This window comes from Microplitis mediator, chromosome 7 (genome assembly GCF_029852145.1).
Source record: "Microplitis mediator isolate UGA2020A chromosome 7, iyMicMedi2.1, whole genome shotgun sequence".
Classification (NCBI taxonomy): Eukaryota; Metazoa; Arthropoda; class Insecta; order Hymenoptera; family Braconidae; genus Microplitis; species Microplitis mediator.
Genome location: NC_079975.1, coordinates 16,848,009 through 17,092,427, shown reverse-complemented (window position 1 = coordinate 17,092,427; position 244,419 = coordinate 16,848,009). Strand labels below are relative to the sequence as shown.

The following is a 244,419-nucleotide window of genomic DNA, read 5'->3' as shown; positions in this document are numbered from 1 at the left end:
AATTTTTTTGAATAATCCGACTGTCTGACTTTTCTCGGAAATTTTATGCCCTTTAATTTGGTGGCCTTAAAAAGTCTCTACGACGATTTGGCGCCGAGTTATCATTGATCAAAGCAAAAAAGTCCATTTTAGCTTTGATAATCAATAACTCCGGATGTATTGGTCGTACAAAGAATGGAAGTAGAGTTTTGAAAACTGGAAAACATTCTCTATAAGGCAAAATTAGTGGCATTTGATAGAAAAATTTTTTTTAAAGCGATATTGTTTGGTAAAAAACAGGTCAAAATTCACAAATTTAAGGATATTCGGAAATCTTGCTATAACTTTGGATATAACCGATAAACAAAGGATATCTTCGACTTTTTTTCAACCTCAAAGTGTCCTGAAAAAACCCTGAAAATTTCAAATCGCTGCGATTTTTCTTTCTTAGTACCCCGAAGCTTTAAATTTATCGATTTTGTCAAAAATCACCATAATTGGTAGTTTCTCGGTTTTTGTTCATTTTTTCGATTTGAAAATGTTTTTTTTACCGATAATCTTCATTTCTTTGATCAAAAAGATCGATTATCGAAAAAAATTGAAAAACAAAAAATTTTGAAAAAAATTTTTTTTTTTTCAAAATTTTTTTTTTCAAAAATTTTTTTTTTTTCAAAATTTTTTTTTTTGTTGTATCTGCAATGATTTATCATTGTCAAAAAAAAATCCTAAAATTTTTTTTACCGCTGTAACTGCATCTGCTTCAAATGTCAACTTAAGAAACATACCCTTTGGGTAACTCTAATGCCGGCGGTAAAAAAAATTTTAGGAATTTTTTTTGACAATGATAAATCATTGCAGATACAACAAAAAAAAAAATTTTGAAAAAAAAAAATTTTTGAAAAAAAAAATTTTGAAAAAAAAAAAATTTTTTTCAAAATTTTTTGTTTTTCAATTTTTTTCGATAATCGATCTTTTTGATCAAAGAAATGAAGATTATCGGTAAAAAAAACATTTTCAAATCGAAAAAATGAACAAAAACCGAGAAACTACCAATTATGGTGATTTTTGACAAAATCGATAAATTTAAAGCTTCGGGGTACTAAGAAAGAAAAATCGCAGCGATTTGAAATTTTCAGGGTTTTTTCAGGACACTTTGAGGTTGGAAAAAAGTCGAAGATATCCTTTGTTTATCGGTTATATCCAAAGTTATAGCAAGATTTCCGAATATCCTTAAATTTGTGAATTTTGACCTGTTTTTTACCAAACAATATCGCTTTAAAAAAAATTTTTCTATCAAATGCCACTAATTTTGCCTTATAGAGAATGTTTTCCAGTTTTCAAAACTCTACTTCCATTCTTTGTACGACCAATACATCCGGAGTTATTGATTATCAAAGCTAAAATGGACTTTTTTGCTTTGATCAATGATAACTCGGCGCCAAATCGTCGTAGAGACTTTTTAAGGCCACCAAATTAAAGGGCATAAAATTTCCGAGAAAAGTCAGACAGTCGGATTATTCAAAAAAATTTATTGTCGCCCATAGAGGTATTGAAAGACCAGCAAAAATTTTGAAATTTTTTTTTTCGTTGGTTTTCTTATGATTTCTCCGGAACCGTACATGATAAAAAATTTTGAGGTCCAGATTTGAAAACTAGAAACTTGAGGCTACAATTTGCTTTTTTTAGTTTTTTTATACGACCATTTTTCACCGAGTTACAGCATGTTGAAAATCACCTAAAAATTTCGGATTTTTTTTCTATCCCTTAATTTCTGTGACCAGTGTATTTTTCTCCATCAACCCTTTTAATAATAGTATATGTTACGGACCCGGCATCCTTCATCTTTTACGCATGTATATTGAGACAAATCGCTTTTCGCTTTGCGATTCTTACCAGCAGCCACCAGAATTCGCGGGTTGAACCCTGGCTTAGGCTGGCCTCTACGAAATTTTTATTTTGCTGGGACAGAGCAATGGGCTAGGATTCTTGCAAAGTAAGAACCCGCACTTACTCAAACCCGGCAACGTATGATGAAACCCATTAACCCACCTCACGGCTTATAAAATTATAGATTATTTGTATCAATAGTCGAATTACTATTCATAACTTAATTAATATTTATTTTATCAAACTATTCAATAATCTTACCAGTATTTTAGGATATAAATAGGATGAAAAACGAGGTACAATGTAAATTTAGTTAGAAAATTATGCAAGTTTATTGCCAATTCTAACAAAGTTCAATTACTTACAATAACGTTTCCGCAGAATACAATTAAATCGGTCCTGGTTTGACCGTTAAATATTCACGTGAAACAACGCCGTTTATACACTAATATTAAAATTAAGTTTTTACTTAAAATTACTATTATTATCGAGAGTACACGGAAAGAACGAGATTGGACTGGGTACAATGTCGGATAGTACTGAGTCCCATCTGGTGTGAAAAAAATTTACACATTGAACCGGCTACAATCTACATTGTAGTGGCTACAATGTACATTTAACTCTGTCCAATCTGAGATTGTACTCAGTTCCATCCAAGATGGGGCTGCCTAACATGGGACTGAGTCGAATCCCGCGTGGTGGTGGCTACGATCTTACATTGTAGTCAGTCCAATCTATAGGATGGTAACCAGTCCTATGTTACCGATGGGACCTATTTAAATCTAACATTTATTCAGTTACCATGCTACATTTAACTGACTACAATGTAGGATGGGACTCAGTACCATCTCACATTTATAAAATTTAATGTCGTTAAAGGTTACTTTATTTGAATTTACATAGTTTTATTTTTCAGTGCAGTACAAGTGTTCATGTTCATTTGCATATTTTCATCTTTTTTAATTTATATGTTTTTATATTATTTTCAATTTTTATTCTTTTAATTTTTAAAAGGTAAGTTGCTAAAAGTATCGAATTTTAAACAATTTAATAACGTTATACATTATCTCAAACACTTTGTCTTCAAACTAATCATTCTTTTTTTTTATTTATTTAATTTATTTTGTATGACCCTTAAAATAATGAATGATACTGAAGTTAGCCGACGTCTAATAATTTTTGGATTTTTTTTTAAGCGAGAAATTATGAAAGAAAAAATATTTCCAAAAATTGCACTTATAGTCTTTTAAATTTTCTACATGTGCATATTTTTAGTTTTTTTTTTTTTATTCAAATTTAATTGTTCAAAAAAAAATCGAAAAATTTTTAATTGTCTGCTAAATTCAGGATCGTAAATAATTAAGCATATTTTAAATATTAAAAAAGGTTATGCACAATAAAAGTTTAAAACTTTCTCAATTTTTATTTACTAAGTATAGTTTGAATTTTTATGAATTTAATATATTAAATTATTATATTATATATATTTTATGAATTTAATATATCAAATTAATATATTAAATTCATAAAAATTCAAACTATACTTAGTAAATAAAAATTGAGAAAGTTTCAAACTTTTATTGTGCATAACCTTTTTTAATATTTAAAATATGCTTAATTATTTACGATCCTGAATTTAGCAGACAATTAAAAATTTTTCGATTTTTTTTTGAACAATTAAATTTGAATAAAAAAAAAAAAAAACTAAAAATATGCACATGTAGAAAATTTAAAAGACTATAAGTGCAATTTTTGGAAATATTTTTTCTTTCATAATTTCTCGCTTAAAAAAAAATCCAAAAATTATTAGACGTCGGCTAACTTCAGTATCATTCATTATTTTAAGGGTCATACAAAATAAATTAAATAAATAAAAAAAAAGAATGATTAGTTTGAAGACAAAGTGTTTGAGATAATGTATAACGTTATTAAATTGTTTAAAATTCGATACTTTTAGCAACTTACCTTTTAAAAATTAAAAGAATAAAAATTGAAAATAATATAAAAACATATAAATTAAAAAAGATGAAAATATGCAAATGAACATGAACACTTGTACTGCACTGAAAAATAAAACTATGTAAATTCAAATAAAGTAACCTTTAACGACATTAAATTTTATAAATGTGAGATGGTACTGAGTCCCATCCTACATTGTAGTCAGTTAAATGTAGCATGGTAACTGAATAAATGTTAGATTTAAATAGGTCCCATCGGTAACATAGGACTGGTTACCATCCTATAGATTGGACTGACTACAATGTAAGATCGTAGCCACCACCACGCGGGATTCGACTCAGTCCCATGTTAGGCAGCCCCATCTTGGATGGAACTGAGTACAATCTCAGATTGGACAGAGTTAAATGTACATTGTAGCCACTACAATGTAGATTGTAGCCGGTTCAATGTGTAAATTTTTTTCACACCAGATGGGACTCAGTACTATCCGACATTGTACCCAGTCCAATCTCGTTCTTTCCGTGTATATCGCCGGTAACGTACAGTATTTCAAATAGATTTAACTTTATTTATAATTATCAACTACTGAACAATAAAAATGTGACTTTGCAAGTTAATTGCTAGAAATGTTAACTAGAATAATTATAGAAAATTTAAAGATACTACAAGTAAATTGCCTGAGTGATACTGAATAATTAATACAGAAACGTCTGTGCACTAATTGATCCAGCATCGAAGTGATTGACCGATAATTTAGGGTCTAGGACCTGCCGATGAGCTCTGTCCCCACTTCGACCTTATGGACATGCGTCGACGTAAGGACTCGTCATGTGAGCATGGCCCTATGACGTACAATTTCAGACGGCAACGAGACGCAGAAAAGCGGGAACCGCAAGGCTGAGGACGACGAAGGCCACCTCAACCATCTCAATCGGTTAATTTGTTCGAGAGATATCGTTGGCGAAAGAAATGATAAAAAACGGTTTTTTTCGATTATCTTTGAAATGACTCATCCAATCAATTTCAAAATCTAGTCAGCTCTAGAACTCAATAAAACGCGCCGATTGCCACCTCGAACGTCAAAATCGGTTGATTAGTTCAAAAGATATCGGCGCTGAAAAGTTAAAAAAATAACATTTCATGTACTTTTTTCCAGATAAATCAAAATATACTGCGCTAAAATGTATCTGAAATCATACCAACTCTTTCTCTTTATAGTCTCTTCCGATCATCAGATAATGTCATATAACTTGTTCCGTAGTTTTAAAAATATTGTCAGCAAAAAATTAAAAAACCCAGTCTTTAATGGTTTTCTCGGATATTCCATATATTATTGCTCTGACCGAAGTCAAAACTCATTCAAATCTTGATTTTGATCACTGACATTCTTTTCTGCCTCAACACATTTATTTCAGAGAACATAATCGATAATAAAAATTTAAAAGCCGTTTCTTCATCAATGATTTTCGATTCTTAACTTTTCAAACTCTAGCATAAAACGTACCTTGTTTGAGCTTGAAAAGCTCATTAAAAAAATGATTGCATGTAATAGCATTTCCGAGCTCGAAGAGGTCGAAAATATATTCACAGTGATGTTTTCAAGCTCCTTGAGCTCGAAAACAGCGGGAAGTTTTGGAGCTGGCCGGCAGGGTCAACCGACGCCCAGATTTTTTTTTTTTTTCAAGTCTTATGGTCTTAAAAGTTAGTCTTAGGTATTAAAAAAATCCTCCCTAAAGAGCAGCTCGAAAGCTCAATCTTGCTAAGAGCTCAACGAATATTAATATTCTCTTTGAATTGCATGTAAAAAAAATTTTTTTTCTGTATATCATATATAAAAGTATTTGAAAAATTTTTATTCGGAAATCGAAGTACATGGTCTTGTAGGAAATTCGATTATCTACAAAAAAGCTCCTGAGTGTTTTCTTCGTATAACTAATAGCAAAAAAGTTATGAAGCTTGAAACAATAATGAATTGAAAAACTTAACGGAATAGTTATTTTCTCACCTCCGGGCGGAAAGCGTCAACTTTCGTCCCGCTGTGCAAAACGAAGTTGCCACTTTCCGCCTCCGTCGAGGAGAAAAATAGTATACACTCCTCGGGAAGTAAATAAGAAAGCCTCAGATCACATGTTTGTTGACCTCGGCTTCGCCTCGGCCAACAATTACATGTGATCTGAGACATTTCTTACTTTACTTCCCTCGGTGTGTAATATACTATTTCGATACGTATGCGGAACGGTAGGGATTCTGACAGCTTGAAGTGACATCACGAGTTTGACGCTATGGGCGCTTTCTTATCAAGACCGGATATAGTACGAGGTCTCGATGAGAATGTATCCATAGCCTCAAACGCGTGCCTGCACTTCAAGTCTGTCAAGGTTCCTACCTTTGAGCATAAAGTATCGAACAAAAGTTTTTGTCATATCAACGGTGGAAGTTGAATTTGAGAGAGAAACAATCAAAACTGTTTTAAGTCGTGTAGGAATGTAGAGACAGATAGAGAGAGAGAGAGAGAAGTTCCTTTTCGATACAAGTTCGAAGAAAGTTAACCGAACTATTGATTGCGAGAAATCGTATAGTTTGCGCCCTCTGCATGTTGCTCGAAAATCCAACTTTCGCGGTTTATATGACAAAAAGATAATTAACTTTTTAAAAAATATTGTTTTGTCATATAAACCGCGAAAGTTGGATTTTCGAGCAACATGCAGAGGGCGCAAACTATACGATTTCTCGCAATCTATAGTTCGGTTAACTTTCTTCGAACTTGTATCGAAAAGGAACTTCTCTCTCTCTCTCTCTATCTGTCTCTACATTCCTACACGACTTAAAACAGTTTTGATTGTTTCTCTCTCAAATTCAACTTCCACCGTTGATATGACAAAAACTTTTGTTCGATACTTTATGCTCAAAGGTAGGAACCTTGACAGACTTGAAGTGCAGGCACGCGTTTGAGGCTATGGATACATTCTCATCGAGACCTCGTACTATATCCGGTCTTGATAAGAAAGCGCCCATAGCGTCAAACTCGTGATGTCACTTCAAGCTGTCAGAATCCCTACCGTTCCGCATACGTATCGAAAATAACTATTCCGGATTTTATTACGTGTACATATTCAGACGGTGAATTTATATGTATCAGTATATGTACTATATGTACTTTATGTATCAGTAAGGTGTTTTAAAAAGATTTCTCGGATCTTACTTATTTTCCGTATAAATTTCGAAAGAAAAATATTTTTTTTTAAGAATTGAAATTTTTTTTTTCTGTATTTTTAAATTAAAAAGAAAGTTCTCTTTTAAAAGTAAGGAAAACTTTTCCCATGTGTTCAAAAAAAAAAATTCACAGATAGCATTAGCTCAGATGAAAAAAACTAAATTTCTATCAAATAACTGTTTAATATAATAAAAACAACAATTTATATAATTTAATATAGTTTTTGTGACAGACACTTGAAATCTACGACATTTAGCGCCTATAGCCGGCAGCAAAAAATATTAGATAAGATACAGCTGGTAAAAAATATACCTAATCGTTCTAATAGTGACGTCATCATCGGATCAAAAAATATTTTTTGGTTACATGTGCGATAGCAAACGACTAAAAAATATCGAAGTAACTTAACGAGCCATCTTGTGACAAAATTTATCATCATTTCAATTCGTCCACTTACCGACTTCTCTCTAATTTTCAACAAATACTCAAAACAATGTTACCAAATAAATAAATGCGGATTTATAACCTGCCATTTATAGGCACTAAATGTAGTAAATTTCAAATATCCGTCACAAAAAAGACAAAAACTAATGTATTTATCTAGTACAATCGAGTCTAAGACGCTTGTGTGTTGGTACCCTCGCCTTCGGCTCGGGCACCAATCTTCACACTCGCGTCTTAAACACGATCGCACTCGATAGATAAACTACTATTAAAGCTTCATAACTTTTTTTTCTGTTAGTTCTCCGGAGAAAACAGGCAGCTTGTTCGTAGAGAATTTCATTTCCTACAAGACTATGTACCTCGATTTTCGAAAAAAAATTTTTTAATACTTTTATTTTTAAAAAACGAAAAAAAATTTTTTTACATGCAATTTTAATGGGAAAATTAATATTCGTTGAGCTCGTAGTAGAATTAAGATTTCGAGCTGCTCTTTTGGGAGAATATTTTTTATACCTAAGACTAACTATTGGAACTATAAGAAAAAAAATTTTTTTTTTTTTGAACAACCTAATATATATGTATACATTAGGGTGGTTCATTTCAAAGCAATGTTTTTTTTTTCAAGGTGTTGACCCAAAATCTTGTAGAATATGCAGAAAAAAAAATTTGGTCAAAATTTGAGCCCGTGGCTACTATTTCAAGAGGTCGTCAAGTCATTTGCTAGTTTTCCCACTTAAATAACTTCCAAAAATATTTTCTTACACTTTTTTTCACCGCAACCTGTGAAGAAAGTTTTTTTTTATTTTGATCATAATTAATTCTCAGCAAGACCAAACAAAATTTGGAAATATAAATCAACATCATAGCTCGGATATAGATTCACATCACATTTTAAGTATAAACAATAGGGTGCTTCGTTTCCGGCGAAAGAATTTTTTTCGTTGCTCATCAAGCAAAATATTGTTTTGTATGCTGAAACAAAAATTCCTGCCAAGTTTGAGCTCTTAATTCCAATCCTAAGTACATTCCATTTGATTTCAAAGATTTCCCATTTAAAATACATGTAAATTAAATTACTTTTATTTTAACTTTCTAATACTCAGCTACATTTTATGATATCGACGCGGTTTTGGTCGCAAATTGTAGGGCATTTGGTGTTCTTCAAAAGTGCCCAGAGATACTTAGCTATAATTCCAGCTGTTTTACTAGTGTCCGTTGCGGAAGTTATTTTTCCTATGAAATTGACCTTTATTGGCTTGCAGAACGTAAACCAATGAAACTACACTAAAAATGCTAATGGAATTTTATAGGAAATTTTATTCCCTTCAAAAAAAATCCTATGAGTCAAGTCGCTAAAGTCCATAGTTTCCGAGTTATAGTAATTTTAATAATTTGAAAAATAAATTTAAAAAAAAAACAATTACAATTGATATTTTATTTTTCAAACTATTAAAATTACTATAGCTCGGAAACTATGGACTTTAGCGACTTGACTCATAGGACCTTTTTTAAAGGGAATAAAATTTCCTATAAAATTTTCATTAGCATTTTTAGTGTAGTTTCATTGGTTTACGTTCTGCAAGCCAATAAAGGTCAATTTCATAGGAAAAATAACTTCCGCAACGGACACAAGTAAAACAGCTGGAATTACAGCTAAGTAACTATGGGCACTTTTGAAGAACACCAAATGCCCTACAATTTGCGACCAAATCCGCGTCGATATCATAAAATGTAGCTGAGTATTAGAAAGTTAAAATAAAAGTAATTTAATTTACATGTATTTTAAATGGGAAATCTTTGAAATCAAATGGAATGTACTTAGGATTGGAATTAAGAGCTCAAACTTGGCAGGAATTTTTGTTTTAGCATAAAAAACAATAGTTTGCTTGATGAGCAACGAAAAAAATTCTTTCGCCGGAAACGAAGCACCCTAATAAACAACTATGGACAAGTTTCTAATTCTTCAACATATAATTCACATATAGTATTTGGACAACTGGCAAATAATTTAAACATTACTGCTGAACTTCAGGCAGATGAAAAAGTAGAAGAAAAGAATCAAAGAATGGTCGAATACTTATGTGGACCAACAGAATTTGATGACAGTTATTGAAAAAACGAAAAAGAAACGAACCAAGTCAACAAATATATCAACAATATCAATCAAATTAAAAATTCATCAGCATCAATTGTATTCAAAAATGTTGAAATTAGACAATTTGCATATTAACGGTGGAAGCGAGTACTAGATGCCCCAGTACCACCAGAAAGAGGTTCTAGTTACATCGTCATGTCTCAACAAGCTGCCTTAAGGTAGTCAAATTCAACAACAATTTCTATTCCAATTGGATCTTACTAAACTTCCATTAAAAGAGTCGCTTTCCCCGATTCCAATGCCAACATTGAAAATTTTCGAAAAAATTCACTTTCAATTACCTCACGCATATCACCATCTTTCACTAAGAGTACTATGAAAGAAGATCCTAATGTAAGTCTTATTCAAAAACTCATTTAAATTAGTATATCAAAAAATCACAAAAATATAACGATAGATGCAAAAATTGTCATAAATTTTAAATCTAAAGCTCAGAACTAAAATTAAAGTGTCTATTTACATACATGGAAAAAAATAGATACCCTCGCAGATTTGAATCACGGTGAGAACACCGTGAAAGTGTAAACATCGTGGATCCACTGTGGTTACACGGTGGGTTTGTTCCATTTCACCACCGGGTATACACAGTGTATCCACTGTGATTACGCGGTGTATCCACCGTGATTACGCGGTGGCTTGACCACTGTCTATACACGGTGTTCCCACTGTGATTACGCGGTGTATCCACCGTGATTCCACGGTGGCTTTGTGCTATTTCACCACCGTGTTTCCACGGTGTATCCACCGCGTAATCACAGTGGAAACACCGTGTATACACGGTGGTCAAGCCACCGTGTAATCACGGTGGATACACCGCGTAATCACAGTGGTAAAATGGAACAAACCCACCGTGTTTCCACCGTGATTCAAATCTGCGAGGGTAGGAATGATTACTGTGCTACATAAGAATGATCGTAAAGGATGTAAAAATTAATCTCAGCACATTACTAGTTCTCGCTATAATAGGAATGGGTCGTTTTTATATACGACTGAGTACGATCTAACATAGCAACCATTAAAATGTTACACATTATGTCGAAAACATGACTGGTTATCGTGTTCACAGTCACCATTCGCTTTCCAGATAATACAGGTTCCTTTCAGCAGTCGATGTGTTACTATATAAAATAGGTATAAGGTACCAGCGGGTAATAAAGCCTGTCGGGTAATAAGGCCTAATTAACCGAAATGATATTAAAAATAATCACCTCGGCTAAAGGCTACTCTACTAGAAGGGTCTTGCATAGAGATGTTACGACAAGTTTATAGAGTCCCGATACCACGTTCCTTGTCTCCTATATTTCATCATCCGTCATATGCTGTCGTAGCGCAGAGGAAACTATAAAAAACAATCTAGTCTTCTGACTCTCAAAAAGGATACTGATAGTTTTAAGTGCTGTTGAGCAAAGCAATCTAGTCTTCTGACTTTTAAAAAGTATTGTTGCTAAATTTAAGTGATGATTTATCTCTAATACCAATTTTATTAAGTATAGTCTAACTATTACGGTTTTTGTAAAATTTTAATTTGTTGTTTGTTTATGGTAAAAATTACCATTACTTCATTATATTTTATGGCTAATGTATTGAAATAAAGACTAATGATACATTTCGATAATTAAATGCAATATTTTCGATTCTATTCAAAAGCTCCCTTAGCTAGGCCTTATTACCCACCGGTAACTTAGGTCCTGTGTGGAGATGCGGAAGACTCCCCAGACAAATGCGTTCCATAGTCGTTCAGCATAGTAACCATGCCTGTACTAGACAGGAACTGATGCTTTCAGTCACATGTCTGACTACTGTTTGGCGGGAACTAATATTGTAAATAGCACTCGGACATGTGACTGAAAGGAACAGTTCCTGTCCAATACAGGAACGGTTACTATGCTGAACGACAATGGAACGCATTAGTCCGGGGAGTCTTTCGCATCCCCACAGGACCTATAACTATTTTATATAGTAACACCCGTGATTAGAAAATACGATTCGTGAGGATTAAAAACGATTAAAAATTTAATCCTCATTAATCGTTTTTAATCGTCATAATCCTCATGGTTTTTCACGTTTAATCGTATCTAATCCTCAAACAATGATCAATCATTTTACGATTAAAAATGATTATTGAGAATTAAAAATTTTTAATCCTCATGAATCGTCTTTAATCTTCATTCGGAACCAGAAATTACTCTTTAATCATCAATTGAGGATTCATGAGGATTCAAAACGATTAAAACAGTTTTAATCCTCACGAATCGTATTTTCTAATCAGGAACATCGACTGCTGGAAGGATCCTGTATTATCTGGAGAGCGAATGGTGACTGTGATTACGATAACCAGTCATGTTTTCGACATAATGTATAACATATTAATGGTTGCTATGTTAAATCGTACTCAGTCGTATATAAAAACGACCCAATCCTATTATAACGAGAACTAGTAATGAGCTGAGATTGATTTTTACATCCTTTACGATCATTCTTGTGTAGCACAGTAACCTATCTATTTTTTTTCGTGTTGATCTTGGAATAATTAATATAATAAAATGATGCGAAATTTAATATGAAAAAATCAAATAACTCTTTTAACTAACGTTATCTTTATGAATTTTTCGAAATTGAATTAAAGCAAATATTTCTTTATTTATTTATTCATTTATTTATACTTAATGTTAGTTTCTCTTTTAAAAGTTTTCATAGTTTTCTTCATAATTTATGGTTTCGTAATTCAACTAATATTTAAAATTTATCGAAATGTATATAACTGTGTTCGGAATAGCCTACCGTGTGGCACGTTATTCCGCCGCACGCTTATCCCTTATTCTATCCCACCTATTTCTGTACACTTATCCACGTTGTTTAAAGAAAAAATGAAAACATTTGCAACGGAAACCAGAGAAGATGGTACGCCAAGAGATAAAGTAAAAATTTCAAGAACTCAAAGAGAAATTGGTGATATTACAAGTCCTTCAGACCCAAGTGATATTGGTAAAAATTAGGGCTATACATCTAAACCGGCTTAACCGGTTAAAAGTTAATTAGGTTAATTAGCTGGACAGCTCGTCAGCTTAGCTAATTTAACCGGTTTACTTCATTAGCTTGGCTAAGCAGCCAAAGGCTTAACCGGTTAACTCAAATTAGCTAGGCTAATTAGCTGAGGGTTTAACCGGTTAAGTGGTTGATTTTTTTTTTCATCTATTCGCTATTTTATACTAGAAAATGTATAGGAAACATCATATTTCTTTAATTTTAGACCGAAAAAGCCAGAACAAAAAATTTATACTATTAGTTCAAAAAAAATTCACTACAATTTTTAAAATTATTTAATTAAAAATATATCGCGTTACTAATGCCAAAAGGGCTTATCTCGAAATGTACGCCCTTTTGGCTCTGCAGAACCAAAAAAGCGGATAAAAAAATCTTTTTTTTTTGATCAACTTGGAAACGATTTTTTCATTTAATTTAATATTTTTTCCAATTGATTGAGTTGTAACCCTAGCGAATTCGGTCATACTTAAAAAATACTGAAAATATCCACTGAGTTTTAGCCCAGTTCCGGTCATTTTTCGGTAATATACCAAAAAAAAATACCCAAATTATACCTAAATAATGCTTCTATTTTGGGTATGTTTGTGAACATTATATACCTAAAAAGTACTCTAATTTTTTTTTTAATTGTTAAATTTAGCAGTCAAATTTTAATTTATTAACCAATAAAATTAATTTATTAATATAAATAAGAAATTGATAGGAGAGAAATAAAATACATGTTTATTCAAATTTTGAAATTTTTATTAAATTATAAATTAGTTATTTTATTAAATTTTTTTAAGAGCAATAAAAATGAAAAAGTTTTTGATATTATTAATAAAGAAAATAAAAATAATTTCTAATTATTTTTAAATAGATTTCGCTCTTCGCTGCCTGTTAGGAAATATTTCAGAGTTCTTGTTCTGCTTCTTTCGAGCAAATCTATCGTTTTTAAGAAAGTCTGTGACCCATCGATAAATATTATGTTCAGGGTTATGTTTCTTCGTATGCTTTAATTTTTTTTTTTTTTAATGCTTCTTTTTTTTAGCTACTTCCATTATTTTTTATTAGTTGACACAATTATTTATAACTTTCACTACCAGCGCCAGTAAAACAATTTAGAATATAAAGTTTTTATTAAACAATCAAATCAATAGTATAATGGAGCAAAACTGTAAAACAGTATGGAGACGATACACTATTTGCTCCGAGAGTAACAGACTGGAGCTAAAGGGGCTCTCTTAAATTAGCAGGGACAAATTAATTTTTTCAACTTTTTTTTGTTAATTCGTTTGTTCGTCATTTGTTCTTGATTGTTTGATCAAAATTAATTTTTGTTCGATTATTGTTTTTTATAAATAATATTTAAAAATTTGACTTGAACCTGGCTCTTGATAATGTAGTACTGACATACATTTTTTTTATCAATCTCAACTAGATATTGTTTGTTCGATAAAAAAAAACATTTGTTTGATTTTATTTTCTTTGTAATTAATTTTTTTAATATAATTACACCCACCCAACTGTATATCTTCAAATAAATCCTACTGCACATGCGCGAATTTCGAATCAATTGCGCGGTCTATTTAAATAATAATAATAGTTATTATAATAATAACTATTATGATAATTATTATTATAATAATTATTACTATAATAATTATTATTATTTTAATAAACGAATTAGCAAAAAAAAAAGTTAAAAAAATTAATTTGTCCCCGCTAATTTAAGAGAGCCAAAATGCATTTCATTTCTAAACGCCATCTATACTATATTTTAAAAATTATTTTTCTACAGTATAATTTGGGTATGAAAAGTTCACAAACATACCCAACATTTACGGTAATTTCGGTATTATTTCGGTATGATTAGGGCATTATTCGTAAAACGTACCCAAATGTTATCAAATGTATACTATGTCCAAAACACACTCAAAAAATACCCAAAATTTCGGTATGATCGAATTCGCTAGGGAAAGTCATCTATTTTACTGTTCTCTTGATTTTTTTTCGCTAAGAATCAATAATAATTGAAAAGAGCAAGAATGATACGCCCTTTTGCCTTTCAAATTTTTTTTGTTTTGAATCTAAAAGGGCGTATGTCAAAAAAAAAAATCTGTCTATCGGTTGACCCTGCGGGCCAGCCCCAAAACTTCCCGCTGTTTTCGAGCTCCTCGAGCTCGAAAACATTGTTGTGGATACATTTTCGAGCTCTTCGAGCTCGAAAATACTTTTGTGTGCCATTATTTTCGAAAAAAACCGATATTAGCATTTCTTTCTCCCACGATATCTCAGGAACGAATTGACCGATTTTGATGGTTGAGGTGGCAATCGACGCGTTTTAATAAATTCTGAAGCTGATCAGATTTTGGTATTGCTTACCTCAGCTGTTTCAAAGATATTCGCAAAAAACTATTTTTTATCGTTTCTTTCTTCCACGATATCTCTTAGACAAATGACCCGATTTTGATGGTTGAGGTGGCAATCGACGCGTTTCAATGAATTCTAAAACTGATCAAATTTCGGAATTGTTAAGTTTAGCTGTTTCAAAGATATTCGCAAAAAACCGTTTTTTACCATTTCTTTTGCCCGTGATAGCTCTCGACCGAATTATCCGATTGAGATGGCTAAGCCGGCAATCGACACGTTTTAGTGAGTTCTAGAGCTGGTTAGATTTTAAAGTCAATCGTTCAAGTCGTTTTTAAGAAATCAATAAAAAACTAAAAAAATAAAATTTTTTTTTTTCGTAATTCGCCAATATTGTCGAGTCTACTCGATCAAATGATCTGAAATTTTTAGAAAAGTTGATGGTCAACATGCTCTTTCGATTGCCGCCTTAACCATCCAAATCGGTTCATTAGTTAAAAAGTTATAGACCGGTCACACACATACATACACACATACACACACACACACACACACACACACACACACACACACACACACACACACACACACACACACACATACATACATACATACATACATACAGACGATCGGACATCATTCTGAAAATAGTAGTGAATTTTTTTTGAACTAATAGTATAGATTTTTTGTTATGGCTTTTTCGGTCTAAAATTAAAGAAATATGATATTTTCTATACATTTTCTAAGATACAGTAGTGAATAAAATAGTAGTTAAATTAGCTAAGCTGACGAGCTAGCCAGCTAATTAACCTGGTTAACTTTTTTAACCGGTTAAGCCGGTTTAGATGCACAGCCCCAATAAAAATTGATTTTTTTGTAAGTCAATCGTAAAATTATTGACGATTTTAACAAGCAGTAATTAATAATATTAACTATCCGATACTTCTATATAATATACTTCGTATATTACCCACCTAGGGCTGTAAAGTAAGAAACGTCTCAGATCGCATGTAATTGTTTGTAATTGCAACAAACATGTGATCTGAGGCTTTCTTATTTACTTCTCAAGGTGTGTATACTATTTGAACCCTTATAAAAAAAAGCGATTTAAAACGATTAGAAAAAAAAATTTTAAATACTATTTAATATTTTTGAATCGTCTTTCTTACGGGCATTTAACATTGCAAATCGTTTTAAATAGTTTCTTTTAATAAGGGAATGGTTAAACGAGTGGTTTAATACCCTAGTAACACGTGTTTGAGCAAGATTTTGGAGTAAGTATCTTGAGCAAAACTTCTAGCTGCTAGTGGCTTTTTCTACGTATGTGTTGTTATGCCTTGGGAATTTTTTGGTATCTTCTTGAATAATAATGACACTCGAATTTTAATTTTAATTAAGTTTCACTTATTTATTAAGAAATAACGCAGAAAACTTCACTTTAAATGTATTACAAATATAATGATAGATGAGAATATTAAAGACATCTTGAACACGGTGCAGTGAAGTGTCTGACGCATTTCTTGCACCAGTAACTTACAGTAGGTACACGGAGAAAAATGTTGGTTCAAAACCTACTAATTTTTATTATGCTGTCGACGAAACTTGAAACAGGAAGGGAAGCATCCAAAAAATTATTATGCTCTTATAAAAAATTATTATGCTGTATCATAATACTTACTACGCACGAGACACTTATCGATAAGATTTAATAAAAATTACTTCCATACATTATAATAATTGTGATGCGGCATAATAATTTTTTATAAGAGCATAATAATTTTTTGGATGCTTCCCTTCCTGTTTCAAGTTTCGTCGACAGCATAATAAAAATTAGTAGGTTTTGAACCAACATTTTTCTCCGTGTACTTACGCATGGCTTACTCAAGATCTGCTCAAGGCTCAAGGTCAATTTTTAGCCTAGAGCAGATCTTGAGCAAGCCATGCGCAGCTATTTTCAACTAGTCTTCTTCCAGAATTGAGTTATAATCTGGCACGAATTTCTTGTGTAAGGCTTGTACTAGGCTTGCAATTTAAATCTGGTCACAAGTTTCTGTGGCAAGACACATACGTAGAAAAAGGCACTAGCACCTATCGATCTTGAAAGCAGACTCGCTCAAGAATTGAAAAAGATTGTTATATAGGTGTGTATAGGGCCGGATAGCTCAACTAGAAGAGCACTCGGCGCGATACCGACATGGTCTGAATTCGAATCCCAGTTCGGGATATCTATATTTTTCTCAATTTATCTATAAATTGTCTTAGTGAGAAGGTTAATAGTAAGTTTAGGTTTCACTATATTTAGAAATTGCTTTGTGTCACAATTCATATATTCATGAATTTTGACACAACGTTCATCATAAGCGTTGAAAAAATATCTTTCCTTTATTAAAGTCATGTTGGAATTTATAACGAGACAACTAGAAACAAAACTGAATGTGCAGAGAAGCGGACAAATTTGTAATTCGGGTTCAAAACATGAATAGAGGAAAATAGCATAACAAGACTACTTATACTGCGACTCCTTATATATATATATATATATATATATATATATATATATATATATATATATATATATATATATATATATATATATATATATATTAGGGTGCGTCATTTCAAAGCAATATTTTTTTTTTAAGTACATTTGGAAAAAATCATAGTTCAACACAAAAAAAAATCGGTCTATAACCCTATCCAAAACATCCCATAGAATCCATTAGAATGGGTCAAAAGCCGCATAGAATCCTATAGACTTGTATTGGTTTTTAAGCGGCTTTTGACCCATTCTAATGGATTCTATGGGATGTTTTGGATAGGGAAGTTGACCCTGCGAGCCAGCCCCAAAACTTCCCGCTGTTTTCGAGCTCGTTGAGCTCGGAAACATTATTGTGAATACATTTTCGAGCTCTTCGAGCTCGCTTGTTTGGTAAAAAACCATTTTTTAGCATTTCTTTCTCCCACGATATCTCGCGAACAAATTAATCGATTTTGATGGTTGATGCGGCAATCGACGCGTTTTATCTAGTTCTAAAGCTGATCGAATATTCAATTCGATTTATCGAATCGTTCTGAGATATTTCAAAAAAAATAAAAAATAATTTTTTTTTTAATTCCTTCGACAACGGTTTCTCTTGAACGAATGAACCAATTTTGATGGTTGAGGTGGCATTCGACGCGGCTTGTAAAGCTCTAGAGCCCAGTCCATTTTGGAATCAATCCATCAAGCACATTAAAAGCTATCCAAAAAAAACATTTTTTAAAAAATTTTATTTTTGGAATATCTCTGAACGAGCCTTACCGATCAAGCTCAATTTTCTTACAGCTTCAAGATATTGACAAGCTACGTCGAATAACACCTTAAAGTTCAAAATCGGTTCATCCGTTCAAAAGATACAGGTATTTACATACGTACGTACGTCCATACATACATACATACACTCGGACATCATCGTCAAATTAGTCAGAAGAGCTTCCTAGGACCTCAAAACGTCGACATCTGATGAAAATTCGATTTTCGTAAATCGGACCGAAACCAATAACTTCCCGAATTATTGAAAATTTACAATTTTCTTAGCGGGAAGTTGAAATTGTCGTGCAAGAAAAAAAATTCTATGTCGATTACAGACCTAGCTCATTGAAAAATTCGATTTTCCCATTTAAATAACACGGGAATATTTTTTTCTCAGCTTTAAGTATTGTTGGGAATTTAGGTATGGTAATCGTAAATGAAACAAATCAATTTATTCAACAAATGAAAATTATTTCTCTTTATTAAAATACGCGCTCTAGGGTATGTCTTCACTCGTAAGAGATTTAGCTTAGACTAACTTATTCTTTTAATGTTATTTAACACTGAGGTCCAACAACCTCTTCTCTTTTTGTATAACAACGATCTCTAAGTTCAAAATATATATATATATATATATATATATATATATATATATATATATGTCGGAGATGAAAGAATAAAACGGGGTTTTCCAATAGGACGGGAAATTTCCAACAGTCGAGACTAGTTTTTATAGTAACAATTAAATAATAAAATTTAAGTTCTAGTTGTTTACAACTTAAGCAGATTATGTTTATTACGGGAGGCTTAGGCTCGCTGTGACATCTGTTCACCAAACGTAGCCACGGTCACAGGATGGGTATAGTAAGACACAGAGGACAAGATAGTAAGATAATATGAGACGGTTGTCCTTCTTTGAATATTTTGACAAAAAGGTTTTTAACGAAAAGTACAGAGTTTGGTACTAGTTGAGTTAGTTAGTTCTGATTGAGCATTCGTTGTGCGAGTACAAGTTTTCCTGTTGACCGTGGATTCGTTCTCGAGCCTAGTTTACCGTAGTACTCGTATATTATTTAATCATAGTTTAATTATTAATATTATCGGGCGATTGTATACTACGATTAATATCATTTATTATTATTAATTTATTGTTATCATTTTATGTGTATCAAATATTGTGTTAGTTGTAATTCTGTACGTATTAACAATTGTGAGATATTATATTCGTTATACCGTTTGTTTAGTTACTACTATTTGTGAATAATACTTTAATAATAAATTACTGTTCTGTGTAATTATTATTCGTTTATATTTGTAATAAAATGCCAGACAAAAATAATAAACCCGATGGTCAGGGTGATGCCCATCATGTTACTGGTCTTCCGACATATATATACATATGAGTAGTGCAAATGAAGAAAAACATATTGCCTTGCATTTACTTGAAACATGGGCCTCAATCTCTTGTCGACCGAAGTACCTAAGGTCATAAAATTTGATCCATGCTAGCTGTCTTTTCCTTAAGTAAACATATACATATTTTGAACTTAAATATAAATATTATGACTTAAATGCAACACTGATCGAAATAATATTTCGAACAGAATATTTAGTAAAGAGAAATAATTAAATAAAATATATAGAAGAATAAAGATTGATTTTTGTACAGAGAATCCAACAAGTATTTTAAAATCTTTAACAAATCAATGGATCGAATAGACTAATATATATTTTTGTAGGGAATTGAACGCTCTACAAAGAAAGGCTCTTATCATTTTTTCCCAAAAAACGAGATAAAACAAGAATTTTTTTACTTTTTTATTTTATGTTTTATTCAGTTTTTTTAGTAGATTTCATAAAAATCTAACTATTGTATTTGTCCTCATGATGGAATTTTCGAAAAATTTTGCTACCTCTAAACTCAGCTCGATGAGCTGAGTCAGGAAATACATTCAGTTCAAAAGTTTATATATGTATTTATATATATATATATATATATATATAATATAACGCGCCGTTCTCCAACGATAGCGTCCGCAATTCTACACCGATCTTAATGAAACTTAGTATACTTATTCTATGGACGATTACCTTGGATGAGTTCGAAGAGGAGCCAATTCGGCCAATAAGTTTAGAAGTTATGGTTAATTGAAATTTTGTAAAATTTTCAAAAAAAATTTGTTTGCCGCTTTAACTGGATGTAACTTCTAAACAGAAAGAGATAGCTTATTTTCGTTTGTTCTATGTGAAAGCTCGTCCGATTGCCTACAATTTTGACTATACAGCTCATTGATTGGACCATTTTTTCTAGTAGATAAATGGTTTTGAACATTTACAAAATATTATAAAAACTAATTTTATGCAGGTTTTCACTTTGATTATAGCCACAATTTTAAACCGATCACCTTGAAACTTAGTATACGTATTTTGTGGGTGACTACCTTGTTCGAGTTTGAAAATGAGCTCAATCAGTCGATTAGTTTAGAAGTTATAGCATTTCAAAATTTTCAAAATGTCCAAAATTCATATTTTTACTTATTCTTCCTTTAATATCTTTTGAATGTGATAACTTATCGACTTTATATCAAATTCATCTGAAAGCTCTTCGAATAAGCTTCAATTTTCATGCCTATATATATGCCTAGACCACTGAAATTACTTATTTTACCATTCATTTAATGAAATTTTGCTATTGCATTAGTTCTCCTACTTCTTAGTACATTCATGGAGCTACTTAAATTCATATTATCGCAGTGTGACACTTATAAAATCCAAACATCTGAATTCAGTGGGTATATACAATTCCGTTTTATCGACAGTGTATAAATGATATGATATATCAATAACAAGATTAACATTAGTTATGATGATAATATTCTCTATATCTACTCGTCGTTTGATATTCTAATAGGCTTTTTATTTCAAATATTAGTACTAATTTCAAGTATAACACTTTGATGTATCACAATCAATTTTTAATCTTAGAATATTTTATTAGTAGATTTTATTGAAAGCAAATTATCGCCTTTGTCTTTATGGTAGAATTCTCGAGCATTAAAACCATAATCTATCATAATTTTTCGAATAGGGTTCGGAATACCATTTGTCCGATAGTTTGAATATATGCATACGTATCTTTAAATAACGTCAAATCAAAACATATAGTGCATTGTCATCAAAAATTCTTCTGAAGCTCATTTAGTTAGCTTCAATTTTTGGCATTATACTTATAATTATTTGATTTTTTTTGTTTTATCATCTCGAGAATTTTTAAAAAAATGTAAAAAAAAATTTTATTTCATTATTAACTTTTATTTGAACAGTGAAAAAAATTCAACAATGAGAAATCTACTTCCATTTCGGCTGCCAAATGGCCTTTTTTTTTTTCGTTTTTCGGAAAATTTTTTTTTTTTTCTCTTTACCTTACATTTACTGAATAACTAACGCAAAAATGAAAGAAAATCCGGAAAAAATAGATTTTTTCATTTTGATAACGATTAGGCAATTTAAGGAACAAAACTTGTTCCTTTAATTGTTTTGCAAAACTTTGAGCAATCGGTCCAGACAAACGGTTCAATGGATCAATCTGAAAATTTCCAGGGTTTTTGAGGGTACATTGAGCTGTAAAATTACCTGGCAACATTATTTTTTTTATCAATATTTGCAGAGTATCGATGAGTTGACTAAAAAACCAGAAAATGGCCATTTTTTAAGGGTTTTTCAAATGGATATCACGGATGAAAAAAAATTGTTTTTTGAAAAAATCGAAAATGGAGCTTGTAGGAAATTTATTCAAGTTTCTTAAACTGCCCTTTAAATTACTGTGCGGCCATTATTTGCTGAGATATCAATAATCAAAGACAAAAGGATCCTTTTTCATTTAAAGGCTGATATCTCAGCAGCAAATTGATGTACAGAGCTGAATAAATTTTCTAAGCGAGCCATGAATTCGTTTTTTTGAAAAAATTTTTCCCGGCCCCGTAGACCTTAAAAACAAAACCAAAAAATTTCGAAAAATTTTGTCTTGACCTTTTTCTTATGATTCCGCAAAAACCGTGGCTCGAAAAAATACTTTGCTGGAAGATCTTCAAACTAGAGATTTCAAGCTTCAATTTGCTTTTTTTGTTTTTTCAAAACGATTATTTTTCACGAAAATACAGCCGTTCAAAAATCACTAAAAAATTTATAAAATTTTTTTGTTCATTTAATTTTTTGGATAAGTGAAGTATAGGAGCGGATAGCTCAACTGGTAGTCTCAACATGTCTGCCGTGGGATGCGCATCGCGTAACTTGTCCGTAGCATGTTGATATAATATTTTTATAGTGCCTAGCGCAATATAAAATTCATAGTGATTGTTAATATAGACTATTATTTTCAACAAAAAAGGTGTGAGTGTTAGTTTATTGTAAGTGTACAAAAACCAACGCATAAACTTGGCAAAAACCAACCATCTGCTTCTGTGGAAAGCTGTCTCATCTGCAAAGATGGCGGCCAACCACAGCCTAAAACGTAAAGCAACTGCTGAGATCACATCATCTAATGACAATAAAAGCCTGCGAACGACAACGAGTTATTTAAAAAAAAACTCGATTACATTAGACTTAGCCTTTAAAAAATGGGAAAAAGAACAAGGGTTAGAAAAAAAAAATAATAACAATGTCAGGCCTAATCTGACAAATACACGACGAAACTCTTTACCCAGTGTCGATACAGAAGGTTTCATACAACCACGGAAAACTGCCAAAAGTAAATCAACTGATAATACATTGGGGACGCCACTTGACACCTCCAACCAGTACGAACACTTAAATAACAATGAACCTGCTACTCCAAACAACAACAATGACACCATGGAGTCAGAGCAAGAAGAAATCACGAGTTACACTCAAAGTCAACAGAGTACTCAGGATCCTTCGCAAACTGGAACTTCCGCGCAGTCAAATAATCTTGAAAATCTGAAAACTTTCAGACCACCACCAATCTTTGTAATAGGAGAAAAGGTAAGCGACTCAATCAACTCATTAAAAATGGCAGGACTACCACAAGACTCCTTCACAGTCTCTATATCTAAGGGACTACATTCCATCCAAGCCCTGAAACAAGTTGACTATGACAAAGTTAAGATTGCGCTGAAAAACAATCAGATCCAATTTTATTCATTTACTCCAAAAGGAGAAAAGTTGAAGTCCATACTCTTAAAAGGGGTCAGTGAGGAATTTACTGCAGCGCAAGCAATGGAAGACTTACTCAGCAAAAATATTCCCTCAGTTGAAATTAAGAAAGTCACTGAGCTTAAATTCGATCGTGAAAACCAGAAAAGAAGACATTTAATAGTACAAATCACACAGAGGAGCAGCATGAAGGAACTCTTCAAAGTTAAAAATGTATTGCACATGAAAACGAGGTGGGAACGACTGCGGAGAAATAAGCTTCTCCAATGTAGAAAATGCCAAAGAATCGGACATACGGCAGCAAACTGTGAGATGCTCTTCAGATGTGTCAAGTGTGGGGAATCACATACACCAGGTCAATGTCCACTCAACACAGCGACATCAAGAGATAATTTCAAATGCGCAAATTGTGGTAAGTCCGGGCATCCAGCAAACTATGCCGGATGTAATTATATTAAATTTGCACATCTTAATAAAAAAGCTGAGCTTCAAAGTAGAAATAAATCAATAGCTAAGAAGATTGACCAAGTAAGCGACAATTATCTGCTACCAAGAAAATTCTCAAACGCTGCCGCCCAGCAAAGAGATGTTTTTCCTCCTCTTCCTTCCAGGAATCATATAAACGGAAATATGCAAAGGTCACAACCTCCTTGGCAAGCTCCACCACTTACAGAAGGAAACGCTCAGCCAAACTGGCTAACGCAAATCAAAAATGAAATCTGCTCCTTAACAAACGTTATCAAAGAAATGAGTGTTAGCCTCAACCAATCCATACAGAATAACACCAGAAAAATTGATTTCATATTTGGCTACCTTAACCTCCAACATGAATACTAAGCCAAATAAAGACAACCAATATCCAGAAATTAGCAGACATAACGATCAACCAACGGCAATCAAACTCATGGCCATAAACACTAACTCACTACAACACAACGTCAGAAGATTCGAACTACACTCTAGAGTAGAAAAATACAAGCCAGACATAGTCCTACTATCAGAAACAAAACTGACTAGCAAGCACTATCTTCTATCAAATAACTACAGCGTAATACGGACAGACCGCCCCAACTCCAAACAAGGTGGCGGAACAGCAATAATGATTAAAAATAATATTAAACACAGAATATGCAGATACCCAAGCTCCAATAAAAACGAAATTCTGGAGTTTACTATAGTACAACTTTTTACCGAATCTACTCCAAATAACAATATTTACATCATTAGTGGTTATGCAACCAACTCAGGTAAAAAAATTTTTATTTATGAGCTGAACGACCTACTACAACGTCTTGATCTGAACAATCCAAACAACTCATTCATACTAGCTGGCGACCTAAATGCCCGCAGAAAAGAATGGGGTGATTCAGATGATAACCAGAGAGGAAAATACCTACGTAACTGGGAAAAAGACACTCTGGCAAAATACCGCGCTAAAATTTATACTACAGATGAAGCTTCGTTCACTCCAGCTAAAACCTACCTTGATATCTGTATAACTGATCTGACCATTAGCGATCTCACGTCTAATGGAAAAATTACCACAGCAGACTACGACAGCGATCATAGAGCTCTGCTCTTCACAATAGTTCTTCCAAGTCATACGCAACAAGAAAATAAACAGATTCCACGCCGTAACATCCGAGCAATTAAATGGAAAAAGTTTGAGAAACTAGTCAACACCATCTACACTCAAGACATTCCAACAGATCGAAACCTGACAATACCTGAGATTGATAGCAACATTACTATCCTAACATCATCTCTTGTTTCAGCAATGAATCAATCAGCCCCGATCTTAAAAAAAAATAACGGAATCCTCAAATATCTAAACAGTAGAATCAAAACACTACAAAAAAACAAGAGCAAAGCTATAAACCTACTTCACATTGCTCAAAACTCACCAAACAACAATCAGCAGAATCAAATCCTACGCCTCAAGACAACAATCAGCCTCGTCAAATCAGAGCTGAGAAAAGAGTTTAATAAATCCGTTGCAGACTACTGGAAAGGACAACTGAAACAAATAAACTACAAAGACCCTACAGCTTTCTTCCCAAAAATAAACAGGCTACTAAGAAATAAAAAACTAATAGCAATAGAAAACCAGCGTATAAAAACAACAGACCCTGCAGTCCAAAATGGATCTATAAATACAACAAAAGCCGCACAGATCAATGATGAATATCTAATCAGTGACCCAATAGATAAGCTTAATATCATCGGTGAGTTCTACCAAACAATTAACGCCCCTCGGTACTTAAACAACAACACTAAGCTTAAAGAATTGGTCGATATCAAAGCGGAGAGTACGAAAAAGATCCTTGTGGACAGACATGCTGGTGGTACCACTTATACCTCCTTCAATAGTAATAACAGTGCACTTAATCCATCCAACGAAGATATTACAGATCAACCATTCATTAACACTGATCAACTAACCAAACTACTGAAAAAGTTGCCAAACAAAACTTCTAGCGGCCCTGATGAAATACCCTCAATAATATTGAAACATTTACCTCCGAAAATAATTAGAGTTCTGGTCATCTTATTCAACAACGCCACCAACCATGCGTACTTCCCTGTTGCATGGAAATCTGCCAAAGTCTTGCCAATATTAAAAAAAGACAAGGATCCAAGCAAGGCAACTAGCTACAGACCAATCAGTTTGACCTCCAATCTGGGAAAAGTCTTCGAAATTACTATCAACAACCAAATAATCAAAGTTTGTACCGATAAAAAAGTAATACATAACCTACAGTTTGGTTTCAGGGCACAACACAGCACCACACACGCTATTCACAAGCTTATTGACAACATCATGAAGCACTTAGATGATAATTTCCGTGTAGCGGTCGCACTGATAGATCTTGAAAAAGCATTCGACTCAGTGTGGATCAATGGACTCATCTTCAAACTATTAAAACTAGACTTCCCGCTCTGGCTTTTACTACTAATAATTGATATGATCCTCAACAGATCTTTCCAAATCTGGGATGGTACCAATCTCTCTGCAAAAAGCTATAAAATCCTAGAAGGTCTACAACAAGGCACAGTCAACTCGCCAATCCTTTTTAATATCTTCATAATGTCACTTCTTTCACTCTTTGGACTTAATAAGAACGACAGTTTATTTGCAGTGGCCTATGCTGACGATCTAATTGTGGGTATGGCTGGTAAACAACCTCTGATCCTACAGAAAAATCTTGGAGATATTATTAATAAAATAAACAAGTTCTACCGAATGTGGAATTTGAGGATGAACCCGGAGAAATGCGAAACAGCTGTCTTCAGAAGAGAATCAAACCATCTCAGCAAACTGGCTCTAAAACAGATTAAGGAATTCCAAATAGCAACTCTTTCACCCAACACCAACGAGCTGATCAACATTCCGCACAAAAATGTAGTTAAGTACTTAGGAGTACAAATTGATCAACTCCTTAGGCTAAGATACCACCCAGACTCACAGCTAGAGAAAGCTAAATCTGCTTTCAAAGCGAATAGCCGAATCTTCTACAATAAAAATCTATGTAGAAAAACAAAAATCATCTGTTACTTGCTACTCGTAAGACCAATTTTAACCTACGCAGCCCCAATTTGGTGGAATACTAGTGCAGCGGTGATGGAAAATTTCAGAGTGTTCGAGCGTAAATGCCTCCGAGCATGTACTGGAATTTATAGATCTGGCGAGTCCAACTTCCAGAAACGTATCAGCAACGAAGTGTTATATGATATCGCCGAAATCCCGAGAATTGATAATTTTATCATCAAACTAATCCGGGATTATTTCAGCAAAATAATCACAATTGACAACGCAGCTATTAAAAAACTTGCTGAGTTTACTGAGGATGATCTCAAAAAAAGGAACGAGTCTGGCCAACTTCCACCCCAAGCATTTCTACCACTCGACCATAATGGGCTTATCCAAGATGAATATAATGTCCCAATTATTTACCATTGGAGGCGCCACAAAGCCAACAAAAAAATTTTTCTCACCCCTGAGAAAGCTAAGACCAATTGGTTTGATTTCACTTACTCCAGAGCTCTTCCTGAAAGAGACTATCTTGATGCTCATCGGCTGGATGAGAAGTACTGGTGGTTAACCGAAGAGTCCAGACATCGCAAAGAATTACGAAGACGATTACAGAAAAGTCGGAGATAGTGTAATTTCTTCTGTAAATAATGTACATATTTCCTTCCTTTTATTTATTTATTTATTATTATCCTAGTCTTAAGTTAGTATAAGTCTTATTAAACTTAAAACAAGTGGTTTTTATAAAGAAATATTTTCCACAACTGTTGACGTTGCATAAGTTGCAATAAAAATCTAGTCTGTTACTATAACTAAGTTAACCAGTTCCAAGATTTTAAAATAAACAGAATCAGCTATCCCATAAGATGATTAACATCAGCTGCTCCAATCGAGGAGACTAATTGTTAAAACAAGTTTTTCACTTTGTTTCTATAAACGAGTAAAAACAGAAACAAGATATGGCTAGTTTTTAAGTTAATATTTGCAGCCAATTAATGTAATAAAACAAAAAATGTAATTTTTCAAAGCAAATAAAACTTCTTTTAAAAAAATAGCTCAACTGGTAGAGCACTCAGCGCGAAACTGACATGGTCTGGGTTCGATTCCCAGTTCGGGCTATCTATATTTTTTTTAATTTATCTATAAATTATCTTATTGAGAAGGTTGATTGTAAGTTTAGGTTTCACTATATTTAAAAATTGGTAAATATATTTTTGCACGACTCATGATGCAAAGCATCAGAGTGTACTTAACGATCGAAAAATTTTTTTTTCCCCACGCCGGCAACTATTTAGATTATTATACCCTTGTTAGTTTACGGAATTAAGATATTTTGCATACTATTTTGAAGATAATTTGATGGAGATTAATTCCATAGTTTTCAAAAATTTATTTAGTTCAATAAAAACGGAAAAAATATCAAAATAGTTTAAAAAAATTTCCTGTCCGTCAAATATGAAACCCGTATATATTGTAACTTGCGAAAAAATCCAGTAATTGAATCAAATTTTTTTTTTTTAAATTCTTCGAAAGATTTGTAGGTCTCCTATTGCGAATGGCTAGGTAACTCAGTGTCGTTTAATTACAATTAATAAAGTAAAAAAAAGGCTGTATAAATATACATATATATATATATATATATATATATATATGTAAAATTAACATATGTGGTGATATCGATACATTATACGTACATTTATTCCACCAGGGGAGCTTGCGCATTACCATCCTAGTACAGCTGTTTTTTTTTGTATTATTGCTAAGTGGTAAGCCTGAACTTTTTCGATTCAATTTTTTTTTATTTTTTTTTTTTCATTTACATATATTTTTTTCATTATTAATCGAGATATTTTGAGTAAATTCTTTCATAATTATAAAAAAATACTAATATAATAAAAAAAAACAACATTTTTTAATGAAAGAAAATTGTATATATTTTAAATTTATTCTTGCTTCCCGTCATTATTATTATTTTAGTATTTCAGAATAAATAAGCATTATGAGTCGTGCACTTTTGGATTTTCCAAATTTTTTTTCATTTTAGATATAGTTTTCAATATTTAAAAATTTTAAATATAGTGAAACCTAAACTTACAATTTACCTTCTCAATAAGACAATTTATAGATGAATTAAGAAAAATATAGATAGCCCGAACTGGGAATCGAACCCAGACCAGTAAACTCAAAAAGTTTTAATTAAATGTTAGGCTCAACTGGCGGGGATAACTTACCAAGTGATAATTGATCAGTTATCGAGCGGGATAAAAAATGATTAAATTACTAAAATGACTATCAAAACATAGGGGTTGGTGATAAAAGGGTGAAAATTTAGGGTTGTATGTATTTTTTAATGCCACATTATAAAAAAATAAAAATTTTTCCAAAAAATGAAAAAAAAATATTTAGGGGTGGGTCTCCCTTATCATTTAGGGGTACGAAAAATAGATATTGACCGATTCTCAGACCTACTGAAGATGCATAGAAAATTTCATGAAAATCGGTCAAGCCGTTTCGGAGGAGTATGGTAACAAACATCGCGACACGAGAATTTGATATATTAGATATATATATATATATATATATATATATATATATATATATATATATATATATTTTGTAAATTAGAAAACTAAACTGTTTACTTTCTAGTGAAATAAGTAATTTTATATTTTTACCTGAAAACTGTATTTCGAAAAAAATTTATACAAACTTAAACAAATCTTTGCCATATTCTAATATTTTTAAATCAAACTCATTTTTAAAAGTTTAACAAGTTGATAATATAATTTACACTTCTGACTCTTCTTCGAAGTTATGTTTAAAAAGCCATAACTTGCGCAGGATTTGAGCAGTCACCTACTGTCATTCTATGCATTGCCATTTCTGTTATTCCGTGATAGTGCACGAACGCAGCTGCTATTACTAACACGTGAAAGATTTGATGACTTTGAAACTGTAAATATAAATTATATATGATTAATAATACATACATAGATTATAGGATATTTGGCTTTTCTTCCGAATACGGCACACCCTACTTTTGCTTATAAAGTACACACCACCTTTATTTTTATGTGTATATAAAAGTTACTAGAGCGAATTTGTTGGCGACGGAGCCGAATAAGCTTCCATTTAGATGTTTACACTCCATACACATACAACACGTGCTCAAAATTCACTAAACCTATTAATTAATTGGTAAATTAATTAACAAATTATTCACGAAATTTTGAATAAACTGTACCGCTAATTCACCAATAATAATCTTTGACGAATAAATTCGTTAGACTCCAAACCAATGTTAGGTTTCATCCCAAATGTGATGGTGGAATCGTCAGTGAGACACCTCCATTACATCCTGCCTCATACCTAACACTGAAGTTACCAAAAAATTATAAATGGGTTGAACCTACACACCACCGTCCATCTTATGATATTAAATAAAATTAATTATTAAGTATTTAATTTTAATTTAGTTATTGATAATCGATCAATTAGCAGCGTCATCTGTGTGTACGTATTCCAACTTAATCGTATCTATTCGTCCGTATCGCCAACTCAGACAAATTGCGCTGGGTTTTTTATGTCATTAGGGGTAGTACGCCGTATTTTGTGGAGTAAACGGCGATATGCCGTATTCGGAAGCTAGAGTTCAACCCGCAAATTCTGGTAGTTGCTGGTTAAAATTGCGAAAGATAACAGTGATTCGTCTCGATATAGCGACTATACATCGATCTTAAGACATAATTTTTTTCCTGCTAACAGATTGTTTGAGAGATGTCGCTCATTTATTGAATAAAAATTTATTAACTCTTTCCCGGCTCGGAGTATTGGTGAGTCTAGGTGTGAGTAGTGTGGGGATAGAGCTATTTCAAGTCCGTTGTAAGGCTGTATGAGTGAAAGTTTAGTTGTGGTAGTGTAGACAAGCGCCCCCTTCTACCATTTTTCCGGCTCCCTCTCTAGAAAACAGACTATAGCTCTCTCATTTTAAGAATAAGCCGTACGATACAAATTCAGAGTAGGGATTCAAGGTCGACCGGAAAAAGGGTAAAATCAATTATTAGAATCCTTACGTTTTTAGGTTAAAAATATTAATGCATAATTGTTTAATATAACAAAAGCGTTAGAGGGGCGCACTTTTGGATTATTCAAATTTTTTTATGTTTTTCAGTTAGGTTTTTTTTTTTTTTTATACCAAGTAAGATAGAAATCTGATACTGTTAAGATGTTACTATATTGATTTTAGTATTTCAAGGTTACAAGAAAAAGTATCTTATTACTCATAAAATATCACTACTGTATTAGCAGAAGCAATTTTCACTTTGCTTATTCTTCTATACCTTTTAAACTTATACTTGTAAAATAATCTATATATTGTAACCGGGAAATTTCAATTACGTTCTCTCTGTTTCATTATTTGAACTTGCTTCATTAACTTTATTACGACTGCGTGCTCGGCTGTGGAAGTGGCAGTAATTTTTATCAGGTTGTCGTCAAACACTGGAGTCAAGTTTCTGACAAAGGTCTAAAGAGCGCAGGTGCTAATTATAGAAGGCACTTTAAAAGGCTATCAAAAGGTATGAGCGCTTGGTCGCGCTCTCTTTCGTTGGCCAGGCACCATTCCGAGAAGTTCTCTTTCATCATCTAAACGTTATCCCCGAGCTGCTTTAAACTTTGATTTGGCTTGAATAATCAGAGCGTCTATAGGCTTGGAAAGTAGAAAATTAATCAGGGACTGAACAAGTAGATAACAGCTTGTTCGAAAGTGAATGGTAACAAGTGGAGGAAACTCTTTTTAGGGTATTGAGGAGAAGTATCTCACCACTTATCTCGACGCAACCTGATCACCAGTCCAAGGAAACTGGTACCACGGGGGGTCTTTCCAAGTCCACTCCAATGTCCACCTTAGTCGTCACTCGATTATATTTTTCGGCTAAGAGTGTCGTATGTGGCGGGGGTAGGGATGGCCCCGCAACGCGTGTATGTCCAAAATGGCGCAGAAACGGCCTCACGTTAAACGGAGGTGGACTTCAGTCCCGTTACATTAATTAATTAATTAATTATAATATTCTAACAAATGTGAAACTGATCTTTTGAAATATTTGAATAGCTAGAAAACAAATGCCTTCTTCTCTTGTTTTATAGATGCGCGACTAGAGTCAGTCAGTCTTATATTGACAACTAAACAACATACATCTTGTATCTCAATAAACTATATCTCTCTTGCTTTCTTTTACTGCTGTTAATTGTGGTGTTGTTATTTCTAATATAAGTGTGTTATTATTGTAGTGTATAAGTGATATTAATTTATAAGTTAAAATACTACAATATTATTGCAAACTTGCTTACCCAAATGTCGAATTTTCCTGGAAAAAATCGCTCTGGAACTCTTAACGCGTAGAATAAAGCGCCTAATATATACAAACATCCCATCAAAATGAGCCAACCAAGTGAAGCTTGACTAATTGCTTTAAACCATCCTTCTGCAATTGCATAATGTACAGCAGGTATGACCTATCAAAAATATAATGTATGCAACAAACAATTATGAATATATTTTGACATAGATATTTCATAAGTCAGTATAGTGCACGAAGTTTACGGACTGTTACTACTAGCGCCTAGTACTAGTACCAACTTATGAGTATATTATTCTCAATCTTATGCAATATACACTCGTTGTCATTAATGCCTGGTCCCCTGCATGGCTAAGATTCTATAGTCTGGGGGACCAAGCATTAATGACAACGAGTGTACACGAGTGACAGTAATTAATGCTCGAAAAATACGTTATAAAATCCTTGCAGAGAACAGATTTGCGTATGCGATAATTGCGAGAAATTGTCATTTGCTCAAATTAGAAACATTACTATGTTGAAGTTATATTGAAATATAATTTCGTTTGTTTGAATTATGATTTTGTAAAATCGTCTCTGTAGAAGTTATGGGGGATTCTACGAGCATGTGTTATAAAAAAATATTTAATTAAAGGAAAACTTACTCCACTAAGACCAAAACCCATAAAAACACCAGCTCTTAAAGGTCTGTAATTAGGTTCACCAAATCTCTCCCACAAAGAGACAACTATACTAGTGATGCCTAATACAACAACCACTGATAAGTATATAAGCTTTGGTTGATAATCACAATAGAAACCGTAATATAACCAAGGCACAAAGCTACCCATGATTAACATAGCAATACCACAATAATCAAGTTTAGAAAATAATTTGCCGACGCATTCACTGTGGCAGTGGACCGTGTGGAAAGCAAATGACATGCCGAGACAAATTATTGCCCCAGCAAAAAATGTACCAAACACTATCTTTTCTTCTAGATGGATCTCCATAGGTGGCCGAGTTAAGAAAAATATTGCTATTCCAATAAACGCAACGCAACCTATAAGAAAAAATTATATAGTGACAGCTGATAATACAATCGTAACTAAAGCTATTTATTATCATATTTCAAAAAATTCAATTCTAAAAAGTTAACGTAATCAAACTGTATAATTACCAAGTAAATGAGTCCAAATGTTTCCAGTCTCTGTGTGAATACGGAAGATACTTTTGAAACAAGCGTAAAAAGAAGGTAGCGGTGGACGATGACCAGCATGTAAAAAATCGTTGTCTTGAAGCCACCGAGGTAAATTGCGGAAGTGACATTGATTCCAAGATGCTTCCCAGACCTGTAGCCAATACTTACATTTCATTAGATATCGATAATACTTTGCAAATAAAACTTGAAAAATATTCTTATAGGTTAATAAAACTTTTGTAGTAATCACATTATATTTTATATAGTTTTCAATTGTTCACACATCTATAGTTGAGTCTGCAAAAGAATGGGCTTTTCTCCCACCACTTAGCTATGCTGAAGTCCATGACTTTGTACTAACGCGTATGCGCAGTAATGACTTAATTGTAGCAAAATGGTGGAAGAAAAGCCCATTCTTTTGCAAACTCGACTATAAACGTTCGCATTTCCAATAAAAAATTATGCATATAGAAGTATTTTTTAGAGGTTTGAAATGGTTTGAAAGTTACTTTTTGTTTAAAAAAATCTGGCATTAGACTAATCTTGACGGACATTTCCAAAACTTTTTTCTACGAACTGAAACAGCTCGAAGAAATTATTATTTAAAATAATAATAACTTTTCAATTAAAAACCGCTTAAAAAAATTTTGAAAATGATTGACCGTACGTACTAGCCCCAAAACTTCCCAATCAAGGAGTTCGAAAACGTTATTGTAAATACATTATTGGCCTCTCCTTCTTCATTATTGGCTCAAAAATACTCTTGAGTACACGTGCTTTTAACTTCCCACTAAGAAAATTTAAAATTTAAAAAAACAGGAAGTTATTGGTTTTGATCCGATTTTGGGAAACCAAGATTTCAACAGATTTCGACGTTTTTAAGTCCTAGGAAGCTATTTTGTCTAATTTCGAGATGATGTCCATGTATGCATGTGTGTACGTAATGTATACATGTGTGTATAAATATTATAACTTTGAACGGATTAACTGATTTAGATCGTTGAGGTGACATTCTAAGCGGCGTATTAATTCCTACAATCTGTAAAGATTTAAGCTTAATCAAGACAGTATGTTCGAAGTTATTTGAGAAATTAAATTTAAAAAAAAAATAAAGTTTTTTTTAAACTCTTCAGAACTACCGTGTAGAGAGATTCTCTCACACCTTCTTTAAAACTTTTTTTTCTTTCTAACTTCAAATGGAATGACCCCCTGAATTTTTTTTTACCTTTCTAAAATTTAATGCTCTAAATGATACTAAAAAAACAAAATTTTTTAAACTTGAAAAATAAAGAAAAAAAATTATTTATTTATTAACTGTGAGTTTCTCTCATCACGTGAGTTAAGTCAGGCACAAAAAAATTGCTGTTCGTATGACTTCGTTTCATTTCGGCTGTCTCCGTCGTTTCTAGCCACCATTTTGAATATAGATACATAGATATACAAATAAACAGTATTCTAAAAGTTGTTTACAAGTCTACCAGTATACCAGTATTTTAATTAAAGTAAAAAATGTAATAATTTATAAAGAATATTTATAAAGAATAAGTCGAGCGGCTGAGGCAGCCGTTCGGCACGCGCGTGGCTCGGGCGATCACCGAAGTTGAGTAGCATCAAGCATGGCCACTACTTGGCTGGGTGACCGTTTAGCCACACGTCGGGTTCGAACGAAGGTCTCTGACCGTTAGGCGCGGGATGAAGATCCAGTGATCGGTAAAATGGTTAGGTTTTCTCTGTGGTTTTCCTACGCCACTACACCTCCATTGCACAGAGGGGGTTGTAGGGCATCACCGTAATGATGCAGTACAGTATAAGCACAAGTCGGGCCACAGCCGCACAATGAAAGGCAGAAAGAAAAGTAAAGCAGTTGCGATAGAAAGGCAAAAAGTGTAAGAGGCCGTTACTACGGCTATATACTAGAAAACAATTAAAATTTAAAAAAATATAAAGAATTAATATTTAACTCTTGGTATTCAAATAAATAATATTTGATATTGTATTTCACTTGATGTATGACCTGAAATTATTCAAATGTTTTTAAATTTCGCTCTTGGCGCTTGCGCAATAGGCGTGAGATTTTCTCTTATCACGATAGCAATGACTGTGGCAGGGGAGACGTATATTCTTAAGGGTTAATGTTATGTTCTGCCTTGAACTACAAAAATTTTTAAAATTAAAAATCAACCAAAAACATGTACCTTTAAATTTTTGAGTAGGATTGTTCTCAAGTAAACGCGCATATTTAAACAGAACTAAATGTAAGTAATCAAGATAGAGCAAAAGGAGTTTTGAAGTAAATCATAACCCCGAAGTATGAAATAACCGAAAAGGATTCAGAGAACAGTAAAAATGACGTCATTTTTTGAGTATTTCGCTGGCAGTATTTTCCAAACTAACGAACCGGTTACAATAAATTATGCAATGATAAAAAGAGATCGTAAAGATGAAGATTTAGCATAATTTTTTAACCATTTAGTACATTATATTATGAGGTATCTAGGATATATTATTATTTCTTTAAATTTTTGGCATCGACATCTCTCGAACAAATCAACCGATTTTGTCGTTTAATACAACAATCAACGTATTTTATCGAGTTCTAGAGCTGATATGATTTTAAAATAAATCCGCTCAATTTTCTTGAAGAAATTCGAAAAAAAGCTCATTTTTAATACTTCTTTTACCAACGATACCTCTCGAAGAAATTGAGCGATTAAGATGATTCTCACGCCAATCAACGCATTTTATTGAGGTTTAGGGCAGATTAGATTCTAAAAGCAATTTATTAAGTCGTTTTTTGGAAATTAAATGAAAATTGAAACAAATTTTTTTTTTCCGTACTTCTTAATTGTTTCAGAGTCTATTCGATCGAATGATCGGAAATTCACAAGAACACGACCGGGTGCACAAACCCTAGTGGATCCGAATTACGGTAAATTACGGCAATTACCATAATTTTTACCATAAACACCATATGTTTTTTTTTTATTTTTACAGTTTTTACAGGGCAACACTTCACTTGACAATAAATTAACGCAAGCTTGGCGCAATTTTACGGTAAATTACCGTTCTCTTACTACACATTTACGGTAAAAATGACGTGCATTTGCCATAAAATATCGTATTTTACCGTAGAATACCATGTTTTACCGTAAATCAAGGTTTTTTAACCGTAAAATACCGTATTTTTTCCGAAGCCCGTAAATTACGGTAATTACCGTGATGCGGGCTCACCAGGGTTGTTGATTTTCATAGCGGGAAGTTAAAAAAAGAAATGCTACACTGCCATACCCGGAATGAAACGATAAATTTTTAATTTAAATCAATAATGAATTTAAGTTTTAGGTAGATTGTATATAGAAATCTACTAAAAATTTACCAAAAATTGTTAAGAGACTTTTTTATAGAGCATTCAATTTTCTTTGAGAATATTGATTGGCTTTTTTTTGGAAACTGATTTTTAATTTGATGTTGAACAATTGAACTGTAAAATCATACCAATGTTCAAGACATGATTATAAGGAAACGGTTCATCTGACAAAAAAATTTCAATCAGACCTTTTTTGTAGAGCATTTAATTTCCTACAAGAAATATATTTGCGTCTATTTTGTTTATCTCGATTGTTTGAGAGTTATGAGACAAAAATCCGCTCATTAAAAAAAAATCAAAAGTTGCGATGATACACCTCTTAATATCAATATTAAGAGCTCAAATTTTCACAATATTTTTTTTTTGTCATCTCAAATAATATTTTCTCAGTATCGTTAAAAATGAAAATAGTCGATTTTTTTGGCCCAGTCTATTACACGCGTATTCATACACTTGAACATCATCTTGAAAATAGTCAGAATAGCTTCCTCGAACCTCAAAACGTCGAGATCTGTTCAAAACTCGGTTTTAAAAAATCGGGATGTAAATTTTTCACCCTGTGATTTTACAACAATTTATTTACATGGTGATTTATGATATCGGTCGTTTTACAAAAAAATATTTCACATAGTGTAAGTAACAATAAATGTCACTGAGTTGGCAGTGTGTTAGAGCGAATTGTTTAGTATTATATTTAGATCTATTATTGATCAAAATTTGGATCAAGATAACAGCCCTATCTCTATAAACAAAATTATACGTTAACGTAAGTATACATACTTTGCGCACGAACTCTTCAGCTTGTTCGGCAGCATTATGCGCCAAGGCACCTAAATCAATTTCATCACTAAGAACTCCAGCTTTTAAAACTTCAGTCATCTGAAATAAAAATTAAACTTCTACTCTCCATCCTTGTATTTATTTTATATTTTTTTGTTTATTGTTATTTTCTCCATTATAGGGTCATACTTCACAGTCAAGAAGATGATCATCTTCAGGCGTTGAAGGTAGAGGGCATCCAACACCATCCTCTTCTTCAGCCAAGCAACTAGCATCATCGTCCTCAAGCAATTCTTTTACCTCATGGAAACCCGGTATATCACTGCTTAATGATACTCGATCACTCCATGGAATTCGATGACGGAAAACTGAAGGTGATTCTTCGGCAGTTTCAACACTTGATGTATCACTGCCATGTTTATCTTCTAATATCTCATTGTTGTTAGTGATCATGATTGATATTTCCAATATGAAAATTCTTAAAAAAAATAATAAAATCAACCAAAACTACACAATCGTGATACCCTGCTTAAAACATCCGATAGATTCTTATAGCCGTATGTAGAAAGCCCTATACTTAACAACAGCACTTCTCATAGAACTCATTCATTCTTATAAAATCTCTATCGAAATTTATGAGAAACTATTGGATTCTATGAGATTTTCTAAACAGGGTATCTACACGGAAAAAAATAGGTAGGAATGGTTATTGTGCTGGACAAGAATGATCGTAAAGGATGTAAAAATTAATCTTAGTACATTACTAATTCTCCTTATAATAGGAATGGGTCGTTTTTACATACGACTGAGTACGATCCAACATAGCAACCATTACTATGGTACAAATTATGTCGAAAACATGACTGGTTATCGTGTTCACAGTCAGCATTCGCTCTCCAGATACTACAGGTTCCTTTCAGCAGTCGATGTGTTACTATATAAAATAGATATAGGTCCTGTGGGGATGCGAAAGACTCCCCGGACAAATGCATTCCATAGTCGTTCAGCATAGTAACCATTCCTGTGCTAGACAGGAACTGATGCTTTCAGTCACATGTCTGACTACTGTTTAGCGGGAACTAATGTTGTAAACAGCACTCAGACATGTGAATGAAAGCAACAGTTCCTGTCCGGCACAGGAATAGTTACTATGCTGAACGACAATAGAACGCATTTGTCCGGGGAGTCTTTCGCATCTCCACACAGGACCTATACCTATTTTATATAGTAAAACATCGACTGCTGAAAGGAACCTGTATTATCTGGAAAGCGAATGGTGCCTGTGAACACGATAACCAGTCATGTTTTCAACATAATTTGTACCATAGTAATGGTTGCTATGTTGGATCGTACTCAGTCGTATGTAAAAACGACCCATTCCTATTATAAGGAGAATTAGTAATGTACTAAGATTAATTTTTACATCCCTGATTAAAAATATTGATTGAAAAGAATTGAGAAGCGGTCGATCCATGCAAACTGTATATCTATATATACAAACAAAAAAATTGAAATCAATTGAAATTATTGAAAAGAATTCGAATTTCATCACTTTTAATTCTTTTCAATCAATATTTTTAAACAGGGATCCTTTACGATCATTCTCGTCCAGCACAGTAACCATTCTTATCTATTTTTATCCGTGTATGAGACGTTAACATAAGTTCAGATTTAGTTTATGATGACTCATAATAAAATTATAAGTAAATAACAAAATTGTTGGAAAATCCAAAAGTGCATACCTCAATCACTCATTTTATTTTCAATTGTTAATTTTTTTATGTTACTATTCCATAATATAGAATAATTTTTGTAACTTTCCGCTAAGAAAATCGATGATTCGGGAAGTTATTGTTTTCACCCTGATTTTCGAAAATCGAGTTTTCATCAGTTGTCGACGTTTTGAGGTCCTAGGAAGCTATTCTGACTATTTTTAGATTGATGTCCAAGTGTCTGTGTTTGTGTGTGTGTATGTGTATATGTGTGTGTGTGTGTGTGTGTATGTGTATGTATGTGTGTGTATGTGTGTGTGTGTGTGTATGTATGTGTGTGTGTGTGTATGTGTATGTGTGTGTGTGTGTGTGTGTGTGTGTGTGTGTGTGTGTGTGTGTGTGTGTGTGTGTGTGTGTGTGTGTGTGTGTGTGTGTGTGTGTGTGTGTGTGTGTGTGTGTGTCTGTAGACTCTTTTTAACTTATTAACTAATGAACCGATTTGGATGCTTAAGGCAGCAACCGAAAGAGCTTGTTGGCCATCAACTTTTCTGAAAATTTCAGATTATTTGATCAAGTAGACTCGAAATTATTGGCGAATTACGAAAAAAAACATTTTTTTTTTAGTTTTTTATTGATTTCTCAGAAACGACTTCAACGATCGAGTCCAAAATCTAATCAGCTCTAGGACTCAATAAAACACGTCGATTGACACCTTAGCCATATCAATCAGTTAATTTTTTCGAGAAATATCGCGGGAGAAAGAAATGGTAAAAAGCAGTTATTTGCGAATATATTTGAAACAACTCAACCAAACAATTTCAAAATCTGATCAGCTCTAGAACTCAATAAAACACGTCAATTTTCGCCTCAACCATCAAGATCGGTTAATTCGTTCGCAAGATATCGTGGGAGAAAGAAATGCTAAAAAACGGGTTTTTTTTTCGAAAACAATGGCACGCGAAAGTATTCTCGAGCTTGAAAAGCTCGAAAATGTATTCACGATAATGTTTGCGAGCTTCTTGAGCTCGAAAATAGCGGGATGTTTTAGGTCTGGCCCGCAGGGTCAACCGATAGACAGATTTTTTCCATATGAATTTCGATTGAACTTTTATATAGTAAATTTACTATTTTATTCCTTATTTTCAGTTTAATCTTTTTTTATTAACTATTATTTTAAACATCCCGCCTTTTTGTCTTGAATATCGCTCTTTTTTTTCAATCCTACTGCTAAGCTAGTGTCGCTGCCAGTAACTGATAGAGAGAAAAAATTCAAAAAATAATAATAAAAGTAAAAATAAAAATGACAGCTAAATTTTTCGTGAATATTGTTTTGACGTTTTATATTGATTATAATTAAACACAAAAGATTCAAAGATTCAAAAGACTAAACAAAAAGATTCCTGCGATCAAAAATACAAAGATAATAAAAAAAATCTGAAAAACGGCCTGACCCTATAGGCCAGCCCCAAAACTTCTCGCTGTTTTCGAGCTCGCGGAGCTCTAAAATATTATTATCAATATATTCTTGAGCTCCTCAAGCTCGAAAATAGTAATGTCGCATTTTCCAATGCGAAAATTTAAGTAATAAACAATAACAAAAAAAAATATTGGAAAATCCAAAAGTGCGCACCTCAATCGCTCATTTTATTTTTAATAATTACTTTTATTTTTTTTATTTTATTATTAATTTTTTATTCAAATTTTAAATTATTGATTTGATTTTTTTATTTCTTATTTTCAGTTTAATTTTTTTTTTTTTTGTTCAATTGTTTTTTTGAATATACCGCTTTTTTATCTTCGATGTCACTCTTTTTTACCACGTTTTTATTAACTCTCTTTGAGTGCACTGAGAAAACAATTTATTTGAGCCAAATAAATAGATTTATTTGACTGAACAAAATCATTTAATTCATTCAAATATATATTTGTTTATAGTTAACAAATCTTGGTTGAAAAAAAATTCCAAGTAAAGATTTGTTAAATATAAACAAATCGCTATTTCATTCAAATGAACCATATCTTTGTCTCAAATTGGGTCCATTCAAGTATGGGATTTATTTGCCTGAAACTAATCTTATTTGGCTCAAATAAATTGTTCTCTCAGTGTATATTTAATCGATCGATCGAAAATTTTCAGGAAAATTGATGGCTAACAAGCTCCTTCGATTGCCGCAAGAACTATCTCAATCGATTGGTTAGTTAGAAATACGCACACACTCGGACATTATTCTGAAAATAGTCAGAATAGTTTTGTAGGACCTTAAAACGTCGACATCTGATGAAGTTTCAATTTTCGAAAATCGGGGTGAAAACAATAACTTCCCGGAATTTTTGAAAATCATAGATTTTCTTAGCGGGAAGTTAAAAATTTATCGGATATTATCAGTCAAAAAGAAAGAAAGTGAAAATTTTGCCAGCTTTGTGACGAAATTTTCTGACATTTTCCTGACTTTACTAGTATTTTTATAATTCCCTGAAATTTCCAGGTTTTCCAGAAATGTGGCCACCATGTTTTATTACTCATCAGCAAATTACGGTATCGGAAAAATCAACAGACATTTTTGTTCAAAATTAAACGCTCTATAAAAAAGGTCTCATCATTTTCTGATAATATTAATTTTTCGAAAGTTATTCAAGGTCAAAGTTGGATTCATAGTAAATTTCAGTATAATTTGACGTTTCTAGCGAAACTATCAGACTTATCGTCAAATATTTTACGACCTTTTTTTGTAGATCATTTTATTTCTTAAAAATGACTTAGAACAAAGTTTCCGCAATTTTTGAAAGTTCTTTAGTTATTTGCATTTAAAAATAAACAATTAAAGTTGGCCAGAATACGATTTCTTGGAACAAACTGACATTTAAATGCAAATACCTAACGAGCTTTCAAGAATTTTGAAAACTTTATAGAAAATGAAATGATCTACAAAAATGGTCAGATAATATTTGACGATAAGTATGTTAGTTTCGCCGGAAAATTCAGATTATACTAAAATTTACTATGAATCCAACTTTGACCTTGAATAACTCAAAAAATTAAATTTGTTAGAAAATGATAATAGACCTATTTTGTAGAGCGTTTAATTTCCAACAAAAATGTATGTTGATTTTTCCGACACTCGAATTCACTAATAAGTAATAAAATTCCAAACTTTAACAAAAATATTTCCCATGTTATTTAAATGGGAAATTGAAAAGTGCGATGAGGCGGTTGTTAACATTAATGTTAAAGGCTCAAATTCTGACAGAATGTTTTTTTATGTCACCTCGAACAATATTTTTCGTATAATTTTTGAAAAAAAAACAACAGTCGATTTTTTCGAATCAGTCTACACGGAGAGAAATTTATGGTAGCGATTACAATATGTTATGGGAATGGTTCCTATAATGCATGGCAACCAGTTTTTTTTTAAATGTTGATTATAAGAACGACACCCATATAGATTATAGTAATCGTTACCATAATTCTTTCACATACGATATGGGAACTATTACCATAATGATGGGAATTGTTCCTATACTTATGGGAGCTTTTCCCATAAAGTATGGGCCTATATCCCATAATTCCAAGTAATCATTACCATAACGGTATGGGATGAGATTTTATAAACGTACTAGGAACGGTTACCATAAATTTCTCTTCGTGTAGTAAACATAAATATGAAGATATAACATACATATGTCTACGTGTATATATAAGGTATAATTAATTGGCAAACATATTGATAAAATAGTAATTAACATAAATAAATTAGAATGGCTTAGTACTTACTAATCATGAAATGGTCATAACAATATAAAATTTATTGACGATGTAAAATATTTAAAACTTGATCTAATTTTTTTTTACAATACTTCCAAACATGTTGGTTTATAAAATGCCACAGTTACAACAATTATGAAATTTTTTATATGAGTTTAATTTAAAAAACCAAAACCTTGAAATCAACTAGTTTTTTCGTATTGAAAGATCCAAATGATTAAAAAGAACTAGAACAGCTGACTGTAATTGTTATTATCATCCCCCATCAGCCACTTCGTCAGCAAGTTGACGTTAACTATGACCCTGAAGTTAGTCGACATCAGATATTTTTTAAATCAAATATTGTGTAACTTTAAAAAAAAAAAATTTTTTAGAATTAAAAAAAAGACTCGTGTTTATTTTTTAAAAACTTAGACGAGTAATTTTTAGTTATAAAAAAATATGAATAATCAACTTATAATTTGAGAATTGATATTTCGAGTATTTATTTGAAAGTTATCAACCAATATAACAATTTTTAAATAATGATCTGTTTCAAAAGTTATATAACTTTTTATTTAAAAAATGTCAGATATCGGGTAATTCCAGAAATTGAAATTGAAAATCTAAAAAAATAAAAAAATTCTCGTGTGGATTTCGAAAAATGTTACATAAATCGAGTAAGTTTTTTATTTTCGAATTAATTTATAACCTACAGATAAATGATTCAAAATTTAATTTTGAATTATAATGTAGATAATTATTTTTTAAAATTAAAATAGTAATCGTACAAATTACAGAAAAATAAACACGAGCATTTTTTTCTATTGCAAAAAAATTTTTTTTGTTAAAGTTATAGAATTTTTAATTTAAAAAATATCAGATGTCGGCTAACTTCAGGGTCATCGGTAACTTGAAAACTTGGCTTGCCCAAAACCTATGCCCGGTATCAGACAGCACTGTACATAATTATTTTCACTGTGTGTGGCACTCATACTCCAACCTCCAACCCTAATAGCCACTTTAGCTTGAAATTGACAGTAATTTGATGTTGAAATTACCTGAAATCTGCTGCCCGAATTTGCAGACAATTTAACAGCAAAAGTTGTAAATAAAAATTCGCGGTTAATTTTTGCTCGATTTAGAGGTAACTTTTTTACTAGAATAAAAAGTCGATAATGTTTATTCTTACCCTGATAGCCACCTTAATCACAAATAAACTTCAAGCTACTGCCGTATTCTGAAGCCAATATAAAGGAAAGTGTTGGAGAGCAAGCAGTTACCTTTCAGATGACAGTAAATTGTCTGTAACTTGAATTCAATTTGACTACAAGTGTTGCTGTCAGACAATGCGACGTTAAATTGACTGGAAGTTTCACATCAAATTGATGGCAAGTTGATGTAAATCAACTGCCGTCATCTGAATGTAATTTGACAGAAGAACTTGCCGTCAATTCGAAGTGAAACTTTCAATCAACTTAAGACAATTTACTGCCAACTTAAGGCTGGGCCGTACTAAGCGAATTTTTGAATTTTACTGTTCTTTTAATTTATAAATCAATTGTTACTACAGAAATTTTTATAGCTTCCGAAAAAATGTGTAAGACAAACTTTTTCGGAAGGTTTTAATCATTCAAGTGAAGTAACTATTCAAAACGTAATTAGAAAAGTAAAATTCGAAAATTCGTTTAGTACTGCCGACCCTTAAAGGTAACTGCTTGCTCTCCAACACTTTCCTTCTAATTGGCTTCAGAATACGGCAGTAGCTTGTAGTTAACTTACGGTTAGGGTGGCTATCAGATCAAATTTATACATAAAATTGTCTACAATTGACGGTAAAAAAATACTTAACAATTTTCCAAGTCAAATTAACAATAAATTGACATAAAATTTGCCTAAAAATTGACGGAAACTTTGTTCTAGTCAACTTTTGAAGTGAATTTGCATTCTAATTCGGGCAGTAAATTAACGTCAAATTGAGTAGCAAGGTGTGCATACAAATTGTCGTCGAAAACGGAAAAGTTCGAAGTTGACGGACATTTGACGAAAAAATTAAAGTAAACTTTTGCCATAACAAACTATGCTATTAGGGTATACTCCAATGTTTAACCTGCAACAGAATAATATTATTGTAATTATATTGAGAAATATAGCTTAAAAATAATTTTATAACAATAATAATAGTAAACATATATCTATAAATGAATGATTTTGAAATCATTTTAAGAAATAGTAGATTGAAAAGTAAGTAACTTGGTGATTGTCAGTCAACAAAATATTAACCCTTCATTTCATTCTAAATAATATCTAATAGAATATGACCTCGTGAAATTTTCTCTATCATCATAAAATTTCATGCTTTTTATGACTATGAAGTTGAAAAATGAAATTATTTCGAGTTGATTGTTTGATTATTGATTCTAAAAATATGTTAGTTAGAGATGTTCTTATGATGTATGTATAATATACTTGCACATTATTATAAATTATCTACTTAAGATACTCTAAATGTTGATAATTAGGATACCTTATCTTGGGAATAAGCTATAGGTCAATAATTAGATCTAGTGAGATGAGAACGAGCTCTGCTTGAGAGCCAAGATGGACACTGTGACGTTCCCATAATATTTATTAATTAATTCAATACAATTTATTCAATTATTATTGAAATAAATTAAATTTCAATTCGTTTGCAGCGGAAATATTGATGATAAGCATTTTAAAAACGTCGACGCATTTCATTCGTAGACATAGTGATTGTCTACGTGTATGAGAGTTGGATTGCTTCGACGGTATCATATAAAACCTAAGATGCACCGTTGTAAGATTTAATTTTATAATTTTCCTTTGAATGTTTAATTTGAACTGGATGAAAAAATCAAGAGAGTTAGGAGACGGCAGTCAGCTGACGAACATCTAAGTCACCGGACAGAGGTCCGGTAACTGGCTGACTCAACCCTTAATTTTATTAATTAAAATATACCCAAATTTATTAAATTTGGTATATCATTTATTATATAAACCCTAATCAAATATTAAGAAATTCTTAATCATTAATAATCGACGACGGACACGCCTTGGGCCTACCCACACCCTAATGATGTCAAACCTGTACATGGGATTTAATAATTAAAATTTATTAGGTAGATTTTTTTAAAAATCTAACTATTGTATTTGTCCTCATGGTCGATTTTTCAAGGGATTTCATCATAAACTATCATAATTAGTTGAGTAGAGTTCAAAAATACCATTCGTTAAAAAATTTATATATGCAGATTATTTATATATATCGACCATTTTTCACCCGACCCCTTTCGATTTGGCTGAAAATTTTTAATTTCTAGCTAAGAAAATTAAAAATTTTCAAAAATTCGGGAAGTTATTGGTTTCGGTCCGATTTACGAAAATCGAATTTTCATCAGATGTCGACGTTTTGAGGTCCTAGGAAGCTATTCTGACTAATTTCACGATGATTTCCGAGTGTATGTATGTATGTATGTACGTATGTAAATACCTGTATCTTTTGAACGGATGAACCGATTTTGAACTTTAAGGTGTCATTCGACGAGGCTTGTCAATATCTTGAAGCTGTAAGAAAATTGAGCTTGATCGGTAGGGCTCGTTCAGAGATATTCCAAAAATAAAATTTTTTCAAAAATGTTTTTTTTGGATAACTTTTAATGTGCTCAATGGATTGATTCCAAAATGGACTGGGCTTTAGAGCATTATAAGCCGCGTCGAATGCCACCTCAACCATCAAAATCGATTGGTTCGTTCAAGAGAAACCGTTGTCGAAAGAATTAAAAAAAAAAAGTTTTTTTTATTTTCTCTGAAATATCTCAAAAACGACTCCATAAATCGAATTAAAAATTTGATCAGCTTTAAAACTTGATAAAACGCATCGATTGCCGCCTCAACCGTCTCAATCGGTTTCTTCATTTGAGAGATATCGTTGGAGAAAAAATGGTAAAAAACGTTTTTTTTTTTCGAAAACAACAGCATACAAACGTATTTGAAAATCTATTCACAATAATGTTTTCGAGGTTTTTGAGCTCGAAAACAGCGGGAAGTTTCGGGGCTGGCCCGCAGGGTCAACTGACAGACCGATTTTTTTTTCTTTTTCTACCCCATTAAAATCATTTTTCACGAAATTTTCAAATTTTTTCACCCAACCCAAAAAAAGTTATGATTTTTTCGAATAGCTATAACTTCTTCAAAAATTGACTAATTGAAACGCTTTGATTTTCAAAACATTTCCCTGATTAAACAAAAGTATTTGAAAGGATTAAAAAAATTTATATCCTTATGAATGCTATCGAATCCTGAAAATATGATTCAGAAGGATTTAACATGATTCAAATTTTTTAATTCTGTTAAATACTATTTAATCCTGAAAACATGATTTAACAGGATTTGAAATGATTTAAACTGTCAAATACTTTTAAATACTTTTTAATCCTAAAAAGATAACGAAATAAAAACATTATTTCAGGATTAAAAAGTATTCGGTAGCATTAGAAATTTCAAATGCTAGTTGAATCCTTTTATATCCTAAAAAGATAACGAAATAAAAATATGATTTCAGGATTAAAAAGTATTCAATAGTATTAGAAATTTTAAATGCTAGTTGAATCCTTTTATATCCTAAAAAGATAACGAAATATAAAAATTATTTCAGGATTAAAAAGTATTCGGTAGCATAAGAAATTTTAAATACTGGTGAAATCCTTCTATATCCTAAAAAGGTTATGAAATAAAAAAATTATTTCAGGATTAAAAAGTATTCAATAGCATTAAAAATTTCAAATACTGATTAAATTCGTTTATATCCTAAAAAGATAACGGAATGAAAACATTATTTCAGGATTAAAAAGTAATCGGTAGCATTAGAAATTTTAAATTCTAGTTGAATCCTTTCATATCCTAAAAAGATAACGAAATAAAAACATTATTTCAGGATTAAAAAGTATTCGATAGCATTAGAAATTTCAAATACTGGTGAAATCCTTCTATATCCTAAAAAGGTTATGAAATAAAAAAATTATTTCAGGATTAAAATGTATTCGATAGCATTAAAAATTTTAAATGCTAGTTGAATCCTTTCATATCCTAAAAAGATAACGAAATAAAAACATTATTTCAGGATTAAAAAGTATTCGATAGCATTAGAAATTTCAAATACTGGTTAAATTCATTTAAATCCTAAAAAGATAACGAAATATAAAAATTATTTCAGGATTAAAAAGTATTCGGTAGCATTAGAAATTTCAAATGCTAGTTGAATCCTTTTATATCCTAAAAAGATATTAAAATAAAAACTTTATTTCAGGATTAAAAAGTATTCGATAGCATTAAAAATTTTAAATGCTAGTTGAATCCTTTCATATCCTAAAAAGATAATGAAATAAAAACATTATTTCAGGATTAAAAAGTATTCGGTAGCATTAGAAATTTTAAATGCTAGTTAAATCCTTTTATATCCTAAAAAGATAACGAAATAAAAATATTATTTCAGGATTAAAAAGTATTCGGTAGCATTAGAAATTTTAAATGCTAGTTAAATCCTTTCAAATCCTTTTACTCCTTTCGATTATTTTAGTATTAAAAAGTATTCAATATGATTAATCGTGAATTTTAAAAAAGGATTTACAGTATTTAGAAGGATTTGAAAGTATTAAAATTTTAATCCTTTTTAATCCTGTCAAATACATTTTTTTAATCAGGGTTGTTTTTAAATGTACTTTTCGAAACAAAAACACAAAAAAATTCTAAGATATTAATATTTATGAAATTTTTCACTTTTTTGAGAAAAATCGCATTTTTCTTGAAGCCCGACGTTTTTGAGTTTTTTTTTTTTTTTTTTTTGTTTTGGAAAAAGCTCTGTTCAATTTTCAAAAGAATGCCGCCCAGCGCGGAGTGAGCTCCCCCATGGAAAAAATTTATATGTTGAATATATTAAAAATATATTTCTACATATAAATCATATATAAACGTAATATAACAAAAATATGTCAAATATACTGAAAATATAAGCGAATATATGCTACATATAAAAAAACTATAAATAGAATATATATGGAATATATCACTTTTGGCCGATTTTCGTATATATAAAATATATGTTCAATATAATGAAGTTATATCTATAATATATTTTGTATGGATAATCATAAAGGCAGTAAAAGTTCAAAGAAATATATACAAAATATATTGGCTTTATATTTAAAATATAATTGATAGAATATATTGTGAATATATGTAAAATATATTTAGTTTATAAGGAAAATATAATAATTTAATATAACCAAAATATATGTGACGTATATTTGAATTATATTAAACATATAAGTAGGTACCCTGTTTAGAAAATCTCATAGGATCCAATAGGTTCTCATAAATTCCCATAGAGATTTTATAAGAATGTATGAGTTCTATGAGAAGTGCTATAGTTAAGTATAGGGTCTTATACACACAGCTATAAGAATCTATCGGATTTTATAAGCAGGGTACTTCTAAAAAAAATTATATATGCAGATTATAGTAGGTGTATATATAAAATATAAAGAATAATATATAAACTAAATATATTGAAAATATATACAAAATATAAGCCAAACATATGATTAAAATGTATAAAGAATGTATTTCGAGAAAAGTGATTCCAAAATGACTAGGGGGACGTATGATGGAGTCTTCTTTGGAAAATTTGGGCCTGAAAAGTTAGGAGAGGTAACCTGCAGGGGCGCCTAGAAAAACCGATCCAAATTTGTCACGGGTTTTTGTAGGAGTTTTTCTAGAAGAAATTTGTGCCTGAAAAAAATAAAGATAGTAACCAACAATAGTGCCTGGACAAAAAAGTCGAAAATTTTCATAGGAGCCAGGTAATCAGTCATATTTTTTCCAGGCCTAAATTTTGTCTAGAAAGACTCCCACAAAGTCTCCTATGACACTTTTGGAACTTTTTTTGAAGGCACCCTGGCAAGTTACTACTCCTATATTTTTCAGGCCCAAATTTTTGTTACGAAGACTTTAATGACGGTCTTCACGGTCATTTTGGAGTTTTCCTCTCAGAAACCTCCGCTGCTGACCTCAATTATTTCTTTTAGGTTAAATTTCTATTAAAAATAAACTCCTACAAAAACCCGTGTGACAAATTAATTTGGACCGGTTTTTCTAGGCACCTCTGCAGGTTACCTCCCCTAACTTTTCAGGCCCAAATTTTCCAAGGAAAACTCCATCATAGGTCCGCCTAGTCCTTTTGGAATCATTTTTCTCGGAATATATTCTTTATACATTTCAATCATATGTTCGGCTTATATTTTGTATATATTTTTAATATATTTAGTTTATATATCATTCTTCACATTTTATATATGCACCTACTATAATCTGCATATATTTCTTTTAGAAGTACCTACTTATATTTTTAATATAATTCAAATGTACGTCACATATATTTTGGTTATATTCAATTATTATATTTTCCTTATAAACTAAATATATTTTACATATATTCACAATATATTCTATCAATTATATTTTAAATATAAAGCCAATATATTTTGTATATATTTCTTTGAACTTTTACTGCCTTTATGATTATCCATACAAAATATATTATAGATATAACTTCATTATATTGAACATATATTTTATATATACGAAAATCGGCCAAAAGTGATATATTCCATATATATTCTATTTATATTTTTTTTATATGTAGCATATATTCGCTTATATTTTCAGTATATTTGACATATATTTTTGTTATATTACGTTTATATATGATTTATATGTAGAAATATATTTTTAATATATTCAACATATAAATTTTTTCCATGGGGGCTGACTACCATCTTTTTTTTTATTAATCCAAAAAAAAAATTTTTCCTAGCTGGTCTTATTTCACAAAACATCACTTCAGAAATTTTTGAAGATTTATAGAAAACCTCAAAGTTTGAAAAATTGAAAAGAACAAAAAATTGAAAGTGGTAGTCCTTGAAAAAATTCGGATTTTTTTTAATAAAGTGAAAAAAAAAAAAATAGAATACACCTATGAATAATTTTTTTTTAAAAACTACATCTAAAAACGAAGAGAAAGCGAAAATAAACTTGCCAATTGGTCAATTTCCAGAAGACCTCAGTCTTCTATACATCCTCAAAAATTTCCAGAGTAATGTTTTGTGAAACAATAAGCCCAGCTAGGAAAAAATTTTTTTTTTCGATCGATAAAAAGAAATAAATGGAACAGTCGGCCCACTCCGCGCTGGGCGGCATTCTATTCAAAGCTTTGTTCTTGAACAAAGCTTTTTTAAAGACAAAAAAAAAAAAATTGAAAACGTCGGACTTCGAGAAACATGCGATTTTTCTCAAAAAAGTGAAAAACTTCATAGGTTTTAATATCTTAGAATATTTTTCCGAAAAGTAAATTCAAAAATAAATATTTTGAAAAAGAAAATCGTCCTAATTAGTCAATTTTTGAAGAAGTTATAGCTACTCAAAAAAATAAAAGCCTTTTACTTTCCGCTAAGAAAATCGACGATTTTTGAAAAATTCGGGAAATTATTGTTTTCACCCTGATTTTTAGAAATTGACTTTTCATCAGATGTCGACGTTTTGAGGTCCTAGGAAGCTATTCTGACTATTTTCAGAATGATGCCCGAGTTCCTGTGTGTGTGTGTGTGTGTGTGTGTGTGTGTGTGTGTGTGTGTGTGTGTGTGTGTGTGTGTGTGTGTGTGTGTGTGTTGTACGATCGACTTCAAAATCTAATCAGCTCTAGAACTCAATACAACGCGTCGATTGCCACGTCAACCATCTCAATTGGTTAACGCGTTCGAGAGATATAGTTAGAGAAAGAAATGGTGAGAAACGGGTTTTTTCAAATATCTTCGAAACGACTGAACCGATCGATTTCAAATTTTAATCAGCACTAGAACTCAACAAACCACGACATTAAACGTCAAAAGCTGTTGAGTAGCTCGAAAGATATCGGCGTTGAAAAGTTAAATAAAAAAGATAAATCGTAATGTGATATACTAAAATGTGACCGAAATTATGTCAACTCTCCGTCTTTATGGTCTTTCTCGATCACCACATAATGTTATCTAACTCGTTCTTTAGTTTAAATCATATTATCAACAAAAAAAAAAACTGAAAATACACAGTTGTTAATATTTTTCTCGAATATTTTATATTATTGCTCTGATCTCAGTCAAAACTCATTTAAATCTTTATTTCGATCACTGACATGATTTCTGTCTCAATACATTTATTTAATTGAACATAATTGGGAATAAAAATTGAAAAAACGCTTGTTTTGAGTGATAAGTGATTTTCGATTTATAAATTTTCAATTTTTAACATACAATGCAACTTGTTGCAGCTTGAAAAGCTCATAAAAAAACAATCACATGCAAAAGTATCTTCGAGCTCGAAGAGCTTGAAAGTGTATTCATACTACCCTCGCGGTCCTGCAACCACCGTGGAACCACCGTGGATCCACCGTGGTTTCGTGACATTTCACCACAGTTGATCCACAGTGGATCCACAGTGTATCCACAGTGAATCCACGACAAAACCACGGTGGATCCACGGTGAATCCACGACAAAACCACGGTGGATCCACAGTGGATCCACAGTAGACCCATTGTGGATTCACCGTGGTTTTTCCGTGGATCCACCGTGGTTTTACCGTGGTTTGACGCGAGATCTTGACATGAATTTTTCAGTTGAAATAGTGATAAATGAAGACGTTTCTAAAAATCTAACTCAAGTAAAAAAATTTTTTCCGTAGTTTTACCGGATGAAAACGTAAAATGAATTTTTGTACGCGTGTAATTCAAATGGAAAAATAGAAATTCATTGAATCTCATTAAGAACTGAGATATAAAGCTGTGCTTTGAAGGGAATTTTTTTTTGTCTAAAAGCAGTTTTTTCTTTGGACCACTCTAGTATGTATAAATAATAGTGATACTTTACATAATTTTTTTATCGACTTAATTAACCTAAAATATGATGCAGCAATCATAAGACTTTTTTTTTGTCCAACTTTCTGTGAATAATAATTAACGTTACCTCGTTGATTTTCAACAACCTCACGAATAAAATTATCTATAACATTGTTTTGGAGTGATAACTTTTACGTAATTTTATTGATCAATTCCTGAAAACTAACTAGTAATTTTATTCAAACACGATATCAAATGTTGCAAAGCATGTAATAATTAGCTGATTTGCTCAAAAAAAATTTTTTATATTTTTTGTATAATTTATAAAATTCTCATGCTTCGAACTTGCAGTTTTCTTCCGTGTTTCTCATTCTAATAATTATTATAACTTATAAACTTTCGAAGATACGACCATGACCGTTCGAGTCTTTATTGTTTATCATAAAACAAAAAGTAAATTAAGCTGTAATTTTAAACTCTTGATCAATTATTTATTTCGTTTTAAGTAAATGTTTATAAAAAAATTTTGAGAAAATTTTTTTTTTGCTTTTAAATTGGAACTTCGTTGAAACTATGAAAGATAAGATTAAAGTACTCAAAGTCAATTTTGTTCTCCATTAAGCAATAAACAATTTCAGTTTTGTTTCAATGCTTCAGCTCAATTTTTTTCTGAACAATGAGAGAAATTATTCGGAAAAAAGAGATATTCTTGTGTTTGAAGAGTTAGTATCTTAATAACTAAAAGTTATATTGACATTAAATTTATTTGTATGTTGTTATATAAATAATCATATAAAAGTCAATAAATAATTGAGCTGAAACATTAAAAAAAATTTTCTCAAAATCTTTTTATAAACATTCACTTAAAACTAAATAAATAAATGATCAAGAGTTTAAAATTATAGCTTAATTTATTTATTGTTTCATGATAAACAATAAAGACTTGAAGGGTCATGGTCGTATCTTCGATAGTTTATAAGTTATAATAATTATTAGAATGAGAAACACGGAAGAAAACTGCAAGTTCGAAACATGAGAACTTTATAAATTATAGAAAAAATATGAAAAAATTTTTTTTCTTAAAAAATCACACATGACCGTTTTTGTATATTTTTATAGTATTTAAAAAAAATATAATTTTTTTAAATTTAAAAATCATAAATAATCAACAGTTAAAAAAAAATAACATGAATATTTTTTTTACATTTTAATAAATATAAAAAACTCCAAATAACACTTTTCACAGTTGCACGAATTTTCTACAGGAAGTTTTAATACACGAAAAAAATTCCTCTGCGGCAATTAAATTGGTTTTGTTAAATTCTATTAAACTAAAATTGATTTGGGACAACTAAATTTTATTACGTTAACATGATCTATTTTCTCAATTTTTAATAAATGATTTAATAGACTCTATTTGGTTGACATTAATAATTCTCTCTCTAAGATAATAAAATCATTTGGTTAAGTTAAGAAAATATTTATTTAATAGACAAATAAATTATTGTACAGTGCCAACAACCCCAAATATTAAAGCAATATATTATTATATCAACTCTAATAAATATTACTTAGACACAAAAAAATATATCCATTTAGAATAAATATATATATATATATATATATATTTGTTCGAGATTAATGAATATATATTTAATCCTAATGATTATTGATTTAAAAAGTTATGATGCTAGGCAGCAGCAGCGGAAGTAGTTCAGTGCTCACCACTAGATCGCGCCCACCTTTTGTAGTGTCCCTGGTAAGATACTTATTTCAGAAGTTATAAATTCTGATCTTGAAGCAATCATGGAATACGTTACTCGCTGAATGTTAGCAGAGAGATAATAATCCATTTTTGATAGTAATACAGGTGTATCTTGTATTACACTATGACATTAATGTTTTCTTGAACTATTTTTGTCAAAGTACAAAAAATAAATTTTGAGGTGAGACCAAAATATACATACGCGCTTTCGCGCTAAGGCATGTGAAAATCGGTCTTCGGTCACTTACTATCAACCCAGCAAAGATGAATCTAGTTTATAGTAAATTTAATTTTTTAAGACTTATAGCTTTACATCGTAATTCAATGGTAGTTTCACTCTCGAATTTTTCATTTTTTTTATTTGATAGTTGGTAAAATCTATTTTTAGTTAGTGCTTATGTATAAAACGGTATAACTATACCATAAAAGTACGTTGAAAACGTACTGCAAACACGACAAAAAAAACCATAAAACCACTGTGGGAACCACCGTGGATCCACTGTGGTTTCACCGTGGATCCACCGTGGTTTTACCGTGGATCCACCGTGGATTTATAGTGGTTTCACCGTGGAACCACGGTGGATAAATGTCACAAAACCACGGTGGATCCACGATGGATCCACGGTGGATTTATTGGGGTTTCAAGACAGCGAGGGTAATGTTTCTGAGCTCCTTAAGCGCAAAAACATCAGGAAGTTTTGGGGCTGGCCCGCAGGGCCAACCGACGCCCAGATTTTTTTTTTTTTTTCAAATATCCCGTCTTTTTGTTTTGCGAGATGTCGCTCTTTTTTCAATCCTACTGCTACTAGTCTAGTCAACAAGTGCCTTTTTGACGAAAACCTGTTTAACCTCATCGAAAATTATGGTTTTGGTCTCATTCGATTCGAAATGGCATCTAGAAAAAATGTTCAAGTGGAAAATTGGGGCTCTCAAAAATTGTAAAAGTTATAAACAATTTAGTGAAAAAAAAAAAAAGGGTTTGTTTTTTTGCAAATATTTCGAAAAATATTTGAGATATCCAAAATTTGAAAAAAGATCCTTAAAGAGGAGGAAATTTTCTAAAAAAAAGTCCTACCGCGTGCACGCGCGTCAACCGAATCAATAGCATGATGAATAAAAATTATTTTAACCGATAAAATATAAATATTAAGGAATAAAAAAAATTTGGTACTTTCAAAACACATGAATAAATAATAACCCGCCGAAGAAAAATTTTTACCCCGATTTTTCAATTAACTATGCTTTTGTTAATTAGTTAATTTTGACCTGTTGAAAGTTCACATAAAAACCCTGATTATTTCTAAACTAAAAACCCAGAATTTTTTTCACTTCTTGGAGCTATTCTTGAAAGAGTTTGAAAAAGATCGCCGTTGGAAAAATTAAAAAATTTCGATTTTTCACTTTTTTATTAACAATCTAAGGTAGTGAAAAACGAAAAACTTAAATAAAGCAATCAAGAAAATTTATTTTTTTAATTTTTTTTATTATTTCGTTTTTTTATCGCTAAAAGCTACATAACAATAATTTTTAAAAAATTTTTACTTGCATTGTTTAAAAAATTGTTATAAACAAATGCATTGTTAATAAGATTAAAAAAAATTTTTTTTGGGAATAAGATGCTTAATGAAAATAATGATTTAAAAAAAAAAAATCGTTTCTTAAAAAAATTTATTTATTGCTAAAAAACGCATTTGCTGATTAACAATTTTTTTTTGTTGCTTAATACTAATATTAAGGAACCATTTTTCTTTCAAAAATCATCATTTATCATGTTCTCTTATATTGTAAAAAAAAAAATTTCTTTTATTCATTTTTTAATTGTTTATTTAACAAGAAATTTGTTATAAACAAATGAATTTTTATGCAATATTTTTTTTGAAATACTACAAAAAATACTAAAAACAACCATGTGTATTTTTTTTTGCGAAAACATTGTTTTATTGGACTTGTCGCTACCTTTCTGTTTTTCTTCATTGGTATTTAAATAACTTATAAATTATTGAAGATACGACTAGAACACTTCAAGCCTTATTTATTCTTTATTAATTAATAAACAAACTGAGCTTTTAACCGAAGCTCTAACTCAATTATATAATGAATTATGAATGAAAGTATTTATATAAAAAAAATTCTTTAATTTTTTTTTTTTAGTCTAAGCATTTTATGAACTACAAAAAGCTCAGTTTGTTTATAAATATTGTCGGTACAATTCGGGGAGGTAGGACTTTTTTTTAGAAAATTTCCTCCTCTTTAAGGATCTTTTTTCAAATTTTGGATATCTCAAATATTTTTCGAAATATTTGCAAAAAAACAAACCCTTTTTTTTTTTTCACTAAATTGTTTATAACTTTTACAATTTTTGAGAGCCCCAATTTTCCACTTGAACATTTTTTCTAGATGCCATTTCGAATCGAATGAGACCAAAACCATAATTTTCGATGAGGTTAAACAGGTTTTCGTCAAAAAGGCACTTGTTGACTAGACTATACGCTAGTGCTGATGCCAGTAATCGATTTGACTTTTTGAAGCGGCCCATTAATTCCGATAAAATTTTTTCAAAAATTTTTTTTTAAAAACTTGTACTGTACTCGATGGATTGATTCTAAAATCGAGTAAGCTCTAAAAATTCATAAGCCGCGTCGAATGCCCCCTGCTTAAAAAATCCGATAGATTCTTATAGCTGTATGTATAAGGCCCTATACTTAACTATAGCACTTCTCATGGAACTCATTCATTCTTATTGTATAGGAATTTATGTTATTTGTATAGGAATTTATGAGAATCTAATGAATTTTATAAGATTTTCTAAACAGGGCCACTTCAACCTTCAAAATCGGTTCCTAAGTTCAAAAGAAATCGTTGTCGAAACAATTGTGAAAAAGTATTTTTTTCTAATAAAATTCAAATCGTTGAGCTAATTGATATAAGTTTCCGTTGAACGTTACCCTAGCAGACTTGATTTACCGTAAATTCACCGTAGAATACGGTAAAAATTCGAGTGGATTCATCGTAATTTACGGTAATTTATGGAAATTTGCGGTAAAATGGGTAAATTACGGTGGGTTTACCGTAAAATACGAAAATTTAACAAAAATACGATTGCAAAATCCATAGTTCATTAACATGAATCATTAACAATGAATCACAGAAAAACGCTGAATCTTTTGTAAAATACGGTAAATCTGCCGTAAATTGCCATTAGCCGGTATTTTTACGGTGGATTACCGTAATTTACGGTGGGTTTACCGCAATTTACGGTAATTTGGGTCCGTTAGGGTAGTGATTAAAAAACTGCGTTGAATGCCACCTTGAACGTCACAATCGGTTCATTACTTCAAAAGACATTGGGGATTAAAAATTGAAAAAAAATCTGAAAAACGGTTGACATGTACGAGCTCAAGGAGCTCGAAAAGAACGGGGTTTTGGGGCTGGCATGCAGGGCCAACCGTTACCATAGTTGTTTTTAAGTTTTCATCTTTTAAATCGAAAACCTAAAGAAGTATTTGTCTCAATATTACAGTTTGCAAAAATTTTTGTCATTTTTTGCAAATTTATCTCATAAAGTGATTACATCATAATAGAAAAATTATATAAAGTGTATCAATTGGAAAAAACAAGTTGATAAGATAATTATATTAAATACCGTGAAAGGGTAAACTTAAAGATTAGATAACAATTATATTAAAACTCACAACATCAGCTTGATAATTAGTATCAACAGTTAAAAGAATTATTCACTATATTGATTATTATTCATATTTAACCACGACACTATTTTTCCGATTAAAATTAATTATATTTTTCAGTGTTTTAAGTTGACTAATTGCAATGGATACTAGAACTGGTAAAAATTTAAATATCTGTCAAAGATCTCTTTTTACTCCAACCTTGAACGACATAAAAAATGGTATGTTTGAGCAAATATTCTTATGGAGCATAGCATAGATGATTGTATTTAATGAGTATATAATATTTTATATTTTTCTCCAATTATTTACACTTGTACTTTTTTAGTTATTTCTCCAGCTCTTTCCAAAAACTTTTCGGAGACTTCAGTTGAAGTGGTAGATTGCCCAGATTTAAGAGAATCGCCATTTAAATTAGCATCTGCAGGTTTATAGCTTCTATCGTTCTAAACGTAAGATTATGACGCAATCAAACTATATTAATTGCCTGTTATTTTTCAGGACTCGGAGGACATCCAAAACTTTTTGAAATCGGTGGACCACCTTTTTTACTTCCATGTGTTCAAAGAGATAAGATTTATGATGTCCAAACGATTTTAAAACAAATCCACTATGGTGATAAAGCTTTTATTATTGGCGCAGGAGCTGGCCCTTGGCCTCAACTCTCCCGAAACTGTGAAGTAAGCAAAAATGATAATTTATATATGATATTTAATATCATGGTACAAAATCACATTTTATCATAATTTTTCTAAAATCGGTTATACACAGAAAAAAATTGATACACGGACAGAAATTTATGGTAACAATTACAATTTATTATGGGAATGGTTCCCATAATGCATGGTAATGGTTACTGTAATATTATGGTAATAGTTGCCATATATTATGGTAATCGTTAACATTTAGTATGGTAACCATTACCATAATATTATATTAACGTTTACCATAGTATAATGAGAACGATTACCATAATATTATTGTAATCATTATCATAATTCTTTCACATGCTTATGGGAACTTTTCCCAAAAAGTATGGACCTATATCCCATAATTCCAAGTAATCATTACCATAACGGTATGGGATGATATTTCATAAACGTACTAGAAACGGTTACCATAAATTTCTCTCCGTGTACTAGATTTGTCCCAACTAATAAAAATTTTCTATCAATGCTGGTTCCGAATAAAGACACCGAATTGGCATCACTTTCTGATACGAATTCTGTATCTAATGTATTTTAAATGAAGTATGACATACTATATATAATAAAGTGTCGTACACATTAACAAAATATATTAGGGGTGTGCGAATAATTCGAATTTTCGAATGATTCGAAAGTTCTCGAATAATTCGAAAATTCACGAATAATTCGAAAATTTTCGAATAATTCGCGAATTATCGAAATATCACTCGATTTTTTATTGTTTCTAATTTGAATCCCATTACATCGTGTATCAAAATATTCTACTTACGATCGTAATTATTCGAATAATAGCATTCTTTTCGATTAAAAATCGATTATCCGGAGAAAACAGTTGCTCAATTTCAATGTATGTTCATCTCTGTTAGTAACATAAAAAATCTAGATACTATTATTGGCAAGAGATCTTTTTAATTCATTTTGGTTTTTATAATTATTAATTTCCGTTTAAAAAAAATAAATAAGAAAAAGGTTACACATGAAATATTTTAAAATTCTCGAAATTAATTTCTACAAGTTTTTTTACAGAGAATTTTCAAATATTGCATGTGTAACCTTTTTCTTATTTATTTTTTTTCGAACGGAAATTAATAATTATAAAAACCAAAATAAATTGAAAAGATCTTTTGCCAATAAAAGTATCTAGATTTTTTATGTTACTGACAGAGATGAACATTAGGGTGCTTCAAAAAAAAACTTTAATTTTTTTTTTTTGCTCTTACCCCCTGAAACGTTAGTGGTTGCCAAGAAAAAAATCCCAAAAGATGGGCTCTCTAGCTCAACTCTAAGAGGTCGCTATTTAAATCTTAATTTCCCATCTGATTAACACGTAAAAATTTATTTTTTCATTCAAACCCTTGCGACCTTCAACCCACTCTGGAAACACTCTGGGATCATAGTCAGAATGTAAACATTATAAATCCAATATGTTTCCAGAGTGGTTTTGTGCCCTTTCTCCAGAGTGAAACCAAACTGGTTTCAGAATTGATCCAGAGTAGATCAAAGTGTCTTCAGAATGGATCCAACGTGAATCCAGAATGAAATCAAAGTGTTTTCAGAATGGACCCAAAGTGAGTCCAGAATGGAATCAAAGTGTTTTCAAAATGGGCTCAAAATGAGTGCAGGATGAAATTAGAGTGTTTTCAAAATGGGCCCAGAGTCCATGGAATTTAAATACTAAGGAATAAAAAAAATTTGGTACTTTCTAAACACATAAATCAATAATAATCTTCAGAAAAACAATTTTTACCCCAATTTTTTAATTAACTATGCTTTTGTTAATTAGTTAATTGTTACTTGTTGAAAGTTTACATAAAAATCCTGATTATTTCTAAACTAAAAACCCCGGATTTTTTTTACTTCTTGAAGCTATTCTTGAAAGGGTTTAGAAGAGATCGCCGGTAAAAAAATAAAAAAATTTCGATTTTATTAACAATCTAAACCATTGAAAAATAAAAAACGTAAATAAAGCAATCAAGAAAATTTATTTTTTTTTATTTTTTTGATTATTTTGTTTTTTTATTGCTGAAAGCTACATAACAATAATTTGAAAAAAATTTTTACTTGCATTGTTTAAATATAAATGCATTGTTAAAAAATAATTGTTATAAACAAATATATTGCTAATTAAATTTAATAAAATTTTTTTTTGGGAAACAACGCTTAATAAAAATAAGGATTTTTAAGAAAAAAATCGTTTCTTAAAAAAATTTTTTTTTGCTAAACAGCGCATTTGCTAATTAACAATTTTTTTTTTACTCAATATTGATATTAAGGAACCATAATTTTTTTTAAATCATCATTTATCATGTTCTGTTATATTAGAAAAAAAAATTTTTCATTCATTTATTATTTGTTTATTAAACAAACTATTTGTTATAAACAAATAAATTTTTACGCAATATTTTTTTTCAAATACTAAAAATAACCATGCGTTTTTTTTTTTGTAGAAAAAATTTTTTTTTAATTTTTTATATAATTTTTTAAATTATTGTACACTTGGACTTGTCGCTACCTTTCTGTTCTTCTTCATTGTTATTAAAATAACTTATTGAAGACACAACTACAACACTTCAAGTCTTTTTTATTATCCATTAATCATTAGACAAATTGAGCTTGTCACCGAAGCTCTAATTCAATTGCTTAATGAATTGGGAATAAAAGTAATTTTTATGAATACTTTTTAATAAATAACAAAAAATTGTTAATTAGCAAATTTGCTTTTTAGCAATAAAAATCATTTTTTAAGAAACAATTGTTTTCTAAAAAATTGTTATTTTCATTATGTATTTTTATCCCAAAAAAAAAATTTTATTAAATCTTATTAACAATGAATTTATTTATAACAATTATTTAAATAATGCAAGTAAAAATTTTTTTAAAATTATTGTTGTATAGCTTTTAGCAATAAAAAAACAAAATAATCAAAAAAATAAATTTTCTTGATCGCTTTATTCACGTTTTTTATTTTTCAATGCTTTAGATTGTTAATAAAGAAGTAAAAAATCGAAATTTTGTAATTTTTCTAACGGCGATCTTTTCTAAACCCTTTCAAGAATAGCTCCAAGAAGTAAAAAAAAATCCGGGGGTTTCAGTTTAGATATAATCAGGGTTTTTCTGTGAACTTTCAATAAGTAAAAATTAATTATTAATTAATTAATTATTTGATCTGTTTTTGATGTTTTATAAAAATTTTAAGCTGTTTTTGATCTGTTGTTTTAAAAAACAATTGCGTTACGGGCAGACAAAACTAGATTAATTCTTGAACTTTAAAAAATTTTAGTTCTGAAAATTTGCAAGGACTAAACTAGATTATATTATCGACTTGTAATATTTTCATTTATGGGCAAAATTTATAAAAAATATATTAAGTTACAGAATTGATTATGTTTTGTTTACTATTTATTTATCGTCTTGTGTTTAAAAATGTCGACAGTTAATGGAAGTTTTGACAGCTTTGACCCGGGTTTTAATGTGAAAGATTTAAGAGAACAATTTGCTGGGAGAAGATATATTGTGAAGGAGGAGAAAGTCACCGGTGCTAAGCAGCAGTGGAAGTAGTTCAGTGCTCGCCACTAGATCGCGCCTAACCTATTATTGTCCTGTTCCTGGTTAGATAGGTGTTTCAGAGTTCTTATATTCTATACTCAAAGATAATTCTAGCACGGGTACTTCTCTGTTATTTGACAGAGTGACAAATGCCTGTTTCGATGGTCATATAGTAGATGCTATATTACATTGTGACAATAATGTCAAATATTTTTGTTTTCTTGAAAAAATTGTTTTTACAATCCAAAAACATAAAATACGTTTCAGGTAATGAAAAAAATTGATTTTTGTATTCAATAAATGCTCTTGAATATTCTTAAAATAATATATTTCGGTAAATTTTTTTTTTTTCAGTACTCATTTACTCTGAATACCTTCTGGTTTGAGTATGTATTCACTCTGATCCCACTCTGGAAACATTCTGGAAACACTTTGGTATCAGTTTGTATTCAATGTGGATGCATAACGGTGTCAGTATGTATCCACTCTGGATACTTTCTGGAAACACTTTGAATTTACTCCATATCCGCTCTGGAAATACTCTGGGTTCACTCTCAGAAAAGGGCACAAAACCATTCTGGAAATACTCTGGAGTCCGTATGGTTGCATCGTGTTACCAGAATATTTCCAGAGTGTATCCAGAATGTTTTTAATACCGCTAGGGAAGCGTAATTACTCATAAGCTGCTCAATATTTTTCAAATTTATACATAAACCTTCAAAGCTGAGTCCTCAAGCTTTCCAAAACCCGATGGCAAGTCATAATTACCATTATTCAAATGTCAATTGAAGCTATCTGAAAAGTATCGATTTTGTATTTCAAAATGAAATTGTTAATTTTCGATTTTTTTTTTGCTAGCTTCAATTAGGGATAATTATGACTTGTCATAGGGTTTTGGAAAGCTTGAGAAATCAACTTTGAAGATATATGTATAGATTTGAAAAATATTAAGCAGCTTATGAGTGATTACACTTTGAATGAAAAAATAAATTTTTAATTGTTAATCAAAAGGGAAATTAAAATTAAAATAGCGACCTCTTAGAGTTGAGCTAGAGAGCCCATCTTTTGGGATTTTTTTCTCGGCAACCACTAACGTTTTATGGGGTAAGAGCAAAGAAAAAAAATTAAAGTTTTTTTTTGAAGCACCCTAATGAACATACATTGAAATTGAGCAATTGTTTACTCCGGATAATTGATTTTTAATCAAAAAGTATACTATTCGTAACTAGAATATTTGATACACGATGTAATGGAATTCAAATTGGAAACAATAGAAAATCCAGTGATATTTCGATAATTCGCGAATTGTTCGAAATATTTGCGAATTATTCGAAAATTTTCGAATTATTCGTGAACTTTCGAATTATTCGAATTTTTTCGAATTATTCGGGAACTTTCGAATAATTCGAAAATTCGAATTATTCGATTCGGATTTCGAATCGAATATTAATATTCGATTCGATTCGATTCGAACGATATTCGCTCACCTCTAAAATATATATTAGTCTTGTGAGGCAAGTGTGCGCAGTGATTAAGTATGCGCAAACCCATACATTTCAGTCCAAATAAATGGGTTTACGCACACTTACCCACAACGCTTACTTGCCTCACATGACTCTGATACATCTAACTTGCCCAATCTGTGACCACCGATCAGTGACTGACCGGTATGCAGAATAATGATCATAATAATTTCAAAATTTAATTAAGAGTTATTATTCACTTTTAAACGAGGCATTCCATATCAAATCGACAACTTTTGAACCCGACCCCTTTCGATTTGACTGAAATTTTCAACTTCCCGCTAAGAAAATTAAAAATTTTCGAAAAAAAGGGAAATTATTGGTTTCGGTCCGATTTTCGAAAATCGAATTTCTAACAGATACATACGGATTTATGATAAAGTTATGGACATTCAAATATTTTTTATTCGAAATTTTCAAAAATTCATAACTTTTTAAAACAAAAGCGATATAAAAATTTAAAAACAATCATGGATGTGTTTTTCAACAAGGACTATAACATGTTAAAAAATTCGTCACGACCTCAGTGATTTAGCAACTCTAATTTAAATTTTGCTGCATATTAATTTTCACTCATGAATCGATCAAAATCGACTTGAAACGATGCCAAGAATCTAAATGAACAGACTTGAAGTTGGAATCGAAAATCGATTCTTTGATAGATCTTTCCATCCCTACATGGAAAGAAAATTATGGAAACTGTTCCCATAATTTGTGAAATTTTTTCCTATACAATCATAGGAATTACGACCATAAATTATGGGAGCAGTTCCTATAATTATAGAAATGTTTCCCATAATTATAGGAATAGTTCCTATAATTATGGGAATGATACTTATAATGTTATAGGAATGGTTCCTATAATTTATAGGAATACTTTCTATAATATTATGGGAATCATTTTCATAATATATAGGAACTATTCCTATAAATTATAGGAACCATACCCATAAATTATAAGAACCATTCCCATAACAGTATAAGAATGGTTCCTAAAATAGTATCCGAACTATTCCCATACTATTAGAGGAACCATTCCTATAATATTATGGGAATGGTTCCCATACTATCATGAAAAAATTTATTCAAAGAAAAGTGAGATAACCACTTCTACAATACACAGAAATATTATTAAATATAAAAACAAAAGTTCAAGCATTGAAAAAAAATTTTGTAATTGGCAAAAACATTAAGATTTTTGACTAATTTTTTTTTTTTAACAAATTTAGCTTCGAAGAAGTTTCATTTGAATCTCTCCATATCATGAAAGAAATTTCTACACTATTTTGCAAAAAAAATTTTATGATATTATGGGAATGGTTCCCATAACATTATAAGAATAGTTCCCACAATATTATAGGAATAGTTAATAGAATACTATTCCCATATTATTATGGAAACTATAGCCATATATGATGGAACCATCCCTATAATAGTATGGGTACAATTCCTATACCATTATGGGAACTATTCCCATAATGCATAGTAAAATTTCCCATCCCTGGCGATTTTGAATCACCCTGGAAACACGGTGGATCCACGGTGGTTACACGGTGGGTTTTTTTCATTTTATCACCGTGATTCCACGGTGGTTACACGGTGTACCCACCGTGATTTCACGTACACCGCGTAATCACCGTGGATACACCGTGGAATCACGGTGATAAAATGAAAAAAACCCACTGTGTAACCACCGTGGAATCAGGGTGATAAAATGGCACAAACCCACCGTGTAACCACCCTGGATCCACCGTGATTCCACCGTGTTTCCACTCCCAGGGTGTTTCCAGGGTGATTCAAAACCGCCAGGGATAATTTTCTTTCCGTGTAGGGGGCTATTTTTGAGATATTGAGCTGAAATTTTAGGAGGACTTTTTTTTGTTTATCAATGTATCTGCTGAGGTATATTTAATCTAAAAAAAAAAAAAAAATGGTTTTTCCTGACACGGCCTAATATACATGGTTATTTTCATTATGGTTGTCTTATAATTATTTTATAGAGATTTCACTATATTGTCAACTTGTTTTTTAAACCAAATAATAAAAGTAAATATTTATTTGCAGATGATGATGAATTTAGTTCTTGATTCAACTAACGTTATAAATGAGACCAAACTAGCATGGGTTGGAGAAGAAAATCAGTGTGTACTTCAAAAGTGTGTTGATTCTGACACTAGGTTAGCATTGCTAGCGAATTTGTTTATCTCAGAGGGAAAACCCGGAAAAGTTCTAAAAGTCCATGCTAAAACTCGTATAGGAGACCTTGATTTTATTGCATCAATACAAAAAGCTCTATCTGCGCATTACAAAGATCAGTTAGTCGGTAAATATTGATTATAAACCAATTAATCCATTTCGTTTATTCTTGCAAATACTCAAGTTGTATCTCGTTCAAGGTTTGGGAGGTACGTTTCTCCTTAAAAAAGGAAAAGCTAAGCAACACGTGATGCCAGATTTCTCATCAGTACCATTAACTACAGAAGAATCTATGAATAATTGGTTACGTTTTTACGATATGTCAGCACCATTAGTTGCAGTTGGAACGTTGGTTTCGTCCGAAAGTGATTTGGATCTTCGTGTTCAACATTTCCATAGTTTCAGTGATCATGGTGAGGGTGGCCATTATCATATTGACGTTACTCCAAGTATAGTTGAATATTTAGGCTACTTTAATATAGCTGATTGCTTATACCGGATCGATCAACCTACTTCTGGCCTTACTTTCGGCAAAGATTGATTTTACAAAATAGCATGCAAAAATTTTACGTAGAAGTTGGAGGAATGAGAAAAGTATTTTTTATTACAAGATCGTGCTAATATATGAATTTGTTATACTTCCGAAAGATTACCAAAATATCAATAAAATATTTTTATATTACATAAAATTAAATCTGATATATCCAATCATTTTTTTTGTCCTAATCCTATTGCACAACTCAAATACATCTAAATTATTTATTATAATTTTATAACAGTGGCTTTGGTAGCTAGCTCTTCAGCCCCAAATACCGGAGTCCAAAGTTACTAGGTTATTCTCAATCCAAGTGAAGTATAAGGGTAATTACGTTTATACTGCATTAACATATTAATATCATACCTACATGCTCGCTCTTCTCTCTGAGAATTGGATTTTCGCCACTACCCTATGGAAGATTTGAACCTAACACCGAACACACTAGACGCGCGAGAGACAACGATAATAACGCTACGCTATGGGACCAGTTGAAAAAATACAGTTCGACTGTGCCTCTAATGCTTTATCCACATATTGAATTTTTACATCCTATTAGTTTTAAAATATTTCACAAATATTTCCGAACGGCAATATTTTTAAAATTTGTCAATATTCGTGAAAAACAATTTTTTAAATATTTTTTCTCACCTCCGGGCGGAAAGCGTCAACTTTCGTCCCGCTGTGCAAAACGAAGTTGCCGCTTTCCGCCTCCGTCGAGGAGAAAAATAGTATACACTCCTCGGGAAGTAAATAAGAAAGCCTCAGATCACATGTTTGTTGACCTCGGCTTCGCCTCGGCCAACAATTACATGTGATCTGAGACATTTCTTACTTTACTTCCCTGGGTGTGTAATATACTATTAAAAAAAATATTAAAAATAATAAAAAAAAAAAAAATTATAGTATGTTTGTAACATATTTTTTTTTAATTATTTAAAATTTATTTTTTAGCAATACTTTCGAGGAAATATTTGTAAATTCTTTTTGCCACCTTTTTGACATTGGCACATTATAAATGATATAGTACAAGAAACTATAAATATTAGTCAAGATTACTATATTTCATACTCATCCCTTTCTAATTACCACAACCATGCACTTTTCTCTCAGTGTAGGAAAAACTTTCAAGACTAGATCAGAAAACTAGACACCTGAAGCTACAATTTGACTTTTCTGTTTTTGTTGTACGACCACTTTCTTTCTAGTTACATCCTATTAAACATCACTTAAAAATTTTCAATTTTGTTAATGTTCTTTAAATTTTGTGACTATTGTATTGTCGAAAATTTTTTAAATTTTTAAGTCGCAATTAAATTCCTGGATATTTTTAGAAATTCCCTGACATTTCCCTGTTGCATTAAATTTCCTGATAATTCCCAATATTCCTGGTTTTCCCGGTTTGTGCTCACCCTGTATAACTCAATTCTGAAGGAAGACTACGGCTGAAAATAGTTGCACATTGCTTGCTCAAGATCTGATCAAAGTTCGAAATTGACCTTAAGCCTTGAGCAGATCTTCAGCAAGCCACGCGTAAGTGCCTGCCGTAAATTACTGGTGCAAGAAATGCGTCAGAAATTTTTTTTTCAACTGCACCGTATCTAAGATATTTTCAATATTCTTTTGTAGAAGACCCATACGTAGAAAAATATACTAGTGAGTAAGGGTTTTGCTCGATGCACTTGCACCAGAATCTTCCTCAAGCATGTGTTACTTGGGCTGTATTGATTCTATTTTTTACAAGAGAAATTTTCGGAGCTGATTCGATTCAATTTTGTCGAAACTGTTCCTTTTATTAGGCTAATATTTTAACGCTTAAATTAGTGAGAATCTTATTTATTTAATTAAAATGATGAATTTTGAATGATAAAATTGTTTATTTGACTTTTTAGAATATTTATAGAAATTCGATTGGAATTACAAAATAAGTAGTCTAAAGAAGAATATAAATAATTGAAATAATATAAATTTTTTTGACTTTTTTTTCTAAATATCTAGTTGTTTCAGTTGATCTTGGAGGTTAGCGAAATTAGTTTGCAAAGCTTTTTCTCGTACAATCTGTTTATCAACATCATTCACCAGGGAATCGATACGACGTGGAATGGCAGCTTCTTCTTGAGTTTTCAAAAATTTAAATGTTGAAAGCTCAAGCTGTGCCTGTTCAATCTGATCTAACAAATCATGAAGTTGTTTCGTTAGAACTTGAGCCCGAGTTTGATACCCACCAGTCAAAATTTTAAGTTTTTTTTCCATTTTCGCTGCCCGTTTAGCTTCTCCTGTCATGTGTATGCGATTTTCCTCGAGTTTCCTCTCAAATGACTCAACTCGATCTTTTTTTGATGCCAAATTTGCGCGTGTATATCGCTTTTGGGTTTCCAAATAGAGAATTTGTGATAAACACTCTTCCCAAACAGTTGTATAAGCATCTAAACTAAGATCTCCATGTGCCATGCCATCACGTACCACTGCCATTTCATCTCCTAATAATTTTCGGGCATTATCTAACTCTTCTTTTTTAAAATCATGATATGGATGTTGTTCTAAATATAATTGTGCTTGTGATAAAGCTGTACTGCGTTTAGTATTAGGCTGTATGGGATTTTGCAGTGCATCATACTGCATCATAGTGATCATTTCTCTCTTTATTAATTCTTCAGCTCGTTGGAAATCAGTTAATGAAGCATCTGTAGATGTCCGTAAGATATTCATATTTATTTCGACTGGCCGAGGTAAATCTTTTTGTATAACCTGAGATCTTTTTTCGAGCTCTCGTTTTCGTAGCTCCAATAGTTCTTGTTGCTTCCGAGAATCAACATCTGCCTGATCTTCAATGAAACTACGATCTGAATGGTCTATCTCTTCATTGTTCGTTTCGTCTTCAGGAATGACTATTTGATAGTCATTTTTAGGTACAGGTACAGTACTAAAGTCAGCTTGCATTTGTCGTTTATTTTGTTTACGCAATACTAAAGCTTCAGAATTATCAAGATCATCATTTTGAATAATATTTAATTTATCGCGAATTGGTGCAGCTGATGAATCATTTGGGGTGTTACTCTGTGTTCTTACTGATCCTGGTGTACTAAATGTGTTGTTAAGAGGTGTACCATCGCTACGCTGTGATCTAAATGGTGTTGCTAAAATAGTATTTGGAGTGGCAATTGCCATAGGGGTAGGTACAACACTATTAAAATCAACATTATTTAAAGGAGTATTCAGTCCACCTTTAAGAGGTGTATCAACATGAGTTAAAGCCATAACATTTTGGGCTTCTTGAAGAACACGATCTGTAATTGCTGGGGTCCGTGGTGTTACAGGAACATTTGGAGTTAAAGAATAATTTGCTAACAAACTTTCTGATGCTGCTATTCCACTCTCACTAGCGATTTCCCGGCCTATTTCAGAAGCACGTCCGAGTTTTACTACCTGTTGAAGTTCCTGATCAGATATTTGAGGCTCAGGTAGCACTAATTTGCTCCTTTTCCGTAGTGGTTCTTCATTATTCAGCATTCCCATGGGTATATCATTTTCTTTACGTTGCTTAAGCTTTTGCTTATCTTTGCGGCGTTCTATTTCCTCTTTCTCTGTTCGCAATTCACCATCCAAGTGCTGCTGTCTCATGTGACTAAAATCAGCCGCAAGAGGATCAACGTGTTCGTTTGCGGTATCATAAAATCCTAAAGCAGGACGTTTTTCAAAGGGTATTTCAGAGTTGTAATTGACACCACGTTTTCGTTTATTTTTCTGCGATACTGTAATCCCAGCAGCCCGTAACTCTCGTCTTTTCTGAAGCGCAGCTAATCGCCTTGCTTCTTCTAGCTGTTTTTCTCGTGCTTTACGTTTAGCCTTTTTTCCTTGAGTGTTGGCCAGCCGAGCACGAGCTTCTGATAACATTTCCAACTCATCTTCATCCATATCTTTTGGATCAGGCCGTGCTGGCTTTGTTTCAGGATTAGGGTCTATTTCACCAGGCTTAAGTTTTCTTGGATCATCTATTCCGTCCTCACCTTCTTCCTTCTTTTGGGCTTGATCTAATAGATATTCATATCTTTCTAGACACTGAGCTGCTGTACGGCCAATTATAGGAGCGATAGTTCGCCACTGAGTGGGCATAAGTTTTGCTAGATGTAAAAGTTTTTCATCTTCTTCGCGGCTCCACTCGGTTTTTTTAATACTAGGATCAAGCCATTCGAACCATCGAGCTTTACATTGCTTCGCAGATTTACGATGCAGTAGTGATGCAATCCGACTCCATTGATTTTTCCCATACTTCATGACAGCGGCTTTGAGGATTTCATCCTAATTAACAAAAAAAAAAAAAAAAAAAATATTAACGAAAAAATTAATACATTTAAAATTTCTTTTTTAATTTTGTACACTTTTTCCTTACCTCAGTGTTTCGCCAAACCCCTCCTTTAATCATTATTCTCGGCATTTTGGACTTGAGTTGCTTACTGGTACCGGGTACAAGTTTATATACGTAACCTAAACAAGCATAAATGGTTTAATAAAAAAAAAATAAATACGAAATTCTTAAACATCAAATATTACATAATTTAATAAATGTGAGTTGGAAAAGTTAAAAATATACAATTCGTAAAAAAAAGGAACAATTAATTTTTTGATGGATTTGGATTATTTATAAAAACAATAAAATGTCGGACGTCGTCAAAAAGGATTTCATTTGATAAATAATAACTAGCATGAAATATTTAATCACTAAATAAACGAGTAAACACATGAAATAAAATATCAATTATTACCTGTGTAAAATATTGTTTTTTATTACAAGTTTTTAACTGTTAATGAACTTGATCCAAATAAAGTTATTTGAGTCCGAATAAGATTTTTATACTCATCTATATATCAAGTTTTATACGTTTTACAAACATTTGTTTTTTTTTTTTTTTTTTTTTAAACTCTTGCTGGAGAGACAAGGAACCTCGGAAATTGTTCCCACTACTGATTACTTTTAAACTGCGCATGCGTGACCTAATAGCCACTTTAGCTTGAAATTGACAGTAATTTGATGTTGAAATTACCTGAAATCTGCTGCCCGAATTTGCCGACAATTTTACAGCAAAAGTTGTAAAGAAAAATTTGCGGTTAATTTTTGCTCGATTAAGAGGTAACTTTTTTACTAGAAAAAAAAGTCGGTAATGTTCATTCTTACAATAACAAATTAAGGGTAACATCATTGTCTGACAGTAACACTTGTAGTCAAATTGAATTCAAGTTACAGACAATTTACTGTCAACTTGAAGGTAATTGCTTGCTCTTCAACACTTTCCTTTAAGTTGGCTTCAGAATACGGCCGTAGCTTGAATTTAATTTACGGTTAAGATGGCTATCAGGGTAATAGCACAGTTTGCTATAGCAACAGTTTACTTTACAAAAGTTTCCGTGAATATTTCGTCAAATTTCCGTCAACTTCGGACCTTTCCATTTTTGACGGCAATTTGAATACAACTTGCTACTCAATTTGACGTAAATTTACTACCCGAATTATAATGCAAATTCACTTCAAAAGTTGACTAGAAAAAAGTTATCGTAAATTTTCAGGCAAATTTTGATATCGATTTATTATTAATTTGACTTGAAAAATTGTAAAGTATTTTTTTACCCTCACCCTGATAGCCAGAGTTTCTGATCAGAAAGTTGGTGTACACGAGTTGCGACCAACTTGACGACAAGTTGTCGGCAACAGTTACACGAGCTGAAAGTTGTCGACAAGTTTCTCGGAAAGTTGCCGTCAACTCATGGAAATGCCAACTGTTGCGGCCAACTTGGCTATCAGGGCAAATTGTAGACATTTTTATGTATAAATTTGCTTACCTTCTGAAATGGTAAGAAAGAACATTACCGACTTTTTTTTTTTAGTAAAAATTTACCTTTAAATTGAGGAAGAATTAACCGCAAATATGTCTTTCTAACTTTTGCTGTCAAATTTTCGACGCAAAAATTCGGGCAGCAAATCTCAGGCAATTTCAACGTCAAATTACTGTCAATTTCAAGCTAAAGTGGCTATTAGGTCTCATTCGGGTAGTAAATTTATGTCGAAATGTAGAGCAAGTCGTATATAAATTTTCGTAAAGAACGGAAAAGTCCGAAGTTGACGAAAAATTCAAGGAAACTTTTGTAAGTAAACTTTGGCTAATGCAAACTGTGTTATGTCCTGGGAGGTTACTAGGATCGGAGCTGACGCCACCTCCTAGACAGTGGGCAGTTCGTTGTCACGTGGGACCAATTTTGAATTTGAAAACAGTGGTAAATTTATTGTTGACTATGATGATGATGATTATGATTATTATTTAACGAAATAATGAAATTATGGATAAGGATAGATGTAATTAATAAAATAACTTTTATCTGAAGACTGAGTTTTATTATAAAGTGTAAATAAGATTTGATCAGTAATAACAGTTGTGCTCGTCAATAGTTCTCGGAGAGAAGTGAAGTTACATCAGACGGCAGAAAGATCTCTGACTCTCCACTCTTCGACTTCTCCCACCATTCTCATGTTCACACACATACCCCTGATTAAAAAAGTGAATTGAAAAGTATTGAAAATTATCTCAATTCTTTTCAATCCCTCGGCGGTTTTGGAAAGTATTGAATGGAATTGAAATTTCGATCGTTTGAATACTTTCCAATTCCAAAGTGGAATTCGAAAGTATTGAAAAGAATTCAATCTTTTATCATTCCAATTTAGGTATTGAGAAGGATTCGGAAAGATTCAAAAATTTCAATTCATTTCAATCTTTTTCAATCCCACTCATGACCCGAAATGTGAAATTATTTAGGTATTGAGAAGGATTCAGAAAGATTCAAAAATTTCAATTCATTTCAATCTTTTTCAATCCCACTCATGACCCGAAATGTGAAATTATTTAGGTATTGAGAAGGATTCAGAAAGATTCAAAAATTTCAATTCATTTCAATCTTTTTCAATCCCACACTTGATCCGAAATGTCGGATTATTTAGGTATTGAGAAGGATTCAGAAAGATTAAAAATATCAATTCATTTGAATCTTTTTCAATTCCTCGGAAGTTCAGAAATTCTTTTATTATTTTGGGATTGAAAAGTATTCATTTTATGTCAAAATGAATACCTTGGGGTATAGAAAGTATTCGAAAGGATTCATTTCTCATCTTTTTCAATACTTTTCAATTCACTTTTTTAATCAGGGACTTATGCAATATATGTACTTATACATATCAACGTTCTTTACTAATTATATACTTATACATTTATGCTTCCTACTAATACAAGTACACGATATGAGCTTACACGCGTCTACATTCTTTATTTATCCGTTCTATGACATTACTGATATTATTTATATTCCACTTTCCTGTACTTGAATACAATCTTTTAGTTAATTATTCTATATTTAATTATTTAGTACGATTGACATTATCATTTATCATGAAACACCATTATAATTATTCTAATGCTACCCTGATTAAAAAAAATGATTAAAAATGATTTCACACGTTAAATGTCCATAATAGACAGGATTAGAAATGATTTGAAGGATTAAAAAGTATTTAAAATGATTAAAAAACAAATCATTTTAAATACTTTTTAATCATTTTTTTTAATCAGGGTATATTTCTATTAATTTGGTTATTATACGAGTCATTCTTTATTTAATATGTATATATATTAACAATAATAGTTGAGTTCTTGTCATATGGTTTTCATTTATAAGTAACATTTATTTATTAAATAAATCCTTTTCTCATTTGTTTATAGATTATGCATTCATTTACAACCATATTTACAGTTAACTATAGAACAAGAGCCTATTCATGATTTTTATGCGTGTGTTTTGGTTAGGTTTCAAGTATCGGGTGACAGGAAACGTTCCAAGACCACTCAAACTGTATTTATATTTCTCTGAATACAAAATGAAGATTTATTTATCTATTTATTTAAAGTTTCTTATAATAAAAATATATAATTTAATAAGTATGTGCCACGACGATTTATTATTTAAATTATTGACTAAATATTGATAAGACGCAATAAGTGTTGTAAGATATTAATATATAATTTCAAATGAAATTTAAATGCGCGCCTATTTATAGATCTCAAGTTCACTAATTAATTAACAGGTAGAGGCACCTGAGGCCACTGAGGACATAACAGCTGTGCTACTAGGAACAAAATTTTTGGGTCTAAACATACACGGATAGATATGTGTACTTATTGGAATAGTACAGTTTTTTTAGTCAACGGTTGTTAATAAAGTTACTAGATAATTTGTGGGCTCGTCTTGTTTCCTTTGAGACGGAAATATAACGAATCTTATAAATTGTTTGTTTTAAAAAATTGAAATTTTTTTTTTTATTCCTATAGTTTATCTGTCTTGTGAAATAAATCTAAACAAGTTTTTTTTCTAAATTTTCATCTTACAAATGTGAATTTGAAAAAGTTTACAATGGTACGTATAGATAAGTCAACGTTTGTCAAGTGTGTAGACTGGCGCCGTTTTGTTATCCTTCATACGTCAACCATTTTGTAACCTTTATTTCTAATTTTTACGACCCCTCCAATGAAAAATAATGTAAAGTTGACGCTGCTCGCTTACTCTTACAATTATTCGAAGTATTTTTGGTTAGGTTGATATTATGTGTGTATAGTATGTAATTTTATCGAGTAAAGTTTACATCGGATAAGTGGACTAGTATAAAACCGAGTTTTTGGGGATTTTAAAAAGCCGACAAAATTGTTGCTGGTGATTCGTTAAAATGAAGGAGTGATACAACAGAAAAAACATTTGAGGTAACGACTCAGGTAAATAGTCAATAAATTTTAATTAATCTTAATCTAAATCATAGAAAACATGGCTACTCATGATCATTATGTCGAAAAAGTTGTTGCACAATAGGAGTGAATTGTTTTTTTTTTTTTTTCTTAGAAAATTTGTAGATCATTGGTCGCCATCCCGTGTTGCACCGGTCGTGGACATTATGCAACTTGTCACAATTAAAAATGTATCTCTATAACCTCTGTAGTCATAACCTATAGAATATAACCTAGTTTATGTCAACATTTAATTAAATTTAAAGTTAATTTTGTATGTTTCTCATTCCCCTGATGGAAATTTATCGGAATTTTCTCTGAAAATGATTCTGAAGTTAGCCGCCGTAAAAAAATTTTTGAATGTTTTTTAAAACGATAAATTATAAAAAAAAAAATATTTTTAAAAAATTTCACTTATAGACTTTTAAATTTTCTACATGTGGATTTTTTAGTATTTTTTTTTTGTAATTGATTTGCTGAAAAAAAAAAATTCGAAAATTTTAAATTGTCTGCTAACTTCAAGATCATTCTCTGAAAAACTCAGTTCTAAAGTTCTAAAAACTTTCTCAAAGTTCTAAAGTATTTTTCTGAGTTTTTCAGAGAAAAGTCCGAAAAATTTCCACCAGGGTCACTAACTAAAGTTTTAATGCTACTGAAATATTTTCGGAACAATACTTTCAAAGTGACGATCGCTGGGATGAAATTTCATCATTGGTCAAATTTTTCATTTTTTTTCGTTATTTTCAGTGATACCTGGGAAAAAAACGTATTTGTGACATCATGGAAGTCTCTAGTGATTTAACCCATCTTTGGGTAGAAGGTGTTGGAAATGTAATCCATGAAGAAGTGATATGTGGCCTAGAAGCTGACCTTGCTGACCAAGACAGTGAGGTAATTGGAGCTTGTGAAGAAGTGTGTGTTGAAGAGACTGTTCAAACAATTGCTGATTCTCATTCAACGACGCATAATTTACCATCAGACACTGAAATATTAATGGTACCCCAATCAAGTGATATAGAATCTATCTATATCGTACCGCAAGATCAAAGTCATGACTATTTAAATATACAAGTTACAGAAGAAGTCATCACTGATAATTGGGATCGTTCGGGACCAGATGACGGGTGAGTAATTTATTATTACATGGTGGCCACATTTCTGGATAACTTATAAATATCAGGGAATTATAAATATACTGGAAGAATGAAGGAAAAGTCTAAGAATTTCGTCACAAAACTGGAAAAATTTTTACTTTCTTTTCTTTTGACTGGAAAAATCCGATAAATTTTTTTTCTGTTAAAACTTTTAAAAAAGTGGCGCGGCGCGAATGCGACTGTAAATTCATCTTGAAATAAAATTAGTAGAAATTTATTCCAAAAGCAAAAAAATGAAGCTATTAGAAAAAAAAGTCTTAGTAGAACCCAATCGTCAAGATCTTCAAGCTATTGACATACATATTGACAAGTTAGAAAAACATTAAAATTATACATAAGTATTGAACTAATGAGTTTCACTATATTTATTATTTGCGTACTTGATTAATTTATATTAGTAAGAGAATAAGGAAAATTTGTTCCCGCCATATCTATGTGATAGAATTAGTTAATGTTATTGAATTTGGTATCATTAAAAAGGTCTTGACTTAAATTTGTGCCTTTTCATAGTTTAAACTCTTTTTAATTGTCAAGTATTGAGATAATTAGATTTATCTATATCATTCGAATTACATTTAAATTACGCGAGAAAAAATAAGATCGTAGTTATTTTCTTTAAATAAATTAATCCTTTAATTACTCTGTCACTAAATCTGACTGAATGTCATTGAATATATAGCTATATTATTTATATCGCGTTACTTATTCCAAAATGACAGATTTTTATACTCCCTTTTGGTTTTAGGAAGCTTTTCAAAGCCAACAAAGTGTGCATAGAAAAAAAAAAAATTCATTGACACAAAAAATCTTTACTCGCCTAAAGAAAATTTTTACTTACCCTAAGAAATTTTTTGCATTGTGAATTGAAAACAAAAATTTATTTAGAACTAGAAAAAATTACTTGGTGCAAGGAATTATTTCTTGACAAAAAAAATATTTTTATGCTCAAAGACAATTTTCGTATTTAATTGATGATGCATAAAATTCCTTGGTGCAAATTAAAATTTTTTGCGCCAAGAAATCCTTTTTTTCTGCGTATTTTATAAATTTAGTAGTGATATTTGGGCAGGCATGCAGTGACTGCAGGTTGCTCGTATTTTATTAATATTCTATGAAACGTTATTATTTATGAAATTTATGCTAGTGAAGATGAAAAATTTATTTATATTTTATTATTAAGTTATATAAAAATATAGATTTAAAATTAAAAATAAAATATTATTCATTTAATAAATAAAAAAAACCCATGATCATTGACAAATAATAAAATAAAGTTTCATTTAACGACAACGACTGATTATTTATTGAACTGACTTATACCATTTTATTTAAATTTAAATAAATATTTCCAATGATATAATATTACTACATATAGTCAGGGAATTTTTGAATTATTTGACCGAAATACCTGGAAAAGTCAGGGAATTTAAGTTTAAAAAATCTGTGGTCACCATGTATTATCTTCCATGACAAACAGCTTTACTTATTTAAATTTAATATTATATTTTTAGAGTTGATATCCCTGAGACAAAAGTATCGCATGATAATTTATTAGAGTACGATGACATGGAGATTCCAATTGAACAAGATCCTTACACTAACACACGACCTTATCCGTGTGATTTCTGCAGTCGGAGGTTCCGCAAAAAAGCAAATCTCATGAATCACATGACTTCACATCAAAATGATCGACCACATGGATGTAATCTTTGTGGTGCACGATATGTTCGTAAATGTGATTTGATGAATCACATGAAGACTCATGCATATGCACCACCTCGTGATGATTCTGACGATGATTTGAATGATGATGATACTCTTGCTTTAGAAGAAGAAGATATTGTAAAGGGCCGTCGTAAAAAGATTCAGTCTTTTGTACCAAGAAAGCGAAAAAGTAATACTACTGTTATAGCAAAACGTAACTTAGATACTGACGCTCTGAATAAATTAGATAAATTTGGTGGTAAATCTTATGAATACATCGACGAAGATATGCACCTCGTGGATGAAATGACAACACGTGGAGCAAATGCAAAAGCTTCGAGCTCACGATGGACGGAATCACTGATAGTTGGAGATTCTCAAGCACCGCGATGGCCCATTGCCGATCCTACAAAACCTTATGTTTGTCAGTACTGTGGAATGGGATTTGCTCGGGAGAAAGCTTTAGCATCACACTCTAGATTCCACGCTGGGGATAGTCCGTATGAGTGTTCTAATTGCAGTGATATGTTCTGGGATCCCAATGCTCTTCGTGACCACATGAGGGTAAAACATGGAATGCCATCAACTGACATAGAATACGATATAAATGAAACTTATGCTAATGATGAAAGATTTGGACAATTCTATTGTGATGTATGTGCTGTTGCATTTGATCGAATCGATCTACTTAAACGGCATCGTAAAATTCATGTAAAACAAGAGACAGAGGATGTAGAGGAAGAAGGATCAAATCAACACCATGTTTGCAATGTTTGTGGCGAGTGGTTTGAAGAGGCGCTCGCGCTTCTCGCACACGCTGAACTTCATGCTTCGAGATCACCGAGTCGTCGATGTCTTCTTTGTGGCGCGAGGTGTCGTGATGATGCTGAAGTTGCTGAACATGTCCGTCAGAATCATGCAGATGATGCTCCACCAAATACATGTACACTTTGTGGGAAAACATGTAAAGATAAACGAAGTTTATTGAAACATTCTTGGGTTCACAACGCTGATAAAACCTTCGGTTGCACCAAATGTGGAAAAAGTTTCCATAGTAAAGCTCGACTTCGGCGGCATATGGTGTCGCATCGCAATAAAATGGTTGCTTGTGATGAATGTGGTGAAGAATTTCCCGATGGACGTGCTCTTGTTAGTCATCGTCATTCACACAATAAGGAATTGGGTGGAAGAACATTCCCATGTCGAGAATGTGGTAAAACTTTTGGTAGTCGTAGTTCCCAGCAAATCCATATACGAATTCATACTGGCGAGAAACCGTATGGTTGTCGTTTTTGTTGGAAGGCTTTTGCTGATGGTGGAACATTGAGGAAACATGAAAGAATTCATACCGGTGAAAAACCGTATGGTTGTGCAATTTGTCCTCGAGCTTTTAATCAACGTGTCGTTCTTAGGGAACACGTGCGTGCCCATCATTCGGGTCCCGATCCAAAATATCACGGAACTTTAACGCCATTTTATTGCAAAGTTTGTGGCGGTTCATTTGCTACTTCTGAAGAAATTGTCCTTCATATAGTTCAGCATTGTGATGATAATACAGCACTCCGACGACAACCACAGGTTGGACCAAGAAAATATAAGCGAAGACGTAAACTTAAGCCTCATGAGTCTCCTCTTCCAGTTCTTACTTCAAAGTCCAATGAAAATTTTAATACATTAGAGCTGGGGTCAGAATCTGATGATAATACAAAAAGAAAGCTTGGAAGAAAAAACAAACAAAATCGTTCAAATGTTGAGGAAGGATATCAGAATGTTTTAAAAAGTTTTGAAAGTTCTTTACAAAATATTAATTCGATAGTTAATAATTCGAAGACTTTAAATTCAGGAAAATCAAAACTTGGGAAAAAGAAACTGAAGAAAGATGATAAGAAAGTTACTGAAACTCAATCACAGGCTCATCCTGGTCGACCGCGAATGATACATACCCAAAAAACAAGAGTACCTGTTGAATTAGGAACTGATGGAGCAAAAAAAGGACAAAAAACCAAAACTATGGTCACTCGAACACCCAAAGTTATGCCTGCCGAACATAAACTTGGGATATTTCCCGGTGGTGAAAGAAATCGTCCAAGAACTAAAAATGTCAGCTATCATAGTGACGGTAAATTTCAAATTACACCTGCGACATTTCCAAAGCCGAAAGAATCATCTGATGATCTTTCGACAGCTATACAATCAATTACTCCAGAAAACATTAAAATGGAATTAATCGCCTCGTCAAATAAATCATCAAATAATTATGAAAGTAACAATGGTAATATTGAAAGTATAGGCAGTAAACAAGAACCAGTATCGAAAAAAAAAGTAACTGCTAAAGGTAAGCCTGGAAGACGAGCAGTAAAACAAGTAACGATAAAACAAGAACCTCAAGAAGAACCTGAAGAGATAATTGAAGACATACATAATAAAAATAATGAAGAATTCGCATCATCAGCGATTTTCAATCAACCCGAAATCGATGGCAACAATATGGAAGTTGCATTTGAAGCCAATGTAGTTGCAGATGAAGAAGAACATGAAGCAATACTTCCAGATTTGGATAATGTTAATCACACTGAAACCTTAACCAATAAAGTTAAATTAAGTGTTAAAGTTGAATCAACAACGCCGCATCAACATCTTATATCGAATGTTACTGATGATGTTCCTGAAACTATTATACCCGATGCTATTGAGTACACATGTGAAATGTGCTCTGCCGTATTTTCAAGCCGCAATGAGCTTTTAAATCACGTACCTATACACATTTGATTTGATTTATACGTTTAAATGTTCTCAAGTTTCATCTATACTAGTTTTATCAGTCCAGGTTTGTTTTGTTTTTTTCTTTTATCACAAGAATATATATATATATATATATATATATAATATATAAATTAGGGTGTGTCAATAAACAACTTTTATTTTTTTTTTTTTGGTACCACCGGAAATTGGTAAGAAATGTCAAAATAAAAATTTTGTCAGAAGATCGGCGCTTAAATTCCAGTTTCAGATGTAGCTCATCGCGATTTTTGATTTCCCATTTAAATAACATGGGAAAAATTTTTTTTAAAGTTAGGAATTTTATCACTCACCAGGGAATCAGTGTATTGTAAAAATCAATAAATATTTTTGTTAAAAATGGAACGCTCTACAAAAAATGTATTGTTATTTTTCGGTAACTTTAATTTTTAAAAAGTTATTCGAGGTCAATGTTGGATTCATAGTAAATTTTAGTATTATTAGGCTTTTTCGGCGAAACTATCAGACTTATCTTAAAATGTTATATGACCTTTTTTGTAGATCATTTCATTTTTTACAAAGTTTTCAAAATTCTTGAAAGCAAAATTATGGTCGATGTTATTTACTTATTTGCGTTAAAAGTAAGTAAATAACATCGACCATAATTTTGCTTTCAAGAATTTTGAAAACTTTGTAAAAAATGAAATGATCTACAAAAAAGGTCATATAATATTTGACGATAAGTCTGATAGTTTCGCCGGAAAAGTCAAATTATACTAAAATTTACTATGAATTCAATTTTGATCTCGAATAATTTTTTAAAAATTTAATTTATCGAAAAATGATAAGACATTTTTTGTAGAGTGTTCGATTTTCAACAAAAATATTTATTGATTTTTCCAATACACCGATTCCCTGGTGAGTGATAAAATTTCAAACTTTAAAAAAAATTTTTTCCCATGATATTTAAATGAAAAATTTTAAAATGTGATGACCTTTGAAACTTGAATTTAAGAGCCGATCGTCTGACAGAATCTTTATTTTGACATTTCCTATAAATGTCTGGTGGTGCCAAAAAAAATAAAATAAAAAAATGATGTTTTTCAACACACCCTAATATATATACTATATGAGTCATTAGAAAAGTACGTAGACTAGCTTATAAAAAAGGTGCAGGACAAAAACATTTTCTGCTCGTTATTTTATTAATGAAATTTTTTTATGGGATTCCAGTGAGTTTTTCTGATAAAAGTTCAACTTTATTTTCGTTTACTATAATGTTAATAACACTAATAATAAAAGTAAAACTTTAAACCTTTGTATTTGTCATAGTATATTAATTTATCAATGACTTTAAAAATATGCTTGCTATTTTTTTTATCAAAGCTGTATACAACATTTGTGTATAGTTAAATATAACTAAAAATTTGATGTTCCGATGAGTCCAATATCTTATGTTATGAAAGCGAATAAACTTGTACATTTGTTCATAAATACAAGCATTAAATAATAGACAAACATGAATATGTAATTTCATAAGTGGATTTAGATTAAAAAATAAATCTTTTTTTTATGTCTCAAGTACAGTTTGTAAAGTGAGGTGAAAAAAATTTATTGCGCTTTATACTTTTTGTCAAGTTGATAAAATATCTATAATTTCCTTGACTTTAATTCGTTTTACAAAATGCTAATGAACGAGAAATCAATTGGTAAAATCTCGCAAAAAATTGAAAATCTAGATTTCTTAATATGTAATTTTTTTTAGCTCTGAAAAATTTAGTTAAACTAATGTACAATTAATACAATTAACGTTGTATCGGGTAAATTATAAGAATATAAAACATAATCTAAAAGAAGTCTTTTCTTTTTTTTGTTACGTTATTGAATTCAATTAATTTTTAGTTGATATCTATTATTTTTTACATCATTTCATCTCCCGCTTCCTTTCATTGCTGCGAAATAAATTTAAAGAAAACTATGGCTACCAACTACGAACATTCCGTTTCATAATATATATTTAATTAATTTATAATGTAAATGTGAAATTAATGTAGACAATGTAATCTTGTTTGCGCAACTTTATACTATTTATTATTATAAATTTGTGTCAATAATTTGTTTCAATGATGAGCGTGATAATAATAAATCTATTTCTATCATATGTAAAATGATGAATTTTAAAATTCGTTTATGATAAATCAAACAATAATTATAATTATAAAATAAAATTTTGCCTTAATTGTATAACGAATATAAAGATTTGAGATATAATATAAATCATTACTGATGTCAAAGTTACTGGCATAGAAAACAAATATGTACATAAAAATTCATATAAGTTATGTATTTGGATACTTAAAACAATTTAATGCTTCTTTGATATATAAAATGGATAATTTTGGTTTTATAATAGTGACAAAAAAAATAATGAAATTTTACAAACATTCAAGTATTGAAAATATATCTTTCATACTTAATCGCTTTAATAAATATATATTTTAAAAAACTAGATATTAGAAAAATAAAACAGTTCATGATATATTAATTGGATTGTAATGAAACCATGAGTTTGTAAGTAATTAATTATTTTAATTACACAAATGATGTTAAAAAAAGTAATCGATAGTGAATAGTAATCTATGTTATATGGTAGAATTTTAATCAATATTAATATATATACAAATTTTAAGTTAGATATAATTTTATTATCGTTGAAGTAAAAAGTTCTATAAATACAGTAGTAATGTAATCTATAGAATTATCTTTAAATTAGAAAATATAATGAAAAATGATTTTAAATAAAATATGTATGAAGATTTTGTCACTTTAACATTTAATAAATAATAATAATAACAATGACAAAAATTTTTAAATTATATTAAATTAAATAGTGGATTGCACGTATTACAAGATGGCCAAATTTCTGGAAAACCTGGAAAAGTCGGGGAATTTCGTTTCAAAGCTGGAAAAACTTTTACTTTATTTTTTTTTGACTGGAAAAATCCGATAAATTTATTTTTCTGTAAAAACTGTTCAAAAAGTGACGCAACGCAAATGCGATTGTAATATCATCTTGAAAAAAAATTAGTAGAAATTGATTCCAATAGCGAAATTATGAAGCAGTTAGAATTTAAAAAGCTGTTAGAAAAAAAAGTCTTAGTAGAAACCAATCTTTAGGAACTTGAAGCTATTTACATGCATATTGACAAGTTAAAAAAAACATTAAAGGTATACATAAGTATCAAGGTGTTTCGAAAAATAACAAATTGCACGACTCTTAATGCGAAGCATTACAGTGTGCTTTATAATCGAAAAATTCTGTTTGCCCTTTTTTCTCTACTGTTTTTTTTTCTTCTCGGAAATAGGTTATATAATAACATGGAAAAAATTTTTTTTGCGTCTTCTGATTTTTAAAAGTAGCTAACGATGCATCATAGGAATAATTGGCAGGCGTACTTTTGTAGGTAATTGAATGCTCTACAAAAAAAGTTTCTTATGATTTTTTTATAAATCTATTTGTTCAAAAGTTATTTAAGGTTGAAGTTGGATGTATATTAAATTTTGAGATCTTTTTTCTCTTCCGGCGAAACTATCAGACTTATCACAAAATATGATAGGACCTTTTTTGTAGACAATTTTATTCCCTAAAAGTTATTTCCAATCAAGTTTTTTCGAATTCCGAATCGTTTTCTAGTTATTTTCATTTTAATGTTAAGCTCATAAAAAAAATAGTCTTCTGATCGATTTTAAGAGCTTGACATTAAAATAAAAATAACTAGAAAAAAATTCGGAATTCGAAAAAACTTTATAGATAATAATTTGTAGGAAATAAAATTGTCTATAAAAAAAGGTCCTATCATATTTTGTGATGAGTCTGATAGTTTCACCGGAAGAGTAAAAAGATCTCAAAATTTAATATGAATTCGACTTCAACCTCAAATAACTTTTGAACAAATAGATTTATCAAAAAATCATAAGAAACTTTTTTTGTAGAGCATTCAATTACCTACAAAAATACGCCTGCCAATTATTCCTATGATGCATCGTTAGCTACTTATAAAAATCAGAAGACGCAAAAAAAATTTTTTCCATGTTATTCTTATCACTGTAAAAAATCACCGGGGTAAGTCCAAGCGGTGTAGGTGTTAAAATTATCGATGTTAAATTTACCCCCGAAAGTGGTGTGAAAATAACGCCGCCATCGGTGTAAATATTCTGTACCGGTGTTAAAATAACGCCACCACCGGTATAAATATTCTAGACCGGTGTTAAAATAACGTCGCCGCCGGTGTAGATATTCTTTACCGATGTTAAAATATTTTATTGTGTGAATATTTTTACTTACTCGATCACTATACTAGTTGATAAATGATATTTTTTATTAATTTTCATAAAGAACTGACATTTTTTGTGTTTTATAATCTTTAAAGTTAATACTCCAATCGGACGCAATTTACCCCGCTTTTACACCGGTATTTTTAACACCGGTGTATTACTCCTCCTACACCGGTGTAATTTCATTTTTACACCGGGCGGAGTTAAAACGAGTCCATTTTTAACACCGCTCTTTTTACAGTGTATGGAAAATAGAAAAGTGCAATGCGGAACCTCTTAATGTTAATATTAAGAGTTCTAATTTTCATAGGCGTCTTTTTTTTATCTAAATGAAACTTTTGAACCTATTTCCGAGAAGAAAAAAAAAATTTATTATTTTTTGAAACACCCTAATAAGTATTGAACTAATAAGTTTCACTATATTTATTATTAGCGTAATTGATCAGTTTCTCATTAATATTATATAAAATGTTCTTATTTATAAAATTTATTGTCGTGAAATTGAAAAGTTTATTTCCATTTTACTATAGAGTAAGTTATTTAAAAACATGAATTTAAAATAAAAAATGAAAAATTATTTATTTAATAAATGAAAAAAAAACTTATAATCATTGACAAATAATGATGTAAAGTTTAATTTAACGACAATGATTGATTATTTATTGAACTGACTTATTCCATTTTATTCTAATTCAAATAAATATTTCCAATGATCTAATATTAGTGCATATGGTTAGAGAATTTTTAAATTCTTTGTCCGGAATACCTGGAAAAGTCAGAAAATTTCAGTTTCAGAAATCTGTGGTCCCCATGTATTATCGAACGTGATTAAGTGACGCTATTCATTGTTATACGTAGATGTCTTATTTTTTTCTATTTCGAATAGTATTATATTAAATAAGTGTGTCGTACTAATATCCAGTTGTGAGTCTTCTTTAGAATTAGTTAATCCTCTAAAGATTAAAAGGCATTAATGTCACATGATATTCTGAATGGATGAGTAATGGATGAGATCTTATGTAAATTTATTATATTTAAAAAATAATTATCACTTATAACTTATTTTATTTGTCTACATTAAGGAATATAATCACAAATTCCATAAATTTCTCTTTCAAATCCCATTGTGATAACAGAACCAAGTATTAAAATTGCTCCAACAATACTGGTTGAGTTGGGTATATCACCAAAAAAGTATATTTGAATAATATATGCTAATATAATATCCAGAGAACGTGTGACGGATACTTTACCAGCTCCTTCAATTTTCAAAGCCTTCGTGACCAATACTTGCCCACAAAGTCCGGTTGCAGCAACCAAAAGTATGAGACTCCAAGTTATCCAATCATTGGGAAACGCCTGGATATGTTGATGAGCTTCCGAGATTAAGAAAAAGAAAAGAATAGATGAAATGAGAATCCACATTGAAATATTAAGAACAACAACAGCGTAATGAATTTCTGAGCATTTCCTCATTATAACTATATTCAATGCTGTGAATAAAGCTGCGAGAATAGCACATATATAACCCATAACATCATACGATTCCGCTTCGTGTACCTGTTGAAATTAAAAAAATAATTATGCGTGTATCAACTAGAGAAGATAATAAATTACTATGTAGTTAGAGAGATCTTTGTTTTATTACCTGAAAAATAAACGGAGGCTTAAATACTAAAATAACGCCGGCAAAAAGTATACAAACAACAAAAACTCGAAGAACTCCGCATGGTTCTTTAAGAAAAATAAACGATAATATTAAAACAATGACTGGAGAACTGAAGATAATAGTAGTTGCATCACCAAGAGGTAGTTTTCTAAAACTGTAATACAGTAGTGCCAAAGTCATCCCTCCTACCATTCCCTTTAAAAAGATATTTGGTTAATGACTAATAACATTTAAAATTAAAATCCCATATAACAATCTTGTTCAAGGCTTGAGCAAGCCTGGTCTCAAGTTCGATAGACTTCAGTGTCTTTTCCCACTTATGTGTCTTGCTGCAGATATTTGTGAGCAGATTTCAATAGGAAGACTAGTGCAAGCCTTTCACAAGAAATTCGTGCCAGATTATAATTCTGGAGGAAGACTATAGTTAAAAGTAGTTGCGCATGGCTTGCTCAAGATCTGCTCAAGGCTCAAAATTGATTTGAGAGAAGTACCTGTCGTAAGTTACTGGTACAAGAAATGCGCCAGAAACTTTTCAAATGCACCGTATCTAAGATATCTTCAATATTTTTGTGTAGGATGCCTTGAGCAAGTCATGTACAAGTCTTGATGACGATTTCTTACTACATGATTTAGTGCAAGACCCATACGTAGAAAAAGACGTTAGTGACCAGGGGTGTTGCACAAGGCACTGGCACCAGAATTTTGCTCAAGCATGTGTTACTTGGGATACATATTAATAATTGATGGAAAAAATATTTTACTTCATATAATTAATTTAGGTGAACGAATCATATTAAATAAAACTTACTTGAAAATTAAGCAGTAATCGGGATCCTTTCGGACCGAGTAAATTTTTACCGCATCGAATAGCAATGAAAAGCGTAATAATTATCTGTAGTACTGCACGAATGCTAAGTAGTACCATGGGATCAACATTTTTAACAGCTTTCACAAGTCCTGAACTTATAGTAAAAAATGCACCAGATATGAATGCGAGTAAAATACCGAACCACTGGGTACCATTACGATAAGACTCAATGTTATTTTCAAACTGTTCAGTGTGTTGATAAGCTGGATGAATACTATTATATGAAGTCGTTGATTCGATATTGAATTTCATATTTTGTTTGATCGTTAGTTTCAAGACGCTGAGAAGATACTAAATTAATAAAGCTGTTTATTATACAAGTATAATCATTGTATTTTATATTTTCATGATTAACATATTAATATACACTGCAGAAGCTTAAAGAGGATTATAATGACGTTGGCGGGTAACTAAATGTTTGAAGTGTGTGAATCGAAATTAGTTAAAGCAGTATTATGTAATGAATGCTTTTATATGTAAATAAAGCAAGATTTAAAAAATTTTTAATAAAAATGGTATGCATTGATCTTTAACTTTTCATACCACCTGTATTGAAACTGCGAGTTCCAATATCTATATAGCCCATCGAAATAAGCCAATTTCGGACCAATGCGTTTGACTGCCCTGGTGGAAATTTTTCGGACTTTTGTCTGAAAAAGTCTTTAGAACTCTAGAACTGAGTTTTTCAGACAGAAGTCCGAAAAATTTCCACCAGGGTGGGTAAAAAATAGTTGGTTCTTTTGCTACAGATGAAAAAAAAATCTAGGCAACGGTTGGCCTTGCGGGCTAGCCCGAAAACTTCCCGTTGTTTTCGAGCTCCTTGAACTCTTCGAAAAAGTCTTTAGAACTTTAGAACTGAATTTTTCAGAGAAAATTCTGAAAAATTCCACCAGGGATTGCATTACGTTAGGAAAGTAAAAAGATCTCGAAATTTACTATAAATTTGACTTCAAGCTCAAATAACATTTGAACAGATTGATTTATCAAAAAATCATAAGAGTACTTTTTTGTAGAACATTAAATTTTTTACAAAGGTATATCCTAGGCTTATTTGTACAGTACGTCATTACGGAGATATAAAATTCCAAACTTAAAAATTTTTTTCTCATGTTATTTAAATGGGAAATAGAAAATCGCAATCACGGATTACTTAATATGAATGTTAATCGCTCAAATTTTAACTGGCCTTTTCTTCTATCCTACTGAAACTTTTGAGTGTGTGTGCTTGATAAAGAAAAAAAAATAGTCGATTTTTTTCGAATCAGTCTAATGATTATATATAAAGTAACCCTGGTTAGAAAATCTCATAGAATCCATTAGATCCTCATAAATTCCTATAGAAATTTTATAAGAATGAATGATTTCTATGAGAAGTGCTATAGTTAAGTATAGGACCATATACATACAGCTAGACAGAAAAAACAGTTAACTTGGTTCAAGAAATTTTTTCTCTTGGCTTAAGCAACTTTTGTTATCTTGGTCGGAGAATACAAAAATACTTACGTGAGAAGAATAGTACTTGTTCCGAGAAATTTTATTTTCTTTAACCAAAAAAATGCAATATTGCTCCAAAAAAAATATCTCTTACTTTAAGAAATATAAACTCTGGAGACAAGTGAAATTTTTTTTATTTAAGCGTAAAAATTTGTTGACGTGAGAAAAAAAATTTTGATTCAAGATAAAAATTTGAAGATAATTATTTACTTGCCCGGGTCGAAAAATTTGATCTGATTTTAGTCTAACTGGACTGTATCTGACTATTTGGTCTGTTATTGAACTTCTATAAAAATTTTAATCTGTTTATGATCTACAGGGATCGAAAAAATTGAACTGATTTTAGTCTAATTGGACTATTTGATCTGTTTTTGATCTTTTACAAAAATTTCAAGCTGTTTTCGACCTGTTGTTTTAAAAAACAATTGCGTCACGGGCAGACCAAACTAGATCAATTCTTGAACTTTAAAAAAATTTTAGTTCTGAAAATTTACAAGGACAAAATTAGATTAAATCATGGACTTTCTAGAATTGATTATGTTTTATTTACTATTTATTTAGTATTTTTTGTTTAAAAATGTCGGCAGTTAATAAAATAGAGAAAATTGAATGTGAGTGAATGAGTCAAAAATTTTAGAGCGATCATAGAGCACACCGACGCTTTCGCGCTTGAGGTGTGCAATTTGAGAGCTTAACTTTTAGTTGTCTTTACTGAATATTTATAGCATTGAATAAAAGTGGTAAAATAACTCTTTAAAATGTCAAGAACTTTTTCTTATTTACTGGATTAAATCGAAAATATTTTGGCATTAGAGGACATCAAAATTCCATTCATATACAGTGGAAACCTACGTATACAAACATGCAAATAACCTTCTCAATGAGACAATTTATAGATAAATTGAGAAAAATATAGATAGCCCGAACTGGGAATCGAACTCAGACCATATCGGTATCGCGCCGAGTGCTCTACCAGTTGAGCTATCCGGCACTATACTATATTCCGTTCAATTTGATCTTAGTCCAGTCGGCAAGTGATTTAAATGGCGGTCCTAGTAGATTAAGCGAGGCGGAGACCGATTTTGACGATTTTTTTTTTGATTCCGCACTAAAAAAGGATTTCCAAAAAAGTTGAACAGGTTTCCCGTGTTGCTTTTGATTATTTAAATATTTAAAAATTAGTACTTAGTTAACTTTTAAATATCTCGGAAACTATAGGGAAATCGGGAAAAAAAATCAAGAATAAAATGTAGAGAAATAATCAAAGAAAAAAATGAAACCAATCCGAAGTCTATACGACTAATAGTTTACGAGATATGATTTTTTTAATGCAAATTAATTTTTCGCCGCGCGCGCGGGAGTAAACAATTACCTGGAACTTTTTGAAAAATGCATAAATTAATAAAAATTTTTTTCTAATTCGTAGTTCTTACAATTCAAGCCGATAAACGAAAAGTTTCAAATCGAAAAAATAATTTTTTCGATTTTTTACATTAAAAAAACCATTTTTTGGTTTTTTGGATTTAAAAAATCAAAATTACCAAAAAAATTTTTTTGATGCAAATACAATTATTCTATTAGTTAAAATATACTCCCTAAATAAAAAAATAATCTAAAAAAAAATTTTTTTCTACAAAAAACAATCGATTGAAAATTTTAAATTTTATGTCGCTGGCCCTATCCATTTAATGAGTAAGACAGAGATAGCAATATATGTCTGTCACTCTAATCGCTGGTCGAGCGCCGCTAGTGGGGGATTCACAATAATAATAAAGATATATACGGTGGTCATAATTCGAAATATCCAAATCGTTTTATTTTTTTTTTATACTCCAAACTTTTGTAATAGAAATTTTTTTTTTTATTCAAATTTTTTTTTTTTTCTTTAATTTCTTCTGTGTGTAAACAAATTTTTAACGTGATATAAAAGTAATTTAACTTGTACTTAATGTTCTTAAATAAATCTCAATATTTTTAAAAATGATTGTAATTTATATCCAAACCATTCCTTATTTACAATAGTATTAATAAAATAAATATTTATTGATTCCTAAAAGGTTGAACTTAGATTACTGTAAAATTTTTAAATCTTTCATCGTGGAGTACAGTTAATATTTAAATTTTTTAAATGTCAAATTTTATAATTACAGCAGATATACTGTTTGAAATATATATTTTCAAAGAATAATTTTCAATCGATAAAAAAAAATAATTTTTTTCACGCAAAAAAAGTTGAGATAAAAAAAAAATTTTTGTAAAATTAATTTTTCAGATAAATAATTTTTTTTTGCAAAAAAAGTTTTGTAAAAAAAAAAATTTGTTTACACACAGAAGAAATTAAAGAAAAAAAAAAAAATTTGAATAAAAAAAAAAATTTCTATTACAAAAGTTTGGAGTATAAAAAAAAAATAAAACGATTTGGATATTTCGAATTATGACCACCGTATATATCTTTATTATTATTGTGAATCCCCCACTAGCGGCGCTCGACCAGCGATTAGAGTGACAGACATATATTGCTATCTCTGTCTTACTCATTAAATGGATAGGGCCAGCGACATAAAATTTAAAATTTTCAATCGATTGTTTTTTGTAGAAAAAAATTTTTTTTTAGATTATTTTTTTATTTAGGGAGTATATTTTAACTAATAGAATAATTGTATTTGCATCAAAAAAATTTTTTTGGTAATTTTGATTTTTTAAATCCAAAAAACCAAAAAATGGTTTTTTTAATGTAAAAAATCGAAAAAATTATTTTTTCGATTTGAAACTTTTCGTTTATCGGCTTGAATTGTAAGAACTACGAATTAGAAAAAAATTTTTATTAATTTATGCATTTTTCAAAAAGTTCCAGGTAATTGTTTACTCCCGCGCGCGCGGCGAAAAATTAATTTGCATTAAAAAAATCATATCTCGTAAACTATTAGTCGTATAGACTTCGGATTGGTTTCATTTTTTTCTTTGATTATTTCTCTACATTTTATTCTTGATTTTTTTTCCCGATTTCCCTATAGTTTCCGAGATATTTAAAAGTTAACTAAGTACTAATTTTTAAATATTTAAATAATCAAAAGCAACACGGGAAACCTGTTCAACTTTTTTGGAAATCCTTTTTTAGTGCGGAATCAAAAAAAAAATCGTCAAAATCGGTCTCCGCCTCGCTTAATCTACTAGGACCGCCATTTAAATCACTTGCCGACTGGACTAATCTATAACTTATTGAGCCACACCGTCCATCGTACAGTAATACACCATTTATATATAGTGGAAACCTAAATATTTTGCCACGAAGAAAAATGTTAGCTCGAAACCTACCAATTTTTACAACGCTGTCGACCTACTGTCGAATAATAAAAAAATTTGGAAAATCCAAAAGTGCACGACTCGTAATGCTCATATATTATGAAATAATAAATAACAATAAAAAAAATGGCGGGAAGTGCGAATAAATTTAAAATATATACAATTCTCTTTCATTAAAACTTGTCTTGTTTTTTATTATGTTATTATTTTTTTATAATTATAAAAGAACTTATTCAAAATATCTCGATTAATAACAAAAAAAAAATAAACGTAAATAAAAACAAAAACAAAAAAAAAATTGAATTGAAAAAAAATTCAGGCCTACCAATTAGCAAAAAAAACAGCTGTTCTAGGACGGTAATGCACAAGCGCCCCTAGCGGAATAAATGTCCGTATAATGTATAGATACAATATCGGTCATTAATTCTTGCGCGGTAGCATAACATCGGGAAAAAAAAAACTTCTCTAAAGGAAAATATGTATCACTTTTTTATACAAATATTATCTATAAAAAAAAAAAATTGTAAAAAAAAAATACAATATTTAAAAATATATCTATATTAATTAATTGTAAAATTATAAATATGTATTGTAAAATAAGTGAATAAAAAAAAGTCCCTATAAAAAAAATCTCTAGATTTATAAATCACTAAAAAAAAATTACAATAAAAAAAAAAATTCCTACAAAGAAACATTTGCATATCTAAACATCTACTTAAAAAAAATATATAAAAATGAAAATCTCTACAAATAAAATATCTATAAAAAATCGGCTGTTTTGGAAAATCTCTATAAATCATCACATGTACAAATAAATATCTGAATAAAGTATAACCTCGAAAACTGGAAGCATTGCCACCACGTGCTCATAATCATGAATAAGTTCATGTTGTAATATATAAGTATAAATAATAATAATAATAAAAATTATGGTTATTATTATGTTATTAAGAAAAATATAATAAATAATTTTAAACTTATAATAAGTGACTTCGAAAAACGTGAAAGATTCAAATCTGATAACTCCAAAGCACTGAGCCTGTAATAATTCATATAATTTTAATTTTTTTAATTTTATTAGTTAAACTTTATTTGAGAATATCATAAAATTATTATTATTTATTTTATAATTTTTAATTTTGTTTGACTATCAAGCCGTATGCCAGGATTCGATGAACGTCCAAAAATCACTTTTCTTTTATAACTTCCCGCTAAGAGAATCGACGATTTTCGAAAGTCGAGTTTTCATCAGATGTCGACGTTTTGAGGTCCTAGGAAGCTATTCTAACTATTTTCAGAATGATGTCCGAGTGTATATATATATATATATATACTAATGCAAAAAATTAAAGGAGCAGAAAAATTTTATAAATTTTTAAGTGATTTTTGGAAGGCTGTAACTTGGTGAAAAAAAATCGTATCGAAAATTTAAAAAAAGCATTTTATAGCTTGAAACCTCTAGTTTAGGTGTATTTTTTCAAAATTTTTTAAAAGCTCCGATTATTGCGCACACATGAGAAATACCGCGAGCCAAAAAATTTCTAAATTTTTTTTTTTTTCGAAGAGCCCACGGACCGCGGAAAAATTCTTTCAACTAAACGAATGCATACATCGTTTAGCAAATTTATTCAGCTTCAATTTGGTTTTTTTTTTAACCTCGTAGGACGATTTGTCGCAGAGATATCAGCCTTCAAATAGAAAGTGATCCTTTTGGCTTTGATCTTCGATATTTCAGGTACCAATGATCGCACAGAAAGTTGAAGGGCGGCGTTAAAAACTTGAATAAATTCCCTACAAGATCCTGTCATCATTTTTTGAAAAAAAAATTTTTTTTTATTTTTAACATCCATTAGAAGAAAGTACAAAAAAATGACTTTTTTTGGTTTTTTAGTAAATCAACCGCTACTCTGCATATATCGATAAAAAAAATAATGTTGCCAGGGACTTTTTTAGCTTAATGTACCCCCAAGACCCCTGTAAATTTTTGAATTGATCTATCGTACCGTTTTTTGGGAATCATCGATCAACGTTTAGCTAAACAATTAAAGGAGCAAGTTTTGTTCCTTTAATTGTGTAATCATAATCAATTGAAGGCTGATATCTCTGCGACAAATCGACCTACGAGGTTAAAAAAAAAAAACAAATTGAAGCTGAATAAATTTACTAAACGATGTATGCATTCGTTTAGTTGAAAGAATTTTTTCTCACCTCCGGGCGGAAAGCGTCAACTTTCGTCCCGCTGTGCAAAACGAAGTTGCCGCTTTCCGCCTCCGTCGAGGAGAAAAATAGTATACACTCCTCGGGAAGTAAATAAGAAAGCCTCAGATCACATGTTTGTTGACCTCGGCTTCGCCTCGGCCAACAATTACATGTGATCTGAGACATTTCTTACTTTACTTCCCTGGGTGTGTAATATACTATTCCGCGGTCCGTGGGCTCGTCGAAAAAAAAAAAAAATTTAGAAATTTTTTGGCTCGCGGTATTTCTCATGTTTGCGCAATAATCGGAGCTTTTAAAAAATTTTGAAAAAATACACCTAAACTAGAGATTTCAAGCTATAAAATGCTTTTTTTAAATTTTCGATACGATTTTTTTTCACCAAGTTACAGCCTTCCAAAAATCACTAAAAAATTTATTAAATTTTTCTGCTCCTTTAATTTTTTGCATTAGTATATATATATATATATATATATATATATATATATATATATATATATATATATATATATATACACTCGGACATCATTCTGAAAATAGTTAGAATAGCTTCCTAGGACCTCAAAACGTCGACATCTGATGAAAACTCGACTTTCGAAAATCGGGGTGAAAACAATAACTTCCCAATTTTTCGAAAATCGTCGATTCTCTTAGCGGGAAGTTAAAAAAGAAAAGTGATTTTTGGACGTTCATCGAATCCTGGCATACGGCTTGATAGTCAAACAAAATTAAAAATTATAAAATAAATAATAATAATTTTATGATATTCTCAAATAAAGTTTAACTAATAAAATTAAAAAAATTAAAATTATATGAATTATTACAGGCTCAGTGCTTTGGAGTTATCAGATTTGAATCTTTCACGTTTTTCGAAGTCACTTATTATAAGTTTAAAATTATTTATTATATTTTTCTTAATAACATAATAATAACCATAATTTTTATTATTATTATTATTTATACTTATATATTACAACACGAACTTATTCATGATTATGAGCACGTGGTGGCAATGCTTCCAGTTTTCGAGGTTATACTTTATTCAGATATTTATTTGTACATGTGATGATTTATAGAGATTTTCCAAAACAGCCGATTTTTTATAGATATTTTATTTGTAGAGATTTTCATTTTTATATATTTTTTTTAAGTAGATGTTTAGATATGCAAATGTTTCTTTGTAGGAATTTTTTTTTTTATTGTAATTTTTTTTTAGTGATTTATAAATCTAGAGATTTTTTTTATAGGGACTTTTTTTTATTCACTTATTTTACAATACATATTTATAATTTTACATTTAATTAATATAGATATATTTTTAAATATTGTATTTTTTTTTTACAATTTTTTTTTTTTATAGATAATATTTGTATAAAAAAGTGATACATATTTTCCTTTAGAGAAGTTTTTTTTTTCCCGATGTTATGCTACCGCGCAAGAATTAATGACCGATATTGTATATCACCATCCATGTTAGTTTTACATAGATATATAGATATATAGTTATACAGCCTTTTTTATTCTTTTATTAATTGTAATTAAACGACACTGAGTTACCTAGCCATTTGCAATAGGAGACCTACAATTATTTCAAAGAATTTTTTTAAAAAAAATTTGATTCAATTACTGCATTTTTTCGCAAGTTATCGTGTATACGGGTTTCATACTTAACGGACAGGAAATTTTTTAAAACTATTTTTGATGTTTTTTCCGTTTTTATTTAACTAAATAAATTTTTGAAAAGTATGGAATTAATCTCCATTAAATTTTCTTAAAAATAGTATGCAAACCATCTTAATTCCGTAAACTAACAAGGGTATAATAATTGATTAGTTACCGAAGTGAGGCGAAAAAAAATTTTTCGATCGTAAAGCACGAACGAGTCGTGCAAAATTATTATGCTGCATCAAAATTATTATAATGTATGAAAGTAATTGATATGAAAGATTATCGATAAGTTTCTCGCGTGTAATAAGTATTCTCTCTTAACATGAATCAGTGAAAATTTTATTAATTACGGTAGTGAAGCTATATTCACTTCATAATCAGTGTATTTAAACAACAAATTAGTGAATTCTCACTAACAAATTTAGTACTATAATTTTCAATAGCAAATTCGTGATTTCCACGACTGAACTAGCGATATTTTCATAATTTCTACAAGTGTAACTGTTATTCACTTCTTAATTTGTGAATTTCACAATTTCACTAGTAACTTTAACTAGAAAGTAATTAAATATTTTATTAGATATAAATATAATTAATAATTATGGTGCTATTTTTAAAAATTTTAATAAAAAACTTTCAAAATAAAAAAAATAGAAGTACCGAACAATAATATATTTATATGAAGAGTACGTCAATCATAACATCACGGATTTTTTATTTCTTTATCAGTTATTGTTTGGTATCATAACGATTATACTATTTACACTCACGCGAGCACATGCGAAGGTCAGCGCAGTGGATAGCATCAAAGACTTTGAATTGGAAGGATGCAGGTTCGAGCCCAGCAGTCACCGGGAGTTTTTCATCAATCAAAATCATGTATACTTCCTCTAAGTAATGATTCTAATACATTGATCACATTTCGGATCTACTTACAAGTGTCTTATATTTTTTTTCTCAATATAATATTTTTTTTCACCGATGAAATCAGTGGATTCCCATATTCACTTTTCAATTTAGTGGATTCTCATATTCACTTATCAAATCAGTGAATTCTAATATTCACATATTCATTTAGTGAATATTCACTAATTCTGCGTGGTACGATTGTAGCATTGACAATTAGTGAATATTCACTTGAAATTAGTGAAAAATCACTAATTCATATTTAGAGAGTGAGCAAGCCACGCGCAAAGTAGATTTAACATGCTTCTGGCGTCGATTTTCCCCGAGAATTGAATAATAGCTTCACCGAAATTCTTGTGTAAGGCTAACATAAAACTTGCAATTCAAATTTGTCCCAAATATCTGTAGCAAGACCCATAGGTGAACAGTGACGGTTTCATATAACAATCTTGTTCAAGGCTTTTGAGCAAGCCTGGTCTCAAGTTCGATAGGCTTTAGTGTCTTTTTCTACCTATGTGCCATCTTGCTGTTGATAATTCTGGATAGATTTTAATAGTAAGTCTAGTGCAAGCCTTACACAAGAAATTCGTTTCAGATTATAACTCAATTCTAGAGGAAGACTATAGTTGACAATAGTTGCGCATGGTTTCCTCAAGGCTCAGAATTGACCTTGAGTCTTGAGTAGATCTTGAGCAAGCAAAAAAATGCGCCAGAAACTTTTCAACTGCACCATATCTAAGATATCTTCAATATTCTTGTGTAGAATGCCTTGAGCAAGTTATGTACAATAGACTGGGCCAAAAAATTGACTTTTTTTTTTCTTAGCTATATCGAGAATATTATTCAGAATGACAAAAAAAAAAAAATTTTCATGAAAGTTTGAGCCCTTAATTTCAATTTTAATTTTTAATTTTAATTCATAATTTGATGTTTTACGTCAGAACTGCGAAAACATTGGAGTAAAAAAAATTCATTTCCACTTTTTCTTATGTAAAATTGAATTCCCTACAAAAAAGGTCTGATTGAAAATTTTCGTCAGACAAGTCGTTTCCGATTAATTAAGCTTAATAAATTGATGTATTTTTTCGATTTAACATTTTTACTTTTGATTTTTTAACTGACGAATCAATAAATATCTAATCAAGACCATGACAGATTTTTAAAGGAAATTTAATGCTCTACAAAAAAGGTCTCGTAACATTTTTTGCTAAATTCACTCCTTCGAAAGTTATTCAAGGTTGAATTTGAGTCAAAACGATTTCAATAACGTGAATAACTTTCGAAGGAGTGAATTTAGCAAAAAATGTTAAGAGGCCTTTTTTGTAGAGCCTTAAATTTCTTTCGAAAATCGGTCATGGTCTTTATTAGATATTTTTATTGATTCGTCAGTTACAAAATTCAAAAGTAAAAATGTTAAACCGAAAAAATATATCACTTTATTAAGCTTAATTAATCGGAAACGGCTTGTCTGACGAAAATTTTCAATTAGACCTTTTTTGTAGGGAATTTAATTTTACATAAGAATAAGTGGAAATGAATTTTTTTTACTCCAATGTTTTAGCAGTTCTGACGTAAAACATCAAATTATGAATTAAAATTAAAAATAGTGATGATAGACCTCTTAAAATTAATATTAAGGGCTCAAACTTTCATGAAATTTTGTTTTTGTCATTCTGAATAATATTTTCGATATAGCTATGAAAAAAAATAATAGTCAATTTTTTTGGCCCAGTCTAATGCACAAGTCTTGATACGTAGAAAAAGACACTAGTGACTAGGGGCTTTGCTCAAGGCGCTGGTACCAGAATCTTGCTCAAGCATGTGTTATTTGCTTGAGCACTTGGATAGTGCTTTTTCTGACCCATTATACGGAAAATCTTAAACCACGATTACTGGAGACCAAGAAATTTTTGTCTTGGACTTACTCACAGATGCTCTCTACCTCACATCCTAGGGAATGAATACTACTCTCTCTCTTTGTCATACTAGCACAGTAAGTCGATACTGAGTCCACTTTTTTATTTTAAATAAATTAAAATTAAATAAGTGAATTATATTATTATAAAAAAGTAATGAATTAATATGATTAAAATATAATAATAAATAACATTGAATAATTTCGGAATACTTTTTTGAAACCGAATTTTTTTTTATTAAAAATATTTTAGAAGCTAAAATAAATTAAGCCTTAATTATAGATATATTTTCTTTCTTAAAATAGACTAAGAGATATACTAATTTTATATTAATGCGAATAAAATTTATTATTAGATTACAAATATTGATTTACATATAAATATAAAAATTGCAGAATTAGCACAGCCACTTTAGTTATAAAGAGGTAATTAAATTTTTTCAACAACTATCAATTACCTTCGATAGTAAATTGTTAAAATTTTCCTAATTTTAGCATACATTAACGGATTTTTAGAATTTGAAATTCACAGGAACTTTTAAAAGTAAGAAAAAAAGGTCCTTCTTGAGATGGCAAAAAAGTTGATGGAATAATATCATAAGTGCCGGCTGGAACATCTTCAAGTTCCAAACTCACAAATCCAGACCTAAAAATAATAATTATCGTATTTTATTTTCTCATTAAATTGACATAATTAACAGTCGAACTTTTTTATTGCGATTTTCGTTTACTTCATCAAGAAAAAAAAAATAATAATTGCACTACCTATAGTATAAAACAGTTTTTCAGATATGAATTCGATACAAACGGTAGAGAAAATTTAATATTTCGTAAAATTTTTTAAAGATCTATGAAAATTCTGACAGCCATTGGAAACATTATAATGAATTTACCAATTTTTCAAGGATCATAGTAATTCTAAAAATTTTTTTATTTTTCTTATAATGTTTTTGAACTAAATGGAAAATTAAAGAGCTTTGAAAAACTTTAAAAATATTTTATGTAACTCATACCGAAGAGTACGCCGCTGATTAGCTGAAGTCAGTCTCATAAAATTTTATATTGAATTACAGCCCTTTCTGATTGGTCAAACGAATAGTTTAATAAATATTGAAACACTTATTTTTACATTAAGGCGGTTCGAACGAATCTAATGTAAAAAGGATTTCCCAACTTTAAGATTTGAAACTTGGTATACATATAAATAAGGACTTTATCTATGGGCATGTTCGGCCGAACGAAGTCCTGAGCAAATTTAATACAGAATAATATGCTTTTACTATACAAAATCTTACTAAGTTTACTCAGGACTTAGTTCGGCCGAACATGCCCTGTGTATTCTCAAAATTTGAATATGATCCACCATCTAGTTTTTTAGAAAAAATGATTTTAAAAAATGACGTTTTTAAAGTTCTCATGGGTGCCACAACCTGTGCCTAACGGAGGTTACACAAAACGCACATTTGCATCAAAAGTAAAAGTGTGTAGCAACACGTATGAATAAACGAACGACAGATAAAAGTTACGTTCGGAGAAACGTAGGAATGAAGAACGTGATGGATGTATCATGTCTGTTCTAATGAACGTATCTCTGAATAAAGTTCTCTTCGATAAACCGAACGTTTGATTAAAGTAATATTTGTAGAAACGGAATAACGGAAAACGAGACATTTGTAGAAGCGGAGGAACGGAGAATGATACGGTTGAATAAACGGGGGTAACGGAGAACGAGACGTTTTTAGAAACAAAAGAACGAAGAACGTAGCATGTGGACAGTGTGCGGAACGGTTAATGTGAGGTTTGTTAACAGTGACGTATGTTGAAAAAAATTATTTGACAATACCGACCGTTACATTGACTGCATTTAGTCGGTCGGTACAAACCTCACATTAACCGTTCCGCACACTGTCCACATGCTACGTTCTTCGTTCTTTTGTTTCTAAAAACGTCTCGTTCTCCGTTACCCCCGTTTATTTAACCGTATCATTCTCCGTTCCTCCGCTTCTACAAATTTCTCGTTTTCCGTTATTCCGTTTCTACAAATATTACTTTAATCAAACGTTCGGTTTATCGAAGGGAACTTTATTCAGAGATTACGTTCATTAGAACGGACGATACATCCATCACGTTCTTCATAAGACGTACGATTCAAATTAAGAGTAGGGATTCAAAGTCGACCGGAAAAGGGTTAAGTAAAATACATGAACTGTCATATTTCTGGGAAATGTACTAAAATGATTACCTAAAAGGTCCTGAGGTCTTGCTTTGAAAAGTGGATGACGTTTCAGAATGATTTACAGATATTATTTCAAATCCAATTTGATATTGTTTTGGGCCTTTTAAGATTATTAAAAGATAATTATTATTGTGATCACTTTCTAAAGTAAGCTGATAACGTGGATTATTTTGATAAGTAGCTGGATGATTACCGCATCCTCCAGCAGTCATATCTTTCCACTGACCATCTTTAATCTGAAATACATTAAAGCAAATATTTTAAATTACACGTCATATCCCGTCAAATAATAAAAAATGAAAATAGTACCTCTTTCTCGAATTTATAAGGCTCAGACATTTTTTTTAGAGAAAACGGGCATGTTCCATAGGCTCTTAAAGTATAGTAAATCGTATTCATTTTCTCGTATTGAGAAATAACAAGAGTGTACTTAGATTCACTTTCAGGATTTAATTTAATCTTCGATAAATAATGAGGACTGTTTATTCTAACACCATCAATATACGGTGGAGGATCATGGGGATAATAAACTCTTTTTCCATTATTCTTATAGACTAATACGGTGATGTATTCTTGGTTCTGTCGGAAATCTGCTATATCCGTTATGTGTCTAGTTAACAATATCCAAATAGCTCCTGAGACTTTTGGTTGAACTTCCAATGAAAACTGAGGATTATCTCCAATATTATAAACATCTTTAATAGGCCCGATACCTGCATTCCACATTTGATGAATACAGTAAGTATATTTGAAAAGTCCAGGATTCCAATTAAGGTAAAAAACATCGAAAAAACGACAGATGCTTGAGTAATCAATCCAAAAAATTCCATTATCGTACTGAGATGCTGATTCTGGATCATAATTGAGAGCACGCCTGAGTTGAGGTGTCCAATGTTCAGCATCGCGTTCGGAAAAATTCCCCCGCCATCGCAAGTGCGACCAAGGATTTTTTAACTGCAATAACTTTTTGCCATCAATAAGTCGAACATCTAAAACAGCATAAGCATGTGTAGGAACTAAACCCGTTTTATCAGAAACTGCATCAGACAACTCAGCAGTAGCAACAGTCGCAAGAACATTCCCAGTATGAAGTCGCTCTAGGAGAATCTTAAATAATCCATCAATATTAAAATCTGGCTCATTTAGCCTGATTGCACATCTCTCTGGTATCCATCCTGTTAGAGCATGAAGATCAATATTGCTGTTTGACCCAGGAAAATCATAGCCACCCATGACTTTCATGTATGCTTTTTCCAACAAAGATATCCAGAGTTCTCCACGATTACTTGAGTATGAACACAAAAGTTGATTGTTGTTGCCAACTGGCAATAAATCATCAATTACAACTTTTCTCGGTATTCCGTTTATATGAAGTTTCACCATATATTTGCCAAAAGGATTGAAAAGAGGAACTTTGTTTGAATTCTGAGGGTAAATAATCGATGTAATAAGACGATTACCAAATCTTTTTTCATACTGAGCACTAACGGCAAGAGATGCTACAAAAGAACAATCTGAAACAACAGTTTGTTTGATACTGAAATAGTCCACATGGTTGTTCATCAACATTTTTGGGTCCGCAAAAATATTATTCGGTCGTGCCCAGCGAGCAAAGTCTTTTTTTTGCTTTGGCGCAAGCTCTAATAAACCATCTTTATCAACAAACAACGTATGAGATTTAAATTTTTCGGAAAGATCAACGGTCATAAACGGCACGAACTCGTTATCATTTATGTGGGACGTAGTTAACAACACTTTCTTCTCTTCTTCTGTGTAATTACCACTACCACCTGTTATCCTAAGGTGAGCACTACTTCCTCGGTGGAACGGAGGCTTCTGAGGTCTCTCGGGCGAAGTATTGCCTGGTGAATAAGTCAACCGGTTTTTAAAATCACTTTAAAATTAAGATCGGCCTATTAATAACGGTTTACCAAAATTAGGAGAAGTATGAGTAGAAGTTGTTGGAGAAGTTGGGATGGTCTCGGGAACTGGAGGTAAATTTTGAAGTAAAGCTAAAGGATTGAATGGTTCCTTTCTGACAATTCCCTCTAACTCCTCAGCTCTTACTATAGCTCGTTGAGCCAAGTCTGTAAGTTTTTCTTTGGTATTTTCATCTTCGATCTGTTTTTTCTGAAAAATAATATCAGGAAAAACATAGATTAAGTTATTATTAATTGTTTAAAGTAAACTTACAATATCTAATCCCAGTTGAGCTGCATCAACATAAAGCAGTACTGCAATATTCTTCCATCCTTCTTCATCGGCATCCATAGCTTCTTTGAGAAGAGATTTAACTTTTTGTGATCCTGCTTCTGATTCCGACTCGTTTTTTTCGCCATCGTTGACTGTTTAACAGCAAAATAATTCAAATAATTATAAGATTGACTATATTGGATTAGTCTAACGATTGGATTTTCAGAAATAGGATTGCAAAAATTTCACATCAAAGTTTAAATTGGCGCACTCTAATATTATTAATAATCATTGTTTGTTTTTTTAATTATCATGGATTCAATCTAATCTGGACTCAAGCTGGGATTTGGTTGATTGGTTTTGATACAACTTCTCAAATTCAACAATTTAATTCGAATAAATAATTCTTAATTTATCAACTTCCTGCAATGAGAATTAAGAACTCCCTCACGGATTCAACACCATAATTTACGGTAAAATCACAGCAAATCTACGGTAAGTTTTACGGCTTTTATAGCATTATTTCACCGTATAGTTTTAAAATATTTTCACAACGATGTACGGTACTAACACGATAAATTCACCCTACAATGTTACATTGAACCACTGTAAAAATACGGTAAATTTCTGTCAAATTTATGGTAGTGAGTACGGTAAGCGTATAGTAAAAATTCGGTCTATCGGTTGACCCTGCGGGCCAGCCCCAAAACTTCCCGCTGTTTTCGAGCTCAAGGAGCTTGAAAACATTATTGAGAATACATTTTCGTGCTCTTCGAGCTCGAAAATATTTTTGTATACCATTGTTTTCGAAAAAATCGTTATTTAGCATTTCTTTCTCCCACGATATCTCGCGAACCAATTAACCGATTTTGATGGTTGAGGTGGCAATCGACGCATTTTATTATGTTCTAGAGCTGATTAGATTTTAGAATTGATCAGATAAGTCACTTCAAAGATAATCGAAAAAAACCGTTTGTTACTATTTCGTTCTCCGGCGATATCTCTCGAACAAATTAACCGATTAAGATGGCTAAGGTGCCAATCGATGCGTTTTATAAAGTTCTAGAGCTGATTAGATTTTGAAGTCGATCATTTGAGTCGTTTTTGAGAAATCAATAAAAAAATAGAAAAACAAAATTTTTTTTTTTCCTAATTCGCCAATATTTTCGAATGATCTGAAATTATCAGGAAAGTTGATGGCCAACAACCTCTTTCGATTGCTGCCTTAACCATCCAAATCGGTTCATTAGTTAAAAAGTTACAAAGAGTTTACACACACACACACACCGTTTTTTCAAATTCCGCATTGTTTTCTAGTTATTTTCACTTCAATGTTGAGCTCTTGAAATCGATCAAAACCACTTTTTTCAGAGCTTGAAATTAAAATGAAAATAACTAGAAAACAATGCGGAATTTGAAAAAACTTTACTGATAATAATTGGTAGAGAATAAAATTGGCAACAAAATAGACCCTATAACATTTTGTGATAAGTCTGATAGTTTCACCGGAAAAGTAAAACGATCTCCAACTTTACTTCGAGCTCTAATAACTTTGAAAGAGATGGATTTATCGAAAAATGATAAGAGACCTTCTTTGTAGAGCGTTCAATTTCCTACAAAAATATGTATCAGTCTATTCCATCTATTGATTTGTTAACGAGGTTAAAAATACTTAAAGCTAAAAAAAAAAATTTTCCCATGTTATTTAAATGGGAAATTCGAATTTTTCAATGAGCTAGGTCTGTAATCGACATAGGATTTTTTTTCATGCGCGAAATTTTTTTTTTGTGTTGAACTATGGTTTTTTCCACATGCACTTGAAAAAAAAAATCTGGCTCCGAAATGAAGCACCCTAATACATATATAGAACAGGGGAAGAGGATAAAATAGGGTGCTTAAAGATCTACTGTTTTCAAGGACTCAAATACGCTAAATCGTTTTTTTTTTCAATGATATTCAAAGTAAATAGAAAAAAATTTCAGTTGCTCTTAAAAAAAAACATTTCATTTTTGCGGACAACGATATATTTTAATTTAACTCAAGTCTATTGTAGATACGAAAATTTTCCCCGGACCGTAATTAAATCGCTCATTAGGGGTCAGGTAAAAATTTAAGTGTAATTATTTCCAGAAAACATTCATGCTTCAAATATGGATTATCGTAATGACACTCCTATGCAGTATTACAGTAGTACAATTCATAAGTATTTAATGACTCGCATTTTCGTAAAAGTCATGAATAGTTAGTTTTATTATAAATATTTCTATAACATACAATCGTCATTAGCTCATAATTTATTTTAATTTTAAGATTAGAAAGATAAAGTTATTGAGAGAAAGACTGGAAAACTATAACATTTAATGGACTTATTAAGAATCCCGTATTGTCGAGTAGACGAATTCAATTTTAATAGAAAGAAATTAATTTTAAGAACAACTTGAGAACTATTATTGTCCTATATGGGTTTACTTTTGAGTAATTATATCTTTGTTGTAATTATGACGATAGATTTTGAAAAGTAGGGCGAGAAAAATTATTATCGGGGGCGTTTTTGCTAAAGTCGGGGGTACCATAGACATCATCATTTAAACTCAGTTTTGATCTTGAGACTGCCAGTCGTACAGTTACTCTCGTCTTGAGACTACATCAGTACAACCAACTTTTACCAATAATATAACGTTGAATTAGTACAAAGTGAACAGTAACTCTAACAGTAAAGTGCTCAAGTTCGTTTATTTACAAGTTCATTTGTTAAAATTAAACAATTATCAGCTATATCAAATTCATTACAATGGAATTAAGACGTTCAAATTTTACCTACAAGTACATTTCCAACTCGATAAAACGAGGTCGGATCGAAGATATCAACGAAGTGATTCCAGTCTTGAGTGGTTTAACGTTGCTTCAAATAGCAACTGTTAATAATGATAAAAAATTAGTGGACTATCTGCTTCGCAAAGGAGCTGATATAAATTAAAAAAAAAAAATTGGAAAATCCAAAAGTGCACGCCTCGAACGCTCATGTTATGTTTTTTTTTAAAAGTTAAATTTCGAATAAAATTGAATATCCCGCTCTTTTCCCATAGAAATTTCCATGGTAAATATACGGTAATAAAAGTAAAAAAAAAAAAAATAAGGAGAACATTCCTAATGAAAAATGGCGGCAGTGTGTGTTTGTTTACATGTAAGATTGCCGGTTTTAACCGTTATGATTTATTTTTAAAAAAAACGAGAAGGCCTACAGTAGTGATTTTCGAAAGGAACCTTCTTTGCTTAATTCTGAAAATTGTGAAAAAAAAATTAAGTAGTTTCGTCAAGTCGTTCTCGAGATATCCATATCACGCCGTTTTTTCGAACCACAGGCTAATGGACGTCCACGATAAATTTTTTTTAATGAACTTTTTTTTATATTAATACATATTGGACAAATTAAAAAAAGTATCAGGATTATTTATTAGTGTTTCAGCTTTATATTGATGTGCTTTTCATAATGTGTAAGAGTAATAGAAAAAATATATATGCACTTTAATGAGTGGAATTCGTGTGACCTTGACAGGTCGGTTATAAAGCACAACCTCTCCGCTTCGCTTCCGAGGCGTGCAATTAAATGCTGGGGTAAAGTTTTTAACATTACTGTTATGACTAATAACCTGACAACAATTCAAAGTCTAATAAGCTATGGAGCAGACGTTATCAGTCATATTAATCAGCAAATTGAAATCTCTGAATCGGGAAGTTTCATGGAAGCAGTTATCAAATATTATGAAGAAGATCATACTTCTGATCTTGAGTTATTACTATCATCCCTTCACAGTCTGAGTATGATAATGCATTGTTATGAATTAGGTTTTGCCATTCTACCATTAATTATCGCTATTAGTTTAATGAATGTAGAAATGGTAGAGCTACTTTTAAAAAATAATGCTAATCCGAATGCTGATGCTGATATCGATAAATATCGATCACCACTAATCTATGCTGCTATTAGAGGAAATGTACCAATTATAACACTTCTTCTGGCCTACGGTTTAGATGTTAATATCAGAAAGAAACATTTAGGAGAAAGTCTTCTGCATATTGTTGTCCAAATGCGAAACTCGGAAGCAGTAGAATTTTTCTTAAATCATGATATGTTTTATATAAATATGGTGACAGATTGTAAAGATTCAGCCCTTCATTACGGAATCATGTATGCGACCGACGATAATATCATAAGGCAACTCCTTAACGCTGGTATTGATATTAATTTGAAAAACACTGGAGGTAAAACAGCATTTACTTCAAGACTAAATAATTCAAAAAAAGTTAATTATGCAATTACGGAACATTGCGAAATGTAGTGCGGCGAATTTTTATGTCAATCAAGAAAATTCAGCGGTCGTAAATAGTGAAAAATTCGGTGAATTACGCGTCCAGTGCATAAGCGAAATTGAAAAAATGAAGATAACATTTGTTGGTACAAGTAATGTAACGTATCATTATGTATTGTATAATAAATGTGTACACAAATTAGTTTTAAGTTTAAAATATGTTAATGATAGTACTATTTTAGATTTAGACATTAAATCTATTTTTCCAATATATGCTGGAATGATGACTTACCGCTTAAAAAAAGCATTAAGAAGAAAAAAATTCTTATTCAATGCTATTGATTTAACTAATGATATTTTCCAAGAACTGCAACTCCCAAATACTTTTACGAGGGATATTTTTAAATTTCTAACAAATAAAGATTTGAAAAAATTACAATGAAATATTTATACAAATATTTTTACTTAGTATTATTTAGATTGTACCAAATCAGTAGTTATTATCAAGTTAATTTAATCAATTTATTTTTATAACATGTATTATTATCAATACTATATGAAACAAAATACTTCATTTTTCAAAATTTGCGTGCAACGAAACCTCATTTTGTATATAAAAATAAAATAAAATGTGATTTAATGTTACAAACTAAGTTTATAATATATATTTAATATCTCTTATTAAAAGAAATGATTTGAAAAGAAAATTTTAAATACTTTTTAATGATTTTCAACACGTTGAATACTTTTGAATCGCCCTTATAGGAGTTAAACATTGCAAATTGTTTTGAATCGTTTCTTTTAATTGGGAATTAAACTCCTAAAAACCAATAATTTATTTCAATTATTTTTATCGTAAAACTTATTTTTTCCTGCAAAAATAACTAAACGTCATGAATTTACTATATTTATGTACGATCTCTGGTAAGTACATTTTTACAATATTTTTAATTATTGAAAATGAAAAGCTCTAAACAATTTTTATAATTTTATTTAAATAATGATTTAGAAGTTATTTAAGTTTTTAAATTTAAATTAACATTGGAGATAATTATAATTCAAAAACTAAAGTAAACCGGTTTTTTTTGTTTTTTGGTTTTATAAAGTATGTTTTTATTTGATATAAACTCTGATAGATAGCATAAGTAAAAAACATCTTAAAAATAACTTAAACAGATTAAAAATGAAATGTAATATTTTTGGTTTATACTTGGTTATAGTTATAATATAAATCTCAGTATAATTACCACGTTTTTATTAACTCGCTTTCATGTATGTCTGTTCGGGTGGAATTTTATGATTATTAAGTAACTTCCCGATGAGCTAGAGAGTTGAAATTTGGAACATAGCTCAGAATCAGATGACAATGCAAGAAAATGAAAAACAAAAACCAAAAAAAAGAAGAAGGAAAAGCAGCAGAGGAGGAAGAAAAAAACGAAAAAAATCTGTCTATCGGTTGACCCTACGGGCCAGCCCCAAAACTTCCCGCTGTTTTCGAGCTCCTTGAGCTCAAGGAGCTAGAAAACGTTGTAGATACATTTCCAAGCTCTTCGAGCTCGAAAATACTTTTGTATACCATTGCTTTCGAAAAAACCGTTTTTTAGCATTTCTTTCTCCCACGATATCTGACGAACGAATTAACCGATTTTGATGGTTGAGGCAGCAATTGACGTATTCGATTGAGTTCTAGAGCTGATAAGATGTTGGAATTTTTTAGTTCAGTTGTTTCAAAGATATTCGCAAAAAAACCGTTTTTTACCATTTCTTTCTCCCGCGATAACTCTCAAACGAATAATCCGATTGAGATGGCTAAGGCGGCAATCGAAGAGTTTTATTAAGTTTTAGAGCTGATTAAATTTTGAAGTTGATCGTTCAACTCGTTTCTGAGAAATCAATAAAAAACTAAAAAAAAAAAATTTTTTTATCGTAATTTGCCAATATTAACGAGTCTACTCGATTAAATAATCTGAAACTTTCAGAAAAGTTGATGGCCAACAAGCTCTTTCGATTGCCGCCTTAACCATCCAAATCGGTTTATTAGTTAAGAAGTTATAGACCGATCACACACATACATACAACACACACACATACACACAAACAGACACTCGGACATCATTCTGAAAATAGTCAGAATAGCTTTCTAGGACCTCAAAACGTCGACATCTGATGAAATTTCGATTTCCGTAAATCGGAGTGAAAACAATAACTTCCCGAATTTTTCGAAAATCGTCGATTTTCTAAGCGGGAAGTTAAAAATATTTAAAAAAATTGCACGTGTAGTTTTTAAAATTCTCTACATATGCATATTATTATTTTTTGTAATTGATTTGTTGAAAAAAAAAATCAAAAAATTACTAATTGTCTGCTAACTTTAGGATCATGTCAAAAACTGCAGCACAGTAAATTTTGAGTGTCAGAAACTAGGTCTTCAAACATCACTTTTTGAAACATTAATTTAAATTATTAATCAGCTCCAAATAATTATTTTGCGCTAATGACTTGATTAAAAAATTATGAACTTGTTAATTATATAAAATACTGTTTATTTAAATGGAATTTTCATATCCCTGTTTAAAAATATTGATTGAAAAGAATTAAAAACGATGAAATTCAAATTCTTTTCGATAATTTCAATTGATTTCAATTTTTTTGTTTGTATATATAGATATACAGTTTGCATGAAGCGACCGCTTCTCAATTGTTTTCAATCAATATTTTTAATCAGGGATGAGATCATTGAATAGCCTCGGCTGTCAATGATACGGAAGGTAGTCGACGTCTAATAATTTTTGGATTTTTTTAAAAAACGATAAATTATAAAAAAAAAATATTCAAAAAAATTGCACTTATAGTCTTTTTAATTTTCTGCATGTGCATTTTTTCAGTTTATTTTTTTCTTCAAATTTAATTGTTCAAAATAAAATGTCACTCTTAAAGTGTCAGAATCAGGGCCTTTAATCTTATATAAGCTCTATGGAATTACCTAAAGGAACGAAATACCAAACACCAAATTAACGTAGCACAAAATTATTCTTCAGACATGATAATTCATTGATAATTTTGTAGTAAAATTAAATGGGCAAGATGACACTAAAGTAGTTATAATGTATAAAAAATAAAATATAAAACTGTCTCCATTGTGCTTACCGATTGTTTTTAAAACTTTTATTCTTTCCTGGTATTCACTAAGCTTTGGCGAAAAAGAAGTATGAGAATTTAATTTATTGAGGAGTCTAACAGCAACCTCATACCAGCACAAAGCTTTTTGGTATTGTTTTTCATTATCATATTGTATTGCTTTGAATGCAGCTTTTTTAACATCTTCAAGATTTTGATCCATTTATTATGCAAAACTTAATCATTCATCAAGGAACGATTGTAAAACTTTTATAATCTCATGAATTCTTTATTATTTCAACTAAAATTTAAAGAAATATACGTTTAATATGTTTCTTCCAGAACATTAACATTTATTGAAGATATTTTAATTATTATTTTAAACAGAAAATAAATGAAAAAAGAGATTGCATTGTTTATGACACGGTGAAATAAACAACTAGACACTCCTAATTCCAATTGTAGGTCAGGGTTGCCAGAAAATTTTTGTCTGAGTCGCTCCATCTATGATCAAAAGTAGCGAAATATTTTGACAAGTCACCCAATCGTATTTCCAAGTTTCAAATAATTCTATTGGCTCCCAGTTAACTCTTTCTTAGCCAATAAGAGTACACTATGATTGACCGCATCAATTGCAATTAACTTTTTAAAAAGTATTGTAATTATTTTTGTTTGTAGTAAGATTATAGGATATTTTAGGATACATTTCATAAAAAATAAAACAAAATTCAATCGTGTAGATTTCGGAAAATGTGACATAAATCGAGCAAGCATTTTATTTTTGAATTAATTTATAACCTAGAGATGAATGATCCAAAATTTAATTTTGAATTATAACGAAGATAATTATTTTATTACTAAACTAAAATAGTAATCGTCTAGATTAGGAAAAAAAACAAACGAAAGTATTTTTTTCATGACTTAAAGCAGCAGATATCCGACGAAACATTAGTTTAGCTAGGGACATATAGGGTAATAATAAAGTTACCACAAATTTGAAAGGTGCCACCTGTTCATTCCCTAATAGCACAGTTGTTATGTCCTCAGTGGCCTCAGGTGCCTCCAGCCGTTAATTAATTAGTGAACTTGAGATCAATAAATAGGCGCGCATTTAAATTTCATTTGAAATTATATATTAATATCTTACAACACTTATTGCGTCTTATCAATATTTAGTCAATAATTTAAATAATAAATCGTCGTGGCACATACTTATTAAATTATATATTTTTATTATAAGAAACTTTAAATAAATAGATTAATAAATCTTTATTTCGTATTCAGAGAAATATAAATACGATTTGAGTGGTTTTGGAACGTTTCCCGTCACCCGATACTTAAAATCTAAACAAAACACACGCATAAAAATCATGAATAGGCTCTTGTTCTATAGTTAACTGTAAATATGGTTGTAAACGAATGCATAATCTATAAACAAATGAGAAAAGGATTTATTTAATAAATAAATGTTACTTATAAATGAAAACCATATGACAAGAACTCAACTATTATTGTTAATATATATACATATTAAATAAAGAATGACTCGTATAATAACCAAATTAATAGAAATATACCCTGATTAAAAAAAATGATTAAAAAGTATTTAAAATGATTTGTTTTTTAATCATTTTAAATACTTTTTAATCCTTCAAATCATTTCTAATCCTGTCTATTATGGACATTTAACGTGTGAAATCATTTTTAATCATTTTTTTTAATCAGGGTAGCATTAGAATAATTATAATGGTGTTTCATGATAAATGATAATGTCAATCGTACTAAATAATTAAATATAGAATAATTAACTAAAAGATTGTATTCAAGTACAGGAAAGTGGAATATAAATAATATCACCCAGGTAGGAATCGCCAAGGCTGACGATAGGCCGAGCCTTGGCCCTGTTGTCACTTGCCAAGCTTCGGCAGCTGACCATTGGCTCAAGCCTCGGCCAGGGCTTGGCCCAATGGTTTGATTACGTTAAGCCAAGTCTTGGCAGCTAACCATTGGCCCAAGTCTAGGCCGAGGCTTGGTCCAATGGTTTCATTAAATTAAGCCGAGCCTTGGGTAGTGACCATTGGCCCGAGCCTCGGCAAGGCCCGGCCCGATAGTTAAATTTTTGTTAAATCGAGGCTTGGCCGCTGACCATTGGCCCGAGGATCGGCCGAGGCTAGGTCCGATAGTTTAATTTTTGTCAAGCCGAGCCTTGGCAGCTGACCATTGGCCAATGCCTCAGCCTGGGTTAAATTTTTATTTAATATTAAAATTATCAACTTTGCATGTATCTATATATATGTATACAGAGAAGACCAGGGCATAACGGTCTACCGAGTATACGATTAATATCAAGAGTTGATATTTTTTAAAAAGTAAAATTATTTGATATACAATAATTTTCATTTAATTAGTTATTGCTATGCACAAAACTTTAGTTAACATGAAATTTTTATTTTTGGCGGTCAAAATGGAGTATCCTTTAAAAAAGTTGAAAAAAAAAATTCTGAAAGTTGATGAAATTTCATTAAATTCAAATTTTTTATATGTAATATACATAAAGAAAAATTACATTTCACATCATTGGTGGATACGAAGGCAAAAAAAAATTTTTTTTTGTGGGGCAGAGAGGCCCCTCTCCAAAAAATGATAATTTTTTTTTTTATTAAATTGTTTTCAACATTAAGAATATATTTCTTTCTCTTGAATATTATTTTTGGTTTTATAATACTCAAAAAAAATTTTTTTAGGTGTAATAAATCGTTTCCCTTCGATTAGCTTAATTACTAATTGTTATTTAATAAAAAATAACAATTCGATATTTTTTATCTGTCATTATTGTGAACCCAAAAAACGTGTTTTTTGATTTTTTAGATTACAGATTATTTTGCATTAAATTATTCATTTATATCAAATCATAAAATTACAAATTGATATAAATATGTCATTACTCATCAGACAATTTTAAGTTCATTAAATAAAACTACATTTCACCCCATGTTTACGATTTAATATTTTTAAATTAAATTGTATTTAAATAATTAACAAGCAAAAAAATCATGATTATTTGGACATCAGATTTAGCAAAGTGGATAGCGTCCCGGCCTAGTAATCAGAAGGATCGCAGTTCGAACCCCGGTAGCCCCCAAATAATTTTATTCGTTATTTCCCATTAATTCAGTAATTAGTTAATTACAATTCAATGTAATGTTGATAAAAGTGTGATCAAACTTTTTTTTAATTATATTTATTAGTTTAAATAATAACATTTTAGATCGAGCATTGGGTGAGCCTTAGATTTTTTGCTTCCCGAGGTTTGGCCGAGGCTTGACTTTTTGTTTCCCAAGCCTTGGCCAAGGCTCAATTTTTCGTTTCCCAAGACTCGGCCGAGGCTTGATATTTTGTTTCCCAAGGCAGGGGACATGGCTATCATCCAAGGCTTGGACCAATCCTTGGCCCAATGCTCAGCCAAGGCACGTGCCAAGCCTTGCATAATCCTAGTGACGCTTGGCCAAGGCTTGGTCCAAACCTTGCCCAGTTGTTCTTTCCTACCTGGGGCAGTAATGTCATAGAACGGATAAATAAAGAATGTAGACGCGTGTAAGCTCATATCGTGTACTTGTATTAGTAGGAAGCATAAATGTATAAGTATATAATTAGTAAAGAACGTTGATATGTGTAAGTACATATATTGCATAAGTATGTGTGTGAGCATGAGAATGGTGGGAGAAGTCGAAGAGTGGAGAGTCAGAGATCTCTCTGCCGTCTGATGTAACTTCACTTCTCTCCGAGAACTATTGACGAGCACAACTGTTATTACTGATCAAATCTTATCTACACTTTATAATAAAACTCAGTCTTCAGATAGAAGTTATTTTATCAATTACATCTATCCTTACCCATAATTTCATTATTTCATTAAATTATAATAATAATAATCATCATCATAGTCAACAATAAATTTATCACTGTTTTCAAATTCAAAATTGGTCCCGCGTGACAACGAACTGCCCACTGTCCAGGAGGTGGCGTCAGCTCCGATCCTAGTAACCTCCCAGGACATAACACAGTTTGCTCTAGCAAAAGTTTACTTACAAAAGTTTCCTTGAATTTTTCGTCAAATTTTCATCAACTTCGGACTTTTCCGTTTTTCACAACAATTTATATGCAACTTGCTGTACAATTTGACGTAAATTTACAACGCAAATTAGAATGCAAATTTACTTCAAAAGTTGACTAGGAAAAAGTTGTCGTCAATTTTCAGGCAAATTTTATGTCAATTTATTGTTAATTTGACTTGAAAAACTAAGTATTTTTTTACCGTGAAATTGTAGACATTTTTATGTATATAAATTTGTTTACCTTTTGAAATGATAACAATGAACATTACCGACTTTTTTTTATCGTAAAAAGTTAGATTTTAGATAATTTGAACATCAAATTACTGTCAATTTCAAGCTAAAGTGGCTATTAGGGATTATTTGCGTATTTTAATCATCTTGAAGTAGTTTTGACTTCCGGATGATATATATAAACACTTCCGGTGTTAGAACAACCCCCGCCATTTTCACAGCAACGAGCAACAGTATAGCTCAGGTTAGATATATTTAAGAACGCGGACAAAAATAGCGTTATTTTTAACAAGAGGTCTGTTGCGAAGATTGACAAAAGTGGGGCGCCATATTGCTTGCTTGTGTTTAGTGTTTGTCGTTGTGCCGCGTGGTCTAACGTATAATTTATAATAAATTAATCATGTCGGATAATCAGGTAAATAAAATATAACTAAATTATAGTTTTACTAATATTACAGTATAAACAATTATGTATTGTCAATAAAACTGTCCGTTTTAACTCAATTTAACCCCTATAACCTTCGTTTTTGTACAGGAACAAAAACCAGACGCCGGTCCAGGTGATGCGAATTCAGAATACATCAAACTCAAAGTTGTCGGAAATGTTCGTTTTCTTTTATTCACAATTTAAAATTTTTTTCATTAGTTTTTTTTTTCTAATATACAATTATTTATTTGTAGGACAGTAACGAAATTCACTTCAGGGTAAAAATGACTACTCAAATGGGCAAGTTAAAAAAATCTTACAGTGACAGAGTTGTATGTATAATTATGTACTTTTTTTTTAATTTTTAAGTCGACTAAATTGGGTTTAATTAAATAATTCTTATTAGGGAGTTCCGATGACATCGCTCAGGTTTTTGTTTGATGGAAAACGAATCAACGATGATGAGACACCAAAACAGGTTAAGATTTTTCAAGTTCTATCACGTGGTTTTGGATAGTAATAAAATATATACCTAAACATTAGAACGTTTTTCGCGCAACGGAAAAAAAAAATTTTATAAAAAAAAATCTACTGGATAATGACCCTGAAGTTAGCAGACAATAACAATTTTCGAATGTTTTTTTGAAAAATCATTTACAGAAAAAAAAATTTCTACATGTGCATATCAAAAAACATAAACGTGTAGAAAATTAAGAAAACTATCGATGGAATTGTTTAAAATATTTTTTTTTTTAATTTATCATTCAAAAAAAAAAACAAAAAATAATATGAGTGTGAATGTAGCAGACATCAGACAAATTTTAAATTTTAAATAAATATAGTAAATAATTAAAAAAATTGTATTTATAAAAAATGCACTTATTAATTTAAAAATTTTTTAAACGCGCATTTTTTAAAAACTTTATTTTGTTAATTATTTACTCTATTCATTAATTATTTTAATTTGTCTGATGTCTGCTACATTCACACTCATAAAATAATTAGATGTCGGCTAACTTCAGTATCCTACTGGATAACTAGGTTTCAGATGCTGGTATGTCAGTCAAAAATCTTAGGCCGGCACTTACCTCCGGATCTACCCCTTAAGCAGTTAAATTACATCATTTTTTATGACACTGGTTAGAAGTCAATTAACAATTTTCGGATTTTTTTTTTTCAACAAATTAATGACAAAAAAAAAATAAACTAAAAATATGCATGTGTAGAAAATTAAAAAAGCCACAGGTGCAATTTTTTTATCATTTATTGTTTTAACTTCAGTATCATCATTTTTTTAATTTTCGTTGGACGTTCCGATCTTCAAGTACTTAATAAAATATTATAATTAAATTGTACTTTTCTGTTATAGCTCGAGATGGAGAACGATGATGTTATCGAAGTATATCAAGAGCAAACTGGTGGTCACTTTTAAAGTTTCTATCAGCATCGAGTTAGAGGTGAACCAAGAGCATTAGCATTTTGGTTTTTCTCAATATTTTTTAAAGTGAAAGTGATGTATTGTTAGATTGATAAATGGACAAAGGCTATCAATATCATTATACCGAATGTATTTTTCCAAGCTAAAATTCTTTATTCAATTATTTTTCTTTGCCATTTACATTTACTTGTTTGTTTTCTTTTGAGGAACTGTGAAGCATTCTTACATTCCTAAGATTAAAACTTAATAAAAGGTATAAATCCTTTAGATAAACTTTCAGTTCATTAACGTTTATTTATAATCAAAATTTTTATTATTAATCCTAGTATTGATGAAAACGTTAACACTTTAATAATGCATAATTTATTTTACTTTATGAAAATTAATAAGCCGCTGAATATTTTGTTCGATGAATAATTTGAATTTCCCAACTTTTATTGTATAATTTTTTTAGAAGCCACAAGAAAACAACAACTAAGAAAAATACCATTAAGTGTCGTATTATATATTTTCCACATTTTTTTTTTTTTTTTTAAGTACACTTAGGTTTTTGTACGAAAAATTATTTGAATATTTTGTTTTGAGCCAAAATATCTTATTTATAAAACAAATCTTCGATCTTAATGATTTATATTCTTCTTTTGAACTTTTAGATTTAAAACTAAAATTAATAAGCATTAATAAACAAAAGTTACAATTAATAATAGATTTAATTACTGAGTATGAAAGAATAATGTTTAGTCATATACGATTGATTGTATTCCAAATTAAACTTAAGTTATCCAAGTTGATGTGTATCATCAGAATCAATAAAATAAAATTACTTTAAAAATTAATTGGTAAATTTTTTTTTACAAGTTTATTTTAAGTTGAGATTATCAGAATACATTATACGTTAGACAAAAAAAACTTACATTAAACATGGTGGCCACATTCCTGGAAGATCTTCAAAACATGAAAATGTCTATAATAAAACATTGGAAATGTGCTATAATAAAACATTAAAAGTATACATAAGGGTGACACGACTGATGATCCGAGGACAATTGATCCGCGACAATTGATCCTTGCGACGATTGATCCGTCGATAAAATGCGTGTAACATGAAAAATTACGCCCTTTTTTCACTAATTTGTGTGTGAGTATATTTTTTATGTTACACGCACACAAAATTAGTGAAAAAAAGGGCGTAATTTTTCATGTTACACGCATTTTATCGACGGATCAATTGTCCTTGGATCATTTGTTACGTAACCATACATAAGTATTGAACTAATAAGTTTCACTATATTTATCATTCGCGAACTTGATTAATCTATATTATATCTATATTAGTAAGGGAATAAGGAAAATCTTGTTCCCGCCATATCTATGTGATAGAATTAGTTAATGTTATTGAATTTGGTATCATTAGAAAGGTCTTGACTTGAATTTGTGTCTTTTCATACTTTAAACTCATTTTAATTGCCAAATATTGAGATAAATAGATTTATCTATATCATTCGAATTACATTTAAATTACGCGAGAAAAAATAAGATCGTAGTTATTTTCTTTAAATAAATTAATCCTTTAATTACTCTGTCACTAAATCTGACTGAATGTCATTGAATATATAGCTATATTATTTATATCGCGTTACTTATTCCAAAATGACAGATTTTTATACTCCCTTTTGGTTTTAGGAAGCTTTTCAAAGCCAACAAAGTGTGCATAGAAAAAAAAAAAATTCATTGACACAAAAAATCTTTACTAGCCTAAAGAAAATTTTTACTTATCCTAAAAAATTTTTTGCATTGTGAATTGAAAACAAAAATTTATTTAGAACTAGAAAAAATTACTTGGTGCAAGGAATTATTTCTTGACCAAAAAAATGTTTTCACGCTCCAAGACAATTTTTGTATTTAATTGATAATGCATAAAATTTCTTGGTGCAAATTGAAATTTTTTGCGGCAAGAAATCTTTTTTTTCTGCGTATTTTATAAATTTAGTAGTGATATTTGGGCAGGCGCACAGTGACTGCAGGTTGCTCGTATTTTATTAATATTCTATGAAACGTTATTATTTATGAAATTTATTCTCGTGAAAATGAAAAGTTTATTTATATTTTATTTTTGAGTAAATTATATAAAACTAAGATTTAAAATAAAAAATGAAAAATTATTTATTCAATAAATGAAAAAATCTATCAACATTGACAAATAATAATATAAAATTTTATTTAACGATAATGATTGATTAATTATTAAACTGACTTCTATCATTTTATTTTGAATTAAATATATATTTCCAAAAATTTAATCTTACTACGTATGGTCAGGGAATTTTTTAATTATATGACTGGAATACCTGAAAAAGTTAGGAAATTTCAGTTTCAAAAACCTGTCGTCACCATGATTGAATAGTTTATTTAACCATATGAATATTATAAATGAATGATTATTATAAAAAAAAAATATATATATATATATATATATATATATATATATATATATATATATATATATATATATATATAAGCCTATATATTTGAATTAAATATTCAAGTTTTTGATAAAATGAATGAAAATAAGAGTTCGTAATTTGTTTTGTTATGAGCAAGTACATACCCATTGGTACATGTTCAAAATGAATCGACAACGATATACCGATGTTATTACTCGGCGTGATTATATCGCGTTACAAATGCCATAAGGGCGTACTAATAAATTTTTTTCGGGAATCGACGTAGTTATGCCTAAAACAGGCAGAAATGCGAAAAAAAATTTTGGTACGCCCTTATGGCACCCAGGGTACCTACCGGGAGCCATAAGGGCGTACCAAAAAAAATTTTTTCCGGAAACAACGAAATTTTACTTTAAATGCATAGAAATGATGAAAAAATTTTTTTTTCAAATTTGAAATTAACTTTGATCACTTTATTTGTGATTGAGAGTGATCATTTTAAATAAAAATATTCCAAAAAATTTTGATCAAAGTTAATTTCAAATTTGAAAAAAAAAATTTTTTCATCATTTCTATGCATTTAAAGTAAAAATACGTCGTTTCCGGAAAAAAATTTTTTTTGTACGCCTTTATGGCCCCCAGTGGGTACCCCGGGTGCCATAAGGACGTACCAAAAAAATTCAAATTTGAAAAAAATTTTTTTTCGTCATTTCTACGCGTTTCAAGTAAAAGTACGTTGTTTCCCAAAAAAAAAAATTTTTGGTACGCCCTTATGGCTCCCGGTAGGTACCCTGGGCGCTATAAGGGCGTACCAAAATTTTTTTTCGCATTTCTGCCTGTTTTAGGCATACGGATTTCTATCGTATCGTCCAGAGACGTTTTCTTTTTGTTAACTATAATGTTAGAAATCAATGGATTTTTTCAAAGTTCAGATTGGATTGAAAAAATCGACCGTTTCAGAAAAAATGCTGTCGATTGGTGGTATTGAAATTTTGTCGATTTTTTTTTTTCTCTTATTTTCAATGTAAAAAACTTAGAAAAATTCCGGCCTATCAAGCATCTGACGCGATTTGGCGGAGAAAGAGCGCGCGCGATAGGCAGCTGCTTGTGCGAGAGGGAGAGGTCCGAGCGCCTGGCTCGTTTTTTCATCATATATCGCGAAATATTTGAGATAAAAAAAACATTGTGATACCTTTTTTGTGCATTTTTTCATTTTGAACATTTTGTTTCCAATAAACTGCCCCAACAAACATGCGGTTCGGGAGTTATTTGGATATAAACAATTAAATTGTTATGAATAATTGTTTGCACCACTTTTGAACAAAATGGACTCGATTTTCGTGATCCTTGGCCCAAAGTACGTAAGAAACCGTTGAGTTTAGCCGGTGCCAACAAAATGTATACGGGCTCTCCTCTTTAGCCGAAGAACTAATAATGGCTGCAAAGAGATGAAGTTCTCCTCTCATCGCTATCCTCGTAGTTCCATTAATTTTTCGCGTGGTGATATGCAGTTTTAGCACCTTGATGATCTGAAGTCGATACAGGTAATCGACTACTTAATTAATTACCTTGCCCCTCCCTGAAAGACATTCCGCATAACTTCGCACGCACCATTGATGGTAAGAGAAGATACTAATAGTACGTAACTAATTGATAAGTTGATTTAAGTCCCTTCAGTCATCTGTATATTATCTTTCCAAGCTGCGCGTAAGCCGAATAAGATGGTTGACAACGTGCCATACTATGATTCTTCACAACACAGGAGTGCTGATTTTAGTCGACGATGAAATCGTTCAATGAGATCATTAGCTTGTGGATAATACAGCGTAGTGTTTAGGTGTTTTATTCCATATATTTTTAACAGCGTTTGAAATAAGCACAATTCAAATAGCGGAACTTGATCCGAAGATATGCGTTTAGATACTCCGTATGGCGTGAAATCCAGTGTAGCGATAGTACATGTATAACTGGTTCTGCATTTCCATTAGAGATCGCAACAGCTTCAGGAAGACTCGTGAACTAGCCTATAATCATTGAATATTTTTTGAACACTTTTGAAAGTTTTAGAGACACCACATCGATGTGAAGGTGATCGAATCGTTCAGATGAAGATTAAAAACTGGAAAATTGGTGATGAAACGTGTTTTTAAATCTTATTCTTTTGGCAATCGATGCAGGCATTTACCCGTTCGTGATAATCCTTTTTACTTAACAGCTAGACGTCTTGTTTCAAAATTAATTTCTGAGATCCCTCAATTCCTGGATGCGCGAGTGAGTGTAGCGAGTTAAACACTTTTCTTCTCAGCGGCTCTGGAACATATGGTCGTACTGCATCTGACGCAATGTCACAATACAATGCTGGGCCTAAGTCAAAGTAAACTTTTCGTAACTGTAATAGCGGTTATCTGTTGCGGCAATTACTGAAGCTCAAGATCTTACCTTTGTGCATCGGCGTGTTCTTCCAATGTGATACTGCTTTTAATCTTGACAATATGTCATTGCCCTAGTAAAAATAAACGAGGGCCGCCTCGTTTGTCATCTACCGTTAACATTGATTCTAGCGAAACTAGCGAGGCGTTAGCTAGTGCCTCGTTTCATTTTTACCAGGGTGACAATATTGTCGTTACTCAACACATATCTGATGTCATTCGTACATTGACTGATATAATCTGTTGAGTGTTTCCTATTCTTATTAAAGGATGGACAAGCCGTATGATATCGGCGAACTTAGGTAGCAGTTTCATATAAACGGAGTCACCATCTATAGATTCGATTTTGTCTTATGCTGTTGTGGCGTGAAAATAACCTGAAGATGTCAAACCAGTAATGCCGTTGCGTAAGTATTTACGTTTGACGTCAACTAACAAGTCGAAATGGCTCTAAAAATCGGACCCAAATATTGTTTTGATGACATAAGCGGCAATAAAATTCCACGTGAAATCTCGACACAGTCTGAGAATGAGCGTCTGAGTTGATAGTTCATAGGTCTCGATTATCGTGCCGTTTGTGGCATAAAGCTAATAATTATGGCCGTTTTGTGTGATTTCGACGAGCCACCTGGAAAAACAGATAAATCGGAGCCAGTGTCAACGAGAAACTTGGTCCCAGTCATTCGATCTGTGATAAATAGTTGGGATGAAACCGATTTAGAATCATTCTCCACTGCTAATGATTCTTGTTGACATTTCTCTACGCTTTACAGACGGGGGCGCAAGCGTGCGCATCTTCGCCAAATTGGAAATGGTACGATCAATTGTCGAATTTCTTTAGTCCGTGAGCGCGATTATTCCGGGCGATTATCCGTAGGGAAACACATGGATTTAAATGGAAATAATTGTACGTAATTATAATAAAAAGTAAAAAGAGGTTTGAATTAGATTAGAATCCTGAAAATGGAATATCTGAAAAAAATTTAGAGAACAGTAATATTTGAACTGTTTTATTGGCTATATTTTCTGAATGATCCGATTACAATAATTATACAGTGATTAAAATAGACCGTGAAAATTAAGAACTTATATGATTTTGACAAATTTAGTACATTGTATAAAAGAGTATTTAGGGAAAATAAGGTAAATTGTTATTTTCGAAATTAATCGGCGTCAATATCACTTGAAACGTTAACCTAATATATGATTTTTGAATTGATCGATTCAGTCATATTGAAGATATTCGAAAAAAATCGTTTTTTAACATTTCTTTCATCAACGATAGCTTCCGAACAATTCGATCGATCAAGACAATTCTTGTAGCAATTAACATGTTTTGATAAGTTTAATAGAATAAGAATTTAGAATCGATCATTTCAGTTTCTTTGAAGATATTTGATAAAAACTGTTATTAACATTTTCATCTCCAATGATATCTCTTAAACGAATCACCAATTCTGGTAGTTCTTGCGGCTATCGACGTGTTTTATAGAGTTCTAAAGCTAATTGAATATTCCATTTGATTGATCAAGTCGTTTTTGAGAAATTACAAAAGAATTGTTTTTGGTCGTATTTCTTAATTATCTCAGGTCTATTTAATCGAGTGATCTGAGATTCACAGGAACGTTGATAGCTGACAAGCTCTTTTGATTGCCGCAAGATCGTGATTAAAAAAAAAAGTTTACTCAGTGATGAATGTATATCTTTATAGTATTAAAACTGAATTGTTTCAAATCATTTCTAATCGTTTTGAATTAACTTTTTTAAATCAGGAGAACCATTCAAATCAGTCAATTACTTAAAAGATTATAGAGAGTTTAACACACACACACACACACACACACACACACACACACACACACACACACACACACACACACACACACACACGCGCGCGCGCACACACACACACACACACATTTGAACATTACTCTGAAAATAGTCAGAATAGCTTTCTAGAATTTCGAAACGTTGACACCTGATGAAAATTCGATTTTTGAAAATTGGGGTGAAAACAATAAGTCCGAATTTTTCGAAAATCGTTAATTTTCATAGCGATCAGTAACAAATCTTAAAGTTAATTTTAAGATGATTGAAGATATGCATTTTGGGCGAAACGAATATTTTATTAAAACAAATAAGTTTGGATGATGAAAGAAACATTTTCTTAGTCCGTACCCTAGCGAATTCGGTTACACGAAAAAATATCTAAAACATACCTGGTATTTGAGTATGATTTCGGTATGTTTTCAATAGAATTCTAAAAGTATACTCAAATTATACTCATTCATAACAATAATTTAGGTATGTTTTTGAACAATTTATACCGAAGTTATACTGAGATAAAAACATAATTTCTTAGATATCAATATATTTAATGTATTTAAGTATATTAGTTAAAGACTTTATTTAGATGTTTTTTTAATGAATAATTAAAAAAAAAGCGATAATTAATTGAGGTTTTGAACTTATGACTTCTCACTTGAGAGTCTCGTGAAGTTCTCATGGCGCTGTCACAGGTCTTGGTGGAAAGAACAATTTTATTTTTATTTATGGTTTTTTTTTTTTTTATGCATTATATTTGTGGTAACTATCTATACTGTTATTGCAATAGAATCAAATAAATAATAAATTAATGATAATTGTATGTCTATCAAACATAAACAGAAATATTTCCTTTAACACTGAAATTTTTTTTTATTTTGATAAAAAAAAAAAAAAACATAGAAGTAGTAAATAAGTAAATTAATCATTAAATTATTATGAAAATAATTTTTGAACTATTTACTACTAAAAGCATTATAATACTAAATACTCAATTAAAATAGTATTTTTATAATTTTCTATGTATTCAATAAATTTATTTACTTCAAACTTCAAAGAAACATTTTTCCTTTTTCTCAGGTAAAGACATATATAGAAAGATATTGTCCTCAACCTCTCTGATTTCGGTATAATTTGAGTATCAATCGTGCTTGAAATAAATTTTTTTTCAGTATCATTTAAGTATGAAAAATTCAAAAACATACCCAGAACATGAGACGATTTGAGTATAATCTGGGTATGAATTGGGTATAATTCTTAAAACATACCGAAATATTTATCGATTTCTACTATACCGGAAATGAACCCAAAAGAAACTTAAATTTTCGGTATAAACAAATTCGCTAGGGTAGAAACGATATTTGAAATTATTGCCATAAAAGTTGATTTATCCAAAATCCACATCCAAAGTCAAATCTCTACGAAATCTACTAAAAATAGTTTGAAATTATTTTAGGAAAACATCTTTGTTGCATTAAATAATTAATGTCGAATTTTCACATTAACTCGATACTTTTAAACTTCGACAAATCATCTATTTTTCTTTTTTTTCTTCTCCCAAATCCAACTAATGCAAAATCAAAATCATCTAAAATCATGTACTCTTCAGGGAATTCATACTCAAAATCTTCATCCTCATTATCAGTATCTGAAAAAAAAATTATCATTTGTTAATTGTTAGAAATAGTTACACGGAGAAAAAAATTAGAAAATATTTGTTATTTTTCAAATAAAAATTACTATTTCGCCGAGGCAAACTAGAAACGGTCCAATAATGTAGAAATTTTCGTTTAAATAAGTAAAAATTATAATCGCTTAATTCTATGAATTACTAAATTATAAGTAAAATTACTTTGAGTTTTAAAGTAAAAAACACAAGCATTCAATAAAATTTACTATTTGATTTAGTGAAAACTTTATTTTAGAATAAAACTTTCACTGAGACTGCTATTGAATTTTTACTAATCCAGAATGTAAAAATTGTCTCCTTGAGTGTAATAATAAACTTTTAAATGAAAAATTTAACAATAACAAAAAGATCTATGTAAATCAATTAAAAACCGAAACAAATTTATTATTACCAGAATTTTTAAAAGAAGTTTACGATTCATCAATTCAAAATTTTCTATTTATTTTAATTTTAATGTCAAGCTCTTAAAATCGATCAGAACACTATTTTTTTAGGAGCTTGGCATTAAAATGGAAATAACTAGAAAACAATGCAGAATTTGAAAAAAATTTATCAACGATAATTTGTAGAAAATAAAATTGTCTACAAAAATGATTTAATGACATTTTATAATAAGTATGATAGTTTTGCCGGAAAAGTAAAAAGATCTCAAAATTTACTCTTACTTGGCTTCGAGCTCCAATAACTTTTGAACAGATGGATTTGTCGAAAAATGATAAGAGACTTTTTTTGTAGAGCGTTAAATTCCCTACAAAAATATATGCTGGGCTTATTCGTACAATGAGCTATTGCCGAGGTGAAAAGTTCTAAACTAAAAAAGTTTTTTTTTTTCCATCTTATTTAAACGTACAATAAAAATTTACAATGAGCGACCTTTCAAAATTGATATTAAGAGCTCCCGTTTCCACAGGCTTCTTTTTTCATGACTAGGAAGATATTTCACTGCGGATTTTGAAAAAAAAAAAATAGTCGATTTTTTTGAACCGGTCTAATATATATTGTTGGAATGTATTTGTATAAATATTTATGACCACTGTGGAATTCGAACCTATACTATGCCTTGCGAATATTCCAGTTCGAGTGCAAGCATGCTAACCACTCGGCTACAAGTACTATTCGAATATCTCGAAGTATATGCCAAATATAAATAAAATACAATGAACTTGATATTATATCTCACGTAGTAAAGTTACAATGTCAAATAGTAATTTTTACCCGCTAAGTGGCAATTCACATTATCGATGTCTTAAAAACTACAATAACTCAAGAAAATTTAATTTGATATTATAAATTTTAGAATACTCTAGTTCTTTTTACAATGTTTTCAGTCATAGATCTAAAATGTTATGAAGTAAAATTAATAATCTTACAAATTGTACTAATCGGGATATAAATGAATAATTTTTTCGAAATACATATAAACGTAACTTAAGTTATGTGTGACTTTTCTGTTGTTTCCAAATAAAAATCACTATCTACTCTATACAAATATTTTTTATTTTTAACTTCCCGCTAAGAAAATTGAAAATTTTCATAAATTCGGGAAGTTATTGGTATCGGTCCGATTTGCAAAAACCGAATTTCTATCAGATTTTGACGTTTTGAGGTTCCAAGAAGCTACCCTGACTAATTTCACGATGATGTCCGAGTGTATGTATGTGTGTACGTACGTACGTATGTATATATGTAAATATTCATAACTCTTGAACGGATGAACCGATTTTCATTTTCGAGGTGTCATTCGACGCGGCTTGTTGATATTTTAAAGCTGTAAAAATTTGAGCTTAATCGGTAGGGTGAATTCGGAGATATTTCAAAAATAAAATTTTTTCAAAAATGTTTTATTTGGATAACTTTTATTTTGCTCGATGGATTGATTTCAAAATCTAATCAGCTCTAAAACTTTATAAGCCGCGTCGAATGCCACCGCAACCATCAAAATCGGTTCATTCGTTCAAGAGAAACCGTTGACGAAAGAATTAAAAAAAAAATTTTTTTTTTGTTTCATTGAAATTTCTCAAAAACGACTGAATAACTCAATTTCAAAAATTGATCAGCTTTAGAACTTGATAAAACACGTCGATTGCCGCCTCAACCGTCTTAATCGGTCAATTCATTCACGAGATATCGTTGATTAAAAAAATAGTGAAAACCGTTTTTTTTCGGATATCTACAAAAAAATTGAATCATTCGATTTCAAAATCCAATCAGCTCTAGAACTTAATAAAACGCGTCTATTGCCGCCTCAACCATCAAAATCGGTTAATTCGTTCGCGAGATATCGTGGGAGAAAGAAATGCTGAAAAATGGATTTTTGAAAACAATGGCATACAAAAGTATTATCGAGCTCGAAGAGCTCGAAAATGTACTCACAATAATGTTTTCGAGCTCGTTGAGCTCGAAAACAGCGGGAAGTTTTGGGGCTGGTCCGCAGGGTTAACCAATAGACCGATCTTTTTTTATTGGAACTCATAATATTAAGAGGTTTACAATAAACAAATGCGATTCTAATAGGGATGAAATAAAGTCAGAAGCGAATTTAGCAGGCAAGAACTAATGAGTTTCTTCCTGACGGAAGAAACTGATCAGTTCTTGTCCACTATATCACGTTGGCTACATGTCACTATATTCGTCGACATTATTCGTGGATACTTCAATAACCGACACATGTATACACTATTATTAATACATTAATTTATTGGTTTGTTAATAGATGAACCCGCGGATGTAAGTGTAATAATACCATTAATTTACCACCTAACAATCTTTAACGAAGTTAATTCATTAAATACCGACCAATATTAGGTTTCGCCCCAGGTGTGTTGATGGAATTGTCAGTGAGGCACCTCCAACACACCCTACCTCATACCTAACGCTGAAGTTACCATAAAATAATAAATGAGTTGGACCTACACTTCACCATCCATCGTCCGGTTTTAAATAAAATTAATATATTTACACAGAAAAACAAAATCTTGACTCAAGATAATTTTTCTTCAACCAAGATATTTTTTAACAGGTGGAATGAAAACCAGAAATTTCTTAAACCAAGTAAAATAATTTCTTGAATTTTAAATCATGAATTAAGAAAAAAATTCTTAAGCTAATACACATTTCATACTTGGTCTAATAATAGAATTAATTGTTTTAAAAATTTTCATTTTTTGGTATAGTAAACATTTTTTTTAACCTCAGTCTGTTGCTTACTTAAGCTAAGAAATAAAAATATCTGGTTCAAGAAAGCTATCTTAATTAAAGAACTATGGTGTTTTAAAATAATAAACGGTACGAACTTGAACTAAAAATAAAGGTAGTTGGTTAAAAAAATTTTAACTCTTGGTTTGAGTAATACATTCTCTGACCAATCGCACGAAAAATCTGGAACCAAGATTACTAGAGTCTCAAACCAAGAAAGTTCTGTCTTGGATACACTCCTAGGTGCTATATCCTTCGCACCATAAGGAATGAATACTATTTACTCTCTCTTTCTTGTACTGGCGCAGTAAACGGATACTGAGTCCATATTATTTTTTCAAATAAATTAAAAATTAAATAATTAAATTTTATTATTATAATAAATTAATTAATTAATGGAATAAAAAATATTGAATAATTTTTTAATTTTTTTTTTATTAGAAACTTTTTTATTTTTATATCGAAATTGTTTTATAAAGGATTCATATGATCCTTTCAGAATTTTGCTAAAATCTCCTAACTAATATTTTTCCAAATTATTGGCGATAATATTTTTAATGTAAATTTTGTGTTTAAGATTTAAAAATGTGACTGACCGTAAGGCCAGTGTGGCTCAATAGATGTGAACAAAGTAAACGTAGCCTGGCAAAGGCTGGGATCGGTTAGTTGATAAAGCTCTCGCGCGACGAGGGTTCGGTCTGGGTTTGATTCATGCGTTAAACAAAAATTGTTTTTTCTCAATTTGTTTTTAATAATTTATCTCATTGAGAAACTTTTCTATTCCTTAAAGATACTTCAGATAAATTAATTATCTGCTTTCACAGCAATTGGTTAAATAATATTTAAACCAACAAATAATTGTTTAAAAAAAAAAAAAATTTTTTTAGCTCGATAAATGTATTTGCTTAATTGAAGAAATCTATTTCTTGGCTGAAAATTTTTTTTTTGTTTGCGACAAAAAAAATTTTCTTGCTCAAGAAAGTTTTCTCTTGGATTAAAAAATTATATCTTTTAGTACAAAAACTTTCTTGCTTTAGCTCAAGACATTTTTTTGACTCAATAAGGTAACAATCTTCAGCCAAGAAAAAAATTTTTTGAATTAAAAAAATATTTTTTCGAATCAAGAAAAAAATTTCTTGGCTCAGGAAAATGTGCTCTTGGTTTAAAAAATTTCTGTTCCAGACTAAGAAAATGATGTCTTCTGCGGAGTAAATAATTTCTCGATCCAAAGAATTTTTTACTCGAATAAAGTAAGAAATTTAGCTTGGTTCAAGAAACTAAATTTCGAAGACATTTTATTTCTTGGTTCAAGATTTATTTTTCTTCTGTGTAGTATTCAATTTTAAATTCAAGTTATTGATAGATGATAAATTAACCGATACACGATCGTGACGAGCACCATCTGTGTACACATCTCGAATATATTGTCTAACTGATAATATCGTGGATATAACATAACGGACATATTTTCCGCGGATATAATGACGTGGAACTAACTGGTCTTGTCACGGATGTCACGTCACAGATATAACGTCGCGGATCTAATGACTGCGAGTATAATGTCCGTGGATACAGTGACGTATAACCATCACATTGATCTGAAATTGACTATTTCTGTCTTACTATTAATTTTCACGACGATGCGCTGCTTGGTATGAATTAAAACTCAGTTCCAGTAATAGAGTGACTGTACATTAGACTGGGCCAAAAAAATCGACTATTTATTTTTTAACGATACTGTGAAAATATTAATTGGGATGACAAAAAAAAATTATTGTAAAAATTTGAGCCCTTAATATTGATGTTAAGAGGTGTATCATCGCAACTTTTGATTTTTTTTTGAATGAGCGAGTTTTTGTCTCATAACTCTCAAACAATCGAGATAAACAAAGTAGACTTAAACACATTTCTTGTAGGAAATTGAATGCTCTACAAAAAAGGTCTGATTGAAATTCTTTTCCAGATGAAGCGTTTCCTTATAATAATGCCTTGAACATTGATATCATTTTACAATTTGATTGTTCAACTTTGAAATTTTGTTATTAATGTAAAAATCATTTCACAAAAAAAACCAATAAATATTCTCAAAGGTAATGAAATGCTCTACAAAAAAAGTCTCTTAACAATTTTTCGCTAAATTCACTCCTTCGAAAGTTATCCAAGGTTGAAGTTGAGTCAAAACGAATTCTTTTTTGTAGAGCATTTAATTTCCTACAAGAAATGTATCAAGTCTATTTTGTTTATCTCGATTGTTTGAGAGTTATAAGGCAAAAACCCGCTCATTAAAAAAAAATCAAAAATTGCGATGATACACCTCTTAATATCAATATAAGGGCTCAAATTTTTAGAATAATTTTTTTTTGTCATCCCAAATAATATTTTCACAGTATCGTTAAAAAAAAAATGGTCGATTTTTTTGGCCCAATCTATTGTACATTCTTTAAGTTTAAGAAAGTCCAAACTTGTATATCTATCTATATAAATAAAATGATAGAGGTCTGCAGTTGTGCGTGCATCACGGAAAAATTACTGGATAGATTTCAATTAGGTTTTCAAAGTTTTATTTTTTAGACACTTGGCCCTTATCAACAAAAAAATTATTGCGATATCTTAATTTAACATAAAGTTATTAAAGTTTTAAGAAACAATGATTTTTGTAAGCACTGCGTGTTCCTTGCCGCGAAGAAGTGGGGCAAGCGGTGTAATGCGTATGCGTAGGAGAGAGAATATCTTTTCTACCTCTGCCTCATGATAAAGTTTGGGCCGACTGTTATGGGGCTAGCTGGAGTACATATTAACTATTGACTCTATCCTGTAGTTTTACCACTTGCAACTTTTTTTTTACATAGAAAAGTGCCAGCGAATAAGAATATTTATTGATATTCTAACGGTAAATGCTAGAAAATTGATATCAATAATCAAATCAAAATATAGAGACATCTAACATTACAAAATACCCAGCGAAGCGGGCGAGTAGTAGCAGGATTGAAAAATAGAGTAATTACCTTGTTTGAGTCGCAAAATTTCAGCAAATACACCGTCAGTTAAATAACGAAGACCCGGAAAGGCTGCCGATAGATATGATCTATGCAAAGGTTTTAACATTCCAAGACAATCCATCTGTAAAGATGCAGGAACTGAACAACTTTTTGTAATCCGCATACAACTATTGGCTGCTGTTGATGAAATTATAGGGTATAATTCGATTCCACGTAAGCCAGTAAATGCAATTCCAAGAGGTTTCCGATTTATGAAAAATTGTAGAGTTCCTTTCCAAGTATCTAGATGAGCCCCGACGATACTTCCTTGCTCGAAAGGCGGTGAATATTCTTTAATTTCGCCAGCATGATGTATGTTACCTTTGTATGACAGTCCCCATGATTCTCGATCTTGTCCCAATAATGAGAAAAATTTATCTCTCTCATCGATGTTAACTTTGGCAGTACCTACACCAATCATCTGGAATACAACACATTGTTATTGTCTAATGATTTCTTATTGCAGCACATGTAAATTTTTTTTATAATCACAGAAAATATAAATGAATCATTCAATTAAATTATTAATAATTATTAAACGACAATTATATTAGCGTCTTTGTGAAATTCTATTTTAGGATAATCTTAAAATAATGCTTATGGAATTGAGTCAATTAATTGCCTGTACAATATGCGATTATAGGTACATCCATACAAGCAAATCAATTAAGTAATCCGAAGAGAGATAAAATGAAAAAAAACAAGAATTTTTTTACCATTTTTTAACTTTCCGCTAAGAAAATCGACGATTTTCAAAAAATTCGGGAAGTTATTGTTTTCACCTCGATTTACGAAAATCGAAATTTCATCAGAGGTCGACGTTTCGAGGTCCTAGGAAGCTATTCTGACTATTTTCAGAATGATGTCCGAGTATCTGTATGTGTGTGTGTGTGTATGTGAGTATGTATGTGTGTGACCGGTCTATCCCTGATTAAAAAAATCGATTTAAAGGGATTCAAAAAAAATTGTTTCATGGAAGTTTTAGGGCTGGCCCGCAGGGTCAACCGATAGACAGATTTTTAACTTCCCGCTGAGAAAATCAACGATTTTCGAAAAATTCGGGAAGTTATTAGTTCCACCCCAATTTTCAAAAACCGGGTTTTCATCATATGTCGACATTTGAAGGTGCTAGGTTGCTATTCTGACATATTCAGAGCGATGTCTGTATGTATGTATGTATGTATGTATGTGTGTGTATGTGTGTGTGTGTGTGTGTGTGTGTGTGTGTGTGTGTGTGTGTGTGTGTGTGTGTGTGTGTGTGTGTGTGTGTGTGTGTGTAAACCTCTCATATCTTTTTGATGAATAAACCGATTTAGATGGTTCTTGCGGCATGCGAAAGATATCTTCTGAACTTAGATTTTCAAAAAAATTTTAGACCATTCAGTCAAATAGACTCTGAGATATTTAAGAAATACGAAAAAAAAAAATTTTTTTTTCGTTTTTTTGGATATTTTGAAAACTGTCAAATTGATCAATTCCAAAATCTAATCAGCTCTAGAACTCGATAAAAGCTTTCGATTGCCACCAAGAACGTCTCAATCAGATAATCCGCTCAAAAGATATCGTCGACGAAAGAAATCGTAGAATACGGTTTTTTGCAAATATCGTCGAAACGACTAAACCAATCATTCCCAAAATTTTATCAGCTCTAGACCTCGATAAAAGCCTTCAATTGCTGCCAAGAACGTCTCAATGAGATAATCAATTTGAGAGATATCGTCAACGGAATAATAAATGTAAAATCTATATCTGCTTTTTTCATTGAATAACATTATAATTACTGAACAAAATTACTCAAAACTAATATATTTTTAACTTCCCGCTAAAAAAATTGTCAATTTTCAAAAATTCGGAAAGTTATTGGTTTCGGTCCGATTTACGAAAATCGAATTTCTAAGAGATCTTGACGTTTTGAGCTTCTACGAAGCTATTCTGACTAATTTCAAGATGATGTCTGAGTGTATGTATGTATGTATGTACGTACGTACGTATGTAAATACCTGTATATTTTGAACGGATGAACTGATTTTTTTAACTTTAAGGTGTCATTCGACGCGGCTTGTCAATATCTTGAAGATGTGAGAAATTGAGCTTGATCGGTAGGGCTCGTTCAGAGATATTCCAAAAATAAAATGTTTTCATAAATGTCTTTTTTGGATAAATTTTAATGTGCTTAATGGATTGATTCCAAAGTCGACTGGGCTCTGAAGCTTTATAAGCCACGTCCAATGTCACCTCAACCATCAAAATCAGTTCATTCGTTCAAGAGAAACCGTTGTCGAAAGAATTAAAAAAAAAATTTTTTTTATTTTTTTTGAAATATCTCAAAAACGACTCGATAAATCGAATTCGAAATTTAGTCAACTTTAGAACTTGATAAAACGCGTCGATTGCCAACTCAACCGTCTCAATCGGTTTATTCGTTTGAGAGATATCGTTGGTGAAAGAAATAGAGAAAAACGTTTTTTTTCGAATATCTACAAAAAAATTGGATCAATCGATTTCAAAATCTAATCAGCTTTAGAACTTGATAAAACGCGTCAATTGCCACCTCAACCGTCTCAATCGGTTTATTCGTTTGAGAAAAAATGATAAAAAACTATTTTTTTCGAAAAGAACGTCATACAAAAGTATTTTCGAGCTCGAAAATGGATTCACAACAACGTTTTCGAGCTCCTTAAGCTCGAAAATAGCGGGAAGTTTTAGGGCTGGCCCGCAGGGTCAACCGATAGACAGATTTTTATTTTCGACACGATCATTTTTCACGAAAATACAGCCTTCCAAAAATCACTAAAAAATTTATAAAATTATCTTGTTCCTTTATTTTTTTGGATAAGTGTATTATCAATTAAATTACAACTGATAATTCGTCACTCATCGAACCGTTATCATGATATTATAGTAATCGTTACCATAATTCTTTCACATGCGACATGGGAACTGTTACCATAATGATGGGAATTGTTCCCATACTTATGGGAGCTTTTCCCAGAAAGTATGGGCCTATATCCCATAATTCCAAGTAATCATTACCATAACGGTATGGGATGATATTTCATAGAAGTACTAGGAACGGTAACCTTGAATTTCTCTCCGTGTTCTAAAAATTCTAAGCTAAAAATCACAGAAATTGTAAAATGGTCTCTTAGATTGTAACCAGCTAATCATAATGTGTTAATTTTATCGAATTAAATCACAAATTAAAGTGGTAAGACCTTCATAAATTTTAATTTTTTAAATTGCTGGACAAGTGTGTTAAAAAAATAAAATTTTTTTTCATGGATATTGACGGTTTTAAATGACGCGCCATTTTCCATTTTTAAATTTTCAATAACATGGCATAACTAAGGTACACTCGTTGTCATTAATGCCTGGTCCCCTGGACTATAGAATATTAATCTGACAGGAGACCAGGCATTAATGACAACGAGTGAATGCATATACATACAGCCAAGATATGCTTGGTCAAATGTTTTGTTTGTCAGCTATCTGCTAACTTTATAGTCTTATAATTTTACTATCATAAATTTATCCCTTCCCTTGATTTTTTGGATGAGTGTAATTGCCCCAACAAGAAAGTATGTTTTCCACCTCCAGAACTTAATTGTTTTTTATGGTACGATTATTATTCAAAGTTCACTCTTTTATTGGGACAATTTAAACTTACCACATCCGTTCCATATATTTGGGACACCATTTTTACTTCCCAGTAGTGATGTCTTTCTTTCGTTAATACTTTATTACCCCTGACAGCAGCTGTTCCATCGCTATAACCTGGATGAAACTTCACTTCTAAATTGTTTTTAGATAATAAAGACTTTCTTGATTTAAATCTTTCGTCCCACGTCCACTCGAACACTGTGAAAATGGTTTTGTTTATTATTACATATTATTAGATTATTAACAACATTTCATTCTTTACTTACTGTTTGTTATTCAACAGTTTTCAAGGCAATGACAAAATTCTTCGATATTCACAATATTATGTTACGCTGATAGTTAGGATTGGTTAGGATTTAGGATTGCACAGAAAAAGTTTCTTTTACTTTATTTGCCATTCAAATGTTGCAAATTAAAGTTGCGAAGTTTGCTCAGCAGGTGTCCCTTCAATTTGATAGCAAATATACGTTAATTTCTGTTGCTCAGTTTTAGTTCCATTCATTTTTAGCTTCTTTTTATTATTCAGCTATCTCATTTATTATAATTGCAATCGTTCATCGAATAAATATAAAAATTTGAAAAATATTATAGTAGAAGGTCTAAATTGGAAAAATTATGGGCTGAATTTTCATTATTTTTTTATAAATAAACAAATCACCGACAAACTATTTTAATTAACCAACATTGACTAGCAAATAACTGACAGACAATTGCAATTAGAATAAATTCAGATCGCTAAATAATGAGGGGTTAAGTGAGTGGAGCCATTTTAGATGCAAATTGACTGAAAACTACGGTTAAAATTTTACGGCGACTCCTAATAGCCACTTTAGCTTGAAATTGAAAGTAATTTGACTTTGAAATCGCCTGAAATATGCTGCCTGAAGTTGCTGAGAATTTGACAGTAAAAGTGGTAAAGAAAAATTTGCGGTTAACTTTTGCTCAATTTAGAGGTACCCTGATAGCCACACTCTAAATATAATTGCTCAGTAAGTTCTGCAGTGAAACATTTTCGGCTAACCTAACGAAAAGTTTCAGGCAAACCTCGGCTGGACAATACTTGCGTGCAAGTTGATGCAAATCAACTGCCGTCATCTGAATATAATTTGGCAGAAGAACTTGCCATCAATTTGAAGTGAAACTTTCAATCGACTTAACGTCATTGTCTGACAGCATCACTTGTAGTCAAATTGAATTCAAGTTACAGACAATTTACTGTCAACTTAAAAATAACTGCTTGCTCTCCAACACTTTCCTTTAAATTGGCTTCAAAATACGGCAGTAGCTTGAAGTGAACTTGTGGTTAAGGTAGCTACCAGGGTACCCTAATATCCCTAACAGCCATTTTAGCTTGGAATTGACAGTAATTTGTTGTTTAAATTACCTGAAATCTGCTGCCAGAATTTGCTGACAATTTTACAGCAAAAGTTGAAAAGAAAAATTTGCGGTTAATTTTTCTTCAATTTAGACGTAACTTCCATGATAGCCACCCTAACCTTAAGTTAACTACAAGCTACTGCCGTATTCTAAAGCCAATTTAAAGAAAAGTGTTGGAGAGCAAGCAGTTACCTTTAAGGGTGGGCCGCACCTAACGAAATCCTGAATTCAAGAATTCTAATTATTTATTAAATAATTATCATAACAGCAATTTTCTTAGCTTCCGACTAAAAGCAGAAGACAAACTTCCTCGGAAGATTTTCATCATCCGAGTCCCATAAATATTCAAAAAGTAATTAGAATTCTTAAATTCAGGATTTCGTTAGGTGCGGCCCACCCTTAAGTTGACAGTAAATTGTCTGTTAAGTTGAATTCAATTTGACTACAAGTGTCACTGTCAGACAATGACGTTAAGTCGATTGAAAGTTTAACTTCAAATTGACGGCAAGTTTTTCTGTCAAGTTACATTCACGCTACTGCCGTATTCTGAAGCCAACTTAATTATCCAGCCAAGTTTGCCAGAAACTTTCTCGTTAAGTTAGCCGAAAATGTTTCACTGCAGGCTTTACTGAGTAAGGTGTGGCTATCAGGGTACGTTCCTGTAAATTACCGCGTTTCGGATGTTCTCTTTGTTATCGACTTGATTTAACTTGCCACCAAGGTTCCTGAGTTCACCGCAAACACTGAAGACGTAAAATCGACGTCTGCAAAATTTTTTACTACGGCCCAGCCTTAAGGCTAGGCCGCACCTAACGGAGTCCTGAATTTAAGAATTCTAATTACTTTTTGAATATTTATGAGACTCGGATGATGAAAATCTTCCGAAAAAGTTCGTCTTCGGCTTTTGGTCGGAAGCTAAGAAAATTGCTGTTTTGATAATTATTTAATAAATACTTAGAATTCTTAAATTCAGGACTTCGTTAGGTGCGGCCCAGCCTTAAGGAGTTAATGGAAATTTAAAATTCGAGAACTTGTTAGATACAGTCCAGTCTTAAAATGTAATTGAATTAAAAACTTAACCATTAAAACTTTTCTTAAAATAACAAATAGTACTAATGGATCCACATGAGGTAGAATTTCTCGGTGAAAAAAATCTTGTTGAGATTGTTCCTAATTTTAACTTCGGTCAAATTCACTTAATTTCTGGTTCAATCGGCCCATTTCGTGCTAGTTTACCAGTTAAAGTGCCAATTTGGTTAGCTATCAGTCTGAAACAACAACAGAAATGCCGAATTCTTTGTCCCGATTGGATGCAACTAGAAAATCTTGACTTCATCAAAGAAAATGAAAAACAGTCAAAGTAGGAAAACATATATATATATTAGACTGGGCCAAAAAAATTGACTATTTTTTTTTTTCATAGCTATATCGAAAATATTATTCAGGATGACAAAAAAAAAATTTCATGAAAGTTTGAGTCCTTAATATTAATTTTAAGAGGTCTATCATCGCAATTTTTAATTTTAATTCATAATTTGATGTTTTACGTCAGAACTGCTAAAACATTGGAGTAAAAAAAATTCATTTCCACTTTTTCTTATGTAAAATTGAATTCCCTACAAAAAAAGTCTGATTGAAAATTTTCGTCAGACAAGCCGTTTCCGATTAATTGAGCTTAATAAATTGATATATTTTTTCGATTTAACATTTTTACTTTTGAATTTTGTAACTGACAAATCAAGAAATATCTAAAAAAGATCATGACAGATTCTTAAAGGAAATTTAATGCTCTACAAAAAAGGCCTCTTAACATTTTTTGCTAAATTCACTCCTTCGAAAGTTATTCAAGGTTGAATTTGAGTCAAAACGATTTCAATAACGTAAATAACTTTCGAAGGAGTGAATTTAGCAAAATATGTTAAGAGGCCTTTTTTGTAGAGCCTTAAATTTCTTTCGAAAATCTGTCATGGTCTTTATTAGATATTTATTGATTTGTCAGTTACAAAATTCAAAAGTAAAAATGTTAAATCGAAAAAATATATCAATTTGTTAAGCTTAATTAATCGGAAACGGCTTGTCTGACGAAAATTTTTAATCAGACCTTTTTTGTAGGGAATTTAATTTTACATAAGAATAATTGGAAATGAATTTTTTTTACTCGAATGTTTTAGCAGTTCTGACGTAAAACATCAAATTATGAATTAAAATTAAAAATTGCGATGATAGACCTCTTAAAATTAATTTTAAGGGCTCAAACTTTCATGAAATTTTTTTTTTGTCATTCTGAATAATATTTTCGATATAGCTATGAAAAAAAAAAATAGTCAATTTTTTTGGCCCAGTCTAATATATATATATATATTAGGGTGCGTCATTTCGGAGCAACATTTTTTTTTTTAAGTGCATGTGGAAAAAATCATAGTTCAACACAAAAAAAAATTTTCGCGCAAGAAAAAAAATTTTATGTCCATTACAGACTTAGCTCATTGAAAAATTCGATCTCCCATTTAAATAACACGGGAAAATTTTTTTTTTTTAACTTTGAATATTTTTAACTCGTTAACAAATCAGTAGATCGAATACACATACGTAATTTTGTAGAAAATTGAACGCTCTACAAAAAAGATTTCTTATCATTTTTTGATAAATCCATCTGTTCAAAAGTTATTAGAGCTCGAAGTAAAGTTGGAGATCTTTTTACTTTTCCGGCGAAACTATCGGACTTATCATAAAATGTTGGAGGATCTTTTTTGTTGACTATTTTATTCTCTACAAATTATTAACAGTAGTGTTTTTTCAAATTCCGCATGGTTTTCTAGTTGTTTTCATTTTAATTCCAAGCTCTTAAAACAGTAGTGTTCTGATCGATTTCAAGAGCTCGACATTGACATGAAAATAACTAGAAACAATGTGGAATTTAAAAAAATTTGACTGATAATAATTTGTACAGAATAAAATAGTCAATAAAAAAGACCTTTCAACATTTTGTGATAAGTCTGATAGTTTTGCCGGAAAAGTAAAAAGATCTCCAACTTTACTTCAAGCTCTAACAACTTTTGAACAGATGGATTTATCAAAAAATGATAAGAGACCTTTTTTGTAGAGCATTCAATTTTCTACAAAAATGTGTATTAGTTTATTCAATCTATTGATTTGTTAACGAGTTTAAAACACTAAAAGTTAAAAAAAAATTGTCCTGTGTTATTTAAATGGGAAAACGAATCTTTCAATGAGCTAGGTCTGTAATCGACATAGAATTTTTTTTTCATTCGCGAAAATTGATTTTTTGTGTTGAACTATGATTTTATCCACATGCACTTAAAAAAAAAAAATGTTGCTCCAAAATGACGCACCCTAATATATATATATATATATATATATATATATATATATATATATATATATATATATATATATATATATATATGTTATGTATACATGATCATTTTTTTTTGCTTATAGGGATTTTACGGCAATGCCAAGTAACCACTATATGGATGTGACCCACATATTGCTGAATGTTGCTTCAGATGATTTCGTTAATGTTGATAGCATTCGGACGATTACAAAAGTGAGCATTAAATTTTTAAGGGTATATCAAAAAAATTTTTCCGTTCTCGTAATCGTAAAAGATAGTTTTCATAAAATTTGCTTGATTGTATGAATCCATGTCTCCATTTTCATTGAAGCAAATTGTATTTGTAGATGAGAATTAAGAGTAAAGTACAAAAGAAAATATGATACTGAAGCTAGCCGACATCTAATAATCTTTGGATTTTTTTAAAAACGATAAATTATAAAAAAAAACAAAATCTGGAAATCGGTTGACCCTGCGGGCCAGTTCCGAAACTTTCCGCTGCATTCGAGATGAAAGAGCTCGCAAACGTTATTTTCAATATTGTCTAAGTTGACCATATCGTTGATTACATCGGTGTTTTCAAACTTGAAAACAGGTACGTTTTATATTGAACTTGGGAAATTTAAGACATCGAACATAATTTATAAACAAGAGTTCTTAAAATTTTTATTCTGGATTATATCCAATAAAATCAACGTACTCAGGCAGAGTTCAACGTAAGTGATTGAAATGACTTTCGACTCAGATCAGAGCGTTGATATATAGAATAAACGAGAAAAATGTTAAAAACGTTTTTTTATCAATTTTTTTGTTGATAATATTATTTAAACCAATTACCGAATTGCATAAAATTATGAGTGATCGGAAGAGAACACGAAGACGAAGAGTTGTTATGATTTTAAACACATTATAGTCGGGGAGAGTGGGGCAAAATGGGCCTCTTAAGCAATTAAAGCTTATATGTATTATAAATGTCATCCCATTTTGCCCCACTCTCCCTACATTATATTATGATTTATCCGGAAAAAAAAGGTTATTTTTATACTTATCGGCATACATATCTTTCAAACTAATCAACTGATTTCGATGTTTAATGTGACAATCGGTGTGTCTTATTGAGTTCTAAAGCTGATTGAATTTTTAAAATGATTGGTGCAATGGGTTTAAAGATATTTGCAAAAAACCGTTTTCTACTATTTCTTTCTCCCGCGATATCTCTCAAACGAATCATCCGATTGAGACGGCTCTTGCAGCATTCGACGCGTTTTATCAAGTTTTAGAGCTGATTAGATTTTGAAATCGATCAATTGAGTCCTCTTTTAGAAATTTAAAAAAAGATTTTTTTTTCGTTTATGTTATATTATATCTCCAAGTCTATTTAATCGATCTATGTAAAATTTTCAGAAAAGTTGATGGCTAACAAGCACTTCAATTGCCACCGAAACCATTCAAATCGAATAATTAGGTAAAAAATTATAAAGCGTTCACACACACACACATTTTGCAAACACTCAGACATCATTCTCAAAATAGTCAGAATAGTCAGTTGAAATTTTTTCAAATTGAAAGAAAAAAAAAATTTTTTTCTGTCAATTTCTCTCCAAATAACTTTTGAATGAAAAGCGAAAGCTCATTTCTGTTGAATGTATCTGAAAGTTCATGAAAGTAGCTTTAATTTTCATTATTTAACTGGGCATTTCGATAATTGTTTCAAATAGATTAATGACTGCAAATTTTTGAAAAAATTAAAAAAAATTTTTTAGGGCCTCAACTCTCAATATCTTTTGAATGATACCTGGCAGGTTAATCTCGTTGATTGCACCTTGTAGCTAATAAAAAAATCTGGGCATTGGTTGACCCTGCAGGCCAGCCCCAAAACTTCCCGCTGTTTTCGAGCTCAAGGAGCTTGAAAACATTACTCTGAATATATTTTCGAGCTCTTCTAGATCGAAAATGCTATTACCTGCGATTATGTTTTATGAGCTTTTCAAGCGCTACCAAGTTGCGATTTTTGCTAAAGTTTGACAAGTTAAGAGTCGAAAATTGTTAATGAAGAAGCGGTTTTTAAATTTTTATTCTCGATTATGTTCAATGAAATAAATGTATCGAGGCAGAAATTAATGTCAGTGATCAACATCAAGATTTGAGTAAGTTTTGACTTACTCAAGGAAAGAACAAGTTAGATGACATTAAATGATAATCGAAAGAGACTATAAACAGAAAGATTTGGTATGATTTCAAAAACATTTAGTACATTATATTTTGATTTATCCGGAAAAAATAACATTTTATGTTATTTTTTTAACTTTTCAGCGCCGATATCTTTTGAACTAATGAACCGATTGTGACGTTCGAGGTGGCATTCGACGCGTTTTATTGCGTTCTAGAGCTGGTTAGATTTTGAAATTGATCGGATGAGTCACTTCAAAGATAATCGAAAAAAACCGTGTTTTATCATTTCTTTCGCCAACGATTTCTCTCGAACAAATTAACTGATTGAGATGGTTGAGGTGGCATTCGACGCAGCTTATAAAGTTCTAGAGTTGATGAGATTTTGAAGTCGATCGTTCGAGTCGTTTCTGAGAAATCACTAAAAAACTAAAAAAAAATTTTTTTTTTTTCGTGATTCGCCAATATTTTCGAGTCTGCTTGATCAAATGATCTGAAATTTTCAGGAAAGTTAAGGGCCAATAAGCTCTTTCGATTGCCACCTTAACCATCCAAATCAATTCATTAGTTAAAAAGTTACAAAGAGTTTACACACACACACACACACACACACACACACACACACACACACACACACACACACACACACACACACACACACACACACACACACACACACACACACACACACACACACACACACACACACACACACACACACACACACATACACACACATACATACATACATACATACATACATACATACAGACATCGCTCTGAATATGTCAGAATAGCAACCTAGCACCTTCAAATGTCGACATATGATGAAAACCCGGTTTTTGAAAATTGGGGTGGAACTAATAACTTCCCGAATTTTTCGAAAATCGTTGATTTTCTTAGCGGGAAGTCAAAAAGCTTCAAATCATACTACTATAAATTTATCTAAATGAAACTTGGCACACATATCGTTGAAGTTAATACTTAAATTTTAATAATTTATTTTGGCTATTATGATTCAAATTTTATACCATGAATTTTTGATGGTGACTACTATTATTAATACTTTTAGCGGTTCAATGATGAATATATTACGAGAAATCTACTTCCATTTCGGCTGCCGAATGCCCTTTTTTTTAGTAGTATATTTGTTGGATAAAAAATCAAAAAATTAAGAACCGTTAACTTCAGGATCATAAGAAAATCATGTATAGTTACATAAATTGTTATTACTAACTTCAAATTTATAATCCCTGTGGAAAAGGTCTTATAAAATCTCATAAAAAAAAATTGGCTATGAGAAAACGATCAGTATTTGTCCACGAAAAATCTCAAAAATTCTGATACAATTATTTTCTCATAGATGGTGCATCAAAAAAATTTTTTTCTTAAAATTCTCATATAAATTATCAGAATCTATAAGAAACAGAAGCTGTAATATTGTAATTAAAAGTATTTATAAGTTTTCGAAAAATGTAAAGTTTACAATTGAGTAGATTTTGGAAATGAATAAGATTGTATGAGACGATTTCTAAAGTAATCATACAAGATTTGATACTGATTAATCAATGTGAGTACAGTTATTTTCCATATAGTTTATATGCTAAATTATTGAATTTTTTAGCATGAATTCAAAAAGTTTCTATTATGTATACTCAAGAATATTTGTATGAGTATTTACGCGGAAAATCTTTAGCAATCTATTCACGAAAAATCTATGAAATTGAGTCCGTTTATTTATTCATCAAATTTACTCAAGTAAACATTAATATTAAATATTAAAGTCATGATGTATTATGGGATATACCATAGTACAACCCAAACAGGTACTTGTTGGTCTGTCAAATGACAGGAGTACTCGAATAAAATCGTATTGAAATTTGGAATATGACACTTCTGAAATAAATGTCTTACCAGGGACACTACAAATCGTAGGCGCGATCTTGTGGCGAGCACCGAACTACTCCCGCTGCTGCTGCCTAGCACCGGTGACTTTCCCCTTCTCCATATCGATCTTTTCTCCCGAGAAATTTTTTCTCTTGGCTTAAACAACTTTTGTTATTTTGGTCGGAGAATACAAAAAAACTTGCGTGAAAAGAATAGTACTTGTTCCGAGAAATTTTATTCTGTTGAACCAAAAAAATGCAATATCACTACAAAAAAATAATGTATCTTGCACCAAAAAAAAAAAAAAATGGGGCAAGATACATTACTGGGTTTGTAAAAAATCACATAAAAACTTATATTTTCACTCATCTCAGAACAGTTAAAATACTTAAAGTACAAGAAATAGTGATAATATTAGTATTTTGGGTGTAAATTCTTATAAAACAAAAATGAAGTTAAGCAATTATTTTTGAATGAATCTGATAAAATTAATATTTTATGTGAATGGAAATTATTTATAAAATCTCATAAGTACTCCATAATATTTTATAAGTAATAGCCTTCTAACTAAAACTTACAAAAACTCATAAATCACATAGCTTTTAAATTAAAATTAAATCTTTTAAGTTTTTACAAGTTAATTCGATTATAGATTTTCTTACTAATTCTCATAAAATTTTTATGAGAAAAAGGTCTGCATTTGTCCATGTGATTCCTGATTCAATCTCATAAAATTTCGAAGAAATACATGTTAAATATTTTCTCATAAAATATGACAAATATTTTATGATATTCAATAAGATATTATCTCCTAGGATAACTCTTACTAAAACTTATAAATTCTGAAAATTTCGTATAAAAAAATAATCTTATTGAGATTTTGTAAGTATTATAACATCGGAATTCGCCTGATCAATTCTTATTGAAAATACATTAGAATAAACTGTAACAATCTTATAGAAATGAAAGTACTTATTGAATCTCATAATCGTTGGCGGAATTCGAGTCACAAAATCTCATAAATTAAAAAATCTTACTCATTCTTTTAAAAATCTAGTACGGAAATCATGATAGGAAAACATCAAAAGCTTTGACTCATAGATTCTCATAAAAATTCATATGAGAATTTTTTTAAATCTCATAGATATTTTCGAAGCTCATAGATTCTCATAAAAAATATTCAATATTTTATCAGAATTTATGAGAGCTTTTCCACAGGGATGCCAGTTAAAAAAGATAATGTCGCATAACTTAAGTGAATGCTCATATATGATCATATATGGTCAGACATGAACTTTTTATTCCCGGGTTGATGATGATAGCAATTTTAGAATAGCAATAATATGTTCAACTGATTACAAAAAATTAGCTATTTTTATTTTCAGAATTATATCGGTAATATCTCTGTTTAGAAAATCTGATAGAATCCAATACATTTTCATAATTTCCCATAGAGATTTTATAAAAATGAATGAGTTCCATGAGAAGTGCTATAGTTAAGTATAGGGCCTTATACATACAGCTATAAGAATCTATCGGATTTTTAAGCAGGGATGCTTTAAAACAAGAAAAATTACTGACTGAGTTTCAATAAGTATTATCAATAGTGAGATGAGCATCGTCGCGATTTTTCCATTTTCCAATACATGCAAACAAAATTCTCGTGACCATTACGAAACGATATCGTTACTACCACGATACTCGCTTAACGAAACATCGCCTTCTCACATCGGATCGTGTCAGTCAGGATTTTATAAGAAATTAAATTTTATAAGAATGAATGAGTTCTGTGAGAAGTGCTATAGTTAAGTATAGGGTCTCATACATACAGCTATAAGAATCTATCGGATTTTTTAAGCAGGGCTGTATTACTACAGTAGCGATACCGTATCGTCACAACAACGATCTGTTGAATCACTCGGCGGACGATAATATAGAAACAGATATGAAATAATGCCTATGAGTTGATTCTCGAAATGAATCAAATTAATTAAAGGTTATACTCTGACTTCACTTACAAAATTTAATTAAATATAAAGTCGTCCCAACGAAAGTTTGGGATTTTTGCCCCTACTACAATTATCCCACCTCTACCACAATATTTGTCTTTGCGCATGCATAATCCGAAATATTGTGGTAGAGGTGGAATAATTGTGGTAGGGCAAAATCCCAAACTTTTATCAGGACGACTTTATATATATATATATATATATAAATATATATACTTATTAGAGTGGTCCAAAAAAAAGTCTCTTGGCTATCATTCCAAAAGCTTCTCTAAGGTATAAAAAAAATTCTCTCTAAAGCGCAGCTTTGTATCTCAATGCTCCACGAAGCTCAATAAAGTTGTATTTTGCCATTTAAATAACACGGAAAAAATTTTTTTTACGTTTTCATCCGGTAAAACTATGAAAAAAAATTTTTTCTGTATTTTCCACCAATCATTCTTATAGGAAATTTAATTCTCTACAAAAAAGTATCGAATGGTTTTTCGTAATCCTAACGATTAAAAAGTTATTGAGCTTTAAGTACTCGTTACCAAGTAAATTTGAAGGAAGATAGTTTCAGAGCAACTCTTTAATGGAATTAACACCATTACTAGATAGTTTATTTAATTTTTATAGACTTGAAAAATTTTTCAACTTTTTGAAAACTTTTTTGGTGACTGCATGTATTTATTTCGAAATTAATTAAACTCTAAACTGTTTATAATAATTAAATAATTCAATAATCGTTTATATAATTATGAATAATTTTTCTTATTACAATTTGGATATTTTTTCCTATGATCAGCAACTATTTGTAACAGATATTGTTTCTGTTCTTCATCTTTTGTCCCAACCCGGGAAAAAATGATTTTGCCTAATTATATATAATTATATATAAGACCTTATATATAATTAGATCTAAAAATTGGCCAGGTCTAATTATATATAATTTATATATAATTATATATAGGTTATATATGATTATATATAATACGTTATATATAATTAGATCTGAAAATTGGCCAGGTCTAATTATATATAATCATATATAAGTTATATATACTCATATATAATTAGATATGATTATGTATAATACATATATATCATATTTTATATATAATTAGATCCGAAAATTAGGCGGGTTTCATCATATATATGATTATGTGTAATTTATATACAATTACGTATGTTCATGTACGATTAATATTGAAGTATTCAGAGGGAAGTTTTTTTTTTAATTATACGTTTAATTATACATAAGTTTATTACTTTTTTAACAGACTGAAAAATATAATGTAACGCTTCGTAAATATTTTAAAATTATAATTTATAGTAAAATTGTAATCATTATTTCTGTAAATATACACCTAAAACTATAATGCATTTAACGAGTACTGATTATGAAATATCAATAAAGACCATAGAGCATCTAATATATTAAATAAGAAAAACTAAATATTAAATATATTCTATAAATAAAATATTAACTTATATATATATATATATATATATATATATATATATATATATAAATAATTAATTTATATTTGATTATATATAGATTTAAAGATCTAAAATATAATAAAAATTACTATATATGGGTCTATATAGGTCAGGTCTAATCAGATCTAATCATATATAGACCCATGTACAACTATATATGGGTATATACTATTATATATATTCCATATACAATCATATATAATTAGGCAAAATCATTTTGTCCCGGGATATAATTAGGTCTAATTATATATAAGGCTATATATACTTATATATAGGTCTATATATAACCATATATATTCTATATATAATCATATATAATTAGGCAAAATCATTTTTTTCCCGGTATAATTAGGTCTAATTATATATAAGACTATATATACTTATATATAGGTCTATATATAACCATATATATTCTATATATAATCAGGCAAAATCATTTTTTTCCCGGTATAATTAGGTCTAATTATATATAAGGCTATATATACTTATATATAACCATATATAAGTATATATAATACCATATATAATTATATATATTCCATATATAATCATATATAATTATATATATTCCATATATAATCATATATAATTATATATAATTAGGCAAAATCATTTTTTCCCGGGAAATTCATTATATTTTTCAATTAAAGCAAGTACTTGTGGATGGATACATAATTTAATTTTCTTCATATCTGATTAAATTTTCTTTTATTGCGAATATTTAAAGCTCAATAACTTTTTACCCGTTAGGATTACGAAAAAACTAATTCAATACTTTTTTGTAGAGAATTGAATTTCCTACAAGAACAATTAATGGAAAATTCAGAGAAAAATTTTTTCGTAGTTTTACCAAATGAAAACGTAAAAACAATTTTCTACATGTTATTAAAATGAGAAAATATAAATGTATTGAGCTTCTCGAAGAATTGAGATATCAAGCTGCGCTTTGGAGGGAATTATTTTTATACTTAAGAAAAGCTTTTGAGACAATAGCACTTGAAAAAAAAGTTTGGAAAATCCAAAAGTGCACACCTCGAACGCTCATGTTACAATGAAATATATAAATTATTAATTTTCTTTTTAATTACAAAATTTTTTAATAAATATCTAGAAAGAAATTCGTCGTTTTTTTTTTAATTTAGTTAATTCTATGACAGTTGGTAATAAAAAAAAAAAATTATTTGATGGTAAAGTAGAACCTTATGATATCAGGAAAGTTCGATGATAAAAAAAAAAATTCCCGATAAAATAAAAAAATGGCTGCAGTGTATGTTTGTTTACATGGAATAGTGCCGGTTTTAACAGAAATGATTTATTAAAAAAAAAAAACGAGAGGGTCTACAGTAGTGATTTTTGAAAAGAACCTTCTTTGTATAATTCTGAAGCCAGTGAAAAATAAAATAAAGTCATTTTGTCAAGCCGTTCACGAAATATCCGAGCCACAGACTTTTTTTGGACTACAGACTAACTGACGTCCACGATACATATTTGTTATTGAACTTTTTAGGTAGATTTTTTTAAAAATCTAGGTATTGTATTTGTCCTCATGGTCAATTTTTCAAGGAATTTTGTCACAACCTATCATAATTAGTTGAGTAGAGTTCGAAAATACCATTCGTTGAAAAATTTATATATGTATGTATATATGTAATAGAACCAAGTTTTGAGAACACGATTGCGCCTAGAATCCTTATCGGATCCTAATGAAATTTTTTACACTTATTCTATGGGCGATTATCACGGTTAAGTTCGAAGATGGGCTCAATCGTTCGATTAGTTTAGAAGATATGGCTGTTTCAAATTTCCACGATTTTTCAAAAAAAAAATTTTTATCCACTTTCAAGTTCATATAACTTTAAAACTAAAACTCATAGATAATTTCCGTAACAAGTATTTGAAAGCTTGACTAATAAGCTTTAATTTATGACCTTAAACTTTATATTTTGACCATTTCTTCCAATAATTTGATAGCCTTGAAAATTTTAATGGAATTAAAAAATGTTGAAAATATGGTTTTCATTCCACATAACTTATGCTTGTCCCATTATAATCCAGTTTCATCAGTTGAATTATATTGTGCACAAAATAACCTGTAAATTTCACAGCTATTTTATGTTTTAAAAGTATTTCTTTTATTATTTATGATGTATCAAATGTACCTCTACGACGTATGATTATCACTGGTCTTGTCATTATGATAGCGCTCACAGTTCTTATCAGATCTTAATAAGTTTTTTTTTTTACTTATGTTATAGGTGATTATCTTGATCAAGTTCGAAGATGGGCTGAAGTGGTAAATTAGTTTAGAAGTTGTGGCTGTTTGAAATTTCCTCGATTATTTTAAAAAATTAGTTTCTAATCACTATTAAAGTTCATATTACTTTAAAACTAAAACTCATAGAAAATTTCTATAGAAATTATCTAAAAGCTTTAATTTATGGCCTTAAACTTAATATTTTGACCATTTCTTCGAATAATTTGATATCCTTATAAATTTCAATGAAATCAAAAAATGTGAAAAATATTGATTTCATTCAACATAACTTATGCATTTCCCATTATAATCCAGTTTCATCAGTTGTATTACACTGGTCACAGAAATTAAGGGATAGAAAAAAAATCCGAAATTTTTAGGTGATTTTCAACATGCTGTAACTCGGTGAAAAATGGTCGTATAAAAAAACTAAAAAAAGCAAATTGTAGCCTCAAGTTTCTAGTTTTCAGATCTGGACCTCAAAATTTTTTATCATGTACGGTTCCGGAGTAATCATAAGAAAACCAACGAAAAAAAAATTTTCAAAATTTTTGCTGGTCTTTCAATACCTCTATGGGCGACAATAAATTTTTTTGAATAATCCGACTGTCTGACTTTTCTCGGAAATTTTATGCCCTTTAATTTGGTGGCCTTAAAAAGTCTCTACGATGATTTGGCGCCAAGTTATCATTGATCAAAGCAAAAAAGTCCATTTTGGCTTTGATAATCAATAACTCCGGATGTATTGGTCGTACAGAGAATGGAAGCAGGGTTTTGAAAACTGGAAAACATTCTCTATAAGGCAAAATTAGTGGCATTTGATAGAAAAATTTTTTTTAAAGCGATATTGTTTGGTAAAAAACAGGTCAAAATTCACAAATTTAAGGATATTCTGAAATCTTGCTATAACTTTGGATATAACGGATGAACAAAGGATATCTTCGACTTTTTTTCAACTTCAAAGTGTCCTGAAAAAACCCTGAAAATTTCAAATCGCTGCGATTTTTCTTTCTTAGTGCCCCGAAGCTTTAAATTTATCGATTTTGTCAAAAATCACCATAATTGGTAGTTTCTCGGTTTTTGTTCATTTTTTCGATTTGAAAATGTTTTTTTTTTTACCGATAATCTTCATTTCTTTGATCAAAAAGATCGATTATCGAAAAAAATTGAAAAAAAAAACATTTTGAAAAAAAAATTTTTTTTTTCAAATTTTTTTTTTTCAAAAATTTTTTTTTTTCAAATTTTTTTATTCTGTTGTATCTACAATGATTTATCATTGTCAAAAAAAATTCCTAAAATTTTTTTTACCGCCGGCATTAGAGTTACCCAAAGGGTATGTTTGTTAAGTTGACATTTGAAGCAGATGCAGTTACAGCGGTAAAAAAAATTTTAGGAATTTTTTTTTGACAATGATAAATCATTGTAGATACGACAGAATAAAAAAATTTGAAAAAAAAAAATTTTGAAAAAAAAAAATTTTTTTTCAAAATTTTTTTTTTTTCAATTTTTTTCGATAATCGATCTTTTTGATCAAAGAAATGAAGATTATCGGTAAAAAAAAACATTTTCAAATCGAAAAAATGAACAAAAACCGAGAAACTACCAATTATGGTGATTTTTGACAAAATCGATAAATTTAAAGCTTCGGGGCAGTAAGAAAGAAAAATCGCAGCGATTTGAAATTTTCAGGGTTTTTTCAGGACACTTTGAGGTTGAAAAAAAGTCGAAGATATCCTTTGTTCATCCTTTATTTCCAAAGTTATAGCAAGATTTCCGAATATCCTTAAATTTGTGAATTTTGACCTGTTTTTTACCAAACAATATCGCTTTAAAAAAAATTTTTCTATCAAATGCCACTAATTTTGCCTTATAGAGAATGTTTTCCAGTTTTCAAAACCCTGCTTCCATTCTCTGTACGACCAATACATCCGGAGTTATTGATTATCAAAGCCAAAATGGACTTTTTTGCTTTGATCAATGATAACTCGGCGCCAAATCGTCGTAGAGACTTTTTAAGGCCACCAAATTAAAGGGCATAAAATTTCCGAGGAAAGTCAGACAGTCGGATTATTCAAAAAAATTTATTGTCCCCCATAGAGGTATTGAAAGACCAGCCAAAATTTTTAAAATTTTTTTTTCGTTGGTTTTCTCATGATTACTCCGGAACCGTACATGATAAAAAATTTTGAGGTCCAGATCTGAAAACTAGAAACTTGAGGCTACAATTTGCTTTTTTTAGTTTTTTTATACGACCATTTTTCACCGAGTTACAGCATGTTGAAAATCACCTAAAAATTTCGGATTTTTTTTCTATCCCTTAATTTCTGTGACCAGTGTATATTGTGCACATAATAACCTGTAAATTTCATAGTTATTTTATATTTTAAAAGTATTTAATTTATTACTTTTGATGTTTCAAACGTACCTGTACGCTTTATAAGCACAACTCGTATTGTCATTACAATAGCACCCACAGTTATTATCGGATCTTAATGAAATTTTTTACACTTATTCTATGGGCGATTATCACGGTTAAGTTCGAATATGGGCTTAATCGTTCGATCAGTTTAGAAGTTATCTCTGTTTGAAATTTTCTCGATTTTGTGAAAAAATCAGTTTTTATCCACTTTCAAGTTTATATAATTTTAAAACTAATACTCATATACAATTTCCATAAAAAATATCTGAAACCTTGTCTAATAACCTTTAATTTTTTATCTTAAATTTTATGTTTTGACTATTTCTTCTAATAATTTGACAGCCTTGACAATTTTAATGGAATTAAAAAATGTGAAAAATATAGTTTTCATTACACATTACTTATGTATGTCCCATTATAATCCAATTTTATCAATTGTATTTTACTATGAACAAAATAACCTCTAAATTTCACTGCTGTTCTATATTTTGAAAATATTTATTTTATTTCTCATAATGTTTTAAACGTACCTGTACGCTTTATAACATATACTTAAGGCTGGGCCGCACCTAACGAAATCCTGAATTTAAGAATTCTAATTATTTATTAAATAATTATTATAACAGTAATTTTCTTAGCTTCCGACTAAAAGCCGAAGACGAACTTCCTCGGAAGATTTTCATCATCCGAGTCCCATAAATATTCAAAAAGTAATTAGAATTCTTACATTCAGGACTTCGTTAGGTGCGGCCCAGCCTTAAGTATAACTGGTCTAGTCATCACGATAGCGCCACCAATCCTTATTGAATCCTAATTAAATTTTCTACATTTATTCTACAGCCGATTTTCTTTATTTATTTTGATAATCGGCAAAATCTGTTAACTAGTTTTGAAATTATGGCTATTGAAGATTTTTGATTCAATTTAATTTGCTTTTTCTAATCATTTTAAATCGTTTTTTTAAATAATTTTTATTATTTTATCTTGATTCCCCGCTGAAATTTGGATAATTAACTATAACGGCGAATTAACTTCAAACTGTGGCCGTATTCTGAATTGAACTTGATTCAATTTGATTTTAAGGCTGGGCCGAAGAATTCTAAGTATTTATAATTAATTAATTAGTTAATAATTATTTATAATTATTAACTAATTATTATTTAATAATACCCTCGCAGATTTGAATCACGGTGGAAACACCGTGGAAGTGTAAACACCGTGGATCCACCGTGGTTACCCGGTGGGTTTGTTCCATTTCACCACCGGGTATACACAGTGTATCCACTGTGATTACGCGGTGTATCTACCGTGATTCCACGGTGGCTTGACCACTGTGTATGCACGGTGTTTCCACTGTGATTCCACGGTGGCTTTGTGCTATTTCACCACCGTGATTCCACGGTGTATCCACCGCGTAATCGCAGTGGAAACACCGTGTATACACAGTGGTCAAGCCACCGTGGAATCACGGTGGATACACCGCGTTATCACAGTGGTAAAATGGAACAAACCCACCGTGTTTCCACCGTGATTCAAATCTGCGAGGGTAATTATTTATATTAAAATCTACCGTCCATTTCGGCTGCCGAATGGCATTTTTTTTATTATAATACGTATCGGACAACTTAATGAAAGTATCAGTCTTATTAATTAGTGTGTCCTCTTTAGGTTAATGTGCTTTTTATAACGTGTGAGTGTGACATAAAAATAATATATACAGTTTAATGAGGAAAAGTCAAGTGACCTTGACAGGTCCGTTATAAAGCACAACCTCGCCGCTTCGCGTTCGAGGCGTGCAAAAAAAAAATGTTTTTTTTTTGGACCACTCTAATATATATATAACAAGACACGATTAGACACAATTATATACAGTCCAGTCGCGTTACAAGTCCGCTCGCTACAAGTCCGCCGACTTATATTTCTTGTAAGACATTCCCCCTCTATGACTACGAAAATAATCATGTACACACTCACACGTTTGTAAAGTAGGGGGTGTGTGATACGGCGATCAACTGCTGAGCAGAAGTGGGGGTACAGGAATTCTTAGAATTATATTCCCCTACACCCCTATAAGCGGGTTCATAACGCGATTCGACTATCACAATATATGGTCATATACAATTATATATAATTAGATATGATCATTCTTTCTCTAGAACATAATTTTGTTTTGTTTTATTGTTGCACAGAAAAAAAGGATATCTTGGCGCAAGAAATATTTTTTTTGCCGCAAAAATATTTTGTAATTTTGAATGAAAACGAAAATTTTCTTGGTTCAAGAACAAAATTTTCTTAAATTTAGTCATCTTAGCATAAGATTTTTTTTCATTCAACCGATATAATATATGTTTCTTGAAGTAAGAAATATTTTCTTAAAGTGGGGAAAATAAATATTTTGCCCCGATATATAATCAATTGTCCGAAAAGTAAAATATTCTTTCTTTAAGAATAATTTATTTTGAATCGAGATGATTTGTGACTCGAGTCAAGATTTAAAAATACTCCACTCAATGGTAAGAAATATCTTGGTTTAAGTATTTTGTTGTGTTGCGGCGAGTAAGCGTAGACGTTTGAACCAACAGCAACTGCATTCACAGCTCAACGCAAAAATTCTCTTGGAATAGCTAACTGTACTATACTAAAGTGGCGGTGGTGTAGACTCTACATTGTACAGTGTGCTTACTGGATATAGGTAAAGTAAACGAACGTTCAGGGAATGATCGGATAGCATAACTGGTAAAGCTCTCGCGTGATGCCGAATCGGTCTGGGTCCGATTCCTACCATGAGCAAACCATTTATTTTTCTCAAGTTGTTCATAAACCATTAATCGAGGATGTTTATTTCTTATCCCCTCTACTGCAGTATTGTGATATTCTGAGTATACACATATAATTTCCTGTTTCACAACATTTAATATTTATACTAGGTTAAATTCACTCTAAAATATAGGACGATATATGTTTTTAAGTTGAGTCATTTATTTTCTTGAATCGAGACTACGTTTTTTTCAAGTCAAGAAAAAAATCATCAATGGGAGAATTTTATGTCTTCCGTTAAGTAAATATTTGCATGATTCAAGAAAAGTTATTTTATTAAGTTAAGATTATAATTTATTTAAATCAAAATTAAAATTTTCTCATTCCCATAGACCGTTGTCTTGAGTCGATAATGTAGTTTTTTCAAACTGAGAGTAAATGTTCTTCTGCCACGCAAAGAAAGTTCTTGGTTTGAGATGTTGATATATATTGTGACAATTTACTATACTCACCAACCAAGACAGAAAAGTATCTTGTTTTGATAATTTCTTTTACTTGGTTAGAAACAAAATAAATTTGATTTGAAATAAATATTCTTAAACCAAGATTATTTTACTTGAATTCAAATTTAATTATTCTTGACACAATATTTGTATAATATTAGTCGAAGAAAATTTTCTCGGATTAAAAAAACCCAATTACTCAGCCCAAGAATAAAAAAATGAAGGCAAAAATTATCTTGGGCCAAGTCAACCTTTTTTTCTGTGTATAACTGACCATAGTTTGAACTTATAAGCACAAAATATTGCATACCAATAGTCAAGCAGCAAATTATTTTCTTTTAATAGGATATCTGGGATATGAGGATGTCCAAACTTCGTACTTCGATTGATGATTTATTCAGAGATCAAAATGGAATCCATGCTCTGTTAAGTAATCTTACATTGATGGAAATCACTAGTTTACGACCATTCGTACCAAGTTCTATGGACCAATTACAACGCATTAAACTGGTAAGCTCGCTATCGATTTATGAAACAATTTTTTGGAATAATTTCAAACAAATGCTTTTTCATCAAACTTTTTTAGAGCGAAGATCATGTAAGAGCTTCTCAAACTCAAGGCTCGCAGTAGACGAATTTTAAATAATGGCGTGGCTTGTTAATCGAAAAGAAACAAAAAGTATTTCTCTGTATTTATATCATGTTAAAATATAAGAATAAACATTAAAAGACGTATTATTGTTTTAAAAAACATTAAGTTATAAAATTTTGTTAATTTTATTTTATAAAAATCACTAGCATTTCAATCACGATTTTAATATATGTTACTTAGAAATTTTTACAACAGTAGATCTATTTACAAGTGTCTTAATTCGAGTTTAATTTTTAAAAAGTATTTACATATTAAATTTAATTCTTAATGTATAAAGTATAAGCCCTAGCGGATCCAAATTAAGGTAATCACCGTAATTTATCGTAATTCAGATCCGCTAAGGGTTTATTTTACTAAATTATTTCTCTGAGATAAATTGTGGGATCACAATGCATTTAAATTCATTTTACAGTCAGTTTTTGTTTTTGTTCGGTTTGTTGCTATAATAATGTACAACTTCGTATGGATTAAAGAAAAATAAATCGCATTAGGGCAGGAGTGTCATTTGTGGCCACTGCTCAATTTTTGAACATTTAGTTGTTTATTATAATTAACCAAAAATTACTTATTAAAAGAACTTTCTCTTTAATAGTGTAATAAAAGTATCTTTGAATACACATAAAAAATTAATTATGTCAGTGTGTATTTTAAAAATTATTCCCTAGCAGATCCGAATTACGGTAATTACCGTAATTTACCGCAACTCTAGGTATCCAGCAGAATTACCGAATTTTACCGCAAATTAGGTAGAATACTGCAATTACCAAATTTGACCGTAAATCGCCATAAACTGCGGAAAATTACCGTAAATTACTACATTTACCGTAAATTGCCGCATTTTGCCGTAAATTACGGCAATTCTGCTGGATGACGCGAATTAAGGTAACTTACGGTAATTACCGTAATTTACCGTAATTCGGATCTGCTAGGGTTCTATTTGAATGTTTTAAGTGTCCAAACTGGCCAGAAACAGTACCTTTGCCCTATATAAAACTCCTAGACTGCAACAATTTTACTAGGATCGACTTTAACTCTTATAAACATTGTATCATCTTTGATAAAGTGACGCTTTTTTATCATTTCATGTGACACAAATCTTGGAAAACCAAAGCCTAAGGAATCTGGTTCCCGACTGGGTCTTTGAAAGTTTTTCCATGTAGGATCAGGAATAAAACTTTCCACAATGTTACAAGCTTTGTCTGCTTGAGCAGTTTGATCAAACATAGTAAATGAAACACTGTGAGCAAACGGCCAGCGAAGTAAAGCATCGTATTCACCTGGCAAAATTTTTATATAGATTGAAATGTGACTTCTTTCCCCTGTTCCGTTTCCATTTAAGAAAATCGATGCCTAAAAGACAAAGATAGTTTATCATAATTATAAAAATTTTAAAGTAAACGACATTGTACTAAGTATAAATTAATTGAAAATTCACCTGAAGTTTGTACCCATACTGACTAGTGTAAAAAGGAGGACTTATGAGTTCCATTCCCTCTTTAGCTTTTGCTTCTGACATTTTTTGTGTATAATCACTTATTTTCCAAATAAGTGTACCGGTATAATTGAGAGAAAGCTTAGCCATAGCAGATTTCAAAATTGTTATTTGATGCTGTTGTTTTGTGACAACACCACACATAAAACTCAAATGCATCTTGGTGGATTCCTCTAAATGTTTATCAAGCGCTGAACGATTTCCCTAGAAAATTATGATAAATGAAATTACTCTAATATTCATTTCATAAAGTAAAAACGCCCGGGCAGATCCGAATTACGGTAAATTACCCTAAATTACAGTAATTACCGTAACTAACGGTATTCAAAAGAATTACTGTAAAATACGGCATTGTACCATAAGTTGCGGTACTTCACGGCAAATTACGGTAAAATAAGGTATTTTCCAGTATTTTACTACAAATTTGCGTTATTTCACCATAACTACCCTAGCGGATCCGAATTACGATACCGTAATTAACGGTAAGTATCTGGCAATTTACCATAATTACGGCAAATCACGGTAAGATGTGGTAAAATACCATAATTTATCGTATATTACCGTAAGATGCCGCAATTTGCCGTAGATTACGGTAAACTGCCGTATTTTAACTGTAAGTTGTGGTAATTCTACCGGGAACCGCAAATTGCGGTAAGTTACAGTAATTACCGTAATTTACCTAATTCGGATCCGCTAGGGCATGTATATTTACTGCAAAATTACGGCATTTTACCGTAAAGTGAAACTATTTCACTATCCTTAGTGTATCCAAATTACGGTAATTTTCGGTATCGGCAGAAATACCGTAATTTACGGTGAAATGCCGCAATTCACCGTAAATTATCGTATTTTACCGTCAATTACGGTAATTCTTCCGCTAGAGATGTTATGGTAAAAATGCCACAAATTGCGGTAAATTATCGTGATTTGTCGTATTCCACCGTAAAATGCGTCAAATTTGTAGTCAAATACAGTATTTGGCGGTAAAATACGATAATTCGTACTACCATACTGCCGTAACTCGGATCCGCTAGGGCGTTTATTGCTTCTGAAAATATACCTTAAAACGACATCCAGCATCTTTAAAATTACACGGAAGAAGATGTGTAGTGCAATGATTTTTGAGATGAATTTCCAGTTCTTCTCGGGGTAACACAGCAGTCTCACAGCGATGTGGGCAAGCAATAGGAAAACGGCCGCATTTTGCATGATGACTACCAAGTGTATCAAATACAAATTCTTTGCTGCAATACCTACAAGCTACAAGTCTTTTTGCACACTCTCCTAGCTTATGTTGACCGAGGTGTCTTCTTTGAATTTTCATACCACATTTATTCTCACAATACAGAGGTTCATAACCACAACTGCCGATATGCTTTTCTAAAGCAAGCCCAGTGAACTCTTTAGCACAAGATTCGCATCTTGCACGGCGCTGTGCACACGTATACTTGAGGTGATCTTCCATTAATACACGAGGAATCATTGCACCGCATTGATTGTTGCAAGGTATTGCATCGTGCTTACATGTATTGAGATGAGCCTAAAACCAATAAAGTAATTACGTATTACAAGGCAAAAAATTCACATTGATGGTTTTTTACCTCAATATCGTACTCTCTATACATTTAGTATTAAATATACGCCCTGATTAAAAACAATGATTAAAAATGATTTCACACGTTAAATGTCCAAGGATTAAAAATGATTTGAAGGATTAAAAAGTATTTAAAATGATTAAAAAACAAATCATTTTAAATACTTTTTAATCTTTTTTTTTAATCAGGGCGAGGTCGTGGTAAGAAGCTGTTACTATGTATTGTTTTACTCGGGTAAAAAAATGATATCCCTAGCAAATCCGAATTACGGTAATTACCGTAATTTACGGCACCCAGTGGAATCACCGTAATTAACGGTAAAGTACGGCAATCTACGGTAAAAATGCATTAATTGACCGCAACTTAGGTAAGTTACAGCGTTTTACCGCAATTTACGGTAAAAAATACGATAAAATACCGTAATTTGCCTTAAATTACGGTAATTCGGATCTGCTAGGTGTATATTATTATGTGTGAAAGATGGCCCACTGTTATTACATATAATTATATATAATTACTTATATTTACGTTTTACATAGTTTTCAGAAGTTAAAAAGAAACTCAAGGGACCTTTTGCCTTTTAGAATGTATGTATTTTTTTACAGCAAATTTTCAAATTAGGGCTTTCAAATTTAATACATTTCTAATAAGTAAACATATAATTATATGTAGTTATGTACAATCACATACAATTATATATAATTATATATAAAAAACCATTATATATGGGTCATTCCACGCCGAATCGACCACTTTTGAACCCGACCCCTTTAGATTTGGCTGAAAATTTTTTCTCTTTTTCTACCCCATCAAAAATGTTTCTCATAATTTTTCAAATTTTTTCACCCAACCAAAAAAAAGTTATAAATTTTTGAAAAAAATGGCTTTTTTTATTTTAAATAGCTATAACTTTTTCAAAATTAGACTGAATGGGACTTTTTTTTTCAAAATTTTTGTTTTTAAATGTACTTTTCGAAAAAAAATACAAAACAATTATTGCAACCTATCTTCATTGTTTTTTTTGTAGATTTTTGGAAAAAATCAAAAATTTTTCGGTTTACCATTTTTGATTTTTGATTTTTTTTTCATATAAAACTTTGACATTTTCTGCAAATCCTCAAATTTTTCCAGAGTGAAGTTTTTTCGATTTATAGACATATCCAAAAAATTAAAGGAACAAAAAAATTTTATAATTTTTTTAGTGATTTTTGGAAGGCTGTATTTTTGTGAAAAATGATCGTACCGAAAAAACAAAAAAAGCAAATTGAAGCTTGAAATCTCTAGTTTGAAGATTTTCCAGCAAAACATTCTTTTGAGCCACGGTTCTTGCGAAATCATAAGAAAAAGGTCGAGACAAAATTTTTCTAAATTTTTTGGTTTTGTTTTTAAGGTCTACGGGGCCGGGAAAAATTTTTTCAAAAAAACGAATTAATGGTTTGCTTAGGAAATTTATTCGGCTACAATTTGCTTTTTTTTTTGTTTTTCTGTACGACAATTTGCTGCTGAGATATCAGCCTTCAAATGAAAAAGGATCCTTTTGTCTTTGATTATTGATATCTCAGCAAATAATGGCCGCACAGTAATTTAAAGGGCAGTTTAAAAAACTTGAATAAATTCCCTACTAGCTCCATTTTCGATTTTTTTGAAAAAAAAATTTTTTTCATCCTTGATATCCATTTGAAAAACCCTTAAAAAATGGCCATTTTCTGGTTTTTCAGTCGACTCATCGCTACTCTGAAAATATTGATAAAAAAAATAATGTTGCCAGGTAATTTTACAGCTTAATGTACCCTCAAAAACCCTGGAAATTTTTAGATTCATCCATTGAACCGTTTGTCCGGGCCGATTGTTCAAAGTTTTACCAAACAATTAAAGGAACAAGTTTTGTTCCTTAATTTGTGTAATCATTACCAAAATGAAAAAATCAATTTTTTTCGGATTTTCTTTCATTTTTGCGTTAGTTATTCAGTAAATGTAAGGTAAAGAGAAAAAAAAAAAACTGAATAAAACGTAAAAAAAAAAAGTAAGAAAATCCTAGTTTTATCTCGGTTTTCGAAAATTTTTCACAAAAATACCGCCTTCCAAAAATCACTATTTTTTTTTTATTTTAATTGTTTTTCTAGTAAATAGCCGTAGTAACGGCCTTTTACACTTTTTGCCTTTATGTCGCAACTGCTTTACTTCTCTTTCTGCCTTCATTGTGCGGCTGTGGGCCGACTTGTGCTTATACTGTACTGCATTATTACGGTGATGCCCTACAACCTCCCTCGTGCAATGGAGGTGTAGTGGCGTAGGGAAACCACAGAGAAAACCTAGCCAGTACAGTTTCGGTTTGGGTGAAGCTCCAGTGATCGATAAAATTCCCATTTTACCGATCACTGGATCTTCATCCCGCGCCTAACGGTCAGAGACCTTCGTTCGAACCCAACGCGTGGCTAAACGGTCACCCAGCCAAGTAGTGGCCATGCTCAATGCTACTTGACTTCGGTGATCGCCCGAGCCACGCGCGTGCCGAACGGCTGCCTCAGCCGCTTTACTTCCAAAAAATTTATAAAATTTTTTTGTTCCTTTAATTTTTTGGATAAGTGTATTTTTTATTACCAATTGAAAAACAAAATTTTTTTTAACTAGCCTCATTTCTCATAACACCGTGCTTAAAATTTTTGAGAGTGCTCAGAGAACTTTGAAATTTAGGAAAACAAAATAAAAACAATAAATTTAAATGGTAATCATCGAAATAATTTGAATTTTGTTAGAAAAATCGAGTTAATAAATAGAAGGACCTTCTGAATAATTTTTTTCTATTTGTTTCTGAAAACTACTTTCGAAAACGAAGAAAATGAAAAAAAAAAGTTTTCGTTTGGTCCATTTTTGGACAAATGCTGGGAATTAAAAAAAAATTCTTTAACCATAAAACAATGAGTGCAGAAAGGTTTGCTCAAGATCTGCTCAAGGCTCAAGGTCAATTTTGAGCCTTGAGCAGATCTTGAGCAAGCCATGCGTAACTATTTTCAACGACAGTCTTCCTCCAGAATTGAGTTATAAGGTACTCGCGGGTAATAAGGCCTGTCGGATAATAAGGCCTAAGTGACAGAAATGATATTTAAAATAACTGCCTCCGCCAAAGGCTACTCTAGTAGAAGGGTCTTGCATAGAGATGTTACGACAAGTTCATACAGTCTCGATACCACGTTCCCTGTCTTCTAGATTTTATCATCCGTCATAGGATGTCGTAGCGCAGAAGAAATTATAAAAAACAATCTAGTCTTCTGAATCTTAAAAAGGATACTGATAGTTTTAAGTGCCGTTGAGCAAAGCAATCTAGTCTTCTGTCTTTAAAAAAGTATTGTTGCTAAATTTAAGTGATGATTCATCTCTAATACCAATTTTATTAAGTATAATTAAACTATTCTAGTTTGTTTAACCCGTAGGCCCTATTACCCTACCGTAGTAAAATAAGGCCTATTCGTATGATTTTTGTAAAAGTTTAATTTTTTGTTTGTTTGTGGTATAAATTACCATTACTTCATTATATTTTATGGCTAATGTATTGAAATAAAGATTAATGATTCATTTCGATAATAAAATGAAATATTTTCGATTCTATTCAAAATCTCCCTTAGCTAGGCCTTATTACCCGCCGGTACCTTAATCTGGCAGGAATTTATTATGTAAGGCTTGCACTAGGTTTGCAATTTAAATCTGCTCACAAATATCTGCAGTAAGACACTTACGCAGAAAAAAGGCACTAGCACCTATCGATCTTGAGAGCAAACTTGCTCAAAAATTGAAAACGATTGTTGTATGGGTGTGTTGAGAGGATTAAATCTAGTTCGCAACATATTTTTTCTAATGTAAAGTTAGATAGGTACCTTTAATTTCCTAAGTTCATCAGACCATTTACAGCCATCTTTGTGATGAATACAGTAAACAATAGATCCCATAATTGTTTTCTCGGTTTCCATGTCTTGAAAAGTCTAAAAAAAAAAAATTGTTTTATTTATTTGTTTTTAAACGTTTAAAATAAAATTTTAAGGCCTAAGTATACAAATTATAAAATACAAAGAGTATGCATCTGGGAAAAACGAATCATATATGGCCATACAGTAGCATATGCACTTCTTAAACGATTCTATAGATGAATACATATAAAAGTGCAACATAGATTTTTATACATCTTACATATTATATATGGCCATGCATGACCTGATTCAGGGCATATATGGTCATAAACGGGCAGATATGGCCTTATATGGTAACGGTTGCTACGTTATCTGGTAGTAGTATCTCGATACGATAATCTTTCACAAAGATTCAGCCTTCCAAAAATCACTAAAAAATTTCTAAAATTTTCCTGTTTCTTTAATTTTTGAAAAAAAGAAATAATTTTCCCAAATAAATCAATTTAGTTGTGGCTTTTTTAAAAATATTTCTTAATGACAAATAAATATATTTGGTACAACAAAATATGACAGTTGATTTAAAAAGTTTTATAATTTGACGGAAATATATAATTTATTTGTGGTAAGTGATTGATATATTTGTGGTAAATCCCAGTGAACACATGACCTTATTTTGACGTCATATGTAGGTCATAGCAATGTCACGGCATCTGATGTAAATTTGATGTAAATCTGACGTTCTACATGATTTTAATATGATGTAAAGCTTGTGACATCATATTGATGTAAGCATGACTCTTGTATGACGTCATAGTTATGACTTATGTATTACGTACGTTTGACATAAAACCTACATCACATTGTTACGTAGTAATAAAGTCATTATCGTATATCATAATGACGTAATTTTAAAATCATACATTTTTGTCAGTAGCAAAGTCACGGTTATACGTAATATGGATGTCACTCTTAAATCATATCTTTACATCAGTGACAGGTCAGTATTTTACGCAATGCTGATGTAATTTCCGAGTCATAGTTTTTTGTCATCTATTTATTGAAATAAAACAATCATAGAATGAATTTTCAAATATGTGTAAATGTGTAAAAATAACAACTAAACGTCGAACATTTTCGGGGTCAAAGTAATCGATAAACCTCGCGGTCTTGAAACCACAATAAATCCACCGTGGATCCGCCGTGAATCCACCGTGATTTCGTGACATTTATCCACCGTGGTTCCACGGTGAAACCACCGTGGATCCAAGGTGAAACCACTATAAATCCACTATAAATCCACGGTGGATCCACGGTAAAACCACAGTGGATCCACGGTGAAACCACCGTGGATTCATAGTGGTTTTATGGTTTTTTTGTCGTGTTTGCAGTACGTTTTCAACGTACTTTTATGGTATAGTTATACCGTTTAATACATAAGCGCTAACTAAAAATAGATTTTACCAACTATCAAATAAAAAAAATGAAAAATTCGAGAGTGAAACTACAATTGAATTACGATGTGAAGCTATAAGTCTTAAAAAATTAAATTTACTATAAACTCGATTCATCTTTGCTGGGTTGATAGTAAGTGACCGAAGACCGATTTTCACATGCCTTAGCGCGAAAGCGCGTATGTATATTTTGGTCTCACCTCAAAATTTATTTTTTGTACTTTGACAAAAATAGTTCAAGAAAACATTAATGTCATAGTGTAATACAAGATACCCCTGTATTACTATCAAAAATGGATTATTATCTCTCTGCTAACATTCAGCGAGTAACGCATTCCATGATCGCTTCAAGATCAGAACTTATAACTTCTGAAATAAGTATCTTACCAGGGACACTACAAAAGGTGGGCGCGATCTAGTGGTGAGCACTGAACTACTTCCGCTGCTGCTGCCTAGCATCATAACTTTTTAAATCAATAATCATTAGGATTAAATATATATTCATTAATCTCGAACAAATATATCTATAGATATATATATATATATATATCTATATATATATTTGTATATATATATATATATATATATATATATATATTTGTATATATATATATATATATATATATATATATATATATATATATATATATTTATTTATTCTAAATGGATGTATTTTTTTGTGTCTAAGTAATATTTATTAGAGTTGATATAATAATATATTGCTTTAATATTTGGGGTTGTTATTGGCACTGCAAAATAATTTATTTGTCTATTAAATAAATATTTTCTTAACTTAACCAAATGATTTTATTATCTCAGAGAGAGAATTATTAATTCTTTAATTAATTATTAAGAATTATCGAGGTTTTATTGTTTACTTTCATTTTTACAAATTTTGTTCATTAACAAATACACAATTAAAAAGAAAATTGGGATAAAAATTTTTTGAATTTCGAAAGACTTCGTCCACAGAATTTTTTGAGCAAATCAGCTAATTATTACATGCTTTGCAACATTTGATATCGTGTTTGAATAAAATTACTAGTTAGTTTTCAGGAATTGATCAATAAAATTACGTAAAAGTTATCACTCCAAAACAATGTTATAGATAATTTTATTCGTGAGGTTGTTGAAAATCAACGAGGTAACGTTAATTATTATTCACAGAAAGTTGGACAAAAAAAAAGTCTTATGATTGCTGCATCATATTTTAGGTTAATTAAGTCGATAAAAAAATTATGTAAAGTATCACTATTATTTATACATACTAGAGTGGTCCAAAGAAAAAACTGCTTTTAGGCAAAAAAAAATTCCCTTCAAAGCACAGCTTTATATCTCAGTTCTTAATGAGATTCAATGAATTTCTATTTTTCCATTTGAATTACACGCGTACAAAAATTCATTTTACGTTTTCATCCGGTAAAACTACGGAAAAAATTTTTTTACTTGAGTTAGATTTTTAGAAACGTCTTCATTTATCACTATTTCAACTGAAAAATTCATGTCAAGATCTCGCGTCAAACCACGGTAAAACCACGGAAAAACCACTGTGGATCCACAGTGGATCCACGGCGGATCCACGGAAAAACCACGGTGAATCCACAATGGGTCTACTGTGGATCCACTGTGGATCCACCGTGGTTTTGTCGTGGATTCACCGTGGATACACTGTGGATCAACTGTGGTGAAATGTCACGAAACCACGGTGGATCCACAGTGGTTCCACGGTGGGTCCACGATGTGGTGGTTTCACCGTGGATCCACGGTGGTTGCAGGACCGCGAGGGAAACTCGATAATAGATTATTCAGACGTTTTAGATTAAAACATTAGCGTGAGCATAAAAAAATTAACTTTATTTTTTTAAATGATTTATATCGAAAATATCATTTAGGATGACAAAGAAAATGTAACGACAGTTTGAACTCTTTTGATATTATGATTCTAAAGTTTAAGTATCACAATTTTTCAATCGATTAAATTTCATACGATTTTGTGGAATTATTTAATGTTTCGCAAAATTTTATATAAGATTTTTTAAATTTCACATCACAACAAAAAATTAAAAAATTTGATGAAACTTAATGAAATTTTATACAATTATCATCGAGGCCCACAAATATTGTTTCTATAAAATTTCATATAAGTTCATGGAGTATTTTTAAATTTTGTAAAAATCCATCACGAAAACTTATGAACTTTGTCTTTTCCGGCATTTCACTCTAAATACATCAATTAAGCACGAGATTTGAACTCTCGTGATGTGGACCAGTGAGCAACGTTCAGGACTACCAGCCAAGAGGAGCCGTGTTCGAACCCAGCAGATGCCCAGGATTTTTTCATCATTTAACGTTATTTAATCTTGTTTCAGAATTCACAATGCGTTCGCGCGGTAATAATCAAATCAAAAATTCGGTATTTAATTTTTTTTTTTTTTTTTTTTTTCAAAAATATATTTTCCGAATTGATAATTTTGACAACACCTATATGTCATATTGACGTCATAAAATGTCACACAGACATCACATTTACGTCATGTATACGTCATTAGTTTTACATCATAATCTTACGTAAAAAAGTGGGAAATAATGAGCCACACCTGACTCATTCGTGACTTATATCTTACGTAAATGATGACTTAGCGTAACGTGACTCTGACGCCAAATTTACGTCAATGTGTTTACTGGGAAAGATATTAAATTTGTGACATATAACCTAAAATTTGGCAATACTTTTCATATATTTGAAGCCCTTATTTATTTGTAGCAATTGGATCATTTCTTTACCACAAATAAATCACTGATTTCACACAATTAAACTACTTGAATATATTATATCTTTCTCACAATTAAATAATTATTTGGCCATATCCAAATATACAATATCTTTGGCTCAAATAAATCTTTTTTTCAGTGTAGAATACTCGGTGGTTATTATTCGAACGAGTATGATTTCATGATAAGCTGCGTATAAAACCTTTGTCTCATGTGATAAAGGAGAGGATAGAGGAAGAAATAAAGCAATCTTGTGATCTAAGGTATCTTTTTGAATAAAAAATTAAAATGATGATAAGAACATAACAAAATGTAAAATATTCTAACGGTTGCGAAACAATGCAAGTGGTGCTTCCGTTAGTAGACACGAATGAGACCCCGGACAAATTAATGCTGAAAAGTGAGTAAACGGAATTCAGTTTTCAACTGAAAAGGTCTATCCGAGGGTCTGATTTTCGTGGCATAAACGTATGCATATGATTATATCATATTTCAAAGCTCAGTTTCATAAGCTATCGCTTCATCAATTTCTCTATCACCTATAAGTTGTCCCTGATTAAAAAAAGCGATTTAAAACGATTTGCAATGTTAAATGCCCATAACAAGAGGGATTCAAAAGTATTCAAGGTCTTCAAAAGCATTAAAAAGTATTTAAAATTTTTTATTTCGAATCGTTTTAAATCGCTTTTTTTAATCAGGGGTACGATGATGGAGATAAAATTACATAATAAGAATACAAATATTTTCGGCTAAAACATTGAGGGTGTCTGAATTATTTGATCGTTCAAAGGATTTAATTTTTACTACTAGCGGCTATATTTCGCATTTTTATTAGAATTTTATAAAAAATAATTAACATCTTAGACTTTTCGATTCAAATTATTTGGCCCTCTGTACTTATAGTGACAATGTACACGCAGAAAACGAGTCGAAATTATGTTAATATTCAATATATTGTAGTAAGAAATACTAAGGCAAATCAATAAGTGCATTACGTTTACTATTTATTACGAAATGTATAGTAAAACTCACAAAATAGGAATTAATATTATTTGTTTATCTAACAAATTGCTATATTATTACTTTTATTACTAATTCATTCGTATTCTTTATTAATTGAACATCAAATTTCATAAAGAAAATATTGAATGTATTACTAAACGTTTAGTAATACATTTTATTCTACGATTCAACGATTTTTACTCGGGTGGTTTTTTTTTTATCACCCTGATTTATAAGCATTGATATCGATTCAAATATGGGCATATATAAACTTATAGATAAAAAGACTTGTTTATGTTTATCTAATGAATTCTATTGTAATTTATGTTCAGAACCGAATTCATTACTTGGTGCATTATTCTTCTAAGATGTATCAATTTGATCATTCGAGTTAAGAAATACCATGGATTTTTTGTATTTATAATTGCATGTAGCTCAATTCCTTAGTATAAAAATATTGTTACAATAGAAGTTGCGTTTTGAGTATACCCGGGAAAAAATGATCAGACCTGACCATGCCTGTTCATGTATGATTAGGCCTGAAATTAGACATGATCAGGCCTGATCATACCTGTCCATGCCTGTTCATGTCTGTTCATGTCTGAAGCGTTAAATACAGTCAGGTCTGATCATGCCTGTTCATACCTGTCCATGCCTGTTCATGCCTGGTCATATATGTTCATGTCTGTTCATGGCTGTTCATGTCTGCTCATAGATCTAAAATTTTGTTGACCAAGAATCTATCTCGTATAAGATTTTTATTACTTGAAGTTCATACGAAACTTACTTTTCAACTAAATCTCTTAGGTCAGTGGGTAGCGAGTTACACTTTCGAGCGCAAGGTCCACGGTTCAAATCCTGCACACGCCCGAATTTTTTATTTTTTTTATTTTTATAGCAATAATTATATACATGTATAATTGAATATAGTTATACATAATTATATATAATTATATAGGGCCATTTTTTATATATAATTTTTTTACCCGGATGGGCATGAACAGACATGAACATACCTGATCAGACCTGAACATGCCTGATCAGGCCTGGTCAGGCATGATCATTTTTCATGTCTGATCAGGTCTGAAGACTCAGCCTGTTCATGTCTGATCGGGTCTGATCATTTTTTCCCGGGTAGATAAAAAAAACGATCCTAACGAAAGCGCTCGAGTAGCAGTGCGGCAGTTACCCATGCAGGAGCTGCCAGAGTTGAACGACGGGGCTATACTTGGCCCAGCACTGGGGAACCTAGCTTCGGCACACCTATATTGGCCCATGCTTGGCTCAAGACTGGGAAACTTAGCCTTGGCCGTTAAAATGATTACCCGGGCTTGGGCCAAGACTGGGTAACTTAGCCTTGGCCGTTACAATGATTACCCGGGCTTGGGCCAGGCTGGGTTCCCCTGTCTTGGCCATTCAATGGCAACCCCGGCTTGGGCCAAGGTCGGATTACCCAAGATTGGCTATACCTATGGTGTAATAAGTAGATCATATAAATGTATCAGTTCAACATTAGTAGGTTCGTCCAGTAGCTACCGTTCGGACCCAGCAATCGGTAGGACGGCAGTTCGCGCCCAGAGCACAGCAGATTTTTCACCAAGTTTTTTTCACATCACTTACCTCCCTTAGATAGTTTAAACGTTAATGATCATGAAATCTACGAGGTTAATAATAATAAAATTTTTTTTTAATTAAATTTATTTGTTTCCTCGATGTATGGGCCAGGTCTGGCAACGAAGCCTGGGCCCGGTCTGGTAACCAAGCATGGGCCAGATCTAGTAACCAACCATGGGCCAGGTATGGCAACCAGGCTTGGCCCGAGATTATCATTCCAGACTTTTACCAAAACCGGGCCAAGACTGGCTTACAAGCCTGGCCTAAGGTTCTACAAAGTTGGGTCAAGTCTGGGCCCGTGGTACTTTCCACTCTGGGTAGTCCTTTCGCCACTATAGATATGGCTGTATGCAAAGTAAGGTCGACGAAATTTTCCAACGTGTATTTACGTAATTTGATGTGAGGAATCTGATTTTGATAATTATAAAGTCTTACGATGGTCCGGTTTTTTGTTATAAATAATTTAACTGTTTAAACTCAATTTACAGCAAAACTATTATTGTTAGCACTGAATTTGTAATTCGTTAGTTGTGAAATCGTTTAGCTCATATTAAAACGCATAATTAATGTTTGAATCACTTTTCGTTTATCTTAATTATTTATTGAGATACAGTAAAATGAATTAGCGCGCATCGATAATGGACTGTATTTAGCTTTACTAAAGTTTTAATTTTTTGTAAAAACAAATGGTGGTAAGTGCAAATTAAATTATTGATAGTTACGAATTCTAATAATTTAACTAATTTTTTATAATTTTAAAATAAATATAAAAAGGAGGCAACGCTATTCAAATTGAGGTGCATGCGCTCTCAGCTCATTATCGGTGCGCGTGCAGCCTCTACATTAGAACCTTACAGGAGAAAATTTATTATTTTTTAATTAAGATTGACGAAAAATGATTCAAGCATTAATTATGTTCTTTGATATGAGTTAAACGATTTCGCAAATACTTTAATGTTAACGACAATAGTTTTGCTGTAAATTAAGTCTAAACAATTAAATTGTTTATAACAAAAAACTGGACCATCGTAAGACTTTATAACTATCAAAATCGGATTTCTTGCATGAAATTACGTAGATACGCGTTGGAAAATTTCGTCTATCTTACTTTGTATATAACCATATCCTATAGTGGCGAAAGGACTAAGTGGAAATACTTCATATTTAAAAGATCTTGTTTTCAAATCCTTTTATATTTTTCAGCGGAATTTTTCGGTTTCTTCGGCAATTTTTATTCTCCATTACCACCACTCGTATTTATAACGTATATACAGTTCAGTCGCGTTATGAACCCGCTTATAGGGGTGTAGGGGAATATAATTCCAAGAATTCCTGTACCCCCACTTCTGCTCAGCAGTTGACCGCCGTAACTCAGACTCCCCCTACTTTACAAGCGTGTGAGTGCGTACATGATTATTTTCATAGTCATGAAGGGGGAATTTCTCCAATAGAAATAAAAGTTGACGGATTCATAACGTGACTCGATTGTAGACTAATTTAATATTTAAAATACTATTGTTAATAAAATAATAGCAAAAACATAAACTACTTTTTTTACATGTATATATATGCCAGTGAAGACAAAAAAAGCGAGTTACCAAACCCAATTTGATGCTCTTTACCCGGACTACGAGAATGTATATTATTTATGTGTAGATATGTGTACGTATGCATGTATGTATGTGTATATTTTTGTAGTCAGGATAAAAAGCGTCAAATGAAGTTTAGTTAAGCCTCTTTTTCAGCCTAATTTTTCTTGCTGTACCCGTAAGTAAGATAGTTACGACAAAACTGGGTTTAATTTCATTACATCTCTCCTACTACATAAGCCCCCTTTTTTCCTCCCTCACCCTAGACTAAGGATACTTAGGTTCAAATGGAGTTTAAGCGAAAAAAAATTTCGGCTCGGGAATATATTCACGGAATTTTCATACTATGTATGGTGACTTTATAAAATAATGTATGAAAATAACTTTATATTTATCACTTTATGTTTACACACAGAAGAATTGAAGAATAATATTTATATAGCCACACATAATTTAATTATAATTTTCTTTCCTTCTATCTATCACAAAAAGTTAAGAATCATTAGGTAACACTTCAATGTCAACAGTAAAATAAATCTGCATTGAATTGAAAAAAATATACGATTCTGCTGTTCACGATATATAGTGAATGGATAATCAGATTGTGACAAGTTGAGCAGCAAAAACATGATTCCATCGATTGCCACGATAATTTTTTTCAAAAAATTCTCTTGACATATTTATTATTCGTTCGCGTAAATGACGTATGTCTGTGCAGTTATATATCTAAGCTGATGCTCTTTTCTGAAGGAATGATACAATAAGGTCGGTTAAACTCATCTGTATCGCTAAGTTCCCACGCTTTTGCCGTCCGTCCTCTCAATTCCCATAGTATCAAGTCAAGAAGCTACATAGACGACGCCCCTTCGCCTCTCTCTTTGCGGGATTCTTCTATTTCTTGAAAGTCAACGCAAACTACACTCTCTCATGTTTCTACAGTGTTTTACCATTTTTTATTCTTTTTTCTATTTTATTTCCATCTTGTAATCTATTTTTCCTTCTGTTCGTTAATAACGATTATAATACTTTAAAGACTAGAAAACGGTTAAAAAATAATATTGAAATTCAAAATGTACATTTTCTAACGATATTATCAGTAAATAATGAGTTACTTATGAAGTAAAAAATTACTTTAAATGTAGTTCGTATTGCCCATATTTAAATCCGTATTCAAGAGTCAGCCCAAAGTTTACTCAAGGGACGTATGTATTTTATCTTCTAAGACCTATGGTACTATGTAATTCAAATTGAAACAAATTCTTCGTTTGATTTCTCAATTGATATCTGGCTTCTATGTTAAACTCATATATTATATACATAACATTAGAATTTAACATTATAGTTTTATAGATTACTATGTATAAAAAAATTATCGTGAAATGCTATTAAAGATGATGACAAATCAAATTATTAATAACTTATTTTTTAAACTATCATGATCCTATTATCTTTCTTTTCTAAGGAGTAAAAGTCGAAGAAAATATAGTGAAATATATTTTACTACTATGTAAATACTTGTGATAATAGCTCTGGTAAGATTTTTATGATATACATGCGTCACTTAAACTATGGTTCATTTAATTTTGTTAATTAATATAAATCTAAATATATTGTATATTAACCTCGTCAGTGATGATTGGTGTTTTATCCATATTATCGTTGATAGGACTCGGTGGTAATATGGGGCTTATACTAGGGCTTACATGAAACTTTGATTCTTTGCTAGGTTTTTGAGGTGATACTCTAGCTGGAAAGCTCAAAGTTTTAGTCCATTGTGAAAGACCTCGTACCATTTTGCCAACTATGTATAAAACGACGAATAAATAAATAACAAAATTTAATATTATCCAAGAGAAAGTTTTTTGCACTAAAAATTATAAGTTCAACGAACCTAAATGTCACAACTGAAATGCACAAAGATATAGAATAAAAGTTCTTAAGAGAAAATGCGGCTTTACGCTCCGACAACGCGTGTATCCGGTATTTATAGTCAACAGTCAAAATACTTCTTTTGCGTCGATGAATTTCAGTTATAATGAATTTATACCGAGAAAATATGCCTACGAACACCCGCTCGACACGACTAGCTCTCACTGACTAAAGAGCTATGTAGAGGCAATGAAACATCGTATAAGCATACAAAACGGAGCGGATGAAAAAAGAGGAGAGCAACAGCTGCGAACAGAGTGGAGCAAAGTACAGTACATTCAAGAGCGCTCATTGGGCAGGCGAGAATCCAAAAGTAAAATCTTAAGAGGAGTGAAGGAGGCAGGAAGAGTGCGTAATAAATTTTTCCAATTAATATGTTATAGACAAAAATATTGTGTACAATGTAAGGACTATTTAGAGAGAACTATTTATTAATTTTCATTAAGTAATGCTCGACACCGAGTTTCTGGAATTGCATCATCATATTTTCATTAAGCAGCCGATAATTTTATAACGTTATAAGAAAAAGTAGCATGATCAATTAAAGTTCCTTTTATAATATATTGACAAATCAATTTAATTTGCTAGTGAAGCATCTATACTTGTAAATAAATTAAATATAAAGTACCGTTTTAGAAAATTCCCGAAGCTTATAATTTCATCGAAAATTGAATGAGGAATTAAAAAAAAATAGTTCCATATTTTTATCATTATCCTAACACGGTTCAAAATTAAAATTAAGAAAATAACCTCGTTTTTTTTAAGGTTCTTATGAACAGATATTGCTCATATTTTTTTTCTTAGAAGCTACCATCATGTTCCAAAACATATCCGGTATTTAGATCAATCGATTCACAAGGTACTGAGAATAACAATTTTTACTGATTTTCAGTATTTTTCAATTTATTCAGAAACGGTAATAGATAAAGATCTAAAACTTGCAGCATCGAAGTATCTTATGAGTACCAACATTTCCTAAAATTATGAGCCCGATACCTTTCTGGGGCCGATTCGGTATTCTTATCATTCCATGGCCTTTACTTTTTAGTACTAATATCAACATCAATTTATAAAGGTAAAACATCTACTCTAATCCTAAGAATAATGCTTTGTAAGGTGAGATCTTAAAGTATAAAAAAAAAGTTTAAAGGTTATGACAAAACTACTCTCTCAATATGAATTAGTGATTTTTCACTAATTTCAAGTGAATATTCACTAATTGTCAATGCTACAATCGTACCACGCAGAATTAGTGAATATTCACTAAATGAGTATGTGAATATTAGAATTCACTGATTTGATAAGTGAATATGAGAATCCACTAAATTGAAAAGTGAATATGGGAATCCACTGATTTCATGGGTGAAAAAAAATATTATATTGCGAAAAAAAATATAAGACACTTGTAAGTAGATCCGAAATGTGATCAATGTATTAGAATCATTACTTAGAGGAAGTATACATGATTTTGATTGATGAAAAAATCCCGGTGACTGCTGGGCTCGAACCTGCATCTTTCCGATTCAAAGTCTTTGATGCTATCCACTGCGCGGACCTACGCATGAGCTCGCGTGAGTGTAAATAGTATATTCGTTATGATACCAAACAATAACTGATGAGAAATAAAAAAATCCGTGATGTTATGATTGACGTACTCTACATATAAATATATTATTGTTCGGTACTTCTATTTTTTTTTATTTTGAAAGTTTTTTATTAAAATTTTTGAAAATAGCACCATAATTATTAATTATATTTATATCTAATAAAATATTTAATTATTTGCTAGTTAAAGTTACTAGTGGAATTGTGAAATTTACAAATTAAGAAGTGAATAACAGTTACACTTGTAGAAATTATGAAAATATCGCTAGTTCAGTAGTGAAAATCACTAATTTGCTAGTGAAAATTATAATACTAAATTTATTAGTGAGAATTCACTAATTTGTTATTTAAATACACTGATCATGAAGTGAATATAGCTTCACTACCGTAATTAATGAAATTTTCACTGATTCATGTTAAGAAAGTAAGTTGTAAGTAAACACTGTTAACAGAAAGAAGTTCCACATAATATTCTTCATTGTAGAAACCCAACATATATCTATGATATAAATTTATGACTTTCATTATCTTTTTTCCGACTGATCATATTAAGCTTATTTCAAACCCATTGTGAACAAATTCTATTTGACATAAAATATACTTCTGAAGACAAAAATATATAACCTTAGTTATCCCTGGCGGTTTGGAATCACGGTGGACCCTCGGTGAAACACCATGGAAGTGTAAGCACCGTGTAATCTCGGTGGATCCTCGATTTCTGTGCTATTTTACCACCATGTATACTCCGAATTTGACGGTAGTAACACGGTGTAGCCACAGTGGTTACATAGCGTATCCACGGTGATCACACCGTATATTTTCCGTGATTACACCGAATTTTAATCGTGGTTATATGTTGTTTTCACAGCGGTTGCATAGTGGCAGCACGGTGTATTCGTGGTGGCTATTTTCTTGATAACTGGATATCATAGGATATCGTAAGGGAATTCAAAAACTAATTTTTGATGGTTTTCGATTTCAAGACATGCAGAATTTGGACTCAAAAGAAATTACTGGAAATAACACAAAAATGTTATTTTATTCGAAAGTAACACTTTTTATATCCCTGATTAAACAACTGCATTCGATCGAATTAAACAGAATTAAATTTTTAATTCTATTTAATAATTCGATTCGGTTTAATTCTGATTAATGAAAAAATAATTCTACAATTTCTGGTTCTGAATCCGAATTAAACTGAATTAAAACGAATTTGAAATTGTTAAATCGGTTTTATTCTGTTTAATTCAAATTCAAATTTTCAATTCAGTTGAATTCTGTTTTGCAGAATCCGACAGAATATAACAGAATTAAAATTTTTAATTCGGTCGAATTCAATTGTTTAATCAGGGATGTTACTGTCAAATCAACACATAAAATATGTTAAAAATAATGTCGACCCCCGAGTCGAAATATTAGACGTGAATTGAACGTTTTAAACGTAAATTGAACGTTTTTAACGTTTTGAACGTAAATTGAACGTTTTGAAAGTAATTTGAACGATTTGGACATTAAAAACTCAATTTGACAGCTTTTAACTTATTCAAAATGTAGATTGGAGTATCATAAATCGAAAACGTAACTAAAACCTATTTAGACTTACAATAAGAAAACATAAGCATTCCAAAAAATTTTTTTCATCGATTTTGTACTCCTGGATTATAATCACGTCAATGCCCTAAAATTTTGTCGTCCACCTTTCTGGCTCTTTAATAAAAAATTCGTATTTTGAAAAAAAAATTTTTCAGTTCATACTTCTATCTAAAACTATTATATCTTTTCATATATTATAATATCAAGGTTATGAAAATTGTGATTACAAATATTGAAATAAATTAATTAATGTTATCATTAAACTAAAATCATAACTCTTGAAATTACCGATTTTTTACGAACGAAAATACAAAAAAATCGTTCAATTTACTTTCAGAACGTTAAAAACGTTCAATTCACGTTTAAAACGTTAAGAACGTTTAATTTACGTTTAAAACATTAAGAACGTTCAACTTACGTCTAATATTTCGACTCGGGCCATCACAAAAGAATTCTTGGAAAATTTTTACTTTTAATATATGCGTATGGAAATTTTTCTAGCACTCACAACATGTTAAAATAACATAAATAAGTGTAAAACGTTTGTTTTATATACACACGATATGTGTTGATTTGGACGGATCCTCTTTTACTGTGTACGTACAATACATACACTCGGGCATCCTCTCGAAAATAGTCAAGATGGCTCCCTAGGACCCCAAAACGTCGAGATCCGTTGAAAACTCGGTTTTCGAAAATCGGAACAAAACCAATAACGTCCCTTTTTTTTTTAAATTTTCAATTTTCTTAGTGGGAAGTTGAAAAAGTTTAATTTCTATGAAATCCACTAAAATAAAATAATGGTTTTAGCAAGGTCTTAAACTTACATAATTGAGTCTATCAAAGCTAGAAAAGTTCGTAAATAGAAAAAGTTATAGAATTTTTATAAAATATATGTATTGATTTCAAATAATTTTTTTACATCAGATTATGATCGGAACTAGCTGTGAATAAAAAACTTACTACTTGATTATATTTTTATAAAAATATACACATATTATAATTCTCAACTACAAGCTTCGAAAAACAACAGATTATCAATTTATGAGAGAAGTAATTATCCCCATACTAAAAATCCATATATGTATTTAATTAAAAGTATACCGTGAAAAATCGTACAATATATCGTGCTCTAAAAAATCTATATTGTTATAGGATATAGAATTCTTCTTTCATCGACGATATACCGTGCACCTGGAGATGTAGCAATCTGAAGATTGAAGTTGAAAGGCGAGTAAGAAAGATTGAGAGAAAAAAGGAACAATAAAGTAGAGAAAATATTTAGGAAGTCTGCAGCTGTCACAGCAGCTGCAACCTTTCTTGACTCTTGTTCACATATTTTAACGAACGTTGTATACTCGTATCTTACTTTTTTCAATATTTTACTTTATTTAGTAAAATTTTACTTTACTATAAGTCTGATACAAAAATGAAATCAAGGCTTAATTAAAATTTATTTATTAGCTTAGAGCATATTTATAGTCTAGTCGACAAGTTGAAAATCGTCCAAAATAGAGATACTGCTCTTAAAATTAGGTGCGATAGCTCATTGGATCCGGAATGACGCCTAGAAAAATGTTCTCAAAGCGTGTATTAGCACGTAAAAAATTGCAAAAGTTATAAACAATTAAAGATGAAAAAATGAAGGTATTTCGTTTTTTGCCAATATTTCATAGACTATTAATATTTAAGAAATCTAACAAAAAGATTCTTAAAGAGGAGGAAATTTCCAATAAAAAACTCTTACTCCCCGGATTTCTATCTCCATTATTTATAATTTTAATTTAACGCTGAAAATGGGTCTCCGCGCGACATTTTTAGGTTGCGCGCGCGGCGTCAAAAGCGAGTAGACACCTTGATTAATTTATTTAAAGTATTAAATATTTTTTTTTTAATTTGAAAAAATTATGGTGTATTCTGAACACTTTAAATAATTTATTCCCATTGGAAATTTTACTTAAAATTAATTTTTCAACAAATTGAACGATTGTTAACTAACAAAATTTTCTCGAACTTACGTCTTCATTGTAAATGAGAAAAAATGTTTAAATAATTGTCGTATAAATTTTTCGCTTCGTGGAGCCTTTCTTACATACATACTCAACAAGATCACGCCGTAAAAGTTAAAAAAATATTCATACTTTGTTTATAATAATTTTTGTACCCGGGAAAAAATCACCATGCATGATCACGTATGATCATGCAGGATTCATGCATGATTCGTGCCTGATCGTGCATGACTCATTCATGGCCAGGCATGACTAATTCGTGATCAAGCATGATCATGCATGACTCATTCTAGATCAAGCTTGCGCATGCATTAAGTTTGAAATAATTGTATCCAGAGATATTATCCATCAGGAAAGGTCATGCTTGAGCATGCTCTATTATGCATGACCATACATGGTTCATACTTGATCTTGTATAACTCATTTGTGATCCAGCATGATTCATTCTAGATCAGGCTTGCTCATGACTTACGTTAGAAATCATTGTATCTCGAGTTTTTTATATATAGTGGAAACCTATTTAAATATAGTGGAAACCTAAACATGCAAACCTCTCAATAAGACAATTTATAGATAAATTGAGAAAAATATAGATAGCCCGAACTGGGAATCGAACCCAGACCAATTCGGTATCGCGCCGAGTGCTCTACCAGTTGAGCTATCCGGCACTATACTATATTCCATTCAATTTGATCTATAACTTATTGAGCCACACCGTCCATCGTACGGTAATACACCATTCAAATATAGTGGAAAACTAAACATATTAATAGTTAAATAAATAAAAAAACAATTTGAATTCATAAATATTAATTGTTTAATGCATTAAGTGAATAATATGTTAAAAACAGTTTTTAATGAAAGTTCAAAATAAAAGAACCAATGAAAATTGATAAATTACTCTCTATCATTTGTATAGTACGATTAATTATATACCTTAGTTTCTAATACTTACAGCAACATCTTTCAAATAAATAAGCTATGGGAATGCTTGTGCATGCATAATAACGCGGGCTCATGTATGGGAATGCCTGATCGTATTTTTCATAAGCAGCCAATATTTAAATACGACCAAACGTGCTCGAGAGGAATCACAGATTATAAAATCATATGCCTGCTCAGGGAAGATCATGCATGATAATGTATGATCATGCATGATAATGTGTTACGTCCCAGCCTGCTCATCAGATGGCTCTGCCAATTTTTAAATCTTAAATAATAATAGACCGACCTGAGACCCGCCAAATCGATATATTTAAATAATAGAATAATAATATATTTTCTTTATAATAAATATTAATAAGTATGCACTTAAAAATGATCAAGTAGATAAGATATTTTTAATGCATTATAATATTTATTCATCATCGACAATTTCTCTAAAAGAATGTTAATGAATAAAAATAGATAAGAATAATTGTACGACAAATAATGACTGTTAAAAGAATATAAAAAGTGAAATTAGTTTTTCCACGAAAAAGTGAAAACATTGAAAAACATCGTCCGACTGCTGACGCAACAGCATCCGCGTCGAACGATGATAACGAACTCCCTCTTTTTGGGAATAAGGCCCTAAAACCTTATCCCACTTTTCTCAAGGGTGTTGGCTCATGTAAAGATATAAAAAGCCGATGCCCAATGCATCACCAGCTCAGCTCACACTCGTACACTCTCACATCAACCAGAAATTATAATAGTGCGGCTTATAACACGCAAGTAAACTCTCGGTTTAAATCGATTATATTATTCTTTTGACACGAAGTTCTTTGTCACATAATAATTGTAAACCCAAGTGTATATTTATCCAAATTCTTCGACTATTCTATTTTATATGAATAAATCAAAAATATTTATTCTTTAAATCACGACCAAGTTATTTCGAGCTTTCGAGAACTACCCCGTATCCGAAGATCTACAGTCACGTCCAATTCAAATAATTCGCGCCGGCAACTCACAAGCCGACACGACTCCAGGACGTAACACATGACTGGGAACGATCATGACTTCTCAGGCAGAATCATGCATGATCATGACTGCTCAGGCAAAATCATGCCTGTTCATGTCTGGCCAAAATTCAGGCCTGATCATGCATGAGATTTAAGCCTGCTCAGGCATGATCATGCATGTTGATTTTTTCCCGGGTACTTGAACAAAAACTGAAAAATCCAAGTACCCAGGTAGGAATCGCCAAGGCTGACCATAGGCCGAGCCTTGGCCCTGTTGTCACTTGCCAAGCTTCGGCAGCTGACCATTGGCCCAAGCCTCGGCCAGGGCTTGGCCCAATGGTTTGATTACGTTAAGCCAAGTCTTGGCAGCTAACCATTGGCCCAAGTCTAGGCCGAGGCTTGGTCCAATGGTTTCGTTTAATTAAGCCGAGCCTTGGGTGGTGACCATTGGCCCGAGCCTCGGCCAGGGCCAGGCCCTATGTTTTGATTTTTGTTAAATCGAGCCTTGGGTAGTGACCATTGGCCCGAGCCTCGGCCAGGGCCAGGCCTGATAGTTTAATTTTGGTTAAATCGAGCCTTGGCCGCTGACCATTGGCCCAAGGATCGGCCGAGGCTGGGTCCGATAGTTTAATTTTTGTCAAGCCGAGCCTTGGCAGCTGACCATTGGTCAATGCCTCAGCATGGGTTAAATTTTTATTTAATATTAAAATTATCAACTTTACATGTATCTATATATATATATGTATATAGAGAAGACCAGGGCATAACGGTCTACCGAGTATACGATTAATATCAAGAGTTGAAATTTTCAAAAAAGTAAAATTGTTTGATATACAATAATTTTCATTTAATTAGTTATTGCTATGTACAAAACTTTAGTTAACATGAAATTTTTATTTTCGGCGAGCGAAATGGGGTATCCTTTAAAAAAGTTGAAAAAAAAAATTTCTGAAAGTTGATCAAATTTCATTAAATTCAAATTTTTTATATGTAATATACATAAAGAAAAATTACATTTCACATCATTGGTGGATACAAAGGCAAAAAAAAAATTTTTTTGTGGGGCAGAGAGGCCCCCCTCCAATAAATGATAATTTTTTTTTTTATTAAATTGTTTTCATCATTAAGAATGTATTTCTTTCTCTTGACAATTATTTTTGGTTTTACAATACTCTAAAAAAATTTTTTTAGGTGTAATAAATCGTTTCCCCTCGATTAGCTTAATTACTAATTGTTATGTAATAAAAAAAAACAATTCTATATTTTTTATTTGTCATTATTGTGAACCCAAAAAACGTGTTTTTTGATTTTTTAGACTACAGATTATTTTGCATTATTTCAAAAATTTTATCAATAAAAAAATAAAATATTATTTTCGAATATTTTTAGTGGCCGAATTTGCCACAGCCATAGAGAATCAGCCGAAAAATGAATGAATATATTAAATTTTTTTTAATTTGACAATAAAAATATGAAAGAATCATTTATTCAGAATTTTTGGATGGTCCATTTTGCCCCAAGTGTCATGCGTAGTGCTAAAAATGCGCAAATATATCGGATTTATAGCAATTAGACTAAAAAAAACATTTTTTTTTTTTTAATATTTTGGGGGTACTCCGTTTTGCCTACCCTACCCCCTTTTGCCCCCCCCCTCCCCTTCCCTAGTAGTGCTAATAAAAATATGTCATTACTCATCAGACAATTTTGTTCATTAAATAAAACTACAGTTCACCTCATCTTTACGATTTAATATTTTTGAATTAAATTGTATTTAAATAATTAACAAGCAAAAAAATCATGATTATTTGGACATCAGATTTAGCACAGTGGATAGCGTCCCGGCCTAGTAATCAGAAGGATCTCAGTTCGAACCCCGGTAGCCCCCAAATAATTTTATTTGTTATTTCCCATTAATTCAGTAATTAGTTAATTACACTCCAATGTAATGTCGATAAAAGTGTGATCAAACTTTTTTTTAATTATATTTATTAATTTAAATAATAATATTTTAGATCGAGCATTGGGTGAGCCTTAGATTTTTTGCTTCCCGAGGTTTGGCCGAGGCTTGATTTTTTGTTTCCCAAGCCTTGGCCAAGACTCAATTTTTTGTTTCCCAAGACTCGGCCGAGGCTTGATATTTCGTTCCCCAAGGCTGGGGACATGGCTATCATCCAAGGCTTGGATCAATCCTTGGCCCAATGCTCAGCCAAGGCACGTGCCAAGCCTTGCATAATCCTAGTGACGCTTGGCCAAGGCTTGGTCCAAACCTTGCCCAGTTGTTCTTTCCTACCTGGGTAATGTTGTTAAAAAATTTTTTTTTTTTCTTAATCATCATATTATCGTTTTTTTATTCATACAAAATATTCATTGAATTGCAAAAAAAATTTTTTACGCCATTTGTTGATAAATTTTTTATAAACAAATTGATTATTTCAATATTTTTAAAAAATTTTTTTTCACAAAATCATTATACAGCAAATATTATGATTTTTTAAAAAAAAATTTTTCCTTAATAACAATTTTTAATTGTTTATAATCGTTTTTTAAATATTTCTATTGCTTAAATAATTAGTTAAGAAATTATTTTTTTTCTAAAAATCATAATTGACAGTCCTCTATAAAGTAACAAAAAAATAAAATTTTTTTACCAACAATTCCATTGTTTATTAACTTACCAATTTGTTATAAACAAATTTTTAACTTTGTTATATTTTTTTTCTAAAACTTATAAAGTAAACAAAAACAACCACATATAACAAAGTATAGAAAAAAATTTTTTTCAATTTTTTATTGTACTTTTAAAAAACACGTGCCACAAATGTTACAGCGGCAGCTTCATTTGTCTACTAAAAAACTAATATAACTTTTAAACTATTAGAGATACGAAAATAAACATTCTAGACGATTTTATGAAGGATTAAACGATCTTTCAAAAGAGCTATTAAAATAATTTTTAGTTACTGCTAATCTATTGTTATGTATTTTTTAAAAAGTTAAATGCCGTTTTATCTGTTTTACGGTTCTCTCACTAGTTAGAAACCACGAGAGTTCGACAAGCATCGAAAAAAATATTAGTTTTTATAAACAAATGCGTATAACTGAAGATTAGCAGTAACTAAAAATTCCTCAATTAAGAAAACTTGATGATTTACAAATGAAGGCAAAAATTTTTTTTGATAAATATCGAATTCTTTTAATTTTATAGTATTTAATAAAATAATTTTTCTTATAGCTTAATCTTGACTATATATAGTATTGAATAGCATGAAGTAACAGATTAAATATTTAGTTCCGAATGCGTGTGGTGGCCGAGCGGGCTAAAGTACATGACTTAAGCTACTCTCAATCGAAAGGTCGGCAGTTCGAGTCTCATCATGCGTTAAAAAAAATAAAATTCCTTCTTTACCGAGGGTAAAAAAATAGCAGTTAATCCTCCAGAGGAATTACATGAAGACGTACAAAGGGATACTAAATAATTTTTTTAAACAAGAAAAATTATTTATTGAAAAACCAAGATTAGGATTATTGTTGCTATTATAATATTATTATTAATTTTATTATTATTATCTTTGAATCAATAAATATAGGATCTCAATATTGCCCCTAAATCTCGATGAAAACTAAGCAGATCCAGGATTAAATGATTAAGAAATCACAGTAATATTACTGTCAATTCACAGCGATATTATTGTGATTTCACGAAGAATCTATAGTAAGACTGCTGTGAAATCACTGTATGATCACGGTATTATTACTGAGAAAGCATGACTGAAGCACTGCAGATCCAGCATAAACTGATAGTGAAATCACTGTAAATACACAGTAATACTACTGTCAACTTACAGCTATACTACTGTAAATTGACTCTTATGCTATTGTGATTCTACTATGAATCGATGGTGAAATCATCATAAAATTACCATCGGATGATAATTATCACACAGTAAGCAAATGGCACAAAGTTACAGTGATTTCACTGTCATTTCACTATGGGTTCACTATCTTTCCACTATGATTTCACCGAAATTTCACCATGATTTCGGAGTAATCCCGAGTCCGCGAGGGCTCATATTAATTTAATAATCTATAGTATCGTTAAAATAATGATACGTATTTGGGTTAGGGTAAGTATTCGTTTGTTTAATTTAACAATACGACGAATAGCTTTTGTAACGATATGTAGTTTCGTTGATATAGGTATCTGTATCGCCAGCGTAAGGATCCGTATAGCTACATTGGCTGTACGTATCATCGTTCTCGGTTGCCGGATGCCTAAATACAGAGTTTGCGCAATAGTCATGTCAGCGATTCATAAAATGCTTAAAATAAGGATACGGATCGTCATTTTGACGATCCACTGTGAGGATACTCTGTATAGCTGAATTGGCTATACGACGTATCGTTACCCGAGTAGAATTCTGGCTAATGAAGATGAGTTTAGAGCCAGTCACTAGCTCAGCATTACTAGCTAGCAGATTTAGCTAATAACGAGCTCACCGTTGGCTAATTTTTGTTTCAAGAATATTTTTAGCTCACCGATATCTCGTGAGTGAACAATATTTATTATTTACAGATGGCGCTGTACAAGAATGAAATCTTGACTCACTAGTGCCTCACAGCTAGCTCAAAATAATTATTTATAGATGGCGTCGTTTTCAAGTCAAAAGACGACTCACCACAAGCCGATAGCTGGCCATTATCTATGATTTACAGATGGCGTTCTATAGAAATGTAACGCTGACTAATCATTACCTCACAGCTAGCTCAAAATAATTATTTATAGATGGCGTCGTTTTCAAGTCAAAAGACGACTCACTACAAACTGATAGCTGGCCATTATCTATGATTTACAAATGGCGCTCTATAGAAATCTAACGCTGACTAATCATTACCTCACAGCTAGCTCAAAATAATTATTTATAGATAGCAAAATTTTCAATTCAAAAGATGGCTAACTGTAAACTCCTGGCTGGTCACTACTTATTATTTACGGATGGTGCTATAAAAAAAAGAATTTACTGATTTGTTATTGGTTTTTATCTAGATAATATTTATTGTTCTAGACAGAAAAAAAGGATTTCTTGACGCAGAAAATTTTCACTTGTCCTAGGAAAAATTTTACATCATGAAATGAAAATGAAAATTTTCTGGGAGCGAGAAAAACCTTTTTGGAACAAAAAATTTTTTTTAATCTCACGAAATTTTACGATCCATTATTTAGAAGGTTAAATAATATTGTAACCAGTTTATACTCAGCTTAATAAGCATCAACTTAGTAAATAACAATAAATCAACCTAACCTCAGATAAGTATAGACGACGCTACATAAAAATGTAACTGGAACTCACCAGTATCTCATGGTTATCCAACGAAAATTGGTTACAGATGAAGCTGTACAAAAACTGAAATTTACCTCATCAGTATCTCATAGTTATCTTGTCGCTAATAGTTACAGGTGGCGCTACATAAAAATATAACTGCAACTCATCAGTATCTCATGGTTGTCTAGTTAACATTAGTTACAGATGGAACTGTATAAAAAATAAAATTCACCTCGCCCATATCTCATGGTTATCTTGTCGCTAATAGTTACAGGTGGCGCTGCATAAAAATATAAATGTAACTCACCAGTATCTAATGGGTGTCCAGTAATTATTAGCTATAGATGGAGCTGCTTAAAAAATAAATTTCACCTCACCAGTATCTTATAGTTGTCTAGTCACTATTAGTTACAGATAGCACTGTATAAAACATATATGGATCATCAAATTGTAGTTGATTCCAACGAGCAGTAGCAGCCCAGTGGATAACACGCGAGACTCATCATCCCAAGGATCCGGGTTCAACTCCTGTCACTGACCAACTGGACATCACGATTAATTCGATAATAAACTCATAGAAAAATTAATCTAAATACCAATTGTAAAGCAAGTGTAAAAAAAAAAAAAAAATTTTTTTTTTTTTTTTTTTCAATTTCCGAGTCATCGTGAACTCATATTTTTTAGCTAGCCACTGGCTACTTTTCATATCTTGTCATTAGCTCATTTTTTTTAGCCAGCGATTAGCTATTTATAATTGCACACTTACTACCTCATTGTTTTAACCTAGCTATTGGATATATGTTTGAATCTATCCACTGGCTTGTTTTGATCAGTCAGCCATCGGCTAAGATGGCGTTACATAGTGAGGTTATGGCTGGCCAATTCTATTAGGCAGTGATGAGGTATAACTAAAATCTGTTAGCTACGGGCTGGCCACCTATGAGTTTTAATTCTACTCGGGTAAGTAAGATGACTATACAGCGTATAGCCAGAATAGCGATACGTATACTTAATCTGGCGATATTTTTCTCTCCGTGTAGTTAAGAAAAAAAAGTCTTCGGATGAAAGGCGAGGAATTCGTTTTGAAATAAACGCTGTCGATTTTTCGTATAGAAATTTTGTTGATTTTGGACTTTGAAAAAATCCATTTGTTTATGTTTAGGTATCAAAAAAAAAAAACGTCTTTGGACGATACGACAGAAATTCGTTTCGAAAAAAATGCTGTCGATTGGGGTATCGACATTTTCTCGATTTTTTTTTTCTCATTTCTAATCTTTTTTTTCTCGTTTTTTCATCATATCTCGCGAAATATTTGAGATACAAAAAAACACTATGATACCTTTTTTGTGTATTTTTTTATTTTGAACATTTTGTTTCTACCCGACTAGAATTTTTCATAAGGGCCTGACGAAGTCCTTATCGGGTTAACCTTATTTTAAATGAGGTCCCGATCAGGGTATCCTGACGAGGATCCTGATATGGATGTAACGCTTAATACCCATGAGGTCCTTATCGGGATTGCCTTATCAGGACCTTACCAGGATATCCTCATCACGTCCTTATCAGGATTGCCTTATCAGGTCCTTACCAGGATATACTCCTCAAATCCTTATCAGGATTACCTTATTAATAGTGTCGCAACTTTTGCCCGTTTTAAAAAGTCCTAGGGAAAAAATTGAAAATCGTAAAATTTAAAAATTCGAAAGTCGTGATTTCAAATAACGCACAGAAAAAAATTTTTTGTGACTACAAGATAAGATAACTTACGGTAACAAAATTCTGCCTTAATATACGGATAACGAAGCATTCGTTGGGATTACAATGTTTTTGTAATGCTAGCAAATTCTTCATTGGGCCAAGCAACGGTTTGTAACTGTAACAAAACTGTTGTGTTCCAATAAAAAAACTGATTCGTTAAAGTAACAGAATGAATTTGTAGCATTAACAGAAATTTTTGTAATCATAAGCTAAGATTACTTACGGTAGCAAATGCCGGTTTTAATATACGGCGATATTATTATAATAAACATCATGTGTTCTCATAACAAATCGACTTCTTAATTACGACACGAATTCATTTGTTACTATAACGAATTCATTTGTTACCGCAAGCTAATCATGTTTGTCATTATAACAAAATCTTTCGCTATCTCGTCTTTTGTTATCAGGACGAAATTCGTTTTTTCCGTGCGAGGCAGCTAATTTCACGATTCAGAATATTTATTTGAAATCCTGCATAGAAAAACAAAGACATAGTTATGATTGAAGCTAGCAAAAAAACCCGTCTGAAAAAATCAGAGTTATTCAAATAATGAATTCAAATGATTAAATAAAACAGAACGATTCGATAAAAAAAATTAATTCACAACGAAAATTAACTGTCAATCTGACATACTGAACGTAAGAGGAAATGAAATATGTGTCAATTAAATAATAATGATCCCACACACTTTCCCACACATTTTCCCACACATTATCCAACACATTTTCCCACACGATTTCCCACACCCTATCCCACACACTTTCGCACAAATTATCCCACACATTTTCCCACACATTTAGCCACACAATCAGACACACATTATCCCACACATTAAGCCACACATTATCCCACATACTTTACCACAAATTATCCCACACATTCTCCCATACATTTAGCCACACAATCAGACACACATTATCCCATACATTTTTCCACACATTTTCCCACACACTTAGCCACACATTTTCCGACGCACTTTCCCACACATTCAGTCACAGATTATCCCACACATTTTCTCAAACATTATCCCACACACTTTCTCACACATTCAGCCACACATTATCCCACACACTTTCGCACAAATTATCCCACACATTTTCCCACACAATCAGACACACATTTTCCCACACGATTTCCCACGCATTCAGCCACACATTATCCCACACACTTTCGCACAAATTATCCCACACATATAGCCACACCTTATCCTACACATTTTCCCATACATTTTCCCATGCATTATCCCACACATTCTCCCACACACATTATCCCACACATTTAGCCACACATTTTCCCACACATTTTCTCACACATTATCCCACATATTTTCCCACACATTTAGCCACACAATCAGACACACATTATCCCACACATTTTCCCACACGATTTCCCACACATTCAGCCACACATTATCCCACACACTGAAAATAAGTGGGATAGTGTGTGGGATAATGTGTGGCTCAATGTGTGGGAAAGTGTGTGGGATAATGTGTGGCTGAATGTGTGGGAAAATGTGTGGGATAATGTGTGTCTGATTGTGTGGCTAAATGTGTGGGAATATGTGTGGGATAATTTGTGCGAAAGTATGTGGGATAATGTGTGGCTGAATGTGTGGGAAATCGTGTGGGATAATGTGTAAGAAAGTGTGTGGGATCATTATTATTTAATTGACACATATTTCATTTCCTCTTACGTTCAGTATGTCAGATTGACCGTTAATTTTCGTTGTGAATTAATTTTTTTTATCGAATCGTTCTGTTTTATTTAATCATTTGAATTCATTATTTGAACAACTCTGATTATTTTAGACGGGTTTTTTTGCTAGCTTCAATCATAACTATGTCTTTGTTTCTCTATGCAGGATTCTAAATAAATATTCTGAATCGTGAAATTAGCTGCCTTGTCATTTGAAATCACGACTTTCGAATTTTTAAATTTTACGATTTTCAATTTTTTCCCTAGGACTTTTTAAACGGGCAAAAGTTGCGACACTACTTATTAATAATTATTTTTAAAAAAATATTAAATTGCAAAAAAAAAATAAGAGAATTTTAATTCGATCGAGAATGTTATCTATTGTTTTGAGGGCATTAATTTGAGGAAGTAATCATATTTTTTATTGATGAAAAAATCCCGATAACTGCTGGGCTCGAACCTGCGTCCTTTCGATTCAAAGTCCTCGATGCTATCCACTTGGCTGACATACACATGTGATCTTGAAAGTGTAAATATAATATTCATTATGATGTCAAAGAATAACTGATGAAGAAGTAAAAAATCTGTGCTACAATGATTGACGTGATTTTTATATAATATTCTTTTGTACTTTTTTTAATTTTTAGCTTGTAAATGAAATATTTAAAGGGATGGGATAACTTTTTTTTGAATAAGGATATCCAGATAAGGTCCTGATCAGGAACTCTTCAGGTTGACCCGATGGCAAATAACTTTTTTTTTAATAGAGATATCCTGATGAGGTCCTGACAGGGAACTTGTCAGGTTTGCCCTAATAAGGCAAACCTTATATTAACCTGATAAGGTCCTTACTCTCTAAATACGAATTAGTGATTTTTCACTAATTTCAAGTGAATATTCACTAATTGTCAACGCTACAATCGTACCACGCAGAATTAGTGAATATTCACTAAATGAATATGTGAATATTAGAATTCACTGATTTAATAAGTGAATATGAGAATCCACTAAATTGAAAAGTGAATATGGGAATCCACTGATTTCATGGGTGAAAAAAAATATTATATTGCGAAAAAAAATTTAAGACACTTGTAATTAGATCCGAAATGTGATTAATGTATTATAATCATTACTTATAGGAAGTATACATGATTTTGAATGATGAAAAAATCCCGGTGACTGCTGGGCTCGAACCTGCATCCTTCCGATTCAAAGTCTTTGATGCTATCCACTGCGCAGACCTACGCATGTGCTCGCGTGAGTGTAAATAGTATATTCGTTATGATACCAAACAATAACTGATGAGAAATAAAAAATCCGTGATGTTATGATTGACGTACTCTACATATAAATATATTATTGTTCGGTACTTCTATTTTTTTTTATTTTGAAAGTTTTTTATTAAAATTTTTGAAAATAGCACCATAATTATTAATTATATTTATATCTAATAAAATATTTAATTATTTGCTAGTTAAAGTTACTAGTGGAATTGTGAAATTTACAAATTAAGAAGTGAATAACAGTTACACTTGTAGAAATTATGAAAATATCGCTAGTTCAGTAGTGAAAATCACTAATTTGCTAGTGAAAATCATAGTACTAAATTTATTAGTGAGAATTCACTAATTCGTTATTTAAATACACTGATTATGAAGTGAATATAGCTTTACTACCGTAATTAATGACATTTTCACTAATTCATGTTTAGAGAGTATGGTACTTCAGGCAAAAAAGGAAGAAATTCTAGTCGGGTAATAAACTGCCCCAACGAACGAGCGGTTCGGGAGTTATTGCGATTTAAACAATTATGTTGTTATTATCAATTGTTTGCACCAGTTTTGAACAAAATGGACTCGATTTTCGTGGTCCTTGGCCCAAAATACGTAAGAAAAAGTTTGGTCCAGCTTTGGCCAACACAATGTTTACGGGCTCTCCTCTTCAGCCGAAGGACTAGTAGTTACTCTGGAGAGAAAAAAAAATTTTTTTAAGTATTTTTTTTACTTATTTCTCTGAATACTTAGAACAAGAAATTTTTCCCAAATTGAAGTACAATATTTCTTATTTTTAGCAACTATTGTTTCGATCTAGTAATAAATTACTAGATACATGAGTTACTTGTAACAAGCAATTATTTCTTGAATTAAGTTGACATATTTTTATATTCAAAAAAGCAATTACGTAAGCCAAGAAAAATCTTTCTTGCACCAAGCAATTTTTTTCCAAGTTTGAGAATATTTTTTTCTCAAGTCGAGAAACTTTATTCTTGGCTAAAGACATTTTTCGTATTGAGTCAAATAAAAAAATTCTTGAACTAAAACAAAAAAAATTTTAAACTAACCCTCGCGGTTTTCATGATACGGTTTGAACACTGTCCCTGATTAAAAAAATGTATTTGGCAGGATTAAAAAGGATTAAAATTTTAATACTTTCAAATCCTGCTAAATACTGTAAATCCTTTTTCAAAATTCACGATTAATCGTATTAAATACTTTTTAATACTAAAATAATCGAAAGGAGTAGAAGGATTTGAAAGGATTTAACTAGCATTTGAAATTTCTAGTTCTATTAAATACTTTTTGATCCTGAAATAATGTTTTTATTTCGTTATCTTTTTAGGATATAAAAGGATTCAACCAGTATTTAAAATTTTTAATGCTATCGAATACTTTTTAATCCTGAAATAAAGTTTTTATTTCAATATCTTTTTAGGATATAAAAGGATTCAACTAGCATTTGAAATTTCTAATGCTATTGAATACTTTTTAATCCTGAAATAATATTTTTATTTCGTTATCTATTTAGAATATGAAAGGATTCAACCAGTATTTGAAATTTTTAATGCTATTGAATACTTTTTAATCCTGAAATAATTTTTTTATTTCGTTATCTTTAAAGGATATAGAAGGATTTAACCAGTGTTTGAAATTTCTAATGCTACTATTTCTAATACTTTTTAATCATGAAATCATGTTTTCATTCCGTTATCTTTTTAGGATATAAACGAATTTAATCAGTATTTGAAATTTCTAATGCTACCGAATACTTTTTAATCCTGAAATAATGTCTTCATTCCGTTATGTTTTGAGGATATAAACGGATTTAACCAGTATTTGAAATTTTTAATGCTATTGAATACTTTTTAATCCTGAAATAATTTTTTTATTTCATAACCTTTTTAGGATATAAACGGATTCAACCAGTATTTGAAATTTTTAATGCTATTGAATACTTTTTAATCCTGAAATAATTTTTTTATTTCGTTATCTTTTAAGGATATAGAAGGATTTAACCAGTGTTTGAAATTTCTAATGCTACCGAATACTTTTTAATCCTGAAATAATTTTTTTATTTAATTATCTTTTTAAGATCTAGAAGGATTTAACCAGTGTTTGAAATTTCTAACGCTACCGAATACTTTTTAATCCTGAAATAATGTTCTCATTCCTTTATCTTTTTAGGATATAAACGGATTTAACCAGTATTTGAAATTTTTAATGCTATTGAATACTTTTTAATCCTGAAATAATGTTTTTATTTCGTTATCTTTTTAGGATATAGAAGAATTTAACCAGTGTTTTAAATTTCTAATGCTACCAAATACTTTTTAATCCTGAAATAATATTTTTATTTCATAACCTTCTTAGGATATAGAAGGATTGAACCAGTATTTAAAATTTCTTATGCTACCGAATACTTTCTAATCCTGAAATAATTTTAATATTTCGTTATCTTTTTAGGATTAAAAAGTATTTAAAAGTATTTAACAGTTTAAATCATTTCAAATCCTGTTAAATCATGTTTTCAGGATTAAATAGTATTTAACAGAATTAAAAAATTTGAATCATGTTAAATCCTTCTGAATCATATTTTCAGGATTCGATAGCATTTATAAGGATATAAATTTTTTTAATCCTGTCAAATACTTTTGTTTAATCAGGGGTATTAAAAGAGCATACACGTAGTCGATAACAAGTAGTTTTACCGTATTTATACGGTATGTTTGTGAAATTTAATTACGGTATTCCTACAGAGCTTATACTGCGTTTATACGAAGCTTATACGGCATTTCTACCGTATCAATACGTTATTTCTACCGTAATAATACGGTACTTCTAATGTATTAATACGGCATTTCTATAAGATTAATACTTCATGTATATGATATTTATACGAAATTTCTACCGTCATAATATGACATCGTTAGCGTAATAATACGGCATTTCTACTGAATTTATACGGCATTTCTACCGAGTTCACACAACATTTCTACTGATTTAATGAGGTGTTTATACGGAATTTATCCAGTACATGGTAAAAAAAACTATATATAATTATTAATGATAAATGGCTCTATATAATTATTTATATTGCTTTACAATGTATTATGTCACTCGAATATTTTTAATCATATAGTAGAGATTCTATAGACTTTTGATTAAAACATTTTTGTTAAAGCTCAAGTTCAAATTCAGAGATAAATTATTTATGGAAACATTGATAATAAATATTTTTGTCATTATGTAATATAGGTTGTACTATATTACCATCAAACAAGGTACTTATCACTCTATCAAATAACGGAGGAGTACCCGCGCCAGAATGGTCACAATTTCGGAATATAAGACTTCTGAAATAAGTTTCTTACCAGGGACACTACAAATCGTAGGCGCTGCCTAGTGGCGCGCACCGAACTATTCTCGCTGCTGCTGCCTAGCATCAGTGACTTCCCTCTCTTCCATATATATCTTTTCTCCCAAGAAATTTTTCTCTCGGTTTGAGTAACTTTTTTTTTTTTTGGTTGGAGCATACGAAAATTCTTTTGTTAAACAAATAGTAATTATTCCAAGAAATTTTATTTTTTTCAAACAAAAAAATGCAATATTGCTACAATAACCTGGCACGGCTTTCTTCAATAAAATATCTCTTATTTTAAGTAATAAAAACTTTTAAAACAATTAAAAATTTTTCGACTAAAGCATAAAAATATGTTAACTTGAGGAAAAAAAATTTTGATTCAAAGTAAAGATTTCAAAATAATTATTTATTTGATGTAAAAAAAATTTTATTTTCCGAATCGTTAAAAAAAATTTTCTTGTATCAAATTTTCTTAGTTCAAGTTACCTGTATTTTCTGTGTAGAGAAACTAAAATTTAAAAGACGCGTGAAGGTTTTTATAATGTACAAATAAAGAACTTTATGAGCTAAAAAAAGACTTTTATGTCAAAATAGCCATACGACATAAACACTGCAGTGTTTAGACATGTTTCAATTGAAGAATGAAATTTTTAATCATAAAATAATCCTAGTTATTAATATTGATCCTAAATGTATTTCAAAATTATCTGATGTTCTTGCGAATCATTACTACATAGAAAAAACAGTTAACTCGAATCAAGAAAACAATTCCTGATTCAAGAAATTTTGTTTTAACGATTCGGAAAAGTAAAATTTTCTTGCACCAAGTAAATAATTAGCTTGAAATTTTAATCTTGAATCAAAATTTTTTTTCCTCAAGTAAACATATTTTTATGTTTAAATTGAAAAATTTTTACTAGTTTCAAGAGTTTTTATTTGTTAATGAGAGAAATTTTTTTCAAAAAAATTTTTTTGTGAAAGTAAAAATAAACTAGTTCATTTTTACAGCTGTACTTTTTTATTGAAAAATTGAAAGCAGAACATAGTGAAGAGATGAGCCATTTAAGAATGCAAGTAGTAGTAAAACATATTGTATCTGTTATAGAATCTGAAGATTGTTTGTTAATAAAACTGAAAGATATGAAAAGTATTTTTCAGCCTGTAAGAGTGAGACGGCATAATCACTGTATAAATGCGGCATAACCACCATATTTATACCGCATAAATACCGTTTAAATACGGTGCGAGCATTATATGAATACCGTGTAACCACTGTTTAAATGAGGTATAGCAACTGTATAAATACGGTATAACCGACGTTTAAGTACAGCATAAAAACCATATTAATGGAGTATAATCATTGTACAAATACGGTATAGCAAGAGCGTAAATACGGTATAAACACAGTATAAATACGGTACCGTCCCTATATAAATTTGGTATCAACACAATATATTTACGGTATTAATACGGTAATAAAATTTCACAAACATACCGCATTTATACCTAGGGTATACCGTAATAATACTTATACCCAAAAAATACTCGGAAAATACCGTAGAAATACCGTTATGGCAATTCCACGAGGGAAGTAAAAAATTTCTCATCCCAAGTGATTTTTTTTTTCAGTTCGAGAGTATTTTTTTCTCAACTTAAGGAATTTTTTTTCACGGTGTGACGAGTCACAACATTTACATATATAAAAAAAAAAGTTATTAAAAGAAAAACAAATAATCGCAAAAAAATATGCGTGTACAAAAAAAAATAAATAAATAAATTTAAATGAATAAAGAGAGAGAGAAAAAATAAGGCGAGTGAAAATAACGAAGTGTGCAGGCGCAGAGTGCAAAAAAAAATTAGTACCAGGAGTCACCGCTAGGCGCAGAAGAGCGCTGCAACATTTTCCTAGTTAGACAGTTAGAATAGAAGTAATAAGTTCCGCTGAAAGAAGTGAAAAAGTGAAAATGTCCTAGTAGAAGAGAACAATTACCCTCGGGAAAATACTTTTTAGTAGATTTTTGGAATGCTTTTCAGTCATATTAAACAGCGCAGAGGAATCCGACGAATCATCTATACGGATTATGGTTAAATACTAAATATAAATGTTGAATTAGTGAACTTGAATATTTTATATACTAAAGGCGAATATTTAATTATTATACTTGAGTATTGTAATTAGTAATTACTAAATATAAATTTTTAATTACTAAACTGAAGTAGTTCAAATACTAAATGAAAATTTTTCATTATTATACTTCAGTGTTTTAAATAATAAATGAAAACATATAATTATTAAATTTAAGTATTTTAAATGCTAAATTAAAATATTTAAATATCGATCACGAGTATTTTAAATACTAATCTTCAATTTTTAATTATTGAACTTGAGTATTTCAACCACACTAGATGTGAATTTTTATTATTTAATTGGAGTATTTTAATTACTAAATTAAACTTTTTTAATCATTTATTTCAAGTATTTTAGAGACTGCATTTTAATTTTCTATTATTGAACATTATTATTTTTTTACTAAACCTGAGTTGTTAGTATTAATAGATTTCACAAGTATTTTTACTAGAATTAAGAAATTATTTACTTGGCACTATTTAAGTATCTAAAATACTTGAATCAAGTATTTTTACTTGAAAATATGCACTTTTTTCTCTCAGTGTAATATTCATTTCAAATTTCAATATTGGAGGTGTTTTAGTCGAAATAGAAACATTCCAAATTTACTCTCCTAAAAACCCACGTAAAACTCAATTCGTTAAAAAAAAATTTGACCATTGAATTTTTCGTGTTGTAACTAATAGGCATTTAAAATTTTAAATTCGTAGGTCCTTTATCCAAAATTCAAAGAAAGGTACATTTTTGACGCCCTCAACACAGTGATGCCAGAACGTGGGATTTTTTTACCCCCTCCTGCCATTTTACACTCCATTTACACTCCATGCTATTTCACCACGGAAAGGGGTAACAAAATCCCACGTTCTGGCATCACTGCCTCAACATCCACTGAAAGAGTAAATCTTCTAAAAAATGATTACGCTATTGATTTCCTTATTATAAATAGTTATCATTTGTAAGTTCAATTTTGTAGGTCTTTTGGATACACATCGTAAATACTTACAGCTTTTACCCCCCTACAAACTCTATAGGAGTCGATTTCATATAAAACGTAAGATATATTTAAAATTTTCAGTCCGTGGGTCGTTTGGCAGGAAAACTTGCATTTACTACGCCCTCACAAACAGCCAGCGAGGTCGATCTTTATGAAAAAAATTTACAACGTTGATTTTCTCCTATCATTGGTAATGTTTATTTAAAATTTCAAGTCTGTAGGTCTTTTTTCTTAAAAAAGTGAAAATTCTCATTTCTCACGCTTCCGCACAGCTTCACTAGAGACGATTTAAAAAAAAAAAAAAACAAATTTACACCATCGATTCTCTCAGTTCGTCAACAATATTTTTTTTTTTTAAAGTTGCAGTCTATAGAACTTTCAGTTAACAAAAAACTTGAAAATTTGCATTAATTATGCCTTCGCAAACTTTCATATCTGTATATTAGACTGGGCCAAAAAAATTGACTACTTTTTTTTTTTTTTTCGATACTGTGAAAATATTATTCCTGATGACAAAAAAAAATTATTGTGCAAGTTATTGAGCCCTTAATATTGATATTAAGAGGTATATCGTTACGACTTAGTTTTTTCACAGAAATTTCATTTTTTACCCAAAACTCATAAATCAAAAAATTATAATTAATTTAAACTTTTTAATTTGTCCCCCTTGAAAAAAATTTATAAAAAAAAATATATTTTTCATATAAAAAAAATCGGTCTATCGGTTAACACTACCGGCCAGCCCCAAAACTTCCCGCTGTTTTCGAACTCGTTGAGCTCGAAAACATTATTGCGAATACATTTTCGAGCGCGATAATACTTTTGTATGCCATTGTTTTCAAAAATCCATTTTTCAGCATTTCTTTCTCCCACGATATCTCGTGAACGAATTGACCGATTAAGACGGTTGAGGCAGCAATCGACGTGTTTTATCAAGTTCTAAAGCTGATCGAATTTTGAAATTCATTTAGCCAGCCGTTTTTGAGAAATTTCGAAAAAACCAAAAAAAAAATTTTTTTTGAATTCTTTCGTCAACGGTTTCTCTTGAACGAATGAACCGATCTTAATGGTTGGGGTGGCATTCGACGTGGCTTATAGAGTTTCAGAGCTGATTAGATTTTGGAATCAATCCATCGAGCAAATTCAAAGTTATCCAAATAAAACATTTTTGAAAAAATTTTATTTTTGAAATATCTCTAAACGCTCCCTACCGATTAAGTTCAAATTTTTACAGCTTCAAGATATTAACAAGCCGCGTCGAAAGACACCTCAAAGATCAAAATCGGTTCATCCGTTCAAGAGTTATGAATATTTACATACATACATACGTACGTACACACATACATACACTCGGACATCATCGTGAAATTAGTCAGGATAGCCTCCTAGAACCTCAAAACGTCAAAATCTGATAAAAATTCGGTTTTTGCAAATCGGACCGAAACCAATAACTTCCCGAATTTTTGAAAATTTTCAATTTTCTTAGCGGGAAGTTAAAAATATATTACAAATACATAAAAAATTTATCTAAAATATGTATAAAAAATATATTTTAAATAGCTAACTTTTGACCAATTTTCGTATATATTTTATATATTTTAAATATATTTCAAATATATCTTAGAATATATAAAAAATACATGTATCAAAATATACAAAAAATATATTTTTTTTATAAATTTTTTTCATGGGGGGTCTTATAACAGTTAACAATAAAACAACATTTGAAATTAATTTCCCAAAAAAGCGCGAATTTTAAATTAAAAAAAAAGAAAAAAAAATTTCTGTAAAACTAATACTGCAAATGTTTATTTGAGTCATTGAGTTATGGGGTTTCTCAATTAAATGAAATTGCTGTCACCCCGTTAATTTTTTTTTAAACGCTGATTTGATGCATATCTTGATTGATTTCTGTGGAGGGACATCCAAAGAATCCAAAAATGCAAAAAACCCAATTTTGTAAAAAACATGACTTATGGGGTTTCTCAAATAAACGATTCATTTATTCATTCGCGATGACGTACGTGGCTCGGCGCAGTGGATAGCAGCAAGGACTTCAAATCGAAAGGACGTAGGTTCGAGCCCAGCAGTCGCCAGGATTTTTTCGTCAATGAAAAATATAATCAGTCTGTCTCAGTAATGCCTTCATCCACTAGATCAATGTGTAAGATCTAATTGCAATTTAATTTTTGTAATCTAGTATTTTTTTTCGAAAAATTAATGGTGACTGTAGAATTTTATGAATTTCATGAAATTTTGTAAAATTTTATGAATTTTCATAAAATTTTATCAGGCCATTTTCATCATAAAATTATGTAAAACATTATGAATTTTTATGAAATTTTATAAAATTTCATGAAAAAATTTTTTCCCGGCCCGAGTCGAAATTTGAATCGTCAGTCGGACGTAATGAACGTTGTAATCGTCATCTAGATATTCAATGTTAAAAAAGATAGACAAAATCAATTTCCTTCGGCTTTCCTGCACTGAAAAAACAGATATCTTGAGTCAAGAAAATATTTTTGAAGACAAACGTTTTCGGGAACCAAGTCAAGATTTTCTTGAGCCAAGAGAATTCGTCTTGGTTGGAGAAGATTTCTACTTTATCTGAGAAAATTTAGGTTTCCAAAAAAATTTTCTTGAATCAAGAATATTTACCTTCAGTCGAGAATTTTTTTTTTTGTGTGTGAGGGGGATTTTAGTGGGGTGATAAGAAAACATATCCGACTTCCAAATTTGAACTTTGGCACAAATATTCTCAACCCTCGCGGATTCGGGGTTACTGTGAAATCACAGTGAAATCACAGTGAAATCAATTTTACCGTAAGTTTACTGTGTATTGATGGTAATTTCATAGTGAATTCACAGTCGTTTTGTGCCATTTCGTCACTCTGGTTATATAGTAATTTTACAGTAATTTTATGGTAGTTCCATAGTGATTTCACTTGTGATTCTTTTGTAGGTTTAGAATAAAATTACCATACTTTCATGATAATTTTACTGTCGATCAGCTATCGATTTATGGTAACCCAACAATGGTAACACTGAGGCTTTATCATGGGTTCACAGTCAGTTTATCGTGATTTCACTACGAATTCACTGTGATTCCATAGTAATCTGATAGTGTTAACTCTGTGACTTTACAATAGTTTCACAGTCAGTTCATAGTAGTTTAACCATGAATTTAGCGTGATCCCATGACAACCTAGTAGTATTAGCACTGTGACTCTATGATATTTTCACAGCAAATTATTCGCGTTTTCTCCATGATTTCACTCTACTTTGATAGTGATCTGATACGGTACATCTATCATTAATCCAATTTCAAAATCAAAATTTGAATTTTTAATGTCATTAATCGATAGAAATGGAATTGAAAAAAAAAATAATATCAATTATTTCATAAATGCTCCTATAATTGTTTGTAAGTTTAGCAAATATTTGGGCACATATGTATTTTATTTATTATAAATTTAGCTATTTTAGGAATTTCCGAGCGAAACTTTATCTGTAATTATCTAATTTAGTTAATTTTATAAAAGCTTAAGACGGTAAAATTCTTCAGAATTATAAAAAAAAATAAATAAATAAAAAAATTGAATAACTTTTTTTTTAAAACTGTATAAATTGAATTTAAACTACTGCAAAAAATAAAGAGAACATCATTTAGATTAATATTTCAATAGTAAATATTTATTATTTATCATAATTTAGAATAAAATATTCTTCAGTTCAGAAAACTTGATGATTTACAAATGAAGGCAAACATTTTTTTTTTTATGAATATCGTATTCTTTTAATTTTATAGTATTTAATAAAATAATTTTTCTTATAACTTAGTCTTGAGTATATATAGTATTGAATAGCATCAAGTAACAGATTAAATATTTAGTTCCGAATGCGTGTGGTGGCCGAGTGGGCTAAAGTACATGACTTAAGCTGCTCTTCAATCGAAGGGTCGGCAGTTCGAGTCCCATCGTACGTTAAAAAAAAATAAAATTCCTTCTTTACCGAGGGTAAAAAATAGCATTTAATTCTCCAGAGGAATTACATGAAGTCATACAAAGGGATAATAAATAATTTTTTTAAACAAGAAAAATTATTTATTGAAAAACCAAGATTAGGATTATTGTTGCTATTATAATATTATTATTAATTTTATTATTATTATCTTTGAATCAATAAATATAGGATCTCAATATTGCCTCTAAATCTCGATGAAAACTAAGCAGATCCAGGATTAAATGATTAAGAAATCACAGTAATATTACTGTCAATTCACAGCGATATTATTGTGATTTCACGAAGAATCTATAGTAAGACTGCTGTGAAATCACTGTATGATCACGGTATTATTACTGAGAAAGCATGACTGAAGCACTGCAGATCCAGCATAAACTGATAGTGAAATCACTGTAAATACACAGTGAGACTACTGTCAACTTACAGCTATACTACTGTAAATTGACTGTTATGCTATTGTGATTCTACTATGAATCGATGGTGAAATCATCATAAAATTACCATCGGATGATAATTATCACACAGTAAGCAAATGGCACAAAGTTACAGTGATTTCACTGTCATTTCACTATGGGTTCACTATCTTTCCACTATGATTTCACCGAAATTTCACCATGATTTCGGAGTAATCCCGAGTCCGCGAGGGAACAATCTTAGATATTCCCGACCATCGGTATTTTTTCCGAAACCTAACTCCGAGGGGGGTTTCAGTGTGGTCAAAAATTAATATACTCGCATTTTTTCATCATTTGGATTACAGACTTGAACTTTGGCACAAATATTCCCAACAACCTTACAAATCCACCGCCTTGGGTATTTTTCCGAAAACTAACTCCAAGGGGGGTTTTACCCAGGTAGGAATCGCCAAGGCTGACCATAGGCCGAGCCTTGGCCCTATTGTCACTTGCCAAGCTCCGGCAGCTGACCATTGGCCCAAGCCTCGGCCAGGGCTTGGCCCAATGGTTTGATTACGTTAAGCCAAGTCTTGGCAGCTAACCATTGGCCCAAGTCTAGGCCGAGGCTTGGTCCAATGGTTTCGTTTAATTAAGCCGAGCCTTGGGTGGTGACCATTGGCCCGAGCCTCGGCCAGGGCCAGGCCCTATGTTTTGATTTTTGTTAAATCGAGCCTTGGGTAGTGACCATTGGCCCGAGCCTCGGCCAGGGCCAGGCCTGATAGTTTAATTTTGGTTAAATCGAGCCTTGGCCGCTGACCATTGGCCCAAGGATTGGCCGAGGCTGGGTCCGATAGTTTAATTTTTGTCAAGCCGAGCCTTGGCAGCTGACCATTGGTCAATGCCTCAGTATGGGTTAAATTTTTATTTAATATTAAAATTATCAACTTTACATGTATCTATATATATGTATATAGAGAAGACCAGGGCATAACGGTCTACCGAGTATACGATTAATATCAAGAGTTGAAATTTTCAAAAAAGTAAAATTGTTTGATATACAATAATTTTCATTTAATTAGTTATTGCTATGTACAAAACTTTAGTTAACATGAGATTTTTATTTTCGGCGAGCGAAATGGGGTATCCTTTAAAAAAGTTGAAAAAAAAAATTTCTGAAAGTTGATCAAATTTCATTAAATTCAAATTTTTTATATGTAATATACATAAAGAAAAATTACATTTCACATCATTGGTGGATACAAAGGCAAAAAAAAAATTTTTTTGTGGGGCAGAGAGGCCCCCTCCAATAAATGATAATTTTTTTTTTTATTAAATTGTTTTCATCATTAAGAATGTATTTCTTTCTCTTGACAATTATTTTTGGTTTTACAATACTCTAAAAAAATTTTTTTAGGTGTAATAAATCGTTTCCCCTCGATTAGCTTAATTACTAATTGTTATGTAATAAAAAAAAACAATTCTATATTTTTTATTTGTCATTATTGTGAACCCAAAAAACGTGTTTTTTGATTTTTTAGACTACAGATTATTTTGCATTATTTCAAAAATTTTATCAATAAAAAAATAAAATATTATTTTCGAATATTTTTAGTGGCCGAATTTGTCACAGCTATAGAGAATCAGCCGAAAAATGAATTAATATATTAAATTTTTTTTAATTTGACGATAAAAATATGAAAGAATCATTTATTCAGAATTTTTGGATGGTCCATTTTGCCCCAGGTGTCATGCGTAGTGATAAAAATGCGCAAATATATCGGATTTATAGCAATTAGACGAAGAAAAACATTTTTTTTTTTTTAAATATTTTGGGGGTACTCCGTTTTGCCTACCCGACCCCCTTTTGCCCCCTCCCCCCTTCCCTAGGTGTGCTAATAAAAATATGTCATTACTCATCAGACAATTTTGTTCATTAAATAAAACTACAGTTCACCTCATCTTTACGATTTAATATTTTTGAATTAAATTGTATTTAAATAATTAACAAGCAAAAAAATCATGATTATTTGGACATCAGATTTAGCACAGTGGATAGCGTCCCGGCCTAGTAATCAGAAGGATCTCAGTTCGAACCCCGGTAGCCCCCAAATAATTTTATTCGTTATTTCCCATTAATTCAGTAATTAGTTAATTACACTCCAATGTAATGTCGATAAAAGTGTGATCAAACTTTTTTTTAATTATATTTATTAATTTAAATAATAATATTTTAGATCGAGCATTGGGTGAGCCTTAGATTTTTTGCTTCCCGAGGTTTGGCCGAGGCTTGATTTTTTGTTTCCCAAGCCTTGGCCAAGACTCAATTTTTTGTTTCCCAAGACTCGGCCGAGGCTTGATATTTCGTTCCCCAAGGCTGGGGACATGGCTATCATCCAAGGCTTGGACCAATCCTTGGCCCAATGCTCAGCCAAGGCACGTGCCAAGCCTTGCATAATCCTAGTGACGCTTGGCCAAGGCTTGGTCCAAACCTTGCCCAGTTGTTCTTTCCTACCTGGGTACTGGGGTGAAAGATTAAAGTACTTTCGTTTTGAAATAATGAGACTTACAGGCGTGAACTTTGGCATTATGTTCCCAACAATTTTAAAAATCCCTCACCATTTATATTGTTTTTGAAAAACCAACTCCAAGGGGGATTTCAGTGTAGTCAAAGTTAAAAATGCTCCTTTTTTCTATCATAAGTCTTCCAGACTTGAAATTGGCACAAACATTGCCAACACGGAAAAAAAATTCACGGATTTTTTACGATTTAACTATCGTATTTTTCATTATATAGTATTGTAACGCTGGACTATAAGTTTTCAATAATAATTTTTACAATAGACTATCGTAATTTTTATTTTATAATTTATACTACTACCAGAAAGAAAAAATCAGATAGTATAGAGTAAATTATACAAGTTGTGTTAACATAAATTCTAATACAACTATCGTAAAATGAATGAGTCGGTAATGTAGAATTTCTTTAAATATAAAATAATAATTAATGTCAATGGAGTAAAATATATTTTCTTACGAAAGTAGAACTTATAATTAATAAAAAAGACAAATTTATCATTTGGAATTTTTTTTTTTTTTTTAACAGTTAAATTGAGAAGGAAAATACAATCTCGAAATAAAAATAAAACGTGTTGAAGTAGTAATAATAAAACATTTATTTAATATTTTTTCAAATATATTTTTTTGGTATATATAAAATTTATTATTAATTAATTTAACTTTATAAGTAATAATATCACATCAGATTCCAAAAGTATTATAATTTTTACCTTTTGAATAAATAACTCATTTCTTTGTATTCAAAATACGCACATGTAGAAAATTTAAAAAACCATAGGTGCAATTTTTTCGAATACTTTTTTTCTATAATTTATCATTTTTAAAAAAATCAAAAAATGATTAGGCGTCTGCTAACTTCAGTATCATAAAGAAACGTTAAATGTCCATAATTTGAGGTTATTGAAATGTTTTACGTCTCGCAAAGCCGGGTAAAATTATTCATTGTCGACAAATGAAGAATATATCCTGTAACAAAATTAGGAGAATTGAATTTATTAGAAAAAATAAATTTTCATTTTTTTAGAATCATTTATCCTATGACCATAATACTACTAAATTGTTTATAAAAATAAACTTCATGTCCAGATAAATAATTTTAAAACGAACGATATACCCACAGAATATTCAGTTTAATAAAAATTGAGTAGTAATAATTATACTTACACCACCAAATTATTAAATTCCATAATCTATGTAGGTTTGTAATGAAGAAAGCACAGTTTTTTATTCTAAATTTCTTATTTACAATTGTCCGAAAAACGTCATGAAAAATAACCTCTATTTCTGCACTACACTGTGGATAAAGATGAACTGATTTATAAATATATATAGTTGAACCACAAATAATACAGACAAAGTATATGTCATCATTTGTGTATATATATATATATATATATATATATATATATATATATATATATATATATATACATATATATATATATATATATATATATATATATATACTCACGCAAGCATCACATCATGGTATTGTGACAACACTTGTCTTTCATACGTAAAGCTCCCTTAAGTTGGCGGGGGGAAGTCAAATTTTGGAAAATATCCCCTAACAATTTCGTTTGTTCGTCGATTGTTCTTCAATGTTCGCTATAAATAATTATTTGTTCGTTTTTTATTTTTTTTTAAATAAATAATTAAAAATTTGTTGTAAGTTAGCGGTGACTATACTCATTTTCAATAATTTTTTTTTTTTTTTACGTTTATCTTGAATTGTTTGTTAATATTCCACCAAAAATAGCGTTTGTTCGTTTATTTTTATATTTATAATTAATTATTAAAATTTTAATTATGCCCGTTGTTCTGATACAAGCTGTGCGCATGCGCAAACGTCTACTCTGTTTAAAATTTTTTATTGTTTTCATTGTTATTTATGTTCCAATTAAATGAGTAATCTTATAAAGTAATTATCACACCCTGTTGATTATTTAGCACATCATAAGAATATCCAAGTATTTATCAGAGAGTAATGTCAATCAGCCACAATAAAATATGAAACGAAAGACTCCTCAAAGAATCTCAGACCACTATTAATATTATTATTATTATTATTATCTTCATTTATTTAATACTTAATACACTTAACTAATTATTTTGTTTTATCAGTACTAATTGTGTATTAAAAGTACTGAAAACATTTTAATGTAATTTTCATTTACTCTTTTATAATTTACCGCTCCGTTTTGTAACTTACGTGGTGTGTCACCTATTATCAAGTATTCTAACTTGTCGTTTAATTAGTATTTTTGTGTTACACAGTTGGTCTTGTAAATAGTTGGTAAACCAATTACTAAATTACGAGTATTATTGAAGTCAATAAGAAATAAATATTATATTGGAGCAGGTTTGTAAAATTAAACTAATAATTAGTTATTTATTTAATATTGGAGTAGGTTTGTAGACTTGAAGTTATTAATTATTAATTTGCGGAATTTTCATAGATTTATATTTAATATCGCATCTACATTGAGACTCAAAATAACTTAGCCTAAAAATTTTGTTGGAAATTTTTATTAATATTTATTATTAAAAATCATTTTATAATTTAAGAGATTTTTCGAAGTTTTCTTTTTTTTTTTTTTCAAATATTTTAATTTTTTTAATTTTTCAGTTTTGAAAACATTATTTTATACAACTTATCAAAATGGAGCTCAACTCCATAATGTTTCATCAATCGAATGTGATTCTTTCATCTAATCTCCGACATTATTTGTCCATCATTTATGTGTAAGTATATTACAATTAATTATTAGTTTTGCTATCAATAATTTTTACATCATTTTATTTTTTAATTATAAATGTGTATAGTTGACATCTGTCAACTAACGTTACGTTTCTAAAGTTACATTTGAAAAGCTAATATGATCTTTAAGTTTTTTTTAAATTTTTTAATTTTTTTCGCAGTTTTCTTAACTTTTTTTTTTGATAAGACTTGTCTCGTGAGAATAACAGACATAACAAAAAAAAGATTAGTGAAATCAGCCCAGCCGTTTACGCCCGATGCTGTGATTGAGGGAAATAGGGATTAATTTTCATATATAAAGATAACCATTAATAATATTCAAACTTATGTTTGCGTATTGTTTGATTGCGATTTTTATGTATTAAAAGCGCCTAATTTCACGTAAAAAATTGAAAATTTCTCTTTGAAAGTATTTTCTTTTTTAATTTTATGCTCTAAACGTTTCAATTCCGTTTTAGGCATCGTGAGAACTGATTAATTATTTTATTGTTATTAATTTCAGATTTTTTTATTTATTCGAACACCTCTCTAAGATGAATTTTCCTAGCGACAAGGAAAAGTTCAGCAAAATTATTTATTGGAGTTTATTGGTAAGTAGCTAGTTTTGCAAAAAGTAAAAAAATTATCTTTATTCATTTTTTTTTTTTCTTTACACAAAGTAAAATTAAATATTGAAGTGAAATTCTATTAAGAATAATTATTTCCGAAGTAGATAAAATAAGATAAGATAAGATTTTTATTGCTTAAAGAGTACATATAGAACCCATTGCAAGGGGATACAAAATTTCGATGCATTTAAAACAAATCGCTTGCTGTCGGTCAAAAAGAAAAATATGTAATATATAATGAGATAGAATAATAATAATAATAATAATATAATTGTATAAAGCAATAACAAAAAAAAAAAAAAAATGGGTTCTATATGTACTCTTTAAGCAATAAAAATCTTATTTCCCAAGTATCACACAGCCAACTTTAAGATGTCTTTAAAAGTATAAGGTAAATTTTCTTTTGTCTCAAAGTCACCTTCTTTGGTGTAAATACAACATGCAAATGTTTGTTCTGGAGACAGAGAAAATTTATGTTGTTTTTCCTGTCTTATGTCAATTAAAAAGTCGTTTAGATGACTTATTTACCACTATTTGTAATTTGCTTTTTGTCGTCACTTGTGTTAAGTCTTTTAAGTAGATATTTTTTCGGTAACATAAATTTCTGATCGTTTTGTCAACATGTTGGTGCCTTATTGATATATCGCAAAAAATTGCCTAAAAATGATTCCTGATAACCAGAGTTACTGACGAGAAAGTTGGTGTAAGTGAGTTACGACCAACTTGACGACGAGTTGTCGACAACTTTTAGCTTTTGTAAATGTTGTCTACAAGTTGTCGACAAGTTTCTTGGAAAGTTGCGATCAAATCATGGAAAGGCCAACTTGGCGGCAGGTTGCGGCCACCTTGGCTATCAGGAATATCTTATAGATATAGATGTCACAAAGGCAAGTGTGACACTTGGGTTATTATCAGTCGATAAATTAGGTGATACAACCTATTATTTCTAAAACCTATAAACTCAAGGAAATATTTATTTATTAAAATATTTATTAGATGCATAGTTATCAGGTTGACAAAAACATTTAAATTCTTTTCTTTTATAAATAATTATTATATAATAATTATTTATATATATTTATGTATATTTATACATAATAATTATTTAGAAGAAAATAAATATTATTTTCTATATTGATCACTTAACTTAATTTGTGGTAAATGGATTATTTGCTTAAATATATTAACTTAAATTATAATTTTAAGTAAAAAATAAATTAATACTGTATGGATGTCAATTAATTTTTTTTTCTTTTCATTTCAGGGTTTATCAATCATCAACTCAATAATGCCGAGATTACTGCTTGTATCAGATGAGGACTCAATAGCTGTTATAAAAAGATATATGAGTTACTTCTGTTCAGAAACTTTGCCAGCATACTCTGCTGAGGTATGGTCGAAAATGTCCAAGGAACCAGAATTTGTGGGTAAATGGAATACTGCCGCAGTTAGGACCAACATAAAAGACAATCGTAGGGGGATTTTGACTAAAGCAAGAGAACAATGTGGTTATTATTCACAAATAATTAAGAAGAAAATCACTTATAATAATAGTGATGATGATGACAATGATAGCAATGATAATAATGATAATGATGACAGTAATGATAAAAATGATAAAAATAATGATGACAGTAATGATAAAAATGATAAAAATAATGATGACAGTGATGATAATAACGACAAGGATTATTTTAATAAATTATATGCCAAAGAGCGAGATGATGTTCCATGTTTTCATGTTGAAATTGCTAGAGGTGTTTGGGAATGTATGTATAAAAAGGATAATAGTTGTAAAAATCCTAGGTTGCAGCCGAAAGTGTGGACTGACACTATTGCCTTTGAATTATGGCATCAGTTTAAACTACCGTGTGCCTTTGTATTTAAAAAAGGCACAATTCATGAAAATGGAAGTTATTATGCGACATTTATTGGCAAGTGCAAAAGTAAACGGTGCAATAATCCTATTTTTGGTTACATTGAAAACAATCCTGGGGACAAAGGTCCTGTTTTTATTAATTTTCAATGCCGGGATACTCGTTTTGAAGTTCATGAAGAAGTTACAAGGCCACTGCAAGCCGAGCGAAGAAAAGTTTTTAAAACTATGATCGATGCAAAAGGAGTTAAGGGAACTATTTTGCAGCAAGCTCAAAATCTGTTGGAATCAGGTACTACTGAATGTCCTGTTCTATTCAATTCTAATGTTTTATATCAAGTAAAGAAAGAATCTAAGGAAGAAAATTTGAATGTCAAGCCAGAAGATCGGAGAGATTTGATTAAAGCTATTTATAGTATTAACGAAGACGAGAATCCTGCTCATCAAAATTTTATAAAAGTTATGATTGATACACCATTTTCAGTATTTTATGTTTCACCACAACAAATTCATTGTTATAATGAATACAGGCGTCTTCACAGACACTATTCTTCTGTTTGTATTGATGCTACAGGAGGTCTTGCGAAAAAATTTCTAGACAGCAAAAATAAAACTACGAGTAGTATTTTTTTATACCAAATCGTAATTAATTTTAGTAATACTTCACAATCTGTTTATCAAATTTTATCGGAAATTCATGACACTAAGACCATCAAATTTGGACTAGAAAACTGGCTTAGTAATGTTTCGCCTCCGACAGAAGTAGTCTGTGATGGATCTCGTGTCCTTTTAAATGCCTCCTGTTTAGCTTGCAATAATTTTTCTTTATTCGATTACGTTAATAGGTGTTTTCAACATGTCAAAAACGGTGCTTCACTTGACTCTGTAAAAACTTTTATCAGATTGGATACGGCTCATTTTATTCATGCTATAAGTGGCTGGAAATGTTGGAAATCTGTTATTCATCCAAGAATTAAATCATTTTACTTATACAGCGTTGCATTATTGATGGATTGTAATAATTTAAAAGATTTTGAAAGAATTCTTGTATTAGTTTTGATTGTCTGTGGCACTGAATATGATGATTCTATTGTTGATTTTGATGGCGAAATGATAACTACAAAAGAAGCAAGGTCAGAGTTGGAAAAATTGATTGCAAAAAATGAATCTCAAGACTTTATTAATAATACTGAAGACAAAATTAAAACTATGGAGTTTGATCAAGAGAAAAATGAAACTTTACACCGAGAGATCAATACTGATTTAATAGAAAAGGACACTACTATTTCAAGTTGGATAAATAATCTTGTCGCTTTTTCAGTGAATGTTCATTCTGATGGTAGTAATGATATTAATAATTTAAACACTTTTTATGTACCTCTATTTAAAGATTCATTACTTAAAGAAGTGAGAGAATTTCCGCTATGGACGAAAGTTTGTATTCATTACACGAATTTACGAGCAACTTCTGCGTACATAGAGCAGTCGTTTAAAGAATTAAAAGAGTTATTAGGTAAAATGATTTCTCTTCCTGCACGTGTTGATTACTTAGTTAAAGCTCATCTTAAACTTATTGATGGTGGTGTCAAAATTTTTGAACGCGAATTATTAAAATTCGTTAATAACTACTATGCTAATAAGCAAAAAAATGATAAAATAAATAGTACTGAAGACAAATTATTCAAAGAAGATTGTGAACCTAACGACAAGTTACTCACTGAAAATTGGAGGGGACAGGGAAATGACATGAAACACAACGACTGTGATTGGTTGGATTCGGATTGTCATTTATTCAATGAAGATATTCCCACCAATTTCAATACTGAGTCATTTGATTGTTCTGAAATTGATAATAATAATTTTTTAGATAATATTGATTGTAACGCAAATGAAAATAACGAAAGTTTATATCAGCCGAATTTAAATGATTTAGTTACTCTTGATCACAGTTATTATTCCGATAATAATTCACCATTGAAAGAAAACAGTTTAGATGCCGCTGTGGAAAAAAATTTAAGAACGATTAAGAAGGAAGGTAAATACTTTAAAAGTTTTCCCGAAATTAATTTAATAAACAATTTGGCGCCTTCAAACAAAAAAGAAGAATTTTTATTACAAAATGGTAATAAAAGCGGACCTGTCTTTTTTCAAAATGAATCCTGGTTTGCTTTCAATACGTGCCCATTCGACAGTATTGTTCAGTTGATTTTCTATGGATGTCTACAAAATGAAGAATTTAATAATTTTGTTAGCAATTCTTCAAATCCTACTTTTAATTTTGTCACCGATTTTATGTCAACAGGATTAAAAAAACATATCTATGTTAAACGATTATCTATTTTACATCCTATCTATCAAAACACTGAATTCACACAAAATCAAATTAATATTGACAATCGTAAAACTAAGAACGTAAATCGTAGTATTAATTGTGTAGATAACGTCAATAGTTTGTGGATTAAATTATTTACAAGTGAACCAAGTGCCTTCGAAAACAATTCATGTTCATCATTAGACTGCAAAGATTATCAACGTAATATACCGGTTTTGACTGTCAATTATAATTTAATCATGGAAAAAGGATTTAAATGTTTGCAAGAAGCATTAAATTTTAAAAGCATAGCTTATAATAAATTTTGCACAAGCTGCCAAAAAAAACAAATGACCTGTAAAACAACGCTTAATCAATACATCTACATAGAATTGGATGTTAAATCAGTGAATGAAAAAGAAGGAACTCAATGTAAGCTTGGCGAATTGCCCAAGTCTTTAGATTTTAATGAAACACACTCATTAAAAAAATTTAGTTATCGGTTGGTACATTTTTATTACATCTGAAATACAAATGATTTGTTTCTATATTAATTTTTTTCTTAATTATAGCTTGACAGGGGTTATTGGTTATAACAATTTTCACTACATAACATATTGTAAGAGTTTGACAGGAAATTGGCGATTCTACAATGACCAACTGGAAAAGTCTAGATTTATTAGTGAACGCACTAAAATTGTACCTCATGGGATTTTTTACACTTTATTCTCACAGTAAACAAGAAAAATACATTTATATATTTCAGGTAATTTCTTCAAATTTCTATAATTTTCTTTTATTTGTTCGATCAATTATATTATAAGAGAAATTTTTATTGTAACACTAAAAATAATGTTTTGTTTCGGTTCACAATAAAAATTATAAATAACTATTAACAGAGTTAGCTCATATTAAATTTTGAAAACAATTTCAAAACTAATAAGAGTATTAAATTTTATTTTCTCTGTTTAAAGTTTCTATGACTAAAAAATATTTCATAACGACAAATTAAATTCAGCTCATTTTTATAGTACACATTTAAATCATAATTACCACTTTGATATAAATTTTCTGATAGCAAATTTATGCTTCAAACATTTAATTTTTTTAACTTCAAAAGTTTAAAATCCTTAGAATCGATGTGTTCAAACTATTTGATATTGGTATTAAAATAATACAGTTAATTAAGTTTTGAAACTTGGTTTATCACAATTAAATAATAAACAAAATAAATTTTCATACTTTTGTTTATAAGGTAAGAGACCTATTACCCAATCAGGGAACTAGTACCCGATCACTCCATGTATTTGTATATCTATATTTACTAAATTGTACTAAATATGAATATATAAATACATCAAGTGATCGAGTACCAGTTCCCTGATCAGGTACTAGGTCTTTTATCTTAGTTTAAGCTTCTTTGAAAATAAATAAATGTTTTTTTTTTATATAATTTATTTTTTATAAAGCAGGTTAACAATTTTTAGACAACTGCTAACTCCAAAAAAAAACTTATATTAATTAAAGTATTTGATTCATAATTTGTTCGCTAACATTTGAATTAAATCTTTCCTTTGAAATTCGCTATTTCAATTAATAAACATATAGTCGAATTGAACTCGTTTATATTAATGGTTACTACTTTTTTCTTCTTTTTTTTTTTTTACTACATTCGTGACTATTCTTGGTGTTAGGATTCTCTTAGTATTAGGATAAAAATGAGTCTTAAATTATCATAATCTTTGAGTGTCAATCATGAAATTAAATTATTAAAGATTTTATTTTCTCTTTTTTTGCAGCTTTAGGAAATATTTAAAAAAAAAGCAATAAGTGGATACAAGTGATATTGGAAATCTCTATACTTTGATTATTATTAATATTGTTGCTCAATTACATTTATGAAGACTTAGTGTTAAGGTTGTTGCCAAAAGTAATAAAAAGTCATTAAGTGTAAAATCTATTTAAGTTTTACGATTATAAAGTAAATAAAATTATTATTATCATTATTATATTATGACGTAATTTTAAAATGTTTTATACTACAAGATTAATATGTTAAACAGAAAAAATGAAGGTTTTATAATGTTAAATAAATAAATAAATAATTTCTTTTTTTTAAATAATTAGTAAGTTTATTAAAAAGTTAATAAATAGAAATACTAAATCACTTTTTTTTTTATTCGTAAATTTGATTTATTTTAGACATCAACAAAATCGTTAAATTATTATATTTACAGGAAGCAGTAGGTCTTTGTTAATCATTTTTTTATACAATCAAAATTATAATTTTTTAAGTTGATTATTACTGTTTTCGTTGTTATTTAAATAATCTATGTCATGATTGTTTTTTACTTTAAATAATAATTTTTGTACAGTGAATTTGTCATGCATAAACGACGAACATCGTCTGAAGATAATAGAGGTATAGGGAACGATCCAGAGGAGATAGTATTATCTGAGCCTTCGAAGTAAAAGAAAAAACTGTCTTTTATTAGGAATAAAATGAAATAGGAATAAAATAAAATAATTCTATATTTTACAGAGTGATTTGTGCCAACTATTCTGTAATGTTAGAAGAAATCAAAAGTAAGATGAGACTCAATTATGAGATACTTTTATCGGAGTAGTAAAAAACAACAAGAGTCAACTATGAAACTGATGTTACTTTATTACAAATTACATTTATAATACAAAAAACGTATATTACGTATAGTAAAGTTGCTGATGATTATGAATATAATATTTAGAAATGCTGTAAAATACAATGTTAATTTCTAACGTTTATGCAAGGTAATTGATTTATTATTAAACATAAATTAATATTACAAATTTTTATTAACTAATATGTTTTTATTTTACACTCTATTGTTCGGTTGTTGGAACTGCAAAGAATAATATAAGGAAAAAGTTCAAGAGCTTTTAGATTTTGACTTAGATTTAGATTCAGATTATGGATCAGAATTAAAATCTTAAAATTAATCAATAAAATGAAAATTTTAGACTCAGGAAAAATGCAATAAAATGAATAGTTAAAAAAGTGTTTACTTGCATTAATTGAGTGTTAACATTTATGGAAAACCATAGATGTAAATATATATCCCGATTATTTTATCATGCACAAGCTGCCAATTCAACAATCAAATTATAATATTAGCCGCTATAAATTATGTTAGTAGATGTAAATTTAAAATGTATATGCATATATAAATCTTATCGATCTAATCAATAAAGAACATTAAACTGGATTAGCTTTTGCTTTTATCTGTTTTTTATGCTGATACATTTCTGTTTTATTCTGGTTTAAATTTGGAAAAATAATCATATAAAAGTAACGACCACGTGGTAACCATAACCTATGCAGCGGATGATTTTATCATAAAAAAAAAAATAATTTATATTAAAAAAAAAAACACTTATCACTTTGATCATAATAAGTTAAACATTTTTGCATTAATTATTTCAATTTGAAAAAAGGACCTTTATTGATATTTTAATTTTTAATTTATTATCTAGCTGTCAATCAACTACTAAAAATTTCATTCAGGGTTTCTAATTAAATACTAACTTTCCTTTCTGATACTAAGTAACTAAGTTGATTTTTAATAATTTTGATTACTTCTTGTTTAAAATTATGCATTAAAGTTTACATGAATAACCTGTTTAAGTTATATGGGCGTCGTTACACTCTGTCTAATGTGTTTAATGTATTAATTAATTTTCATTGCACGAGTGCATGACTCAATACTTGAAAATTTTAATTAAAATAACTTCTTTATGAAAAATTCAATAACAAATGGTACAATATCTATACATAGCTAAATTTTGAATTGGAAAAATATTTCATTTATTCCTTAGTAAACCACGTGGCTACCATAACCAATGCGGCTTCGTATTTAATTGTTTAAAATTAAATAATTTCAGATTGAAATACTTGATCATTAATTAGACTATTGTGAATGAAATATTTTTACATAAATTATTTTTTTTTTTAAATTGTGCATTCTTTGATATTTTTATTTTTCCATTATCATTTAGTGTCTTATATTATTGAAGATAAATTAATTTAGTTAATAATTAAAAGATATTTATAATTGAAAAAAAAAAAAAAAAATCTTAATTCCGTGAACTGACAAGGGTATAATTATTGAAATGTTTAGACCTATAAAACTATGTTATTCAAGAAATTACAACTAGTCGAATCACCTCGATATTTCGAAACCATCATGTCTTTTTGAAAAATAAGCTATTGTAAATATTAAATTAATAGTGAATAGACCAATATAAAGTGGCATAGATTCAGTACCTACAAGCATTTGTTTATATCAAATTTGAACGAAAAAAAAAAAAGATGTTAAACATAAAACTTTGCTGAGATTGATGTGGCTAAGGTGGTAACGTAAAGGAAAAATTAGAAAAATAATCAATGATAGTTAGAATTTAAGTAATTAAACTTAACTTTTTTGATGAATTATTGTCGTTAGCCGCATAGTAATTACTATTTATATTGCTTATCATTTTTCAATAAATAATAATCAAGTAATATAGCTGAGGATCAATAACGGAGAAACTACAAAAATTGATTATACTAAAGTCTTTAAATTTAATAACTATTAACAACACAATATGATTTGATCATCAACGACATTTTTTATACCAATAGATTTAATTTTGACGTCACGCATAATATAAAATGTGAATATTTTCATCATCTAAAATATAAGTAAATATTATTATTATAACAATAGAATGTATATTGATATAAATATATATTGATAATAAATTTTAAAAAACCATTATAAAAAACCATATTGTATGAATATATACATATATTTTTTTTACTGATTTACTCTAAAACAATAACTGATATAGTTTTAATCTTGTCCAAAAAAAGTCAAATAGTTTACACCAGTTTTTGGGTGTAATGAATGAATTTTGTAGTTATTAAAAAACAAGCAAATTTAAGAAAGTTTTTTCCATCAACTGTTGAAAAAATTACTATTTTTCTCAGTATAAAATTAATTAACAAAATATAACATTCATTAAGAGTAAAAATTTTCATAAACTTAATAGATTTATTTTAGATTTTCCTAAATTTTTAGAATAATTTTACATAATTACTTTTTTTTTCTTAAGATGTGACTAGAAGTGACAGACATCTAATTGTTTCTAGTTACACTAATTAAGTTTAAAAAAAAATAATAAATGAGACATTAAAGTTATAATGACAATATGTATACTTAAAAAATTTAAAAACTTATTAAGAAACTCTTTCAGTCGACCGTACACTAATAAACAACTATCAAACATGAATAGAAATCTACGTATCACTCTTAAATAGAAATCTAACGATTTCTATTGTCTTCGATATCCCCATTCTACATATTAATCCGAAGTTTGCTTGGTTGGAGTAACTCATCGGCGTCGGAGTCAGTCAAATAGTTTTTGCTATGAAGGAAATCCCAGTAAAAGTGTTGCACCTGTAAAATATAAATCATAAGCCTACTATTTAAATGATTTAATTAAATTATGAGTCATACTACTTAGTAATAAAAGTTGACAGTTATATAATGATTTTTGATCTGTTTTTACAAATTATTTATGAAAAAAATTATAAGTAATAGATACTTTACTAAAAAATTCGAAGAACTATAGTATATTACAGACCTAGAGCAGTAAAGTAAAAAATGTCTCAGATCACCTGTAATTGTTGGCTGAGGCGAACAATTACATGTGATCTGAGGCTTTCTTAATTACTGCCCAAGGAGTGTATACTATTTTTCTCCTCAACGGAGGCGCAAAGCGGCAACTTCGGTTTGCACAGCGGGACGAAGGTTGACGCTTTCCGCCCGGAGGCGAGAAAAAGGCATTTTTTAACTATTATTTTTCGATGAAACATCCGGAAATTATTGACGGTAATTCATGTTTATCATTTAATAAATTATTTATTTTACTCACCAATTATTTATGTACATTTAATGGATTTTACTGCTCTTTCATTTTAGCTGCTCTTTCAAGGAAACGAGAATAAAGATAGAATACATGACGAGGCTAAGCATCATTTCCTAGAGATCGTCTCCAAAATAAAAATATTTTCTCCCTTCCGGGCGAAAAGCGTCAACTTTTGTCCCGCTGTGCGAAACAAAGTTGCCGCTTTCCGCCTCCGTCGAGGAGAAAAATAGTATTGACACCTTGGGCAGTAAATAAGAAAGCCTCAGATCACATGTAATTGTTCGCCTCGGCCAACAATTACATGAGATCTGAGACATTTTCTTACTTTACTTCCCTAGGTGTAAAATATACTATTAATAGTAAGCAATTACCGGTTTTGACAAATCATCATAAATAATGAGGACATGTTTGCCGTTGTCACAAAAAAAGTTCTGCCATGGCACATACAGAAAAAAGTGTAAGAAAAGAGCAGCATCAGACACGGTATCGGATACTATGATAGCATAGTTAATAGCAGTGCCGTCAATATTTTCACGATTCAAGTTATTGTAGATCTCTTTTAACCGATAGCAATGTAGATACAGTACAACTTTTTCTTCTCCATACCAGCATAATCAAAACGCTCTTAATTAATAATAGTCTCAATAGTAAAAAAAAGTCTTTCCGATCAGTCCATCATCAACGATTAACTTATATTATCTACTGTACCAATTATCACCAGTGAGTCTACATTCTGGATTCCAGTTTGCATAGCCTCTCTGATCAACTCTGTATAGAAAAAATAATTGATATAATAATATAATCATAAAATATAACTGTTTACTTATCATGAAATTTTCAACGTTCAAGAAGTTATTAATAGCAAAACTAATAATTAATTGTAATATACTTACACATAAATGATAGACAAATAATGTCGGAGATTAGATGAAAGAATCACATTCGATTGATGAAACATTATGGAGTTGAGCTCCATTTTGATAAGTTGTATAAAATAATGTTTTCAAAACTGAAAAATTAAAAAAATTAAAATATTTGAAAAAAAAAAAGAAAAATTCGAAAAATCTCTTAAATTATAAAATGATGTTTAATAATAAATATTAATAAAAATTTCCAACAAAATTTTTAGGCTAAGTTATTTTGAGTCTCAATGTAGATGCGATATTAAATATAAATCTATGAAAATTCCGCAAATTAATAATTAATAACTTCAAGTCTACAAACCTACTCCAATATTAAATAAATAACTAATTATTAGTTTAATTTTACAAACCTGCTCCAATATAATATTTATTTCTTATTGACTTCAATAATACTCGTAATTTAGTAATTGGTTTACCAACTATTTACAAGACCAACTGTGTAACACAAAAATACTAATTAAACGACAAGTTAGAATACTTGATAATAGGTGACACACCACGTAAGTTACAAAACGGAGCGGTAAATTATAAAAGAGTAAATGAAAATTACATTAAAATGTTTTCAGTACTTTTAATACACAATTAGTACTGATAAAACAAAATAATTAGTTAAGTGTATTAAGTATTAAATAAATGAAGATAATAATAATAATAATATTAATAGTGGTCTGAGATTCTTTGAGGAGTCTTTCGTTTCATATTTTATTGTGGCTGAGTGACATTACTCTCTGATAAATACTTGGATATTCTTATGATGTGCTAAATAATCGACAGGGTGTGATAATTACTTTATAAGATTACTCATTTAATTGGAACATAAATAACAATGAAAACAATAAAAAATTTTAAACAGAGTAGACGTTTGCGCATGCGCACAGCTAGTATCAGAACAACGGGCATAATTAAAATTTTAATAATTAATTATAAATATAAAAATAAACGAACAAACGCTGTTTTTGGTGGAATATTAACAAACAATTCAAGATAAACGTAAAAAAAAAAAAAAATTATTGAAAATGAGCATAGTCACCGCTAACTTACAACAAATTTTTAATTATTTATTTAAAAAAAAATAAAAAACGAACAAATAATTATTTATAGCGAACATTGAAGAACAATCGACGAACAAACAAAATTGTTAGGGGATATTTTCCAAAATTTGACTTCCCCCCGCCAACTTAAGGGAGCTCATACGTAAACGCTTCAGATGGCATATACTATACCATTTCAGAAAATTTACAATCCAACTATCGTAATTTGTATGGTTTGTATTGTAAAAACATAGAGGCAGCACTGTATATTAAAAGGAAGAATAAAAGAATAAACCGTATAATTAAATCTTATTTTTTATTCATTTACTATTTACGATAGTAACATTGTAATATTTCTTATTGAATTGATTACAACAAACTCTTAATGAAATTACGATAGTGAATAGTAAAAAATCTTTTAAAATCTGTAAATTTTCGTATCATATATTTGAACGTTACAGACAATAAAAGTTTAGTTCAGGATTACGATAGTAATATTGGAATTTTTCGTCGAATTTTTTTTCCGTGAACAATCTTGCAAATACCCGACCATCGGTATTTTTTTCGAAAACTAACTCCGAGGGAGGTTTCAGTGGAGTCAACGATTAAAATCCTCTCGTTTTTTTTTCATTATTTGAATCAGTTTTCGAAAAAGTTACCGATGGTAAGAAATTCGTAAGATGGTTGGGAATATTTATGCCAAAGATCAAATCTATTAGCCAAATAATGAAAAAACGAGAATATTTAGATCTCGACCTCACTGAAACTTCTCTCGAAGTTAGTTTTCGAAAAAAATACCGATGGCGGGGGATTTGTAAGATTGTTGGGAATATTTGTGCCAAAGCTTAAGTCTGTAAGCCGGATACTGCAAAATCGGGAGTATATTTATTGTTCCCCTCGCAGATTTGAATCACGGTGGAAACACCGTGAAAGTGTAAACACCGTGGATCCACCTTGGTTACACGGTGGGTTTGTTCCATTTTACCACCGTGTATGCACAGTGTATCCACTGTGATTACGCGGTATATCCACCGTGATTGCACAGTGGCTTTATTACTGTGTATACACGGTGTTTCCACTCTGATTACGCGGTGTATCCACCGTGATTCCACGGTGGCTTTGTGCCATTTCACCACCGTGGTTCTACGTTGTATCCACCGCGTAATCACAGTGGAAACACCGTGTATACACGGTGGTAAAGCCACCGTGGAATCACGGTTGATACACCGCGTACTCACAGTGGTAAAAGGGAACAAACCCACCGTGCTTTCACCGTGATTCAAATCTGCGAAGGTCAACCCTCTAAAACCCCCCACGGGAAAGCCGAAGGAAATTGATTTTGTCTATCTTTTTTAACATTTAATGTCTAGATGACGATTTCAACGTCCAATACGTCTGACTTGCGATTCCAACGTTCATTACGTCCGACTGACGATTCAAATTTCGACTCGGGGGGTATATATAATTAATAATTTGTAAATTAGATATAAAATTTTACTGACTAAGTGTCTATCATGTATCTATCATCTATCAATATATTGATAACTTAAGCAAAATAAATAGTCATGAAACGTATCATGATATACCCGGCCAAGCAGGTGGGTAACTGCTAGTATATACATCATACATATAAATATATACATATTAGGGTTGCCAAAAAAAACCAACTACTTTTTTTCGTGTCTCATATGAAAATTTGTCGGTTTAGCATATTTTAAAGACTCATTCCAAAAATTAGCTCGATAGAATTTGTAAGAGGTCACCTACAAATTTAAAAACTTCCAAAAACGATTCAAATTCGGATATTGTTTCTAAATTTGTTTTTTCCCGTGGCAGTAATCATTTATATTGATAAGCATGGTATAAATCCGCGAGTCCATCTCCCTTATTAAAAGAAATGATTTAAAACGATTAGAAAAAAAAATTTTAAATACTTTTTAATGCTTTTGAATACGTTGAATACTTTTGAATCGCCCTTCTTATGGGCATTTTACATTGCAAATCGTTTTGAATCGTTTCTTTTAATCAGGGCTGCACGATCAAAATGCTATCATATGATAGCTATGATATAATTATAATTAATAATGAATTGAAATCAATTTTTCTACGCTTATTTTTTAAACAAATATCGAACTATTTGAATAAATATCCGTAATATATGTTTAATCGTGAGAAAGTTTTATCAACTTATTCGGAAATCATGGACATTAAAAATTTTAATAATGAAAAAAAATTAAAATATTGTAAACTTGTAATATTTTATAATAATTATAAAAAGAAAACATACGAAATCAGAGTCGATAAATCCATGATAAAGTTCAGTGTCCTTTGGTAATTGTATATCAGACATTGCCAAGGTGATTTATTTTAAAAAATAGCTTTTACTGCACTAAAATAACCAAATGTACGAAAAAAACTTATGAGAACGTTCTGAGTATAACGATAAAATGACATGTGCCAAGAAAAAAGTTATATTCGTGCTTTTCCTGTACACAGACAAGACAAGGAGTGCCGTCGGCGCATGTCAATACATGTAGAAAGATACTAACACCATAAGAGAAAAGGAAAAATATTATTTTATACGCATATACATGGAGAATATATAAAGGCAGATGGTCAGGGCAAATGAGCGTGTGGCGGAACAGAGGAAGTGGTAGAGATAGGACGATTGAACAAGTTGAAGAATCGGTGAGTAAAAGTCAAGTATATACGTCTTAAAACAAGAACATAAAAGACAGTAAACGTTTGTCGACGTATTCCTTGAATGTTGAACTTCTCTCGTGCGATGGTATTCTTCAACATTATTGCCGCTTTACTCGTATGACGTTACTGCGCTGGGCCCATAACTTTTTACACTGATAGAAGTATTCTCTTGAGTCAAGATAATATATTTTTCTTATAGTTCAGAATATATATATCAGATATATCTTTAAAAAGAGAAAATGCAATTATCATTGAAGAATGTGTTGTTGAACTGAGAACATGTGTTTCGTTAAACAGAGAAAGTTAAATCCTGAAGTTTACTTTTTCATTCCCCGATGAAAAATAATTATTTTACCTAATTATATATGAATATAAATAATTATATATGGTTATATAGGTCCACTGCGTTTCGCGCCCAAGACAAAATATCCCCGAAAAAATATTCCCGTGACAAAATATCCAAAGGACAAAATGTCTTCAAGCACAAATTCTCAGATAAAATATCGACTAAATTATATTTAAAACGTTTTACTTTTGAACAAAGAATAATTATTTCATTGATGGTAAATAGTAAAAAACACATCTCTAAAATATACGTAAAGAACCAGGCAAAATAATCCAAGATTTTTTTGTCTAAGCTAATTTGTCTTGAGGATGTTATGTCTGGCGAATATCTCAATATATTGTCTATATATGGGGGGGGTGGAGAGTGAGGGGGAAACGGGGTACTTAGGGAAATACTAAGTTTAAAGAACACAAATACATTAAACCTTTTTTTTAACTTCTCGCTAAGAAAATCGATGATTTTCGAAAAATTCGGGAAATTATTGTTTTCACCCCGATTTTCGAAAATCGAGTTTTCATCAGATATTGACGTTTTGAGGTCCTAGGAAGCTATTCTGACTATTTTCAAATTGATGTCCAAGTATCTGTATGTGTGTGTGTGTGTGTGTGTGTGTGTGTGTGTGTGTGTGTGTGTGTGTGTGTGTGTGTGTGTGTGTGTATGTAAACTCTTTATAACTTTTTAACTACTGAACCGATTTGGATGGTTAAGGCGGCAATCGAAAGAGCTTATTGGCCATCAACTTTGCTGTAAATTTCAGACCGTTTCATCAAGTAGACTCGAAAATATTGGCGAATTACGAAAAAAAAAAAAAATTTTTTTTTTGTTTTTTATTGATTTCTCAGACACGACTTAAACGATCAACTTCGAAATCGAATCAGCTCTATAACTTAATAAAACACGTCGATTGCCGCCTTAGCCATCTCAATCGGTTAATTTGTTCGAGAGATATCGCGGGAGAAAGAAATGGTAAAAAACAGTTATTTGCGAATATCTTTGAAACAACTCAAACAAACAATTCCAAATTCTGATCAGCTTTAGAACTCAATAAAATACGTCGATTGCCACCTCAACCATCAAAGTCGGTTAATCCGTTCGCGAGATATCGTGAGAGAAAGAAATGCTAAAAAACAGTTTCTTTCGAAAACAATCCTTATAGGAAAAAACAATAGGCCCAAGCTTAGCCGAGGCTTGGCACAAGACTTATTAACTCTGGGGGAAGCTTGAAATCCAAGCTTGGCCCAAGTCTGTCTAAGCATCGAAATGATAACACCAAGCCAAGCTTGAGTGACAGTATGTTTCCAAGACTGTTGCTAAGAACCACCTATAATTATTAAACATAAATAAAAAAATCTGGGCGACGGTTGGCCCTGTGGGCCAGCCCTAAAACTACCCGCTGTTTTCGAGCTCAAGGAGATCGAAAATATTAGTGAGGATATATTTTCGAGCTCTTCGAGCTCGAAAATCCTAATGAATCAAATTTTTACTTTAAATTTCGTCATTCAGTCAATATTAACTAAAAACCCAAATTATTATTAAAAAAATCTGGGCGACGGTTGGCCCTGTGGGCCAGCCCTAAAACTTCCCGCTGTTTTCGAGCTCAAGGAGCTTGAAAACATCACTGTGAATATATTTTCGAGCTCTTCGAGCTCGAAAATCCTATTGCTTGAAATTGTTTTTTTTTATGAGCTTTTCAAGCTCTAACAAGTGACGTTCTATGCTGAAGTTTGAAAATTTAAGAATCGAAAATCATTAATGAAGAACGGTTTTTAAATTTTAATTCCTGATTATGTTCTCTGAAATAAATGTATTGAAGCAGAAATCAATGTCAGTTATCAAAATCAAGTTTTGAATGCGTTTTGACTTAGGTCAGAGCAATAATATATGGAATATCCGGGAAAAATATTAAAGACGGTTTTTTCAATTTTTTCCTGAAAATATGTTTAAAACTGAAGAACAAGTTATATGACATTATCTGATGATCGAAAGAGACTATAAAGAGAAAGAGTTGGTATGATTTCAGACACATTTTATCACATTATTTTTTAACTTTTCAGCGCCGATATTTTTTAAACTAATCTACCGATTTTGACGTTTGAGGTGGCAATCGGCGCGTTTTCTTGAATTCTAGAGTTGATTAAATTTTGAAATTGATCGGATGAGTCACTTTGAAGATAATTGAAAAAAAAACCGTTTTTTACCATTTCTTTCTCCAAAGATATCTCTCGAACAAATTAACCGATTGAGATGGTTGTGGTCGCATTCGACGCGGCTTATAAAGTTCTAGAGCTGATTAGATTTTGAATTCGATCGTTTAACTCGTTTCATAGAAATCAATAAAAAACTAAAAAAAAAAATTTGTTTTTTTCGTAATTAACCAATATTTTCGAGTATACTTGATCAAATGATCTGAAATTTTCAGAAAAGTTGACGGCTAACAAGCTCTTTCGATTGCCACCTCAACCATCCAAATCGATTCATTAGTTAAAAAGTTAAAAAGAGTTTACACACACACACACACACACACACACACACACACACACACACACACACACACACACACATACAGACATCGCTCTGAAAATAATCAGAATAGCTTTTTAGGACCTCAAAACGTCGACATCTAATGAAAACTCGACTTTCGAAAATCGGGCTGAAAACAATAACTTCCCAATTTTTCGAAAATTGTCGATTTTCTTAGCGGGAAGTTATAAAATATTAGTAGATATGCGCGTGATTATAACATGTATATGGAAATAAATTTGTACAATAGAGAAATCGGGTAGGTTGATAAAACTAATTTTTTTTGCATTGGCTGGGTCTCGAACCTGATCCTTCGTGGCTGCTAGGCAAGTATCTTATCCACTAGGCTGTTACGCTATACATAGAAGCCAGAGGTTTTTAGTTACCATTTGTTATTTAGACTGGTAAACCAGGGCTTGTTACTTGAGTATTGGCTGAATCTTGGCCCAAGACTGACAAACCAAAGGCTTGCCAATTAAATGCCTGTTGAATCTTAGCCCAAGACTGACAAACCAAGGCTTGTCAATTAAATGTCTGTTGAATCTTGGCCGAAGACTGACAAACCAAGGCTTGTTACTTGATTAGTGACTGAATCTTGGCCCAAGACTGGCGAACCGAGGCTCGTCACTTGAACGTTGGTCGGATGTCGGACCAACCTCTTGAGGCCGACCCTAGGTAACGCAGTATTGTACCAAGATTGGCCCCGTTGTCAATATTTTCTTTTCCTACAAGGGAATGGCATACAAAAGTATTTTCGAGCTCAAGGAGCTTGAAAACAGTCGGAAGTTTTGGGGCTGGCGCGCAGAGTCTATAACGGTGGGCCCTGGCTACTTCGTGTCCAGTAGCCACGAACCACAGTTAATAAATTTCCCCGAATTTATTCAATATTATTTATTAATTATCTTGAATGTAAACTTAGATATACTGCTTGCTGGTTCTGAAATCGGGAAAATTTGATGTATCTCAGGAGTATCCCTCGCAGATTTGAATCACGGTAGAAACACGGTGGGTTTGTTCCATTTTACCACTGTGATTACGCGGTGTATCCACTGTGATTACGCGGTGTATCCACCGTGATTCCACGGTGTTTCCACTGTGATTACGCGGTGGATACACCGCGAAACCACGGTGGTGAAATAGCACAAAGCCACCGTGACATCACGGTGGATACACCGCGTAATCACAATGGAAACACCGTGTATACACAGTGGTCAAGCCACCGTGGAATCGCGGTGGATACACCGCGTAATCACAGTGGATACACTGTGTATACCCGGTGGTGAAATGGAACAAACCCACCGTGTAACCACGGTGGATCCACGGTGTTTACACTTCTACGGTGTTTCCACCGTGATTCAAATTTGCGAGGGTAGGTCTACTCGTTCTGACCGGACACGCGGCTGAAATAAAATCCTTATTCTACGTGACACTGGTGATAATTAAATTTAAGCAAGAGATAACAAGAAAACTTATACTTTATTTAACCAAGATCCCATTTATACAATTTTCCCCTTTATTACTTAAAATTGTGATAATTTTATATATATACTTACAAGACGTCCGCGAGAAATTTATCGATTCGGGACGCGTGAATTTATTCGCAATGAGCGGGAATAAAATTTAACAAGAAAATATTCAACCACGTTGAAGAGAGAGTAAATATGCGTATTGGATAATATAATTTTATATAGATATACGGCGATCAAAGGGTGTACGACTTACTGGTGGTACCGGTCGTCTCTGCATGGCAATCCTTTCTTGATCCTCGACAGCGAGTTCTGGTGCAGGAAAATCCACGGCTTGGTGACGGTGATGAACGTAAATTGTAACTTCCTCGATGAGATACCCCACAGGAACACTATCACCCTTGGTTTACTATTTAACCACACTGACAAACTTGAAACTCACTTTATATGTAATGATAATAAGCCCGAAATAAAATTAAAAGAGATTCAGAGAGGGCAAGATAAGTTTGAACCGATCAGTTGAACCTCTCGAACTTCAGTGTCGTCTTTTATTCAATCGTCTTGGGTCAGTTCTCTGGGCCACCAACCTGCGTTGACCCCACCTAATTATGCGCAGGGACTAATTTGCGGTCCCATGCTGCGCGAAATCATCCCCCAAATTCTATCGCAGAGATTAGACTGCTGCACTTGTCTTTCAGAGCAAGAAGAGAGAGAGAGAAAGAAAATACATGAAGCGGGAGAGCCACACTCCCACGTCTCAGATTACTGCTGCCCGGCTACAAGTCAACCAACAAACAGATTTTTCTTTTTAAAGTTCAAGTTCAACTTCAAAAACAAATTATTCATAGAAACATTGATAATAAATATTTTTGTCATTATGTAATATCGAATATATTATAATACCACCAAAATACCCTGATTAAAAAAAATGATTAAAAAGTATTTAAAATGATTTGTTTTTTAATCATTTTAAATACTTTTTAATCCTTCAAATCATTTCTAACCCTGTCTCTTATGGACATTTAACGTGTGAAATCATTTTTAATCAGGGTAGGTACTTATCACTTTGTCAAATGATGGTTCCCGGGCCAGAATTGTCTCCAAGTTGGGAGTATAAGGAAGGGAATATAACACTTCTGAAATAATTGTCTTACCAGGGACACACAAGCGGTTGGGCGCGATCTCTTTCACTTCTCTTTCACCTCAAAACTACAGTCAACATCATGTTTTCAGACCGTACCTGGTTACAAGCGTACTTTTGACCTCTCTATGCAAAATACTCTATCAACATACAACTATTAAAAAGATTTCTATGCGAATACCCCGACTATAGAAATTTTAGTTCGGCAGTAATTAGGCCCGAATAAGGCATGCCAAATTCCAGACTTGCGCCAAATGAGGCAACCAAACTAGGTCGAGATCCCGAAAGTAACGCAGTTGCGAGGCCCTGCCTATCCCTGTTGATAAAATCCTGTAGAAACTATTAGGTTCCGGTCATAATCCGATTTAAGTTCCCATAACCTATCTGAACGGAAAAAAGTTCCATTCTATTGATTTATGGGAATGTATAGGAATAGATCAGGTTTCAGAACTTAACTGACTTTTCCTCAATGGAGCCTATAAGATTAAATGGGCATGAAAAGTTATATTCATTTCTATACGAAATGACTGATAAAATATCTATCCCTGGTTAAAAAAGAGAATTAAAAAGAATTAATTTTTCAATATTTTTAATCCTTTTTAATACTGCCAATCCTCTCTTAAATGGCCACGTTACATGGCTTAATCCTTCTTAATTCTCTTGTTTAACCAGGGATCAGAATCAAAGAGAAAAACCTTAGACTGTTTTTTTATCAGTATATTCAGGTCTTGATTGATTTATTTTTCTACTAGTTATTTCATTTTTTTCTATAGTTTAAGGTTTCAATTAGAGTTGTCATTGTCGAACTCTATATGTTTTCAGAAGAAGTTTCTACTTCATGTTTTGAACAATTTTTAATAGGCATAGCGTTTGACAAATATACAATTTTATTGAAATACATGGATACTTATCTTACAAAATTACGAATTTTTTCATGAAATTTAATCTGCAATCACTGTGTCAAAAACACAATACATTCCTATTAAAATTTTTTTTTCAATATTTTCAACAGGGACTTAAAAGGGATACACCAAGAGATGATAACAAACGGAAGAAAAATCCATTGCGGAGATTGTTTGAGAACAAAAGAGTTCGGTACCAATGAAGAACAGTTTAAAATTCGAGCAAATCGTTCCCTGGCAATTTAGAATCACAGTGGAAACACGGTGGGTTTGTTCCATTTTACCACTGTGATTACGCGGTGTATCCACCGTAATTCCACGGTGGCTTTGCTACCGTGTATACACGGTGTTTCCACTGTGATTACGCGGTGGATACACCGTGGGACCACGGTGGTGAAATGGCACAAAGCCACCGTGAAATCACGGTGAATACACCGCGTAATCACAGTGGAAACACCAAGTATACACGGTGGTAAAATGGAACAAACCCACCGTGTAACCACGGTGGATCCACGGTGTTTCCACCGTGATTCAAATCTGCGAGGGAATGCTAGATATTCTTGTAGAGGACCACAGCTAGACTTGAGTGTAGCCACCCTGATTAAGAAATCTAATTTGAAATAATTCAAACACGATCCGAAATAATTCAAAGTTGGCAAAATTGATTATATATAGATATATACTTTAGCATGGATTGAATTATTCCAAATTAGATTTCTGAATCAGGGCAGATACATAACATTTGACCTGGCATAAAAATATAATATGGAAAGTCCATTTAATATCATATAACTTTAAGGTACCTTTGATTGTAATTTACAAATATAAATATTTAAAAGTGCTCTTAATGCAATGCTGGATATTCTTATAGAGGCCCACAGCTACACTTGAGTAATTCCAGATACATAACATTAGATCTGGCATAAAAATATAATATGGATAGTCCATTAGATATCACATTGTTTTAAGTCACTCTTGATTGTTATTTACAGATAAAAATACATTTATCATTTATATTATTTAGTAGGATATTTCTATCAAAGCCCATAACTACACCTGAGTAGTATATCCAGATACATAACATTAAACCTGGCATAAAAATCCAATCTGGATAGTCCGTTTGATATATGTAAATGTAAGGCTCTCTTGATTGTAATTTACACATAAAAATATATTCAATTAATGTTATTATGAAACTGGATACTCCAATAGAAGAAGACCGTTATTATTACGTATGTTACTGGATTTTCTTAAAGAGTTCTAGCTATAGTACATCTTGGTAAATCCAGATAGAAATTCTCTAGAGTATACATTCCATTAAGCTTTCCATTTTTTTCCGTTGAAAATTTCTATGGGTATATATATACCTAGCAGACCTGATTTACCGTAAATTTACGGTATTTTTCCGTAGATCTACCGTAGAATAGGTAAATTATCGTGAAATTCGAGCCGATTTACCGGAATTTACGGTAAACCCGCCGTAAATTGCGGTAACTTCGCCGTAATTTACGGTGGATTACCGTAAATCACGGCAGGGTTACCGTAAATTTACCGTAGAATACGATGAATCTACCGTATAAAATTCGGGTGGATTGCCGAATTACCGTAATGGGTTCCATGATTCTTAATCCCCCGACAAAATATCCCCGACAAAATATCCCCAGACAAAATATCCCCAAAATAAATATCCCCACGACAAAAAATTCCCGACAATTAATCCTAAATAGCCGGAGTTTTTGAATAAAACGATAAACCACCAAATATTAAAAGAAAAAAAAAAAAAATTTTTGTTTGCAAATAGTATTTTGAAATGTAAAGTAAGAATTGTCTAAACACAAATCTAAACCCTTGAAAAAAAGTGTTTTCGGTAATTTAGTATGTTTTGATATTCTATCCCAGTTTTTTCTTAAAATTGCTTTAACTAGTTTTAATGGTAAGTTTGTAAATAATGAGACTACGTCTAGGGATATTAGAATGTAATCTGAAGGAATGTTGTTAAGTTTGTCTATTTCTTTCTTAAATTCAAAACTATTTTTAACAGCAGAAGGTTGTTTTTTTCTTGTTTGACTTAAAATGTTGGTGTACCATTTGTTTAGATTGTATATCGGAGAGTTTACTGATGAAATGATAATTCGAAAAGGCATGTTGGGTTTATGAATTTTAGGTAATGCATATGCTCTTGGTAAAGTACTGTTGTGTGTGATTAGAAAATTTTTTGTATCTTTGTCAATGTGTCCTAGTCTAAGCCAAGTATTTCAATCAAGGTATAATCATGGTTTTTGTGTATGTTTGCTAGGTAATAGGCCAACGCAAACGCGGGTAATAGTGTTGCGCCCTTTTATCATGGTTTTTGTGTGTGTTCCCTGTTTAGAAAATCTCATAGAATCCGATAGATTCTCATAAATTCTCATAGAAATTTTATAAGATTGAATGAATTCTATGAGAAGTGCTATAGTTCAGTATTGGGCCTTATACATACAGCTATAAGAATCTATCGGATTTTTTAAGCAGCCCTGATTAAACAAAATGATTAAAAATGATTTCACACGTTAAATGTCCATAAGAGACAGGATTAGAAATGATTTGAAGGATTAAAAAGTATTTAAAATGATTAAAAAACAAATCATTTTAAATACTTTTTAATCATTTGTTTTAATCAGGGAGGGTTTATTCGACATTAGACCAACATATAACGAAAACTATAACGAATTCGAAGGATAACTTGTCGGGGTTTTTTTGTCATAGGGATATTTTGTCGGGGACATTTTGTCCAGGGATATTTTTTTTTGGGATACTTTGTCGGGGATATTTTGTCGGGGATATTTTGTCGGAGGATCAAGACGCCTGATACCACCGTAATGTACGGTGGATTACCGTATTACCGTTTATTATGGTAAAATCACCGTATATTACAGTAAATCCACCGTAAGTTACGGTAAACCCACCGTAAATTGTGGTAAATCCACCGTAATTTACGGTAAATCGCTATTTTACGGTGGATTACCGTAATTTCCGGCGAATTTACCGTAATCTACCGTAATTTGGGTCCATTAGGGATGTATATGGATTTGCAGCGACAAACCACATTAGGTCCCAATACACTTAATTCTTATTCACTGAGAGAAAAGTCGATAGTCATTTCAACTAAAAAGACTTCAACTATTTAAAATTAGTTACTGGTACTAATGCGTTAGTAAGGCTAACTATTCAGTAGTTGCTCAAACTAAAAAAAAATTAATTAAAGCAACTAAAATTTTTCAGTCTCCGAAAATTGTTGTTTTAACTAAAAAAATTTAGTTGGTAGTATATGAATTTTAAAATTAACTATAACTTAATTTTTTTAGTGTATGTAAATAAAAATTGTTTTTATTATAACTGCTGATTTAAAGTTAAAATAAAATAGTTGTTATAAATATAAATCTAGTTAATGGAACTAAAATTTTCAAGTTACTGTAATTGAGTTAAATGTAGGCAGGAAATGGATTTTTAATTTTTTTTCAAAACTTAATGATTGTGTAAATAAATGTTTTTAAATCGCCAAAAAGTTTTTATCAAAAACTTTTTCTCAAATATTTTTTTTTTGCAAGATTATTTTTTTCTAAAAAAATTATTTTTCAAAGAATTTTTTTTTCCAAAAAATTTGTTATCTTAATTTTTTTAGAAAACTTTAGTTGTTAAAAATATTTTGAAAATAGAAATACATATTTATATCAATTATTTAAGATAAATTGGGATACTTAAACTGAACTGTCGTACAAAAATTTTCGATTTAAGCATAAAAATATGTTGACTTGGGAAAAAAAATTTTGATTCAAGATAAAAATTGTAAGATAATTATTTACTTGGTGCAAGAAGATTTTTCTTGAATCAAGAACATTTTTACTTGATTCGAGTTAACTTTTTTCGATGTAGTTATAATTCGCAAAAATATCGGATAATTTTAAAAACCATTTAGGATCAATATTAATAGCTGACAAAAGTTTTTCCTTTAGCTAATAAGGTTCTTCATTTGTACGTTATCAAAACCTAAATGCGTCTTTCAAATTTTAGTTTGTCTACACTGTAAAATATTATTGGACTCGGTGTAGTGTAAATGTCTGTGTAAAAATTGTGGTGTGAAAATTACACTAAGTATTGTATTAAATTTAAGCGGTGTGAATTAGAAATTTTTCCTCTGTCAAGCGCGTATATGTGTAATTTATGTTTAAATTTTGCGTTTAAGGCAAATAATCATAAAAAAATTAAAATGTTCAAAACACGAGTTAATATCTAAATAAAATTGCTTAAACCAAGAGAAAAATTTCTTGAGAGAAAACATATTTATGGAGGAGAGGAAAGTCACCGGTACCAGACAGCAGTAGCGGGAGTAGTTCGATGCTCGCCACGAGATCGCGCCCAGCCGCTGTGTAGTGTCCCTCGCAAGATATATATCTCAGAACTGTTAAATGCCAAAGTTAAAAACAATATCGGCATCAGTACAACTCTGTCATTTGACAAAGTGATACTTACATTTTTGGATTGTATTATAGTTTATCCTATATTACATCAAGACATTAATATTTATTATTAATGGTTCAATAAATAATTTATCTTTAAAATTTAACTTGAACTTTCAAAAAAAAATTAATTCTAACCAAAACTCTATAGAGTCTCTACTTAATAATTAAAACCATGTGAATGGTATATTTGTGCGAAAAAAAAAATTATTTATTTAATGGATTTAACTAAAAAATATTAATTGAATTAACTAAAAAAACATTGTAATGATACTTAATATTTTTGTTTGCTTTAATGAAAGAGTTATAGATGAATTAACTACCTAAGTTCAGTTTAAAAAATTAAAAATTATTAATTGAATACAAGTTTACAAATCAGTTACATTAACTATTTATATAGTTAATTGAACTAAAAAATATTTAACATAACTACTTAGAGATATTTATAATAACTATCTATTGGTGTTGTAGTAACTCCGAAAAAATAGTTAAAGCGCTATTTAACTGTCATTTTATAGTTAGATTTACTGGATTTTTCTCTCAGTGTTGGAATCTATAGGATTATTCCAACAGGGCGAGCACATGACAAATGCAAGTAAATGTGTTGATCTATTTTTGTAATTACTCACGCACAAAGTGTGTCAAGAAAGGCAAATAACGATTTCAAGTAAATATGTTGACTTATTTTTAATTATTCTACCAGGAGGCGGTTCCAAAAATTTTCAAAACCACTGGGAAGTTTTGTTCTGCGATATTTTATTGTCAGAATATTTTGCGACCCGAATATTTTGTCTAAGGATATTTTTCGGGGATGTTTTGTTTGGGGATTAAAATGCGTGGCTTGAAATTTTTCGAAAACGAGAAAAGAATTATTCTTAATATCAGGTTGTCAAAAATATCGTCATAACTACATAAACTTATTGGAAAACTAGCACAAAATTATGCATAGAACACAAGTTATTCAAACTATTCAAAAAATTTTGTAAGTTATACTATTAATAAATTATTATGGCATATTTTCTTCGCTTCATTTAGGCAAGTTGTGTTGGAAGTATATTAATCAGCTGTCGATTAAGTAGATTTCATAAGATAACGTCGAAAAGATTAAAGGATCCCGGGAAAAAATCATCAGACTATAACAGGGCTAAGCTGCTACTCTGGTCGTCCTTTTTAAGCGCGCCACTGGAAGTAATAACGGCCTCCCAGAGCCGGATCTTAGATCATCAGGGTCGTTGTAAATTAATTAATTTGTAAGAGAAGGAAGAGGAAGGATAATTTATAATTATTAACACTTTTTTTAAATAATAATTTTAACCTTTATTTGTATGACTTTATAAACCTTTTTATACCTTGTAACACTTATAAACCTATTAACCTTTTTGACCTTATTAAACCTTATAACTACCGTCAACTACCTTTGACGTTTTAAAACTTATTTAAGCCAACTACCTTTAGCTATCTTAAAACAATAATTAATAAAGCCAACTACCTTTGGCTATAACACACACACACACTCACACTGAGTCCCCTGGACTATAATACACACACTCGACTTAAGTAAACCTTAACTTAATCCTCCACGCGGTCACCAAGACCCTCTACGTGGCTAAAACCTTATATATTTATTCCCGCGTGGTCCCCTGCACCCTCTACGCGACTTTTACCTTAACAATTAATTCATTCACGCGGTCCCCTGGACCCTCTACGTGATTTTAACACTAACAATTTTAGTATCACTAACACTATTTTCACTTTTAACCCACACATTCTTTTAACAATTTTCCTTTTACCAATATTAAAATCCTCCAATTCAATTCACCGTTTAAAATTACAAATCAATTATATACAACCAATTAACCATCCTTCATTAACAATAAAATTAATTAATTAAAATTTAGTTTAAAGATATTATCATTAATTAATTGATTTTTAATCAACTGTCTCACTATTACTTTTTTTTCCATTTAGTAATTATCTGTAACCACAATAAATTTACGTCAGAAATCCCAATACCACGTTCACCCGATTCTCACTCGATTCTTCAAAGTATACGTCAATGACTACTTTTGACTTTCCTTGATTATTTACTTTTCTGTTCAGACACTTGATTTTCTTTTATTGTTATTAACTTTAATTTATTATTTACTATTATTTAATAATTTTAATTATTGATTAATTAAATTTTATCTCAGACTTTTCGCGTCTGTTAACTTTGTCTTATTTAATTATTTAACGGTCACTTTATAAATTTCAATTTATTTACATCGATTAATTTCAATTAATTAATTTACTTAATTTTATTTATTTATTTTAATTAATTACTTTTATTTAACTCGGACTCGACCACGAAATTTCTGGCTTGTGTTGTCACACAATAGGCCTAGAATTTTCTACGACGCAATAATTCCGGCAATGGCCTGGAATTATGGACGACACCCTGGATCCGGCTGAAGGGCCTGGATCTGGTTAGACAAACGTCTGGCTTAAATTAATTTTAACAAAATTTACACTAATTAATCTATTACGGGCCTAGACGCGGATTTACCCGACGAACGATTAAGTATTTTTATAGAATTGAATTAATATTCTGGCTTGGGCCTAGAACAGTTAATTTCATTAATACCTGATTTTATTTTTGATGTTTTCCAGTGGCTTTGTCTCCGTCTGGTGGTTCGTCTCGTCAGGTTCCTTTGGCTTTCCGTCTCGTTCGTCAAAGTTCCAAATTTACTTGTACTCTCCTGCGTTAATTCAGCGTCTCCATCCTCGAGTGGTCTGTCCGGTTGTATGTGTAGGTCTTGATGGTCACCCAGCTCTGCCGGTTCTGCCTTTGTACGTCTTGATGGCTACCCGGCCCTGCCGGTTCTGCCTTTGTACGTCTTGATGGCTACACGGCCCTGCCGGTTCTGTGTATTCTCTGCTGCTGTCTTACATTTTTAATAATTTCGCTCAAGTGTCTTCGGTTGCTATCGGAAAACCACCCCTCTACTAATTCATGATTGGGCCTAGCGTAAGAGTATTTTCAATCAGCGCGCCCGGCGACAAGTCGAAAAACTCATTAAATTGCTCGGTTGGGGTTGCGGGTAGGGTAAATGACCATCAGCGAAAAATCGCGATTTCAGTCAATAAAATAACTCATTTTTCCCTGTTACAAGACCTATAACCCTGATAGCCAGAGTTTCTGATCAGAAAGTTGGTGTACAATCAGCGGCGTGTATTCATACCGTACCTGGTTACAAGCGTGCTTTTTACTTTTTTACTTTTAGTACTCTACCAACATACAACTCTCTTGAATATATTTCTATGCAAAAATATCAATACTAAATATATTTATGTTGCAAAATATTTCTATGTAAAATTATCCCTATGTAAACTTATTCTATTAAGGCTGGGCCGCACCTAACGAAGTCCTAAATTTAAGAATTCTAATTATTTATTAAATAATTATCATAACAGCAATTTTCTTAGCATCCGACTAAAAGCCGAAGAGGAACTTCCTCTGAAGATTTTCATCATCCTAGTCCCATAAATATTCAAAGAGTAATTAGAATTCTTAAATTCAGGACTTCGTTAGGTGCGGCCCAGCCTTAAGTATAAATATATGAGAAAATAATTAATGTCCAAAATATCTCTATATTATATATCTCTATGAAAATTAAATCTCTACAAAATTTACTATAACTAGACACAACATGCTCGCTTCGCTCGCCTTCATTCTTTAAAAAATCCCGCCACTATCTCAATCGACCAATCGACAACCGAATAAAATAGTCACAGAAGTGACGTAAAACGATACGACATCCGGTCATCAACTTTTTAGAAGAGGATATGACAGAATTAGGTATCAAGGTTACTAGAATAGGGAGGTTGGGACGTTTGTGTCGCTGGTCCCTTTTTTTATTGCATGTCATTTTTTTCTATGAAAACACTACCATAATATCGTGTGTGTCTGTAACATTTCAGAGCGACGGTTGATCGTTCCGTGATTTTCAATACCGATAGTAGTAAACAGATCTCCAATTTTGTTACATCTGTTAGATGCCGTTACTTTAGTATTCAAAACTTTCATATAATTCTTAAGGGTCGGCAGTATTTTACTTTTCTAATTACATTTTGAATAATTACGTCACTCGAATGATGAAAACCTTCCGAAAAAGTTTGTCTTTCACATTTTTTCGGAAGCTATAAAAATTATGTGATAACAATTGATTAATAAATTAAAAGAAAAGTAAAATTCCAATATTCGTTAAGTACGGCCCAGCCTTAAAAAAATTAAAAAACGACGGGATCATGCATGGTACAGAAAATACGGTATCATGTTTAATAATACATTCATGCACAATAATTTTTATCCGGGTAGTTTTGCTTGTAGGAAAAATGAAATCAATAATAGGATACTTCTGTATGAAAATTCCTACAATAAATGATGACGGACTGAATAAAAATTATAAAAAATTAGTTCATGCTTTATAAAGTTCATTCAAAATATTGTAATAAATATTGAATGAACAGAATATTAATGGCTCTGTAGACTTAAAAAAAAGGTAGTTTTTTATTTTTTTTTAGTTGAAGTCGGGTTCCAGGCCGGTTCAGACAGCCAAATGCGATTAAAATAGAAAGTTCGATGAGTTGAATCAAATCAAAGCGTTAATAGACAAAATATCTAAGAGGTGTAAAAAACAGTGATTTTTCATATATTTTGTCGACAATATTACTTAAATATTTCATCGCCGATATCTTTTGAACTAATAGACCGATTTTGACGTCTAATATGACATTCGACGCAGTTTTTTAGTCTCTTAAGCTTAAAGTTTTTTTGAAATAATCAATTGAACGTTTTTGATTTTATTCGAAAAAAAAAACACTTTCTTGAAATGTTTTAGTTAACGATATCTCTTGAACAAATGATTCAATTTTAATTGTTGTAGTTGCATTTGACGTGGCTTATAGAGTTTTTGAGCTAATTAGATTTTGGAATCAATCTATGAAGTAAGTTCGAAGTTATTCGAAAAAAACTTTTTTCATAAATTTTATTTTTCAAATAATTCCAAACATAATGTACTGATTAAGCTTATATTAGTCATTGAAATTTACGTATAGCATTGAATTCCATAAAATTTCAAATCTTAGAGAACATTAATTTTTTATTTGACTAATATCTCAGAAAATATCAATCTTAGTGATTCGGTGCTAAAGACTTTTATTGTAGAAAATTGAATTTCCTATAAAAGTGTCAGTAACATTTTTTCTGTAGGTCTTGTTGTTTATGAGATAGTGAGAGAAAAAATAAGAATCCTATGAAAAAATTCAGTTTAGCGGTCCGTACTACCCCACCAGTATGAGTTACGACTTCGCGACAATCGGCACTTTTGTATAGCATTGAATTCTGAGAAAATCCCGTATTTGGACAAGATGATACCATAAAATGCCGCTGAGCTATAAAAATATTTAAAAAATCAAAGTTCCCGTGTATTTTAAATGGGAAATCTGTACACGCTGTGGACGAGTACTTAATATTAATATAAAAGGCTCAAACTCTCAGGGAATTTTTTGGGGGGTATTTCCAACAAAATTTCAGGATGGGATCAAAAAAAAAAAATTGTCGCAAAAAAAGCACCCTATTACAGATTAATAATTCGCTTCGGAATCCACCTCAACGATCTCGATCGGTTAATTCGTTCAGAAGTTATAGAATATTTACATACATACACTCGAACATCCTCTTAAAAATAGTTCGAATAGTTTCCTAGGACCTCAAAACGTCGAGATCTGTTGAAAACTCGGTTTTTGAAAATCGGACCGAAACCAAATACTTCTGTTACATTCTGGGGTATTACCCCAGAATAATTAAAAATATAAATAAATTTATATTAATAATTTAAATGTTCAGGTTTGACATCATTAGGGTATCTATCGACCCCAGGCGTGTCCGTCGTCGATTATTAGTGATTAAGAATTTTTTATAAATATTTGATTAGGGTTACATAATAAATGGTACACCACATTTACTAAAATGAGGTATCTTTTAATTAATAAAATATTAGGTTGAGTCAGTCAGTCACCGGACCGAGATCCGGTGACTTAGATGTTCGTCGGCTGACTGCCTGTTCTGTCTCCGCAGATCCAGTACAGAAAATTATAAAATTATAAATTGTCCAACGTCGCATCTCAGGTTACCCTAGCGAACGTCGCCGAGGTCTGGGTCTCATGCCTCGTCATGAGTTTAGACTACGGGCCACGACGGTGTTCGCGGAAATCGCTTATCTACTGTAGTTACTTTGATGAGGAATTTTTCTTCACCAAAGTTTTATTATATATTATCAAAAGAAATTTTAAAATTTTTATTTAAATATAATTAAAGCCAGAACGTAACACTTCCCTTTTTTTTTAATATATATAATTTTCTGAGCGGGAAGTTAAAAATTTATTTTTCCCCTACGATCATATGCTAGCGTTCTTCCAAACGACTTCTCTGATGTCTCCAGACTCGAAAATTCGATCGAGACAGTAGTTTTAGCTGGAGGATTAACGTCTAAAAAAATCTATAGAAAATCAGGACTCACTGGCTTATGCTGCAAATAATTTTTTTTTTTTAATCAGATTTGACGTTTTTCAATTTTGTAAATTCACATAAAATTAATCAACGTAGTCTTTTCGCTTGTATAAAAGACTTAATTTTGATTGAAATTTTTAATTTTAATTTCATTTTACTATGAAATAATCGTTGTCCAAGAAGTTTTATAAAATTTTGTTTTCATGAAAATTTCTAGTAACTTATTTTGAGTTAAAAAAACCACATTAAAAAAAAAAGTTCTTTTGCTGAAAATTTTCGAACGATCATATTCTAGCTCCATGTTTCTTTACAAATTTAGTTTAGTTAATTGCAAAGTTTGGCAAAATTAAATTTAAAAATAATTATTTATTATTGAAACATTTTCCCTACACTTTTTATATAAATCAGCGGCATTTAGTTTTCGAATTTAATATATAAAAATATTACCATTTGCTGCTTCTTATCTATCGCGCTTGGTTTTTACTTTTAATTACCTATAGAGCACAGATCAAATCTCTGTAGAGTATTGAAAATTCATCCAAATGCTTCGGGAAAGCTGATTGGTAGACCAGCATTTATCCCTAGAAAGGGACCAGCGACAAAATTTAACATTGGGATAATGGTTGACCCAACCTCCCTATTCTCAAGGTTACTAGAATAGGGAGGTTGGGACAAGTTTGTGTCGCTGGTCCCTTTTTTTAGTGCATGTCATTTTTTTCTATGAAAACACTACCATAATATCGTGTGTGTCTGTAACATTTCAGAGCGATGGTTGATCGTTCCGTGATTTTCAATACCGATAGTAGTAAACAGTTCTCCAATTTTGTTGCATCTGTAAGATGCCGTTACTTTAGTATTCAAAACTTTCATATAATTCTTAAGGGTCGACAGTACTAAACGAATTTTCGAATTTTACTTTTCTAATTACATTTTGAATAATTACGTCACTCAAATGATGAAAAACTTCCGAAAAAGTTTGTCTTTCACATTTTTTCGGAAGCTATAAAAATTATGTGATAACAATTGATTAATAAATTAAAAGAAAAGTAAAATTCAAAAATTCGTTTAGTACAGCCCAGCCTTAAAAAAATTAAAAAACCACGGGATCATGCATGGTACAGAAAATAGAATACTTCTGTATGAAAATTCCTACAATAAATGATGACGGACTGAATAAAAATTGTAAAAAATTAGTTCATATGCTTTATAAAGTTCATTCAAAATATTATAATGAATATTGAATGAACAGAATATTAATGGCTCTGTAGACTTAAAAAAAAAGGTAGTTTTTTATTTTTTTATAGTTGAAGTCAGGTTCCAGGCCGGTTCAGACAGCCAAATGCGATTAAAATAGAAAGTTCGATGAGTTGAATCAAATCAAAGCATTAATAGACAAAATATCTAAGAGGTGTAAAAAACAGTGATTTTTCATATATTTTGTCGACAATATTACTTAAATATTTCATCGCCGATATCTTTTGAACTAATAGACCGATTTTGACGTCTAATGTGAACATTCGACGCAGTTTTTTAGTCTCTTAAGCTTAAAGTTTTTTTTAAAAAATCAATTGAACGTTTTTGATTTTATTCGAAAAAAAAAAACACTTTCTTGAAATGTTTTAGTTAACGATATGTCTTGAACAAATGATTCAATTTTAATTGTTGTAGTTGCATTTGACGTGGCTTATAGAATTTTTGAGCTAATTAGATTTTGGAATCAATCTATGAAGTAAGTTCGAAGTTATTCGAAAAAAACTCTTTTCACAAATTTTATTTTTCAAATAATTCCGAACATTATGTACTGATTAAGCTTATATTAGTCATCGAAATTTACGTATAGCATTGAATATCATAAAATTTCAAATCAAATCTTAGAGAACATTAATTTTTTATTTGACTAATATCTCAGAAAATATCAATCTTAGTGATTCGGTGCTAAAGACTTTTATTGTAGAAAATTGAATTTCCTATAAAATTGTCATTAACATTTTTTCTGTAGGTCTTGTTGTTTATGAGATAGTGAGAGAAAAAATAAGAATCCTATGAAAAAATTCAGTTTAGCGGTCCGTACTACCCCACCAGTATGAGTTACGACTTCGCGACAATCGGCACTTTTGTGTAGCATTGAATTCTGAGAAAATCTCGTATTTGGACAAGATGATACCATAAAGTGCCGCTGAGCTATAAAAATATTGAAAAAATCAAAATTCCCGTGTATTTTAAATGGGAAATCTCCATACGATGTGGACGAGTACTTAATATTAATATTAAGGGCTCAAACTCTCAGGGAATTTTTTGGGGGGTATTTCCAACAAAATTTCAGGATGGGATAAAAAAAAAAAAATAGTCGCAAAAAAAGCACCCTATTACAGATTAATAATTCACTTCGGAAGCCACCTCAACGATCTCGATCGGTTAATTCGTTCAGAAGTTATAGAATATTTATATACATACAAACATACATACACTCGAACATCCTCTTAAAAATAGTTCGAATAGTTTCCTAGGACCTCAAAACGTCGAGATCTGTTGAAAACTCGGTTTTTGAAAATCGGACCGAAACCAAATACTTCCCTTTTTTTTTTAATATATATAATTTTCTGAGCGGGAAGTTAAAAATTTATTTTTCCCCTACGTTCATATGCTAGGGTTCTTCCAAACGACTTCTCTGATGTTTCAAAAGACTCGAAAATTCGATCGAGGCAGTAGTTTTAGCTGGAGGATCAACGTCTAAAAAAATCTATAGAAAATTAGGACTCACTGGTTTATGCTGGAAATAAATTTTTTTTTTTAATCAGATTTGACGTTTTTCAATTTTGTAAATTCACATAAAATTAATCAACGTAGTCTTTTCGCTTGTATAAAAGGCTTAATTTTGATTGAATTTTTTAATTTTAATTTCATTTTACTATGAAATAATTGTTGTCCAAGAAGTTTTATAAAATTTTGTTTTTATGAAAATTTCTAGTTAGTTACTTATTTTGAGTTAAAAAAACCACATTAAAAAAAAAAAAAGTTCTTTTGCTGAAAATTTTTGAACGATCATATTCAAGCTCCATGTTCCTTTACAAATTTAGTTTAGTTGAAAGCAAAGTTTTACAAAATTAAATTTGAAAATAATTATTTTCTATTGAAACATTTTCCCTACACTCTTTATATAAATCAGCGGCATTTAGTTTTCAAATTTAATATATAAAAATATTACCATTTGCTGCTTCTTATCTATCGCGCTTGGTTTTTACTTTTAATTACCTATAGAGCACAGATCAAATCTCTGTAAAGTATTGAAAATTCATCCAAATGCTTCGGGAAAGCTGATTGGTAGACCAGCATTTATCCCTAGAAAGGGACCAGCGACAAAATTTAACATTGGGATAATGGTTGACCCAACCTCCCTATTCTAGTAACCTTGCCTATTCTAGTAACCTTGTTAGGTATGTAATCGCCTCCTCCTAGCGGTTGGCTGGAGGTTTATTTTTGAGGTCTTAAATTTATCGACGGGGTCGATTCGCCCGGGAATATTAAAATATTCGACTTCGAGAGCGCGATGAATAGAAAAATATAAAATAACTTCGAGCTTAACTGCAGGCTCTTTGAATAAAACAAAATAATTAAATAAATAATTATGATTCTAGAAGTCTGTATTTTATCAGTAGGTTTACAAGGCACGTCTTGTCGACTCGACTCACACAATCTTTTCTAACTTAGCATAACTTAAAATTATGGCAAGTCCG

The 244,419-nt window shown here is 30.8% G+C and overlaps 10 protein-coding genes and 1 long non-coding RNA gene across 24 annotated transcripts; 5 read left to right on the top strand and 6 right to left on the bottom strand.

The window, feature by feature from the left end:
* Positions 1 to 29,689: 29,689 nt before the first annotated feature.
* On the bottom strand, positions 29,690 to 43,493 carry LOC130671067 (adiponectin receptor protein). 2 transcript variants are annotated; one of them, XM_057474757.1, is made up of 7 exons: positions 43,197 to 43,493; positions 37,902 to 38,190; positions 37,713 to 37,811; positions 33,545 to 33,728; positions 33,030 to 33,427; positions 32,378 to 32,542; positions 29,690 to 29,981 (listed from the first exon to the last, which is right to left on the bottom strand). In XM_057474757.1, exons 2-7 carry the CDS (start codon positions 38,163 to 38,165, stop codon positions 29,847 to 29,849), a joined length of 1,245 nt encoding a protein of 414 aa, XP_057330740.1. In that variant the 5' UTR covers positions 38,166 to 38,190; positions 43,197 to 43,493; the 3' UTR covers positions 29,690 to 29,846. The 2 variants fall into 2 exon arrangements, with proteins under 2 accessions (XP_057330740.1, XP_057330741.1); XM_057474758.1 differs by having other exon boundaries at positions 33,545 to 33,716; positions 43,197 to 43,490.
* Positions 43,494 to 45,255: 1,762 nt separating this feature from the next.
* LOC130671068 (ester hydrolase C11orf54 homolog) lies at positions 45,256 to 67,208 on the top strand. 2 transcript variants are annotated; one of them, XM_057474760.1, is made up of 6 exons: positions 45,256 to 45,410; positions 58,685 to 58,785; positions 58,893 to 58,991; positions 59,066 to 59,244; positions 66,405 to 66,663; positions 66,737 to 67,208. In XM_057474760.1, the coding sequence occupies exons 2-6, from the start codon at positions 58,707 to 58,709 to the stop codon at positions 67,075 to 67,077; spliced, it is 957 nt and encodes a 318-aa protein (XP_057330743.1). In that variant the 5' UTR covers positions 45,256 to 45,410; positions 58,685 to 58,706; the 3' UTR covers positions 67,078 to 67,208. The 2 variants fall into 2 exon arrangements, with proteins under 2 accessions (XP_057330743.1, XP_057330742.1); XM_057474759.1 differs by lacking the exon at positions 45,256 to 45,410 and having other exon boundaries at positions 58,605 to 58,785.
* Positions 67,209 to 68,950: 1,742 nt separating this feature from the next.
* LOC130671454 (cell division cycle 5-like protein) lies at positions 68,951 to 71,999 on the bottom strand. Its single transcript, XM_057475352.1, has 3 exons — positions 71,835 to 71,999; positions 71,462 to 71,556; positions 68,951 to 71,370 (listed from the first exon to the last, which is right to left on the bottom strand). Exons 2-3 carry the CDS (start codon positions 71,504 to 71,506, stop codon positions 69,058 to 69,060), a joined length of 2,358 nt encoding a protein of 785 aa, XP_057331335.1. The 5' UTR covers positions 71,507 to 71,556; positions 71,835 to 71,999; the 3' UTR covers positions 68,951 to 69,057.
* A 3,352-nt stretch (positions 72,000 to 75,351) lies between these two features.
* LOC130671110 (zinc finger protein 729-like) lies at positions 75,352 to 82,101 on the top strand. 2 transcript variants are annotated; one of them, XM_057474813.1, is made up of 3 exons: positions 75,352 to 75,863; positions 76,632 to 77,008; positions 78,550 to 82,101. In XM_057474813.1, the coding sequence occupies exons 2-3, from the start codon at positions 76,665 to 76,667 to the stop codon at positions 81,509 to 81,511; spliced, it is 3,306 nt and encodes a 1,101-aa protein (XP_057330796.1). In that variant the 5' UTR covers positions 75,352 to 75,863; positions 76,632 to 76,664; the 3' UTR covers positions 81,512 to 82,101. The 2 variants fall into 2 exon arrangements, with proteins under 2 accessions (XP_057330796.1, XP_057330795.1); XM_057474812.1 differs by having other exon boundaries at positions 75,352 to 75,875.
* A 4,728-nt stretch (positions 82,102 to 86,829) lies between these two features.
* On the bottom strand, positions 86,830 to 93,217 carry LOC130671823 (solute carrier family 35 member G1). The gene is made up of 5 exons (XM_057475913.1): positions 93,163 to 93,217; positions 89,857 to 90,329; positions 88,294 to 88,644; positions 87,465 to 87,680; positions 86,830 to 87,376 (listed from the first exon to the last, which is right to left on the bottom strand). Exons 3-5 carry the CDS (start codon positions 88,603 to 88,605, stop codon positions 86,894 to 86,896), a joined length of 1,011 nt encoding a protein of 336 aa, XP_057331896.1. The 5' UTR covers positions 88,606 to 88,644; positions 89,857 to 90,329; positions 93,163 to 93,217; the 3' UTR covers positions 86,830 to 86,893.
* Positions 93,218 to 100,200: 6,983 nt separating this feature from the next.
* Positions 100,201 to 112,149, bottom strand: LOC130671386 (calpain-7-like). The gene is made up of 6 exons (XM_057475249.1): positions 111,743 to 112,149; positions 104,286 to 104,437; positions 104,024 to 104,222; positions 102,402 to 103,954; positions 102,099 to 102,328; positions 100,201 to 100,502 (listed from the first exon to the last, which is right to left on the bottom strand). The coding sequence occupies exons 1-6, from the start codon at positions 111,933 to 111,935 to the stop codon at positions 100,358 to 100,360; spliced, it is 2,472 nt and encodes an 823-aa protein (XP_057331232.1). The 5' UTR covers positions 111,936 to 112,149; the 3' UTR covers positions 100,201 to 100,357.
* A 4,144-nt stretch (positions 112,150 to 116,293) lies between these two features.
* LOC130671783 (small ubiquitin-related modifier-like) lies at positions 116,294 to 118,759 on the top strand. Its single transcript, XM_057475861.1, has 5 exons — positions 116,294 to 116,473; positions 116,594 to 116,662; positions 116,740 to 116,817; positions 116,892 to 116,963; positions 117,855 to 118,759. The coding sequence occupies exons 1-5, from the start codon at positions 116,459 to 116,461 to the stop codon at positions 117,915 to 117,917; spliced, it is 297 nt and encodes a 98-aa protein (XP_057331844.1). The 5' UTR covers positions 116,294 to 116,458; the 3' UTR covers positions 117,918 to 118,759.
* Positions 118,760 to 123,795: 5,036 nt separating this feature from the next.
* LOC130672139 (SPRY domain-containing SOCS box protein 3-like) lies at positions 123,796 to 136,627 on the bottom strand. Of its 2 annotated transcripts, none has more exons than XM_057476477.1 (4): positions 136,470 to 136,627; positions 136,211 to 136,401; positions 132,511 to 132,964; positions 123,796 to 126,268 (listed from the first exon to the last, which is right to left on the bottom strand). In XM_057476477.1, coding segments are annotated over exons 1-4 (798 nt in total). In that variant the 5' UTR covers positions 136,471 to 136,627; the 3' UTR covers positions 123,796 to 126,116. The 2 variants fall into 2 exon arrangements, with proteins under 2 accessions (XP_057332460.1, XP_057332461.1); XM_057476478.1 differs by lacking the exon at positions 123,796 to 126,268 and adding an exon at positions 132,087 to 132,402.
* A 1,773-nt stretch (positions 136,628 to 138,400) lies between these two features.
* On the top strand, positions 138,401 to 157,381 carry LOC130672140 (DNA replication complex GINS protein PSF2). The gene is made up of 4 exons (XM_057476479.1): positions 138,401 to 138,940; positions 141,043 to 141,151; positions 156,764 to 156,928; positions 157,005 to 157,381. Exons 1-4 carry the CDS (start codon positions 138,696 to 138,698, stop codon positions 157,047 to 157,049), a joined length of 564 nt encoding a protein of 187 aa, XP_057332462.1. The 5' UTR covers positions 138,401 to 138,695; the 3' UTR covers positions 157,050 to 157,381.
* LOC130672138 (TNF receptor-associated factor 4) lies at positions 157,209 to 223,097 on the bottom strand. Of its 10 annotated transcripts, XM_057476472.1 has the most exons (6): positions 174,379 to 174,586; positions 174,110 to 174,288; positions 164,030 to 164,134; positions 159,623 to 160,102; positions 158,506 to 158,766; positions 157,211 to 158,420 (listed from the first exon to the last, which is right to left on the bottom strand). In XM_057476472.1, exons 2-6 carry the CDS (start codon positions 174,278 to 174,280, stop codon positions 158,067 to 158,069), a joined length of 1,371 nt encoding a protein of 456 aa, XP_057332455.1. In that variant the 5' UTR covers positions 174,281 to 174,288; positions 174,379 to 174,586; the 3' UTR covers positions 157,211 to 158,066. The 10 variants fall into 10 exon arrangements, 5 of the variants coding, with proteins under 5 accessions (XP_057332456.1, XP_057332458.1, XP_057332457.1 ...); XM_057476473.1 differs by lacking the exons at positions 174,110 to 174,288; positions 174,379 to 174,586 and adding an exon at positions 222,849 to 223,097 and having other exon boundaries at positions 157,209 to 158,420; XM_057476475.1 differs by lacking the exons at positions 174,110 to 174,288; positions 174,379 to 174,586 and adding an exon at positions 205,142 to 205,346 and having other exon boundaries at positions 157,210 to 158,420.
* Positions 221,829 to 230,073, top strand: LOC130672141 (uncharacterized). The gene is made up of 3 exons (XR_008990641.1): positions 221,829 to 222,159; positions 223,058 to 223,249; positions 229,750 to 230,073. It is a non-coding gene; the product is annotated as an uncharacterized LOC130672141 (long non-coding RNA).
* Positions 230,074 to 244,419: the final 14,346 nt, after the last annotated feature.

Coding starts and splice junctions, on each gene's coding strand:
- LOC130671068 (XM_057474760.1), top strand. CDS start 58,707: ATGGATACTAGAACTGGTAAAAATTTAAATATCTGTCAAAGATCTCTT. Junction 58,786..58,892: donor CTTGAACGACATAAAAAATG/GTATGTTTGAGC, acceptor GTACTTTTTTAG/TTATTTCTCCAGCTCTTTCC. Junction 58,992..59,065: donor ATTTAAATTAGCATCTGCAG/GTTTATAGCTTC, acceptor GTTATTTTTCAG/GACTCGGAGGACATCCAAAA.
- LOC130672138 (XM_057476472.1), bottom strand. CDS start 174,280: ATGGTACGAGGTCTTTCACAATGGACTAAAACTTTGAGCTTTCCAGCT. Junction 164,135..174,109: donor CACCAATCATCACTGACGAG/GTTAATATACAA, acceptor TTTTTTTTTTAG/ACTTTTCAAGACATGGAAAC. Junction 158,421..158,505: donor AGTATGGGTACAAACTTCAG/GTGAATTTTCAA, acceptor TTTGTCTTTTAG/GCATCGATTTTCTTAAATGG.
- LOC130671823 (XM_057475913.1), bottom strand. CDS start 88,605: ATGAAATTCAATATCGAATCAACGACTTCATATAATAGTATTCATCCA. Junction 87,681..88,293: donor GATTACTGCTTAATTTTCAA/GTAAGTTTTATT, acceptor ATCTTTTTAAAG/GGAATGGTAGGAGGGATGAC. Junction 87,377..87,464: donor AGCCTCCGTTTATTTTTCAG/GTAATAAAACAA, acceptor TAATTTCAACAG/GTACACGAAGCGGAATCGTA.
- LOC130672139 (XM_057476477.1), bottom strand. Junction 132,965..136,210: donor AAATATATGGAACGGATGTG/GTAAGTTTAAAT, acceptor GTTGTATTCCAG/ATGATTGGTGTAGGTACTGC. Junction 126,269..132,510: donor AATTTTGCGACTCAAACAAG/GTAATTACTCTA, acceptor TTTTTTTTTCAG/ATACTGATAATGAGGATGAA.
- LOC130671783 (XM_057475861.1), top strand. Junction 116,663..116,739: donor AACTCAAAGTTGTCGGAAAT/GTTCGTTTTCTT, acceptor ATTTATTTGTAG/GACAGTAACGAAATTCACTT. Junction 116,818..116,891: donor AATCTTACAGTGACAGAGTT/GTATGTATAATT, acceptor AATTCTTATTAG/GGAGTTCCGATGACATCGCT.
- LOC130671067 (XM_057474757.1), bottom strand. CDS start 38,165: ATGATCACTAACAACAATGAGATATTAGAAGATAAACATGGCAGTGAT. Junction 33,729..37,712: donor CTGAAGAGTTCGTGCGCAAA/GTATGTATACTT, acceptor ATGAAATGTAAG/TATTGGCTACAGGTCTGGGA. Junction 33,428..33,544: donor CATTTGGACTCATTTACTTG/GTAATTATACAG, acceptor TTTTTCTTATAG/GTTGCGTTGCGTTTATTGGA.
- LOC130671110 (XM_057474813.1), top strand. CDS start 76,665: ATGGAAGTCTCTAGTGATTTAACCCATCTTTGGGTAGAAGGTGTTGGA. Junction 77,009..78,549: donor CGTTCGGGACCAGATGACGG/GTGAGTAATTTA, acceptor TTATATTTTTAG/AGTTGATATCCCTGAGACAA.
- LOC130671386 (XM_057475249.1), bottom strand. CDS start 111,935: ATGGATCAAAATCTTGAAGATGTTAAAAAAGCTGCATTCAAAGCAATA. Junction 104,438..111,742: donor AAAAGTTTTAAAAACAATCG/GTAAGCACAATG, acceptor GCTGTTAAACAG/TCAACGATGGCGAAAAAAAC. Junction 103,955..104,023: donor TCATACTTCTCCTAATTTTG/GTAAACCGTTAT, acceptor CTTATTCACCAG/GCAATACTTCGCCCGAGAGA.
- LOC130672140 (XM_057476479.1), top strand. CDS start 138,696: ATGGATCCACATGAGGTAGAATTTCTCGGTGAAAAAAATCTTGTTGAG. Junction 138,941..141,042: donor GAAAATGAAAAACAGTCAAA/GTAGGAAAACAT, acceptor TTTTGCTTATAG/GGATTTTACGGCAATGCCAA. Junction 141,152..156,763: donor GCATTCGGACGATTACAAAA/GTGAGCATTAAA, acceptor TTCTTTTAATAG/GATATCTGGGATATGAGGAT.
- LOC130671454 (XM_057475352.1), bottom strand. CDS start 71,506: ATGCCGAGAATAATGATTAAAGGAGGGGTTTGGCGAAACACTGAG. Junction 71,371..71,461: donor GGGTTTGGCGAAACACTGAG/GTAAGGAAAAAG, acceptor TTTGTTAATTAG/GATGAAATCCTCAAAGCCGC.